This window comes from Mirounga leonina, unplaced genomic scaffold (genome assembly GCF_011800145.1).
Source record: "Mirounga leonina isolate KUSES-001 unplaced genomic scaffold, KU_Mleo_1.0 Mir_126, whole genome shotgun sequence".
In the NCBI taxonomy this organism is placed as follows: domain Eukaryota; kingdom Metazoa; phylum Chordata; class Mammalia; order Carnivora; family Phocidae; genus Mirounga; species Mirounga leonina.
In genome coordinates, this window is record NW_023270314.1 from 801,209 (window position 1) to 1,050,090 (window position 248,882).

General features: G+C 36.9%; 2 protein-coding genes and 1 pseudogene across 7 annotated transcripts; 2 read left to right on the forward strand and 1 right to left on the reverse strand.

The window, feature by feature from the left end:
* Nucleotides 1–61,316: 61,316 nt before the first annotated feature.
* Nucleotides 61,317–212,078, reverse strand: METTL25 (methyltransferase like 25). Of its 6 annotated transcripts, none has more exons than XR_004678702.1 (15): nucleotides 211,786–212,078; nucleotides 188,889–189,053; nucleotides 188,078–188,184; nucleotides 178,729–179,325; nucleotides 176,984–177,131; nucleotides 150,716–150,810; nucleotides 148,036–148,065; nucleotides 143,517–143,590; nucleotides 121,297–121,390; nucleotides 106,128–106,202; nucleotides 105,487–105,558; nucleotides 103,829–103,937; nucleotides 87,012–87,118; nucleotides 85,630–85,708; nucleotides 61,317–61,694 (listed from the first exon to the last, which is right to left on the reverse strand). XR_004678702.1 is itself a non-coding variant. In XM_035002055.1 (12 exons), the coding sequence occupies exons 1-12, from the start codon at nucleotides 212,042–212,044 to the stop codon at nucleotides 103,845–103,847; spliced, it is 1,809 nt and encodes a 602-aa protein (XP_034857946.1). In that variant the 5' UTR covers nucleotides 212,045–212,078; the 3' UTR covers nucleotides 101,815–103,844. The 6 variants fall into 6 exon arrangements, 2 of the variants coding, with proteins under 2 accessions (XP_034857946.1, XP_034857947.1); XR_004678703.1 differs by lacking the exon at nucleotides 61,317–61,694 and adding an exon at nucleotides 84,083–84,391; XR_004678704.1 differs by lacking the exon at nucleotides 61,317–61,694 and having other exon boundaries at nucleotides 84,083–85,708; nucleotides 87,012–87,115.
* Nucleotides 115,908–116,755, forward strand: LOC118008955 (annotated as a pseudogene).
* Nucleotides 212,054–219,268, forward strand: CCDC59 (coiled-coil domain containing 59). Its single transcript, XM_035002057.1, has 4 exons — nucleotides 212,054–212,382; nucleotides 213,477–213,789; nucleotides 216,395–216,494; nucleotides 218,789–219,268. Exons 1-4 carry the CDS (start codon nucleotides 212,229–212,231, stop codon nucleotides 218,948–218,950), a joined length of 729 nt encoding a protein of 242 aa, XP_034857948.1. The 5' UTR covers nucleotides 212,054–212,228; the 3' UTR covers nucleotides 218,951–219,268.
* Nucleotides 219,269–248,882: the final 29,614 nt, after the last annotated feature.

Below are 248,882 nucleotides of genomic sequence, written 5' to 3' on the forward strand. Positions count from 1 at the left end.
TTTCTTTCTTTCTTTCTTTCTTTCTTTCTTTCTTTCTTTCTTTCTTTCTTTCTTCCTTCCTTCCTTCCTTCCTTCCTTCCTTCCTTCTCTTTTTTCTTTCTTTCTTTCTTTCTTTCTTCCTTCCTTCCTTCCTTTTCTTTTCTTTTCTTTTCTTTTCTTTTCTTTTCTTTTCTTTTCTTTTCTTTTCTTTTCAGCAGGTTCCACACCCAGCATGGAGCCCAACACAGGGCTTGAACTCACAACCCTGAGATCAAGACTTGAGCTGAAATCAAGAGTCAGATGCTTAACCAACTGAGCCACCCAGGTGCCCCATGTCAAATGCTTTCTTAAAGCATAAATTATTATCTTTTTGAGTTTAGGGTAAGTCTGAAGTCCAAAATTTCCTTATAACCCTTAAAAATACTGATGCTTAGTACCCACTTAAACTTAGTTTTTTATTTTGGGGGGGGGGTTGAGAGAGAGAGAGCATTGGGGGGGTGGGGAGGCAGAGGCAGAGAGAATCCTAAGCAGGCTCCATGCTCAGTGTGGAGCCTGACATGGGGCTTGATCCCGTAACCCTGAGATCATGACCTGAGCAAAATCAAGTCATATGCCCAACCAATTGAGTCACCCAGGTGCCCCCCCACTGAAACTTAGTTTTGATGGGCATGATTCCAGCAACTAAAATTATATAATTAAAAATAGATACCCCCACGTCTTCAACAAATCAGCCATCCTACAGGTACCACTGAACAGATATTTTCTTAATGTTTCAGAATTCCTGAGTTCAAATTTTAATTTTCATTGGAAATCAGATTACTGAAATTAATTCTAGAATAGCCTAAATTTAAGAATTTTTTTTAGTATTTTCATTAATTGAAACATAATTTATTGTGGAAAGAATGATATATAGGTGCTCACAATATTTCAGAAGAGAGGTGTGTTTTTTTTGGCTTTTTTTTTTTTTTTTTTGCTTACCCTCATAAATATGCCTTGATCTCAATGGGATCCATCTTCTTTATTAATCTTAATAAAACTAGTGAAGCAATAGCTGTTCACCAGTTAGAGGGAAAATGTCACCGAATCATCATTTTCTAGCAAGTTATATTGTAATTTACTTTAGTCAGCTCTATGTATTAGGTATTTTATTCTGTTATCTCATTGATGATAAATACTGCTTTTAAATGTGGAAGTTGATTCTTCATTTTTTACCATTTTGAATACATGAGTGCTGTCCTATGGATGTGAAGAGCCCCTCGCCGGCTCACATGGTTAATCAGCACACCCAACCGCACACCCAGACTCATCTATTGTTAGTGCTGACTGAGGTTTCTCTGGTCAAATAATAGTCCTGCTGGAGAATACATCAGCATGCATCATATCAAATATTGAAACATGAACAGACTCGAATAATCTCGGTCATAAATACAATTGGTCTGATGAAAATGACTCGATTCAAATCCCTGAACAAAGAGTGTGCATATGCTTTGCAAGTCTCAAATAAAATTTCATTCACTCCACAGTAAAAAAAAAAAATAACACTTGAGGGACTTTTATGTTCATTGGGCAGTCATTTAGATGAAAGCAACCGAAAGTGAAAAGCACAGCCCTAGAAAATGCCATTGAATTTGAAATCTCTCCAGGTTTGATCGGAACCTTTTAAAGCCCTTTTTCAGGGCTATATCAACCTGATACTCAAAAATGTAGCAAAGAAACAAAGTAACATAATCAGAGAGGGTATTAGAAGGTCTGTTAACAAAGTAGCTCAGACACATCCATTGAGGGGAAACAGCTGTGGATGCTGAAACCCTTAATAAATTAACCCTCCTGTTGCTATTTACAAGAACTCTCTGTCATCGTGACTGTTGTGTCTGTCATTTGCACCTGGTATGAGAGTCTTTTGGAGGAACCCCATATCATTTACATGCAGTCAAGAGCCATTGCATTGTAGAAGCATTATTTCTAAATGCTGACTCCTTTGAATTATAAAAAAGACAACGTTTGGGTACATATTGAAATAAATAACACATTACATTGAAATTTATTAACTGGGAGATATGCATAATCTTATTTCTTTTTAGTTCCTATGTTTTCTGACTGGTGATGCTTAATTAGTCCTAGTCATTGTCATATCTGTGATTTAGGATGTCACTCAAATGTTGCTCTGAATGAATGCTGTTAATCATATATATACATATAACATTATATGCATATAACGTTTTCTTTTCTTTTTCTGCTTTTCTCCATGATGGACTTAGTTTACTAAGAAGAAGTAAGCTTCCTCTGTTCTTTTTTCAAAGGCTCTCCTTTAGCAAGGCAGTTACCTGGTCAATCAGTTACAAAGCCCCTGGGGTGCCTGGGTGGCTCAGTCAGTTAAGCATCTGCCTCCTGCTCAGGTCATGACCCCAGGGTTCTGGAATCCAGTCCCGTGGCAGGCTCCCTGCTCAGGGAGGAATCTATTTCTCCCTCTCCCTCTGCCCCTCCCCCCTGCTCATGCTCTCTCCCTCTCCCTCTCTCTCTCTCTCTCAAATGAATAAGGTCTTTTAAAAAAAGCTAAAAGCCCTTTGGACAACAAGGAACCTTTCAACTCAACCTCAGATAATTATTAGGAATAGACTGATTGGACGTACACCTTTTGCACCTAATTATTCAAATTTCTGGAGCAGGAAGAAGATGATAAAGAAGGATGCTGGGAGAAAAAGAAAATGATGACAGCGAGGGAGGCAGGCAAATACCTAACATATGCCAATAGTACCTTCCGTGTTCATGGTTCACTTAGATATGTCGTCCTTTTTGGCTGGCCTCCCAAGGACACTTATTGTTTTCCAGTTATCCTCCAACTCAGGCCCTGCTTGGCAGCCTTGGAGCTGCATCCACAAAGGCCCCTTCACTTCGTATTATACTCCTTTAGTCTACAAATAAAAAAAACATGGCCCATCACAAAGCTTCTGACTTCTGAATGAGATTTCTGCTCTTGGCAACAAGCCTCTAGGGAACCTCTGCCTCTGGAAGCATAATCCCCTAAAGATCTGTTGCTACATCCTTGAAACATAAATTTCTCTTTAATTTGAAATCCTTCTAGAGAATAATTTCTGCTCAGGAGCGCAGCATGCATGTACGTTGTAGATAAGGCCACTTCCGTTGGTGAAAGTGGCCAAGATATTCATGCCAAGGAAAGCCAGATAAATGGTTTTCAGGGACCTGCTTTACATTCTCTTTTCTTGAGTTTTTATTTACCATTGGCAAATGTCTGTGGTTACTGGGGAATGTAGGATTGCTTCCCAGGAGACCCGGAGTACTACCCTGCTCCTAATTTTGGATCTGACATGCCCAAAGCTCAACCAAATCCTGAGGGAGGAAGACCCTCACAGGAGGAAAATTTCACCTCCCAGTGTTTCCCACAACTCATGAGCACATACTAACCGGCCCAACGCAAACAATTTATCTTCGCATGTTCTCAAAGTAAGAAGCTCTAACCTTTTTGTCGGAGGTAAACGAGGACGGTCAGTCACCCTCTTTGTGTTTTCCCTTCTCAGTCGGCTCTCTGTTCCTCCCTTCCCTCCCTAACAGCTTTGATGTACTGGAAATCCACAGCAGCTGAGTTTTTCTATAGCTACAAGACTTTTCACAGAGCAAACACCTGTCACCTTTGTCTCCTAATGAGGCTGGTTCCCCTGGGCAGTGATCTGTTCCTCTCTTCTTTTCCCGGAGGACCAAACAGCCCAGCCCAGCCTTGACTGCCTGGTTCTTCCTTGAGGCACAAATGGCACAAAATACCCACCCCAAAGCAGAAATAAGTGGAGACCGACATAAAGCTTACTTTTGGTAACATGGCAGCTGCTGCTGGCTGCTTTTGAAGTTGATTGTTAGTGTGAACGTTGTTTTGCATAAAGTTACATATTAACTGGGCTAGAAAATTCCAGCCCCCTGTAAGTCTTGCTTTCTTACAGATGATTTTCCTCCTTAGAAACGTTTATGACCCAAAAGAGATCTGGAGATACCACACAAACGGTAGGAAATATCTGCAAATGCCCTTCCAAATGGTTGACGGTGTCCCTGAATCCTCAGCCCAAATTACTTTAGGTTATTTCTTATTCCTTTGACTACTAAGTTATAGAGGACAAAGCTGTACTCAATATTCTTTTCCTCCAATTCAAGATAATAGTTTACTCTCCATATCATTCAGTCAGGTATATGCATCACAGTGACAACTGAAAATCACTGGGGGACATTGTTTGGTGATTACCCACCCGCTCTCAACCCCAACAAAGAAAAAATAACTGGTCTTAATAATTTGTAATCCACCCTTAATTTACTTACACGGTTTTATTGCCAACTACCTGCTAATCCCTTTTACATTTTAACCGGGCACTCTCACTGATCTAGAAAGAAACTCATTTCCTAATCTTTACCCATGCTGTTGCTACTGTTAGACTATTCTGTTCTCTTTCCTGATACCCACACCTCAGCTCAGGTAATTACTGCTACTATGACCCTGTACTGCTAATCCTACTCCTACTAATACTGCTGCTCCTAATAAAACCGGGACTACACCAACAACTACTACTTCTGCTAGCACATCAACATCATTAGTAAGTCCCTTTGATGAGCCTGAACCTATATTGAGCACTTCGCAATAACTGTCTCATTTGAATCTTCACCATAACGCAACAAGCGACTATTAATTCTATGTCATGGATGAGGAAATTGAGTCATGAGATATTGAACAATTGTGTCCAAAATCACCAAGAAAATTGGTGGTAAGAATTGATTCAATCCCAGGTCTTTTTGGCTTTGAAATGCACATGCTTAGATGGCTCTAGAGAGTATAATGCTAAATGAAGTAAGTCAGTCAGAGAAAGACAAATACCATATGATTTCACTCCTGTGTGGAATTAAGGAACAAAACAAATGAACAAAGGAAAAACAAAAAAAAAAAGAACACAGGCTCTTAACGATGAGAACTGATGGTTACCAGAGGGGATGTGGGGGAGGGGGGAGGAGATTGGTGAAATAGGAGAAGGAGATTGAGCGTACACTTCTCATGATGAGCAATGAGTAATGTATAGGATTGTTGAATCACTAGATTGTACACGTGAAACTAATAGAACATGGTATGTTAACTATATTGGAATTTTAAAAAATCGAAGCCACCTTAATTTTTAGATATTTGGTTGAGTACTTTTAATAAAACTTAATTGGAAAAAAACCAAAACCTCATGTGCTTAAAAACTCCCAAGTGTTGCTCTGCCCAGGGAGATCTTCCTTGATAATTTCAGTCTACGTTGATTCTCTTTCCTCTCTGGCTCTTATAAACAGTAATAATATGTCATTTAATATTATTATTTTACCAAGTGGCATGCACATATATTTTCATTCATTGAAATAGTAAGAGGTATGTTTCTTTCCCTACATTTGGGCCAATGATAAGCACATAATTGAAGCTTAATAAATATCTCTTGAATTGATTTAATTATTGGACCTCTATGGCTACCTTCACAAAATAAGCAAATTATTTCTAACATTAGTTTTTTTAATTCAAAAGACGTAGGATGTTTCTGACAAATGAAAGGACAATGACCTACTATAATTAATATATATTTTATGGGCTTAATGAAAGACTTATAATTCATATAATTATGGAGTAAAATCTCAGTATGTTACAAATAATAAAAATTTGAAAGCATGTGACAATAAAATGTTAAGGATAAATGACCCCCTATAATCATCTGCCTGTTGGTCAACATCCTTGGGATTATCTGTTCCTTTTTTTTAAAGTTCTCCAGAAATACTCAATATAACCCTCCCTTTGAATTTGCAAGGCTGATGGAGCGTGATGTCCCCACCATTGCCTCTGCAACTCCACTCCTCTTTATTACTGCATGACTAGCTGATTGGCCTTTTCCCTAGTGCACTTTTCTCTTCCAAATACAACAAGCCCCTTAGGTTGTTTATCTTCAGATACACTGGGCCATTGTTCTTAGCAAATGATTCAGTTTTCAAGTCTCCTTTGTATTGCCACCCTTCAGCATGACTCTGCTGAACACTTATTGAGTGCCTGTTTGTGTAAGGCATTTTACTACTTAACTTCTGATAGCCTAGAAAGGGAGACAGCTAAGTAAGTAAGAATAACAAGATTTGATGAGAGAAGTAGTGTTATTTTACTTACTAGTCATTATGGAAACAGAACAGAGGCATTATATGCTTTTTTAAAATGATACTTGAAAAAAATACACAGGTTCCAAAATATAAAAACACAACTGCAAAACTCAAATAAGTCAATCTTTACTAGATACTTAGAGAACATACTTTTCTGTAAGTAGCGATCAGTTCATATGTCGTGATGAGTTCGTGTGTCTTGAGCAGTAGTGCCCTGGGTTTAAATCCTGATTCTGTTATTCAGGGACACGTTATCGCCTCACTTTTCCCTTGTTGGTGGAATATGGATAATCATAACACTTTTAAGATGGTTGTGACAATTAAATAGGCATAATGTGTTCCAACGATGGTGTCTGTCAATAGGCGAGTGCTCCAAAAGGGTAGCTATTCTTAAATCATGCCAACTTGACAGGATGAGGGTACGTTTTAGTGCTGGGGATAATATAGGGTGGGGCCACCCAGTAGAAGACTGCCCACAGCCCTGGGAGTCTTGGAATATCTTCTGCCATTGTAGACGTGTGCGTGTCTTCCACAGGGGACCCTGGAATGTGGGTTCTGCTTAGGCACATCAGAGGAAGACTGAAAGGGAGGGAGAAGCTTGAGCTGAGGCTGAGCCTTCTCTCATTTGCCTTTTTGATACTTGTGTGATTCCTTGTTCCCAGGTCAGAAAAATAAAAATAAGAGGGTGCTGGAAGAACTATTGCTTTTCTCTGTTTATCAGTGAGATAAATATGCCTTTCTATAAAAAAATATATATATATATGACTTTCTATCATGCTTTTAGAACTGTGCCTGACTTATTTATTTATTTATTTACTTACATACTTATTTATTTTTGGACATTCTCCCCAGGCTTTTTTTTTAAGAGTTGTTTTTTCCTCAGGCCTTTGCCATAGTATTTTGTCCTCTTGGGTTCCTTCTGAGAATGTAGGTTAATAGCAATCATTTTTTCTTCTTCTTTTTTTTTTTTTTTAAATAAGTCATTCTTAAACTTTAAAATTTGCTTACATTAAAAAAAATTCTTGTTCTTCCTTTAATAGTTCAGTAAAATGAATTGGAAAGCTTCGTATAGAATGAAAACTTCTTGCAGAAGGGCAAACAAGCTTATCACGTAGCTAGAGGTAGCTATAGTTATCATTAAAATTCAACTTATTTTCTTTCTCTGGTATGAAAAGCACAAGGTCATACAATAATATTAATTCTTAAGTGATTCTTAACACATAAAAGCATTTTCAGTAAAGTATCTTGCATTCATTGCCTCTACTTAATGGCAATGTGAAAGCTTGACAGCTAGAAACGAGCTGTATTTTGGTTGCCTAAAAATACTAAGAATTTTGGAGATGTCATTTCTGTGCTCAGGCTCTTTGCTCATGCTAAAGACCGAAAACGTCCCTACATGCTTCACTGGCAAGAGTGAATGGCATTATTTTTAGAACCTGAAAATAATTATATAGTGTGTTAAGCCTGGACTCCTGCATACGGAAACGGCCCCATGCAATGGGAGACTCGGTTTTGTCAAAAGCTAAAAAAAAAAAAAAAAAGCTTATTTGGTATTGCAATTAGAGGATAGAGAAGGGAAAAGATGCTTTCCTTTGTAATGAATCCATTTGGGACTTTTTTTTTTTCAGGTTAAAGATCATATTAATACCTGTTTAATGTCCTTATGTAAGATATAATAAAGTTTTGGAAATGTAGGTTTTGGAGTCAAACAATATTAATTTCAGTTCAATGTTTTATCTCTTAATTAAGCTTTTCAGTATCTCCCAGTGTAAGTTCCCACACTTGTAAAATTAAGTTGATAATACACAGTTTAACTATAAGGATTAAAGGAGAAATTTGTGAAACAATATCATTTTTGAAGCATATTAGGCCAGGAAATATTTGTGACTTTCCTCCCTTCTTCCTAAAGCATAATTCTGAGTTTATTTCCTTCCTCCAGAAATTCTGACTACTCATCGATTATCAAATGTCTGTATTTTCTTTTAAAGTTGGTGACAGAGAAAGGGATGGGAAGAACCCGAGACCCTGAATAGACCATTATATCCTTCCTCAAGTCACCCTTGTCCTAGAGGTCATTCAGAAGACAAGGCCGTGCTCACGCCTGCCCCTTACTACTGAGGCTTTGGCCCTAAACCACAGTGCAGTCCCAAGGGTGACCTCAACTCCCCCATGTGGGGGACTCTTCTTCATAGTCCAGGGGCATAGGAAGCACCTCCTTGGTTTCTTTTCTCCTAACACTTATGTGAATCTTGCCTTCCTTTGGCAAGCAGCAAATGGTGGAGAAAGTTCTGAATAAGGATAATATTCAACGAGAAGGGAATGCTTCTTCCCCACTCCTGAAGAAAGTGCTGTTGGCAGAACCCTTCTGCCTCGCTCCACCCTCTAACTCCCTCTTCCCCAAGAGGGTTTGGGACAAAAGACTGAGCTTTCACAGGTCAATCAACTCTGACCTCTCACTCTTCCTTTTGGAAACCAGCTGCCGCCAGGAAGCATACACTCCCCTCTGTTCCTCCACGCTGCATGTTTTGCAGGGGCAGGGCCCAGTGGAAGTTCAGTGGTGGCCGAGCATTGCCTGTGATCAAGTCTGTCTAAATCTGAGGATTGAAGAATTCTTAATCTCAGGAAACAAACTGAGTGTTGCTGGAGTGGTGGGGGGTGGGAGGGATGGGGTGGCTGGGTGATAGACAGTGGGGAGGGTATGTGCTATGGTGAGCTCTGTGAATTGTGTAAGACTGTTGAATCACAGACCTGAACCTCTGAAACAAATAATACATTATATGTTAAAAAAAGAAGACAGTAGGAAGGGAAAAATGAAGGGGGGGAATCGGAGAGGGAGACGAACCATGAGAGACTATGGACTCTGAGAAACAAACTGAGGGTTCTAGAGGGGAGGGGAGGTGGGGGGATGGGTTAGCCTGGTGATGGGTATTAAAGAGGGCACTACTGCATGGAGCACTGGGTGTTATACGCAAACAATGAATCATGGAACACTACATCAAAAACTAATGATGTAATGTACGGTGATTAACATAACATAATAAAAATAAATAAATCTGAGGATCGATACAAGGAAGTACCTGTTGCCATGCACCTAAGCCATATTTTCCAATATCATCTATAATATTAATAAGGTGGCTTCCGCCCCCCTCCCCGCCCACCATTTGCCACTTGAACTCCTTCTTGGTTCAGGGGTTTTAGTCGTGAATCAGGTACTTCTTGTGGTTGCCTCACGTCCTTTTGGTGAACCTTCCATAGTAGCCAGCTTTCTGTACATGTACCCTGAAAGCAGTACACCTCAGCTGGATTTCTCTCTCACTCCCTGCCCCAGGGCTTCTCAAACTCCAGTTTGGTATGCCTGTGAAAACCTCCCTAGCGCTCAAGTGTGCATGGCACGCATATATGCCTGGCACGCTTGCGTGTACAACCCAGAAGTGCAAGGGGGTCAACACTCCTTGACCAGTGTGGGGACAGGAGCTTCTCTCCAGTGCACATTTCCAAGGTGGATGCTACATGAATCTGCAAAAGGTCCCATTGAAGTCAACTCCCATTTGCTCAGTCATGAACGGCTCCAGAATGCACTATTGTATTGGCTTTCTCTCTCTGTTGTGGTTTCAGTCCCCATCCTTCACTACCATTCCCAGGAATCACTTCCCAGAAATGAATTATCTGCCTGCAAGCCCACGTTTCAGGCTCTTCTGTCAGGAAGCCACCTAGGCTGAGAGAAGTTGGAAAGCAGAGAGTTGGTCATGCCTTTCCTCCCCCACAACATCTCGGATAACCAGGGAGCTTGAGAAACAGGATAGAGTGGAATTTGAGGATCATAACAAAAAATGTGAATCTTGGTGAGGATTTTTCTCCCACCTTGGCTGATCACTGAACCTTGGTTGTTCTATTCATGAGCAAAGGCAATTTTAATAGTGGTCAAGTCAGCCTTAGGGGAGCACACTCAAGTCTTGGACTGCTTTGGTTTCACCTGGAAATATGCAGGTACAGATTTTCCTAAGCTGGTGTGGCCTGAGAGTTTTGATAAAGAACTTTTGAAGAACTTTTGGATAATAGAGGCCAAAGAAACATTTTCTATTTAACCATGTTATTTAAAAATTAGGTAAACCAGAGTAACTAAACAGTAACAAAATTTTCTCTGGGCCACAAGAGTTCTATTGTGTAAGCTTCTAAGCTTTAAGTCATTTGAGCCAGAGTTGGGTAGAAAGGAGAGAGGTGCTGTCCTAGATTCTGTGCCACTGTCCTGTGCTTTCAACTGCATTTAGGACCCAGGAAAGAAACCACAAAGGACAGAGGCAGATTTATCCTGAAGCTAATTAAGTATTTGCTTCAGGGCCCTCTACTGCAAGGACCCCTTCCAATATGCTTACATGATTATGTTTTCAGGGAATCTGAGAATTAAGGTATTTTCACTACAGTTGCTTAAAGAAATGTTTCTTTCAACGAAGGGCTGAAAGCTGTTTTGGAATCTGGCTTAGGGTAACTGATATGGAGAAACATTAGAATTGGATTTAGTGAGATATACTTATGTGGTTTACTGTCACTTTCAAAGAAGTTATTGTTTGTCATCCCTGAGTAGAAAAAGCTTCTGGGAATTCTTCAGTGCTCATTGTCCCAACTCACTGAGCAATGCTAGACAAAGGTGCAGACCCAAATTTCATATTATGATATGAACAGAAACATGTGGGCAGTGGAAGAGAAAATTTGACATGTGAACCATTCCTCTACCTATAAACATAGAAAATTATGCATGGTTATTCCTTTCCCATCAATACCTGGTCAGATGGAAGTTGCCATTCATCAGAAATATATTTCATAAAGTAGGTATATATTCATAACATACTAATCAATATTTTTCTTTTATTGACAGCATTCAGGTAGAAAATATTATAACAGAATTCATCTTTGTAGACCACAACTCTGTAGCTATATGATGAATAGTAAATACATCTGTGTGTGTGTGAAGTAAAAAATTTGATGGGTCCTGACTATTAATAATTTAAAAAATTGATCAACCTAAAGAAAAGGCTGAATTATCTTCCTATATCCCTATATTCTCTATAAAAAAATGCTTTATGAAGAGGTGATCAAAGAGTATGCAGATAAAAATGTAAGAGAAAATTACTACCAAGATGTTTTAAGCAATTAATAAAATATATTATTTTTTTGAACTTGGTGATATTTGTCAGATTTTAAAGTTTGTAATTTACTGTGTTTTTTTTCCCTATTCCAAATAACTAAGCATTTTTCTTACCTAGTTTTATATTCAAAATTTCGTGTTCTTTTTCTTAAAAGGGGGTCCAGAAAATGGTATTAAGCTTTAAACCTGACAAACCTGATTTCGGCCCCAGGTTGGTGGGCCAATTCCTAGCATTCAAGCCATTTGTTTACAGACTCAAGGATTTCTCCAGTTATGCAGTGCCAAGCTGGTTTTGGACTTGATGATTATTTTTTCTGACTATGGCTTAAATTCTGGAGATACAAAATGTTAATTCACTCAGGGAGGGATAGTCTATGTCCATACTAAATGAATAAATAAAAGGGAACAGTGGGTTCTCTCAGAAAGAGATATGTCATCTTGTGTTAAAGTACAGAACTAAAAATAACTAAAGCAACAAAGAGTCTTGGGCCTGGAATGCCTTGGTTCTAGGAATTAGTTTTATTCAGGAAATCTAGGAACCAGAGTACTTTGAAGTACATCCTTCAGTCTTAGTATCAGAAGAAGAGCAGTGGGGTAAGAACAAAGAATTAAGCTAGAGGGAGAATTCCTCCTTCCTTAGGAGGAAGTTGAAATTTTAGTGGGAGATTCCGGTGATAGGAATGGAAAAATGAGTTCACAAAGGCTAGGAGGGAGGAAGATAAAAGCACATGGAGATAGGTCTGCTTCTAACAGTTCTTGAAATGTGTTTTAGAAATGGGGCTGATATTTTACTCACTGTTTGACTGAACATTGTGCTGGGCTCTTAAAGAATCTAGCAGAGAAAGAGAGACAAGGTCTCAGAAAGCTTCCTGAAATAAACTTCCCCAGAGGGATAGAGATCCAGGAAAAGACAATATAGAAGGAAACTTTGTCAAAGCCACAATTAACATCCATAGTAAGAGTTATCTGGAAATTACCCCTTAAAGCATCTGCCAGCTATTCAAAGTTGTTAAAATAAATTGGGCTGGACTGCAAAAGGAAGACCAGAAAAGTATCATAAAATATTCAAAGCATTACAGAGGATCAAAGTGAAATGAAGTTCTTACTGTGTATGGGGAAGCAACACACAGTATTGCCTGTGTCCTGGGAGTCCCCGATTAAGACATTTATGTAACTGAGATTCCAAGAGAAGATGCAGCAAAGTTATTCAAGGAGAGCTGAGCTGGCAAATAATAGATCAAGTTCAGGCCTTGGACAGATGTTGGTCTGATGGGAGAATTCTTCCTGAGTGAGAATATCCAATTCATAGACATGGAGGTAGCCAAGATTTATTTGAAAAATAGTTGCTCTGGCAAGTCCAGAGCTCACTCATTTCCTATTTCTTATTATGAAAAATTGTTAGACAAATAAATGTCTGTCCAAAAAGCAAAGTAAAAGTGAAAGAAAACAAGACCTTGAGATTCTGTAAATGGTACTAATTTTATACTGGTTAGAGAAGGAAAGGATCCATTTAAGAAGCAGATTTAACTTTATGAAAAGAATTGAGAGATGGTTAAGGCAAAAAGAGATAAAAGAGAAATGCTATTCGTGTCCAGCACATGAAAAATGTGAGAAATTTCCATGTCTTAGGAGCACAGAGCCTGGATATTAGCCTAACCTAGACCTCCGGAGGTACATACTAAAGAAGCCTCAAAAGAAGCTTCAGGGTTTGAATCTATTGAGGATGATTTTTCTGCTGAGACAAATGTGGAAATAATGGAGAAATCTTCCAGAAGGCAGGTTTCTTTGACTTAAACTATTCCACAGCAAAAGGCATTGTCAAAGACTTCTGTAGCACAATGGAAAATACTGGAACACATAATATAGTGGAGTCTATGTGAGTAGGTATAGCTTATACTCATTTCAGTATTGGAGGGCCAGACATACCAGGATCAATAAGCAAATGGAGATTAAGAAATACTAAATATGCAGAAAAGATACCTCAATTTAATACCTGATAACTAGGACTACTGCCACAAAAATTTCTAAACTTTGTGAAAGGCAGTGATATCAAAAATGTCACTCTCCGAGAGAGAAAACTATATGCCTGGGTGGATCTTCCCGCCAGTTGTGGATATAGTCATAGTGCCAAAATTAATTTCTTTTTTTTTTTGGTTTTTATTTATTTTATTCATAAGAGACAGAGAGAGGCAGAGGGAGAAGCAGGCTCCCCACCGAGCAGGGAGCCCGATGTGGGACTCAATCCCAGGATCCTGGGATCATGACCAGAGCCAAAGGCAGATGCCCAACCATCTGAGCCACCCAGGTGCCCAAAATTAATTTCTTGATGAGAAATTTCTTCCAACTATGTGTAAGGACCCTAGGTGTAGACCCTGGACAGCTGACCACAGACTGATGAACACCCATGTGAGGTTGAAATTCACAAGGGGTTCTCCCTCTCTCTTCCGTTCCTCATGAATGATTGATTGCATTTCTGCTATGGTCTTTGAAAACACTAAAGACTGGGTTTAGGGAACCGCATCAAGCCTGAGTATTGGCTTATTTCATAAATTTTGGGGATCAAGAAGTGCTAGAACATTTGATGTCCTATTAACTTTTTGGATTCTTTCCTCTGAGGTCCTGAAGGAGCTCTGTCATTTCTAGTAGGAGAAAGCATTCGCTTGGGCTGCTAAATAATCACCATGAAAACTTACTGGCTAAGACTGAGTAGAAAAGGAAGTTAGGAAGCATGAATTCTGGACTTTAATTTATTTGAATTTTAATTCATAGGGACAAGTACATTTGATTTTAAATTTTAACTCCTTTAGGGCGCATGGGTGGCTCAGTCGGTTAAGTGTCTGCCTTCGGCTCAGGTCATAATCCCGGAGTCCCAGGATTGAGTACTGCATAGGGCTCCCTGTTTGGTAAGGAGTCTGCTTCTCCCTCTGACCCTCCCCCCACTCGTGCTCTCTCTCTCAAATAAATAAATAAAATCTTTAAACAAAAACAAAACAAAAAATTAACTCCTTTGGACTTTAACTTATGGCTTTTGTATTTTCATTTCTTTGAAAGTTTAGCCCAAAAGGGCAAGGCAATTTGATTTCTGAATTTGTGTTTTTAGACTAAAACTTCCAGTGAGATTAAATTTTGAAACTTAATCTTTCCCCAGGAAATTCATAATAGGCAAGGTTTATATTGAAATTCTTGTCATCTCTATGTTGTTAGTAATTTTATTTTATACTATCTCTTTATCTCCTTGTAGAACCTTGATTAGTTATTAGAAAGCAGAGTTTGACAAAATTTGGGACAGACTATTGAGTAGAGAATGGCCTTAGAGTTACTGAATTAACTTACTGTTATGACAAATTTCAGAACATCAAAGGGCCAAGTATATGCTGGCCATTTGAGAATTTACAATAAAATATTTAAAGTCAACTCCTAAATTTAAGGGACGCCAAAGTTTAGATAAATTTCTTAATGTGGGGGCGCCTGGGTGGCTCAGTCGTTGGGCATCTGCCTTCAGCTCGGGTCATGGTCCCAGGGTCCTGGGATTGAGTCCCACGTCAGGCTCCCTGTTCGGCGGGAGGCCTGCTTCTCCCCCTCCCACTCCCCCTGCTTGTGTTCCCGCTCTCGCTATCTCTCTCTCTGTCAAATGAATAAATAAAATCTTAAAAAAAAAATTTCTTAATGTGAATTTCAGATTTTATAAATCTGAATCTTCTTTTTTTTTTTAAAGATTTTATTTATTTATTTGACAGAGAGAGAGATAGCGAGAGACGGAACACAAGCAGAGGGAGTGGGAGGGGGAGAAGCAGGCTTCCTGCAGAGCAGGGAGCCTGACGTGGGACTCCATCCCAGCACCCTGGGATCAGGACCTGAGCCGAAGGCAGACGCTTAACGACTGAGCCACCCAGGCGCCCTGAATCTTCTTAATCTATAGGGTAATCCAGAAGAAATGAAATAAACATTAAATCATAGCCTGAACCTATAACAATCAAAACAACTTGGAATGACTAATGCCATGTAAGAAGTAGTACAAACAAATGAATAATGTACCTATCTGACTAAAAAAAAAACACAACTTGATCTTGGTTTTTGTTAGTGACATAAAGGTTGATGCAGATGGTCCCCAAGTTTGCATTATTCCAATTAAAAGTGTTCCACAATATATTTTTTAAGAATCACACTCATGTTTTGTTAAAGCTCATGATTCTAATAAAGAAAATTTGCAGTTATCAATAAGGACAACATGGAAAAGAACTGTTTCATCTAATAACATATTTGGAAAATTGAAAAACAAATTGTGGTAATCGGTGTCAATAAAACAAAACAAAAAAAATCTTACAAAGTGCCATAAGAATTTTTAACACTATTTGATAGATGGTTGAAAGACAATCAAGCATTTTCAGATATATACTATTTAATAGAACGTAAAGAAAGAATAATATCAAAATGAACATAAAATTGTAATCTAGATATGTAAGTCTTTTTGGATGCAAAACATTTATCTACAGTAATGAGATAACACTTCTCAGATAACTGAAATATCAAGGCAACAAAATTTAAAATTTTAAATTAATAAAGCACCAACTCTTTCACATTAAAATATTTTAATAATTTGCTTAAAATCTGAAGTTTATGATTTAAAATACAGTTTAGTACTTTTTTTGATCTTGTAGATCTAAAAGAATAGCCAAAATAACATCTAATTTTATTACTTGAGAAAAAGTTCCAATGAGAAGAATTATGTGAAAATCTCATTGAGCTTTGCATAGATGGTGTTAGAGGAATGATATAGGAGAAAGGGGAGAGGTCTAGACAAAATTTTAGAAAATTTTCCAGATATTTTAATATAGCACTGTATTTATTAGTCACTGTACTGAATTATCACTGGGTGATATAAATCACTTTAAATATTTTCTCAGTAAACTTTTATTTACTCTCATATATCAAATAAATTCTGAAGAGAGTTAACATGTCAGAACATCTTGGAGAAAAATAATAAAAACTGGAAGAATATTTGGACTTTAATAGGCAGTGTATGACCTGAGCTGAAATCAAGAGTCCCACACTTAACCGACTGAGCCACCCAGGTGCCCCTAGAGATTTAGTTTTAATAAGTGAGAGTCCAGCAGAGAGTTAATATAGTCTTTAGCTGTATAAGAAAAAACATATCTCAGTTACAAAAGCTGACAGCAATAAACAAATGATGAGAATGGTTAAATATAAAATTAAAGGAAACTGTGAAAGTGAAGCAAATGACATTATAGCAATGTAAAAAATTGTATCATTTGAAATAGAAGTGTCATCTCAATAGAAATTAGTAACCTGTTAGCTATATGAAAATGCGATTATTGGGGCTCCTGGGTGGCTCAGGCGTTAAACATCTGCCCTAGGCTCCGGTCATGATCCCGGCATCTTGGGATCGAGCCCATATCCAGCTCCCTGCTCAGCAGGAGACCTGTTTCTCCCTCTCCCACTCCCCTTGCTTGTGTTCCCTCTCTTGTTTTGTCTCTCTCTGTCAAAAATGAATAAAATTGGGTGCCTGGGTGGCTCAGTTGGTTAAGCGACTGCATTCGGCTCAGGTCATGATCCTGGAGTCCCGGGATCAAGTCCTACATCGGGCTCCCTGCTCAGCAGGGAGTCTGCTTCTCCCTCTGACCCCCCCACCCCTCATGCTCTCTCTCGCTCTCATTCTCTCTCTCAAATAAATAAATAAAATCTTTAAAAAAAAAGGAATAAAATCTTAAAAAAAAAAGAAAATGTGATTGTTGTTTTGATAACTGAAGAAAAAGATTTCCAATTTATTGAATCCTGAAGATTGTCTAAAATATTTTGTAAAGCTTTGTTCACTGAAGTGGGAAAAAAATGAAATTAAGCCTATCAAATAAATATTTCAAGAAATTATCTTGTGGGTCAGTCAATATTGAATATGTAAAAATTTCAGAAGAATTTAGATAATAAAGGGAATATATTTTAATATTAGTTTATATATAAATAAATTTATATATTACTATACAGATTGCTTAACATTTTTTCACAGTATTAAAAATGTTTCATTTTTTAAAGTTTAATTGGTATTATTTAAGCAAAGGCATAATTTGAGAGAGTAGCACCATGAACCAAATAATAGATATTAAGAGATATTCTCTACTTATTAAATAATATATCACCAGTGACTATAACTTTAAGTGGGATATCAAAGAGGTTGGTGAGGCTCAAGATCATGACTTTGACAGGTGTGTTACTTAGCTGTTTACAACTTTGTCAAACAAAAGATTATATCAATAATTCATAAAATCAACAATTTATAAAAATCAACAAATGATTTAGAAATTATTAGAATTATTTGATCAGGGGTGCCTGGGTGGCTCAGTCAGTTAAGCATCTGTCTTCAGCTTAGGTCATGATCTCAGAGTCCTGGAATGGAGTCCCGCATCAGGCTCTCTGATCAGCGGGAAGCCTGCTTCTCCCACTCCCTCTGCCTGCCACTCTGCCTACTTGTGATCTCTCTCTGTCATATAAATAAATAAAATCTTTTAAAAAAGAATTATTTGATCAATGATTTGCATTATAGGTTATTATTATTTAGTATTTAGATAATAAGGAACTTGATTTTAAATATTGATCTGTATTTTAATTTATATTAGTATAGAGAGTCTTAAATATTTTTAATATGACCCTTGAATAAAGGGGATATTTTCTCTATCCCTTCTAAACAGATTCATAATTTGCATGGAGAAAAAGAAGACTCACATCTTTGGCCATTCCAGCTCTCAGGAAGCAAAAAGAGCAAGAGGATATGCTCCATGCTTTGTGTCTTCAAGGTCTGGGTAGCCCCTCTCAGGACTTTTTAGGAGGGAGTAAGCTATGGTCCCATTCATCTGCTGTCAGGCATATGGGGGAGACGCAGTAAGAAGGAACTGAAGCAAGATTTCCAAAGTGTTAGCAGAGAGAGGGCACCCGGCCTTAATCGCAGCAGGTAGAATCCCACACACAATCTGTCTGGAGAGAGAGACTCCCACAAAAGAGAGTGCTGAGAGACGAGTTCTGAGCTCAGTTCCAAGATCTAAAAAACATCCTTGAAGTTGGCTGTATTCATTTTCTACTGTTGCTATAACAAATCGCTTACCAAAGTAGAGAGGCTTAAAATGTCAGCCATTTATTAGTTCACAGTTCTGTAGGTCAGAAGTCAGAGTAGACCTATCTGGGTTCTCTGTTCAAGGTCTCACAGGTCAAAATCAATGTGTGGGCCAGGCTGGGCTCTCATATGGAGGCTCTGGATAAGAATATGCTCCCAGTCTCATTCAGATCATTGGCAGAGTTCAGGTCCTTGCAGTAGTAGGACTGAGGTCCCCATCTCTTCCCTGGCTGTTAGCTACAGGTAGGTCACTCTCAGCTCCTAGAGACCACTCTCCTGTCCTTTTATATGGCCCACTTCATCTTTAAAGCCAGGAACAGCACATCAAATCCTTCTTGTCCTTCAAATGTCTCTGACTTCCCCTTCTACTACCAACTAGAAAAAATTCTTAAAAAAAAAAAAAAAAAGCTCATTGATTAAATTAGGCCCACCTAGATAATCTCAATGGTAAACGTATTAGTAACCTTAAATACATCTATATAATCCCTTGTGCCATGTAATCTAACATAATCATGGTCATGGTATCTCATCATATTCACAATCCTGGAAATCAGGATGGGATAACAGAGGGCACCATCACTGAATTCTGTGTACTGTGTGGGCCAATCCATCTAACATTACTTTTCCTTTGAGGGCACAAGAGAGGAATGGGGTGGGAGTCTGGAGTGCAGTGTCTGGTATAATGTAGCAGTGGTATAACATATGGCAACCTGTGCCCAACTGCAGGGAGGGGGGTTAGGGAGGCATGATTTCTTCATAAGATCAGGTCTGTGTGTGATGTTAGTCCCGGCTTCTGAGTCTGGTTCTCAGTTTTCCTGGAGACTGTGTGAAGTACTCAATATCCTCTAGAAAATTTATTTTCTGATCAAATTATTCAATGTTTGTGTTGCTTTCAGTTTAAAGTCTACCCTAACCTAATGGTTGGTCATATTTTCTTCTTTTCAGCTTCCAAAGTTTTGTTCTTGTATTTTTTTTTTTCTTGCCTAGAATGCATACCTACTGGAGATGCCCCTTGCACATAAAGTCTTCTCTCATTTCCTCAAAAACTGTGCTTACCCCTTCACCTTGGCCCCAGCAATTTCTTTTTTCTTTTTCCTTAAAATGTTATTTGTTACTTATCACAATTTACCTGTTTAGTTATGTGTTGTATCATCCCTAGAATCTATTGTATAGCTTGAAAAGTCTTTAAGGATATGGTAGTGGGTTGAATGGTGCCCACCATGCCCCAGCAAAAGATAAGTCCGTGTTGTAATCTCTGGAACCTGTGAATGTGACCTTATTTAGAAAAAGAAACTTTTTAATGTAATTAAGTATTTTGAGATGAGATCATTTCCAGAATTGGGTTTTTCCTACCTAGATCCAATAACAAGTGTCCCTATAAGGGAAAAGCAGTGGGAGATCTGAAATAGAGATGTACCAAGACACAGAGGAGAAGGCCATGTGAAGATGGAGCCAGAGATTAGAGTTATGCAACCCCAAGCCAAGGAATGCCTGGAGCCACTAGAAGCTGGTCTCAGAGGCAAGGAAGGATTCTATCCTAGAGCCTATAGAGGAAGTACAGCTCTACTTTGATTTCAGACTTTTAGCCTCCAGAACTGTCAGAGAGTAGTTTTCCATTATTTTAAGCAACTCAATTTGGGGTCACTTGTTATGGAAGCCCTGGGAAGTCATTACAGATATCATCATAGAATCTTCAATGGCATTCTTTCTATAACTGGCTATGATCAATTACTTGTAAACACCACTGCATGTGGACCAGCCAATGGCAATTTTTCTAGACATGTGGTTTTCATTACCGCATCTGAGTTACCTGGGTACTGTGATGGACAACTGTGGTTTTGCCTTCCTATCATCAAGTCTTCATTCTTCTAATAATAGCCCCTACTTTTATTTTGGGTATCTACCTTTCCCCTTTAGTGGAACTGCCCAAGTTTCTTCACTTCCTCTGGCCAACTGGAGGACATAAGACCCAAAATTCGCCTATCAAATGCTCTTTACTTAGAGTTTGAATCTTCAGAAAATTGAGGCAGAGACTCAGTAAGAGTGTAATTCATTTTTTTTTTTTTGAAAGAAGTACCCCAGAGAAACTTTACTAATTACTGTTACCGAGATCAACTGAGCTTCCTAATGTCTCTCCTTTGCAAAGCCTGCTCCTTCAACTTACTGTGGAATGCTATGAACTATCTCAAATGTGTCTAAGACCATTTTTGTGCTTAGATTTATAGAGTTGGTTCTTTTCTTTGCATACTACCCGAGACAGCTACTTGTTGATAGGAACATTCCTAAGACTCATCCTAGACCAGAATCAGAATCTGGATCAGAATCTTTTGAGGATGAATTTCATAACCCACAGGCAATTCTTTTTTCTGTTATTCCTTTCTCTTAAAAATGTGTAATATTTGTTGTATCTATTATGACACTACACTTATCTTGGACTTGGACAAAAATATGATTTTCCCTTATTACCCATTAGTCTCACTTTTCTATTCCAATCTTTAAATGCTAATGGAAATATCAAAATTGGATGGCAAAAACTGTTGCCTCAAAAGTATTTATAGTTCCTATATATTTTTATGAAAAGAAGATAGCCCCACAATCATTGATAAATCCCAAAGACAAACTAAGGTTGTACTTTGGTAATTCTCAGATTCTACTTTTTTTCTTAAGTAGACCTTAGGCTAGAAAATGGAAAAAGGAATACTTAGGATCCTATGATCCCCATTCCTAATCGTAAACTGAACCAGAAATTTCTAGTGGGAAGTACTTATAGAAGTTATTTTGAAAAAATCTCAGGTATGAAAAAGGTAACTTTTAATGTTTCTCTATATACAACACAATGCAATTTTGTTCACAAGGCCTGTGACTGCTAAAGGTAGATAGTAAAATCTCATCAATTCAGGAGAACCCAATCACTTCCACTGTGAAATGTAGTCACCTTGAGGGTACTGACTTAATTCAGACTGTTTCTCATCCTCTTCTCTTTCTCCTGTCCTCTATAGAGGCACCGTGAATTCCTGACCAATGCCAATATTGGCAAGTGGGAACCCCTGATCCAACTACACTCTTCTGTTGTCCCTGGCCTCTCCTGGGGGTATTCATTGAATCCGGAAATAGGCAATTGGTCTTTGTTGCATTCACTGCCAAAGGTCCTAGTGCTGCAATAATCTCTGGTTATTATGAATATATATCATGCAACCTTTCCCCCACTATTAGGCTTTTTGTAGTCCGCTGGCCTCAGCATTTCCTCTCTTCTACTTGGAGCTGGGGGAATCTGTGACACTGCTCTCAGACCCAGGCACTGGGACACCGCCCTCAGTCATTCTGCTTTATTGCTCAGGGACCATGTTGGAAACTTGCAGGAGTACCTTGTGAAAACTTGTAGTCTTTTATATTCTGGGAGACTCTCAAATATGGTTGGGCTTCTATCACAGTTTTCATTATGCTACTATACACCACCCCCAATTCCAGCAATGTGGAATCCTTGAGCACCTTTCAGGGATCCACAATCTAAATTCTAGCCATTTCCTCAATGATTTTCCCTTATTACCCATAGTCTCACTTTTCTATCTTCCGTAGATAGGAAATTGTTCTTACACTGTCATACGTCCCTCCTCATCCTCTGATTTATCCATAAACACTATGCTTGAGAACTCCAAGGATCTTAGTCTTTGGAGATCATCAAAGTCTTTTATTACTCAAAAAAGCTTAGCTTCTATAAGAGAAACACTTGTTTTCAAGACTATAGCTTATACCATGGACTTCTTAAAAAGCCTAATTTGAACCTTGAAGATGAGCAATGCCTTCTTCTTGGTTACAGTCTCACTGGCCCTTGGTTATATTCTCACTGGCCCAGCAGCAAAAGCTCTTCCTAGGCACAGCTCTTGTGGCTGCCTGGATGGTGAAAGGATAATTGGTATGAGCAATCATGAGGGGGGAAAAAAAAAAAACTCAAGTTAGTTTATATCAGAGTTAACCACAATACTTTACACAAGGAATCAGTAAAATGGAAATACTATTAAAGGTTTCTTTTATATTTCTTTTTCTACTATCTTGAAAATTGTAGGGAGAGCTAAGCCCTAGTAAAACACCTACCTATGTTACAAATGGCCAAAATCAGACATGAGTCAGCTTATGTATAACAGAGAGACAGAGTGAGACTTACTTTAAAGGCACTGAGCTATCTCAAGTCATTCAAGGACAAGAATGAGATTGTTGGTTTAGAGGCAACTGAAACAAGGCATGTTTATACCATGAGGACCGCTCAGAACCAGCCCTCCCAGCTCACCAGGGTCAATTATTAAATTCAGGAATTTTGAAAGCTCCTTGTAAAACACAGCCATTATTAAAAATTAAACAAAATTATAATTAAGTAAATTATTTAGGTACTAATTAATCAGGTCTCATCATTTCCTGATTTTTTGGCCATTAATGGTTTTAATATTACCTATTTGATATTTTATTATTATCTATGCTCTTGAAACTATATACATTAATTGTATCTGTGTGTTGGAAATACTATATAATGGTGTACTGCTAGGAATTTCTTTCAAATTCACATTCAGTGACATCCCATTAGTAGTTTGAAATCAGTTATGGTAGGAGAATTTACACCATAGTAATTGGCAAATGTTATAATCAGGCCTTAAAAAAAAATTTTTTTTAATGGGGAATGGGTTGTTAAACATCTTTCAGCATACCAATGTTCAGGAGTCTCTATTTCCCATGTCGTTCCTCTTATCATTTTATGCCTCTGCTTCATTATTCTTTTCTCCCTGTTGGTCAACTATCTCTGTGCTTTTATACATGTGGGAAGAAACAAATACAGAGGTCTTAAGATCCACCATTTACAAGCAAGTCACTCAAAGATAGTACTGTTACAATGGCTCCTGTGAGGACCCAGGAGATGGACTGAGATCAGAAGAAACTCCCAGAACGGGGATGCTGGGTAGATAATCTCAAAATCATCCACTGTATTACCATGGTCACATCCCCGGTTCAGAGCTTTCCCTTAAAAGAGTCTCCCATACAGCTGCTCAGGGTATCTCCAGGAAGTCCATTTCCTTGTGTTCTAATTTTCTTCTCCTCAATCTAGCCTCTTGTCACTGTCCTCAATGCAAGCTAAAGAGCCCTTTTTGCCAGACTCTAATGGCTAAATTGGTCTCTTCCTCTGAAAGTGGGACTTTGACATAAATTTAAGTGCAGGAGTAGACTTCAGGTTTCCCACAGAGGGCCAATAAGACAGAAAGATTCTTTTTGAAAGCAAGTTAAACTCTCATTGACCCCAGGAAGTTCAGAGGGCCTATTTTCCCAAACTCTCATAACTCTAGTTAATTTGTTGAAAAATGCATTCATAAAATATGAAGGGTTCTTGTTCAAAATTATTTCAAAGACTATCAACTCTCTTGACCTTTCTTCCCAGCCAAGATTATTAAAAAGTGCTTAGTGGACAGAATGATGCAACTAAAGTCCCTCTACAAAAGTGATGTATTGTTCTGATTACATGACAAACTTACACACAATCTTTGCTTGACATGGAAAAAACAACCACTGTGGGGGTTCCTTGTTGGATTCTGTCACATGAAGATGAAATTCCAGAGGTTCCATTCTTCTTCTTTCAAAATTTTAAAAATCAGCTGACTCTCTTAGAAATCCATTTGTGACTAATGACACACAGTATCTATTGCTCTTCTGGTTGACTTTTGTACCAAAATTATTTATCCACAATAGACTTTCTTTCTTTTTTTTTTTAACAGATAAGTAAGTGAAATACCTACTAACCCAATTTTTAAAAGTTCATACTCAAATGTTAAAGGTTTCTTATCTTTTGATTCCAACAATTCTATATAAACTGGACTTTCGAATCAAAGAAACCACAAACAAATTGAGAATAAAGCATGTTTTATGATGCCATGCCAAAAAGTTATTTTAATTTCCAAAATTAAAACTCTTACCATTCTCATTAACATAGTCCTGGATCGTGTCTAATATCTACTTTACCAGCTATCAGATATTTAGACAACTAGGTCAGAGCTCTTTCCACTACTCCCTTCCCAATACCTCTGCACAGTTGATTTATTCATAAGAATGGAGTCCTGGCTTTTGAGGGAACTACGATCAAATCCAGGAGAGAGACTCTAATGTGCATTTCTGAATCAATAGCACTTACTGCAGTGCTAGACCTACGGTAGATGGCTAATAAATCTCGATTGAAAATGTACATGATCGAAGGTCAGATACCCTTCTTTTTTTTTTTTTAACTTTATTATGTTATGTTAGTCACCATACAATACATCATTAGTTTTTGATGTAGTGATCCACGATCCATTGTTTTCGTACAACACCCCGTGCTCCATGCAGTACGTGCCGTCCTTAATACCCATCACCAGGCTAACCAATCCCCCTCCCCCCTCCCCTCTAAAATCCTGCTTGTTTCTCAGGTCCATAGTCTCTCATGGTTCATCTCTCCCTCCAATTCCCTCCGCCCATTTTTCCCTTCCTTCTCTTAATGTCCTCCATGTTATTCCTTATGTTCCACAAATAAGTGAAACTAGATGATAATTGACTTTCTCTGCTTGACTTATTTCACTTAGCATAATCTCCTCCAGTCCCATCCATGTTGATGTAAAAGTTGGGTATTCATCTTTTCTGATGGCTGAGTAATATTCCATTGTATATATGGACCACACCTTCTTTATCCATTCATCTGTTGAAGGGCATCTCGGCTCTTTCCACAGTTTGGCTATTGCGGACATTGCTGCTATGAACATTGGGGTGCATATGGCCCTTCTTTTCACTACATCTGTGTCTTTGGGGTAAATACCCAGGAGTGCAATTGCTGGGTCATAGGGTAGCTCTATTTTTAAATTTTTGAGGCACCTCCACACTGTTTTCCAAAGTGGCTGTACCAACTTGCATTGGGGTTCCCCTTTCTCCACAACCTCTCCAACATTTGTTGTTTCTTTCCCTGTCCATTTTTGCCATTCTAACTGGTGTAAGGTGGTATCTCAGTGTGGTTTTGATTTGGATTTCCGTGATGGCTAATGATGAGGAACACTTTTTCATGTGTCTGTTAGCCATTTGTATGTCTTCTTCAGAGAAGTGTCTGTTCATCTCTTCTGCCCACTTCTTGACTTCATTATTTGTTCTTTGGGTGTTGAGTTTGAGAAGTTCTTTATAGATTTTGGATACCAGCCCTTTATCTGTAGTGTCATTTGCAAATATCTTCTCCCATTCTGTGGGTTGCCTCTTTGTTTTGTTGACTATTTCCTTTGCTGTGCAGAAGCTTTTTATCTTGATGAAGTCCCAAAAGTTCATTTTTGCTTTTGTTTCACTAGCTTTTGGAGATGTATCTTGAAAGAAGTTGCTGTGGCCGATGTCAAAGAGGTTACTGCCTATGTTCTCCTCTAGGATTTTGATGGATTCCTGTCTCACATTGAGGTCTTTCATCCACTTTGAGTTTATCTTTGTGAGTGGTGTTAGAGAATGGTCGAGGTCATTCTTCTGAATGTGGCTGTCCAATTTTCCCAGCACCATTTATTGAAGAGACTATCTTTTTTCCATTGCATGTTTTTTCCTGCTTTGTCAAAGATTATTTGACCATAGAGTTGAGGGTCCATATCTGGGTTCTGTATTCTGTTCCATTGGTCTGTATGTCTGTTTTTGTGACAGTGCCATGCTGTCTTGGTGATCACTGCTTTGTAATATAGCTTGAAATCGGGCAACGTGATGCCCCCAGCTTTGTTTTTCTTTTTCAACATCTCCTTGGCGATTTGGGGTCTTTTCTGATTCCATACAAATTTTAGGATTGTTTGTTCCAGCACTTTGAAAAATATCACTGGAATTTTGATCGGGATGGCATTGAAGGTATAGATTGCTCTGGGTAGCATAGACATTTTAACAATGTTTATTCTTCTGATCCATGAGCATGGAATATTTTTCCATCTTTTTGTGTCTTCTTCTATTTCTTTCATGAGTGTTTTGTAGTTCCTAGAGTATAGATCCTTTACCTCTTTGGTTAGGTTTATTCCGAGGTATCTTATGGTTTTTGGTGCTATTGTAAATGGAATCGTTTCTTTAATTTCTCTTTCCACAGTTGCGTTGTTAGTGTATAAGAAAGCAACTGATTTCTGTACATTGATTTTGTATCCTGCCACATTACTGAATTGCTGGATGAGTTCTAGTAATTTGGGGGTGGAGTCTTTTGGGTTTTCCACATAAAGTATCATGTCATCTGCGAAAAGAGAGAGTTTGACTTCTTCTTTGCCAATTTGAATACCTTTTATTTCTTTTTGTTGTCTGATTGCTGTTGCTAGGACTTCTAGTACTATGTTGAACAACAGTGGTGAGAGTGGGCAGCCTTGATGTGTTCCTGATCTTAAGGGAAAGGCTCTCAGCTTTTCCCCATTGAGGATGATATTCGCTGTGGGTTTTTCATAGATGGATTTTATGAGCTTGAGGAATGTTCCCTCTATCCCTATACTCTGGAGAGTTTTAATCAGGAAAGGATGCTGTATTTTGTCAAATGCTTTTTCTGCATCAATTGAGAGGACCATATGGTTCTTCTCCCTCCTCTTATTAATGTGTTCTATCACATTGATTGATTTGCGAGTGTTGAACTACCCTTGCATCCTGGGGATAAATCCCACTTGGTCGTGGTGGATGATCCTTTTAATGTATCGCTGGATCCTATTAGCTAGGATTTTGTTGAGGATTTTGGAATCCATATTCATCAGGGATATCGGTCTGAAATTCTCCTTTTTGATGGGGTCTTTGCCTGGTTTGGGGATTAAGGTAATGCTGGCCTCATAGAATGAGTTTGGAAGTTTTCCTTCTGTTTCTATTTTTTGAAACAGCTTCAGTAGAATAGGTATTATTTCTTCTTTGAATGTTTGGTAGAATTCCCCAGGGAATCCATCAGGCCCTGGACTTTTGTTTTTTGGGGGAGGTTTTTGATCACTGCTTCAATCTCGTTACTGGTTATTGGCCTATTCAGGTTGTCAATTTCTTCCTGTTTCAGTCTTGGCAGCTTATAGGTTTCCAGGAAGGCCTCCATTTCATCCAGATTGCTCAGTTTATTGGCATATAGTTGTTGATAATAATTTCTAATAATTGTTTCTATTTCCTTGGTGTTGGTCGTGATCTGTCCCCTTTCATTCATAATTTTATTAATTTGGGTCCTTTCTTCTTTTGGATAAGTCTGGCCAGTGGTTTATCAATCTTATTAATTCTTTCAAAGAACCAACTTCTAGTTTCATTGATCTGATCTACTGTGTTTCTGGTTTCTAATTCATTGATTTCTGCTCTAATTTTAATTATTTCTCTTCTAATGCATGCCTTAGGTGTCGTTTGTTGCTTTTTCTCTAGTTCTTTAAGGTGTAGAGTTAGTTAGTGAATTCAGGATTTTTCTATTTTTTTGAGTGAGGCTTGGATGGCTATGTATTTCCCCCTTAGGACCGCCTTTGCAGTATCCCATAGGTTTTGGACCAATGTGTTTTCATTCTCATTGATTTCCATGAATTGTTTAAGTTCTTCTTTGATTTCTTGGTTGACCCAAACATTCTTGAGCAGAGTGGTCTTTAGCTTCCAAGTATTTGAATTTCTGCCAAATTTTTTCTTGTGATTGAGTTCCAGTTTTAGAGCATTGTGGTCTGAGAATATGCAGGGAATAATCTCAATCTTTTGGTATCAGTTGAGACCTGATTTGTGACCCAGCATATGGTCTACTCTGGAGAAAGTTCCATGTGCACTCAAGAAGAATGAGTATTCTGTTGCTTTAGGATGGAATGTTCTATAAATATCTATGAGGTCCATCTGGTCCAATGTATCATTCAGAGCTCTTGTTTCTTGTTGATTTTCTGCTTAGATGATCTGTCCATTGCTGAGAGTGGAGTATTGAGGTCTCCTACAATTAACGTATTGTTATCAATATGACTCTTTATTTTGGTTAACAGTTGGCTTATGTAGATGGCTGCACCCATGTTGGGGGCATAGATATTTACAATTGTTAGATCTTCTTGTTGGATAGACCCTTTAAGAATGATATAGTGTCCTTCTGTGTCTCTTATTACAGACTTTAGTTTAAAATCTAATTTGTCTGATATAAGAATTGCTACCCCAGCTTTCTTTTGAGGTCCGCTGGCATGGAAGATAGATCTCCATCCCTTCACTTTCAGTCTGGATGTATCTTTAGGTTCAAAATGAGTCTCTTGTAGACAGCATATGGATGGGTCCTGTCTTTTTATCCAATCTGCAACCCTGTGCCGTTTTATGGGAGCATTTAGGCCATTCATGTTGAGAGTGATTATTGAAAGATATGAATTGTCATCATGTTGCCTGTGAAGACGTTGTTTTTATAGATTGTCCCTGTAAATTTCTGTTGTAGATCACTCTTGAGGTCTTTCTCCTTTTATAGAAACCCCCTTAATATTTCTTGCAGGGCCGGCTTAGTGGTCACATATTCTTTTAACTTCTGCAGGTCGTGGAAGCTCTGCATCTCTCCATCCATTTAAGCCTTGCCAGATAAAGTATTCTTGGCTGCATGTTCTTCTCATTTAGTACCCTGAATATGTCTTGCCAGGCCTTTCTGGCTTGCCAGGTCTCTGTGGATAGGTCTGACGTTATTCTGATGTTCTTCCCTCTGTACGTAAGGAATCTCTTCCCCCTAACCTCCCTTAAAATGGTTTCCTTGGTTCTAAGATTTGCAAATTTTACTATTACATGCCGGAGTGTTGGCCTGTTTTCCTTGATCTTAGGAGGGGTCCTCTCTGCCTCTAGGACCCGAATGTTTGTTTCATTCCCCAGATTAGGGGGAATGAAATCTCAGCTACGATTTGCTCAAATACATCTTCTAGCCTTCTCTCTCTCTCCACTCCCTCCGGGATTCCAACTATTCTGACATTGGAATGCCTCATGGTGTCACTTATTTCTCTGATTCTATTTTCATGGATTCTGAGTTGTTTTTCCCTGGCCTCCTCTTTTCCCTTTTTATCTATTATACTGTCTCCCCGATCGCTTATTCTGTCTTCTGTCTCAGTTACCCTAGCTGTTAGATTATCTAGATTGGATTGGATCTCATTGATAGCATTTTTAAGTTCTGCCAATTCACCTTTTATTTCTGCCCTTAGAGACTCTATGTGGCCATTAATTGATTTCCCCATTCCAGCCATTGTCTTCACAATTGCTAGCCTGAATTCCATCTCCGACATCTGGGTTATGTCTGCATCCATTTGTAAATCTGCAGCATAAGTCATAATCTCTGAGTCTTTTCTGTTTTGGGGGCTCCTCCTCCTAGTCATTCTGTTGATGGGTGTTTGAGGGAATGTATAGAGTCCAAATTATTGACCAGAACCCAAGCAAGATACACCTGTTTTCTTGGGACCTTAGGGTTGCTGGCCTCTTGTTTTCCCAGCTTGTCTTCTGTGGGAGGGGCCTGCCGCGCCATTACTCAGGCAACCCTGTTTGGGCGGAGTTGCCCTGAGCCCCTGGGGTGGGGATTGGGCTCAGTGGGAATCAGTCTTTGGGGCTTTTGTTCTCTGGCACCTTTCCCTGGCGGCTTTCCGCATCCGCAAGTCAGAGCAGAAGAGACCCTTTCCAACCCTCTGCCTCAGAGCAGAGAGACCTCAGTCTGTTCTTCAGTGAGCTCTCCAGGCCACACTGTCTCCGTTTCTGTCCCTGCTGCTATAAACTGCAGCGTCCTGGGTTGTGCGCCCCTCCGCAGCGCTCCCAGTCCTGCCTCCAGGTCGGAGCACGTCTCTGCCCTTTGTGCCTCTAAAACCACCAGCCACTCCCAGCTCGCGGGCGCTGGGGTCCTGTCCCGGGGACTGCAGTTCACGTGTGCGCGACTCCACCGCTAGGGGTTTCCACCCCGGAGTTTGCAGTTCACCTGCATGACCCGGGCGCGCCGGGTTTCAGTCTTGGAGGCTGCAGTTCTCGTGCGCACGACCATCGCTCTGGTTTCTGTCCGGGGGGCCTGCGGTTTGCATGCGCGCGACCCCGCGGGTCTGGTTTTCCACCCCGGGGGCTGCCCTAAAGTTCTTTCCCGACGCTATGGGTCTGTGAGTCTGTGCCCCGTCAGCAGTGCCCGAGGCTGTCACTCACCGGTGGTGTAGGATCCCCACAGCCAGGCACCCTCCCGCTGCCGTTTATCCTCTGATATCTGCCCGCAGGATCACGGCTCTCCGCTTCGTACCTCAAAACCAACTGCCTGAGATATTCTGTTTGTAGAGATCCAGTTCTTACATCTCAGGCTGGTTTTGTGGGTGCTCAGAGTGGTCTGGTAGTTATCCAGCTCAATTCCGGGGCCCAGTTGAAATAGGGTCCCCTACTCCTCTGCCAACTTTCCCCCCTCCATCAGATACCCTTCTTGAGATCACTCTGGACTTTAATGACAATGTATTTATAATCTTTAAGAATAATAATTATACAGCCTCTGTGGTAGTTCAAACTAATGGTTTTTCCTCACAGGAACAAAGAAAAAACAGAAATATGGAATAGCTGCATGGGGTGTGTCACGTCATCATGTTGTTAATGGGTGGTTCTTTAAATGCTTTCCATAAAACTGGTAGTTTGAATTAGAGTCTTAATTAAATTAATGTTGCAATAATTTCTCTTGTAATAATTTCCTTTTCCTTTTCCTTTTGCGATAATATTGTCTGGATGGAACTGTGTACTTCCTATAGCATCACATGAGAATAAGAGGTATGAGGACTGGTTGCTCCACTTTGAGTGATAGGAGGATACATCAGTGGGTGCCAGGAACACCAGTTTCATCCATTTATCATAAAGTTCCCCATCAACATCTACCTAACGGTTTTAGCAACCGCTGATGATCTTTGACCAGCTTACTATTTCACTAAGTATTGCAAAATGTTGACTTTCTTAGTTTTCTTATATCTTGGAATTATCTGTTCTACTACAAAGAATTTTTCCATGTTAGCTATTTGTTACCTTGAAATACAGTTTGCATAGGAAAGCCAAGATACATGCTTAATGTATTTCCTTTACTTGCCAGTTTTCGAAACAATAGAGTGGTGCCCTAGCAAACAAATGAAGTTGTCTTTTTTTTTTTTTAGTATCATGAAAAATTCAGGGATTTTTACATATTTGATCTGTTTTATAACTGTGTAGTCAGTATTGTTTTTGCTGCTAATTTTTTCCATTTTACTCCAGTGAGAACTTCTCAAGTTGGCTCCTGAGATCTTTTGACTAGACCTTAGTAGTCTCAGGTAGCTTCTGTGCTTTTAGTCCAATGAGATATCCCAGGTGCCAGCTGGCAAGAAGAACCTGACCATGTGTTGACCAAGGGGTTTTAGTGGATCTGAAGAAGGTCTAGAGCCTGCCCAGAGAGGGGGTAACACAATCTAGAGGGGCTGAGGTGGGGTGAACTTGAACAAGAGGGCTGGGATAGGGCTGGAACAAGAAGAGGCCAGCAAAAGAATTCTCCCTTTGCCCCCTGGCTATGGTCTGTTCTGGGACGTGGTAGTTCATATGCCCCTCTGAAGATCTCTCTGAAGCCAAGAAACCAGTTGCTTCAGTTACAGAATTCTGGCCAGCATGGTAATGCACCACTTTGTCTACTCCTCCTTCCTTACTTTGCTTCTCTCTTTCCCTCATTCTTGCTTTCACAGAATTGAACTTCCTAGTAAAGTATTGGTGTCTTAACTTTATTGCTATAGGTTTATTCCCATTTTCATTTTTCTTCAGTGATGTAAAGTGACAGAACGCTAGAGGGATGGTAGACAAACTCTGTAATGAGTTTGTCATTCTGAAGAGCATGACCAATGTCACAATTTTAGAAACTATGAGTACCACACTGGGCAAGTATATGCATTTGGAGCCAAGACAAGAGTAATTTTCTTTTCTTCTTCTTCTTCTTCTTTTTTATTTTTATTTATTTTTTATTTATTTATTTGGGGGGGGTGAGCATGGAGTGCAGCCAGAGACCGGGGAGATGGGAGTGACTGACTGCTTTTCTCTGGGGGCTCACTGAGGAGTGGGGCCCTAAGTTCTCGGCTCCTCTGGGAGGGAGACTGGAGGCTGCCATTTTCACTCTTGTCCTCCAAAGCTGTACTGAAAGCTTTCAGGGAACAAAAGCTAAAAGCCTAAAAGTAACATAGACCAGAAAGGAACACAGACAATATACAGTAACAGTCACCCTACAGGCAATACAATGGCACTAAATTCATATCTTTCAATAGTTACCCTGAATGTAAATGGGCTAAATGCCCCAATCAAAAGACATAGGCTATATGATTGGATAAAAAAACAAGACCCATTGATATGCTGTCTGCAAGAGACTCATCTTAGACCCAAAGACACCCCCAGATTGAAAGTGGGGGTAGAAAACCATTTACCATGCTATGGACACCAAAAGAAAGCTGGGGTGGCAATCCTTATATCAGACAAATTGTATTTTAAACCAAAGACTATAATAAGAGATGAGGAAGAGCACTCTATCATACTTAAAGACTCTATCCAAAAGAAGATCTAACAATTGTAAATATCTATGCCCCTAACATGGGAGCAGCCAATTATATAAGCCAAATATTAACAAAAGCAAAGAAACACATCAACAACAATACAGCAATAGTGGGGGACTTTAACACCCCCCTCACTGAAATGGACAGATCATTTAAGCAAAAGATCAACAAGGAAATAAAGACTTTAAATGACACACTGGACCAAATGGACTTCACAGATATATTCAGAACATTCCATCCCAAAGCAACAGACTACACATTCTTCTGTAGTGCCTATGGAACATTCTCCAGAATAGATCACATCCTAGGTCACAAATCAGGTCTCAACTGGTACCAAAAGATTGGTATCATTCCCGCATATTTTCAGACCACAATGCTTTGAAACTAGAGCTCAATCACAAGAGGAAAGTCAGAAAGAATTCAAGTACATGGAGGCTAAAGAGCATCCTACTAAAGAATGAATGGGTCAACCAGGAAATTAAAAAAGAATTTTAAAAATTCATGAAAACCAATGAAAATGAAAACACAATTGTTCAAAATCTTTGGGATGCAGCAAAGGCAGTCCTAAGAGGAAAGTATATAGCAATACAAGCCTTTCTCAAGAAACAAGAAAGGTCTCAAATACACAACCTAACCCTACACCTAAAGGAGCTGGAGAAAGAACAGCAAATAAAGCCTAAACCCAGCAGGAGAAGAGAAATAATAAAGAGCAGAGCAGAAATCAATGAAATAGAAACCAAAAAAACAGTAGAACAGATCAACAAAACTAGGAGCTGGTTCTTTGAAAGAATTAACAAAATTGATAAACCCCTGGCCAGACTTATCAAAAAGAAAAGAGAAATGACCCAAATAAATAAAATCATGAATGAAAGGGAGAGATCACAACCAACACCAAAGAAATACAAACAATTATAAGAACATATTATGAGCAACTATATGCCAGCAAATTAGATACTCTGGAAGAAATGGATGCATTCATAGAGATGTATCAACTACCAAAACTGAACCAGGAAGAAACAGAAAACCTGAACAGACCTATAACCACTAAGGAAATGGAAGCAGTCATCAAAAATCTCCCAAAAAACAAAAGCCCAGGGCCCGATGGCTTCCCAGGGGAATTCTACCAAACATTTAAAGAAGAATTAATACCTATTCTTCTGAAACTGCTCCAAAAAATAGAAATGGAAGGAAAACTTCCAACTCGTTTTATAAGGCCACCATTACCTGGATCCCAAAACCAGACAAAGACCCCATCAAAAAGGAGAATTACAGACCAATATCCTTGATGAACATGGATGCAAAAATTCTCACCAAATACTAGCCAGTAGGTTCCAACAGTACATTAAGAGGATTATTCACCACAACCAAGTGGGATTTATTCCTGGGCTGCAAGTTTGGTTCAACATTCTCAAATCAATGTGATACAATACATTAATAAAAGAAAGAAGAACAAGAACCATATGATCCTCTCAATAGATGCAGAAAAAGCATTTGACAAAGTACAGCATCCTCTCTTGATCAAAACTCTTCAGAGTATAGGGATAGAGGGTACATACCACAATATCATAAAAGCCATCTATGAAAAACCTACAGCGAATATCATTCTCAAAGGGGAAAAACTGAGAGCTTACCCCCTGAGGTCAGGAACACGGTAGGGATGTCCACTCTCACCACTGCTATTCTACATAGTATTAGAAGTCCTGGCCACAGCAATCAGACAACAAAAAGAAATAAAAGAAATCTGAGTCAGCAAAGAAGAAGTCAAACTCCCACTCTTTACAGATGATATGATACTTTATGTGGAAAACCCAAAAGACTCCACCCCAAAACTGCTAGAACTCATACAGGAATTCAGTAAAGTGGCAGGATATAAAATAACTGCACAGAAATCAGTGGCATTCCTATACACCAACAACAAGACAGAAGAAAGAGAAATTAAGGAGTCGATCCCATTTACAATTGCACCCAAAACCATAAGATACCTAGCAATAAATCTAACCAAAGATGCAAAGAATCTGTACTCAGAAAACTATAAAATACTCATGAAAGAAATTGAGGAAGGCACAAAGAAATGGAAAAATGTTCCATGCTCATGGATTGGAAGAACAAATATTGTGAAGATGTCAATGCTACCTAGAGCAATCTACACATTCAATGCAATCCCCATCAAAATACCTTCAACTTTTTTCAGTGAAATGGAACAAATAATCCTAAAATTTGTATGGAACCAGAAAAGATCCCGAATAGCCACAGGAATGTTGAAAAAGAAAAGAAAAGCTGGCAGCATCACAATTCCGGACTTTCAGCTCTATTACAAAGCTCTCATCATCAAGACAGTATGGTACTGGCACAAAAACTGACACATAGATCAATGGAACAGAATAGAGAGCCCAGAAATGGGCCCTCAACTCTATGGTCAACTAATCTTCGACAAAGCAGGAAAGAATGTCCAATGGAAAAAAGACAGTCTCTTCAACAAATGGTGTTGGGAAAAGTGGACAGCCACATGCAGAAGAATGAAACTGGACCATTTCCTTACACCACACACAAAAATAGACTCCAAATGGTTGAAAGACCTCAATGTGAGACAGGAGTCCATCAAAATCCTAAGGGAGAACACAGGCAGCAACCTCTTCGACCTCAGCCGCAGCAACTTCTTCCAAGAAACATCGCCAAAGGCAAGGGAAGCGAGGGCAAAAATGAACTATTGGGACTTCATCAAGATAAAAGGCTTTTGCACAGCAAAAGAAACAGTCAACAAAACCAAAAGACAACCAACAGAATGGGAGAAGATATTTGCAAATGACATATCAGATAAAAGGCTAGTATCCAAAATCTATAAATAACTTATCAAACTCAACACCCAAAGAACAAATAATCCAATCAAGAAATGGGCAGAAGACATGAACAGACATTTCTGCAAAGAAGACATCCAAATGGCCAACAGACACATGAAAAAGTGTTCAACATCACTTGGCATCAGGGAAATACAAATCAAAACCTCAATGAGATACCACATCACACCAGTTAGAATGGCTAAAATTAACAAGTCAGGAAATGACAGATGTTGGTGAGGATGCGGACAAAGAGGAACCCTCCTACACTGTTGGTGGGAATGCAAGCTGATTGCAGCCACTCCGGAAACCAGTATGGGGGTTCCTCAAAAAGCTGATAATAGAGTTACCCTATGACCCAGCAATTGCACTACTGGATATTTACCCCAAAGATACAAATGTAGTGATCCGAAGTAGTACATGCACCCCAATGTTTACAGCAGCAATGTCCACAATAGCCAAACTATGGAAAGAGCCAAGATGTCCATCAACAGATGAATGGATAAAGAAGATGTGGTATATATATACAAGGGAATATTATGCAGCCATCAAAAAACTGAAATCCGGGCGCCTGGGTGGCTCAGTTGGTTAAGCGACTGCCTTCGGCTCAGGTCATGGTCCCGGAGTGCTGGGATCAAGTCCCACATCGGGCTCCCAGCTCAGCGGGGAGCCTGCTTCTCCCTCTGACCCTCTCCCCCTCTCCCCTCAGAGAGAGAAAAAAAACAAACTGAAATCCTTGCCATTTGCAATGATGTGGATGGAACTAAAGGGTATTATGCTAAGCGAAATAAGTCAACCAGAGAAAGATGATGATCATATGATCTCACTGATATGAGGAATTTGAGAAACAAGACAGGATCATAGGGGAAGGGAGGGAAAAATGAAACAAGATGAAACCAGAGAGGGTGACAAATCATAAGAGACTCCTAATCTCAGGAAACAAACTGAAGGTTGCTGGAGTGGTGGGGGGTGGGAGGGATGGGGTGGCTGGGTGATGGACATTGGCGAGGGTATGTGCTATGGTGAGCGCTGTGAATTGTGTAAGAATGATGACTCAATCACAGACCTGTACCTCTGTCAAACTTCCTGAAAACTTCTTGCTTATTTGTTTACTTTTTAAATTTCTGCTTTCCCCTGACTAGAATTTTTTTTTATTCTTATGTTAATCCCCATACATTACATCATTAGTTTTAGATGAAGTGTTCCATGATTCATTGTTTGTGCACAACACCCAGTGCTCCATGCAGAATGTGCCCTCCTCAATACCCACCACCAGGCTAACCCATCCTCCCACCCCCCTCCCCTCTAGAACCCTCAGTTTGTTTTTCAGAGTCTATCGTCTCTCATGGTTCGTCTACCCCTCCGATTTCCCCTGCTTCATTCTTCCCCTCCCGCTACCTTCTTCTTCTTCTTCTTCTTTTTTTTCTTAACATATATTGCATTATTTGTTTCAGAGGCACAGATCTGAGATTCAACAGTCTTGCACAATTCACAGCGCTTACCAGAGCACATACCCTCCCCAGTGTCTATCACCCAGTCACCCCATCCCTCCCACCCCACCCCCCACTCCAACAACACTCAGTTTGTTTCCTGCGATTAAGAATTCCTCATATCAGTGAGATCATATGATACATGTCTTTCTCTGTTTGACTTATTTCACTCAACATAATACCCTCCAGTTCCATCCACGTCGTTGCAAATGGCAAGATCTCATTCCTTTTGATGGCTGCATAATAGAATTTTATTAAGAATTTTTATTGTATGATGGGCTTTAGTGTGGGAAAGTAGTAGTCACTAATATTTTACTTTATGAATAAACAATTCACTAATCTCAGGTCTTTATTAAATACCACTTTTATTAAAGTTATTAAATACCACTTTTTCAAATTCCTCTAAGAGATTAATAAAAAATCACAGAGATTAATAAAACAAAATTTATGAATTTATCAAAGTAAATTCCCCCCAATTTTTAAATATTGTTTACCAAAAATACTTCTAAATACTTTACATTCTAGGTTACTTTCAACGTTTTAAACACCTTTAACAATGGGCAACACGCTAGTACAATGATTACAAAGTTAATGAATACATTTAATCTAAACCAGAAATAAAAGTATCCTATATTATTTTTATCCTTATCATTATTATTATTATTATTATTTCTTGTCTTCTCTTTCTAGGTTTCCATTACACCCCCTTCATGAGGTTCCAATAATCTTACCAGATCTTTAGAATCATTTCAGACTAACCGGTTTGGGATATAGGTTATAAAGAGTTTAATTCTTGGTTGAAACATGGCTCTGGTTGAGCAGTCTAAGGTAATTTCTACCCTGCTTAACCAATGGTAAATTCCTTTTTATAGTAAAATTCTAATTATTAGAACTTGAGACTTTTAATTTTTTTCTTTATAAAAGTTTTAATGTTTTGAGACTTGGTCGCTTTCCAAGAAGTAAGAAACTCTTTTAACTTTGATCCTATCCATTGCCCTGTCATGTTGATGTATTAGTTTGTTAGTACTATTAAAATCTTATATATTTCTTATTAGTATTTTATTATAATTAGTTGGACCATCAAGAATTGTCAGCTCCTAGGAGATGAGGAATTGTGTCTGGATAGTCCGCTTTACTCTTTTGTACATTTGGTTAATTTATCATTTTAGAACACTGCTGAGCCCTCCTTTGACTTGATTATTGTGTGTGACCACTGAAGCTGATTAGCTGTGGACACCCTTTGAATCTGATTAATTATATGTGCTGATCAGGTCTTCCTTTTCTTGCTACTGAATCTACTTTTGCTGGGATAACTTGGCTTTCTTATGTACTCTGTGTTGATCAAAGAAAGCATATACCTAAACTTTATAGACAGATATTTAACTCTTTCGTATATTCATAATTCCTTATATTTATATATTAACAATTCCTTATACATTCCAATCAATAAAACATTAAGCATATTCTAATATTCTAATATACTCACTTGTCTTGTGTATTTTAATACCCTTTGATAATCTTATATAAACTTTTCTTGTTTATTAGGAATTTAACTTAAAGACTTTTTAGATTCAATCTGTTTAGTTTATTATAATTATCATAACAGTTATCTCTAATCTTGTTTTAATGATCAAAATGCAAAAATTTGATGCATAAGGGCCCCTGTAATTTGTCTCCCTTTATTTCAGCACTTTTGCTGACATTTTCGAAAGCATGCTTGGGTCTAGCAATACCCTTTGGAGTTCAATTTCCTCATCTATAGAATTAGTAGCAACAAATAAACGTTCCAGGTCCATACTGATTTTTTTCTGCTCTAAAATTTGGAATCACCTTTTCAAGGAGTCTTCATGCATGTACCTAAGTGCGTGTAGATTAGAGACCAAAATATGGATGTAGGGTGTTGTAATGAAATTTGGGTCACTTACGATAGTGACAAAGTTCGAATGGACATCACGAATTTACACTGTTTTTTCTGCTCAAGGTGTCACAGGGCTGTGCTGATACACACACACACGTAATATGAATGTACAGAACTGTATATGATGAAGTATATATATAAGAAAGAAAAAATATATAAAAGCATTAAAACCAAGATTTTCAAATATCCAGAGGTGGAGGACTCTGGGAAGATGGTGGCAGAGATTTTTAATTTTTAATTTCCACAAATCTTCTCATATAATCAGGTACAGGAACTAGGATGGCAAAACCTAAACACATGGACATCTTCCACTAACCTAAAACTGGATTCACTTTAAACCCTAAAATAGAGCAGGTGAAGACCAACCACTACTAGGCGGGGAGCCTGCTTCTCCCTCTGCCTCTGCCTCTCTCTCTCTCTCTCTCTGACTCTCATGAATAAATAAATTAAAAAACATTAAAAAAAAAAGAAATACCCAAATTACCAGCAGGTCCTCACTGGTAAACTCCTCAGGAATATTTGCAGCTAGCAGCTGAAACTGGAGGGAAATGGACAGACCTTCATTCCCAGCGTGAGATGTGGGACCACAGTGCACATGATGATGGTGCTGGAAGATATGGGCTTTAACAACACTGGATAGTGATCAGGTGCAATTCCCTTCCGGTACCAAATCCTGCAACATGTAAAAACTACCAGGAGTAGAACTCCTTTAGGAAAAAGGAAAGAAAAGGTTCAAAGAATCATTGGGGAGAAGGAACCAGAGTTAGCAGATTTCAAGAAAATATCAACTTTTCTTTTTGAATACATTTTTGAAAATTATAGAAGGAGATCTCGAGCCCTGAAGCTAGGGAAGCTGTCCTGATTCCTCCCTTTCTGATACAGAAACATGCGTAACATATGAAAATCATAACAGAAAGGGATTTTTATAATAAGAAAGAAAAAAATGGAACGAAATAATCTTACAGGTAAGGATGGCCAGGATGATCTAAACACAAAAACAGATGAAAACTGTGACAACATTTTTTAAAAAGTGAGATAAAATTATTTAAGCAAACATGAATAGCTATGGACCAACAGAAATCTTAATTCTAAGAATTCAGAAAGAAGCTAATTAGAGAGGAGAGAAAGGAATACGAAGATTTGGAATTTGAGCTCATAGAATGTAGAATATGATTAATAAAACAAAAAGTCATTTTAGAATTGAAGAATAAAGCAGAAAGAACACAAGAGGGAATCAGTGAAGATAATGAATGCCTGAAGATAAATGGAAAGAGAAAAGTAAAAAATCAAAAAGAAATAAAGCATTAAAAAGTATTTGAGAGACAGTGAGAGTAATAGGCAAAGAAGAAGCAAAGAAGAGATAAAAGGAGATGCAGAGAACATAAACTAAAGCAATGGATGAGAACGCACGCTGGAAAATATAAATCAAGAGACCTTTTCAGAAACAAAAGATGGCTTGAAACTAACGTTTGGAAGGGCAACTGTATTCCTGCTTAAGAAACAGCTAATTCTAGTCTCTTGCTTGGAATACGTTGCCAAATGCAGTCAATAGAAACTAACACTTGCTACTAACATTTTGTCTTTGGACTTCTTGCCCTAAAGGCTTCAATTCTAGTAGGTACATTCACTGCCTTCTCATTATTATTATTATTTTTTTTTTTTGGTGACAATTTAGTCTATGTTTGCTCCTGCACGCTAGTGATCTCCATTCATATAGCTTTCTGGCTGACACAGTTTTCTCACATAAAAGTTTTTCCACTGACCACAACCCAACCCCTAACCCAATGCCACATATTCTTTATTGTAGCTCTCCAATTCTGGTACTAACCTCGCATTAGCCAGGGCTGACTAGGTTATACTGTGGTTACTAACAATCCCATCATCTCAGTGGCTTAACCAAGAAGCCTCCACCTCCGCCCCCCAGGTCACCTGGAGGCTCTGCTTCATGCTTTTCTTATCCTAGGACCCAGACTACCATCTAGATCATTGCCAATAGTCATGACAAAGGGAAAGAGAGTTACTGAGGACCTTGGGTCAACAATTAACTGTTATAGTTAAAGTGACTCATGCCCTATTGTTAACTCATTTATAGGAACTTAGTAATGTGGCCTTGTCTAAACACAAAGGGGCCAGGAAATATCCTGCAACCGGAAGGAGGATGAAACAGAAATATTTATCAAACAGCACTTAGGACTGTCAGCACAAATGGGAACAGATGCGATTTTATACTTTGCTCTTACCACCTAACAATATATTTTTAAAGTATTTGTTTGTTTGTTTGTGTAATCTCTACTCCCAATATGGGGCTCAAACTCACGACCCCGAGATCAAGAGTTGCCTGCTCTTCTGACTGAGCCAGCCTGGCGCCCCCACCTAACAATATTTTAGAATTCTTCCTGTCAGCACATGTTTCATTTTTCAACAGCTGCATAGTAATCCATTGTACAACTGTAATCATAATTTACTTTGCCTTTCTGCCACTGGTGTTTAGAATATTTTGCTATAAATATTGCTATATTGAATATCTTTGTACATAAATCTCTTCGCATAACCGGAAGTATATCTTTAGGATGTGAGAAAGCAAAGGGCAAGTCCCTGACATCACTTAGAGAGAGGCTCCAGGGATGTTTGAAGCTAGCTGGGCACTCACAGCTAGACCACACTGTTCTCCTATTGGACATACACAATGTCATAGAACGCCAACATCATACAGTCACTCTGAGACCCTGATAATATTTGTCAAAACAAGACTTCATAATTTTGTCCCAGCACAGACAAAACAAGGTCACTCTACAAACACACAAAACACCAAATATCTTCTCTTCCACTTAGTAAGACTGACTGCTTTTTTTTTTTATTACAAATTACAGCTTTTTCTTCATTCTACTCTGACCTCCCTCTAAAAAAGACTAATTGAGATACTCAGTCATAGATGGTCCTGACTTTGTGACAGCACCCAATCCAGACCTAAGCCCTACTTCCTTGGACTCTCCCCAAATCATCCAATCAAAGCCCAAAGCCCATAACAAGGTGTTAGAAATGAGCCTCTCCTACCGAGGCACCTCACAGTTCTCTGTGGTATGAGTCCTATCTTGCGGGGATGAGTAATAAATCCACCAAATTCAACTATAGTTGCCTTTCTGGTACTCTTTAATTGAAGGGTATTGACAGATACAATCCTTGCAGTCAAACTGCATAGGTAGTATGTTTTCATTTTGAGCGATACTGCCCATCGTCCTGGAAAAAGATGTCAATTTATCTTCCCATCAGAAATGCAAGAAAAGGTCTGTTTCCTCACAGCTTTACCACCCTGTATAACACCAACTTTTCTGATCCATGGTAATCTCATATGTGAAAAATAATGTCTGCTTCTTTTGATTTACATTTCTTTAATTATAACTGAAGTTGAGCATCTTTTTATGTTTTTAAGCCATGTTTTCCTATTAATAACTTATGCGCAGTTTCTTATTGGGTTTATATTTCCTTTTGACTTGTAAGAGCCCTTTAAACATTAAGGATATTATTTCTTTGTGCATCACATGAGTTGCAAGTAGGTTACCAGCTTGTTACTTGTCTTATTTTTAATGGAACTGTTATTGTAGACATGTAGAATTTTAAGGTTTCGTGTAGTCAAATTTATCTAGTTTCTCCGGTTTTGTACGTGCACTAGAAAGACCTTGCTCACTTTGAAATTAGAAAAATAAAAATCCTCCCATATTTTCTTCTAGTACTTTCATAGCGAATATTTTTCGTTCTTGTACTTTAGGTCCCTGCAACAACTGCCTTTGATCCCCACACCTCCTGCATTGAAAATTTCACATTGATTAGCATGTTCTTTTCTTACTTTTTTTCCCCTACTAATTTGGTGTTTTATTTTCAGTTTCTTTGATAGTTTCCCCCTAATCTGATGGACAATTATTGCTTGTGACTCTGAGTCCCTTTCCCTTTCTATACAGCAGTAACCCCTAAAGAAAATATTGTGAAACTACCCTTTGCCATTCTTGGCTGTGTTATTGGATAGGGTTGTTCCAGGGGAGCCCCTGAAACTCTAAATGGCTTGAGTTAAGTGGTGATTCCATCTCCTGGCCATAGTAGTCCAACGTAGGGCCCACAACATCATAGGAAGTAGTTAAATACAAAGTGACACTTTTTTTCCCTATTTGGAAAGACACATTTACTCTCTCTTCTGTAGGAGCTAAAGAACTTCTTTTTCTCTTAGTCAACATTTCATGTTCCAGACTTCACATCTTCAATTTCAACAAGTCTGAATCTATTGAGGGTCACCGTGCGGAGTCTGAGGATAAAGCAGAAAACTTGGAAGGTCACGGCAAGAAATGGGGAGAAATGATGTTGACCTCATTGAATTGCTAGAGACAGCCCTGCCTGAAGCTAGTCTTACGTCTGGATTTTTCACTTAAAATATCTTCCTTTGTAAAAAGCCAACTGGAGTCAACTATACTCAAATAAAAAGTTTTAAAAATAAAAATAAAGAGCCAATCGGAGTTGAATTTTCTGTCACTTGCAACCAAAATTCTCCTGACAAATTTTTTTTTTTCTGTTTCTTGCTTGATGTTTTTAACAATTCTGTCTTCTAACTTCATTTCACTCTAAGCCAGATATTGCACCTGGTGGGCTATGACCTGATTCTGGCTCATACCTACTTTCCTTTAGGCCCACACAGCAAAGACCTATGGAATATATTCTTTCCTTTAATTTGAATTAGTTGCCAACATTTAAAAATTGAAAAGAATTTCCATAAATATGCAGATCTGTTAACACCAGGCCTACAGTTCCAATTGGCTAGAACTAAATAGCAGCCATGATACTGAGATGAGTCCCAGCTCCACTTTTCATAGTCTCCATACCTCTGGTGCCTTCCACTGAGCACATGGCCCTTGTTTCTTTCCCTGTCCAGTCTTGGTTTTTGAGTTCACAAGGCTAATCTACAGTATGGTATATAATAGGGATGAAGAATAACAGGGGGTCCAGGCTTGTTTCCATGTAGAATAAGAACACAACAACCCTGATAGGACATCTTCACTACTTTGACTAGTCTCTACTCGTCTTTCTTCAAAGTATCCAGTGAGTTGTCATTCCTACAGGGAGTACTTAATAAGCAATTAATTGAAAAATTAAGAATTACTTTTCCAAAACTGATGAAATGGAAAGGCAGTTAAAATAAGAAGGCTTAACATTATTTTCTTCTGCTTAATTTGACACATTATATATGCATAAAAACCCATCTCATAATTAAATGTTACTTTAATGAATGTGCTAATGGTGGCATAAAGCTTTTTAAATTTAAAAAGATCTAAAAATATCAATCCATTCTTCTCTCCAACACATTCTACTTTATATAAATCCAGCTTGACTGAGTCTAAATGACACTCAATGGCACACTTTAGTTCTTTGTAAAAGGCTGTACTAACAAGCAAACATAATTGCAAGATGTTATCAGTCCTTCCAAGCAAGAGAATGAAATCAGTCCTAGGCAGGTGACATGTCTGGGAGAATCGTTTGCCCTCTCTAAGTCAAAGGGGACAGATATTTTCTAAGAGAGTCTGGATTCAGCCCTGGTAAACGAGCAGGCACCTTGACTCCTGGTGGATTACAACCAGCAGCTGTAAGAAGCAATGTTACACAGATAAGAGCTTTCTTCTCTTTTTTTTTTTCTTTTAATAAAAATCTATCACACTTAAAACTTTGTTTAGGCATGATATAGGCATTCAAATAACATGTATAGCTAGTATTTTTAACATATACACTCTAACATTAAATGTGAAAATGCACTTTAATAAATACCCTATCAATATTTGATAAATGTCATTCATGTATTTTCTTAGAAGAAAGTTATGTGATTATTTCTTTGTGTTGAGATTCAAGTTAAAGCCCTATAAAACCTGTTTAGTGTTCAAAATCCCATCCTGAATGTCACTGATGAGTTTGAATATGGAGTTGGGAATGATGAAGAGGAAAAGTGAAATCAAAGGGTACTGAATCATACTATCAGCTGCCAACACGGATTACTTAGTATGTGCCAGGCATGGTATGAAAAACTCTACATGCATTTCTCATGGAGTCTTTATAACACATCTTTATTATTCTTGTTTTACTTGCCCCAAGACTCTAGAAAATTTCGAAATGTTCTTTTGTCATAGGGGCCGGTGGTCACCATCATAGGGATCCTAGCCCAGAGATCAACAAGGAGGTTATTTGTGATGAGAGGACAAGGAGGACGTATATTTATGCACTAGATTATTAGCAGCGTGTTCCATTCTCTAGCATTTCCCTTTGGTTACCCATTTAGTCCAGTCTCTCACAGACCTAGATGACTACCAGAATAAGCTGCTCAAGCAGAGTGGGGTCGTGACTGACTGTTATTATTATATTAAATCCTTACTGTTAAAGAGAGTAATCTTGTTAGAGTCCTAAAGAGTCTCTGAAGGATGTCAGAGGTATAAATTTATAGGGTTTTGAAGTCTGGGCCCCAGTGGTTTAATCCTAGTCTTTTAAGGCAAGGATCTGTTTGGGATTGGAAAACATTCATGATATAAAGGAGTTTAAGATTAGTGATCCCAGAGAGGTGAGGATCTTGAAGTGATTTTTCTTAAAGATTTTATTTATTTATTTATTTATTTACTTGAGAGAGAGAGAGAGTGAGAGAGCACAAGTGGGAAGTGGAGGAGCAGAGGGAGAGGGAGAAGCAGACTCCCTGCTAAGCAGGGAACCCGATGTGGGGCTCAATCCCAGGACCCTGGGATCATTACCTGAGCTGAAGGCATACGCTTAACCCCTGAGCCACCCATGCGCCCATATTCTTTCTTTTTTTTTTGGAAGTGATTTTAGATGAGTAAACAATTATGTCATCTTGCCCAAATAAGCAATCTATTGTCCTGAGAAAGTGACTGGTTGAATAGTTTATTTTTCCAAATGACTTTTCTGGAAATAAGTTGAAGAGTAGCAGAATGTGCCACTCCAAAATATGCCTCTTTGGCATAAGAATTATTGGGGGCTGATTATTTTTTTTTCAAAGATTTTATTTATTTATTCATGAGAGACAGAGAGAGAGGCAGAGGGAGAAGCAGGTTCCCAAGGAGCAGGGAGCCCGATGTGGGACTCGATCCCAGGACCCTGGGATCATGACCTGAGCCGAAGGCAGACGCTTAACCATCTGAGCCACCCAGGCGCCCGGGGGCTGATTATTTTTTAAAAAGCTGAAGATACAGCAGAAGCTCTGAGAGTAGAAGTTACCTTTTTGTAAGAAAAATCTACATTTACAAGGAAATTTATTTGGGGGAGCGAAGCTGTACCAAGGGGAGAGTTCTTACCAGAAATAACCTTTCTCCTGAGAAACTTCTCTGCATGGCAGGACAACTTTTGTTTACCAAATATATGCTCTTCTTACCCTCCTGTGCGTGAGTTGCCTTCCCTCTTCTGAAGCCCCAGGATCCTATCCCTTTCCTTAGCTAACGGTGGCATAAAAACCTGTTATCTGGCCGCCTTTTGAATCTCATATTTTTGTGATGCTCTCATAATGTATGTAGGTAATTGTTCTGCTGTGTTTTGCTCCTGTTAATCTGTCTCCTGTTGCAGAGTTCTCAGCCAAGAACTCAGAAGGTGGAGGAAAAATTAATTTTCCTCCACTTTAAAGCAATGAAGTAATTTACTGGTCTATAGCCTTATCTTCCTGGAAAAAAAAAAAAAAAACAGTAAAGTCATATTGATATAGGCAACCTTAGGTCTGTTGAAATAACTTTCTAGGCCCAAGATGGAGCTACTCTTGCCTGGGATGCCATGTCAACAAAACAAAATTCAGATAACTTCTGTGTCCCTGCAAATGCTTCATTTAACCAGAAACACAATATATCCAGCCAGCCAGTACCCAAATGCCAAGCCAGTTCTGCACTACACTTATTTCCTTGCTTTTTATTTATTCTCTACTTTTCTCTTCCTTGTTTCTTATTCTTTCCTCTATAAAAGCTCACCACTTTATCCCGATTCGCTGTTCTCCAAATAGAGACTGTCCACTTTATGAAGTGTTAAATGAAGTTTGTATCACCTAAATTATCTTCTTTAATCATTTTATCATAGTTCTTAGTCTTGGTAGTAAAGTTCTGTGATGACACGTAGTCTTATTTTTCAGGGATATATAAAAATATCTGGAGAGAAAGACTGGAGCTATTGAATAAGCCAGGACTTTGAGGTCACCCGAGTCCTAGGTATAGACCTTGGAAAATTACTAGATTTCCTCATTTTTGAGAATTGAGACCAACCATGTCAACATGACTTAACCATTTACTTCAGGTATTTTTTGTTCAGGAAGATAAGAATGTAAACTAATATATAATTTTACTTACTGCTTTCAGAAATTCTTGCAAACTGTTTTTTTCTGGGCAAAGAGATTGTTCACTCTGGTGGACAGTTCTAGCAGAACAACAGGTTACTTACCTGGACAAACAACTCACTTGTCAGAAAACCTTACTATCAAGACTCCTTTAAAACTTACACCTTGCTGTGTCTTTAAATTTTTAACTATGATATCATGAACTGTTCAATCCTCAGTAAGTTTCCAGCCAGGAAAGACTGTGATAAACCACTTACTCGGGGTGCCTGGGTGGCTCAGTCAGTTAAGCGTCTGCCTTCAGCTCAGGTCATGATCCCAGGGTCCTGGGATTGAGCTCTGTGTCAGGCTCCCTGCTCAGCAGGGAGTCTGCTTCTCTCTCTCTCTCTGCCTGCCGCTCTGCCTGCCTGTGCGTGCTGTCTCTCTCTCTCTCTGTCAAATAAATAAATAAAATAAAAAATCATTAAAAAACCACTTACTCTCAGACTCCAAATCTTTTAAATTTCTTTCCCTAACCCCTCCCCCACCCTTTATCCGTTGATAGATGGATAAAGAAGATGTAGTACATATCTACAATGGAATACTACTCAACCATAAGAAAGAGTGAAATCTTGCCATTTGGACCTAGATGGTATTATGCTAAGTGAAATAAATCAGACAGAGACAAATACCATATGGTTTTATATGTGGACTCTCAAAAACAAAACAAATGAAAAAACAAAACAGAAGAGACTCAGAGATACAGGAAATCAGTTGCTGGTTACCAGACAGGGGAGTGGTTGGAGGGCAGGCTTAAAATAGGTGAAGAGAATTAAGAAGTTCAAACTTCTAGTTATAAAATTAATAAGTCATGGGGATGTAATATCTAGCATAGGGAATGTTGTCAATAATATTACAATAACTTTGTATGGTGACAGATGGTAACTAGAGGTATTGTGGGGATCATTTTGTAACGTATAAAAATAATGAATTACTATGATGCACACTTAAAACTAACAGAATATTGTATGTCAGTTATACTTCAATAAAAAATAATAACTGTCATCTTAAAAAAAGAGAATGATAATAAATATCTTCCAGTTTGGTTATAAAAATTAGAATATGTACATATAAAAGTACTGAGCATAGTGTCTGGCATAGTAAAGGGACTCTTTAAATGGTAGTCATTATTATTATTATAGGTAAGTTTTGGAAAGATTATATTCTGCTCAGCGGCCTAATACCAGTGAAGAAATCTTTTTCCAAATATAAAGGTTGTATTTCTGAAAATCCCTTTGGCATAATTAAAGGATTTAAGAATCCAAGATGTTAATAAAAAAAAGGTAGGGTCTTGGGAGATTACATATGAAGGTCTTTAAAATGCTTTTTTACATTTGCCAAAATATAATAAAAATGATAGCGTATATAGTACATGCACTAAATTAAGAGAATACTTGTATTTGCACATTCTAAATAGAATTAATTTCCAGTTACCATTCCCAGCTGCCTCGAAGAAAAACCAGATTGTTTTTCTCAGTTTCTAGAGGCATTATTCCATTTACTTGATTGAATATAATATGCTACTCAGAGTCAGCCAGACTCAAAGGTAAGGACACAGTCCTTCCATACTGCCAAGCCAGATCAAGACTTCAGACACCAACTGCAAGTTTGGGGGTTTTCCAAAACTACCATCAGTTTTGGTAAGTCACTGGAATGACACGGAATTCAGGAAAGGGCTATATAGAACATTATAGTTTTACTATAGCCAAAGGATACAAATCAAAACCAGCCAAGGGAAGAGATGCAGAGAGCAGAATCTGGCATTGGGAGGTCTCCACGTGTGAAGCTTCTGCGTCCTCAGGGATGCATATCCTCTGGCATCGATATGTGGCAATATGTACATAAAGTATTGCCAACCAATGAAGCTCACTTGAGCTTCAGTTTCCAGAGGTTTTACTGAGATTTCATTATGTAGGCATCATTGATTGAACCACTGTCCATGTGGTTGAACTTAATGTCCACCTCCCACCCGCAGAGGTCAGGCTGATAGAACATGGTGCAAAACCTCAATTTTCTAATCACTTGGTTGGTCTTTTCTACATGACCAGTCCCCATCCTGAGTCATCTTGTTACCGTGAACTATCTAGGGGCCCCCCATAAGTCACCTCATTACCGTAAAATATCAGCTGTGGTCTAAGGGAGCCACCATGAATAGCAAAGAGGCTCCTGTCAGTTGGGAAATTCCAAGGGTTTAGAGGTTACATACCAGGAGCAGGGACAAAGGACAGATCTTTCTTCAGGTGAAGTAAATTCTTCACTATTTAAATGCATAATACTAGGGCACGTTCTGCATGGAGCGCTGTGTGTTATATGCAAACAATGAATTATGGAACACTACATCAAAAACTAATGATGTAATATATGGTGATTAACATAACATAATAAAAAATAAATAAATAAATGCATAATACTAATATTTATAAACCAGTGAGCCTCTATAATGTGGCAAGCAATTTATATATTATCTCCAATTCTCACTAGGATTGGTATAATAATGTGTTACAAATCACATTTTAATGGCTAAGAATCTAAGTGCATTACCCAAGACTATAATCTAGTACCTATCTGGCCTATAATTAGAACCCTGATCTAACTTCAAAGATCATACACCCTTTCTGTCTCTAGTTTCTCTTTACTGTCAACAAATATGAATAAATACTATAATATTCATAGTATTTCATTAATACCATGGTCCCTACTCCAACACCTCTCATGGCTGTTCATCCATCCAAATACTCAATATATTTGTTTTTATTTTTAAACATGCCTTTTTTAAAAGACTTTATTTATTTATTTGACAGAGAGCGAGAGTGTGAGCACAAGCAGGGGGAGTGGCAGGCAGAGGGAGAAGGAGAAGCAGGCTCCCCGCTGAGCAGGGAGCCCGATGTGGGGCTCGATCCCAGGACCCTGGGATCATGACCTGAGCAGAAGGCAGACGCTTGACCGACTGAGCCACCCAGGCACCCCTCTGTTTGTTTGTTTAAGTAAAAATCCCTAAGTTATACTCCTTAGATAAGAACTTAAAATGAAAGCAATATACTCTACATTCTTTGAGGTAAGAAAAAGTATACACAAAGTAAAATTTAAGGGATGCATATTTTAGTATCCTCTGATTGTAAGGAACAGGAAACACTTCTGGATAACTTGCAAATAAATTTCTTGGAAGCATATGAAGTAATTCATAGAATTAAAGGAGAAGCCAAGAAACCAAATATTAAAATTCCCCTGGCAGAGGAGCCAATAGACAAGTTTGAGTTATGTCCCTAACTCTTGATAGCCATAACCAGTCTTCATGGAAAGGAAGAAGGATAATTCCCTACAGAAAAATCAAGGTACTGCTATTGTAAGAAGGAGGAATGTAGGCTTAAGAGAAGAGAGGGGGGCGCCTGGGTGGCTAAGTCGACTGAACATCTGCCTTCAGCTCAGGTCATGATGCCAGGGTCCTGGGATCGAGCCCCCCATCGGGTTCCTTGCTCAGCAGGGAGCCTGCTTCTCTCTCTCCCTCTGCCCCTCCCCCAGCTCATGCTCTCTCTCACTCTCTCTTGCTCTCTCAAATAAATAAAATCTTTAAAAAAGAGAGAGAAGAGAGAGAGATTTCCACACCAGGGGGGGAATTAGTGATAGGGGAAGAGCATACATATGAATAAGTATAAGAAGGACATTAGTCAAAATCTCCATGGAAAGTTTGAAAAAAAAAAAAGCCCTCACATTTCTGTACATAGAAAAAATTGAAGGGAAGATTTGACAATATTAGGTCAGTGGCAGTGGAAAAATTTACTTAGATAAATGAAGTTGTGAATCATTAAAATATACCAAAAACTTGAACTGGTTTATCTGATTTTTCCACTGTGCTTTAGATATAAAATAGTGTGAGCAGAAATAGTACCAAAAAAGAGATTGAATCACATTTCTCATAATAAATATACAATCTACACAAAAGCAGGTTGTTGCTGTGGAAAATGCAGTTTTAAGACATAGCGCCCCCCCCCCCAATTCCCATGTTCACCAACATTGTTATCCTATGTGGTGGATTTATTACAAAAATGTGCCAATTTCCATTCCTCTCTATGTCCACCCTGCTGGAGATGTGATTCTCTAGTTCCTTCCATAAAGTCCTGAAGTTTTCCAGCCTTTCACGCTGGGCTAGCCTTATGACTTGCTTTAGCCATAATTATGTGGCCTGAGCCAGAGAATTCTGATTCTGAGCCCAGGCTTCAGGTGGCCTTGTACACTTCTGCCTGCTCTCTTGGATTCCTGCCGTAAGAGTGAGAACAAGTTCCGTTAGCCTGCTAACAGGAAGTGAGGAAAACTTAAGAGGTGAACAGAATTGTCCCTCCTGAGGCCATCCTAGGACAGCCAGCCACTAGCTGCACTTCTGTTGGCTGCAGAAGCATTAACAAGCCCAATTCAGGTTAACAGAGCCCTGCTGAGGTCTGCAAGACACCAGCGAACCCATGTACTCATAAGTCAAAATTAATGTTTATTGGTGTATGTTCCTCTGAAGCGTTGTGTTTGTTTTTCATACAGCATTATCAAGGCAAAGTGGAACTGAGTTGCTTTCTGCTAGATAACATCCCCTGAGAGTCAGGAATCAGAGATCTGCTCTGGTTCTTCCCTTTTCCTCTTGCCAATATCCACAAATAAGTAAGGAATGAGAATTGAATTATACTATTTGATCATCCTGTTTTCAAGAAGCATTAAGAGGAATATAAGAGAACCAAAGCAAGTAAATTTTAGGAAACCAACTTTCCTGTATGAACACATAACCGCAGCCTGAACTTACTTGATAACCATTAACTTTCCTCTTTACTTTCTGGCTTCTAAACCCAGACAAATGTCCACCTAAAATAAAAGAACTCATTAGTAGGTATCTTAAAAACAGAGCTATGAGCAACTTTTTAAAAAGAGGCTTTCATTAAAAATGATTTGCTTTTATGCTAACTATAAAAACTGTTCCTTTCCAACCCAGACAACAAGCCAAAAGTATCTCTTAAGCTTGGAAAATTACTTTTCCTGAAATTAAAGAAAACCTCAAGAAAACATGAAAGTATATCACTTGAAATCAGAGCTGAGAATGAGCACTTCACATTTTCCAGGTGAGATGGTGAGATTTATTAATGTATACTGCATGCTGATGGGGCGTTCAGAACTATGCAATGGACCCATGTGCTTCTGCATCACTTTTAAATATTTTGGACTTGACTCTTTTTTTAGGTTCCTTCCAGAGCAGAAGTTACTCAGCACCTCTATCTATGACAGAATCACATGGCACCCTAGCATGCAAATTTTTTTCTGTTTTTATTTGCCCTGACTAAAGTCTCAGAGATTTTGAGTTCTTTCTTTTCTAAGTCTCTCCCTACCTCCATATTTTCCTTAAATGAGTCAGATAATTTTAAAAGGGAATGAATAACCACCCCTAAGAAAGTGATAAGAATAGATAGCTTCCAAGTGCCTGTTACCCGAACGCTCTATGGGATGCTAATTTTCTCTTTACTCCACATTATGGCAACTTTTTATAACAGGTTAATACATGATCATTTGAAACCAGATTATATTCTTGATAGGTTACAATGAAAGGAGTCAATTTCCTGAGTACAAATAGATGACATCTCTTTGACTGCTATGATTGCAAGCTTTTTAATTATGGACTTTCCATTATAGTTTCGTACCCTTATCAAATAATTATTTTTCCACCCATTTCATTGAACAGCCTTCCCAAAGGGCTGAATTTGTTAATCCACATTTCATAGAAAGCTATTTTGTTTTGTTCACTTACATGTTTCAAAGAAGGGAGGGGGTTGCAAAATATACCCTGTGCCCCAAAGCAGGGATGAAAATGACAGGCTACTCCATGTGGGGGATAAGGGCAAAATACTGGTGTGCTGAACCAGAATACAGAGATGTTTCAAAGAGATAACAGTGGGATCATTTAAGAACAAACTGATAATTTGTCATTAAGGTATAAATATGCCTCAAGAATATCTGAATGGGGATTTGGGAGGCTGATGATAATTAAAAGATGCAGATTTTTGTGTAGAAAAGGAGCTCTTGGTTGAGGTGATCTTGCCTTGAAACGTTTGCTATCCAAAGGTTTGGAATTTGGAATGATAAAGGATGTTTTCAAAGAAGGCCTAAAAGAGAAAAAAGGACAAAAAGATTATATCTTGGCTCAGTCAAAAAATCAGAGTCTTGGGAACAGCTGGAGAGCTGGACCTAAATGTATAGATTGGGAAGAGATTAAAAAAGAAAAAAAAAAAAAAAGACTGTCACCATGGCCTGGCCTGGAGGAGAATGGCAAACATGGTCAAGTGTGTGGGGGGAGTTACAGAGGTAGAGAAGAGAAGTCACTTAAGGCCTTACCTGGGTAGGATCAGGCACCTATAGAAATCCAAAGAATGGACTAATATATCACTACCTGAACCCAGAACAGGCATCAGAAGATCATAGACTATCCAAAATTACTTCACTGGCAGGGTAAAGGGGAGCAGATACACGGTATATAAAATGATTTAATTATGTGCCAAGAGAAATGGCATTAACCAGCTTCATGGTCTTGTGTAACCCTTTGAATGCAGTTTCTTCACTTATAAAATGAAAAGGTTGTGCAAACTCATCCCTTAGATTTCAGCTCTCATATTCAAGGAACCTGGTACTCTTGTAAAATCCAGATTGCTTTTAATCTGTAGATCAGCATTTCTCTCCCGGGGGGAGGAGTATTTGACGATATCTGCAGACACTTTTGGTTGTCACGACTTGGGAAATTCTACCGGCGTCTAGTAAGTACACGTCAGGGATGCTGCTAAATATTCTACAATGAACAGGGCGGCTTCTCCCCACCTCCAACAAAGAATTACCTAGCCCAAAGTATCAACAGTGCTGAAGTTGAGAAATCCCACTCTAGGCCAAAATTCCTATGCATCCAATTCTTATTTACTGAATAGTTCGTTCTACAGCTCGTCTAAGAAGAAAATACTGGTGTAAGCATTCCATTAGAGGGAATAGTCATAAACTGGGATCAGAGATTTCTAAAGGAAAAAAGTTTACACTCAAAAATTTGCACTGAGTTAAGAATGTCATGACCATATTTATCACAGATTAGCAGTGGAAAATTAATTCTCTAACGAAGACCTATTCAGCAATGGGAACAGATTTTGGTAGCCAGGAGATATGGATTCCAGTGTGTTTGGTCTGGTCTGTCATTAACTAATTGTAATCGGAGCAGGTCACTCAGTTACTGAGAGTTGGTAGTCAGTAGTATAGAGTTAATATCTGTTTTACCCTCTATCAGGGTTGCTATGAAAATCAAAGGAAGAGAGATCTGAAAGTGATTTGAGAGGTTGAGTGCTTCACTATGTAAAAAGTGATTTATGCTTGTGTTTGACATTATTTAAAGCATTTTCTCAGCTAAGTCTTACCATATATGAAACTGAGCTCAATAAAAATTCAAATTCCAATTTAGGAAGGTATATATTAGCTATTATGCAAAGTATAGAAAATGAAACAAGTTTGTGTTCACTAAGAGTGATAGTCTAGTTTAGGAAATGTATCAGCTACCTATTACCATAATAAACAATTATAAAAACCTAAGTGTCATATAGCATTATGCATGTATTGTTCATGTGTCCAGGATCAGCTAGGGTTTAACCAGGTAGCCCTGTCTTGGCTTAGCTCACTCATATATCTGGAGGTTGGCCAGCTGTCAGCTAGGATGCTTGACTGGGGCAACTGGCTCTTCTCCATGTATCTTTCATTTTTGTGTAAACTAGCCTTGAGCAAGTTCTCACGTTGACAGAGGACTTCTGCTGACATCTTGTGTACTATCTTCCTGTTGCTCAGAGCAACTCCCATAGCAGAGCTCAGTGTCAGAGGGTGGGCACAACATTTCATCCACAGTGAGCGAACGCTACAAAGTTACACGGCAAAGGATGTGGAACCGAGGAGTGGTCAAGATTTGAGCCAATGATGTAATCTACTTCAGGAAACAAAATGGTCATTGGACTATAAGGAGTCACATCCATACCTGATAGAGAGGATTATACATTCCCCAGATTTTCTGGATTTTGAGTTGGATGAAGTTACTGAATGCAATTCTGAGTTGACTTCCTTGAAGGGGTAAGGAGTTTGTTTCATGAATAAGAAGAGGGGTATTCACAAATGTTTTTAGTGGTCAGAGATATGGATGGTGGAAAAGACTAGCTGTGCATCAAAGTTTTGCTTCCCTTTCTCCCTAAATCCATATGGGAACATATGACTCATTTTCTCCAGTGGAATATAAGCAGAAGTGACTGTGTCATTTCTAGATTAGGTGGTTAAGAAGTAGTTGTGTATTCCCTGTTTTTCCTTTTCCCAGGAGGCAAAGTACTTCAAGGCCCTAGGAGATGGTGGAGCCACAAGATGGATGAAAGCCAAGTCCCTGAGTCTCCATATAGAGGAAAGTCACTGCCAACCATCAATAACATCATGGGACCAGTACCTGAGTTTGAAATAATGGTTGTTTAATCCACCAAAATTTTCAGACTTATTTGTCACACTAGTTAGCATTATCCTAATATGACAGGAGTTTTAATATAACACTGTTATCAATTTAAAATTAAAAAGAAAGAAATAAAGTTGGTCTTTCTTAGAAGTTTAGTATAGCTTCTCACCCACACCCGAGGATTTAAATTTCTAACACACTGTCACCAAGTGAGTATCTAATCCACTTGAATATTTCCGGTGATAGTAAGCTTACTGACTTCTGAAGCAACCGTTTATCATTAAGAAAATTCTGTTTTTAGGAAAAGCTTTCCCTACTTCGAGCTGCATATCCTTATATGTCTACCCATTTATCCATTCTAGAATTACCAAGCCTCAGTTTATTTCCTCTTCTAAAAGGTAGATCTTCTATTATTTCAATTAAATCATGCCTTAAAGAAAATAAACTTTAAGCTATCTTTGGGACACCCAGCAGCAGTATTTACATATCAAAGCTTCAATGTTCTTTGTAAACTGTGAGAGCCAGGAGTGACACTAACAGGTTGACAGGTTAACTTTTATTGTGTAGTTGAGAAAACGAAGACATTAAAAAAATCTAATATACAGAATGAAAGTCACAGAATAAGTCAGGGCAAAAACAAACACTTGAGCTTTTTAAGGGCTTCCAACATAGTGGTGGAGAGAGACCACAAAGCCATTTTATAAATATACGGATTTTACTATGTTGGGATTTGATAACTTTCTGAGGTTTTTGTTCCAACATTCTGACATAAAGAAGGATTTGTATTAACTAAGTCAACTAGAAAAATTTTTATGTAATTTCTAAGAAATTCTGTTTTTTGAAGTTCTGTAACACCAACATCTTGTATCCATTATTTTTATTTATACTTTTTTCTCTTGCTTGAATATTGGTTCAATTATGCAAAGCTTCCAAGAGGAAAGCTTCATATTGAAAACTTCTGACCCCTTTGTGCATTTTTACTAACCACTCAAGATTTTTTTCCTTCCCCTAAAATGCTAGAACATGGTAGATGGCGACCTCTACTGGTTCTAAGATAATGTAGGTAAAGTCACTGACAAATTCCTGCAGAGTAGCCACTTCAGGATGCATAAGGAAAAACTGCTAGCATGAATTAAAAAGCCAATGTTTAAGAAAAATAAGAGATCTCTGCTGGTTTTAAGACAGTTTCAAGTTCCATATTCAATAATTTATTTATTTTAAGAAATGCATGTTGGGTTTTTACTACCTCCCATCTGTGTTTTATTTATCTTCTGAAAATAAAAGCATAGTTGCTGGAGAGGGTCAGTAAAACACATATTTTAGATTTCAAAAATGATGCTTGATATATTTTTACTTACATACTTATACTTGATAATATATTTTACTTACTACAAAAGGAACACAATCTTGTAAAAAAAATTCAAACACTCCCAAAACGATACCAATAAAAAAAAAAGTGAATCTCTTCATCAGCACCTCACCTAGCCCTACTTTCCAGGATTTGGATTAATCTACCATGAAAAAATTTATTTTTAGTGTGTGGATTACTTGGTTTGAGATTTTAGGCTTAGTGTGGATGGATGGAATTTAAGCATGCATTGGCTTTTAGAGTAACAGGTAAGGAGAAAAAAAAAAGGAATTTTTTACATGCCCTTAAAGAACTTAATACTCAGGAAGATTGCCCGCTGGTCTTGCTAGAGGGAGAACTTAATCAGTTCTTTCTTCTATAAGTGTCAGAGTGCTAATAGTAATTTCCAAACAGGTAGGAAAAAGAAAAAAATGTGCTTGAATATAGATACCCTATATGTAGGTTTTCAAATTTAGTACAAGGTAAGACTTGATTTTTAGGCTTGTCTTCACTTTCAGTGGAAAGCTACTCCACCAGCATTAATAAAATTAAGTTACTTTTCATAGCTGGCCAAATCTCATATAAAAATAACAGAACATCAAAAATCACTGAACAATAAACATTCTTAACTGTCCTTTTGCAGAGTACTTATTACTAGATATTCAAGACAAGACAATGCCAAAAAAAAGAAAGAAAGAAAGAAAGAAAAAGCAATCTTCAAAGTTTCTTGGAGTTCATGGTTTGATTTAACTGTGAAAAAGAATGAATATCAAAAAGCTTACTTATTCAGGATGAAAAAAAGGGAAAGAAGTAAGTGTTCCTTTCTAGAATGAAGAATGTTCTATGCATGCAAATTAGAAGTTTTCTAATGTTTCAAGAAATGGTAATAGTTTTGATAGAAACTATTCAAAAATGAGTAAAATCCTAGCTATATCAGGTCCTTGAAAATGGGTTTAAAAAAATAAATTCTATTCCAAGGAATTTATTGTATAGATACAGAATAAAATATCATTCTCCAACAAATGTAAACATTCACTAGCAGATTTAATCATTTGTCCTAAATTACAAGAGTTTGCTCTCTAGTTGTTCTCTAGTTAGAAGTTTTCAAATAAGATTTTAATGATGACTTAGGGTAGAGAACCAGCTCATGCTAATGAAGTGCATCAGGCTAGTGGTTTTCTTTCTTTTTTTTTTTTTTAAAGATTTTATTTATTTATTTGAGAGAGAGAGAATGAGAGACAGAGAGCACGAGAGGGTCAGAGGGAGAAGCAGACTCCCCGCCGAGCAGGGAGCCCGATGCGGGACTCGATCCTGGGACCTCAGGATCATGACCTGAGCCGAAGGCAGTCGCTTAACCAACCGAGCCACCCAGGCGCCCCAGGCTAGTGGTTTTCAATTGTGGGTCTGCCGACCAGCTCTGGTTTCCCACAATATTTTCACTGGTCTACAATGAAATTAGAACACTAAAATAAACCAAGATGAGTTTTCATGAAACAAAGTGCATTAAATTTAAAGATCTGTGCTTCAAACTGTGTTTGTGCTGCCAATTATTTTTATGGAAAGATAAAGGTGGAATACAATTAAAATTAAGAAAAATAAAATAAAAACTGATCTTATCTGGCAAAAGAGAAAAAAATCGACAATGCTTTGGTTCCCTCCTCCCGATACGTTTGAAATGTTACTTATCCTTAACTACCGAAGACTGTAGTTACTGCTCTGCCAGTCCTCCACTTTACGTTTTTCAAAAAAGGTCACCAAACCCTAGGTCTCAGGGATGAAACTTCTGAACCAAGTTTCCTCAGGTCAGAGTTGGTACAGTACTTACAAGATTCCCTATTTATTAGTAAGAGCCCTGCGAAAATAACGTGACATCATAATTCGCAAATAGGTATGGAACACTTGCATTTCGTGGAAAGGGGGTTTTTTTTTTTTTTTTTTGGTCTTACGGTTTTTGAGAAACACTTGTGAAATCCACATGTATATCAGTGGGATTTATCTTTCAGAAATGGGAAGATATGTTTTGCCAGTCATAAATGAACGGTAATCCCTGTAGATTCAAGTTTAATTCAAAAACACGCTCTCCAGAGCTGCTAAATTTGGCAATCCACATTCTCTCCCCCATATGCTCTCCTTAGGGGATTCTACATACATTGTCCATAATGGTTTCTACTTAGGATGTCTGGAAAAGTAGATATTGTGGTCACAGAAGGGCCATTAAAGGGAATTTGAAAACAGATCCATTAAGTTGAAGTATTCAATTGTAAGAGTCTTCAGGTTGGATGGACGATGCTAATTGATATTCAAGGACTAACCCATGCGCCTGATCCTTCCATCGCAGCCTCTAACTACTCACGCTTGCATAGTTTACCAACCAGGTTTGGTATTATCCCTGGAGAGAGGAATATTAGCAGAACGCAGTGTGCATAAAAAGTATAGCAGATAAATAATGAATTGTCCCTAAATGTGAACCTCATTTCCATTCCATTCTGTTGTTCAGTGCCTTCACTGTTTCAAATAGCCATCTTTTTTTCATTAATTACATCAGCTCTGCTTTTGTTATGTCTTGTTGGAAAAGAGAAAAGAAAGTTTCCATTATTTCTCTTGTAGACTGTGGAATGCAGCAGCTGTTGTGTTTTGCAAACATTCAGTCATATCTTAGAATCTCTGGTCAGTTTTTGAATGGATTTAAAAATACTTTGCTGTATTGCTATGCTTGCTTTCCCCGAATTTGTGATTTTGTGCCTCTTTTCTCTCTCTGCTCATCTTTTGTGGCTTTTCTGTCTTTTCCTCCACCTGGCTCTCATTTTCAAGCCTTATAATAGTTCTCAAGAGCAACAAAATCCCCCAAAGCTTTCCCAGCTTGGCCCTGTCTCAGCAATACAACACTATTTTTGAGATTTTTTTTCTAGGTTTCTTTTCCTTCTGTTTAAATGATTTTCAGGACACAGTCCCTATTCTGCCATGCAAACTAGCTGCTGTCTGTCAAACGACATCTCTGTGGTCCTTGTCATGTGACATTTAGCTAAGGATGCACTTGCAGTGTTCCTTACTGCGGCTGCCTTCACTGGGAATAACAGAACGATTCTCTGAATCAGGTCAGTAGTTCATGACTTTGAAAACTTCTTACCCACCCATTGTCTCATTTGATCCCACATGGATCCTGCAAAGCAAACAGGATAGATGTTACTCTTCACATGTGATAGATCAGGAGAAATATGGCGGTAAGGAGTTACAGACCTGGACCAGCAAGCTCTAGTAAATGGTAGAACAGGAACAAAAAGTCTGGTCTTCTGTCTTCAGTGTTTTTTCCCGTGTTTCTCGTGGGTTTCTCTTTCTTTATCTGTAAAGTGGGGAAAATACTAACTTTGTGGTGTTTTGAGGAAAAAAAAAAATCTAGGTAAAACACTTAGGACAGTGCCTGGCTCCTAGTAAGTGCCCAGTAAATGTTTACTGTTATCCTTTACTTGTCACAGAACAGATAAATTAGCTGACTAACATGCACATGCAGCTAATACATCGTGGTGTATTAGTCTACAAAGAAGAGGTTTGTTGTTGTTGTTGTTTTTAAGATTGTAAGTAATCGCTGCACCCAACATGGGGCTCAGACTCACAACCCTGAGATCAAGAGTCACATGTTCCACCAGCTGAGCCAGCCGGGCTCCCCCTAAGCAGAGCTTTTAAGTAGCCATTGACTAAAATATAATGATTGGAAATTTATGTTTGGTTACAGCTATTCAGCAATAACAACTCTCCTCCCCTGCTCCCACAAGGAAAATTACACATGTAGGTTGATTCTTCTATACAATGAAAGCAGCTATTCTAAATGTAGTATGGTGTACATGTGAATAACAGATTCTGGACTCGTATCCTTTCTCACAATTTACAAGCTGTCTGATTATGGTTTGGACAAATTATTTCCTCTCTCTGTGCCTCAATTTTCCTATCTATAGAATGTGGATATTGACACCTATCAAACAGTTTTGTTGAGGGGACTACGTGAGTATAATAGGGATGTTTAATCAGAATTTTTGACCAAGGCACCAAGATATAATAGATATCAGATATAACAGATGCTCACAATGCAGATTTACAAAGAAAACACTCAAGTCCATTGAGATTATGAGTCCTTTACCCAGGGGCCCTTCATTCAGAGTACATTTAGATGGAAAAGGACCAGACAAGTTGAGATTTAGGACAGATTTGTCAGGAGACTTTTTTTTAGGTGAGAGCTGTACTCTTACCTCTCAGGTGGGGAGGGGTATGGTGATGCTGCTTCCCAGTGGTAGGTCAGGTGAGAGGGGTTTCAGTGGAACCACTCAGAGAGCATGACAGGTATTCCTGGGCTCCATGGACTGTGAATTACCTCATGCCTGAGGAAATGAAAACATCTGATGACAACAGAGCAAACAGGCCCCTAGGAAGTAATTGCACCTGCCTTGTTATATAGCAAGTGAAAGGTGTTATTGACCTCCAAACGAAACGTGGAAACTATGATTGTGATGCCAACCTGGGGTTGTTTTTAAAGGGATCTCCCTCAAGTACATAGTCTACCAAGGAAAGAAGGTGGTAGGCACACAGGCTATACCAGCTGGGGCAGCAACCAAGGGAGGACAGTGGAGTCCAGCCAGGGCAGAGGCTCAGCCAGTGACCTGGGAATCTTACCTGGAGGGTTCCAGGAGGGAGTCCCCAGAGATCAAAAGGTTCCTATACAAGAACAAGTTGGCATCAACTCCCACCCCAACAACCTCTTGAGCACATGCAACCATCTTAACAAACATGCCCGTTGGGGGAAATTTTTCTTCTGCCCCCTCTCTTGCCTTGCCTGAGCCTTCTTGCAGTGCAAGCAGCCAACCAAAGGCAGGCTCAGGCCCATGAGGACATGAAAGCAGGAGTGTTTTCACTTTAAATCAAGTTCTAACTTTTGATCATAACACAATAATGGATGTTTTAAATTATAAATTAGATCATGTTTGTGATTTGAAGTGATTGTAGGACTATTATCTAAATATAACTTGTGAAGTCATGGGCTGGCCCAGGACGTCATCCAAACAGGGAAAGGAATAGCCTCACTGAGCAGGATTAAAAGGAGGGAGAAGACAAAAATAAGATTATTTTGTAATTATATCCATGGCCTCTAAGATCAGTAAAGAATCTTGAATATAGTATGTTCTCCAAGCTATTAGTATTCTTTTTTCTTTGTTTTGCAGGCCTATTTTCTTAATCTGAACAAGAGAAACTCTGAATGCAGAAGAGTATTAAGAAAATTTAAAATATTTAAAATCTTTCAGCCAATAGAATAATAAGCCATCGAGTTTCTGCTTGATTACTTCCAGGAGTAAGGAACTCACTAGCTTATTAAACTGCCTGTTGGAAATCTATAGATGTTAGAAAGTTCATTCTTCTTCTAGAAGAAAATACATATTCATATAATTTCTATCCATGTGTTCATGTTTTATCTGCTGGAGGAATACAGATCATATTTAGCTGAAATTCTGTGGGATTTCTTCTCTCTTCTACATAATATTAGAAGATGGTTATGTCTTCCTTTAGTCTATTTTCAGCCTAAATGTTACTGTTTCCTCCAACTATTTTTCATATAACGTAGCATACTGATCATTTTGATCCTCGTCTGCAGGTTTTCTGGTTTGTTGATGTCCCTCCTCTGAACTGAGCATGAGGCCCAGATGTAACCTGAGAGCAGAGATAATTTGGCAGTCATACAACATTCATGGTAGGTCTGTGGTCAACTCCGACCCATCAAGTTATTTTCACAGGAAATTCCTCCACAAGTCAGGTCTTCCTCATCCTGTATGTATACAGTTGGCTATTAAAAAGTAAAGAAAGGGGCACCTGGGTGGCTCAGTCGGTTAAACGTCTGCCTTCAACTCAGGTCATGATCCCAGGGTCCTGGGATTGAGCCCCACATCCGGATCCCTGCTCGGTGGGGAGCCTGCTTCTCTCTCTCCCTCTGCCTGCCACTCCCCCTGCTTGTGCTCTCTCTCGCTATCTCTCTGTGTCAAATAAATAAAATCTTAAAAAAAAAAAGTAAAGGAAAAATGTACCTTCGTTATACTTCATTTTGTCAGTTTACCATAGTGTTTCAGACTTTCACAAATATTTGGGATCCTTCTGATTCAGATGGACTTTTTTAGAAATTATTTTTTCTCTATCCTGGCTTTGACTATTTGACATTTTGTAAGCATTCTTTCAAATCTCCATGTAAGCCACTGATAAAGAACTGAAGAGGACAATTATTTTTCAATGGATATGCTTGGATATGCAGATCTTGTGCATACTGAGTTTCACCAAGGCATATACTCCAAATTACTGGAATTACTGCGTGATATAAGCATCTTCATTTTTATTAGGTATTGATAAATTGCACATTCTTCAGAGAAGTTAAATACAAACAATTTGGTTACAGTTAGATTTCCTTATATGGGGCAGTTGCTGTTTGGGAAATCACTGTTTACACCGAGGATGTGTGAAACCAGCCACGGAATGCATATGGCATGACACCCAGTGTCTAGGGCTAAGTGAGCAAACAGCAAGGTCCAGATTCTTACAGTGACAGCAGAATGTCATCACACTGGCTTGCAGCATGATTTGGGTTCTGGTCTCACCTTGTTTCTGCAATACATTCTAAGCCTAGTTTTCTGGTGCTTTTATGAGCTAAGCTTTATTCTTTCAACAAACTCCATTTCTCTTTAAGTATAGGCCAGAATTATTTTCTGTTTGCATACAGTTAAGAGAATATCATAACTATTTTCCCACTGCTACTTAAATGATCATTTCCATTTCTTCCCCCCAACAGTTTCAGAGCAAGATTTCTCACTTATGTTAATATGCATGTTCATAGAAGTTTAGTCTCTCCTGCAGCCTGAACAACTGCTATCGGAAATGAGATTCACTTTGTTCCTTTTTCTTTGAATGTCCATGCTGCTTCTTCATTTAGGAAATTCATCAGTTCTGAAGAATGAGCTTTCACAGTCTTTCCATGCTCTCTGTATTTTTTTCCTTTTTACTCTGTGCCTTCACTTAGGTTTTGTTTCCATGCTTATTTCTCACACAGGCAAAACAAAAACAAAACCAAAATAAACCCCAGAAATAAATATATCAATGCAGTCCTAAAATTAGCAAATTTAGCAATGATCAATACTTGAAGGAGAGGGTTGCATGTGGATGAAGAAATACACTAGTTATTTTTCCTGTTGGAAGTTTACATTATCAGCACCATATATACATGATAAGTAAAAAAAAAAAAAATTAAATAGTAAGAATTCATGTTATGTCGTCCTGCTGGTGTTAAGCATCTTTCTGGTTCTTCTAGTTTGCTTTGCATATTTATACTCTAATCCATTGATTGCATCTTACAGTGCTTCTCGAAGGACAATTTTATTTCTTTCACTTACTAGTTCTTAAGGAAAGGAATGCCATCTTTGGTACACAGCTGCATTTTAGTAGGAGTGTTTCACACAAACTTTTTTTTTTTTAAAGATTTTATTTATTTATTTGACAGAGAGAGAGACAGCTAGAGAGGGAACACAAGCAGGGGGAGTGAGAGAGGGAGAAGCAGACTCCCCGCCGAGCAGGAAGCCCGATGCGGGGCTCGATCCCAGGACCCTGGGATCATGACCTGAGCCGAAGGCAGACGCTCAACACTGAGCCACCCAAGCGCCCCTCACACAGACTTTTAAAAAATGGCTAAGTTAGGAGTCTCTAAAAGTTCTGGTCACCAATTCCAATATGTGTATGTGGGGTCCACACCACCACCAAGCCATTCTCCAGTATCAGGGAGGCGGGATCTTACCACTCAACTCGATTCTGATCCTATCCGTCTGAGGCAGTGTCAGATCCCATAGGTATGGGCTGTCTCACGTGATGACCCCGCCCCAGTTAGATGCCAGTTGGAAGCCTAGATGGTCACCTGTGCTTCTGACCCACCAGCTATAAATTAGAGGTTCGCCTCCTTAGGCTGGAGTAATTTGCTGAAGCTGGCTCACAGAACTCAGAGAAACATTTTACTTACTAGATTACCAGTTTATTATAAAAGTGTATCATTCAGGAACAGCCAGATGAAAGAGAGGCAAAGGGCAAGGAATGGGCGATGGGCGTGGACTTTCCATGCCCAATCCAGGTGTTACTCTTCCAAATCCCCACATGTTCACCAACCTGAAGCCCCCCAAACCTACTCCTGGGTTTTTATGGAGGCTTCTTTACATAGGCATAATTGATTAAATCACTGGCTATTGATGACTGATTCAACCTCCAGCCCCTTTCGTCTCCCAGGAGGTCAGGGGTAGGACTGAAAGTTCTAATCCTCTTGGTTGGTTACCCTGGCAACTAGCCACCACAGCCCACTCCCCACCCTTAGATGCTTTCCAGAAATTACATCATTAACATAAACTCAGGTGAGGTTGAAAGGTGTTTGTTAGAAATATCGAGACACCATTAGCACTCTTATCACTTAGGAAATTCCAAGGGTTTAGGAGCTCTGTGCCAGAAACAGGGATGAAGACCAAATATATATTTAATCACAATGTCACACTCTCATTGGTTTCTAATAACTTATACCCGAAAAGACTGTATCTCATTAAGCTATCAAATAAAAAAGAAAAGTACCTCTGAGTAGAGCCCCTGGTCTCTGCAACCTGGAAAGGCTTCTGAGAAAAGTATGTATTCAGGATCTCTGAGGGTTAAGCCTCTGGCATCTGTAGTTTTTAATAAGCTCCCAAGTCCTTTCAGTGCACAGCCTCATTGAGCATTAGTGGCCTAGCAGAAGGCTGGTAACCCTGTAGTAGACTTACTCGTGTTTCCTGCCTGGGCTCCCTTCTCCCTTCTGGTGCAGCCATCTCAATTTTCTTCCCGGAAGACACCGCGCTCCACTCCCAGCAGATAGCTCAAAGGTGGCTGGCCCCAGGCTGCCTGCTCCACGGGAAAAGAAGTAACCTGGGCCATAGTAACCAATCTATAGTGATTGGTTCAGGGACCTGATCCAAGCTAGTCCAGTAAGTCTCAATTGTTCCCTTTTGTGGGGGTAGAGAAGCCTTCTTCCCCCTGGGATTTTACTAGAATCATGCACTAGCCTTGACTAAGATCAGCTGATGACTGAGAATCACTACATCAGCCTGTGAGGGTGGGGGCACTTAGAGGATGCTGACCTGAGAATATGGTCAATTAGGAGGAAAACAAAAACAAGAATGGGTAAAAAGGAGAGCAGGAGAGGAAGGGAGGGATTGAGAGCCTAACATTATTTAAGTCCCAGTATCTGTCTATGCCTAATTAGATTAACCCTAGGACTTTTCAGAGCCATAATGTATTTTAGTCTGCTCAGGCTGCCATAACAAATACCATACACTGGGGAGCTTAAGCAACAGGAATATATTTCTCATGCTAATGGAGGCTGGAAGTCCAAGATCAAGGTTCCAGTGAGGCCAGTTTCATTCTGAGGACTCTTCTCTTGACTTGCAGGCAGCTATCACCCTGCTCACAGAGCCTCCTTTTTGCGGGTCCCCAGGAAGAGAAAGGTGGGGGTGGGGGACAGTCAGGTTGTTATTATAAGGCACTAATCCTATTGTGTCAGGGCCCCACCTTTATGAGCTTATTTAACCTTAATTATCTCACTGGCCCTTTCTCCACATATAGTCCAGCTGGGGGTTAGGGTTTAACATACGAACAACACAGTCCATAGCATGACTCAAGAAATTCTCCTCCTTTTTCCCCCAAAGGCAATGGGTTGGGTTTTCAGCCACTTAATATGACAGAGTTCTATAGCCACTGCTGTTGACTTCAGCACCCAGCCCACTCTATTTCTGTCCTGATGTGTTAGTCTGACTTCCAAAGCAGACCACTGCAGTGGGCAACAATGCCTCTAGGACAGAAAAGGCCATCTAGTGGGATGGTTCAAAAAAAAGTCCGGAGTCCGCCTGCATGGGTTTCAGTTCCAGCTGTCATTTGTGTAACTTTCCTCTGTCTGAATGTACTCATCTGTAAATGGTATGGACAAATATTCATACTCCTGGAGTTATGAAGATTCGATATATGAATATTCAGAGAATACTTAGAATAGTGACAGGCGCTGTGCTACAAGAATGTTTGCTAAATATACACATAGACCTGCATTAAATCTCTGCTTGTGCATTTACCAGTGTGTGACTGCATGTTACCCAATTTCTTGGAGCTTCCTTTCTCTAAGGTGGAAAAAGATGAACTGCCTTCTTTGGGTAATAGCATGTGTACACTTACTAGCGCAGGTCCTGACATAGTAAACAACAGATGTGTGAACAAATGGATAAATTGCAATTAGAGAAAGAAGTTTCCCTTTTAGTCTTGAAACTTTCACTTTGAACTTGAGCATATTTAATTTTGAACCATTTCATAGATCTATTAGATTCATATATTTTTCTCTCTTTACTTAAGAAAGCATCAGTTACCTAATGCTCAGATGTAATTACACAGAAATGACAGTTGTGCCCAAATGAAATAGAATAATTTAGATAAGCATTTGGTAATGGTACTCTCCACAATTCTTACAAAATCAGATGCTGAAAAAAAAACTAGTGCAAAGTGGAAGTCTAAGGGAAGCTATGTAATTAGTAACTATTTAGATGGATTACTTGTCTAAGAAACTTTCGGTAATGAAGCAAACCATTAGGCTGCCTATTAAAATTATACTCTGTGTATTGAAAATAAAGACCAGAAAAGCAGAATGGATTGCCTCTTTCTGACTTGTTTAGTAAGGCTTATTCAAAGTCAGGGTTCTACCTGACTTTAAATGAGATTTATATAATGGAATTCCACTTCAAAGATTCCCTTGAACCGCTGACTTGAATTGGGGAAAAGAGATGATAACTGTGTGATTTTGCAGGCAGATTCACATTATAAATTAAATTTTCTCCACTTCGCCAGAGTTGGTGAGTCTCAGAAGCAGACCTCTTTTTCTTATCAGGGAAATCCAGATTCTTGTCCCAAATGGACTACGAAGGTTATTGGAAATTTTGTTTCCAATTTACACCTTAAAATTTTTCTATTTTAAAACTATTCCTATAAAAAGTCAAACGATAAAGATATGTTTCAAGAAGAAGTTAGTCTTTCATCCTCCACTTCCCCCTCCAGTCTTATCTGCCTGAGGTAACCAATGTCATCAGTGTATTTCCTTTTTTAATGAAAATTGAATCATATTGTACATATTATTCTACTTTGTTTGTTATTGGTATGTGATGAACCTCTCTCCTTCAGGGCAGTACAGGCATAATATTTCAAGTAAGTGTGCACCAGGACTTATTCACCAGACCATTTGTTTTCGATTTTACTTTATTTTTTTGGTCACCACAAAGAATGTGTCAAAAAATATGGACATGTTCTTATGTTGACAAAACACGAAATGAGATTTCTCTAATTTGCAGTTATTCTGGGGTAATTTTCAAGGTGCTACCACATCCTTACAACATAGTAAAAAAAAAAAATGAAGACCTTTGTTGACAGAAGACATTAATAATAAAGATAAAAGAATGTAAAGAATAAATTTAAGTAATTTATGGCACAAGTGATCCCATTCACTTTTGCAATGTGATACTTGTAATACTCGAACTTTATAAATTATTTCTAGATCTCCATACTCATATGAAGGCCTTTGGTAGTTTGTCAAAGTGTGGTTCCTCAAGCATGTTCACAGCAAAGATTCCATTGCCCATCACCCAGAGATTTTTACTTAGTGGGTTTGGAGTCCAGCTCAGGTAGCTTTACTTTTCAACAAAAAAATCCCCAAGTGGAATTCCCAGGTGAAAGCACTGGGGTTTGCAAGCTTTGGACTAGACCAGGGGTCAGCCAACTTCAGTCACCCACCTGTTTTTTACAGCCTGTGAGCTAAGAAAGTTTTTTACATTTTTAAAAAATGGTTGAAAAAAAATCAAAAGAAGTATAATATTTCATATGTAAAAATTATACACAATTCAGATTTCAGTGTCTTTAAAAAAAGTGTTATTGGAATATAGCCACACCCATTCATTCCATATCATCTATGGCTGCTTTGGTGCTGCAACAGCGGGGGGGGGGGGTGTCACATAGTTGCCATGGAAACCATATGGCAATAGCCAAAATATTTACAATCTGTTCCCTGAGAAAAAAAGTTGTGCCAGCTCCTGGACTAGATGATCTCTAAGGTCCCTGCCATTTCTGAATGTATTCTATTCACTGTAGTTATTTACCTCCTTTAATATGCAAATACCCTGGAGCTGGTGCAAACCCACGGAGGCACAAAGTGTCTGTGAAGGCCAGACACCATGATGAGTTTCTTTTTCTCAATCACTTAGAAATTAGGAGATTATGTGACCAACATAAAATAAATTATACATTAGCACAATCAGAAAATGAAAAACAACTACAATAGCTAACACTCCTGTGGTGCATTGTATGTATCAGGCCCTGTTTTCAGTGTTTCCCATACATCGACTCATGGAGTTGTCACAACTCTATGGGCAGGACCTATCTTTATCTACCTTTTACAGTTGAGGAAACCGAGGCATAGAAGAGTTAAGTAACTTGACGGAGAACACATAATTATAAGTAACAGAGTAGGGATTGGAACTGATGCAGTCTAGCTGTAGAGTCTGGGCTTAAAAATCACTAAGCTATTACTGCAAGAGATAAGGTAAAAGAAATTTAAAGGGGAGGAGGAGCAAGATGGTGGAGGAGTAAGAGACTTAAATTTCATCTGGTCCCAGGAATTCAGCTGGATAGGGATCAAACCATTCTGAACACCTACGAACTCAACAGGAGATCAAAGAAAAGAATAGCAGCAACTCTCTGAACAGAAAAGCGACCACTTTCTGGAAGGTAGGATGTGCGGAGAAGTGAATCTGAGGCGATATTCCGGAAGATAGACGGCGGGGGAGGGAGTCTCTGTCAGCGGCTACCGGCAAGTGATAGAGCAGCGGAGCACAAAATCAGAACTTTTAGAAGTCGGCTCTGCTGAGAGTCATTGCTCCAGTGGCTAAGCGGAGGGTGGAACCCTCAACGGGACAGTGTGGTCTCAGGACCCTCGGGGTCACAGAAAGACTGGGGGTGCCTGAGTGCAGCAGAGCTCCTAGGTATCGGAGTGGGGAAGCCGGCTGCCGAGAAGGAGCCGAGGAGCGGGCTCTGAGCTCGGGGTTGACATAAACTGTGATCCGCGGCACAGTGGGGCCCCTGCACTTCCAGCAGGGACCCAACAAGCGGCAGATCCAGGGAAACTCCCCTTCCTCCTTCGGGAGGAGCGGCACGGAAGTGCACTGCAGGGATCTGCTGGGTTTGGAGACTCCACACGGGGTCGTGTGCCAGAGATAGAAACGTTCGGTCACAGGCCGGGTGAGCACGGAGTGTGGCCGGAGACCGGGGAGACGGGAGTGATTGACTGCTTTTGTCTGGGGGTGCACTGAGGAGTGGGGCCCCGAGTTCTCGGCTCCTGCGGGACGGAGATTGGAGGCCGCCACTATCACTCTCAGCCTCCAAACCTGCATGGAGAGCTTGCAGGGAACAAAAGCTCCGGAGAGCAAACCCCAGCAGATTACTTAGCCCAGACTGGGCAAGGGCGGGCCAATTCCTCCTCTGGCAAAGACATTTGGGAACCACAGCAACAGGCCCCTCCCCCAGAAGATCCGCAAGAACAGCCAGCGAAGACCAAGTTTCCCGATCAATGAGAACGGCAGAACGCCAGCGCTAGGGGAATACTGCACATAGAATTCATGGCTTTTTTCCCATAATTCTTTACTCTTTCAAAGTTTCAAATTTTTTTAATTTTGTTTCTTTTTCTATTTTTTTTAATTTTTCTTTTTCCCTTTTTCAACTAATACCTTATCAGTCCCTTTTTTTTAAATCTTTTTTTTTTTTTCATTTTTAGAGTCATATTCTATCTCTTCATTGTAGTTAACCTTATTTTTGGTATATAGATAGTTTGTTCTCTCTTTAAAATTTTGGGATACAGTTTCTTCTAATAGACCAAAATATACCCTAAAACTCTAGTGTATGGCTTTGTTCTAGTCTCCTCCCTGATCACATTCTCTCCCCCTTTTTTTTAATTCCTCCTTTTTTCAACCAACTTCTTATTAATTCCTTTTATAAAATCTTCTATAATTTTCATCGTTACAGTCATATTCCATCCCTTCATCATATTTACCCTTATTTTTGTACATATATAAGTTTTTCTTTCTTTAAAATTTTGGGAGGCACTTTCTTCTAACAGACCAAAATACACCCAAAATCTAGTGTGTGGCACTGATCTAGGCACCAGCTTGATCATATTTGATCATATTCTGGTTTTTTTTTTATCTTTTTCTTTTTCTTTTTTCTTTCTTTTGCTTTCTTTTCCCTTGGTTTCAGGTCTCTTCTGAGTTGTTTAGTGTATATTTTTCTGGGGTCGTTGTTACCCTGTTAGCATTTTGTTCTCTCATTCATCTATTGTCCTCTGGACAAAATGACAAGATGGAAAAAATCACCGCAAAAAAAATAACAAGAGGCAGTACTAACTGCCAGGGACCTAATCAATATGGACATTAGTAATATGTCAGAACTAGAGTTCAGAATGACAATTTTAAAGATACTAGCTGGGCTTGAAAAAAGCATGGAAGATATTAGAGAATCCCTCTCTGGAGAAATAAAAGAACTAAAATCTAACCAAGTAGAAATCAAAAAGGCTATTAATGAGGTGCAATAAAAAATGGAGGCTCTAACTGCTAGGATAAATGAGGCAGAAGAAAGAATTAGTGATATAGAAGACCAAATGATGGAAAATAAAGAAGCCAAGAAAAAGAGAGAGAAACAACTACTGGATCATGAGGGCAGAATTCGAGAGATAAGTGATGCCATAAGACGAAACAGTATTAGAATAATTGGGATCCCAGAAGAAGAAGAAAGAGAGAGGGGCAGAATGTATATTGGAGCAAATTATAGCAGAGAACTTCCCTAATTTGAGGAAGGAAACAGGCATCAAAATCCAGGAGGCACAGAGAACCCCCCTCAAAATCAACAAAAATAGGTCAATACCCCATAATCTAATAGTAAAATTTAACAAGTTTCAGAGACAAAGAGAAAATCCTGAAAGCAGCTTCGGACAAGAGGTCTGTAACCTACAATGGTAGAAACATTAGATTGGCAACAGACCTATCCACAGAGACCTGGCAGGCCAGAAAAGACTGGCATGATATATTTAGAGCACTGAATGAGAAAAATATGCAGCCAAGAATACTATATCCAGCTAGGCTGTCATTGAAAATAGGAGAGATAAAAAGCTTCCAGGACAAACAAAAACTAAAGGAATTTGCAAACATGAAACCAGCTCTACTAGAAATATTGAAAGGGGTCCTCTAAGCAAAGAGAGAGCCTAAAAGTAACATAGACCAGGAAGGAACACAGACAATATACAGTAACAGTCACCCTACAGGCAATACAATGGCACTAAATTCATATCTTTCAATAGTTACCCTGAATGTAAATGGGCTAAATGCCCCCAATCAAAAGACACAGGCTATATGATTGGATAAAAACACAAGACCCATTGATATGTGTCTGCAAGAGACTCATCCTAGACCCAAAGACACCTCCAGATTGAAAGTGAGGTGGTGGAAAACCATTTACCATGCTAATGGACACCGAAAGAAAGCTGGGGTGGCAATCCTTATATCAGACAAATTGTATTTTAAACCAAAGACTATAATAAGAGATGAGGAAGAGCACTATATCATACTTAAAGGGTCTATCCAACAAGAAGATCTAACAACTGTAAATATCTATGCCCCTAACATGGGAGCAGCCAATTATATAAGCCAATTAATAACAAAAGCAAAGAAACACATCAACAACAATACAATTATAGTGAGGGATTTTAACATCCCCTCACTGAAATGGACAGATATCTAAGCAAAAGATCAACAAGGAAATAAAGACTTTAAATGACACACTGAACCAAATGGACTTCACAGATACATTCAGAACATTCCATTCCAAAGCAACAGACTACACATTCTTCTCTAGTGCCCATGGAACATTCTCCAGAATAGATCACATCCTAGGTCACAAATCAGGTTTCAACTGGTACCAAAAGATTGGAATCATTCCCCGCATATTTTCAGACCACAATGCTTTGAAACTAGAGCTCAATCACAAGAGGAAAGTCAGAAAGAAGTCAAGAACATGGAGGCTAAAGAGCATCCTACTAAAGAATGAATGGGTCAACCAGGAAATTAAAGAAGAATTTTAAAAATTCATGGAAACCAATGAAAATGAAAACACAACTGTTCAAAATCTTTGGGATGCAGCAAAGGCAGTCCTAAGAGGAAAGTATATAGCAATACAAGGCTTTCTCAAGAAACAAGAAAGGTCTCAAATACACAACCTAACCCTACACCTAAAGGAGCTGGAGAAAGAACAAATAAAGCCTAAACCCAGCAGGAGAAGAGAAATAATAAAGAGCAGAGCAGAGATCAATGAAATACAAACCAAAAGAACAGTAGAACAGATCAACGAAACTAGGAGCTGGTTCTTTGAAAGAATTAACAAGATTGATAAACCCCTGGCCAGACTTATCAAAAAGAAAAGAGAAATGACCCAAATAAATAAAATCATGAATGAAAGAGGAGAGATCACAACCAACACCAAAGAAATACAAACAATTATAAGAACATATTATGAGCAACTATATGCCAGCAAATTAGATACTCTGGAAGAAATGGATGCATTTGTAGAGATGTATCAACTACCAAAACCGAACCAGGAAGAAATAGAAAACCTGAACAGACCTATAACCACTAAGGAAATGGAAGCAGTCATCAAAAATCTCCCAACAAACAAAAGCCCAGGGCCCGATGGCTTCCCAGAGGAATTCTACCAAACATTTAAAGAAGAATTAATACCTATTCTTCTGAAACTGCTCCAAAAAATAGAAATGGAAGGAAAACTTCCAAACTCGTTTTATGAGGCCACCATTACCTGGATCCCAAAACCAGACAAAGACCCCATCAAAAAGGAGAATTACAGACCAATATCCTTGATGAACATGGATGCAAAAATTCTCACCAAAATACTAGCCAATAGGATCCAACAGTACATAAAGAAGATTATTCACCACAACCAAGTGGGATTTTTCCCTGGGCTGCAAGGTTGGTTCAACATCCGCAAATCAATCAATGTGATACAATATTAATAAAAGAAACAACAAGAACCATATGGTCCTCTCAATAGATGCAGAAAAAGCATTTGACAAAGTACAGCATCCTCTCTTGATCAAAACTCTTCAGAGTATAAGGATAGAGGGTACATACCTCAATATCATAAAATCCATCTATGAAAAACCCACAGCGAATATCATTCTCAATGGGGAAAAACTGAGAGCTTCCCCCCTAAGGTCAGGAACACAGCAGGGATGTCCACTAACACCACTGCTATTCAACATAGTATTAGAAGTCCTAGCCACAGCAATCAGACAACAAAAAGAAATAAAAGGCATCTGAATCAGCAAAGAAGAAGTCAAACTCCCACTCTTTACAGATAATATGATACTTTATGTGGAAAACCCAAAAGACTCCACCCCAAAACTGCTAGAACTCATACAGGAATTCAGTAACAAGGCAGGATATAAAATAACTGCACAGAAATCAGTGGCATTCCTATACACCAACAACAAGACAGAAGAAAGAGAAATTAAGGAGTCGATCCCATTTACAATTGCACCCAAAACCATAAGATACCTAGCAATAAATCTAACCAAAGATGCAAAGAATCTGTACTCAGAAAACTATAAAATACTCATGAAAGAAATTGAGGAAGACACAAAGAAATGGAAAAACGTTCCATGCTCATGGATTGGAAGAACAAATATTGTGAAGATGTCAATGCTACCTAGAGCAATCTACACATTCAATGCAATCCCCATCAAAATACCATCCACTTTTTTCAAAGAAATGGAACAAATAATCCTAAAATTTGTATGGAAGCAGAAAAGACCCTGAATAGCCACAGGAATGTTGAAAATGAAAAGCAAAGCTGGCGGCATCACAATTCCGGACTTCCAGCTCTATTACAAAGCTGTCCTCATCAAGACAGTATGGTACTGGCACAAAAACAGACACATAGATTAATGGAACAGAATAGAGAGCCCAGAAATGGACCCTCAACTCTAAGGTCAACTAATCTTCGACAAAGCAGGAAAGAATGTCCAATGGAAAAAAAGACAGTCTCTTCAACAAATGGTGTTGGGAAAAGTGGACAGCCACATGCAGAAGAATGAAACTGGACCATTTCCTTACACCACACACAAAAATAGACTCCAAATGGTTGAAAGACCTCAATGTGAGACAGGAGTCCATCAAAATCCTAAGGGAGAACACAGGCAGCAACCTCTTCGACCTCAGCCGCAGCAACTTCTTCCTAGAAACATTGCCAAAGGCAAGGGAAGCAAGGGCAAAAATGAACTATTGGGACTTCATCAAGATAAAAGGCTTTTGCACAGCAAAAGAAACAGTCAACAAAACCAAAAGACAACCGACAGAATGGGAGAAGATATTTGCAAATGACATATCAGATAAAGGGCTAGTATCCAAAATCTATAAAGAACTTATCAAACTCAACACCCAAAGAACAAATAATCCAATCAAGAAATGGGCAGAAGACATGAACAGACATTTCTGCAAAGAAGACATCCAAATGGCCAAAAGACACATGAAAAAGTGCTCAACATTGCTCAGCATCAGGGAAATACAAATCAAAACCTCAATGAGATACCACCTCACACCAGTCAGAATGGCTAAAATTAACAAGTCAGGAAATGATAGATGTTGACAGGGATGCAGAGAGAGGGGAACCCTCCTACACTGTTGGTGGGAATGCAAGCTGGTGCAGCCACTCTGGAAAACAGTATGGAGGTTCCTCAAAAAGTTGAAAATAGAGCTACCATATGACCCAGCAATTGCACTACTGGGTATTTACCCCAAAGATACAAATGTAGGGAACCAAAGGGGTACATGCACCCCGATGTTTATAGCAGCAATGTCCACAATAGCCAAACTATGGAAAGAGCCAAGATGTCCATCAACAGATGAATGGATAAAGAAGATGTGGTATATATACACAATGGAATATTATGCATCCATCAAAAGGAATGAAATCTTGCCATTTGCAATGACCTGGATGGAACTGGAGGATATTATGCTGAGCGAAATAAGTCAATCAGAGAAAGACAAGTATCATATGATCTCACTGGTATGAGGAATTCTTAATCTCAGGAAACAAACTGAGGGGTGTGGGAGGGATGGGGTGGCTGGGTGATAGACACTGGGGAGGGTATGTGCTATGGTGAGCGCTGTGAATTGTGTAAGACTGTTGAATCACAAACCTGTACCTCTGAAACAAATAATATATGTTAAAAATAAAAGAAGAAGATAGGAAGGGAGAAATGAAGGGGGGGAAACTGGTGGGTTTCTGAGAAACAAACAGGGTTCTAGAGGGGAGGGGGTAGGGGGATGGGTTAGCCTGGTGATGGGTATTAAAGAGGGCACATACTTCATGGAGCACCGGGTGTTACACGCAAACGATGAATCATAGAACGCTACATCAAAAACTAATGATGTAATGTATGGTGATTAACATAATAAAAGAAAATTTAAAAAATTTAAAGGCAAAAATCACCCTGTTTGGAGTCCGATCTTAATTCCAATTTGAAAGTCAGGGGAGTGGATACTATCCTCAGATGAATATTCTGCCACCTCAGGGTCATGAGGTCTAATATCCTTGGGGCCAATTAGAAACCTCACTGAAAGAGGAACACTGCCTTCTCAAACTCAGTTCCCTTTTCTACTTTGAATAACACTGTGGAAACAGATCCTTTTTATCATAGGAAAACTTCATTGTAAGCTGTGATGGTAACTGGTAGTTGCAGTGCAAGGAAACCATCATGTGTGGTGGGGATTGCGTTCAGCCAGAGAGGGCATGCCCCATTGAAAAAGGGCCCACTTCTCATCTCTAGCTTATTATTGACATGTAGAAATGAGGGCAATTCAAATTTTTATAGTGTAATTTCCCACTATTTGAAAGTTCAACAATTAACTCAAATATTAAAAACAAATAAAACCCACTGTCTGGGCCAAACAAAATAAGACTTCAAACCACAAGTGTGTGACCCATACTTAAGCAATTTTCCCTTTAGGCTAAATCATCTTAATTCCAAACTTTTTCAAATGGATCTCTAGGTCCAGACCTTTAATGAGAATCACGGCTGTACCCGTGAACTGTGTCAAGCTTTGCAGTCATCTGTAGTTGATAGGAGTTACAAATTTAACTTTTAGAAGTTGAAGTCCTACCTGGCAGATAGTTACACTATGTGCAAGCCTAATGCCCTCCTCATGCACGTCCTAAGAAATGTCTGCTATAGTAGGCAATCTCTACCCAGACCGGCACCATTGATAAGTGTTTTTCCTTAATGGAAAAGCGTATTTTCATACCTTTTCCAGGAATATCTTGATGCCTTTAATGGAACCATAATCCGTTCCCTTATTTAATCTTCAATCACACAATGCTTATTTCACTGAATATAATGGCTTATGCACATTTTCTAATGGCCCCTAAATAAAAGACCTTTTTTTAAATTTGAAAGTGCTTCAGAGTATATATACAACGAGGAAAAGAACAGAACAGAAAAATGCCAGTTATTTAGTTGAAGTGAAAAAAAATAATGTTCAGAGTACAGAAACTTGAGTGATAAATCACTGTAATAAAATAATTAAAAAAGATTTGTCATTCTGACTATCTGAAATAGTATTTAAATTGTTCAGACATTTTACTAAAAATCTACTTAAAGAACTTTCAGATCCTATAGGAAAGTTTTTTATAAAACAGTATTTTAAAATATTTTCCATGAGAATCTATTCAGAAAATGTCTTAAATGGAATTTGAAAATCAAAATTTATTGCTCAAATTTGTCTTTATGTGTTCTGGTTGGAGTTCATGGACTCTGCACAAAGTAAGCATTATTTTGAATATTTTCAGTTAGTTTAATATATAGTGTCATAAATAAAGGACAAGTTGTCTTCAGAGGCCTGCCTAGGAGTTTGGAGTGTGAAAAACATGGCACTTTGGCACTCAAAAACAATTCTCAAATGAAAATTACATAATTAAATAGAAGGACAAACAGGACACTGAATTCTTAAATGTGGAACTTTATAAAACATCAATTAAAACAAAATCACAAAACCCTAAATACAATGTGGTATCCTGGATTTGCTCATACAACAGAAAAAAGACATTCGTGGAAAACTGTTAAAATATGAATAAAGCCTGGAGTTAATAGTAATGTACCAATGTTGGCTTCTTGGTTTTGACAAATGCACCATGGGACTGTAAGATGTTAACACCAGAGGAAACTGGGTGATAGGTATATGGGAATTCTATTTTTGGAACTTTTTTGTAAATCTAAAATTATTCCAAAATAAAAAATGTCATTTAAAAAATCACAGAACAATAGATGTACTGATCTGTGCCCTTAAAGCGTCCAACAGACTAGAGTAGGCTGACAAAATTCACATGCAGCTAAGTGCCATTTGTGTATATATGTGTGGGTGCTGTGTGTATATGAAGTGGCTAGATGGGAGATATGTGAAAACAGTTAACACACGTCAATCTTTTCCTTTGAGCCCTGCTGCTCAAAGTTTAAAAGGACATAAATGAGGGCGGAAAGTGAGTTCCTAAACATTTTATTCATAAAATAAATGTTAATAAAATAAAATATATTGGTAAATAATAAATATATTTAAACTTTAGGAATTTGTCACGATGTTAAAAAAGATAGGTCATCTTAACTGGACAACTTTCAAACTTTGCTTTTTTCTGTGCGCTTTTGATTTTTTAAAACAATTTTGTGTCTTTTTGTGGTATCTTCAAATATATACCAATGAAAATGATTATGCTTTGTTTCCAAATTCTATAAAGCACAACTTTATACTCACTTCTGTCCCCTCATCAAAAAGACTACATTGTGATAGGTTTCTCTTTTGCTGTATAGAACAGAGACATTAATGAGGTGGATGAAACATGTCAGCATGCTAAATTTAATAGGTCTGCTTTCGGGCAGGATATAGTAGGTCATGGCAAGCCAACACATTCACAGCAAAACCAAAAAAGGTAAGAACTACAAAACACATATTTTTAATGATATCAGAGAGTAAGGAAATAGCATAAACAAAAATTCCAGAGAAAGGAGAACCACGTTCTGAAATAGGCGGGCAGTTGTTGGCCATCATTTTGCTTAGGGTTTAAGAATTAATCTTGACTGAGGCAGAGAGCTTCCACTGGGGAAAAGAGATCCCAGCAGATCTTTTAGCCTTCTTCTGGGCTAGAGGAATCAAAAGGAAATGTGAAGGGTCTCAGTGATAGATGATAATGGTGGGACATCTGAAATGCAAGTAGAGTCTGAATTGTGCCAAACGACATATTGACATGGTTGAGATCTCAAGAATCAGGATTAGGACACACAGATCCAACTGACCAAAGGAATCTCAGATGGAAGCAGCCCAGGGTGAGCTCATCCATAGATTGACCACTGGGTGCTCGGAAGACGTCCCATGCTCCATGAGGAAAATGTATGCCAGCTGTCAGGATGACTCCACCCCAGATGACACTAAGAACTGAGTCCTGTGTGGGGCCTTCAGTCTTCTGGATTAAGTAGGTGTAACATTTTTTTTCTCTCTCAGTAAAGGTGAATTCAGGATATCTGCCTCGAGGGAGCCAGCATCTTTAATTTATACACAGAGTTGCATTGAATAACAGCAGCAGCTCGGTGCTGAAAATTGTGCAAGGGTAATAGAAGAGCCAAGCTCAGCTAGTGACTCAAAAGTGGAATCATTTCTTGATGGATTCAGTCACTGTTTTTTGTTTTTTAATTGGTTTTTAAACTCCACTATTCTTGGCTTTATTCCAACATGCATTGTTCTAAGAAGCCATGGAGGGAATGTCAAATTCTAGCTTCTTGGTGCACTTCACTTGTCACCAGAAAAGAACTTAAACCTGAATCAGCAGAAAGATTTGTTCCTGGGCTTGTTAATTACAGTGAAATTGAAGAATTAAAATGCAATGTCATGACCTCAGAAAGTATTTCATTCCCTTTATTTCATCCTCATCTCAGTGTATAACCAGCCATATTTCAGTCTGGGGTTTATTTATTGCAACAAAGCAGGTATGTGGCACATGATGTAATCTCTAAACCACTTCAGCTTGGCCTATTTGTCAGTCGAGGCATGTGCTCAATTTAGAATGGCTTCTGCTCACTCAGATCTCTCTCACATGCTCGGTGGTTAAAGAGTTAGATTTATATAAAGTTCTTGACACCACAATAAAAGAGGCCACATTTATATGAACTGCAAAGTGCAATAAAAGCTCAGAAAACCAAATAAAATCTTGAGGAACACTGCCAATATATGGGAAGACAGTATAGCATCTATTTTTATTTTATTTTGCTTTGCTGATTTGTATACTGAGTTCTCATAAATGGAAAAAAATTATATGTTCAAAAAAACCTGTTAAAGTAGCATCACATTGTTTTGTTCAATGAAGGGCTCAATTTGAATTTTGATTATAAACAATAGGAAATTGGGGCCACTTTAGAAGTTAATTTGTCACAAGTTTTTCTGGTCACAAGGAAGCATTTAATTTATACACTTTTATTCTTATAAAAGGCTCTAATAGAGGAAAATAAAACACCAAACATCAATAAATGTTATTTTAGCAAATATAATTTTTAGACGTACTATTAATTCCCATATATAAAACAGATGGCATATAGGAATACCATATATTTAAACATAAATCCAGGGTGCCTGGGTGGCTCAGTTGGTTAAGCGACTGCCTTTGGCTCGGGTCATGATCCTGGAGTCCCTGGTTTGAGTCCCACATCAGGCTCCCTGCTCGGCATGGAGTCTGCTTCTCCCTCTGACCCTCCCCCCTCTCATGTGCTCTCTCTCTCTCAAATAAACAAATTAAAAAAAAAACATAAATCCATTTAGAAATACTAGCTAGATCTTTTATAGCATCTTTCTCACATGGGTCAACTACAAAGACTGTAAGAAACAGTAGTTGCCATATATTACAGATTAATATTAGTTGCAGATAATTTATAATTTTTAGAATCAAGTCAATCTTTCACACAAGTTTAGGTTCCTCTGTTACTTCCTTTCATAACATCCTGTTCATCCTTTCATTTTATTTGTTAAATTATAATAATTGATGAATCATGCAATTTTTGTTAAAGTGCTTTTCCTGTTATGTTCTGAACTCCATAAGGTCTGGGACTATGTTTTCTTGTTCACTACACTTTGCTTAATATGTAGCCCAGTGCATAAAACATAGATGTGCTCAATAAAGGTGTGCTTAACGAATCAAGGACTGACAGATCTGCACCGCGGGTGGGCGAACTATGGCTCAAATCCAGTCTGTTGCCTGCTTTCTACAGCCATTAAGTTAAGAATGCTTATTTTTTTCTTCTATCTTTAAGTGGATCTATTTTTCAAATGATTATTTAACTACCTAAATAGCAGCCTCAGTTTTGCTTGTTGGCCCATAAATTCTAAAATATTTACTATTTGGCGCTTCAAGAAAAATGTTTCCTGACCCTGATTTAGACCACCCCTGTCCGAAAGAACTATGACAATGATGGAAATATTACATATCTGTGCCCTCCAACAGGATAGCCACAAACCACATATGGCTATTGACCACATGAAATTTGTCCAGTGTGACCGAGAAATGCAACTTTTCATTTTAAATAATTTAAATAAGCCCATGTGGCTAGCAGCTAGTGTATTAGCAGCAGATCTAGATATACAAAAGAAGAGATATCATGTAAACACAGTGAACACTTACTGGGAGATCAAACATATCTTTGGAAAAAATGAAAAATATTTGAACTTAGTTTCGCCTTTCTGGCAAAAAATTGAATAAAAAATAAATTATCATCAGTTCATTAAAACAACTAACATTATGACAGTACAAGACCCAAAGGTAAAGATTAATTCATTTAATTTGGCAGTTACACAGACACTCATTTAAAATAAGTGGTGGTTGGTTCTTCATTTACTATGAATGAAAAAAAATTATTTTGGGTAAGGCAGATAATGTTACTGTTCTATAAACGAGTAAATGAAGGACACTGCTTTTATGAAGATTTTGAAGTTTCTCTTTGCTTTATTGAAAGACACATCACTCACAAAGAAATTCTTGAAATACATAGAATGCTGTTAAAGCAAAATGTTCTCTAGCACAGTAGGAAAACATTAGAGCACATAAACAAGTAAAAACAGCAATATAATCCAACAGTATCCTCAAACAGCATTAAAACAGGTATTAAAGTGGCCTGAGAAGTAAAGATTCAAATTGCAAAGTGAAGTTTAAACACCCACATTCACATGTGATTTCAAGTCTTTAAGTTGAGAAGCGATTATAAGGAAATCTGAAATATGTGCTATTTAGGATTGAAATTATTTGCTGCTGTTATTTATAACACTTAAAGTTTAAAAATTTAAAAATTAGAGTATATTTCCTTTTCTTGCTTATACTGTTTCTTACATGTCTATATATGAAATAATATCTCCCTGAGTAAAACTACTTTGGCTGCCGCCTTTTATTTCAAATGATTTTATCATTAGGGAAAAATTTGAAATCATGGTGGACAAATAATCCCTTAATGCTTTTCCTGGCTAGCAAGTAATTTGTCAAAGCAATCCAATTTCCAAATAGCGTACAAACTCAATAAGACACTGAGCCAATGCATCTGTTCCTCTCTGTAGAGTATGCACAAATGCCTTTCATTTTGGGGGAAAATCCTAAGACTGAATTCTTTGAAAGGACAATTTAGCTCTAGTAACAAAATACCATTTATAATGTCTCTCTGATAAAACTTTAGAATTTTTTAAAAAGTCAAGTTTTATTTAGATGCAATTATTTATATGCAGCAATATTCACCCTTTTTAAGTGTACTGTTTAATGTATTTGACAAACATACAAATCACGCATTCACCACCCAAATTAACATATGGGACATTTTCATCACCCCAGAAAGTTCCCTTATGCCCCTTTGTAGACGATCCCTTTCTTTACACACAGCCCACTGGCAACCAGTGACCGATCTGTTTTCTGTTTCTACGGTTTCAACTTTTCTAGAATGTCATACAAATGGAATCATACAGAATGTAACCTGTTGTGTCTGTCTTATTTCACTTAGCCACTTAGCGTAATGCTTTTGAAATTCATCCATGTTGTTGCATATACATGTAGTCCATTGCTTGTTGTTGAGAAGTATTCCATCGTATGAATATATCATAATAATTTTATCCATTCTGCTGGTGATAGACTTTCAGCTAAGCAACTATTAACATTTGCTGTGTGGACATATGTTTTCGTTTCTCTTGGGTAAATATCTGTGAGTGGAATTGCTGGGTCATATGGTAAGTGTATGTTTAACTTTATAAAAAATCTGCCAAACTGTTCTCCAAAATAACTGTAGCATTTGCATTTGCCTGAGCAATCTTCAGAGCTCTCTTTGTTTTATGTGGGCTCTAACAATATTATCAATCCTTCTAATTTTAGTCATTTGAAAGGTTGTGTAGTGGTATCTCCCTGCCTCCTTGTGCTTTTAATTCATATTTTCTTGATGATTAATGATGAATATTTTTACACATGTTCATTGCCATTTGTATATATTTCTTGGTGAAATATTTGTTCAAATCTTTTGCCTTTCCTTTTACTGAGGTTTTTTTTTTTTTTTGTATGTGTGTGTGTGTCTTTTTTTGTATTCTGCATACAAGCTCTTTATCAGGTAGGAGCTTTGCTAATTTTTCATTTCTTTTACCAATCTGTGGACTGTCTTTTCATTTTCTTAACATGTCTTTTGAAGGGCAGACATTTTAAATTTGATGAAGTCCAATCTGTGAAATCTTCACTTATGGTTCATGTTTTTGGTGCCAAGAAATCTTTCCTTAACCAAAGGTCACAAATATTTTTTCCTATGTTGTCTTCTAGCAGTTTTTTACATTCGGGTCAAAGATCCATTTCAAGTAACCTGTATGTGATATGCGGTAAAGGTTAAGCTTTTTTGGTTTTTCATTTTGATATGCAGTTGTTTGCAACACTTGTTGAAAAAAGTATTTAAACCCACTGAATTGCTTTGGCAGCTTTGTCAAAAGTCAACTGACTGAACAGGTGTGGGCTGATTTCTGAGCTCACTAGTCTGTGCCATTCATCTATATAATTATCTTTAAACAAATACCACCCTGCTGTTATTACTGAAGTTTTCTAGTAAGTCTTGTAGACTGTTGTATTTTATATAAATAAAGTGGAGTGTAAGTGGAGACCTCACTGATTTGAGAAGATACCATTCCTCCAAAGATGAAAGAATTGCTATTCTTGGTAGTTACTTTAGGTGCTCTGTTTCCCTGTGTTCCACAGACAGGGGACTGACTGAGCCCAGGGGATCCACAGATAGAATTCAGGGCATCCGTGATCTTGGGAGCTTGGAGAAAATGTTCTTCTTTATTCTAATTGCTAATCGTAATTTAGGGTTTCCTTCAGTTCTAACGTAGACAACAAACCTCAGCAGTACTGGCAGTACTTGCGACTCTTGCCAATAGAAAGTACAGATATTTCTGTGTCACATTACATTATGGCCGGGATCTTCAAATATTGTTGACATTTACTGTTACTTAAAAATTAGAGTTTTAGAACTGCTACATGATCTTTTTATTCAATGAGTTAATAAACACACACATACTACTAAATTATAACTTTAAAAAAATTTTTAGTAATGATCTCAATATGATTGGTTTCCTTTGTCATATTATGTATTTCACTTTGTATTTAAAAGAAAATGTTTGAGAAGAGGCCCAAAGACATTTCCAGATGGCCAAAGGGGTCCATGGCACAGAAATGGTTTAGATTTGCCCTCTGTATTCCCATTTCACAGACCTACTACTTAGGCTGTCTTGCAATAAAAGTGTCTTTACTACTTCAGTTTAGAATATTGCACTATTACCAGCTCTGTGTTATTTCATCTTACACTATATATAATCATAATATATTGTATATTATTTCATCTTATTAAGAAAGTTTCAATAAACCTTCATTAAACATGTGAGATTAGACAATGTTGCAGGTCAGAATCTGGAGATTCAAAGGTGTATCACGTGGTTCTTGCCTTTGAGGAACTTAGGTTCCACTAGGCAGATAAGGAAGTAGGCATGCAATTTACATTCTATGTGCCCTAATAAGCATACATGGGAGTGACCAAGATGATGTTCTTACCCTTCACTTGGGTGGTGGTGGAGGTATGGGCAGAATATCAGCAAATGCTTCCCACAGGAATTGACACATATGAGGACACCTGGAGAATAAGAAAGCAGTAACTAGGATGGGAAGAGACTATGTCAGACAGAGGAAACATGAGCAAGCATCCAACTCAACTCTGCCTGGAGCCCTGGGACAGAAGAATGGCCAAGGGAGGAATTATGCATTGCTTATCCCCAACTCCCCTAGGAAATGTCAAGGAAGACAATCATTCTCACAATGTAGAAGCTGAAACAGCTTCCCCCACTTTTTTTTTTTTTTAAGATTTTATTTATTTGACAGAGAGAGACACAGCAAGAGAGGGAACACAAGCAGAGGGAGTGGGAGAGGGAGAAGCAGGCCTCCCGCCGAGCAGGGAGCCTGATGCGGGGCTCGATCCCAGCACCCTGGGATCATGACCTGAGCGGAAGGCAGACGTTTAACGACTGAGTCACCCAGGTGCCCCCAGCTTCCCACTCTTGATTAGAATATTCAGCTTGCATTTACCAGGCAAAAGTTCTTTTTCCCAGGTCCTTTCCCCAGAAGCTGTTAAAGTGCTGGGCCCTTGGCCAATGGAACCCTTCTTGCAAGGGCCCCTCCCTATTTCCTGTGCCTTCTTCAGGGTGCCCTCCCCAGGCTCTCTTAGTGTGTCTCCTAGGCTGTAGCCAGTTTCCTTTACTCCTAGACTGGTGGGTGGCACATGATCATGCACTTAGCGTGGGCAAAGGACAGGAACACTTGAATACGGATTCATAGCCCTGATCTCTCCTTTAGCACTTCAGTCCCAGAGGACCCAGGCTAGAGCAGCAAGATCCTCTCCCATCCTGGATTGAATGAGTCATTTATTACATCCTAAACAGAGATTGTTACTAAGAAACATTCCTATTTAAACTGTCCTCAAGCCGGGCAGCAGCGGGGCTGCTCAGCTAATTAGGGACTAATTGACTCTTTAGCAATGTTATCAGCTGTGACAGAGTCTTTCCTGCCTGTGTCTGCCAGAGTACTGGGACCATTCTCTGTGATGGGCTCCATTTTCACTTTGTTTATCAGGATCTAAATGGAGCAAATTCCAGCCTCATATCCCTGATATCTCGTGAAGATAGGAGTGTAGATGTAAAATCTTTATATTTTTGAGGGTTTCTGTTTAGTCCGGGAAATTGTTTCATCTTGCTCAGTGATCCTTATGGGAAATAGACGGTCTACCTTTTAGAGGTTTCTGCTTACAATTACTGAGGCAACATTACACTTTCTGAGGAAGAGGATGGTGCCCTTTCTTTCTCTTGTGTAGGAGAGGATTTTTTTTTTTCCGTTTTTGTTAGGCATTTTTAATTACGACCATAAAATTTCATGACTTCACTTACCTGGCATTATTCTTTTCTCTCAGAGGAAGGGCTAGTTTTTTCCCATGGAGGATCAGTGTATTCATTTCCTCCCTTTTCTCCACAGCATGTTCTGAACGTGTTCACTGCTAGGCATAGGACAAACAGTAAAAATGATATGTTTTCTGCCCCTCCAGGATGGACGGAGGAACAAACATTTTAAAAGTAAGTGCAATAAAGTCATATTCATCTGTACAAAGTTAGGACATCATAAAAAAGACAGTGACTTATATGTGGAGAAAACATCGTAAATATTAAAGGACAATGTAGGAATGTGTTGACTAGAAGAGAAAGGGATGTTAGCCTTCCTAGGAGGGATCAGTGAGGGCAAAGTCCAGATGGAGGCAACACTTGAGATACTGTGAGAGTCACAGAAAGTCTGGATACTTTGGAACTATGGTTAGATGGAGTGCAGCAAAAGATTATGTTGATGAAGTAACCAGGAAAAGCATCATGGGAGATTTGGATGCCATGCTAAAGAGTTTGGATTTTCCTGTAAGAAAATGGGAAGGCCATAGAAGAGTTATTGGCGGGGGTAGGAGATTGATGCCAAGGAAACCAGGAGGTTCTTATGAGGCTCTGAACTTAGAGAGTAGGAGTGGCACTGGAGAGGGGAGGCAGTGAAGAGAAATGTAAGAGATTGAATGACAATGACTTAATGTTTAAACGGTTTGGAAGGAGAGAGGAGTCTAGTGTGATTTTGGTTTTCAGTGGCAAGTTTCCTTCACTGAAAAGGAGTATCAGAGGAGAAGTGCTTTTGACAGGAAAGTTTAATTTTAGACATGTTGATTTTGAGGTGCTAGGGGAATACCCATGGGAAATGGCAATGTCCTTCAGGCAGTTGGGTAAACATGCCCAAAAGCTCAGGAGAGAGATTCAGGAGGGAAAGCTAGCCTAGAAATTAAATCTGAGTGAGCATCATCAGATACAGGCAGTTTTGGAAGCCATGACCATGTTTCTTGGAAAGCATATAGATTGAAAAAGGCCCAAGAACAGCCCTCAAAGGAAAAAATTAATATTTGAATGACAAACAGAATAGTCTGCAAAGAAGGCTGGGAGTGAACAAAGAGTGGAAGGAGAAAACTCTAAAGTAAAGTGGCTCTTTTGGCTTCTGGGAAGCAAGTTCTTGGGGGTCAGATGTTCCCTCCACCTCCCTAAATCTTATGGCCTGTTTCTCTCTGTATTGGCTTTATCTCTTCTCTCTCAGGATGTCTTCCTCTGCTCATTTGTAGTTTCTGACCCTCATAATTTTGGGTTCACATGGTCAAATGTTGCCTCCAGAATCTCTTTATACAACATGACCTTTTAGCTCCCATGCCAAAGTGTTTTCTATTTCAATTCCTAAGAAAGAGAGAATCTGATAGGTCTGACTCTTCTTTTTGAGCCAGGTCACAATCAGGGATCTAGACTACCTTGACCAGGTGTCTACTCTCACTCCTATCACCTGTGGTCTTAGTATAAAATATGGCTGCCCAGGTTCACCCTTTGGTGAAAGAAGAAAAGAATGTGGTCAAGTTGAATGACAGCTATAGTTTAAGAAAGTTTAAAGATGCAAATCCTCAACAATGGCAGATACCATAGCATGGTCAAGAAAGAGTCCTTTGGGTCTAATGATATGGATGCCAGCAAGGGCACTGGCCAGTTGCTGGGATGGCAGAGAGGCATCTGGTTGCTCTGAACTGGCAATGAATAAAGGCAGGAAGTGGAGACATAGAGTTGTGGCTTCCCCTCAACCATGATCTTAACCTCAAACTTTATAATAAAAAGGCAAGGAAGGGGGGTGGTATTGATACAGAACACAGAGTCTAGCGGTAGTTGTCCTTTTTTTCCTTCTCAAACATCTATTTTATTTTTTAGGTATTTGCCCTTGTTCTGGAGTATAACTGTGGGTCAGGACTTACGAGCACAGATAACAGAATTACCCTTAGAAAAATAAAGTATCTCTTCAAATGAGACTGTGGGAAGGAGGGCAGGAGAAATGATGTTGCTGATCTATAGGAAAGGTAAGAGGTTGGCAAAGGGCACCTAAGTCTACTCTGCAAAGTCTCTCTCTCTTCACTTCAACCTTATCTAACACAGGCCTTTATATACTTTCTTAGCCAAATGAACAAACAAACTCCGGTAGTGGCTAAAAGTTTGTAGCCATGAGGTTCTTGATGTTCCTGGAGAAGAAGGGGAGCAGTGATATAATGAAATAATACTGATCTTGGGAGCCAGAAAACCTGGGTCACCTTGGGAAAATTATGTACATGTCTTTGAATTCCACTGTAGAGCGGGAATGTTTTACTTACTGACACAGGTATATCAATATACTGTGGAAACTTAGAAGAAGGAAAAATTAAGCCTGCTAAGGTCACTTGGGGAAGAGTTCCAGAGAAACTGGCTTTTGAGGTGGGTCATGAAATATGAGTAGAGCTCATAGAGCTCACCAGGCTAGAAGGTAAGGAAAAAGGGGTTTGACTCAGGCTAAGTGTACAACATCATACACAGAATGTGACCATCAGAGGCCTGGAATAATAATTATCATACACAGAAAGCAACCATCAGAGGCCTTTATGGCCTCTGAATCACCAAAAACTTGGAACTACATGCCTTCGCCTTGTCACCTGAACAAAACACATGCACTTCCCATCAGCTAGCCCCATCATGTTCTTATGTCTATACTGCTGAGTTCTTCCTTATTCTCTCTCATTCTCCCACTGCTGCTGTCCTTTTCCACTGAGGCCTTCATCTTTTTCACCATATACCACTTTCCCCTGAAGCTTAACATTTGTTTATTGTCAATTGATGCTATTTTCCTACATAAATTCTCTGAATAACGTTTTTTATTTTTTTCCAAGTACTCTTCTCTCTCTAGATATTCTTCCTCAGTAATCACTTGAATACTCATAACTTAGACAACCATTTATGGATCTTGAGCTCTAACTTTCCTATGGGCTCTAGGTTGCATATTGGATATCTTTATCATTTGGGTGTTGCACAGACACAGCATACCCAAAATATTGAACAATAATCCTAATTCTCAAGCAAACCTAGACTTTCTTCCTCAGTAAATGGCCATACTACTCAGCTAGCCAACCAAACTAGAAACTTGGAGGGAGGTGAAAGGTGTATCCTAGACTTCATTCTCTCCCTCACCTATGATACACAATCAGTAACAAAGTCATGATAATTTTACCCCTTGGATTATTATTTTTTTTCTTTTCCATTTCTACTTCCCCTGCCTTAATCCAGGCATTATCACTTTTCACTTAGGTTTCTGAAATGTGCTCCTGTTTTTCTGGCCTCCCTTCAATCCATCCTCTAGCCTATTGCACAGTGATTTTTCTAAAATAGAAATATAATCATATCACTCTCTTCTTAAACTCCCTCAATGAATCCTTATGCTGTGAGAGGAAATGTACCTCTTTAGCATGGCATTCAAGGTCTTCTAGATCTAGGATCCTGTCAAACCTCTTTGTGGTCTTATCTCCATACTCACCGTTCACATCAAATCTACTTTCAGGCCCCTATAGAGACATGCCGTCTCATGTTTTTGTAATAATTGTTGCTAATCCTTATTAAGAGGTTACTATTTACGAAGGTCTCTGTTAATTGATCTATTCCTTCTCACAACCCCAAGTGGTCTGTTACTATTTCCCCCACCAGTTGACAGACAGAAAAAATGAGGCACAAATCAGTTAAGTAACCTAACCAAGGTCACACAGCTAGTGAGGGACACAACTAGAATTTGAACGCTTATCAGTCTCTCTCTAGAATCCATTCCTTTAACCACTATATATAGCATTACCACACTGTCCCTTCTTCTGGAAGACCTTTCTTTTTTCACTTTCCTTACCTCATACTTACTCTTCATCCACTTAATCTGGCTTCTCCTTCCATCAAAATTCTGAAAAATCTCTCACAAAAAATATCAGTGAGCTCCAAAGGAAAATTTTCCATTCTCTTCTTACTTGATCTCTCAAATGCTTTCAACCACTGGTCACTCCATAGGCCCTGAAATATCTTCTTCTGTGGTTCATATGATGATATATTCTTGGTCTTTCTAGTTTATCTCTGAATGTGCTTTCTCAGCCTCCTTTATTGCTCATCCTCCTCTACAGAATCTTCATACTGGAGTCATTAAAGATTCAGTCCTAGTTTCCCCACTCTTCTCTCCCTGTGCTTTTTGCACTGAGTATCTCATCCATATCCTAGCTTCAATTTCCATCTACATGTTGATAACTTCTAAACTTGCATTCATGCTTCCCTTTGTTCTATATTGACCCTTACACACCAGTGCTTCTTTAACATTGCTTGAATTTCTCAAAAGCACGCTACACTCAACATATTCAAAATGGAATTGTCAGTTTTCTCCCAAAGATTGTTCTTCAGTGTACCTTAGCACCATCTTTCATCTAGTCAAATGATCTAGACAACTGTTATAGCCCATCGACCAAAGAGGACTAGGAAAAAACCCTGTAGTCCAAGTTAGATTTATTTCACTTACTGCAGCTGAGGGAATGCACTCCAGAGGAACTGTAGGTTGTCTCAATAGAGTTTTAGGAGCTTCTTTTAGGATTTAGGTAGGCCTGTATTGCATGGTTATAGAGAGGATTTAAAACCATGGGATCCAGTTTTGAATCGGAGATTGTCAAAAAGCTAGGGAAATTCAATGACTGGTTTTGCTTTTTTTTAAAATTTAATTTATTTTATTTGAGAGAGAGAGATAGCATGTGTGTGCATGTGCAAGAGCAGGGGCGGAGGGAGAGGGAGAGAGAGAATGTCAAGTAGACTTCATGCTGAGTGCAGAGCCTGCCATGGGGCTCGATCTCAGGACCCTGAGATCATGACCTGAGCTGAAATCAAGAGTTGGATGCTTAACTGACTGCACCACCCAGGTGCCCCTTTGCTTTTTTTAAAAAAAAAGCAGGATCATTATGGGGCGCCTGGGTGGCTCAGTCATTAAGCGTCTGCCTTCGGCTCAGGTCATGATCTCAGGGTCCTGGGATCGAGCCCCGCATCGGGCTCCCTGCTTGGCAGGAGGCCTGCTTCTCCCTCTCCACTCCCCCTGCTTGTGTTCCCTCTCTCGCTGTATCTCTCTCTGTCAAATAAATAAAAATCTTTAAAAAAAAAAAAAAAGCAGGATCATTAAAGTGGCCTGAGGGTGATCACTGCTAAAGAAGTAGGAGTTAACATGTTAGAAGAGAGGATGTTGAGAATGACTCTGTCTCTTGTTCCAAGCATGCCACTGAGTGAATATTATCCATAATTGTCATTTATTTTACATTTTAGTATCTCCAAGTTTTAGCTAGGTACTTTTGGTAAAAATGACTTGAAGTCTCAGCTTTAATTTTCCAGTACAAAAAATAAAAGAATTATCCATTATTATTTCAGACTGAAAATTCAAAATTACATATAGTTTTAGTTGCACACATATTTTCCTTCACTTTAGTACTGAAACATTTTTTAGGCTTCTAAGAAAAACCCCCAAATATTATTCTAGTCATTTGCAAAAAGAGTTCCATCTGATTGGCAGACAATGATACCTACCCATTTAGAGGCAGGAAAACCAAGAAATCATCAATTGCTTGAGGTCTACAGGGTTATACATCCACCATTATCTTGCTTTTCTCAAGAGGAAACTGAAAAAATGGAAGAAGGCCAACACAGAAGACCCTCAAATGATCAAGTGGTAAGACAGTCACTGTAGTGGTTAGGTGGTTAGACTCTCAAGCCAGAACACCTGGATTTGAATCGTGACTTTACTGTTCCATAGCTTTCTTCCTGCATCCTCCTACTTGGAGCAAGTTGCTTGACCTCTCTGTATTTGAATTTCCTCTATAGTAAGCGGCAGAAATAATATAGTCCCTTCCTCTTAGGATTATTGTGAGGATTGAGTAAGTTAATAAAGTGCTTAGAACAGCACCTAGCACCGCATAGGCACTCAATAAATATTTACTTGGCATTATTATTATAACCCATCATGTCATTTGGAGTTTAAAAAACCTTTTAAAAATTGAGTAGTTGCCAAGGACACACTGTATGAATGGTATGTATGTGTGTAAGAGAAATATAAAGTTGGAGTCACCTCTAAAATTTTTTAAACATATCTGGCCACTCAAGAAGACTCCTTCAGAGAGCTGCTCAGATGCCAGCACATTTGAGAATAGTGAATCTAGAATTATGTTAACATATTGGAACCTTCCATGGAGACTGGGATGGTGAAAGAGCAATTTGAATAGTAGACTTCCAAAACTGTCAAGGAAATTGACGATGTATTCCTGCTTGCCAGGAAGGGGCTTATGCAACACTTTTGGACTGAATATGAGGCCAATAAAAATGAACTTCTGGGGAGATTCAATGAAATCTGTAACTGAAGTGGCCCCATTCTTCTCTTCCTGTCAAGCTGGCCATTTTGACATCTATTAACTAATACATGTAAGTGGGGTAAATATTTTTTTGATTATGACATCTGTTTAAATGGGCCTTCGGTGTCTGTTCATACTTTCATTTAAACTATATGCTGTTAGCATTTACTAGATTGGAGGTGGTTTCTTCAGTCCAGAGAAGCGGTTTACAACAAAGATTAAATTATAGATTATTTTTTATAATCATATAGAGCACATAAGAAGGTTCTTTGTATTTATTTTTTTATTTCGTGACAGGCCATTTGTGCATTTTTGGAGGGTATGTTTGAATTAAGTTTATTGGCACATTTATGTAGAAGACTTGTTATCTTAATTGATTTCTGTCAAGTCATTCATATTGTCATTGCCTATGCTTCCTTGTATTTTATGTACAAATATCTAGGTTGGAGACTATTCAAGAGGTTAGAAACAACCTAAAGGTCTAACAATAAAATAATGGGCAAATAGAATATATCTCATTAGGATGGACTTCTATGAAGTCATTAAAAATGATCATTATGAAGACAGTGTAGAATCATGGGAAAATGTTTCTTATATAATATTAGGTAAAAGAGGCAAAATACAAAGGGTATGTTGACTTAAGGCAAATACAAACAATATATGCATTTGGACCAACTGAAAATAACTACTTGAAAGTGGGAATATGAGTAATTTAAATATATTTTCTTCACTTTTTAACAAAAAAAGAAAAAGTAAAGAGCTTTAAATGGCATGACCAAATTATTTAAGAGCCAAATTCCTCACTCATTTTTCATGGATTTGTAAAAATGACAGGTTGTGTGTTAAGGCAACTTGAACTTCAGCCCAAAAACCTGACTTGTTTGCCTCAATAGATTCACTGTATTTTGACTTTCTTAATAAATTCTGTGCAAATTTTAATAACAGGGGTTTGCTGTCTTTATTAATATGAAAAGATCTCCTGGGTGAAAAGATACCATAATCAGAGATAAACAGGAGAAGCACAGCATATGGTGTGTAATGTCCACCAAAAGTATTATAAAGGCCTTTTGAGGAGTTGTTCATAGTTGCTATATATATTTTTTAGAAGTTAGAGTTTTGAGGGATGTATAGATAAAATACAGAATATTTTCACATTCTTAAAATTTACTTCCACAATAAATCTCTTACATTACAATTAAAAGACACTGCCATAGTCAGTTGTGAGAAATGGTTGCAAAAAACCCACAACTCAAACCAAAAATTTATTAACAAGTCCTTTTGGAGTAATGCTGTTAAAGAATGTCAACTGAAGGCAGAGGGGGTTTGTGAAAATCTGGTTTCCTTTGTATTTATTCTTTGGCAGTGACTGAAGAAAGGGGGATCTAACCTTCTTAGATACAGACCTCTTGAGCATGAGCCAAGATGTAGGTCCATTTATGGCAAGGTTGTGAGTACCCTTAAGATTTGCATGCTCCCCAATACTGAAACGGAATGCAGTAGACACTACAGAGCCTGGCAGGGTATTCTGTGTTCTTGGGCATAAAACTATCTCAGGGGAACCATTTTAAGACTGACTTATTAAATGATAAACACTTGGGGATCCCCTTAAAACACCCATTCTAATCGAGTAGATTTGGGGTGGGGACTGAGGTCCTGCATTTGAACAAGCTCCCAGGTGATGCTGATGCTGTTGGTTCATGGATTGCATTTTTGAGTAATAAGTTCTAACCTCGGTTTACTTGAGAAAAATAAGTGATGCAGGAAATACCCTGCTTAATCTTTGCTTCCCATATATTATCTATAACTGGAAACTAATCTTTGGACAGGGAAGTATATCATGGAGTGGACTCCAATTTTTATTTGTCACTCTAGTGTCCAGAAAGATCAGTATTGGTAACTAAGAAATACATCTTGTAACTCTTATGTTGAAGTCTTTATGCATTGCTCTGTGCTCACCAGCTTTTGGGAATGTTATTGCCTTAACATTATGATGTGTGGACATCTGCTTGGATGGCTACTTTTGAAATTTTGCTTTGGAATTTTGAAATTTCATTTATAAACAGATCTCTTTATAAAATCCCTTCTCTGATTCTTTTCATACGACATGTAAATGTCAAAGAATTTGGTATTTAATAATCAGCAATTGTCTTTAGATTTGTTTTTAGTAATTCATTAAGATTTAATTAAAATTAAAATTAATGTCTTGGGCAGGAAACTTCTTGGTTTTCATTGATCTTCCTAACTTATTTTTTTAAAAGATTTTATTCATTTATTTGTCAGAGACAGAGAGACAGAGAGAGACAGAGTCAGGCAGAAGGAGAAGCAGACTCCCTGCTGAGCAAGGAGCCTGATGTGGGATTCAATCCCAGGACCTTAGGATCATGACCTGAGCTGAAGGCAGACGCTTAACCAATTGAGCCACCCAGGCATCGCAGATCTTCTTAACTTATAATTAACCACTATACTAGTGTTCTCTTCTTTCAAAAGTGTCCTCACGATGCAATTTTTAATTTTAAATTACGAAGTTCTGATTATACCTTATCATATACTTATGAGACAATAAAAACTAAGTATGAGATATAGTACCCAAAGTAGTAAAAATGAATACATTATTTCGAATGTCAATGGGATTCTTATTATTGAATCATTTTTTTTAAACCTGCGAACAGTGAGCTGAAATAGCTCTTAAATGTATTTCCTGTGAGAACACATCTTTATGGAAAACATATCTACATTTTTTTTAATTTGCTTTATTTGTATAGTTTTCAATATAGTACTAGACCTTAATTCTCTAGCTCACAAAAATTTGGAGACCACAAAGGTAGACAAAAGGAAAAAAACAAAAGGGTGGGCTTTAAGCAGATACTGGGCATTCAAATCACTATGCTTTCAGGATAATAATTAAATTCCTAGAGTGAATAAGGAATGGGTGAATGATTCTAAAGTGTTACTGCTTGCTCCTTGGGTGTATAATACTGTTATGATTATTAAGGATCTATATTCCTAATGCATGTTATTAAATTGCTTTGTTGTTCTAAAGATTGCAGTAAGTGTGAAAGCAATGAGCAGTCAGTTCACAGATGTTCAATGAAGTTTTGTTGGACTTTCTAATGTCTTACTTGGTGAGAAACACATATACTCTGTTCTTTGAAAAGTTACAGAAATCTGGTCTTCTGTTTCCTATCTTTCCAAGATGGCACTTCTCATCTGGCCAAAAAACAGCTATCCTATCCTCCTTACGCATTTGTATCTCTCTACAACAGAGAGGGTGGAATCTAAAAATCAGGACATAAATGTGTATATGATGTCACTCCATGAGGCTACTATGACCTATGACCTTCAGAGGCTCTGTAACATTGCTTTATTTACTTAACAAAACTCCATGAGATTTAGTTTTAATTTTCATAAAAGAATGCTAAGGAGATCTTGGTTGAATTTACTATGGTTTAATTAATCTTAAAGTTAGGAATTATGCTATTAACAACAGTAATTTTAAAGAAATCCTTTCTTCTCCAAGCATCTGCAACCAATTTTTTAGAATGAAAACACACTACCAATAATCTCATTAACAAAAATTGATATTAAAACTGTGCTAGAAATGACATATCAGATAAAGGGCTAGTATCCAAAATTTATAAAGAACTTAACAAACTCGGGGCACCTGGGTGGCTCAGTTGGTTAAGCGGCTGCCTTCGGCTCAGGTCATGATCCTGGGGTCCTGGGATCGAGCCCCACGTCTGGCTCCCTGCTCAGCGGAGAGCCTGCTTCTCCCTCTCCCTCTGCCTGCCACTCTGCCTACTTGTTTTGTCTATCTCTCTGTCAAATAAATAAATAAAATCTTAAAAAAAAAAAAGAACTTATCAAACTCAACACCCAAAGAACAAATAATCCAATCAAGAAATGGGCAGAAGACACGAACAGACATTTGTCCAAAGAAGACATCCAGACACATGAAAAAGTGCTCAACATCACTCAGCATCAGGGAAATACAAATCAAAACCTCAGTGAGATACCACCTCACACCAGTCAGAATGGCTAAAATTAACAAGTCCGGAAACGACAGATGTTGGCGAGAATGCAGAGAGAGGGGAACCCTCCTACACTGTTGGTGGGAATGCAAGCTGGTGCAGCCACTCTGGAAAACAGTATGGAGGTTCCTCAAAAAGTTGAAAATAGAGCTACCCTATGACCCAGCAATTGCACTACTGGGTATTTACCCCAAAGATACAAATGTAGTGATCCGAAGGGGTACATGCACCCTGATGTTTATAGCAGCAATGTCCACAATAGCCAAACTATGGAAAGAGCCAAGATGTTCATCAACAGATGAATGGATAAAGAAGATGTGGTATATATACACAATGGAATGTTATGCAGCCATCAAAAAAATGAAATCTTGCCATTTGCAACAACGTGAATGGAACTAGAGGGTATTATGCTAAGCAAAATAAGTCAGAGAAAGACAAGTATCATATGATCTCATTGATATGAGGAATCCTTAACCTCAGGAAACAAACTAAGGGTTGTTGGAGTGGTGGGGGGTGGGAGGGATGGGGTGGCTGGGTGATGGACATTGGGGAGGGTATGTGCTATGGTGAGTGCTGTGAATTGTGTAAGACTGATGAATCACAGACCTGTACCTCTGAAACAAGATAGCAGGAAGGGAAAAATGAAGGGGGGGAAATCGGAGAGGGAGACAAACCATGAGAGACTATGGACTCTGAGAAACAAACTGAGGTTTTAGAGGGGAGGGGGGTGGGGGGATGGGTTAGCACGGTGATGGGTATTAAGGAGGGCAGGTATTGAACGGAGCACTGGGTGTTATACGCAATAAATCATGGAATAAATGGAACCATACAATAAAAAATAAATAAGTAAATAAAACTGTGCTAGAGATCTGAAGTATGAAGCATATTTTTAAAGAATTTCAAATTTGTTTATTTTCAAGATAAACAACAGTATTTGCTATCAATGAGAGAAAAGTTAACCAAGAAAATAATATACCTTGCAGTGGCTTTCAGTATCTACACTCTAAATGTTGACCCTCAAAACGTCTAAATATTCTTCAGTACAGTATAACCTGTACTTCAGGGATGGTTTCTCGAACCTAGCATAAACTGGTAATGTGAATACAGTTTTGGACCCTTTAAAGGGACTGTATACATAGAAAGATATTCCGCATTCCGCTATATGTTAAAAGTAAACCTCTTTGCCTTCAACTTTTAGTTCTGTCCTTTTAAGTTAGCTTAAGTAGAAATAGAGCACTTAATTTTTTCATGATTTAAAGTCTCTTCTTATGCCTTTATTCATAGAGGTTTACCTGCAGCCATACGGTCTATTAAAATTAGAAATATTCTGAAGTCACCAGAACAGCAGAGATGTCTGTTGTTATAATCAAATGGTATCTGGAATTGTTTTATCTTTCCCCTGAAACACATTATTTGAGTATACTTTGCTTGATGGAAAACCATCATTGTGCCTTTTGCTTGAAGAGCTGTAGCAGTATTAGAACACTGAATTCTTTCCTGAGAGGGGAGCTAACTCAGAATATATGTGCACTTAGTTCAACATGATTAGCTGATGCACACCGAATCCCATGTTGACCAAATGGTGACTTTTAGGTTGGAATTTGTATACTTTTACCTTTTTTTCTCAAATTCAACATGTTCAATCTTAACTGTCTGAGTACAAGTTAAAGGCTTTTCCTCCCATGAGATTTAAATACATGTTACTTTGTTCTGTGCTGAAATGTGTTAACTCTCTTATTCTGGATTATGCATTGGAAAACTCTAATAAAAACAGTATAATTTTTTTTAAAGGTCTTCCATTGACAGAACATCTGCAAACTTAATGAGGCAATCCATTGAGATAAATACATCAACTAATAAATCCCCATACATGCAGCCAGTAGCATCACTGGCCAAGTACAAACCATCTGGGGAGGTTTGGAGACTTTCAGTTCCTTTGGTCACAGGTTAGCAGAGCACATATTTCATATAGTAGATTATTTCTTAAACAGTCCTCCTTCCCGAAAATAAGCCATTCTACTAACCATATTTAAAAACACCTTAAAGGAACCTATAATTAAAGAGGAGAATGGAACAGAAGTGAACAGTCTAGGACAAAGGTAGTTCACAGTAAAGGACTGTGTGTTTATGTACACACTTTTTTTTTTCTTCCCAAATGTCATTATCTAAATCTTATCTCTTCCATATGCCTCTTATATGTTTCAATGGACAGATTATAAACTACTAAAGAGATTCTATGAATCTTTCTCCCCAACCTATAGTGTCTAGAATACTTAGTCATACTATTGCAAACAGACAGTGGTTGGTTGAATTTTGTGCCACATCTACAAAGTACTTTTACTGAGATGTAGGAAATTAATAAAAGATTAATTGCAGATTCAATTTAATAGTTGTATGAATATTCATATTTTATTTTCCTTCTTGAGGCTCTTTCGGCATATTGTTTCTTTGAAAAATTTTTCCATTTCATACATTTATTGTCATAAATGCATTGGCAAATTTATTGGCATGTTCCCTTTTATACTCCTGATACTATTTGTATGTTTATCTTTTTAATGATTAGTCTTGCCAGAGTTGTGTGAATTTTATTAGTTATCTAAGAACCAACTTTTGAAGGTTTAATCATCTCTGTGTATTTCTTTCACTAACTACTAGTCTCTTGATTTTTAGTCTCTTCCTTTTCTAATATGTGTTCAAAGCTAATGTTTTCTTTTTTTTTTTTAAAGATTTTATTTATTTGTTTTGATAGAGAGACAGCGAGAGAGGGAATACAGCAGGGGGAGTGGGAGAGGGAGAAGCAGGCTTCCCGCCGAGCAGGGAGCCCGATGTGGGGCTCGATCCCACGACCCCGGGATCATGACCTGAGCTGAAGGCAGACGCTTAACGTACTGAGCCACCCAGGCGCCCCAAAGCTAATGTTTTCTTATATCATGGTTTAGTTCATCCCACAAGTTTTGATGTGCAGTGTTATCATTATAATTCAGTTATTTTCATTATTACTCAAAATATTTTCTGATTTCCACTCTGATTTCTTCTTTGACTCAAAAGTTGTTTACATGTATAATTTTTAAGTTTAAAGTATATGGTAATTTTCTACTTAGATTTAAAACAATTTTTTTAACTTAAATGCATTATGGGTCAGAAACTATGATTTCAATTTTTTGTGTAATTTATTAAAATTTATCTCAAAGCCCAGCACATGGTCATTTTTTAAAAAAATTCCACATGTACTTGAAAAAATTATGTAGTGGTTGGGGACAGTTTATTGTACTTGTCCATTAGGTCAATTTTACTTTTTTCATTGGTCAAATCTTGTATCTTTATGATTTTGTTTGCTTTTCCCGTAAGACTGATGGGAGCATGAAAATATTCCCAGCATGATTGTAGATTTATTTCTTTTATAGCTAATTTTTGTTTTATATATTGAGATTATGTTATTAACTAAATACCAACTTATAATTATTATATTTTCCTGGCAAATTGAAACTTTTTCATTATGAAGGGTTTCTCTTTAACTTCAAGAATATTTTTCCCTGATATTAACTAATATCTACTTTGATATTCATACATTTTCCTTTTGATGAATATTTACAAATATGCCTTTTCTTTCCTATTAATTTTGAACTTTTTGTACCCTTGTTTTAGTTGTGTTTCTTCTAACTAACATGTTATTGGGCTCTATTTTCCCAGTAAGTCAATCTTTGTTTTATAATTGAAGCATTCAATTTATATTTAATGGAATTACTGACATATCTGGATGTAAGTCTACTATCCTATACTATTTGTTTTATATATGTATTGTGTGCCAAGAATTAATTGCTTTACACTGAGAACTGTAACCATCTGCATTAATATGACAGAGCTATGGGGTCTAAGAACTGAGACCACCTGTGTCAACATGATTTATTTGTTTGTTAAAAAAAAACTGCCCAGGAAAGATAAGACTGTAAATCAATCAATAAATAAATAAATAACTTTGTTTCAGGAAACTCATATGTTAATTTATCTCAGACAATCTGCTCACCTTGGCAAAGAGCTCACTTATCAAGTAACAGTTTACTTATCAAGACTTGCTTCAAGACCCTTCCCCTGCTATAGACACTAATCATAAAACTATTGTCATGAACTTTTCCAAATTGCAATCTGGTCCCCACCTGAAAAGAGCCACCTTTTTAAACCACTTGAGCCCAGACTTCACAATCCTATAAATATCCTCTCCTGACCTCACCTTCAGAGACTGTCGAGGCAGAATTCTCTATTACTACAGAGTTCTAATAAACTTAGTTTTGCTTTATTAACAGATTGCCTGGAGATATTTTGGGGGAGTTCAATAACATATTTATTCCTTTAATCCTCATGACAACCTTGTAAGTAAATTCTGTTCTTATGTTCTTTTTACAGATGAGAAATTGAGGCATACTGAATACTAAAGTGACTTACACAAGGACACACAACAATTTAACTCACATGAATCTAAGCTATGCTACTAATATTACTGAGTCTATCTACCCCTGAAGTCTACCTATTTGAAGATACTACAAAGGATCCTATGTTCTGACCCTCTCAGCCCCATACAATAATTACAGTACTGATTACAGTACTTTTGTTGTCTTCCCCACTAGATTGTGAGCTCTTTAAGAACAGGGACATACCCTGTTTGTCTCCATGCTGTCAGTGCCTAGCATAACCTCTGACACATGACAATCATTCAATAAATGTTTCTAAAATGAAAATTAAATGAAACCCCACTTTACAAATGAGGCTCTCAGATATTAAGAGTCTTGCTTTTGCCCAGTTAGAATGTAATTGTCATAACTTATGCTTCTGCCTATACCCTACATTCCTTAGCTCAACTGTAAACTGAATTGAGTTCTCCAAGAGCAGTTTTTATGAGACGAAGAGTCTACAAACATTGAAATGGGGATTGATACTTATAAAGCTATAGCCCTACCAAAATAGGATATTTCTTTGCTTTATTTGCTGAAATATTATCATCTCAGTGTGATCATACAGGTTCTCTCTTATGGATTAGCTTGAGTCACACAAATGTCTCTAATAAAAATGGAAAGCATTAATTGGTAAATGTACTTTCTGACAATGTTTTAAGACACAGGGAAGTTACTATAAAGTTTCCTTGGTATTGAAACAGTTGGAATTCACTTCTCTATACTAAACAGAGCTTTACACATATGAAGTTTTTTTTCTTTATTATAAGGAGAAAATAATGTTATATATTTAGTCATCAGGGAAAAAGTTCAAAATTTTACATATCTGGGAGTCGGGTGGTAAATAGTGTGTGCATGCTTGTAAGTGTACAGATGAAACAAGATTGGTAAAAAGTTGATAATTACTGAAGTAGTTTGTGATGAGTACCTGGGGATTCATTAGACTCTTCAATTCTGAACACATTTGAAATTTTCCATAATAAGCTTAAAAAATGGCTAATTTCCCCAGTATTGTACTAGCTATACAAAGTACCTGATCATTCACATATATAATGGCTGCAAACTTAATATCACAACCCAAAGCAAAAGTTATTCTTTCCATCTGTGGATAGACTCTAAAATTTACGAGAGTAGTTACTTCTGCTGGAAGAATTTTACATAGTCTTTTGCTGAGCATCAAGGAAGCTTTTCCCCAACTGTCCATCTCTTCTGTGTATATTAGAACCTCAAGATTTCTGCAGATGAAAAGAAGCTGCACCACACCGGGCACAGTGCTGGCCTTCTTTCCTTTACTCCTGCTTTCCTCTGATTGGCTTTCTACAGAGCACAACGTAATTCCATTAAGTGCAACCCATCCCTTTATTTTAGTAAGATAAACAGCTTCAAGAATCCTGAAAGTCATTATCTCACAAGATGTAAATTCCTTTAAGGGCACAGAATATTTCCTCATGTAACTTAGATTAAAACACTTATTAAGCACTTTTTATGTCTGCCTGGTTCCTGGGTGTTCCTTCCCTTTGAATGTGGATTTTCCCCTCTGGATAACATGGAAAATCCTTCCAAAATCTGGAGGAAAATGCAAATGATCTTCTGTACCAACTAATTTTACTATATATACACCTCTACCATTCCTCTGTTAATAAAAGTTTTTAAGTCAGTAAAAGTCAAAATGTGGTATGTAGCAAATATCAAGGGTCTCAAATATAGAACAGAAAACAAATGTCAGATTACAATGTCCTATTGATACACTAACTCAGGAATGTAGGTCAATCCTTTTTTAATATTTTCATGAGTTCTTATTTTATTAATGTATGCTTTGACAACGGAAAAATGGATTATGGTATTCTGTTGTTAGCTAGTATTTTATTGTTTATTTAAAATATAGAGCAATGTTTTTCAAATATTTACATAATACAACACACATGTTTAGAAGAGCAAAATTAGCAATCCGTTCCATAAACAGATACATCTAATACCTTGCTTCAACTGAAATCATTGCTGCTTCTTCAGGGCAATAATAGCGTAACATCTGGGAGATTTCACAGGATCAAACAACTTCACAAGTGTAGCCCAAGCAATATCTTCCTGCAAATTGATAAGTGATTTAAACACATAGCAATTTGTTGAAGATAAGAATGAAAGATGAATCAAACTATATATTGTAATATAAAAACAACACAAAAACAAACTATGTAGAAGAAAATTATGCTGTGGGAAATACAGATGTACATAGATAGTGAACTACAAGGTTACTCTTTGTTGCAATTGTGAAAAACGAAGTGGTCAAAAACAATTGGGTATTACTGAAACAAATTATTATACAATGAAACATTATTCAGCTTCTGTAGTATATTTAATGAGATGGGAAAATTCTAAATAGAATGAAACAAATTATATGCAAAATTGTACTTATAATTTGATTCCAATTTTAATTAAAGTAGGCATAATATGCTCATACATATATGTGTGGCATATATATATTAGAGAAAGGCACTAAAAAACATACCAAAAATTTAAATTAATGCTGATAGATGGAATTATTGTTTTTATTTTTTTATATTCTTCATTTAAAATTCTCTAATGTAAATATTACTCTTATAATATTATTTATACTATTTAAAATATTATTTAAACAATATTTAAAGTATTAACAAATTAATATGATTTCTATCACTTCATAACCAATCTATTAATCTTCATGCATACTATTTACTTATTTTATTTATTTTTTTAGCATTTACTTATTTTATTTAGGTCAATGGAAATTGTTTTGAAAAGGGAAATAGTGAGTACCTAGTAAAACAGGCTTAATTCTGTCACCTATAAATTTGGAAACCTAAGATTTCCAGTGATTCTGAGTTAGTTGGTAGCTTAAGAAAGTACACAAATCCAAATATTTAAAAATTGCCTTTTTCCATAAAAGTACAAATTAGAACAAAAGCAAACATTTATTAAAATCCATTTGTTCCAAATAGCCTGTTGAAAAGAAAAACTAAAACTACCCACTATGATAAAACAAAATTCTTAAAGCACTTATGATGGAAACTTAAGGCTGAATCCATGTATGGGTTTAATTTAAATAGTTCACATAACTATTTTGATCACAGCTCAGAGTAAAATCTGCAAAAAAACATTTTCCCTAAAGATAACCAAGAAAACAATTTTTGGGGGCATTCAACATAGGTAAAACAAACATGACTATGAAAAGAACAAAAGTAATTTGCACTGATCAGAAAGAAGTTTTTATACTGCAGACTACATATGTCCAAAATCCCAAAGTGATTTAAAAGGTAAATTCTTATAAAATGAAAATATACATACTATCTTTTATATTTGGTCTTTATTAATTTTGGCTATATAATATGTCACATATGATGCTTGTGTTTACTGCCTACTGTATAGTAATTACCATACAATTAAAGAATATAAACTTTTATTATAGCACCTTGCTGAAAACATCTGTTGTACATATGTTTATGTTTAAAAAGAGATAGAATGAATATTTAAACTTGGAAAATATAATGAGAAAAATTATCTGACTAGTTTTATGTAAAAGAAAGTTATCCTAGATATAAGTGGATCCATTTACTGCATTTAATGAAGATATTATGTATTTTAAAATACCATGATTTACCTGTTCTTTCAGGTAGCAAAGTCGATCTAGAAGAATCAATGTCTCTATACAAGGAGCCAGAACAACTTTCAACTAAAAGAAAGAATGATAGGATGGTAGAACTTTAAAAAAAAAAAAAAAAAAAAAAGACGAGCTTAACACTTATGTTTAAGAAAATGTATCTACAGAAATTTATCTAAGGCCAAATCTCCAGTACCAATTGTACATCTTCAGAAAATGAATACTGCAGAGATCAAAAGTTTTTCTTTAATGATAATAGGAAAAGAATGTCCTTTGAATGACTTTGAGGTAGAATCCAAAGGCAGTCACACATTTGTGATAGAGAGCTTTCAAAGGTACTAAGAGTAAAATTCATTAAAAGGAATGCTTGTGAAATAACTGCATTGAGACCAATATGTGTTCAAAGAACTCTGAAATTTCTTTCTGTGCATTTATGATACACTTTAAGAGAAATCTACCATGTGTTTTCTTTATTACATTACTGACACCTAATATAGTTCTGAAATAGGAAATGATCCAAAGGGTTTTTCTGCAGTAAGAGAAAAACAACATAGATTGGTTGGTCCCATAATAAAAGTTAATAGAACCCTATTTAAGTCTAGCAACATATCCAATTTAATAGGTTTAATTCTGAGATTTACCATATTAAAAGCTTCCAGCTCATTCATTCTAGGCTTATACTTCTCGTAGTAGTCCATTACAACTTTTTCTGGCAGCTTCAAGATAAAACAACAACAAGAAATGCAACAACAGTTAAAAAAAAGTTTTTCTTTACTAAATATACCTTAAAGTAAAATCAACGTAACGATTTAAAACAAACTTCAGTGTCTAAAGAACTCTAAGGACATGCATGAAACAAGTCAATATAAGTTCTTTCATTAATATCTTCTGTACCTAGTTTATTTAGCGTATCATAAATAAAACCAGCAGTAACATCCTATTGATACTGTTTAATTTCAGCCAGTAGATGAAATATTTACTTTCACTTGTTTCTATGCGTGTACTACACAGGAGCTCAATAAACATTTTTTTTTGAGTAAAATTAAGATTTAAAATGATGTATCTATAATTATATGTCCTAGAGAATAATTTTCAAAGGCAACAAGAACACAATAAGGACATATGTTCATATTTAAGGTAATTTCCTCTAACATCCACTTAACAAATCCATCAACAAGCATTACTTTCTTTTTTTTTTCAAAAACATAGGATGCCTATAGTACACTGAACACTTGTGGTTTGCAGGCTGCTTTTTACAACACATATGCTTCTGTTCACACCAGCAGAACTTTATGTTTACTGAGTCGATTGTATTCGTTTCTAAACTTGATATAAGTAAATATTACATAACTAATAAAATATTAATGCAAAAGAAGAAGTTTTTTCTATAAATTGGATGCTTTTGTGAAAGGCTTGACAAAGGAAACCATCAGAAGAAACTGCTGTCAAATTACATATGGTGAAAGCAAATGAAAGACTGGATAAAAAGGAGTAAAAAATCTGAAAGGATTTGTATTCAGATTTTTTTGCAAATGCCTAAATTACTATTTATTATTTTTATTATTTTTTATATATTTTATTATTTTTTTCAAAGTCCTTATTCTTTTTCTTACTGCACTAAATTTCTTTTGAACTTAGAAAGTACAAAAAGGTATCAGTGAAAAGTGAGGTTTTTGTCTCATTCATTTCTAGTGCAGGCTTCCAGAAAAGATTCCTCCCTTGGTATAGAATCCAAGCAGATTACACCTCCTTCCCCAACCCTCTTTAAAATTTTGCCCATCTTTCAATCAAATGAGTACCTCCTGAACCAAATTTTTGCAGTAACGTATATTAGACTGGATCCAGGCCTGAACTTCAAGCCAGCAAAAATTCGCATCTTACAAAATTGTGTGTGTGTTTGAATTATAGCCTTTATTTAGTCTTTACTTCTCTCCTGCCACCTGAGATCAGCAGTTACAGGACAACTCAGAACTCATAATCTTTTTTTAATCCTGCTCCACCAGCACATTGCTTCCCGTAAACATTGTTTTTCAATGTGAATCCATGGGTTCTCCAATAGTCTTTGTTTCTTTTTTATGTCAAATTGGGAAGCACTACCCTGGTCACCAATGCATTTGTTCCAAACTAGGAATGGTTGATTTGGCTCCTCAGCATATTCCACTTTAGAGAACTGTATTCTGTTGGTTTTGCCAGGGATATGTAACCCTGGAAATTTTCTCTTGGTATCTTTCTGCATTCCTCTTTACCTTCATTGTGCTTCATAATACATGATTTGAGATTCAACATGCTTTCTGATTTTGTCAAAGAAGGAGTTTGTGTTTTGGTTTCTATTTGTTAGTTTAGTGTGATTCTAAAGAATAATGGAAGTCTGTTGTTTAAGCGACCAAAGCTGGACACTGTAGACTGATAGACTGTTGTTAGCTAAAGTCCATACTATCTCAGCCAGGTAATCACTGTCAACATCAATGATGATAAGTTATATTAATAGATACCCTTGAGGGATGCCTGGGTGGCTCAGTTGGTTAAGTGTCTGCCTTCGGCTCAGGTCATGATCCCAGGGTCCTGGGATCGAGTCCCCCATCAGGCTCCTTGCTTAGCGGGGAGCCCGCTTCTCCCCCTGACTGCCAGAGCCCCCTACTTGTCATCTCTCTCTCTGACAAATAAATAAATAAAATCTTTGGGAAAAAAATAGATACCCTTGATATGTCAGGAACATGGCACTCTATTTCTGTGGTCTTCCTCTCAAAAACCCTTAGCCCCAGTCCAATTATGAGGAAAACATCTGCAAATCCAAGTGAAGGAATATTCTACAAAATGTCTGACCAGTACTCCTCAAAACTCTCAAGGTCATCAAAAATAAGGTAAGTCTGAGAAACCGTCACAACCAATAGGACTAAATGCAGTGTGATATCCTGGATAGAATTGTGGAACTAAAAAGACATTATGTAAAAACTAAGGAATTCTGAATAAAATATGGACTTCAGCTAACAACAGTGTATCAGTCTACAGTGTCCAGCTTTGGTTCACTGGTTCTTGTGTACTTTTCATTAAAATGTTATTACGTGTGGTTTTTACATATAATATCGACAATGTTATTAGGTGTGGTTTTTACATATAATATTGCTTTTGATCTCAATTTAAAAGTATACTTGTTAACTCTTGTTTTCTTCTTTTCCCAAATGTAATTGCTACAAATCTATGCATCATAAGTTACAGGACACTTTATTATTAACAGTATGCTCATTTTCAAGGATAATTTGAGGTGGTTTATAATATGATGAATAAAAACATATCAATAGTAGGGCCATTAAAGAAAGGATAAACTCTCAAGGGTGTACAATTCAAAGGAGAAAAACATGATACCTAGTCCCCTAGCTAAGAACAGCTGCTGGAATCAAGCATAAATGTACATTCGAGGCTCCTGATAGCTAAGGCAAAAAAACAAGTAAGTTGAGTGTTCTTTGGAGGAGACTGTCCTATCATGAAAAATTGAATTATTACGTAGTTATATAACAGAACCTAGATATGAAAAAGCTTTGAAATATTGTCTTTACTGAATGCCCAAAAATATCCTCATACCAAATACATTAAGACTCTGAATGCCTCTAAAACTTAAGCCCTATTTTATTGTGTTTCTGCCCAATCACTGCTTGGGGAAAGAACCCTAGGCTGCAACTTATGTAAAAATCTTCCTGCAGGTAGTTTCCCCTTTTCTACCTCTCTCACCTTATTTGATTTAGGGTATCTGTTTACAAAAATTCTATCCAAATAGCTGTGAAAGCGATCAAATGAATCAATTAGATCCTCTTTTTCTGGGTCGGCGGGGCGGTGCTGTGCAGAGAAGGGAAGTGATAAAAGCGATATACAAAGTTTGCTGCAGATGGGAAGCAGAGTCATGAATAAACAACTCATCGATAAGCAAGAATCTGGAGAGAAAAATTATCTAGAACAAAGAGTGAAATAGCTGCTGGTTCAGAGCTCTCATTAACAAAATACATTCTGAGGAGACTAGACTGTACATCACTTTCTTGGTTTTTGTGAAGCCAAGAGATCTCAGTCTTTCTTATAAGTATATGTATTCCTGGACTAGCCTCCCACAAATTAATTAGAAAACCTGAGTAAATCTTTATTTCTTGCAATCAAATGACCACATATCTTCCTTCTTTTTTTTTTTAAAGATTTTATTTATTTATTTGAGAGAGAGAATGAGATAGAGAGCATGAGAGGGGGGAGGGTCAGAGAGAGAGGCAGACTCCCTGCTGAGCAGGGAGCCCGACGTGGGACTCGATCCCGGGACTCCAGGATCATGACCTGAGCCGAAGGCAGTCGCTTAACCAACTGAGCCACCCAGGCGCCCCACATATCTTCCTTCTTAAAACCATAATGAAAGCAAACAATTTAATCATAACTCTGATAATGCATCCCTACAGGGATGAATTACTATAGGCATAGGGTTGTAAATAGTGGAATATAGTTCTTTAATGATGTGATTTGACACAGAGATTTATGACAACATAGATAGATCCAGAGGGTATCATACTAAGTGAAATAAGTCAGACTAAGAAAAATACCATGTGATTTTACTCATATGTGGAATCTAAAAAAACACAACAAACAAAAAGCAGAATCAGACCTACAAAATACAGAGAACAAACTGATGGTTTCTAGACTGGAGGGGGGATGGGCAAAATGGGTAAAGGGGAGTGGGAGATAGAGGTTTCCAGTTATGGCATGAAGAAGTCACTGAAATAAAAGGAACAGCATACAGGATGTAATCAATGGTATTGTAATAGTGTTGTACAGTGACAGATGGTAGCTACACTTGCGAGCACAGCATAACTGTATAAAGAAATGGAATCGCTACACTGTATACCTGAGAGTAATAGAACATTGTGTGTCAACTTTACTCAAATAAAAAAATTAAAGAAAAAAGATAGATAGGGCTTGGGTATCTAGAATGTGGATGGCTAGTATGTGCATTAAAAGTAGGGAGTGGGGTTTAGTACAGAGTTCTTTACTGTTACTGAGGTAAGACCAAGAAATCATGGGACATTCCTGAAACACTGTAGGTAATTCAACTGCAGCTGTTGGGGGATTCAAGGCCACATTCTGAAGTAATGAGGCTTAACTGAGATAAATTAGAAGGCATAATAGGTAAGGATTAGGGTTTTATCATTAAGAATCAGAACTCTGCTGAGAATCTAAAAACATACTGGATCTCTAGCTCATGAGAGGGGGAAAAAAAGCACACAATACTGAACAAAGAGGAAAACTAGAAATTTAAAGCCTGAAGATGAAGCTGTGTTGGAAGACAGTGATGAAATCAGGGTACCAGAAGCAAAGGCAAGGATTTGAGCAGTGTTCTGGACAAATCCGACTGCTGCCCTGGTTAGACTTCTGAGGTCCCATAACATGTCTGGATTTGCACTTGGAAAAAGCTCATGCACTTTCTGATTTCCAAACAGGACTCTCTTTAAAGCTCCCGTAACTCTTTAGTACTTACTTGACTGCATAAAAGGAACTGCACATGTGCCTATACGTAGGACCAAAAGTTTCCTAAAGAAGAAGTATTTGAGCTGCTCAAGCACTTGAACAAAGTACTCAGTTAAAATCATAGAGTCTTGTCACATACATCAACCTGTTCTGCTAGATACAAAATATACAAATGACATTATTGCAATAAAATAAACTCTTCAGAGCTCTCAGATCCTGGTAGGGGAGATCAGAACTACTGAGTTTCTGGAAAGGGGAATAATTTACTACATAGTTCCCAGAAAAGTGATCTCCAAATCACTGTCCTGTGATTTTTTTTTTCCTCCCAAGGTTCACTGAAAGTTCAGGATACCCTTCCAATTAATTTTATTCTAAACTTTTTTCTTCCTTGCTTCCTTCCTTCCTTCCTGAACTGGAAGAACTTGGCACACAAAATCATTATACAAGAAGTTTTACATCCATGGTGTTTTTGACTATTACAATCTATAAACCAATAGTAAAGAGATGGTCTGCTATGACACTTAAAAAAAGCATTATTAAAATGGGATCCTACACTGCCATTTTCCAATAGGAAAAAAATCAAGTTCATTAAGGTATGAATTCTAATGTGGAGCACCTTTTTATAAAGAAGCATTAGAAAAGATGGTCTGAGGAGCACCTAGGTGGCTCAGTGGGTTAGGCTTCTGTCTTCAGCTTAGGTCACGATCCCAGGGTCCTGGGATTGAGCCCTGCATCAGGCTCCCTGCTCAGCAGGGAGTCTGCTTCTCACCTCTCCCTCTGCCCCACTCCCCCTGCTTGTGCTCACCCTCACTCTTTCTCAAATAAATAAAATCTTTATTTTTTTAAAGATTTTATTTATTTGTTTGACAGAGAGAGAGAGACAGCGACAGAGGGAACACAAGCAGGGGGAGTGGGAGAGGGAGAAGCAGGCTCCCCACTGAGCAGAGAGCCCGACTTGGGGCTCAATCCCAGGATCCTGGGATCATGACCTAAGCCGAAGGCAGACGCTCAACAACTGAGACACCCAGGCACCCCATAAATAAAATGTTTAAAAGAAAAAGAAAAAATGGTTTGAATATAAACTCTACTGATGTTCTACATGCTTGCTGTACTATTTTCCTAAAATGTAGAATTATAATTACAAAATGTGGACAATGATTAATATTTTATATAAGGCAAAAGGATGTTTGATTAGTAGATAGGGAATCTCTCTAAATGTGGCTTTTCACAGTTGGTAGCCAGCAGCTTTGGCAGGTGAATCACAGTCAGCAGGGGTGTCAAGGTTAATGGCAGCACAAAGGTACACTTAGTGTATCAGACTGATAGGCAGGCTTAGGCTGGGCCACAGTATCTCTGAGGAGAACGTCTAGTAAAGGCCTCTAAAAAGACCTGAAACAATTTCTGTCCTTTACCAGAAGAGGTTTACCTTCTCTATTTGGCTCCCACCCTTCTCAATATTAATGCAGGCTGTATTTTTAATTCTCCAAAAACTTTTGTTGCTTTTACTTTGTGTAAGGTTCACTTCCTTTGGGTTTGGTGGTTTCAGGTTTCCAAATTTTTTTAAAAAAAATTAAAGCTTCAGAAAGTGCAATGAACATTTATATATGCACTACTTAGATTCACCTATCACTACTATATTGCTACATTCATTTTAACCATCCATCCATCTTTATTATTGTTATTATTGCTGATCCATTTGGAAGTAATTACAAATGTCATGACTCTTCATCCCTAAATGCTTCAGCAAGTAGATCCTAGGAACAAGATATGCTCTTACATAACTCATCCCTAAATCCTTCAGCAAGTAGATCCTAGGAATAAGATATGCTCTTACATAACTGCAATAATCAAGTTTAGTAATTTAACACTGATCAAATATTGTTATCTATTATATAGTCTATATCGAAATTTTACCATTTGTCCTAACAATGCCTTTTATAGCTCCCCACCCTTTTTAAAAAGACATTTAATTTTTAAGAATATTTTTATTTTTGAGAGAGAGCGAGAACAAGTGTGGTGGGGGAGGGGCAGAGAGAGAAGCAGGCTCCCCAAAGAGCAGGGAGCCTGATGCAGGACTCGGTCCCAGGACCCTCGGATCATGACCTGAGCCAAAGGGAGATGCTTAACCAAATAAGCAACCCAGGTGCCCCCCCCCCAACCTTCTTTAAGCATCCAATCTGGAATGGGGCATTAGTATCTCTAATCACATTTAATCTGGAACAGTTCAACTCTTCTTTGTCTTTCATGAAATTGATATATTTTTTTAAATTGAAGAACTGACATACAATATGCTATTAGTTTCAGGTATACAACACAGTAATTTAACATTTATACACATTACAAAATGGTCACCACAGTAAGTCTAGTTACCATCTGTCACCATAAGAAGTTGTTATATTTTTGACCATATTCCCTATGCTATACATTACATCCCTGTGTTTATATATTTTATAACTGAAAAATTGTACCACCTAATTCCCTTCAACTATTCTCTGCATCCTCCCGCTCCCTTTCCCTCTGGCAACCACCAATTTGTTCTCTGTATCTATGAGTCTTGTTTCTGTTTTGTTTGCTCATTTTTTTTTTAGATTCCACATATAAGTGAAATCATATGGTGTTTATCTTTCTCCGACTTATTTCACTTAAAAGTTATTTCACTTATTTCACTTAAATTCATAATACCCTCTAGGTCCATGCATGTTGCAAATGGCAAGATTTCATGCTCTTTAATGGTTGAGTAATATCCCATTGTGTATATATACCGTATCTTCTTTATCCATTCATCTATTTATGAACATTTAGGTGCTTCTACATCTTGGCTACTATAAATAATGCTATGATGAACACAGGGGTGCATAGGTCTTTTTGAATTAGTGTTTTCATTTTCCTTTTTTTCCCAGATAAATACCTAGAAGTGGAATTGCTGGATTGTATGGTAGTTCTATTTTTAATTTTTTTAAAGACTTATTTATTTTAGAGAGAGTGCTTGTGTGTGAGTGGGGGGAGGGGCAGAAGGAGAGAATCTTCAACCAGACTCCCCACTGAGCACAGAGCCCAACTTGGGGCTTGATCTCACAACCCATGAGATCATGACCTGAGTCAAAACCAAGAGTCACCAACCTAGCCACCCAGGCACCCATATTTTTAACTTTTTGAGGGACCTCATATTGTTTTCCATAGTAACTGCAGCAGTTTGCATTCCTACCAACAGTGCACAAGGCTTCCCTTTCTCCACGTCCTAGCCAACACTCTTTATTTCTTGTCTTTTTGATAACAGCCACTCTAACAGGTATGAGGTGATATCTCGTTGTGGTTTTAATTTGCATTTCCCTGATGGTTAGTGATGTTGAGCATCATTTCATGTCTGCTGACCATCTGTATGTTTTCTCTAAAAAAAAATCTATTCAGGTCCCCTGCCCATTTTTTAATCAGCTTGGGTTTTTTTGATATTGAGTTTATGAGTTCTTTATATATTTTGGATGTTAACCCCTTATCAGATACATCATTTGTGAGTATCTTCTCCCACTTGCAGGTTGCCTTTTCCTTGATGTTTGATGGTTCCCTTCATTATCTGACACTGACACATTTTGAAAAGGCCAGTTACCTGGATGTTTTCTCATGAGTAGATTCAAGTTACGCATTTTGGGCAGGAATATTACATACGTGATGCTATATCTTCTTCAAAGCATTGCATTATGAGGCAGATGATGTCAGTTTGTTCATTATTGGTGATGCTAACTTTGAAGGCTGATCTACTTTTTGAAATGAATTAACAATCTGTGGGAGGTACTGTGAGTCTGTGTAAATACCCTGTTCCCCCACAAATGTTTTACCCAATGGTTTTAATCCCTTGATGATTCTCCTGTGAATCAATTATTACCATGGTGGTTGCAAAAAGCAGCCAGAATTTACTTATGGGTATAATGCAAATGTTAAAGGAATTCAATCTATATCACTTATGGATATATTACCACATGGAAGAGGTCATGAGCTCTCTACCCTTGTTGGCTTTCCCGTGGAATAATTCCTGCCCTCTCACCTGTATTTAAACCACCTGGTGATTATTCTTAGCTCTGATAAATCTCTGATTTAACATCCAAAGATCAGTTTACTTGGCCTCTCCACATGTGCTCACTCCTTTAGCCTCATCTCTCACTGCTGCTTTTCCTGCTGGCTTTGTACTCCAGCAGTGTTTAGTTCAGAATCATGTTTCTCATATCTGTGTGTTTTTGCACAAGCAACCCCACCCCAGCACCTGCAATTAATTCTTTGCTCCCTACTTGCCCACCTTGTCTGCTTGATGAACTCCTACACATTCCTTCAAGACCAAACTAAGGCATATCCTTTGTGAAATCTTCACAGGCAAAGTGAGTTGCTCCTTTCTCTATGCTTCCATCCTATTTTATATATGTGTCTATTGTTGTAGGTTCATGCTATATTATAATTACTTGTTTTCTTTCTAAACGGGTTATATCTTAATTATCTTTGTAGCCCCAGAGTTTATACTGTTCTTAACACATGGGAGATTTTTCAGTGTAAGTGTTTGTTGATGAATAACTAAATCATTTTGGTCTCAAAAGTTTTCCTTTTGCTGTTCCATTTTGGAAACGTATCTAAGAATATTTTTCTAAATTATCCTTTACTGCTCTTTTTTTAAATTTAATTTTATTATGTTATGTTAGTCACCACACAATACATCATTAGTGTCTGATGTAGTGATCCATGACTCACTATTTTCGTATAACACCCAGTGCTCCATACAGTACATGCCCTCCTTAAAACCCATCACCAGGCTAACCTATCCCCCCCCACCCCTCCCCTCTAAAACCCTCAGTTTGTTTCTTGGAGTCCACAGTCTCTCATGGTTCGTGCCCCCTCCGATTTCCTCCCCTTCATTTCTCCTTTACTACTCTTACCTATCTTGCAAGATGGTGGGTAAAAAGGCTGAGAAGAAACCTGAAACCAAAGCTGATCCTGGTGGCAAGGTTAAGAAGGGTAACCTCAAGGCTATAACACCAAAGAAGGAGAAATCCTGTCCTAGTCAGAGGAATTGGCAGATATTCCTGATCGGTTATGTATTCCAGAAAGACCATATACAAAAGGAAGTATTCAGCAGCTAAACTCTGGGCTGAGAAGAAAAAGAGAAGGTTCTTGCTACTGTCACTAAACCAGTTGGTGGTGACAAGAACGGTGGTACCCAAGTGGTTAAACTTCATAAAATGCCTAGATATTATCCAACTGAAGATGCACCTTGAAAGATGCACTGTGTGCTGAGGCACAGTAAAAAACCTTTCAGGCAGCATGTGAGAAAACTGTGAGCAAGTATCACTCCTGGGACCATTTTGATCATCCTCACTGGGTACCACAGAGGCAAGAGGGTGGTTTCCCTGAAGCAACTGAGCAGTGGCTTGCTACTTGTGACTGGGCCTCTGGCCCTCAGTTGAGTTTCTCTGTGTTGAGTTTCTCTGTGTAGAACACACCAGAAATTTGTCATTGCCACCTCCACCAAAATTGATCTCAACAGTGTGAAAATCCCAAAACACCTCATTGATACTTACTTCAAGAAGAAGCTGTGTAAACCCATATCAGAAAGGTGAGATCTTCAACATAGAGAAGGAGAAATATGAGATCACACAGCAGTGCAAGGCTGATCAGAAAGCTGTGGACTTGCAAATTCTGCCAAAAATCAAAGCTGTTCCTCAGCTTCAGGGCTATCTATCTACACACTGTGTTTTCTCTCACAAATGGAGTTTATCCTCACAAATTGGTGTTCTAAATTTCTCACAAAGAACCTAATTAAATAACTTATCCATTAAAAAAATAAATTATCTTTTACTTACTTCCATTAAGGTTTTAGGTTAGTAGTTTTCAACTCTACCCATTCAACACTACAGCATCCTCATCAAATCATCAGTTTTATTGTCTTTATTTTACTTTATGTGAAATTAATTTCAATTATTTCAGTATTCATTATATAACACACAAGTTCTAGAAAATAAGCTTTTCTTTCTCTCTTCTTATAAACAAATAATCCAGCTCATTCTTTGTCTAGCAAATAATATCAATTCTGATGCTTTTAAAATCCAAAGGAGATATGTGCGTGTTTGCAATTGTGTGTTTGTATACATGCAGTATAAGCCAGGGGAAAGAGACAGAAAAGCAGAAAAGTAATTACCAATTGACAAAAGAAGGCAAAATGCTATGGACCATGAAGAAATTATGAAAACTGAGGTTTTCTGAAATTGGTGAGATACCCAAGTTTGGGACAGAAGATAAAGTTTGAAAATACCTAATCTCTCTTTTTACATTTAGGTAAAGCTAATCATTAGGATGTTAATATTTTAGACACTTTTCAAGTCTTATGAAAATGTTTTACAAAGAAGTAACTGAATATTACAAGAATTTTACTCAACTGTTTCATTCTAAGAAATTGATTCATTATAAACAGTATACCTGCTGATACAAGATAGTTGCTGTTCTGCCACAATTTATTATTTTCAGTGGTTAGAGAGTTAGGCTTAACTTTACTACAGAATCTAAACACTCTCCTTAAATAGACCTATATTTTATACTGGGCTGAAACAATATTGCCTATAAGTGGTTAGAGCTATACAAAAATGAAAGATCCAGCAGGGGACTGTTTTGAATAAAAAGTCTTCAAAATATAAGAACAGAATCATTGCTTCTTCCCCACTTCCTCTCTCCATGTTTCTTGGTGTTAACATGTAAAGTGGCATTTAAAAAAACATATGGGGTTTATAATGGAAATATTAGATGACTGCAAACTGCATCACTGAGATGACAAATGCTTGAAGACAGTGGACCTCAACTGGGGGTGGGGAGTAGGGATTTTGCCCCCCAGGGAATTTTTGGCAATGTCTGGAGACTCTCTCTTTTAATTAATAATTTTTTTTCTACCAGTGGGGTGCTCCTGCTGACATTTAGTGGGTAGAGATCAGGGATGCTGCTAGACATCCTTCAATGCACAGGACAGCCTCCCACAACAAAGACTTATCCAAATGTCAACTGCTGCCAAATCCTGCTCTAAGAGAAAATGTCCAATGCTGTCTTTCACAACTGACGATAGGAATTACGGACTAAGCCTGTAAGCTGCGCATAAGCCACTTATATATCTAGTACACGGAGCTCTGGTCTCCTTTGGAATTATAATTTGTTTGGGAATGTTTTCTGTTTACTTCCATACGTTTAACATGATTTCTTGTAACTAAAAATATATCCAGAGCACATTAAGAGATTTTCTAGACACTTTATTACTACATAGTTTTGAATACTAAGAGATCTGCTTTAAAAGATTAGAAACACATCAAAGCATTCACCATACTTTCCACTATATATCAATAAATGATTATAAATTTAGTCCAGGATCTTTCAAGTATTGTGGTATATTTAACATTTTAAACTTAAATGGTTTGGTATTTTTCAGTGCCTACTTTTTAGTGCTTGCATGTGAAAATTAATTTCATTTAGAACCATACACAAATCTCTTTTTACTGAGCTTGTCAAACTTTAATTTGAGCATGGATACTTCACAATGTGGGAGAAAAATATTAGGAATCTGTATTGGATTGAAAACATAACTTTGGTTTAGGTTTCCAACAACTCTGACCTGACAGATAAAACTTTCTCAATTCCTCTTGCTTAAAATTCAAATAAATCTCCCACCCACAAAACATGTATTCATCTGTTTCCTTCCTTTCACCAGTATATCCTTTTAAATATTGGTTACGTTGCTATTATGTTGTTCTGTATCTTCTTCCCCCAAAGTCTTCCAGCTTGGGTTTCTTGTTCCTTTTTGTCTTCTAACCCATTTTGTCTGACATATTTATTCTTAATGAGCTTAAAGAGTGTTATGAGAAAATCAGTAGGGCACTATTACTGCCTTTATTAACTAATACAAAGAATAATTTAAGACTGATTTTACATGGTGATACTTATCTACATTAGTCTTTTTTTTTTTTCTGTTTTTCATTTCACTTCTCAGTATAGTGGTGGTTAACAGTTGAGGTTTTGGGGCGCCTGGGTGGCTTAGTCGTTAAGCGTCTGCCTTCGGCTCAGGTCATGATCCCAGGGTCCTGGGATGGAGCCCTGCATCAGGCTCCCTGCTCAGCGGGAAGCCTGCTTCTCCTTCTCCCACTCCCCCTGCTTGTGTTTCTGCTCTCACTGTGTCTCTCTCTGTCAAATAAATACATAAAATCTTAAAAAAAAAAAAATTAAAAAAAAAACAGTTGAGGTTTTGATGTTAGCTGAATCTGTGCTCAAGTTCCACCTCTACTACTTGCTAGCCCTTTGACCCTGGGAAAATGACTTGCCTTTTTCTACACCTCTCTTTCTAGATCATTACATTGGGAATAATGATAGAATCTACCATAAGTGTTTCCGTGAAGAGTAAATGAGATAATGTTGTGATGTTCTTGCACAATAACTACCACACAGCAAGTGCTTAGTAACTATTAGCTATTATTAATATTTCTGTCAGAGGTGCCTGGGTGGCTCAGTTGGTTAAGCATCTGACTCTTGGTTTCATCTCAGGGTCGCCCTGCATGGGGTGATTGAGCCCCACATCAGATTCCATACTCAGTGGGGAGTCTACTCCAGATTCTCTCTCTCTGACCCTCCCTGCCCACACCCTGCTCTCTCTTTCTCTTATCAGTCATATAATAAGCATATTAAGGAACATTTACTACGGTTACTATTAAAGACAAACTTGGGAAGAGAAAGCTATCAGGAAGGATAAGTAACATTTTTTCTGGATTTTTTGCTGTTTAGTTTTTGCCAAAGGATAATATATTTTTAGTTTAAGTAAAAACTTAGTTCTTCATCTGTGAAAGTAATGCTGAGGTTTGTGTTCTTGACATTACTGCAAGATATAAAATTGAGATACGGAATTAAGATGTACACTAAATAAGACTGATTGGAAGGAAAACCAGTCTGATTTATTAAAAACATTTTTTAAAAAACCCAGAAATAAAATAACTAGGATAAAAGTTGTCTATTCTCATTCATTTATGTAAGACTAGAAGGATCTTCATTTGGTGACTAAATAAAAATATTGACAAGAGTCATATCAATTGTTATTACATAGAACATATACAAAGATCAGAATAATAAAAACTATACATAAAGTATAATAATATTAATTACAATAACATTAATATAATAGTATCCTAATACATATCTATAATATATAATAAAAACTATATACAAAATTTAACTCATACTATTTTGATTGCATTTACTATGTAAAAACATTGTGCTTGGTATTTTACAAATCATATGAGTCAGAAATGCTTTTGAATAGCCATTTCATAGAGGAGGAATCTGATTAAAAACAGTCTAATTGTTTTAAATAATAAAACAACTGGGGAGTAAGTGACAAATGGTACAATAAATAATACCCTTTAGCTTTGATATAATGTAATCACACCTGTACTACTTTTTCAAGAAATCCATCTCATTCCTTTAACCATCTATTTTATTCTTTATTTCAATTTATAACCAATTCAAAATACCAGAGTGGGGCATTTGGGTGGCTCATCAAGTGTCCAACTCTTGATTTTGGTTCAGGTCATGATCTCAGGATTGTGAGAAGGAGCCCTGCGTCTGGCTCCACTCTGGGCATGACCTGCTTAAGATTCTCTCTCCCTCTCTCTGCCCCTCCCCCCTAAACAAACAAAAAACCCAAACCAACAAACACAAAAACCCAAAATACCAGAGTGGTCCAAGTTCAACTTAATACTTTAGTCAATAACTCTGAATTGAAAGTTTATTTTTTTCCTCAGGGTTAGAATATTTATTACTACTAGCCAACTAGCTTACCATTTTATCTTCAACATTAGGTTCTCAATTATTAGCTTGAGCCTCCTCTATGATGTCACCACTTCTCAGCATTCTCCCTTTCATAAAGGCTTTTGAATTTTAAGATTTTTGATTTTAATTAGTTATACAGTCTTTAAATAAATGCAGTTTATTGTCTTATTGCTCTTGCTTTACTTACAATTCCCATTTGTTCTGTTATCTTGTTTTTTAACTGTTTTGATTTGAGAACTGGTACCTGGTACCTGAATAAACCTAAGGGGGAGTCTCTCTAGAGATGTAGGACAGCAAACCATCCACACTGACAGGAAAGATGAACTTGGAATAAAGGTAATGGAGGTATGGTCTCAATATAATTAGATGTTTTTCACAAATGGAAGAAAAGTAGAAGGTAAATTATTTTGTATCCTCTCAACTCATTACCCCATAGAAGTTCTCCTGTTTTGTTTTGTTTTTTTATGAAAACAACAATCATATACTGACCTTGGACTCATCTAATCCAAGCTTCTTTAGAGACTTTCTGACATAGTCCAGAAAGGAAGAGGATTTTGAATACATTTTACCCACGTGCCGATCACTGCAAAATAAAAGTGAATCACTTTTTAGTTTTTCCAATTTATAGATGATTTTAAATTCAATCATGAAATATTTTTAAATACTTTGTGTATATGGCACAAGCTTCAGATTTGACAAAGATGTAGTAATATTTTTGTAAACATTTTTAAATTACATATTATAAAGTGTTTAAGATCTGCTTCTGAGAATTCCTTCAACATACAGCAGTGGAAAACAATATTTGAATACTATAAGAAAGAACTTGTAAACTTACAATATTAAAAAGCTTCATTTTTAAAGAGAACTATAGGTCTTTCAAAAGTTTCCACTATGCTACAAAACACATTTAATTTTACTGGCAACATTATAGTGCATATTTCACTGCAACACCTGCTAATGGTGGCGATAATTCAACAGCTATGCAAAGAGAACTCCTTCAGTGCCAGCCATTAAAGCACCATATGCTGAGTTGGGTCTGACTTGATCTCATTTGTGCCCTGCAGATTTTCACCACAGTTTAAACAAAATATGAGATGGTTTTAAATTTAAATAATGAAATATGAGAATATCACATCGCACAACTTTGGTTGCAACTGAGGTAGAATATAAAAATCAAGGGAATAAAAAATTCACCACTTCCAAGTTATCAAAAACAATGAATAAAGCCTCACTTACTACTCTTGGCAGTATAAATATTAATCCCTCTGATTAATTAGACATGAAGATCTATCAATTCTTCCTTTGAAATGTATCTCAAATATATTCTTTCTGCTCCATTTCTAGATGGCCACCTCAATTCTACTTATGATTATCTCGAGTCCTAATTATTGTAGCTACTTACTATTTAAGCCTGAAGTCTGTCCTCTTCATTTCTGCCTGCACTGTCATATTTTCTTAGAGGAACATTTTTATTTACTACTTCCCTGCTCAAAAAACTTTCAATACCTTTGCCATTTCTTGGGATAAATTTGAAACTCCTTAGTTAAGTGATCAGGGACCACTATTTTCTGGCTATTCCCACATTTTCCCATTATAATCCAGAATTCAGTTTTCCTGCTCATTGTTTCAGACTATTCTCACTGTTATGTCTTGGTGCATTTGCTCAATCACTTCCTAATGGATTATAAGGTTCTCCACTCTCTTCTTCAGCTCAGTTAAACTAGAGTCCCCCTATATGAACAAGCTCAAATTACGTATTCTTTTTGGTAACATGACTAGCAATAATCCTTTCTAATTTTGAATTTCTATAGCCTGTATCCTTCTTCCATTCATTTGTTATAACATCACTGCTTTTAAATAATAGCTGTTTGAATAGATATAGGTTCCAGGAAACAGAAATTATATCTAAGTTTCTGTGTAATTCTCAGATCCTACACATACTTATCTTACATGTAACAGATATCATATAATAGATAATGTACATCTTACCTACTACAGGTGGTGAAAATAGAAGCAGTAAGACCAATTAGAAAGTTATTACAATAATCTAGAGGAGAGTTTGGACCTGGGTGGTGACCTTGAGTATGGTGAGAAGCAAGAGAATTTTACATATATTTTAATGGTACAGAGTACAAAATTGTTGAAGGACTGTATCTAGGCAGTGTGAGAAAGAGAGACGTGCCTCCAAGATTTCTAGCCCGAGCAATGCGAAGAATATAATTGTTATTAACTGGACTATAGTTTGGGATTCATCAGCATATAGATGGTATTTAAAGCCATGAGACATAAGATCACCTAGGTAGTAAGTATAGATTAAAAAAAAAAAATAAAGGCACTCCAACAATTAGAGCTCTGAAAGAAGAAGAGGAATCAGCAAAATAAACCAAAAAAAAAAAAAAAAAGAGAGAAAGGGGAAAATGTGTCTTATGAAGGACTTTGCTTACAATACGAGAGAAAAAAGATCTTCACTTGAGTGGTAAATTGTGTAAAATACTGATGACAGACCAAGTAAGATGGTTGAGAACTGACAATGGGATTTAGAAACATGGGTCATTAGTGCCCCTGAAAGAGTGGTTTGATGGAGTGATAGAAGTAAAATCTGATTGGAACTCACGAGAAAAAGTAAAAGAAATTGGCAGCATTTTCAAGGAGTTTTCCAGTAAAGAAAAGAACAGATAAAAGAGAGTTGAAAGGGAATATGGGGTCCCAAAAGGATTTTCAGAATCTATGCTCTTAAGCACTCTGTACATCGTTTTATTTAAAAAAACTAAAAAATGGCCATCGAGGAACTCACTAGGTGGTACAGGAGTAGACACAAACAACTAATTGTACTATCAGGTTCGATCAGAACAGTAAATCACTGATTAAATCCTATGGGAGAAGAGAAGAGGGTGAGAAGGAGAAAAGAAAAATATCACAGAGATGTCTTCCAAACTGGGTTTTAAAGAGTGCTTAGATTTTACCGGCCAGAAGCTGTGGAAGGAAAGGGTGGCAGAAATGGGGAGGATATTCCATGTAGCTACAGGAACTTCAAGGAAGCATACCAGATATAAAATTAATTGCATGAGAAACAATGAATAATCCAGTGTGGCAGGACAGTGTGCATGGGCAGCTGTTTGGGGTGCAGAGGGGGAAAAAATGGGGTGATGGATTAGGCTGCAAAGGATCTTAGTGACAGCTCAGAAATGGCCTTGAATGCCATAATAAGGATATTTTATTGTTTGAATATAAAGAAGAGGAATTATCAAACATTTTGAAGTTAGAAAAGTGACATGACTGTTTCTGAAAGACAAATGATGGATCTTGAAGAACAAATTAAAAGGGGGCCCTCTGTCAGAATAAAGCATGGTCAGCATGCTAAAAAGGAATTAGTATTCATTCCTTTAATAAAAGTGAATGCAGTAGATCTAATTAAAATTCTACTCAAGTGACTCCAACACCACCCACATGTTTTTCCAAAAATACAATTGCAAGAACATGGTTTACATGTAGCACTTTCCAAAGAGGCAACATTAGTGTAGGAAATTTTAGGAAAATGTGAAGTAGATGTATACCAAATAAATGAAAACAAGCACATGCAGGACAGAAAGTGACAAAATCCAGTTTCTCCATCACTACAAAATTCTTATAAAATTAACTATTTTGTGCCTTTTTTATGCTAACACATATTGGAAGACTTGAGATCCACAACATAAAATGTTACTAAAAATGGCAAATGGTTAAGGGAACTCCAAAAATCTTCAAACTCCTCTGAAATTTAAAAGACCAGACTTCCTAAATTCAATTTAGCCACACATTATGGATTAAGTAATCAGTTTTAATTTTGTGAGTCAGTTTTTGTGATCTGGTTTATAACTTTTCTATTTGACTATAGCAAAATCAAACCAAAATTAAACTAGGTAATATATAAAGGTATCAAAAATTATAATATTTATTGTACAGCTGTATACCATACTCATTATGAAAGAGAATAACTGTGAGTAAAGTGTATATATTTCCCGTGCTCTCTTTCTAGGTGTTTGAAGAGATTTTTACACAATGAAATTCCTTCTTTGACATTTTATTCCCCTTGGAAAGTTTCCAGATAAGGACTAATTATAAAATCAAGAGTTTTCTATAAATTATTGAGTTTGAACATAAATGTTAATGCTCAATCATAATTAAAATTAATAGAGTAAAAATGCTATTATTTAAGTCCATGAAAAAGTTTACTTCTAATCTTAGGCTATGAACAATTACACTTAAACTTTTAGAATAATGTTTCAGATAGTCTAAAAGTACATATCACTTGCACACTATTTTAGTTAACAAGAAAACAAATTAACCAAAATGAGAAAGAAGTAATAAGGTAATCTTATTTTCTGTCTTTAGCATTCATACTTTTTTTAAATTGAGGTATAATTGACATATAACGTATTAGTTTCAGGTATACAAGGTAATGATTTGTTTTTTGTAAACACTGCGAAATGATCACAAGTCTAGTTAACATGCATCATAGTTACAAAAACATTTTTTTTTTTCTGGTGATGAAAACTTAAGATTTACTCTTAGCAACTTTTAGTAAGCAATATAGTATTATTAATAAACAATAGTCACCATGATGTATATTATAATCCCATGACTTACTTATTTTATAATTGCAAGTTTGTACCTTTTGACCCTCTTTACCCATTTTGACCACTCCCCACCTGCCTCTTCTCTGGCAACCACCAATGTGTTCTGTGTATCTACAAGCTCGGTTTTTTGTTTTGTTTTGTGTTGTTTTGCTTTTTTTAGATTCTACATGTAAGTAAAATCATACGGTATTTATTTTCTCTACCTAATTTCACTTAGTATAATGGTACCCTCAAGGTCCATCCATGTTATTAGAAATGGAAGATTCCATTCTTTTTTATGGCTGAGTAGTATTCCATTGTGTGTGTGTTTATCCATCCATCCATCAGTGGACACTTAGGTTGTTTCCATATCTTGGCTATTGTAAATCATGCTGCAATGAACATAAGGGTGCAGGTGTCTTTTCAAATTAATGTTTTCATTTTCTTCAGATAAATACCCAGAAGTAAAAATTGTTGGATCATATGGTAGTTCTATTTTTAATTTTTTGAGGAATCTCCACACTTTTCCATAGTGGCTGTACCAATTTATACTTCCACCAACAGTGCACAGGGTTCCCCTTTTTCCACATCCTCACCAACACTTATTTCCTGTCTTTTTGGTAGCACTCGTTCTAACAGCTGCGAGGTGGTATCTCATGGTGGTTTTGATTTGCATTTCCCTACTGACTAGTGAGGTCGAACATTCTTTCACATGCCTGTTGGTGATCTGTATGTCTTCTTTGAAAAGATGTGTATTCAGGTCCTCTACCCATGTTTTAATTGGATTGTTTGTATTTTTGCTATTGAGCTGTATGAGTTTTTATGTATTTTGGATATTAACCCCTTACCTGGATATAGGACGTGCAAACATTCAGTAGGTTGCCTTTATATTTTGCTGATCATTTCCTTTGCTGTGCAGAAATTTCTTAGTTTTATATAGTCCCACTTGTTTTTGCTTTTGTTGCCTTTGCTTCTGGAGTCAGATCCAAAAATTTACTGCCAAAACTGATGTCAAGGAGTTTATTGCCTGTCTTCTCCTAAGAGTTGTATGGTGTCAGGTTTACATTTAGGTCTTTAATCCATTTTTGAGTTAATTTTTGTGTCTGGTGTAAGACAGTAGTCTAGTTTTATTCTTTGGCATGTTAACTGTCCAGGGTTACTGAAGAGACTGTCTTTTCCTCATTGCTATTCATACTGCCTTTGTCATAAATTAATTGACCATATATGCATAGGTGTTTATCCATGAACTCTCTAGTCTGTTCCATTGTGCTATGTGCCTATTTTTATGCCAACACCATGCTGTTTTGATTATTATAGCTTTATAATATAGTCTGAAATCAGGGAGCATAATGCCTCCAGCTTTGTTTTTCTTTCTCAAGATGGCTTTGACTACCATTCTATATAAATTTTAGTATTATTTTCTATTTCTGTGAAAACTTCCATTGGAATTTTGATAGGGATTGCACTGAATCTGTAGATTGCTTTTGGTAGTATGGCCATTTTTACAATATTAATTCTTCCAATTTATGAGCATGGAATATCTCTCCATTTATTTGTGTATTCTTCAGTTTCTTTCATCAATATCTTATAGTTTAAAGTGCACAGGTCTTTGGCCTCCTTGGTTAAATTTATTCTTATTTTATACATCTTGATGCAATGCCAAATGGTATCATTTTCTTCTCATTCTGATAGTTCATTGTTAGTGTGTAAAAACTTAACAACCTTTTGTATATTGATTTTATATCCTGCAACTTTACTGAATTCATTTATTAGTACTAATAGTTTTTGGTAGAATCTTCAGGGTTTTCTCTCTATAAAATTCATGTCAACTGCAAATAGTGACAGTTTTACTTCTTCCTTTCCAATTTGGGTGTCTTTTATTTCTTTTTCTTGCCTTACTTCTCTGGCTAGGAATTCTAATACTATGTTGAATAAAAGTGCTGAGAGTGGGCACCCTTCTCTTATTCCTGATCTTAGAGGAAAAGTTCTAAGCTTTTCACTATTGAATATGATTATTAGCTGTAAGCTTGTCATATATGGCCTTTATTACATTGAGGTACATTTCCTCTATACCCACTTTGTCGAGAGTTTTTATCAAAAATGATGTTCAATTTTGTCAAATGTTTTTTCTACATCTATTGAGATTATTGTATGATTTTTACACTTCATTTTGTTAATGTGGTTGACTTTAGTATCCTTGCTGGACAGAGATTCCAATCAAGTTAACCTTGATTTACAGTCCTAATAAAAAGATCTGTGCAACTCAAATCATATTAAAAATATTCCAAAAAATGTAAATAAGCAGCATGGGATAGTGAAAATATTTATGGACTATGAATTTAGTCCTAATCTTAGTTTTTCAGGCTCTATGACTTTAGGCAAGCTTTAACTACTTGTATCTTAATTTTTCTATCACTATAGTGAAGTGACTATAATAGATGCTGTGAGTATAACATGCTGCTCAACTAAGCCTGGGGTGTAGCCTAATAAGAAATTAAAATTTTATTGCTATTGAACACAAACATGTAAGTATTTATACAATATGTATAAACTACACAGAATGTCAGTAAAATGAACCCTTGTACCCAATATCAAACTTAAAAAATAGAACATAACAGGATATTGAAATCCCCATGTACCCCTTGTGTTTCTTCCCCACCTCATCTCCCTGACTACTCAAATGTCCCCCCTCCCATAAGAAACTACAATACTGAGTCTTGTTTGTGTTTATCATTCTTATATTTTTTATTGTTTATCATATATTTATGTTCCTAAATAATTATACAGTTGTGCTTGTTTGAATTATACAAATGGAACCATCCTGTAGAAGTTTTTCTATGACTTTTATATTCACAAGATTCGTCTACACTGATGCATGTAGTTGTAATTAATACATTTTCACTGTGGCACAGTATTCTACTACAATTTATCCATTCTCTTATTAATGAACTTTTGGTTCCTAGATTTTTGCTCTTATAAATATTGCTGCTATTGGTCATTCTTGTAGATGTCTCTGGGAGCACATGTACAAGAGTTTCTAGGATATATACTTAGACATGCTGAGACAGTATTTTCAACGTTAGTAGGTAAAACTAACTAGGCAACTAGGCATTTTCAACTTTATTGGGTGGTGCTAACTTGTTTTCCAAAGGACTGAAAACGAACTTTCTTCCCTCTCACCAGCAATGTGGACGGTTCTAGGTGATCTACGTTCTTGCTATCATTTGATAGTGTCAATCTTCTAAATTTTTGCTTAATGGTCTGAATTGGAAATACCTAAATTCTCCTTTTGTGTTTCTCCTTTACTCCCACAACAGTTCTGACTAAGGGCACACTCACAATGCTTCTGACACTGGATGTGGGTTAAAGGCTCAGTCCTACTAGATTGCTTCCCCACTTCAGATGCCAACTGCAAGTACTAGTTCCCTAGGTTACTTACAATGTCTGTCCAACCTGGCTATAAACTTTAGGTTCCCATGACTTTCTCCTCCCCCTCGGATTCAGTTATTTCCTAGAACAGTTCACAGAACCCAACACTTACATCTCCCAGTATATTAAAGGATATGATAAAGGATACAGATGGATAGCCAGAGGAAGAGATACATAGGGCAAGATCAAAAGACTAATCAAGTCTTTTCACTATTTTTCTTTAAAATAGGTTAGTTTTTCCACAAATTTGCAGGAATTATGTATTTTGGCTATTAGTCTATTTCTAGTTACAGGACTTGCAATTAGTTTCTACCGGTGGTTACTTTTCTTTCCACTCTTTCTATGACATCTGAAAACAGAAGTTCTTCATATTAATGTGACTGAGGGGCTCCTGGGAGGCTCAGTTGGTTAGGTGCCTGCCTTCGGCTCGGGTCATGGAGCCAGAAGGGAGTCTGCTTATCCCTCTCCGTCTGCCCCTCGCCCCACCTTCACTTGTGCTCTTTCTTGTGCGCATGCTCTCTCTCACTCTCTCTCAAGTAAATAAAATCTTTTAAAAAATATTAATGTGATTGAATTTTCAAACTTTAATTTTAAGATTTGCAGGTTTATATTGTTTGAGAAATCCTTCCCCTATCTCAAGATCATAAAGCTATTCTTCAATACTATCTTCTAAAAGTACTATAGTATCACCTTTCACAGTCAAATTTTTAACCCACTATGAATTGATTTTTGTGTTTGTTGTAAAGTAGGGGTTCAGATTAATCTTTTTTTGTGTAGTGAGCAGAATAATGGTCCACCAAAGATGTCCACATTCTAATCCCCAGAACCTTGCATATATCACATGGAAAGAGAAATTAAGGTTGCAGATGTAATTAAATTTTCTAATCTGCTGAGTTTAAAATAGAGAATTCTGGATTATCCAGGTGGCCCAAGGTAATTTTAAGGATCCTTTAAAGTGGAAGAGGGAGACAGAAAGGATGTCAGAATTATAGAAAGATTTAAAGATGCTATGCTGTGGGCTTTGAAGATTGAGGAAGGAGCCATAAGCCAAAGTATGCAGGGTCCTCTAAAAGTTGTCAAAGGTAAAGAAATGGATTATCCCTTAGAGCTCCCAGAAGAAATGCAGCCCTGAAGTTACCTGATTGTTGCACAGTGAAACCCACTTTGGACTTCTGACCTTCAGGGGGCTAGATAATAAATTTATGTGGTTTTAAGCCACTAAATTTGTCGGAATGTGTTATAGCATCAAAGGAAACTAATACACTGTATAACTGTATAAATTACTGTCCTAGCAGTCCTAATGACTACTGCCTCTTCTAATGATAACAAATGATATAACAAAAGGTTTGATCTACACTATTAATTCCACTAGCCAGCCAATAAGCCAATCATCTAAATCACTATAGTTAAAAAAAAAAATTCTGTCATTTGGTAAGACAAGTTTCTCAACCTTGTTTTTCTTCTTCAGTAACGTCTTGGCTATACTTGCCATTTAGCTCTCTCATGTATATCCTGAAACAACTTACAAATTCCGTAACACACACAAACACACATGCATACACACACTAATACACTTTGGGGATATTCATTAGATGTACTGAATTGCAACAATCTAGCAATCACTTTGTGAAGAGCTGACATTTTTACAATATTGTCTGTTTATTCATTAACATATTATATTTGTCCATTTACTTAAGAGTACCCTCTCAACTAGTAACATCCAAAAAAAGGCTCTTGTGTTCCCAAAGAATATTAATTTTTAAGGATGGCCTCACTGTTGCAAGAATTTAGCTGTCCCAGTACTAAATGATCATGTTGGTTAACCCTTAATTAACTCTGGTACCTGGTCAGGTACCCCCATACCTCTTTCTTGACAAATGTGACACGTATCCATCATTATGGAATCACACAAAGTATCTTCACTGCCCTAGAAATCTTCTGTGCTTCACTTGTTCATCCTTCATCCCATCCCAAGCCCTGCTCTTCTTACTCTCTCCATAGTTTTGCCTTTTCCAGAATGTCATATGATTGGAATTCTAAAGTATATAGCCTTTTCAGATTGGCTTAACAATATACATTTAAGTATCTTCCATGTGTTTTCATGGCCTCATACCTCTCTTTTTTTTTCTTTCTGTGAATAATGTTACACTGTCTAGATGTGCCACAGTTAATTTACCCATCTTCTTACTAAAGGATATCTTGGTTGCATCCAAGTTTGGGAAATTATGAATAAAGTTACTACAAACATCAGTGTGGAGGTTTTTGTGTGGACATGTTTTCAACTCCTTTAGGTAAATACCAACAACTGTGATTGCTGGATCATATGGTAAGAGTAGGTTTAGTTTTGCAAGAAACTACCAAACTCTTCCAAATTGGCTGTCTCATTTTGCATTCCCACCAGCAATGAATGCAAGTTCTTATTGTTCCACAACCTTGCTAGCATTTAGTGTTGTCAGTGTTCTGGATTTTGATATTCTAATAGGTGTGTAGTGGTATCTTGTTGTTTAACTGTATTTCTCTGCAATTTCTCTATTCACTTCTCCATGGGGTTAGTGTACTTTTTTTTAAAGATTTTATTTATCTATTTGAGAGAGAGAGAACACAAAGGGAGCGTGAGAGGGAGAAGCAGACTACCCGCTGAGCAGGGAGCCCAAAGTGGGGCTCGATCAGAGGACCCCGGGATCATGACCTGAGCCGAAGGCAGACACTTAACGAACTGAGCCACCCAGGCACCCCAAGAATTAGTGTACTTCTTAAATTTCTTGGACTCATGTCTTTTCTTACTATTGCTACTGCCCTATTTGCTCTCTCCTTTTTTCTCAAACTGCAACTAACATGTATGTGAGGCCTATTCACTATATTCTCCATAGCTTAGTCTTTCTTTTGTATTCTCCATCTTTCTGTTTCTTCATGTTTCACTGTGGATGTTTTCTTCTGACCTGTCTTCCAGTTTACTAATTATTTCTTCAGCTGTGTCTACAATGCTATTAATACCACTCACAGATTTTTTTTTTTTTAAGATTTTATTTATTTGCGAGAGAGAGAATGAGAGACAGAGAGCATGAGAGGGAGGAGGGTCAGAGGGAGAAGCAGACTCCCTGCTAAGCAGGGAGCCCAATGCAGGACTCGATCCCAGGACTCCAGGATCATGACCTGAGCCGAAGGCAGTCGCTTAACCAACTGAGCCACCCAGGCGCCCAACTCACAGATTTCTTAATTTCAATTATTTTATTTTTCAGTTGCAGAATTTTCACTTGGGTTATTTTTTTGTATGTTTTGGTTTTCTGACAAAATATTTTTATTTCAACATACATTTTAAGTAGTTTAATAAAAATTTCTATTTTAGGATAATTGTAGATTCACATGCAATTATAGGAAAGAATTCAGAGAGACTGTTATTTCCTTTATCTGGTTTCCTGAAATGTCTCATAATTTGAGACTGGCTTTTTTTCACTCAGTATAATTTTTTTGTAGTTTCATCCCGGTTGTTATATCAATAGCTCATTCCTTTTTATCACTGGGTAGTATTCCATGGTATGGATTAGCACTGTTTGTTTAGCTATCTGTTAAAGGGCATACAGGTTGTTTTCAGTTTGGGATGCTATGAATAAAGCTGCCGTAAACATTTATATACAAGTTTTGTGTGAAGATAACCCAGCCTCTGTTGACACCTTGTTAGTGCTAGGAGTTCCAGCTTCCCACATCTTCTCCACTGATGTTGTGGTAGGGGTGGCCTTGTAACTCCTGGGCAATGGTGAAAATCCTGACTCTCTACTACTAGGCCTTCTCTGATGCCACACTGGTGGGGAGAGAGTGTAACACCTTTTTACTGTTGGGTGGGCAGAAGTTCAGGTCCCCACATGGTCTCTGACACTGTGGCAGCAGTGGTGGGGTGCTTGTTACCACCTGGTGGGGAGGAAATCCTAGTTTCCTACTTGTCCTTCTCTGACACCATTCCACAACTGGTGTTCGGGAACCTCATTGCAATGTGGCAAAGATGGAAGTCTAGGCTCTCCACTTGGCCTTTGTTGGCATGGGGTGGGGGGGCACAATATTTTATTTGGTTTCTGGCTGCAATATGGTAGGTCTATTGAAAGGTTTTCCTGTGCCTCCCTCTTTCCTGGTCCTTTGGCTAGAAAGAGAAGGTGTTTTTTTTTTTTTTTTGGCATGTGCCCAGTGGCATTTCTGGATTGCAGTTTACTTCAGCTCCAATACAAGGCTTTTAAGGCAAAAAGAAAACCCAGGGAACTCCCACTACATTGTTCATTGGGTCCTGAGACCTTAAGCTAGTTTGCTTTATTCTCTCCAAGACTCTTTCAGAATCTTCTTATATTTTATAGATAGTTCTAGATTTTTAATTGTAGTTTCCAGGAAAAATAGAAAAATGTGTATCTATTCCATTTTCCCAAAGTGGAAGTTTCTCTGGTTGTTATTTTAAGCTATCTCTGAACTCCCAACTAGTCCATTTCTGTTGCATGTAGTTTACCTTGGTTTTTGGTCATGTCCTATTTCATCACATGGCTGGTTATTTTGGGTTGCTTGCTAAATGCTATATATAGCAAACTATCGTGATAATTTGGGCCTAGATATGTATTATTTTTGTCCAGAGAGGATTTGCCAATAGTAGGCAGCTAGAAAAAGTAGTAATCTGAAATACTTTAATCACAGCTTCAGATAATTCCAAGTGGGGCTTTAAAGCATCTTAGGACTATTTCATTTATAGTTCACCTTTACTCATACTGTGGACCTAACTCAAGGTATGAGTGGTGTGCCTGGCCAATGGAGTCCTCCTCCTAGGGCAGGCTATGAACTTTAACTTTTGTCTCACAGAACTGTTACTCTATTGAAAGCTGTGCTCACCTTCTCTGTCTACTTTGTTAACTGTTAGACAGCTGCCTTTTTAAGAACTGGCAGATGCTTCTGGGGAAATGCAGCCCCAGAAGAAGCTGGGCTTATCTCTTTTGATTCCCATCTTCTCCTAGGTATTTGCCCTATAGTTTTTGTTGTTGTTTTTACCATTAACAAGAAGTATTTTAACATTTAATTTTGACTTAACAACATACAGTGGCTTGATTTTTTATAAGTGTCTTAGAAAAGGATTCACTTCAAGTATGAATAAACTAATTTCATAAGATACATGGTGACATTCAAGTACCCACATAAACACAGAACTTACCTTTTTCCCTAGTTTTATTGGGAAATAATTAGCATACAAGTTTAAGGTGTATAGCAGGATGGTTTGATTTACATATATTATGAAATGATTATCACAATAGGTTCAGCTATAACATCCATTTTCTCATATACATTTAAAAAAGAAAAAAAAGGAAAAATTCCTCTTAGGATGAGAACTCTTAGGATTTACTCTCTTAACAACTTTTCTATATATCATATAGCAGTGTTAGATATAGTTATTGTGTTGTACATTATATCCATAGTACATATTTATCTTATAACCTAGAGTTTGTACCGTATAGTCACCTCCCTCCAATTCTCCATCTCCCTGCCCTCTGCCCTTGGTAACCGCAGGTCTGACTTCTTTCTATAAATTTGGTGGTTTTGTTTATATTTGCTTTTGTTTTGAGATTCCACATATAAGTGAGATCATACAATATTTGTCCTTTTCTGTCTTATTTCACTTAGCATAGTGCCTTCAGGTCCACTCATATTATTGCATATGATAAGATTTCCTCATTTTATGATGGCTGAATAACATTCCATTATCCCTTCATCCATTGAAGGACACTTAGGTTGTTTCTATATCTTAGCTATGGTAAATAATGATGCTATGAACATAGGGGTGCAGATATCTTTTTGAGTTGGTATATTCATTTCCTTCAGATATATTACCAAAGGTGAGAATGCTGGATCATCTGGTACTTCTATTTTTTATTTTTTTGAGAATTCTCTATGCTGTTTTCAACAGTGGTTGTACCAATTTATAATTCCACCAACAGTGCACAAGGGTTCCCTTTTGTCCATATCCACGCCAACATGGTATCTCTTATCTTTTTGATCATGGCCATTCCAACAGGTGTGAGGTGATCTCATTGTGGTTTTCTTTTATTAAATATTTACTTACTTATTTGAGAGAGAGTGCGTGTGAGAGGAGGGGAGGGGCAGAGAGAGAGAGGGAGAGAGAGAAACTCAAGCAGACTCCACACTGAGCATAGAGCTGATGCAGGGCTTGATCTCACAACCCTGAGATCGTGAACTGAGCCAAAATCAAGCTAGACACTTAACTGACTGAGCCACTTAGGCACCCCAATCTCATTGTGGTTTTAATTTGCATTTCCTAATGACTAGTAATGTTAAGCATCTTTCCATGTACTTGTTGGCCTTTTGTCTATCTTTGGAAAAATGTCTATTCAGGACCTTTGTCCATTAAAAGTTTTGTTGTTTTGTTATCAAATTGTATGAGTTCTTTATATAACAGATATATGGTTTGCAAATATATTTTCCCATTCTGTAGGGTTTTTTTCACTTTGTAGATGGTTTATTGTGCTGTGCAGAAGCTTTTTAGTTTGATATAGTCTCATTTGTTTATTTTTTATTTTGTTGCTTGTACTTTAGGTGTCATAACAAAAAAAATCATTACCAACACCCATGTCAAGAAGCTTTATTCCTACGTTTTGTCAGGAGTTTCATGGTTTTAGGTTTTACACTTAAGTCTTTAACCCATTTTGAGTTAATTTTTGTGGGTGGTGTAAGATATGGGTCCAGTTTCATTCTTTTCCGTGTGAATATCCAGTTATCCCAGCACCATTTATTGAAGAGACTGTCTTTTCTCCATTGGGTATTCCTGGCTCCCTTGTGAAATATTAATCAATTATATATGCTTCAGTTTATTTCTAGGCTCTCAGTTCTGTTCCACTGGTCTATTGGTCTGTTTTTATGCCAGTACCATCTTGTTTTGATGAGTACAGCTTGAAAGCAGGAAGTGTGATCTCTCCTGCTTTGTTATTCTTTCTCAGGAATTCTCTGGCTACTCAGGGTCTTTTGTGATTCCATATAGATTTTAGGATAAGTTATTGGAATCTTGATAGGGATTGCACTGAATCTAGATGGCTTTTTGTAGTATTTACATTTTAACACTATTAATTCTTCCAATCTATGGACACAGGATATCCATTTATTTGTGTCTTCCTTGATTTCTTTCATCAGTGTTTTGTAGTTTTCAGAGTAGAGATCTTTCACACTCTTGGTTAAACTTATTCCTATTTTATTGTTTTTGATACTGTTGTATTTGCATTTCCCTAAGTTTCTTTAATTCTTTGTCAGAGAAGTCATTGTTAGGGTATAGAAACACTACTGATTTTTATATGTTAATTTTGTATCCTGCAACTTTATTGAATTCAGTTTCTTTCACTGAATCTTTAGGATTTTTTATATATAAAATCATGTCATCTGCAAATAGAGACAATTTTACTTTTTCTTTTCCAATTCTGATTCCTTTTATTTCTTTTTCTTGCTTGATTGCTCTAACTAGTACTTCTAGTACCATGTTGAAACGGAGTGGTGAGAGTGGGCATCCTTCTTTTATTCCTCATGTTAGCAGAAAAGCTTTCTACTTTTACCACTGAGTATGATATTAGCTGTGGGTCTGCCATCTATGGCTTTTATTATGCTGAGATAAATGCCTTCTATGCTGAACTTGTTAAGAGTTTATTATAAATGGATGCTGAATTTTGTCAAATGTGTTTTCTGTGTCTATTTACATGATCATGACTCTTCCATTCTATTAATATATCACATTGATTGGTTAGCATATGTTGAGCCATCCTTGTATCCGTAGGATAAATCCCACTTGATAATGGCAAATGGTCCTTTTAATTAATATGCTACTGAATTTCATTTGGTAGTATTTTACTGAGAATTTTTATATCTATACTCATCAGGGATATTGGCAAATAGTTTTCTTTTCAACAGTGTCTTTTTTCTGGTTTTAGTATCAGGATAATGCTGGCCTCATAAAATAAGTTTGGGAATGTTCCCTCCTTTTGGATTTTTTAGAAAGTTTGAGAAGAATTGATGCTAATTCCTCTTTAAATGTTTCATAAAAGGGGAACCTGGGTGACTCAGTCAGTTAAACATCTGACTCTTGGTTTCAGCTCAGGTCATGATTTCAGGGTGGTGGGATTGAATCCCATGTCTGGTTCTGTGCTCAGCACAGAGTTACTTGGGATTCCCTCTCGCCCTCTCCCTCTGCCCCTCCCCCCACTCATGTGTTTGCTCACTTGTGCACACTCTCTCTCTAAAATACATACATAAGTAAAATCTTTAAAAATAAATCAATAAATGTTTCTTAAAACATCACCAGTGAAGACAGTTGGTCCTGGGGCTTTCTTCATTGAGAGGTTTTGATTATTGATTCAATCTCCTTACTGGTAATTAGTCTATTCAGACTTTCTATTTCTTCCTGATTCAGTGTTCATTAAGTTGTATGTTTATAATTTTTCCATTTTCTAAGTTGTCCAGTTTGTTGGCATATAGTTGTTCATAGTAGCCTCTTTTGATCCTTGAATTTCTGTGGTATCAGTTGTAATGCTTCCTTTTTCATTTGTAACTTTTATTGATTTGGGTCCTTTCTCTTTTTTTCCTTAGTTATTCTAGCTAAATGTTTGTCAATTTTGGGGGTGTCTGGGTGGCTCAGTCAGTTAAGTGTCTGATTCTTGATTTCGGCTCAGGTCATGATTTCAGGGTTGTGAGATTAAGCCCCGCTCTGCACTGTGTGTAGAGCCTGCTTAAGAGTCTCTTTCCTTCTCCCTTCCTGACTCCCAGCTCTCTCTCTCAATCTCCCCCTCCAAAAAATGGTTTGTCAATGTTGTTTACCTTTTCAAAGAACCAACTCTCAGCTTGTTCTATTCTTTTTCTGTTCTCTATTTTACTTCTTTCTGTTTTAATATTTATTAGTTCTTTTCTTCTAACTTTGGGCTCAATTTGTTCTTCTTTTTATAGTTCCTTAAATCAGAGGTAGGGTATTTGAGATCTTTCTTGTTTCTTAATATAGGCATTTATTGCTAAGAACTTTCCTCTTAGAACTGTTTTCACTGCATCCTGTAAGATCTGGTATATGTTGTATTTCCATTTTTATCTATTTCAAGAAACCTTTTAATATCTTCTTTGATATTAATTTTCATGTATTTGTGAATTTTCCAGTTTTCAATTTTCAGATTTCTAATTTTATGCCATTGGGGTCAGAGGAGACACTTTGTATGATTTCAGTCTTCTTGAATTTGCTAAGTCTTGTTTTGTGGCCTAACATATGATCTACTCTAGAAAATGTTTCATATGCACTTGAAAAGTATGTCTATTTTGCTGTTGTTGAATAGAATGTTCTGTACATGTCTGTTAAGTCCATTTTATCTAGAAGGTTCAAATTTGCTGTTTTCTTATTGCTTCTCTGTCTGAATAATGTGCCCAATATTGGAGCACTTAAATATATAATGTTCCTGTATGTCCATTCAAAGAACTCTTATTTAGCATTCCTTATGAGGCAGATCGAGTGGCAAAGAGCTCCTTCAGCTTTTGTTTGTTTAGAAAAGACTTTATCCCTTCTTCGTTTCTGATGGACAGCTTTGCCAGATATAGAATTCTTGTCTGACAGTTATTTTCTTTCAATATGTCATTCCATTCTCTTCTGGCCTGAAAAGTTTGTTGAGAAATCTGCCAACATTCTTATGGGAGGCTATAACTTGTATATAACCCCTCTCTTGTTGCTCCTAAAATTCTTTGTCTTTGACTTCTGACAACTTAATTATGTCTTATAGTGCTACCTGGGTTCAACCTATATGAATTCCTTTGGATCTCATGGATCAGGATGTCCTTTTCTCTCACCAGGTTTGAGAAGTTTTCAGCCATTGTTGCCTTAAATATATTTTCTTTTTCTTTTTTCTTTTTTCTTTTTTTTGCCATTGTTGCCTTGAATATATTTTCTGTCCCTTTGTTCCTGATCTGGAATTCTTATAATACTAACATTGTTTCTTTTCAATATGTTCCATTTTGCCATAGGCTTTCCTCATTCTTTTCACTTTTTGCTTCTCTGACTGGGTAATTTCTAATGTCCTATCCTCTAGGTCACTGATTCTTCCTTCTGTATGGATAAGTCTACTTTTGAAACTCTCTACTGAATTCTTCTGTTCAATTATCATATAGTAGACCCTTGAACACCATGGAGTAAAGGGTATTGACCTCCCATGCAGTTGAAAATCCATGTATAACTTTTGACTCCCCCACTCAAAATGTAACTACTAATAGTCTACTATTGACTGAAGCCTTACTTATAACATAAACAGTTGATCAAAACATATTTTATATTTTATATGTATTGTATACTGTATTCTTACAATAAAGTAGGCTTGAGAAAAAATGTTATTAAGGAAGTCATAAGGAAAATACATTTACAGTACTGTACTGTATTTATCAAAAAAAAAAAATCTGTGTATAAGTGAATCTGTGCAGTTCAAACCCATGTTGTTCAAGGGTCAACTGTACTTTTCAACCCCAGGATTTTTTTTTTTTTGGATGGCTGCTTTTTCCTTGTCAAAATTCTCATTTTGTTCATGCATTGCTTTCTGAATTTTGTTTGTGTTTTCCTGCAGTTCACTAAATTTCCTTAAGAGGATTACTTTGAATTCTTTGACAATTCTTAGATCTCCATTTCTTTAAGATCAGTTATTAGAACTTTATTAGTTTCCTTTGGTGGCATACTTATCTGATTTTTCATGATCCTTGATTCCTTATGTTGTTATTTGAGCACTGGAGTAACTGGGCTCCTCTTTCAGACTTTACAAGTTTTCTTTGATAGAGACTGTTTTTTTACCAGTCAGCTCAATTTGGGTTTCTGGGTTTGTCTACTGCTAACATCCACAGGTAGCAGGGACTGCTATTATGGTCTATTTTGGGGTGAGGCAACCGTTCAAGCTCTGAGGATGGGGACGGGGAGTGTGCCTCTGGTTGAGAATAGTTGGATAGGAATGTTGGCTTGGTTCTCGACTTGAGTGAGGCTGTGGAATGGATTCCATGATTGCCTGGATCCTCTAGTCATGCTTACTAGATGGTTAGTACTCGGTACTATATTCAGTAGTATATGGGGCTATGAATTAACTTCCTTGCCGTGGCAGGGAAGCAGGATAAGACCCAGGGCCTATATATAGCTCATTGTTTGGGGACCCAAATCAGGCCAGAGTGTGCACAGAATTCCCTGGTCAGGTGACGTCACTGGTTTTGCTCTGCAGATAAGGGATGACATGGGCAGTGCTCTCTGTTCAAGTACTACTATAAGTAGGGCTGTTGAATGGGCTATGAAGCTTCCTGTGTGTTCTGGTTAAGTTCCCTGGTTGGACAGGCTGAAGGCTGTATTCAGTAATGAGCGGGTCTATGAATTAGATTCCTTGCCTAGGTGCAGTGAGAGAAGCAACTCTAAAGCTGGAGAGCTCTGGAGCTCCCTGGGGTCTAGTGGTTAGGATACGGTGCTCTCTAAAATTGGGAAAGCTCTTTGTCGTCTTAACTCAAGCCAACCTGCACCCCAAGTTTCCTAGCTGAAGAGGGCCACTGGCTTTGCTTTGTAAACTATTGACTTTGCCTTTCTCTAGACTCAAGCATTGCTGGACCACACACCTTCCAGGAGTTGTTGCCAGCCCTTTTGGTCAGATGGGCTAAAAGACACATTCCACAGTGGTGTTATGTGTCAGCTCCCTTAACTGGGCAGGAGGGAAGAGGCTACTCCAGGCTACTCTCCAAATTTTCCAATATTCTCCTATTTCCCAAATAGGCTCTCCAGTTGGGAAGGGCTGAGAGCTACCACCACCCTTGGCTATGAATTAATCTTCCTGCCTGTGCATAATAAAAGAATCCTTCATACTTGGTACTGGATTTGCTCTGGGGCTGATCAGCTCTGCCAGCCTGCCTCCTGGCTGGAGTACCACTGAGCTTCCAGAAGTTGTAGCCAATGCTTATGCTCACTGGGACCAGAAGATACTCTCAACAGTGGGTGGGGCTGTAACTCAGCTCCCTGCGTGGGAGTGGAGCAAACCAGACTCTAGAGATGGCAAAACTCCTCATCTGAGGATCTGAATCAGTCAGATGTGCACCCCACTGAGTTTCCTGGTCAGAGTGAGCCCCTGACTTGGTTTTGCAGATGAGCAAATCCACCAGTTGGGATTATTACTTGGGCACTACAGGTATGAACTTGGTCTGCCAATATCCATGTGCTGATTATTGCAAGCCCCTTCCCCCTTCTCCATCCCAGTCAGATTCTCAGTGGTTGAGCCCCACAGACATCCCTGCAATAACTGTGGGGCAAGATCAGAGGATGGGCTTTCATAAAGTAACCCCCAATGTTGGTGGGGTGGCTGTGCTCCCTGGGTTCTTTTCCCACTGGAGGAACCAGAAGCTCAGGGGAGACCTCTCCATGTGCTGCTGCACTGGCCTGAAGGGAGACACAATGTGGTCAACATGCAGCTGCTTCTCTTGCCCTTCTGATGAAGTCTATCTTGGTCTCTGAGGTAGAGGAAGGTGCAAAAGCCTCACCCCCATGTTCTAGGATTCTTTCAGTGGTGTCTTGTTTTTTAATAGCCGTTAGTTGTTCTTGTGGGGGGAGGCACAAAGTCAGGAACAACCTATGTTGTCATCTTAGTGAAATCACTCCCTGCCCTGTAATTCTTAACTTTCTTGATAGGTCTCTGATGTTCTCAAACCAATTAAAAACAAATACGCACACATGCGTACACACACACACACACACACCTTCAATATTTTTCACTTTTCTCAGAAGGAGAGTTGGTTCTAATGATCTAGTCTGCCGTTATTGGAAATGGGTTTCTATCACTGTCTTTGTTTTTTGCACATGCTATCCTGACTAGAATATAAAATATTTCTGTGTGGACAATATATCCTATGCATCCAGAACCTAACAGGCTGCCTGTCATACAATAAATTAATTGCTGGATTGGAAAAATAACAATGTGTAAGTCTTGGCAACTAATGAGAATACGTGGCCTGATGATGGAAGAAGAATAAAATTAAATATAACTAAGATTTCTAAAGCTTGACTTTAGAAATGGTCATGGCATTCCTAGGTTTAATAAAAGAAGTCAAGAGAAGAAAGAAAGAGGAGTAGAATTGGTGGGAAGTTGACTTTGGTTTTTGGATATGCTGAATTTGATGTATCGGTAAGGTACTTAAGTGAAAGCGGTGGGAATAGATACCTGATTCCAGGTATCAGTTGTCAGGATAATTCCTAAGAGAAAGGAAATATTAAGAGAAAGGAGCTGAATATAAAAATATTAGAGAACGTCTAACTATATGTAGGAGGTTAAGTAAGAGGAAGAACCTTTCAGTAAATAGAAGGATGTGCACAGCAGGAAAAAGAAACTCAGAATGCCACTTAATGGGAGAGAAGGAGGACAAGAGTTGGGAGAAAAAAACAATTATTAAATGGTCAAATGTGGCTAAAAGGTCAATCAGGCTCTGGAATGAAAGAAGTCTTATAATACATACATACCATCTATCTTCTAAGTAGTAAAAGAAGGCAGGAACGTGGAAGGCTGGAGGGTGTTTAATTTTTAAGTGAGAAGAAAAATTCAGAAAAGAATGGAGACAATTTTAAGTTGTCATTAGAGGAATAAAAAAATTTATAAAGAGATTTGAGGTCTCAAAAGAGGGAGGCAGTCAATATTTGCAAAATTATGTGACTTTTTTCCACAGGTTAGTATCTTGTGGTGAACTCAAGAGAGGAAACTACTTTTAGGAAAGCATGAGAAATTCACTTGTAGACAATTTTGAAGATTGGTAAACATGGAAAAGAGAATGGAGTCTGCAAGCAGATTTGGGAGTTATCTACACAGAAATGATAGTTTAAAACAATGGTATATGTAGTATTTATATGTCATAATTTCTATCAGTAAAAAAATGGTTATTTTCTCTCTTACAGAGAAATAATAACTAATCCAAAAATAGTTTCTATCTCGGTTAGTAAGTGTGGATTTGTTTTTGAGAACCTTAAAATTGTCCTATTTTAACTTGAAGAATAATCCTATTACAACCAAATGGTTATCAGAATCCTAAAATTGTAATTAGCAAGAGGATATTCATGAAACTTGCCAGAAATGTGAATGTAAGCTTGAGTACTGAACCAATATTATGGAAAAATTCTCCCATCTCTGCCTGTCTGTGCAATGCATTATTGGAATGCATTGGAAATAATGCAAATAATGCAAATAATCCAAATAATGCATTATTTGGAAAAAAAGACAAAACATATGCAGGGCTACTATTTTACCAGTAATACAATGGCCACAATTGTTTATCATCAATTTCTGTTCTCATTAGCTACGAGTTTAAGCTGTACTGGTTGTAAAACATTTTAAATATAACTCTTGTTCATATGCTAAGTCACTGAATCACTTATATATAACATTTCAATGCTTCTAAAATTCTAAATTACAATTGACACAGACTACTTTACCATTACACCAACTCTTTGGGACAAAAAGGAATCATTAGCGTCCCCACTTTAATAATGATTAAGCTAAGATACAGCTGCTGCATACTTCTTTGTTACTACTCACACTATGCTCAAATTCAAAGCTTCTTCCAACAGTAACAGTGACCCTGAATAAATTCACCTGGGCTAAAAGTCATTTCATTTACAAGACAACATAGTTATTATTAAAATTCTCATACCATTTGGTGATGCCATAACATTCTTTAATAATATCCTGAAGGACGGCTCGATAGAAGAGTGATTCGGTAGGCAGCTGAAAAAAATGTAGATATATATATGAGCACAAGAAACAAAAAACATAAATTGAATCAATACTAGAGAGTCAGGACCATAAGTGAATGTTAGAAACCTGACTTTGTTACAAAACATAGAGGACACTTTAAAATTTTTTTCATTCTAAGTTACATTAACACCCTGTAGCTAAAATTCACTGAGAAAGTATTCTGCATGAAAATAGAAGAAACTATAAGAGAAATGGTAGTGAGTGAGGAAGAAAAAGCAAAATCAAAGAAAAATGAGCTAATGTCCCAAATGGAGTGCCGTTCAATTTAAAAAGTGGAAATAAATTTTCACGACCAGCCAAATCAGCTCTGGAGCCTGTAAGAGAGCAGTCAGGTAGAATACGTGCAAAAGAGAAGAAAACGTGGATTTGTCCTAATGGCGGTGGAACAGAGATAGTATCATTTAGGATTCACACCTGCAAAGAGAAGGTACTATCCTAAGGACATTCTAAAAATATGTCTGAGCTCTGAAAGATCATAGCATTGGCTACTGTTGAGTTGAAAAGGATATGCTTTTTGTCTTTTAGAAAGGACATAGGATCAGGTATCCATGAACGTTTTCCAAAGGAAAGAAGGTATGGCTGAAAAGAAAGGCCCCAGTGAAACATAATTTTGAAGAAGTAGAAGGTAAAAAAAAAAGTACTACACATAAAATAAAACACTTCACTGAAAAAATGGAAGTGGTACTCAAACTAAGAAACTACAAAAGTCACCCAAACTCCATCCATATCCCCCCAGACCTCTTAATATTGACAGTGTAAATAAATCTAACATGAAATATCAAATATTATCAGCAACAACCCTGGTTCCATGCCAAGTTACTAATGGAAAAAAAAAAAAAAAGGAAAGAAAAATGAGCCAGAGTAGCGGGAGGTCAACAATATCGTATGGTTCTGAAAAGTCTAATAAGGTGAAAACTCCAAACTATGCAGTGATTGGTAAAGTTTTAAAGACAGAGGTCAGTAGACTGTATATATTCCCTGAGTTATCCTTTTGTAACTTTTATTCTCCTTCCTAGCACAGAATTGTTATTTTCATCTGTTTTCAACTAAAATATGTTCGGATTCAGATGGAGTTTAGCACAAAATAAAATCTTGCCTGTGTGCTCAGGCAGAAAACTTAACTCTACTGCTCCTATCCTCATCTGACCGCAAGTTCCTACACTGTGGGCCCCTGGTGCTGAAACTACAAAAAAACACAAATTGGGGAGTTGAGGGTCAACCAACCATTATTTCTTGGGTCTTGTCACTGGACAATGTCTGACTTGCAAGATCTTGATAGAACACTTGGAAAGAACACACGTTATATCCTTTCTGGATGGTGGGAATAGTGGGGAGGGTGATTCTAGTCAGAAATGGTGTTAGGAATACCACAGTCCCCAGTTCAGCTCCTAAAATAACACACTGACAGCAGACATCCATACATACTTGAGTGCCCACAGTAAAATTTATAACCTTCAAAAGACACACTTCTTATATAATATCTCTTTCTAAATACAACTCCTGACTTAAGACAAACTGATTTCTAAACTTTTTTTCTGGAAGACTGCTCCAAAACATTTCATTCTAAATTTCCCATCTCCGGATATACTTTCTTTCTTTTTTTTTTTTTTTAATTTATTTATTTGACAGAGAGAGAGCACAAGTAGGCAGAGTGGCAGGCAGAGGGAAAGGGAAAAGCAGGCTGTCTGCTGAGCAGGGAGCCTGATGCGGGGCTCGATCCCAGGACGCTGGGATCACGACCTGAGCCGAAGGCAGACGCTTAACCGACTGAGCCACCCAGGCACCCCTTGATATACTTTCATTTGGCATTTTTTCATCTTCAGTAATTCTTTTTTGCAGTACTAAAAATCTCTATCATCTGTCCCTCACATCTCCCCAAATCCCTTCAGTTTTCTCACAAAAATGCTGAAATCCCCTTTCATACATTAACACCTATTGTTCTATTGAAATTCAAGGCATTCTGGGAAATATATTATTACATAAAGTAAAATATTAGCATTAGTATTATAAATGCTTACGAAGTTCTTAATTTTTTATTTGGTTAAGCTATATAATAAATAGGAAGTTTAATTTTATGTAAATTTTATATGAAACTCTAAAAATAGAGCTGGTATCTGAACTGAAGAAGCCTAGCTCAGATGTCCCTGTACCAAGCCATAATGCTATTTTGCCTCTTGGACACTTGGGCAGGGATGAGGTATCATTAGTTTTATTATGTACTTCATTTAGGGAAAAAAAATCTTAAAAATATGGTGTGCCTGGGTGGCTCAGTCAGTTAAGGGGCTGACCCTTGACTTCGGCTCAGGTCATGATCTCAGGGTCCTGGAATTAAGCCCCATGTCCAGCTCCATGCTCAGTGGGGAGTCTGTTTAAGGATTCTTTTTCTCCCTCTCCCCTTCCCTCTGCTCTCTCTTTCTCTCTCTCTCAAAACAAAAACCAAAAAACTCTTAAAAATAAAGCTTTCCATTCCCTGCCTTTGAGAAAAATTATATAAATGGTAGCAAGATAATTTAGAAATAAATGTATATTTATATTGTTATTAAAAACTGGTTGAAGACGACAAAAAGAAAAAAAAAACAAGAAATGCATTTAAACAAGAGATTATACAAAAATGCATACAGAAATACAAACAGGATAGAATAAATCATCATTCCCAAGTTATCCTGAGTAAATAAGAGCTTTACAGCTGTTTCCTAAGAGAAAGGGAAGAGAGTTATGAAGTACCTTCAAATGTGCATTCCTGGAGTAACTAGGACTACCCATCCTGGTAAATACGTACTGGGGGTAAGTGGGAAGGGAATCAACAGCTCCCCACCCCTGTCTGTCTGACTATTCCAAGAATAAACTGGATGTGGCTCAGAGTTTACTTTCCTTCACAAGTGATAAATCAACTTAACACTTTAATGCATTTTAAATGGGAGGGAGCAAAAACAGCACACCCTTAAAGTATATTATCTTAGGCATGCATTTTACAGGTCTAGTGGAAAGGGCTCTAAGCTGGAAGTCAGTACTCTGCAATTAATTAAGGGAGCTAGAATGCACTATTAAACTTCTGCTGTTCTGCTGTGTATCATGTTCTCATGTAAGTTTGGGATAATACCCAACTTATAAGATTACTGTAAACATGAGTAAGCACTTGGGAAATTGAAAAATACCACAAAAATGCACAGGAACATTATTATGATAAAGTCTCTTTCCTCTTCCATATCCCTAGGGAACCACTAGGTTGATATGCAATATAGCTGTTAACTGCAAACCAGGAGTTTGAGACTAATGCCCACACACCTAAACAATATGCTCTAATGCCTTTAAAAAATCAGTTTTTATCAACTTTTAGATAGGTACAATGAATACATTTTTTAATGAGATTATGGTTGTTATGCAGAGTTAAGTCTTTATCTTTTCCATTGATAAGAGTTTCTAGAGATTTATTTTTTAATTTTTTTTAAAGATTGTATTTATTTATTTGACAGAGAGAGAGAGAGAGAGAGAGAGAGACAGCAAGAGAGGGAACACAAGGAGAGGGGAGAGAGAAGGAGAAGCAGACTCCCCACCGAGGAGGGAGCCCAATGCGGGGCTCGATCCCAGGACTCTGGGACCATGACCAGAGCCAAAGGCAGACACCCAACGACTGAGCCACCCAGGCACCCCCAGTGAATACATTTTTTAAAGAAAGTTCTTAGCATCATGACTGGCCCAGTAAATACTCAGTAAATGATATTTGTTGCTATTGTCATTTTCAAATTATTATTTTTAAAAATTTAAATTGACATACTAACATTCCTTTAAAAAAAAGCAAAAAAGAGATTTCTAAAATTTAGGTCTAACAAGAAAAATCTTGTGAAAAGCTTAAAAAGAATTCTTAAAAATTTTTTAGAAATTCCCAATATGTTTCATGAATTATAAGGTAGAAGATAAGGCAATTACACAGATATTCTGGGGATACATTTAACTTCTGTTTATATGTGCAAGCCCATTTGGCTATTTCAACTAATGACTAATCAAGTAAAATAAGGAAAAGAGTTAAAAAAAAAAAACAAAATGTGTGTTTTGGACTATAGGTAAAAATAAACTGAATGCTATATCATGTTTACCTTTGCTTGAACTAAGTCCATAAAAGCCTAATAGTCAGCAACAGCAGTCTTTAGAAATATTTATAGACTGTTTATTATGAAGAAATGAGACATTAGTACAAGAAAAGAATGTAGAAGTTTTCTTAAAAGTTCAATTTACTTTTTCTGAAAGTTCACTTCTCTTTTAAAGTAAACTTACAGAAAATGTATAAATTTGAATATGAAGAGGTGATATTTATTAAAAGCCATCAGGTTTTAAGTTCATCAGCAGGTCAAGTACGAAGAGTACTTTAAGGAACCATCATGTCCATCTGCTATATTAGAGTAAACATTCTTACTTACCCCTTGGCCAACTGCAACTCGTTCCAATGCCTTTGGAGAAAAAATAAAGAGAAAAAGTTAAGACAGAGACTGCTCATATATTTAGTCTTACCTTATAAGACTTATAAACACACTGTATAAGGGCTTATAAAAGTGACATTAAAAAAGATTAATTGATAACATGTAAGTTTATACATTTAAAAGTGTTAATATCATTAAGGAATGTTAACCGGTATACTTGTATAATTTAGGGTTGATTTATAATAGATGTGTGTCATGTACACAAGCACAAACATACCTCAACTGTATACACTCCTTCAATTTTAGAAAAAATAAGAAAACGAAATGAAATAACATGCTCTTGGCTCACTTTTAGTTTAGCTAAAACAATCAAATAAATCCAAAACTATTATTTTTTTAATCTAAAGCTATTATTATGTGTGTGTATATACAACTTTTAACTTATTTTCATCTAATTTTTTATAAACGTAGTTTCATATTTTATTATAGAAGGTAATATTGAACAGACTGTATTTTAAAACTTAGTTTAGAAAAGTATGTATAGTTTTGATCTGCCTGGTCTGCAATTCAAATCAAATTCACATATGATCAAGTGCCCAGTAGAAAAGAAAGTAATACATATTTTTATAATTTTATACATAGCTAGTTTTTATATTTATATTTATTTAAGATCCAGAACATTTTTAGAAAATATTTCCTAATATTTCTAATAAATACTCATAATCCAACATATATGAAAGGTTATTTGAAAGATTTGCCATAATTTAAATATGGAATAGAGGCTTCTAAAACTTTCATTTTTTAAGAGACATAAATTTCCACACTTACGCAGTTTATATTTATATATATTATATATAACTGATTTATATATATTATTTATAACTGAATTACATTAAAATATTTTAATATTTATATTTTTTTAAATTTTAAATAGTTCAAACACAAAGAAGTAAAATATAACAGATCTGCATATATTTCCTATTCCATTTTAAAAGACTCATATTCGCTTTAGATAGGTGTTCTTCATAATCATATACTTGTTAGATATAGCTGAATCATATACTTCTAAGACTAATGGTAATTTACAGATTATCCTATATAAGTACAATTTTTTCAGCTACACAAGCTCACTGACAAGGTAAAGTACTTGCCACAAGTTGTATACCTAGGTAGCAAGTGAGCAAGAAGTAAAACTTTGTTCTATGAACCCTGATTAACTTCTCCTGCCCTCATACCATGAAGATTTAGTGGGAAAATGAGTTCACTGTATAACAAGTTGCTTCACAGAAAGTGTTTGAAGAAAAAAATTGCAATTTTTCCATTGACTTGAAGGATACCTTCACTGAACATTTAAAGCCACAGATTTATGAATACAGGAGATATTATGTAATTTTCATATTAAATTAAACAACAGGCCCAGAATAAGTTTATTATTGAAGAAAACACTGATTTTCATTTACAGTACTATTTGTGCTCATTTCAGATTAGATTTTTGTGTTATGGCTTTTGCTAAAAGACTGAACTGAATAAAGAAACAAGAATTTTTAATAAGTTGCTTGGTGTTGATAAAAGTATCTGCTTTTAGGTAAGTATAACTAGTTAAAAGTAGTCAATAACAAGACTACTTTTAGTATGTGTTGCTGATGAGGGATTTTAGAAATACAAATGATAAATTAGGATGACATAATAAAAGATAACCAGGTAGGTGATAAGAAGTTTCTTGCAAACATTAGTATTTTTCTTGGCCAATAAATAAAGATAATGAAGAAAATAAACCAAGTGTTCATGTCATACTAATCTAAAATATTTTGCAGTTTTATCAGGGTTAAAGTATGCTGACAAGATTGTATTAATCTAATTAAAATTTTATCTCTGGTTAGTACCCTTAACATTTATCTGAAAGCATCACCAGAAAGGTCTTGTTCTCCTTTTTTAACCCCTAAGGCTTTGATTATTTGTGGAAAAGGTCAGGTATGGAACAAAAGGCAATAAAAAATGCACAAAAAAAATGTTCCTTAGCCTCCAAAAAAGAAGCCAAGGTAGCAGGGACTGGGATGGAGCCAAGGAGAGGGGCATTCCATAGGAAGCTGACATCGGTCAGGAAAAGTTATTAAGTGCAGTGTGGTCTATAAATTCTATATTCTGAAATTTATTTTTCAAAAATGCTTTTTGTTTCTTTGAATGTTTATTTTCATAGCAACCACTTCTGTTTTATGAATGCAGTATATTCTTTTATCTAAGGGATATTAATAGCTATTTTACATTATTTTATTTTATTTTGTATAGTCTCCACTTCCACCAAGTTTCTTTTCTTCTGCTTATCTGATTTCTGTTCTTTCACGTTAGAAATTCTTTAGGTATCTAGAGATTCTTGGCTGTCTGCTGATAATTAAAATAGGGGTATCATAAACCTGATTAGAAGTATTATGCTCATGAGTGAGGACTGCTAATTGTGGGCTTCATCATAAAGATGACATGTGTCCTGCTTATTACCACAATGCATGTAAAGTAGTAGATAATGTTGTAAGGGCAAGTCATTTTTTTCTTAAAATTTGCAATGCACAAAAGCATTAATAATGATGCTCTGCAAAACTTGGCATTTAATTCATGATATTAGCCAACAATAATAAATTCTGCAACATCTGGATAAAGCTTAGTTCAGAAAAAAATATAATCATACCAAACATGCTGACATTCTTGCATTTCGACCACAGCACCATCTCTCTTCCTTTAAATACTGGCACATTGGAAATCCCCACTTTTCTTGGGTACTTTCTGCAGATGGAAGAAAAATATGGATTATTTAAATAAGATTCTTCCTCTTTCAGTTAAAGTAAACAATCTATTAAGAAAGAAAAGCAGTCATTGAGAGTCAAACAGTAGTTAAACATGGAGGTAGTAATGTTTAACAGTTCGTGCCAATCTGTTAATTGAAAGCATATTAATGTTATGAAAGTGGTATTTTCAACAACAGCTGTTTTGTGTTTAAGCTTTAGGTCTGATACTAACCAAATTGCCAAAATTATTTTTCTAAGATTTAGCAAAAGCAATTTAAAATGGAAGTACTCTTCATGTTCAGTGTAACTATAGGAAATAAGTAATGAGATACTGGACATTTACTGCTGACCTGATTAGATTTCTAAAAAAAAATGATTTGTTAAATGACATTTGGTAATTTATTATAGAACAATATTAATTCATCCCTAATAACGATGAAGCCTCAATTTTTTTTTCAGCCACTATATTCACTTTCCAGGAAAAGAACAGCTGTATAAGCTCTTCTTTTTCATTTTATTAACAGGCTGCAATATTTTCAGTTGTGATCCAATTTGGCTCAGTTGCATATATGGTTTAAGTAACAACAACAAAAATCAACATTCACTGCTTAATCACACATATCTTTTGCCTAACTCACTTACAGAGTTGCATATGCAATTTGCGGATGTTCAAACCCTTAATGCAGAACTATTAATTACACAGGGATTTTGAAAAGGAAAACAAATTTCTTTTTTAAATTGAAGCCTAAAAAATAAGAGCTTAAATTTTATCAAGACTGTGACAATTTAAAGAAAAATACAAATTTTCTATTAGGTTAAAAAGTAAAAATAGAATTAAAACCTCGAAAACATAAAACACTTTAAAAGAAAACAGTATTAAAAAAATAAATAAAAAGAAAATACTGTTGAAGTAGAATCCACTAGGTAAATTTCTCTGCTATGAAGGATCAGATGACTTTTGATTCAAATAGTGAAAATTTAAATTTCATGCATATCATATGCCTGTGAGAGTGGTTTCTTTCAGTTCGTAAATTAAAGTTTATAATAGACTTTACTGATAATCAGTTGGAAGACATGGACCTTTCCCTGGGAATATAAATAATAATAATGCTAGTGTTTATATAGCACTTAATATTGTGAGGCACTATTGTAAGTGCTTTAAATGTATTAACTAACTAGCTTTAGTCCCTACAGCAACTCTTTGAAATAGGTACACTATTATTCTCATGGCTTAGCTAGGGAAACTAAGCACAGGCAGGTTAAGTAAATTGCCTAAGTTGCAAAATCTAGCACATGGTGGGGTAGGATTTAAACAGAGGCAATCTGACTCCAGAGGCCATACTCTTAACCACCAAGCTATATAAACAATTTCAATTACACATGCACAGGACTTGTGGAGCCCTTGAAGCCCATCCAGGTCCTGGGGACCCTTGGACTACTTCCTCTAGTTCCAAGATGACTTGGAACAGCAGTTTGAGTTTTATTTAAGGCTTTATAATTTTACTGAGACATGATTACCACTAAATAAAAGAATTACTGTAAGGTTTTTTTTTCTTCTTATAACCAAAAAGAGAAATATCTAGATCTTACTGTAAAGGGTAAGGGGCTAGAGAGATAGGTTTGTGCTATTTTACTCAGAATAGTTAGGAAAGGTGCTAACCAATAAAATAGCTATATCTTCCCTTTCTCCTAGCCATTCTCTTACTCCTTGTGACAGTGATCCCAATGATGGGATTAGTCCTGGCAGTGCCTAGAAAGACAGTGGTGAAGCTGTGAGTGTGTGGTAGGGGGAAGAGGGGTGGGAATTATCCAGCGGAATACTGAGTTCTGGGATTCCCAGATTTCTAGTAATAAAGAGAAGATGAAGGCAGGGATACATAAGACCCCTGGTATCCCTCTTGATTTCAGATGACATAAATATGGAAGCCACCAGCGGAGGCTTCTGAGCACATGGGGCTGTCATTAGAAAAATGAAGACTAGTAAAAGAAGGTCTTACTGAATGATCACTAACTTGTACTGATGAAGGTGATGAGGGTAGAGAAGGGATATGGTGTTCCTAAGGGCACATAAAGCTATTCTTTTCCACTACAATAAAGGCCTACAGAAGGGTAGTTTTTGTGTATAAGGGAGCTTCCTCTCCAACCCTACATAACTGTGATGGCAGAAGAGCAATCTTACTCGATGTATACGGCTCCCTGAATCTCTGGCCAAAACACCTAAGATCCTAGGGCTCTTATAGTTTATAGGAATTGCCAGCCTTGGTTCAGGGTTATGTAAAATCTCATCAAAGCCTCCTTCCTTTGGACACCTGGTGGTTGTGGAATCTCCTTGAAGTTTTCTGAATCTACATCACAGTTTCCTCTGTGGTTGAGGTCATGGTGGCCTCACAGCTCTGCTCATTTTTTAAAAGTAAGTGCAAACAACTGATACAGAGGCAGGACATCCTCAAAGTCAAACAAAGCCTTTCATGTACAGGTTCAATATTATCTTTGGAATCTATTTCAGCAGCTTCATTTTGACTGCAGTGAAGAAGGAGGCTCACTTCTATGTCCTGAATCCAAGTCACAGAGTTCGGGTTTCTACTGATATCAATCTCCTATTTAACTGTGTTCATACATTTAAATCTAGTCAAACTGAGCTTTAACCACCCTTATCAGTTGCTTTTCCCTAGGATCATTTTCAGGTTATCTTTAAATGATAATTTTGGAATAGATGAAGTCTCTTGTTTTTTTCTTCTATCCCATTTCTTTTTTGTTGGCTTTAGAAATCCATTAATCTCATAAAAGGAGAGCTTCTACTAGTTCTTCCTTCTTGTGTTAATAATATTATTATCCACTTAATTAAGCAAGTTTTAAAAACCATCTTCTATTATTCTTTCCTTTAATCCCCAAGTTCTTATATACACAACCTCTTAATTATACCTCCTTTTCATCTTCAATCTTCATTAGCTCTTGACTGGGTAAATGCAATACCTACTTACTAATTCTCTTTTTCTCTTTCCTTTAGTCTTGCCCATCCTTTATATTAAGAGGAACATTATCTTTCTAAAATAGACACATCTAGAGCACCTGGGTGGCTCAGATGGTTAAGCATCTGCCTTCGGCTCAGGTCATGATCCCCGCATCCTGGGATCAAGTCCCGCATCGGGCTCCCTGCTCCTTGGGAGCCTGCTTCTCCCTCTGCCTCTCTCTCTGTCTCTCATGAATAAATAAATAAAATCTTAAAAAAAAAAAATTAAAAATTTTAAAAATTAAAAAAAAAAATAAAATAAAATAGACACATCTAACCATGTCACTCCAATAGCTCTTGTTTCCCTCACCACTAGCATCTATGAGACAAAACCTAATGCGTATTTTTCTTACTGTGGATTTTCAGGAGGTTCTGATACTCCTTCTTTGTAATATTCTCTCCCTCTGGTTCCATGATACCATGCTCTCTTATTTGTGGCCTAATGCTCTTCATATCCCCTGATAGTTTGTTATTTTGTGTCTACTGAATGTTCATAAGGATTAATCCTATCCCCCCCTTCAAACTTTTTTGAAGGATTCAAAGTGAAATGATTTCAGTTGGTAAATAAATGTATGAAGCAGCTAGACAGAATAAAATAGGTACTAATCAATTTGTATGGTAACTAAGTATCTCATTTGTCCAGTCTTATTGCTACTTAAAGCATAATTTGGGCATAGCATAATACAACTGTCAAAATTGCCCAAAATGAGTCTGGGGGCACTCACTATCAGTGAGAGCCAGTGTGTAACCTCTGCTCCATCTCTATGCTTTCCCTAGGCAATCTTACCTATACCTCAATATACACTAATGATTCCTGTAGTAATTTCCCAGGGCTGCTGTAACAAATTACTACACACTTGGTAGCTTGAAACAACAGAAAGGTATTCTCTTACAGTTCTGGAGGCTAGAAGTCTGAAATCAAGGTATGGGCTGGACCATGCTCTCTCTGAAGGCTCTAGGGAAGAATCCTTTCCTTGCTCCTTCCTAGCTTCTGTTGGTTGCTGGCAATCCTTGGCATTTCTTGGCTTATAGTTGTACCACTCCAGTTTCCGCCTCTGTCTTCACATGGCTGTCTTCCCTCTGTGTCTCTCTGCTTCCTCTCCTCTTCTTATAAGGACACTCACCATTGGATTTAAGGTCCACCTTATTCCATTATGACCTCATCTTAACTAATTACATCTATAAATACCCCATTTCTAAATGAGGTCACATTCTGAGGTTCTGAGTTGATGTGACTTTTTGGGAGACACTATTCAAGCTACTCCAATTCCTAAATTACATCTTCAACGACTCTTCTCTAAGATCTAATTCTACATCATAAATAGCCTAACTACCATCTCCAAATAGTTATTTCATCGGCACTTGATAATCAACATGTCCAAAATCTAAATAACTGAATGACACAAAACCAGATATCCTAAAGTTTCCTATTTCCGTGACTGGCATCAACATTTATTCGTTTACATGAGTCAAAAAAATTCAGTAATCTTCTCAGATACCTCTTCATACGTAGCTTGTTTTAGAAATTCCAGTTTATTTTTGCCCTAAATATTCCTCAAATCCATTCATATTCTCTATTTCCACCATCCCAAACTACTATGCTACGAAACTGCTATGAAAGCCTCTTGACTGGTTACCAACACATACTCTTGCTCCTTTTTATTTCAGTTCCAGTATTGCAAAGTGATCTTTTAGAATATAAACCTCATCAGTTCATTTCCTGATTTAACAGGTCCTTCTTCTCCTTTCAGATTGAAAACCAAGAAACAGACTCTTAACTACAAAGAACAAACTGATGGTTACCAGAATGGAGGTGGATGGGGGGATGGGTTAAATAGGTGATGAGGATTAAGGAGGGCACTTGTTACGATGAGCACTGGGTGTTGTACGGAACTGTTCTATCACTATATTGTACACCTGAAACTAATACTACATTGTAATGTTAACTAACTGGAATTTAAATAAAAACTTCAAAAAGAAAGATTAAGACCCTGTTCCTTAACGTGATCTGCTCATGACTACCTCTCTGGCTTCATTTCACACCTTGTTCTGTTTCACCCTCTTGTAACATTTTCAGTTCCCTAAGCTTTGGAATTGTCTGTAGTAGCTTTCCTATCTCAAAGCTTTGGAATTGTCTGTAGTAAGCCCTAGATTTCTATGCTATACTCCATGATTCTTCTATACCCATATCTTTGTAAATAGCCCCTTTGTAAATAGACTCCTTTCAAATTATTTTTTTTAAAGATTTTATATATTTATTTGACAGAGAGAGACAGCCAGAGAGAGAACACAAGCAGGGGGAGTGGGAGAGGGAGAAGCAGGCCTCCCGCCAAGCAGGGAGCCCGACACGGGGCTCGATCCCAGGACCCCGGGATCATGACCTGAACCGAAGGCAGACACTTAACGACTGAGCCACCCAGGTGCCCCCTCATTTCCAATTATTCTAATTGATGTGTACCATCCATCTGCTTACTGCTAACTTCCTGACTGGTTTCCATTTCACTTAAAATAAGACTTGTAATATCCTATGCAGCTCTACCTGATCGGTACTCTCAACCCAGAGCCACTGCCTCTCTGAGCTCCTCTCCTACTATTCTTTCTCACCACCACTCTGGCTTCTTGCTATTCCTCAAATATGCCAGCTTGTTCCTCTTGTGTGGAATGATTTCCCCCTAGCTATTCACTCAGTAACTCAATTACCTTTTTCAACTCTTTGCTGAAATCTCACCTTTTAATAGGGTTTCTCCTGACTTCCTATTTAATTTACCTAGTTAGATTATTTATTGTTCATTCTGCCCCTAGTGTTCTTTTCCAATGTATTCTTGATCTGAACCTCTTTTTAGGATTTTATTTACTTATTTGACAGAGAGGGCGAGAGAGCACAAGCAGGGAGAGCAGCAGAGGGAGAGGGAGAAGCAGGCTCTCCGCCAAGCAGGGAGCCCGAAGTGGGGCTCGATCCCAAGACCCTGGGATCATGACCTGAGCCAAAGGCAGACGCTTAACCATCTGAGCCACCCAGGCACCCATGCTCTGAACTTTTATAACTATTTCCTAACTAGTTTCTGTCCCTGATCTAGCTCTATGTCAATCTATCCTCTATAATGCCAAAAATTACTACCTTTCAGAAATGTAGATGAGTGTATGCAATTCCTTTGCATCAAATCAACACACAAGAGATATTTTTACGGAACAAAATGCATTTTGTCTCCCACTGAATAATATTCTGACACCCCAGCATAGCATTCATGGCTTTCACAATCTGGCTCTAATTTGCTTTTTCAGCCATATTTTCTGTTTCCAACATTCTCACCCTCAGCTCACTCTCAGTTATATATCCACAAGGACTTGTTTTATTCAGAACAAGCCACATAGTTTCTGCCTCTATGCCTCTTATCCACAAAATTCTCAAAATGTCCTTCCCTACTCATTCATCTTTCTCAATGAAGACCAAATGTTACCTCTTTTAGAAAGATTTCCTTTATCCCTTAGTTGTGAAAACTTGTTCTCTTCTAGTCTTAGCAGTATTTTGTTTATACATCCATCATTTATTACTTCTTTCATTCATTTTTTTCAAAAATTCACAGTCATAGTTGATTATAATAGTCTGTGGGCCAGGAATCTCTCACTCTCAGATATGCATGAAAGTTCTCTGTAATTGCTTCTGAATTCCTCACTAGATCACAGGCCTCCCTATGGGGTAGACAGTATCTCACTTTTCTTACATCCTCTAGTGCCTTCTACAGAACTTTGTGGAACTGAATAGAAAGAATGAGACAGATGAATCAAGATTATCTACATATCCTCATTATATTTTGGAAAAAAAATATTCTTTTAAAATTTCTTTAGGGGTGCCTGGGTGGCTCAGTCATTAAGTGTCTGCCTTCAGCTCAGGTCATGATCCCGGGGTCCTGGGATCGAGCCCCACATCGGGCTCCCCGCTCGGCGGGAAGCCTGCTTCTCCCTCTCCCACTCTCCCTGCTTGTGTTCTCTCTCTCGCTGTCTCTCTCTGCCAAATAAATAAATAAAAGTCTTTAAAAAAAATTTTTTTTTAAATAATACTAAAATTTCTTTAAACCTAAATGAAATCTGACTGAAATTATTTCATCTGGGAAGAACAAACAGGTATTACGCCTTTAGAGATACAAATTTCTGTCACCTAAGTGAATAATGTCAATTTGCATTATGCCTTCCTAAATAGAGGATTTTAGAATATCTTATTTAAAACCACAATAACCATTATTGAAATATGGGGGGGGAGATTGGAAAAAACATAGGTAAGTGATTTTTGAAAAATTCTGCTTTGATCACCACATACCTTACCCTCCACTCTCCTGTTTATTAGTTTCTTTTACTGTTTATAACCTGACATTACATATCTACTTATTTATTTTTCTATTGCCTGATGCCTTCTTATTAGAATATAAGCTTGATAAGCGCAGGGGCTTTGTTTTGTTTGATCTTGTATCCCTAGTACCTAGAATGGTCACATGACCAGCATGTGACAGGTACCCAATACATATTTCTTATTAGGAATGAAAAAAATTACAAAATCGTGACAAGTAAACCAAACTAAAACTGGGCAAGATTAACATGAATATCTGAAACAACAACAAATAAATGAAGATACAACTTATATTTCAGAGAGGAGAAACTGACGTCCTAAAGACATCACTTCTCTCCATAATGATCTTTAAATTCAATGCATGCCAATTAAAATCCCAACAGATTGTTTTATGGATCTTAACAATCTAATTTAAAATCCATTCGATACATACATCATCTAAATCAGTTTTTACTTTGAATTTGGTCAGCAATATTTATTATGATCCATATATTATAAAGAGAATGAGATAATTTTAAAATCATTTTTTCTAAGCATAAAAAATTTTGCAACTTTTCATATAAATTTGCATTATAAACTATACATACTTTAATCTTAAATGAAATACTCAAGTAAATTTATCTATTTAAGCCTTATTAAATGTTTGATGTGATCAGCATTTCAATTCTCCTCTAAGCAAGCTGTTTGGATAAATAAAGGATTTCTTCTCCAAACATTATAATTGTTCCAAATTGCTAATATCTAATAAGCATTTTTAGTATCAATTATCTTCTTCCTTGAAAGATGGTCTGTGCTTTTTGTATCCATACTACAAATATGATGAAGAGCTCTAGCAAAATATGAAACAAAGATGCCTTATTGTTTGACTTTCCTATCTGATGTTGTTCACCAAGTGTGCACTGAGTCATGCCATCTAGAATTGCCAACCCCAGACAATGGTTTTGCTGCTGTCATTAAGCCCTCCTTAATTCAAATCTCTTCTTTTGTGAAACTCATTCAGTAATCCTGAACCTGGTCTCTAAAAAGAGTAAAATTGTATCTGTATGTCTAATAGTTGGTAGAGCAATGAAAGTAAAATTATCACTTTTTAAAAAATACACGAATAAGTAAAACCCCTTTGAAAGAGAAAATACATGAGGTTAGCTATGAAAATTCTGAAAAAATAAGAACTTTGGGGGACTTCCTCTACCAGATTTCAAAGGTTCCAATAAACTATACTAATTAAGGCAGAATAGTATTATCAGAAGAATCAACAAATTAAGGGAATATAATAGAACTCATAAATACATTATATGATAAAGGTGTCATTTTATATCAGTGTGGCAAAGCATGAATTATTCAATAAATAGCATTTAGAAAAATATAAGTTTAGAGCCATTTCTTGAATCATACACACAAATCCAGATAGATTATGGAACTGGTAAGAAGAAAACTATAAAAGTTAGAGGGGAAAATTATAAAACAAACGTTAATCAATACAGGAGAAGCTAAATAGGATATGATACATCCATTCCAAGGAACATGTTGTAGTGTGTAAAACAAATTTATGAAAAGAGCTCCAAAATATATTGCTAAGTAAAAGGGCAAAACTATATTGTTCTTTTTTTTTTTTTAATCACACCCTCTTGCTGGTCTTTCTTATCTTCCCAACCTCCTTTGGAATGTTCTTGGGTTCAGTCTCTGTACTTCTTCATCATTTCTATTCCTTATGTGATCTCATTCAGACTTACTATCTATATGTTAATAACTCACAAATTTCTTATCTTTAACCCAGATTTGTCCTCAGGAATCCACAATTATCTATCCAATTCATAATTTAATAACTTTAATTTCTAAGAGGCATATCAAGCTCAACCTATCCAAAACTGAACAACTTCCCTTTTAATTTTACTCTTTCTGTAGTCATATCCAATTCACTAAATGAATCTTTCCACTATTTCAGATCAAAAACTTTTATGCTTTTTTTTTTTTGACACCTCCACTGTCAATAATTTCTGACAGTACTTTAAAAATATATCCAAAATTTAATCATTTCTTTTAATGCTCCCCTCTGACCTAAACCACCATCATCTCTCACCTGGATAATAGCTCGCCTGGTTACAGCACCCTAAAGGATCTCTGTGCTTTTGTCCTTGACAGTGTTTGGCCAAATATGTATCATTTGCCAGCCCTCTTATCTGTTTTTAAATTTAGTTTATGTTCCATGTCATTCTCTTCTACGATGGAGTAAGACTGCTTAGGTTCCTTAAAAGTATTCTTTAAGGGTATCTGAAGACTTACCACGTAGAGACTGATACACTCTCAAGTAAAGACAATATTTGGATTTTAGTTGTAAAAGTATAGAAACTTATTTCTCACCTTAGAGTTTTATAGTTTAAAATTGGCACTGACACTACAGGACAATTCTATGAAAATTTCTTGATTTTCATTTCAGCTTTTAAACAGGGTTAAGTGTATATGGCATTCAAAATATTACCTAAAGATAAAAGACATATTAAAATTATATTAAACTGTCCCAATTTCTGAAGCATTTATATCTTGCTGGGCTTTTGAGTATATTAAAACTAAAAGGATAAATATGATTAAATGACTATGTAAATCAGACATATACTCCTCAGCATTAATAGCAAATATAATAAAGAATAAAGTCAAAATAGTACAACTAGAAAAAGAATAACTAGATAATTTAAAAGTTCTTCCAAAAAGTAAAAGTTATAATAATTTAATTTATAATTTAAAAGTTCTAAAAATTGCTCTATTCTCTAGACATGATTAGAATAAATATGGGTATAAAAATTTAGTAACTTCAAAAGATAAAATTTATACATAGCTATCAACGATTTAAGCTGTAAAAGAAGTACTAGGGAAAGATCCTAGAATTCAAGACATTTAAAGAAAATCACAGCATAATGATCATATTTTCATGTTAAGTAATTGATATATTATGTAAATATGGATTGAGCCCCTACTGGTCCTCTCCTCCTGCCTTCACCAGAACATATCTTCAATTTAAGTCACTAAAATATATATTCCATGTATGGACTTTTTCTACACAGATTATTCAAAGCAGTAAAGCTAGTTAGTTAATGGTAAAAGAGTAATTTATTATTTCTCATTTGTTTCTCTCTAGATCATGACAGGTATAATCCTATTTATAACATCTTTCTGCATCTCATCTCTACTTCTGGTTCCATTATATAATCAATGTATTAGTATTTCACTTATCCTTTGGTTAAAAGTACAGCTAGGCATGTAATCTCAAGGGAGGGAATATGTAAATTATAGGGTACATACAACAAAAAATAAACAACTAGTTAAAAATGTATATATTACTTTGATAGAATCCTATCTGTGGTAAAATATTTTCTTTTAAAAAACATTTATTTATTTATTTATTTTAAAGAGAGAGCCAGAGAGAGAGAGCATGAGTAGAGGGAGGGCCAAGGGAGAGGGAGAAGAATCCTGGAGCAGACTCCCCAGTGAGCCCAGAGCCCAACTCGGGGCTCGATCCCATTACCCTGAGATCACGACTGGAGCCGAAATCAAGAGTCAGCTGCCCAACTGACTGAGCCACCGAGGCGGCCCCTACAACGCTGTTTCTCAGTGAATCCATCTGGACACTACTGTCTTGGTATTTTTGTGCATGGCCATAAGAATGGCAAAGTCTGGGTGCTGAGAGAAAACACTGTGTTGGTCTGGCCACCACTGTGGTAGTAGCTCCCAATGGCGCTTCTCACTGTGCCCAAAAAGTTTCTCCAGCTGTTCCTGATGGGCTCTTTCACAGTCTTTTATCAGTCTTGATAAAAGAGCTTACATTGAGACACATATGGAATATCTGAAATATTAAGTCAGTAAGACAGTTTTTAAACTAATATTATGCATCATGGTGTGACTTTATTCCAATGAGACTTTTACTCACTGTGCCAGACTGATGATGAAACAAATTTAGACAACTTGCTTATAATTTATTTACCATGGGAAAAAGAAATGTGAGAATACTATATTTGTAGCAAAATATTTTTCAAGATCATGTGCTCTACTGTATACAAAACCAAGTTTGTATATAAACCTAGTAAAATGGGGGGGCCTGGGTGGCTCAGTAGGTTAAGCACCTGCCTTCAGCTCAGGTCATGATCCCAGGGTCCTGGGATCGAGCCCTACGTTGGGCTCCCTACTCAGCAAGGAGTCTGCTTCTCCTTTGCCCTCTGCTCCCCCACCCCCTGCTCATGCTCTCTCTCTCTCTCAAATAAATAAATAATAAATAAAATCTTAAAAAAAATAAACCTAGTAAAATGTAAATTACTTTTTTAAAAGCCTGTTTTATATTAGTTTGATAGTCAACCTTCTGATAAGAATTTCTATTAGCTTTGACTTCACATTATTCTATATTTGAAACAAATTATTTGTCTTTACTATTCTTTTAAGTAGATATAATAAGATTTAGATTTTAGATTTCTATTTTAGATTTAATCACATTTTTTATTTCTTTTATTTACCGTGAACACAGGGAGAACTTGTTTTATACTGAATAAATACAATCTGCATGAGCTTCAGAAACCACTTTATTTTAGTCATGAGAAATTAACAAAGTGCAAACTAAAGAAAAAAAGGGCCAAAATGTATTAAAACTCTGTATTTAACTACTTCTAGACAGCAAGAAGATGCCCTATGGCAAAAGTAAAATCCGTGCCAATACTCTAGAAAACGTACAACTGACTGAAGATTAGATACAGCTGTCTATGTGAGGTAATTGTATAAAGACTGCCAAGTATATCTAGAAATCTCTATATTATTACCATATTAATTGGCAAGAATTATTCTGAGACATAAACCCAGCTGAATAGTGAGAAGTAATGTGATATTGTAACAAAAGCTTATAAACAGCTGAATCTACAAGGCTGACAGTAAAGTCTACTTATCTGCTATAAGATTATAAGAGCAATACCTTATTCAAGTTGAGACTGCTCCTGATAGTTTCTGAATTACTAAATAAGCTAATAAACTGTTAATATTGATAGTTAAGTAAATGAAAATGTAAATATGCACTTTCTATAAATTATTGTTAGGTAATTTAACTCTTAGAAATCAAACTTCAGGGGCGCCTGGGTGGCTCAGTTGGTTAAGCGACTGCCTTCAGCTCAGGTCATGATCCCAGGGTCCTGGGATCGAGTCCCACATCGGGCTCCCTGCTCTGCGGGAAGCCTGCTTCTCCCTCTCCCACTCCCCCTGCTTGTGTTCCCTCTCCTGCTGTGTCTCTCTCTGTCAAATAAATAAATAAAATCTTTAAAAAAAAAAGAAATCAAACTTCGGGAAAAATAACATGGCCATTATTACACTGATTTTCAAAAACTTCACAGTATCATCCAAATGCAGAATCAAAGTAGGAAAGCAGATACCTGTTCATGCAAATCCAATATAATTAAGAAAAAAAAAGATAATGAAACTAAACCTAAATGTCATGATAAATATAGGTGAGGTTCAGCTGAAACAAAAGGCATTATTTTGGAAAGCTACATTCGAGTCACAGAATCATTACTGGAGCCATGAGAAACTGCCAAGGTCATTGAATTGAGCCCCTTTCTTTTCACTAAATTTATAGATGACCCACAAAGGCTAACTGATTTATCCAAGGCTGTAGCACTGCAGAGACAGATGTAAAACTCTAGGCAGTCAAACCATGTCCTCTTCTATGTGGTGTTCTGGGACTCCCCTGGGCATTTAAACATCTCCATCTCCACGCTTCCAATATAACGTACAACTCTAACATAGCCCCAATTGCATCGTATTACAGCAGTCTTTGGTTAGCTGTCTTCCCATTGGGCTGTAAATTTCTTTAAAGTGCTTTATCTAGAAATCCTCGGTATCTAGCAAAGTGGGCAGTTAGTGGGTACAAAGCTTCTGGTGTGTCTTCCAAATCTCAGCACACTCTGTGTTGAATAAATGTTTTACTGATATTCTCAACACCCAAAGTTGTTACTAAATCAGCTCTTATGTTTTCATAACTATTTCAGAGTCTTCATTTTAATTTCAGGTTAGTTTTAAATTAAGAGGAATTGCTAAATAAAATTCTATGCCCAATATCCAGATTCTGGATCAAATATTAATGATTTATAGAAAGCTAAAAGACAGTTCATTGAAAAAGATTATGAAATATAATCCATCCATCTGTAACTCATTTGTTTTTGAAGCTTTCTTTTCTTCAAAGAATTGTTTTGAAATATAATCACAGTTTTTCAATAATAATTTGTTTTTATTTTCTCAAATTTTAGGCTAAAACTCTTAGAAAACAATTTAAGTGATGAACACATGATACAGTAGGCACCATGACACATGAATAAAGTAAAGTATTTCCTCTTCAACTTTAAGTTTATGAATATAAAAAAATCCCTGTGACATTCAGGTAAGAAACTGCAGTCCTTATGTGAATAATTGGACTGAAAAAGAAACAAACTTGGGGAGATACAAATACTCATATCTGTCAAAATAAAGCAACTCATTCTTCTAACAAATACATATTTGGTATCTGCTATATAATAGATATTGTTTGGGATGTTTAACAGATAAGGCGATTTGCAGTTTAAATGAGCAAATTCACTTACTTATAACAAACATAAATTCATATTTAAACTATTTGTTGTAGCCAGTGATGTGGTGAAGCTGGCTCATAATGGTTCCCGAGAAAGCTGACTGTGTCATTTCGTCCCAGTTGATTCAGTGTCATCAGGATAATAATTTGAAACTGGTCAAGTAGGGTTTATTTAAACCATGGAAATCAGAAAACATTGATATTAGGGGCTTTTATTCAGGTGCAAAGCCAACCATTAAAAATTTACCATCACACTACTGGCTGCAACCCATTAATGGGTCATAAAATCAACTCAGTGGATTGTGATCAACATTTTCTAAAATTTAATAGAAAGGAATAAAATAAACACAACAGCATGCATTGTGGGTTGTAAGATCCAGTACCTTTCAAAGAACAAATATTAATTAAGCAAAAAGAAAAAAAGAATAAGCACTTTTTTGGTGAAATTTCAGTACCAGTTTTATTTACCTATTAATTTGTAATGACATAAAATGTATTCCTTAATCTGGATCAGAGTTAAAAAAAAATGTGAACCCACTATTATAATCAAGAGAACAAATACATTCTTCTTCCACAAACATGTTTTACAACCTTTGTGGTCATCATATGCTTTGTGGTTAAAGATTAGATGCTTTAGAGAGAAATAAAAACTTCATAGTTAATAGGTAAATATCTGGAAGTTTTTTTTTCTTCTCAAAGAAAACCAAAGAGGGAATTATAATTTATGACACAAAGGAATCTGAGTTTGTGTAGATTTAAAATTAAGTAAGACCCCTGTCTCACCAGGATAGTGTGCTTTCATCATTTTGCTCCAGTGTCCTCTGGAATGTAAACCTTCTCTAACCTTCTGTTCCTTATCTTTGCTAAGAAGGGCAAAGCCAGCTCAGTACCTTGAGAATTTCCAAACTACTTATGTCAACATAATGATTTCTTCTCAAGATGCCTCATCAAACACACTTGTTTTTTTCTTTAGTTTTAACCAGTACTGAATCAGTTTTTTTCTTAATTCATAATTTTATTTCATGTTATTCCTTTATTGAGTACTTGCTATATGTCACATATTTTGGTGAATGTGAGGCATTAAAAGAAAAAATTTAAAGATAAACTTTTTGTTTTAAAGTTTGTCAGAGTCTACTATGAGAAATAAATACTAAACCATCCTGAAGAGATTAAACCTAAACCATTATTTAACCATGATCAAATAATGTGGTAGGTGCCAAAGCAAAAGAGCACTCGAAGAATCACTGCCCCTCTCCTTTCACAGAGTTAGTGCTCTCATTTTACTCAATCCTCAAAATCAGTACACAACAGAGGACACAGGAAAGAAAGCAGGGGGAAAGAAGGAGGGGTGGGAGAGGAGAAGAAAAAAAATATTTTGCAGACATAGTGAGCTGTTCAACAGTCACTCTTAACACCTGTCTCCTTTGCCTGCCTCACCAGGGAAGCTGAAAAAGTAAAATATTTACTTTTCCAGACTCCCTTGCAGCCAGGAATTACTTTGTGAACTATGTCTAGACAAGGAGACATGAAATAATTATGAGAAATTTCTGCTCAGATGTTTTTCACCCTCCTTGACAGAAGGGGAGAACGCCTGAGGAGAAAGTCTCTAACTCATGCCACTTCTCATGAAACTGCAGCCCTGAGAGGGAAGTAGAGATGTGAGTGAACCCAGGGCCCTGATGTTCCAGAAGCAGTGAACCAACCCTAGAACTGCTACTCCTGACTTCTGTTTATGTGAGGAAATGAAGGACTTTATTGTTTACACCACTGTTGGGTGAACTTGCTATTATTTACAGCCAAAAGTATTTTAAAACTCAGGTTCTGGCTTAGATTCTAGGTATGGTTAACCACTATTTTCTTTCTTTCCAAGATGGGGCTCTTCAGAAGTTGCATGCCTCCTACATTATAGGCAAAGCTTATCCTGAAACTATCTTGGTCTCCTTTCTCTCAAGGCCCATTTGGCCCAAACAAATAGAAAATGAATAGAAAAAGCTAATTATGTGGTATAGGCTATAAAACCAAAAAAGAAAGGCAAAATCAAAGCAGGATACAACTAATAAAATCATGCCAATTTAATAGAATATTGATCCTAGCAAATAAAACATCTGATATCTACATAAAAAGAGAGTTTACAGAATGTGGGAGATGCCACATTTATCTCATATTGAGTACTTATATTTATTGAACCTTAACACAAAATAGAGACATTTAAGGATAGTGCTGCTCCTAAAAACAAAAGGTGAGTATTACCATATAAGCTGGGCCAGAGACCCCTCACCCTTATCATATTCCAGAGAAGGAAAATAGCACCATGTCACTTTTTTTGACTGTGAACAGTTATAGTGTACAAAACTGAAGAGAGAGAAGGAGAAATTAGGAAACTGTCCTAACCTTGTATGAATCTCCACCAAAGTCAATGTCCCTTCCCAGTTCTCAAACCCAAACTAACCAAGCTCATCCATATTTAAGGATTGCTATTCTTAAAAAGAGGTGAGGACCAGAATTAGTCTTCAGTTCTATGCTTGGACTTTATATCTTTTTTTTTTTTTTTAGATTTTATTTATTTGAGAGAGAGAGAATGAGACAGAGAGAGAAAGAGCATGAGAGGGGGAAGAGTCAGAGGGAGAAGCAGACTCCCTGCTGATCAGGGAGCCCGATGCGGGACTCGATCCCAGGACTCCGGGATCATGACCTGAGCTGAAGGCAGTCGCTTAACCAACTGAGCCACCTAGGCGCCCCCTCCTCTGTGTCTACGAAGAACTAGCATTTGTGTATCCCCTGAGCTTCCCTTATATGCCCCATTTAATTCACACAGGATCTACCTAAGCTTTTGCCTCAGGTTCTGGTTAAGATTCTCGTCCTCCAATAAGAACCAGAAATTACTCCAAAATGTTAACACACTGGGTTTTAGCCCTGATGTTTTAAAGTTTAACAGAATCTCCCCAGAAGGCCAAATCCTATCTCTCTGTCCCAATTTCTGACTGATGCTTTAAGAGTGTGACTCTAGAGCCAGACTGGCTGGGCTAAAATTCTAACTCCTTTACTTATTAACTATATGATCTTAGGCAGGTTACTTAACCTCTCTGTCACTCAGTATTCTCACCTGAAAATGGCCATGATAATAATAGTATTACCTTATAGGGGTGTTATAAAGAATAATGAAAATGGGAATGGTAACATTATTACCTCACAGGAATGTCATGAAGACTAAAGGAGTCAATAAAAGTAAAGTACCTAGAATAGTGCTTCACATAGAGTAATTAAAAGATTAGCATTTATGCACCAATATGGGTAGTTTTCCACCTGGTCAGAAACTACTGCTGCATGTCCTCAACTTTCCAATAAGACCCTTTGATAATAGATGCCAACTCATATGTGACTGGAGTTTGCCTTTTTTTTTTTTTTTAAGATTTTATTTATTTGAGAGAGAGAGAGAAAGTGTGCATGAGAGAGAGCAAGAGCGGGGGTGGGGGGGCAAAAGGTGAGGGAGAATCAGGCTCCCCGCTGAGCATGGAGCCCCATGTGGGGCTCGATCCCAGGACCCCAAGATCATGACCTGAGCCGAAGTCAGTCACTTAACTGATTGAGCCACCCATGAGTCCCTGGAGTTTGCCTTTTGAATACCAATAAGGAACTGGCTTCCTGATTTGGGGTGAATACTTCTGCTGGGTTAGTTCCCCTAACATTGGTCCCATGGTTTCTGGTTTATTTTCCTTTCCCCACTGTTAGGGTCCCAGCAAATCTCATGGTTGAGAATCACAGGTCTTACAACATTTGCTCTTGGTCACATTACTGTTCTGCTCAAAAGTTTTCATTACCAAAATGGACTTTATAGATGAGCCCCTTTCAATACTCTTCAACATTTCTTTTTTTTTTTTTTTTAAGATTTTATTTATTTATTTGAGAGAGAGAGAGAGTGAAAGAGAGCATGAGAGGGGAGAGGGTCAGAGGGAGAAGCAGACTCCCCACTGAGCGGGGAGCCCGATGTGGGACTCGATCCTGGGACTCCAGGATCATGACCTGAGCTGAAGGCAGACGCTTAACCAACAGAGCCACCCAGGCGCCCTACTCTTCAACATTTCAATACTTCCTAGGAATCAGGTTACCACCTAGCTAGAGAATTCATCCATTTCCAATGAGTGACCTACTGCACTTTAACTTAACCTACCTCATTCCGATGCTTGGAATGCTCCTCTCATTTTTGCCTATCTAAATCTTACACTGTAAAGCTCAACTCAAAAGTTACTACCTTCATAAAGCTTTTTCTGATCTCTTAAACAGGAAGTAATCTTTACATTTTAGCTGGAATGGTTCTTTTAACACTTACATTCCTTTTTCTTATCTCTAAGAAATCACTTATAAATCATATATCTTCACAATCAATTCATAAATCACATATGTTATTGTTTGTTGTTGCTACTATTGTCAGCTTGTGTACATTCATGGTACATAAATACAGTTACAGTCTCAAGGTACAAGTTTCACACAAAGGAGAAGCATTCAGAACAAGACCTCAGACTAACCTATACTAGATGGCGTATCACAAAGGATCTCAGAAGAGGAGTTGTAATTATTAAAAGAAGAGGACGATGGATATGATTGCATTCTGCTTCACATACATACTGTCACATTCCCCACTCTCCTTTATACTCTCCTCTTTCTTGTGCCTTATTCACGCGTTAATACTACACATGGGCGTCTGTGTGTGCACACGTACACATACCCACACAGTGGCAGAGAATGCTAATTGCCCACCTAATGCCCAGCTTCTCCTTCTTTCTCACTCACAAAATCTTGATTTCATTTGGAGGTGCAATGTACCCATCTAGAAGGTTACATTTCCTAGCCTTCTGAAAGGAAGTTCTATAAAGGAAACTGTCTCAGATGGGAGAAACTCTTTCCCCTTCATATTTCTTCTCATTTGAACTGTAATGGCTGGAGCAGTAGCAACCATTATGTAATAAGCCATAACTGAAAGGCCAATAAAACTGTAGAGACCTTGGCCTCCACATTCTTAAACCAGATGAAACACTTCAGCTACCACTTTACAGATTTTCTGGAAAATAAGAAAAAAAACAAATCCTATGATTACTACAATAGCTCCATTTCCATGTATTTAGATGTATTTATAAAACTTTCCCAAAATATGATCACTCATACAGAAAGCAATCTCAAATATTAAACATGTTCAAAACTTGGCCCTGAAACTTGGTCTGTCCTTACTGTTTGCTACCGTGTAAGTTCACAATACATCACCTACACAGTGGCTGAAAACAGACACCTTGTAATAATCCTTGACAATTCTTGCTTCTTTATATCCCATTCTATAAGCAATCTTAAATGTTTCTTGAATTCTCCTAATTTGCTCTATTCCTACTACTGCTGCCCTGACTTTAGTCCTCACCTTTGTGGTCTCAACCTGTGAGAGTGTGTCTATGAGACTCCTTCTGTGTGTGCCTAAGTATAGGTTTATCATTTGCAGCCTACCCCTTATAGGACCATGACACCAAAGCCCTACTTCCCATGGTATACAAACAACCTTAATGGCTTCAATGCTTCTATCATCTCTGTGGACTCCTACACTCTCCTACATGTTGACCTGATAAATACTATGTATCTTTCCAGTATTTCAATGCTTTTCAGAAACAAAATTTAACTATCTATATTCAGTACTTTTAGTTGAATAGGGGCAAGTAGCATTCAGGTTATGTCCAGCCAGACATATTTTGTGATTTAGTTAAGTTCTGAGCTTGTATTTGGTAGGTTTTAATGTACAGAAACTCCAAGGGCCTGAATTTGGGAAGTATTCCCTCATAGGATTTTCTGTATAGATCTGACTGAAAACTGTTTTGTCTCTTCAAGGTCATGGCTTAGTATGGACTTTCCAGGTTTAGCTCCCTGACTATGCAGGAGGCCCAATATTAGTCTCTAGATCCCACTGTGAGAAGCATTTGCCTCAGGACAACACTGTCAGCTACCTTATGGCTCCAGTTCCCTGCTCTGGTTTCAACTCCTCTTCTTTGTCTCTCCTTTTAACTTTTAGGTTTTGATTTTTCTTGAATCATAGAGATTTCCCTTATTTTTTGTGGACTCAGCAATGCTTAAAAAAATACATGTTCTAATTTAACCAGGATCTAGCTGAACTGTAGGAGGGTTCCTCAGAAAAATCACATCCCCCACACTGCTAGAAATGGAAATCAAATACATGCTGTTTTGAAAAGAGAAACCATGCTTTGTTCCTCTACATCCCTCAAACTTCCAGTATTAAAAGACCATAGTAGGCAAAAAGATTTATTTAATAAAATACATATGTGTCAGAAAATATTGCCTTTACTGAAAAGACAGCAATTCTATGTATTGTTGCAATGATGGGAATAATTCACTCCTATTAACTTGGCTAAGAAATTAGTCATACCTTTCTGTATGATACAATGCATGGTTTAATGCTGACACCAACCAGCTAATATTGTCTTAGGAGTTTTTAATACCATATACTGGATATCTGAAAGATCTCTAAATACAAGATAAGCTTATTTTTAAACAGTATGTTGCATTTTCAAATGATATGCTCAATATCTTTTCAACTTCCAGATGCCTTTCCCAGTGAAGTACCTCTAAATTTAAAGCAATTATATCAATAGTTAATCCTCAAAGACAGTGAAGAGATGACTATATAAGTATCTAGCTCCCTTAAAATTCCTACTGGTGACAAAAATAGAGAATCTACAATATGAGAGCTATCATGTGCCCTTGAAATATTTCCATTTGATAGAGAAATGGCAGAACCAGCTTGAAAGATGCTACTAAAAGACTACCTACAGCCCTCCTCTGGTTAAAAACAAAACAAAGCAAAAACAAAGCAAAAATGGGAGAATCACCTTAATACCCTGTAACACATTAAGACTGGGGGTAAACATGAAGGTATACCGCAGGCTTTCAAAGGTTACACCATTCATGTGATCTGCAGATATGCAGTATTTGGAGTGCACTAACAATACTGGAAGACTGCCTGGCACTGGACTGGGGATGGGGTCGGGAAAGACCAAGCACCAATCTGTGTCCCCGACAAGAGGTGCTCCTAGTAGTGACTTTCTATTGAGGCCAGGGAAGAACTTCTATAAAACTGCCTGATGTGACTCTCCAGGGTCCTAGATCTTTCTCTACTCCTCCTGTACTCCTAAGCCTCTGCAATGATCATATAAACTTAGAAGAAAAGTAAAATTACCTTTTGTCCCTCAGACTGGGCCTGAAGGATTCAGAGCACTAACACCAATTTCTGACAGTATACATAACAGGCAGATATAGAGATATTTCTGTTAGGCTGAACAAACGCATACAAATGACCAAGTCCAGAGGCAAAAAAAAAAAAAAAAAAAAAAAAAAAGTGATTTCCTGCCTTTTGCTCAGTTTTAAGAAAAAAACAAAACAACAACAAAAAACCACAATTTCCTAGGAAACCCCCTTAGAGATATGCTTCTCGTGCTTCATTGTTAAGAATTGTGTCTCATACCTATTCCTAAATAAATAAAATTATCATAATTAGTTGAGATTGAAAGTCACCTATTTCTGGGGCACCTGGCTGGCTCAGTTGAAAGAGCATGTGACTCTTGATCACAGGGTTGTGAGTTCGAGCCCCATGTTGGGTGTAGAGATTACTTTAAAAAATAAAAAAGAAAGTCATCTATTTCTGAGGCTATAGAAGGGCACAATCTTCCTAAAGACTGATGCCTTAACAAAATTATAGTTCAGTTAGCAAGGAAGAAGAGATATGTGGATCTAGATAGGTAACTTTTCTAACTTTACAGGAAAAATATCCAAAAGAATTTCTCTCTCCAACTTCAAGGAGAAGTAATGTAAGTATTTCAAATTAATTATAACAATAATAATCAATATTAAAACAACACACTGCAACAATTCAAGCTTGGGAAAATATGTATGTTCTATAAAGCACTGCAATAAAACTGTTTCTGGTATTTCTTGTTCTCCTAGGAACTACTGGCTCATAATATATAAATATTTAAAAGCAGTTTTTAAAACATATAGTATAACTTCAGTATTCATAATGACTCAGAGAGCTTTGAGGTATTTTTGAAAATTGACATTCATGGCAGACCACCTCTACGGTCTACCACAGCATACTGGGTAAACATATCATGTAAAACACATATTGTTTACATAATACATATCATCATAAAAAGTTGCAGTGTACATACCAGACTTTTCTACTATACTATGTTGGACTATTAATAACTCAAATTTACATCCCAAGGGGCTACCATGCCCCAATTCAAACTTAAAAACAGCTGTGCAAACAAAGCAAGGGTGAGGGGCAGGTGTATAAGATATGAAGGGAGAGACACATGACACACTTGACCTTCAGAGATATAATTCCATGGAACCCAAGTGCTAGATATATGACAGGAAATATGCTAACTTTGTGCATGCAAACCCCTTGCCCTGTAAGTTAGTTTAATATAATGATCAAACTGTATAGTGATGGATTTCTATTTTAGTAAGGAATAGAACTACACAGTATACACTGTATATATAAAACGAGACTATATCCATATTCTATCTATCCAAATAGTTACTGCAATATAGTCCATAACAAACTGCTATTGTCTGCCTTAACATACACACACACCCCCCAAACACACACACTCCTTCTCTTCAACAAAGAAGCTATCAAAATTCTAGTAGTATTCATAATTATCTTGGATATTCTTTTGCTTGTCCTAGCTTTTTCCCCTTGATTTTGTCTAGTTTCTAGCCCTTAAGTTTATTATGCATTTATTACATGGTATCCTGCCCTCTATGTTTGGTTTCCCCAGGTTTTATTCGGAGCTCCATATTTTAAGGACTTTTTTTGGGCTAATTACTCTAGCACTCTGCACCCTGGACTTTGATACACCCTCCTGGGCCTCTTTTGGGTTCAGCCTTTGGTTTGGATCCACAAACTGGCATGTGAATAGAGTCTCTAAGTCTGTGCATGGGAGAGGTTGAAATGACTATAAATAATATTGAATATATTTCTACAAATCATCTTTTCAAATTCTGTATGTCTTCTTATGGAACCATAATAAATATCTTGTTTTCAAACATGCTGTTCATCAGAATTACCTACAGAGCTTTTTAAAAATATTTATATTCAAGTGCTATTCCTGGAGATTATAATTCAGAAGGTCAGAAGCAGGTCTCTGGCATCTATATACTGAAAGTGTCATATTTGATCCAGCTGGGCAGCCAGAATTGAGAAACACTGTTATAAAAATTGCAGGAGATGGTTCATATCTTCTTCCTTTTCCTATAGCCAAGATAAGGCAAGAAAATGGAGATAAAGGTGTGGGAAAGAGAAAAGGGAGTAAGTTACCTTTGCCATCTGGCTTTTGAGATGAGAAAATGTGGCAGTCCAAAGCTAGGCAAAACTGCAACACAAATAAAGGTTGCTTTTGTTACTCCTATCACTTATTCTTCTCCTATCTTTTGGCTTTCCACCTCTTTGCTTGACCTCCAAAGTATTTGAAGGTACTCGTGTTGTATGTATCTCCACCTACTTCATCATAATACTCAGTTCTGTTGCTTTCTGCTTATTCTTTGCTTTCCTGACAAGCAAAACTCCCAACCTTCTGTTTGTTTCAGGTATGCATAAGGAAAACAAGCAGCACTAAGATACTAATACTTGCTTTTGTCAGTTAAGCCTAGTATTATCAGTTTACCTGATAATCTCAGTGATTCTCAGTTAAGATATTTTTGATAAGAAAACCTTTCCCTGAATTAATTCTGTCTGTAAGGAGGGAAAATGAGTCTGTAGCTGCCAGTCACTGTTGTTACAAACCTTCCCAACACTTTTTCTTATCTAAATCCTCTGACTAAAAATGTCCTATCCACTTAGTGAACAATGGCAACTTCCACTCTAGAGAAGGAAAGGATCCAAGACCAAAGCTTGAGATCTGTTAACTGAGAGACTTCCATTTCCGAAGTATGAAAATCTGTAGTTATTTGGTTTAACTAATTTTCCCAGAAGACCCAAAGATTATTCTATGAATAACTAGATACTAAGTAAATAAACTAAGAGAACCAAAGAGATTCTGAGGAAATGACTTATGGGTAAACTGAAATCAGAAAATGGAGGAGTCATTCACTCTAAAAGCTGCCCCTTTCTACCCACTGAAATGACCATTAGGATTATCATTATCACTGCTGAGAAAGACATAAGGAAAAATAAGATGGGAAAAAAGACAAAGAGAAACAGTAACTATGGAAAGCAAAGAGAAGCAAATGTGATTTTGAACACTTATCACCCCAAGCCTTTGTTTACTGTCTGCGATACCCTTCCCACTTCTTCGTCTGATTAACTCCTACTGATCTTTTAAGTCACAGTGGGTTTGCCACACTGGGAACATAACCTCAACTCCCACCCCCCCATCACAGACTAAGCTACATGTTATTCTGCTATAACACAAGTATAATATTCTGTCTTACAGCACTTACTACACTCTTTTGAACTAATGTTGGAGGATTAGGAAATAGAGGGAAACACTCTTTCCATATTTTGTGTTCTCCAAACTCTACAGTGAAATGACCATCTGTTCACTAAATTCTGATTTACTGAAATTAAAGTACCATTGTTTTCAGAAAATATAACTATTTAGGATTGAATAAATAAAAAATAGCATATGAGGAGCGCCTGACATTAAAGATCTTATACTGTAGGACAATACTTCAGGATTGAAGAAAACACTAGGCATCTATACCTACCCCAAATGAGCCAATTATTAAAACAAAACAAAAACCCATTTAACTGTACCTATAGAACAGGAAGCTGTTGAACTAAGAACCAAACCTCCCCTACATAAAATCTTACCTTATTGCTGATGCAGGAAAACTACTCATTTAATATTTTAAAAGCTATACAACTGTGATTGTATTGAAGGTCATTCTTCATTTCTTTTAGGAAAGATGTACAATAAGACTGTAAAATAATGTAAATATTTGTGTATATACTTTGGTATAAATACTTTTTTTCTATTTTAGGTTCACTTTTTTCCCCAAATTTTTACATTGAAAATTTTTGTACTCAAAGTTGGAAGTAATGGCATAACAAATATATATATTCTCCATGTAAATCAAATTGTTAACTTTTTGTCAATTTGTTTTCTCTCACTCGTGTATCTCCATATATTCTCAACTTTACTTTTGTGCACCTTGTCCTAAAAATTACTTTTTAAGACACATAAAGAATTCAAATTCAATGAACTTTTATCTCACAAAAATCTTTGTCGGTTTTAAGGATGACCTGTCTCATCCAGTCAAATTTCAGTAGAATTATACAATCATAATTTTTACTTCTTGAATATGGCTAAATGAAAAATAATTAAAATTTCATATTCACCTGGGTTTTAAAACTGAGAAGAGCATACAATACCATCCACATGCACACATCTTCCTGATGTAAAAATTCTTAGCAAGGGATGGTTGATGTTGATAAAGACTTCCTTATACCAATAGAAAAGAGAACTGCTAATGTTAATAGACTAAATAACCATCTAATCTGAACCAGTGGTTTTGAAAGCATATCTCATGGAGAGATAGAACATATAAAATGGATCAGACAGAGGAGTTTCAGGAGCCGCTCTGGATGAAGGGCTATGAGATGCTTCAAGTCCTACCAGAGTACTCTGTATTTTGTTCCTCAGGTACCTTCTCAGTCCAGGGAGTAGTTTGAATACTATTTTGATGCAACTGCACAGTTATGCAGATTTTTAAAATCAGAGTATGTTGACTCTTCAAAATACAGTAAGGAAGTTTGGTGGGGTTTTTTTTGAGAAATAGTAATATAGCTTACAAAACAGAGGCTTTAGAAATGAAAGCAAACTTTGCAACTACATATTCATCTCAAAATAATTTAGCTTTACTATTTAAGCAAATATATATCATACAAGTATTTTTAAACAGAAGTTCTCTAAAATGTGCCACATAAAATTTTTAAGTATTTGCAGTTTTTAGCATTCATTAAGACCATTTTATGAACAAAGAAACTATAATAAAATACATAAGGTGATAGCACATCAACTTGCATTTGATGTAACATTAAAATTACAAGAATATTTAGATCAGGTATTCTCTCAAATGTTAATTCAAAATGTTATTGTCAACAATAAGAAAAAAGGAGAGACAGAAAACAGTCGTTATGCTCAAATAAATATAATTAAGAGATATGGGAAACTTTGTACCTTTATGTGGTTTTTCAAACTCTTCAGATAAGAGGTGGTAGCAACAACCCACACTGCAAACTCCCTTGATTTCAGACTTGGAAGTAAATATTCGCAGAGTATTTGGAGCAAGATCACCGCAAGTATGTAGACCTACCATCAAACAATCCTTTGAAAATGAGAAGAAAAAATAAATTTTGGCAATTAGGAGGAAGCCTAAAAAAAATTTCAGGTGAAGATATTAAATGTTCATTGGAATATACAGAGCTTTTAAAAATGATCAAATTCTACCTAGAAAGTAGTATATGTTTTTTATTTTAAATTTCCTTTATAGGCAAAATGACTGTGATCTTTTATCACAACTAACATACTTTTGAATTGATTTTCTAATGTTTTTGGTTACTTATCCATTTGAATTTTCTCTGATCTCTTTTACAACTAATATTTGCTTAATAACTAGCCAAATTAAAGACTGGATAGTCAAATGAAGCACGTATTACTAGAACAAACTTGTGATTTGAGATACATTTACAGCTTCTAGTCAATATTTTTATTTACCTCTTCACAAATTGCCTACCGAAACGTATAAAATACTGCCGTACAGAATAAGTGGTGCTAAGTTGGCATTTCTACTCCAACACCAAAAAAGTATAGTTTATTCATTACATCAAATATAGCAATATTAAATTCAATAAAAAAAATTTTTTAATGTACACACATACAGAATGGGCACACACATACATTCACAGATCTTAATCAATATACCAAGTTTGTTTTAACTCTTCAGTGTCTTAATTCCTCGTCTGTAAAATAAGGATAACAGTACCTATCTCAATGGGCTGTTGTAAAATTTAAGTAAGCTAATACTGGTAAATGACTTAGTACAACCTCTGGCACACAATAAAATTCAGTACATGTTTTCTATTCTTATTATCATCATCATGTTATTATAAATTCAAAATAATAGACATGTTAAGTTTTGAGTAAAGTATATTTTTATAACTATCTTCAGAACAAATGCAATTATTTTATTTAAGTTATTCTACTAAAAATGTTTTTTTACGCCATGTATTCTAGACCTTAAGCAAAGCTTAAGTCTAAACTTTCTAAACAAAAAAAATGTACCTGTAAGTAGCTTTGACCTGATAGAACATTCAGTTGCTTCAACCGCCACTGTCTTCAAAGTTTTTGGAGGGTTGTGCAACTATTTTGTTTTCTCAATAACTAGACAGTTTGGGTAGGTTTTATTTAGATGTTACAACATTGTAAGTAGAAAGGAATTTAGAGAGGGAGGGTCTATTACTAATTAGAGGTAGAACAACAGAGGCATAAATCTCTCTCTTTAAACTTAGCTTAGCTCTCCCTAAAGGTATTACAAGAAAATTTAATTTCATTCTTTACTATATTCATCATATACTATTAGTTAATAACATTATCAGGTATCAGACAAAAATATGCAATCACTATTTTATCCTAATAGTAAAATATTTAAATATTGTATATGTATGTTATGGGGAGGGGAGGAAAGGTATTGGTTAATTTGAGTTATTAAACTGCTAATTCACTACAGAACTCAAGAAACATTCTTTTAGCTAATCTTATATTAGATTCTTATAATAGTTTGTATATAGCCTCTGATCATATTTCTTGGCCCTTTAGATTAATGTAATCAAAAAGATAAAGTTAAGTAAGCTACTATTAATATTTAATTCCATGTCTTAGAGCATTTTTATAAATTAAATTAAGGAATTCAAAAGTGAAATCACCTCCAGATCTTTAATAATATCATGTAGTTCTGAATCAGCAGTGATAAAAGATGTTAAAGGTGAATATATATTTGATTCATTTGACTTTGATGTCAGTTTTCTTCTCTCTTTATTTGCTTCAGACATTTTTCTCTTAGGTGTTTGGAATGAAGCAGGTTCTATGGCATTAATAGGCAAAAGGTCTATAAGAGCAAAGGCATTTTCAAAACACAAGTTTTCTTCTCGATGTGAATACACATGTAGGTTTTCCATTTGTGTTCTAATGTTAGAAATTAGAGAATCTGAAAAATCTGGCAAAAAACCTGAGGCAAACATCTTTTCTTGATTTTCAGGACTGTTGTTACATATTCCCTCAATATCTACTTTATACTTAATTTCATTCTGCACTTTCCTTTCTTTTGCCATTTTTAATGCCAGTCCATTGACATCTAATTTTGACCGCGTATGGTACACTTTCCAATGTTTCTTCAATTTCCTGTTTCTCTCCTCAGCTCCATGAGTATTGGTATTTGATGAATCAATTCCATAAACTTTTAAGCCATACTTCAAGGACAAAAAAGAGCTTAGGTAGCCTTTTCCAGAACCCAGGTCAATTACCTAAAGTAAGAAAAACAGAATGAAATAAAGGATTTTAGTCAGATGAGAACAGAAAGCATTCTCAATATCTTTTTAAAAAGCAAGTAAAGAAATGGTTGTGTAATTTATACAACCTGTTGTTTGTTTTTTAATTTTTGATTCCTACTAAAAACCAACCATTTTCATCATTTTTATTTGACATTTTAAAGGAGGTTGTAGACACTATAATAAGTCAAGGAATAGATGTAAAAGATATAAATATGGGAAATAAAACTGTATTTCTTCATAGATGACATGATTGCATCTGTAGAAAATCTAAAGGAATATACAAAACTAACAACTAGCAATTGAATTTAGCAATGTGTCAGGATACGGGATCATTAGAAATTCATAATGAACCAACAGAACATATACAATACAGTAGCAAAGAACAATTAGAAAATAAAATTTAAAACCAACTGAATTAAAATAGCAAAAAAATATAGTATCTAGGAATAAATTTAGTGAAGGTTCTGCAAGGCCTATTCACTGAAAACTTTAAGCGGAGAAAAAATTTAAAAGATCTAAATAAAGATACACCATGTTCACGAAATGGCACAGACTTAAAATGAAGATGTCAATCCCCCAAAATGACTTGCAGATTCAACACAATCCTAATCAAAACCCCAGCAGGGTTTCTTAAAAAACTGACAACTAGATATTATAGTTTATATGAAAAGGCAGAGTACCTAGAATAACCAAAACAATTTTGAAAAAGAATAACGTTGGAACATTTATCCTGATTCAGGAATTAATATAAAACTACAGTAATCAAAAACAGCATAGTGCTTTAATCAAAACAGATAAATAAATCAATAGAAAAGAACAGCATACAGAAATAGACCCAAACTTATATAATCAACTGATTTTTGACAAAATAGCTAAGGTAATCCAATAGAGAAGATAATCTTTTCAACAAATGGTGCTAGTATAATGGATGTCTGTCCGGGGAAAAAAGTGAACTTTACCTATCACACAGCAAACACAAAACTTAATTAAAAGTGTATGGACACCGGGGAGGGTATGTGCTATGGTGAGTGCTGTGAATTGTTTAAGACTGATGAATCACAGACCTGTACCTCTGAAACAAATAATACATTATATGTTTAAAAGAAAAAAAAAAGAAGAAGATAGTAGGAAGGGAAAAACGGAGGGGGGGAAATCGGAGGGGGAGATGAACCATGAGAGACTATGGACTCTGACAAACAAACTGAGGGTTTTAGAGGGAAGGGGGGATGGGGGATGGGTTAGCCTGGTGATGGGTATTAAGGAGGGCACGTATTGAATGGAGCACTGAGTGTTATACGCAAACAATGAATCATGGAACACTACATCAAAAACTAATGATGTAATGTATGGTGATTAACATAACAATAAAATTATTAAAAAAGTTATATCACAAATCTAAATGTGATAGTAAAAACTATTAAATTTTGGAAGAAAGTATGAGAACCATTTTTGTGACACTGAGGGGGCAAAGATTCCTTACGCAGGACATAAAAAGTATTTGCTTTTACAAAAGAACTAACTGAAAAAACAGACTTCATCAAAATTAAAAATTTTGCTATTAAAAGTACATAGTTAAAAAAAGAAATATTTGCAAAACATATATCTGACCAATGGTTTGTATCCAGAATATACAAAGAACTCTTACAACTCAAAAATAAGACAAGCAAACAACTTAACAATTGGCAAAATATTTAAATGCACACTTCACAAAAGAAGATATACAAATGGGCAATATGAAAAGATGCCCAACATCACTAGTCATCAGGGAAATGCAAATTAAAATCATAATGAGATACACACAAATGTAAAGTGGTTCAGGCACTTTGAAAAACACTGGTAGCTTATCCTAAAGGTAAAACGTACACCTATTACATGACCTACAAATCCCAATTCAGGCTCTCTGCCAAAGATAAATGAAAACATGTTCACACAAAGTCTTATATGTGAATATTCATAGCAGCTAAAAAAAAAATGGTAACATCGCAAATGTCCATCAACTTGTAAGTGGCAAAACAAATTGTAGTATATACCATGTCCTAAAGAGAAACAAAGAGTAAATACAACATTGATGACTCTCAAAAGTTATGTGCTGAAGGAAACAATTCAAACACAAAAGTCCTCATCCTATTTGATTCCACCTATATGACGTTCTAGAAAATTCAAAACTACGGGTATTGTGTAAGACTGATGAATCACAGACCTGTACCCCGAAACAAATAATACATTATATGTTAATTAAAAATATATATATATAAAGGGCAAAAAAAAAAAAAAGAAAATTCAAAACTACAAGTAGGTCAGGGGTGCCCAGCTAGTTCAGTTGGGAGAGCATATGCCTCTTGATCTCAGGGTCATGAGTTTGAGCCCCATGCTGGGGGAGGAGTTTACTTCAAAACAAAACAACAACTACAAGCAGGTCAGTAGTTACCTGAGAGTGGAGAAAGAAATAGCTTGTGGAAGGGCATGAGGAAACTTTTTATGATGGCAAATATTTTTGATTATGGTGGTGGTTACACAACTGTACACACCAAGTTCATCAACATGTACACCTAGAATTGCTGAATATGTACATTATACCTCAATAAAACTAAAAATAAGAAAATTAAATATTACCGAGATTGTTACTGTACTGCCATGTCATTTCATAAGAAATAAATAATTACAGGAATACTATCATAAGAAATCAGTATCTAATTTTATGTCTATCCTAAAATCAGTTAAACACTGATAAGTATGAGCCACTCCAGGAAACATTCTTTTTTTTTTTTTTTTAAAGATTTTATTTATTTATTTGAAAGAGAGATAGAGAGCACAAGTAGGCAGAGAGGCAGGCAAAGGGGGAGGGAGAAGCAGGCTCTCCGCCGAGCAGGGAGCCCGATGTGGGACTCGATCCCAGGACCCTGGGATCATGACCTGAGCCAAAGGCAGACGCTTAACCGACTGAGCCACCCAGGTGCCCCCAGGAAACATTCTTATATCTGAAGTAATTCCATTAATTAAATCCTCAAAAATTTTAGGGTCTTGCAATTCAGGCAGTTCATAGGTAAGACTCCAATAAATAGTTCCCATAAATAAGCTTACAAAGAACTCCCTCTGCCCTTTTTTATGTTCATCTCTGGGCTAGGTATTATGAGAAATACAGAAGCATTATATATCTTGATTTTAAGGAATTACAATCTAACTGAAGATACCATACCTATACTCATGAATACAAGGGCTATACAGTAGAAACTATTAGTCAGTTCTCTCCTATCTGAAACTCCAGAGAAAGCAAAGCTCTCTATTCCTTTCCTTCTATGAAACACACTTACTGATGCTGATGACAACCTTAAAGTTAGCAACCAGTGGGTTGCTTACAAACATCAGTACATTTGTTCCTATCAGTATAAATGTTTTCTTACCAAGAGGCAATTGAGCCTGTTCCTATATCTGTTTATGGCAATTCCACTTGTGAGTCAAGAATATCCTGGCTGCAAGTAACAGAACATCAAGTTTTGAACAATGAAGAAAATCCACCCCACTTAAGAAATCTGGCAGTACAGTGGCTGAACCATTCAAAGGCTCAACCACAAACAGCCTTGGGGGCATCTTATTTGTAATTTCTCTGGTTGTAAGATGGCTGTAGAAATTCTAAGAATCATGTCTTCACAGTATTATATCTAAAACCTTTTCAGTAATGGGCGAATTCTCCTAGGAAATCTATCAGTTGACTTACACTCCTATTTTATTGATCCAAGTTGACTTTTATCCCCCCTCCAGATTTGTCTAATTTAGTAGCATATGTGGTATCAGCAACACAATGAAAACTTCTGTGCAATTAAGTAACATAAGCCATACAACATTTTGCCTTCAAACTATCTGATCTGAAGAGCAAAATCTCCACCATCCTGATCTCCTATTACCCTTTACTCACAGCAGTCTTTTCCTTCCTGATCATTTTATGGGTTTGAGAATAAAGGATTTTCCAGTCCAATGCCTGGTGGGAGGTATCTTCCTAGTCTCCTAATTCTGTTTAGGAGACTTTCCCACAGAAACATTGTTACACAGAGTGGGGACATTTCTTAACACTATTAGTACAGTAATACACTTCATATAGAAGAGTTACATATTGGGGCGCCTGGGTGGCTCAGTTGGTTAAATGACTGCCTTCGGCTCAGGTCATGATCCTGGGGTCCTGGTATCGAGCCCTGCATCAGGCTCCCTGCTCAGCCGGAAGCCTGCTTCTCCCTCTCCCACTCCCTCTACTTGTGTTCCCCCTCACGCTCTCTCTATTAAATAAATAAATAAAATCTTTAAAAAAAAAAAAAAAGAGTTACATATTTTTTTGAGTCTGCCGTTTTTAATAAAAATTGTATTTAAGGTATACAACATGATGTTTTGATATACATAGTGAAATGACTACTACAGGCAAGCTAATTAACATAGCCATCCCCTCACACAGTTACATCTTTTTTGTTTTGTTTTGTTTTTAAATAAGGAGGTTCATAGTATCTTTTTTTATTAGTTGCAGAGATAGAATTTAGTGATTCATCAGTTGCATATAACACCCAGTGCTCATGACATTAAGTGCCCTCCTTACTGCCCATCTCCCAATTATACCTCCCTCTCCCTCCAGCAACCCTCAGTTTGTTTCCTTGAGTTCAGCATCTAGAAGAGTTATATTTTGTTATCTGACCTAGAGATCTAATTACCATTCTAGGCTAATGACTTTCAAATTTGTAATTCTAGTATGAAATTCTCCCATGAACTTCATACTCATATAACCAACAGTCTGCTAAACATTTCTACTTCAATATCTAATAAGAATCTCAAATTTAATATGTTCAAAACTAAGTTCTTGATATTCTCTGTAAAACCTGCCTTTCCCATAATATTCTCCATCATAGTTAATGGTATCTCCATACTTATCTCCAGGTGGAAATTACGACTCCTTTCTTTCTCTCATACCCTATGTGTGAAATGTGAGCAAATCCATAATCTTAGCAACTGCACCCTAAGCCTGCCTTACTGCCAACAACCTCCTCAATAGTCTCTCTGCTCCTTTCCCTCAAGTCTATACTCAGGAGAACAAAACAAAGTCTGATCATACCACTCCTCTTAGCAAAATCTCTCTTCAATTCTTTAATCTTATCTCTTCCTTACTAACCTCTTTTGTTATTGGGATTTATGCCTTAACTCTGAAAACTCTTCACATGCTCAGGTTAGGAGCCAATTTCTGAAAAGAACCAGCTTGAATGTCTACAAAGACTATGGTTAAAAAAGGCAAAGACAGTGAAAATATCTGCTTTGTAACAGTTCTCAACACAGCAACCAGAGTGATCCAGTGTGTCCAACGGTTTCTCATCTCTTTCAGGATAAAAGCCCGAAATATCACAATGGCCTCTAACACTCTACAACTTTATGACCTGCCTTCTACCACTCCGACCGCAGCTCCTACTGCTTTGCCCTTGCTCTCTCCAACGGAGCTGATCCGGCTTTCAGGCTGTTTCAAGAACACACCAGACATACTCCGACTCTAGGTCCACTGAGCATGTTATCCGTTCTATCTGAGAAGTTTTTTGTCCAGATATTCTAATGGGTAACTCTCTTACCTCCTGAAGGAGGCCTTAATTCAAATGAGTTTAAAACGAGTTCTTAGTTGTTCCTCCCTTTCTTAGCAACAGCTTTAATCTCCCATCTCTGAATTAGCTACTTCCTTTGCTTTGTATTTTTTCTCTTTAAAGTATACTAACACACACCAAAAAATATACGTATAATCACTTTATGATCTATCTTTCCCCATTAGAATATAAATGCCATGGGGCAAAGATATCATTAGTTTTGTTCATTACTGCATCCTCAGTATCTGTAATAGTGTGTGACACATGGTAGGAGCTAATGAAGTATCTGTTAAATGGATGCATGCATGCAGGTATGAATGAATGAATATATTTTGGAAATAAAAATTAAAAAGCCTTGGTAATGTGCGTGAGAGAGGCAAAGGTTTTTGGCATGTAGGGAGCAATGTAGCTGGGGCAAAAATGAATTCTGTTTTGTTTTCTTCTCTGGTGTCTATGGTCACTAGTAAAGTTAGGTATTTCAGAATCTGGGTTTCCATCTATCCCCATGAAATCTGTGCTTACTAAATCTGCATTTTAAAAGTAAAAGTTGTACACATATAATAGACTTTAAACTCTACTATTGTGAGATTCAAATACTGCTATAAAGTGATTTCAAGAGAATGACTTTAAGTCTTTAATTTAGGTTATTTCATTCCCAAAGACAAGCCTCAGTGCTATAATCAAGTCCCCCAAAAGCAGGTCTAACATGATACCTTAAAGTATTTCAAAATTTCTCTGCACTTTAGAAATAAAATAATCTGCTGTGTGACTTTAAAGTTATTTATTACTTAATGTTTCATATAAATAAAGAATAAATGTAGTCTAAATGTAAAGTTATGAAGCACAATAATAAATAGCACTTATCTTAGTTTGGGTTATCACAGAGCACATTCTACAGCAAAGATTTAAGTATAAGCAAATTATTTGGGAGGGAAGTAGAAAACTGAAAAGGAGAAAGGAAGGCAGCCCAATAAAATCTGTGCTATTAAGAAAGATACCACTTGGGAGCTAGTGTACAACACATACCTCAGAATCATCCTACCTGAAATGGCTACATCAACTTTCATCAATCATTAATTCAAGGCTGTTCAAAGGGAAGAATTAATTCCCAGAACGTATATACAAGTAGTACTTTACTTTGGCAGCCAGAGAAAACCCACAGGGGAAAATGCAGATATTGCCAGGTAGAAGGCACGCTGGCACACCATGAAATGTCCGAGAATATTTGGGTTAGGCATCCAATAGTATCTGCTATAACAGTGAACCTACCAGCCATCCTACGAATGAAAATGTATTTCCACTGCACATAACTATGTTTTCCTTCCATATCTCATCTCACTGCTTCCTAGGCCAGAAGTAACAACTATTCTCAAATTATTATTCCCTTGCTTCTTTAATAGCTGTTTTGCATGCATTTTTTGCATTAAGAATATACCATTATTTTGCTTAAAAGCTTTAAAAAAATGGTACCATAAAATATGTAGTCTTCTGTACACTTTAATTTTCCACTCAATTTTCTTTTTTTTTTATTCTTATGTTAATCCCCATACATTACATCATTAGTTTTAGATGAAGTGTTCCATGATTCATTGTTTGTGCATAACACCCAGTGCTCCATGCAAAATGTGCCCTCCTCAATACCCACCACCAGGCTAACCCATCCTCCCACCCCCCTCCCCTCTAGAACCCTGTTTGTTTTTCAGAGTCCATCGTCTCTCATGGTTCGTCTACCCCTCCGATTTCCCCCGCTTCATTCTTCCCCTCCCGCTACCTTCTTCTTCTTTTTTTTTTCTTAACATATATTGCATTATTTGTTTCAGAGGTACAGATCTGAGATTCAACAGTCTTGCACAATTCACAGCGCTTACCCGAGCACATACCCTCCCCAGTGTCTATCACCCAGTCACGCCATCCCTCCCACCCCACCCCCCACTCCAACAACACTCAGTTTGTTTCCTGCGATTAAGAATTCCTCATATCAGTGAGATCATATGATACATGTCTTTCTCTGTTTGACTTATTTCACTCAACATAATACCCTCCAGTTCCATCCACGTCGTTGCAAATGGCAAGATCTCATTCCTTTTGATGGCTGCATAATATTCCATTGTATATATATACCACATCTTCTTTATCCATTCATCTGTCGATGGACATCTTGGCTCTTTCCACATCCACTCAATTTTCTAATATCCATCCATGTAATATGTATGGCAGTAGTTTATTACTGTGTAATTGCCCCTTTTACTCCAGCTGAGTATCACTGCCATGGTAAGCCTGTTACTGATCCATGTAGGTACCACTAGGTATGATACATTAAATAAAAGGTTGAAAATTGCTGCCTTAGCTCTTCCCTCTAGCCCCTAACCTAGAGATCTACGCTGCCATAAGTGGCTCTGCATGCCTAGTCCAAGCTGTGACAGTTTTCTAATCATCCTCAAACTCTCCACAAGTCTGGAAGAGTCCATGAAAAAGATTCTAATGCCTAATAGAAACTGAAGGAGGGAAGATCCTCCACTACCCCCATAGATGTTCTTGTAGAGATAAGAAATATAATTTACTATTTTTACAAGCCAGGGATAAGAAAAATAACTCACTATTTTTATAGGTCAATACAGGCAATCTCTGATTTTATTTTAACATCTGTTTTCAGACAATACTGCTTCACAAAAGCTACTTTTCACAACAGGAATGCACTGTGATTCTGACACTGTGAAAGAATCCAAGTCCTAAAACATAGTTTCTTTGTGTTACTATAATGAGGCAGGTACCCCAGACCATAGCTTGGTAACCCAGGTTCTGAGAACACCCAGTGGCAAACAATTATGCAGAATGTCATTATCATAATGCTGCCTCAAGTTGGAAATTTATCAAAGATAATTTAAAAGAGTGAAATCTGTGGCAAAACATGAATAGTCATATCTTATTTTTAGTATAAATTTGTTATGATCATAGTGTATTGGGAAATGAGAGGACATATTTAAAGTGTCTGACAAAACTAACATCAGCTATTATTTAATGACATTCAAAGGCTAGATAGTGATCATAGATAAGAACGTAAATGTATAACAAAAAAAAAAAAGGCACTAATTTTAACACTTGAAAATACAAGGAAATTCTCTTACCTGCTTTATTCCATAGTAATCAGCAATACTGCTGATCAGCTCTGACATAGCCTGAACTTCATGAGATTTTTTCAAATTCATAAATTCATCTGGTTTCACATTTTCACCTGAACAAAAATAAAACAAAATTAAAATACTGCTATTAAAGAAACAAAATGCAACAAAAAATCATCAGTTAATGTTCATGTTTTCTATAATTACATATGAAAATAATAAAGAGATTCCATTGTGCCTGCATGATAGATCTCTATTAGTTTAGCTGCTATGAATCAAAATTTGAATTAACAACATAAATAAGAAGACCCACAGAACATTATTTAAAAAAAAAAAAAATGTTCCTTGACAGGCGCCTGGGTGGCTCACTTGGTTAAGCGTCTGCCTTCGGCTCAAGTCATGATTCTGGAATCTTGGGATTGAGCCCCACATCGGGCTCCCTGCTCAGCAGGAAGCCTGCTTCTCCTTCTCCCTGCCCCTGGCTCATGCTCTCTCTTGCTTTCTCTCTCTCTCAAATAAATAAAATCTTAAAATTAAAAAAATTAAAATGTTACTTGACACAAAAAAACAATTATAAAGGAAAAGACTGACAACTGGACTAAAATGTAGGAAAAAAATGTGGAGATCTGTAACTAAGTTGTTCTGTATAACATGATGCATAAGAAAACCTACTCATCTAAGTATAAGCCAATCTATCAGTGTTCATGATAGAAGAGCACTGATAGAACAATAAATTAAGAACATGTTAGAAAGAATATATGAACATATATGAGCATTATGTTGCTTCTAATACTAAAAAACATACATACACACTTACCAGTTCTCTGTTTTTTATTTCCTCGAAGGGCTGTAAGCAACTGTTCAAAAGGAGTACATATTCCCAAATTTGGTACAGAATAAGATCTCACAGCCAGAGCAAAGGCCTCCACATTCACCAGCTTCTGGGAAGTCTCACAAAATATTTTGGGAAAATTGGTAATACCTAAAAAGACCAGGATAAAAAGAAATGTTAGCAATATCTAATTAATGCTAATTTGTGTGAGATTTAAAAAATAAATGAAAAACACTGGATCTTTACAAAAAATTATAATTTTCCATTTCAGTGTGAATTTTGACAATATCTCTAATGGTTCCATTGTTTTGTTATTTCAGCTATTAGCTATCTGTAGCAACCAGTTTTCTCTTAATAGTGTACACAATTATATATTTAAATTCTAAATTAAAATTTGGCCTTTTTTTCCTTCCAAAAGCCAAAAAAAAAAGCAGCAGCAGCAGCAGCAGCAAAATAAAAGTTTAAAATCCTGCTACACTGTAATGTGGTCATTAAATTTATGAATGGTCCTGGCTGACCTACAACTGGGAATTTAAAGGCAATCAGCGTGCACTACACTGTTATTCCCTGTGCAGACTGCATGTGGAACAACGGCAATGTCCCCAGTGGTATAAATGTTACTGTAAAAGAGTCCCTGCACCATTTGGACCATAAAGAATTGTGTGTGTGTGTGTGTGTGTATGTGTGTTCAAAGCACTGTCAATATGAGTTTTAAAAGTTGTCATGTTAAAATCAAGTGAAAACAGTTCATTCCCTTTCCCTGGTCAGTTTTAAGCCATATATTCTGTAAGTTTACTATAAGAACTATTGATGATTTCCAAATGCTCACTCATTAAGAAGAGTATGGTCAACTGTCATACCACAAACATCCGCTACCTCTCTTTGTGTGAGGATCATGTATCCTGCTGAACTCTGGTGTGGACACATCTCACCAAAGGGAACTTTGCCATTTTCAGACAGAAGTTTTAAGAGAACTGGAGGATTCACTATGCTTTTTTTCCCCAGAACTGTAATCACTAAAGCATGTGTCAAGATGGAGCCAGAGTCCTTGAGTGGCTATGACACGGCCATCACTGCTGCCAAACCACTGTAGGCTGCAACATACAGGAAAAGTAAACTTCGTTCTTTTTAGTCACTGAGTTTTTAGGTTTATTACTGCAGCATAATCTTGCCTATTCTAATGAAACAGATAGAAACACATATGCACACTGAAAGAGTTGCCTTTTTTTGCTCAATTTCAGTTTTTTATGGCCATTTTTATATATTTAATTTATTTAAGACGCTTACAAAAAGGGCATTCCAATGTGTCTGTAGTGATTTAAATAAACTCTTTGAATAGATCAGTCTAATTAAGTTCATTCATTGAAAATTACTTTTAATAATTTAAAAAAACCCATACATCCGGTGTTTAAATGAAATATTTAAAATGTTCACCTTATGGAAGAATGGTACAATCCAGGAAACAACTTTGGTTCTACCACAGAAACCAAACTATACACTATGAAGTCTATAGTACCATAGCTGACCCTCCACAGTTACTTACAAAATTATAAAAATTCATTTTTTTTAAGATTTTATTTATTTGACAGACAGAGCACAGCAGAGGCAGAGAGAGGGAGAAGCAGGCTCCCTGCTGAGCAAGGAGCCCGATGTGGGACTTGATCCCAGGACCCTGGGCTCATGACCCGGGCCGAAGGCAGCCACTTAACCGACTGAGCCACCCAGGCGTCCCTATAAAAATTAATTCTTCAAGCAAATTTTCTAGCAAAAATTAAAAGAAGAAAACTGATGAAGGCTTGCAGAAGCCTAAATAAGAACTACATGTTTAAGACAGTATCTTTTTAAAGCTAATATCTATTGTTGGTGGTAATGTTTACCATGTTAATTAATAAAAATAAAATTGGCAGAGACCTGTAACTTCCATTTCTGAATCAACTAATTAGAGATTTAAGCTCCAAAATCACTACAATAAATTTATTTAAGATATATTTTGTGTATTATAAAGTTCTTTGGATATTTTACAAACTGAATTTACTAACGCAGACAAAAGTAATAAAACCCACATCAAAATATTTAGGCATAATACAGAGGGGAAAACTCAGTCAATTATTAAGTGAGACTCTCAAGTTTAAGGGCAGTCTCAACATCCCCAAGTTCCAGGGCAGCAATTTCTTTGAGTGTGATAGAATAAGAATATTAAATCTCAAAGTGCAGAGAGACTATTACAGTAGTCAGTTATTGGACAATGTTGCCAACAGAAAGAAATGTGATGTTTCTGTTGGAAAAGTAAAGGTTCAAATCAACTTAACTATCCTACTGAAAATACTTGAAAAAATCCAAATCCAACCTGATCTAAATGTTGTTAATTTGCTTTTAAATACAGGCTTCACAGAAATTTCAGAAATCTAGAGATCTAAATTACAAAGTGTTATCTTTTCAACAATGCTTGCTTTTTTAAAAAAGGAGAGTGTTCTGATTCAGTCCATTAGTTTATGTCATTTAGGGCTATACGAGTTTATTTAGATAGTCTAGGACCTCTGAAAAAATCTTTCTGAATTACAGAAATATAGCTTCTGTACTTTCTTTGTTTTCAAGTGATCCAGCCTGTAACTTCCACTAGCAATTTTTAAACATTCAGAAAGAGGGGAGAGAGAGAGAGAGGCGTGTCATGTTATCTTTACTTCCACCTCTGAAATTGTATGTAAGAAAAGTTATGTAGCAATGGTAACAGTGTATGTAGTCCTCATAGTGCTTCTCTAGGAACTTGTAGAAGGAGTTTGGGTTCGGCAACTGGCAAAACAGAAACCACAGTGTTAACCAATATTTACTTAATTATTAATTAGCTGGATTTTTTTATACAGGGAAAGCTTTGTTTTTAAAATTTGTTGCCACTACACCGCCATATTAAGTGGCTTGATTATTTTGTAAATATCTCCCCCTACTGGAAGTACCTGTTCTGCTTGATTGCATGCTTTGTTTTTACGTACTCTTAGTTTTTGTACACCCTTGATCACTATCCCATAGAGGTTTCTTGTAATATGGGTTGATTGGGCATGAGAGCAAGAGGAGCAAAGAGGCAACGGAGAAGCTATTTTCTGTAAATATGAGATCAGGATATCTCTAGGTACCTTTTTTTTTTTTTTTGAAAACAGCAGAGATCAATATACAAGGAAAGATAGAAAAGTTAGATATACATATTAATTATGAAAATCTCAAGGTAGAGAAATGAATAATAACACTTCAAAACTAAAAATAAAATAGAAAAATTCAACCAATATATTTACATTTTTAAAAGTTTCAAAAATAAATGTCTGTTATTTTATTTGAATGTTATCTAGCACTTTAAGGAAGACAGAGTACTGCTAGGATTCATAACTCATTGAAATTATAACTCATTGAAATTATAACTAACATTTATTGTGCATATGCTATGTGCCAGGCACCGCACTCAACAGTTTACATTTAATGGAACAGTCTTATGAGGTGATTACATAGTGCTCTTATCCCCATTTCCAGAGGAAGAAATCGAAACTTAGAGGCTACACGTTAGCCATGTTTGCACAGACTCCAGATGGGTGAACCAAGGCAGTGTTCAGCCTTTGCCTGTAATTCCCAAATTTGATTATTAGCATGACACAGCAGTAAGCTCAGTGGGCAAGAAATGAAAACAGGAAAGACAGGAGTTAAAACCGCTAGGCAAGTGTATGACTGTCAGAATCAGGTCTAGCAAGAATTCCCTCTGGCACAGATCCATACCATGGTAATATTTTAAGATGGTTCATACTACTTTGTTCATGTTCTTAATTCTTTCACTTTATTTCCCTCAACACCTCCCGCTCTACCAGAAGTGATTTTAAGGTTTCAAGAAATTTAAAAAGTAATTTTTACACACAGAACAACTGATGTCTCTGAAAAAGAAATAAAAAGGCTTTATAATGAGATTTTGTTGTAGTATCTACTTCTACAAGTAAAGCAACCCAACTGCTTCATGCCCAGTTTTAAAGCAACAATACCTTCATACGGCAGGCACTCGGTTACTAAGAGAGGAATGGATGAATGAAAGCAGTTCTTTAATATACTCACTACTGCAGCATCACCAGCTATACTAGGAGAAACAAATTCTAAGATTCTGTGGTGGTAGTGATCCCTGAGGCCAGTTGGAGGACTTCCATAGCACTGCTGAGCCTGTTAGAATGAAATCTCATCTCAGCCAATCATAAGGTGAGGCAAGAGCGATTTAGAACATTTAGACTATGATACAAGATCAAATATGATTATGTGCTAAATTTGAGGTTTAACCGTGTTACAGGAGTTAGGACAAAGGTCACTACTGCTATCACACAGCCTAGAACTGTCCCATGGCCCAGAATTTCAAGAAAAATCAATAGCGCCCTCTTAATAATAATCTTCAAAGGACATGGAAATGTATTATATTCACTTCTACATGAATATCCTACAGATGCCTCTAATTCAAAAGGTTCAAAATTGAAATGCACATTCTCATGCTCTCCAAACCTTTCCTTTCTCCTACTTCCTATCTTGTTTAATAATGTCCTTGCTCACTCAGTGCTGAAGTTAAGTCTTTACGTTATCTTAAATGCTCCCTGTGCCCTCAGTCCACATGTCCAGCCACCCATCTATCTTAATGTAAAAATGTCTTTCATTGTGGCACTAACCACCCTCCTTCCCTGTGCCCCACTATCACTACCAGAGTTCAAACTCCATTAACTCTCACCAGTGCTACTGCAATAGCTTCACAGGTGATTTTTTTTCTTACCAATAAAACTCCCATAAGCACAATAAGTGCTCATAAGTGTTGGCTGAGTTGAATTGAACATGTTTTCTAAAACAGAAATTTCCTTGTTTTCAATGCAAATTTAATTGAACATTTTAAGGCTGTGACTTCCACAATGAATGACTTAGGCTTTAATCTTTTATACTTTTTTAGTAGACTTCAACCAAAAGGTAAAGTCTATCTTGTTGAACTTGAAAATTATAGATGGGATGCATTAAATTTTATGAATGTCTGAATATCTTTATAATCCTATCACTTATGTAAGGAAGAAAATAATATATATACTGCTACTTTTTTAAAATTAATTTCTATCATCCAATTACATACTAGGAAACTTTTTTTTTTTTAAAGATTTTATTTATTTATTTGACAGAGAGAGACACAGCGAGAGAGGGAACACAAGCAGGAGGAGGGGCAGAGGGAGAAGCAGACTCCCCGCGGAGCAGGGAGCCCGATGCGGGGCTCGATCCCAGGACCCTGGGATCATGACCCGAGCCGAAGGCAGACGCTTAACGACTGAGCCACCCAGGCGCCCCCATACTAGGAAACTTTTTGCCTATGCTACTTCAGAGTAATTTCAGGTTGCACATGAAATGAAACAATATGTCATTTCAACATGTAAACCATGCTCTTAGAAAGAATAAAGTAAAATTAACAAAGAATCAACATGCATGTTCTTACTGTGCTAATATTCACATCATATTGTATGTATAAAGTATACGTAACCATTTCAGAAGCATTTTCACATTTAATTACTTATAAAAATAAAAATAAAATTAAATATAGAAATAGGAAAATCTAACTAAATATTTTAACTGTAGCAGACCATTTTCATAGTTTAATTTGAAGGAAAAGAAAAGTATCATACAAAGAAACAGCACTTTAGAAATTGATTTGGTAAATAAAAAGTAAACCTGATTAAAAGATAAATAATTCCAAGATGCTTACTATGTGCAAGGTAATAAATGAACCTGAATAAAGCTAATTTGAGATTCATTTATGGGATATGTGTCTTAACCATTTACAAAGCACATGGACACTAAGTGTTCAATGAGGATTCCAGGGGGCCCAGAAATTCCCAGGTAGAAGTCTGCTGAGGCCACACAAGGGATGCGGTTCCTCAGGCCTCCATGCTTGTTTTTAACTCAGTCCGAGACCATCTATTCTCATGTATTTTCATGGCTCACTCTCACTTCCTTTAGGTCTCTGCTCAAATGTCACTATTTCAAGGGAAAATTTCTCCAATTCTGTTTAAAACTGCAACCCCATTCATCCCTTACCCTCTCTGATCTCTTAATTTTTTTTCACAGTACTTATCACCATCTGACATAGCAAGTAAGATCCAAGAGGACAAGGATTTTTATTCATTACTGATTCCTCAGAACCTAGACTAACGCCTGCTACTTAGTAAGTACCCGATGAGTAAATGAGTACTTGAATGGGCAAGAACTAGCTTTGAATTGTGGTTCTCAGACTGTCTATCCCTGTGTAGCCATGAATAATTTATTTATCTGCTCTAAGACTTGATTTATCTATAAAATAGGAGGAAAGTACATATTTTATAATGTTAAAGAATACAGACACACACATATACATGAATATGTACACCAGTATTTAATATAAGTACACACAGATGTGCACACGTGCATGCATACACACACACATACATATCATCTTAATACAGAGCCTAGAACATAGTAGGCAACCTCAAACCTTGAGTCCAAACTAAGTAACTGTGTATACTTAAGGCTTTGTCGGAATAGAAGGTTGAAAACACTCAATTATTTAGGCCCAGAATACCATATAGGCTACTACGGAAGAACCCAAAAGAAAGATCAATACATATACCCAGTTCCTAAATGAACCTGCTGGGAGAAAGTAGGTTTAGGGTCTGGTACTTGGGTGTAAGACCTCCATCATTAAAATGAAGGCACAACTAGGGACAGGTGAGCTGTAACTTGAGACACGACATAGAAGTCCAAGAGCCAAACCTGGGTTCTACATTCTAGGTAGGATGACAGCAAGAATTACTCAATGTTGGGAGCCCAATGGTTAACACTAGGCACACTATCATAGGATCAGCTTTAAAGTATAGGAGAGAATTTTAATACTAATGATATTTCTCACAGGATTTAATATGAAATTTAATAGATAGGTTACAAGCTTGACTATGCCTTAAAGACCTGATGTCGAGTCTCAAGTTTTACTGTTTTAATTTTCTACTATCAAAAGTCTCTATTTTCAGAAAATAACCAAAACCAAGAGATAGAGTACTAGAAATCCAACAACTTCAAACCCCATTTAAAATAGAAGCATTTAAGAGTAATTAAAGTATTTGTAAATTTTAAATTTAAAAAAATCAATAAATTTTAAATTTAATAAATCAAGTATGATTTTTATTACCAAAATACAAAATTAATTCCAGATTGCAAAACTTTAAAAACTGATGTTATAATTGTAAAGGATACCTTAAAAATCAACCATAAGTGCTGTGAAATCCATCTGTTCTTCTCTTGTTCCTACCACAGACATCTCATTTCCTATTTTGACTGTCACTTCTAAACACCTCTATTGGTTCTACCACCCACAGTGCCTCAACTACGCCAGTATCGTACTAACATTACCACTGACCTCTTACAGAGAAGACAGTATTTTTTTTTCTATACATTGACTTGGACCTAAATTTCCAAGCCTTCAAAAATAGACTTTTCAGTTTATTTATTGTTTGAGGCAGGACACAAAGAACTTTTCTCCCAGGTAAAATGTAATTGTAAGCATAATTAATTACTAATAGGGCATTCTGAGAGAGTAAAATTAAGTCACAACTCTGTCTTAAAATTGTACTTTTTCTCATTATGCATTTCATTAACTTCAGCTTTCATATGCTATTGTTAGCTAAACTCTATTACTTACATTTCCAACATTAATACAAAATAGATGTGTCTATTCTACTCTTAACTGAATTTAGTTATAATCATTTGCCAAGTAGAAGGAACATGCAAAAGGAATTTGCATTAAATATACACTTTTGTCTATCTAGTTCCTACCACACTTTCGGCAGATCTTATTCTTTACTTAATTTTTGTAATGGTGCATATAATTAATAAAATCTAATTTTATTCTTTAGGGGTCATTATTCAAGGTGGCTACAAACAGTATAAAGAAATAAAATGCCAACCTAAACTTTAAAATTGCCATTTTGGTTTCAATAATTAAGAGGGAAGAACTGAGATTCAGTAACTGTCATGGGTGTTGCCTAGAGATAAGGGTCTGATAATCTATAGCTGCATCTGAAATGCAGCTTCCCCTAACAAAAGGAGGGACTGTTTTCAGCACTTGATACTATCCACAATAGCTAAATTATGGAAACAGCCCAAGTGTCCACTGACCAACAAACAGACAAAGAAGATGTGGTGTATAAATGCAATAGAATATTATTCAGCCATCAAAAAGAACGAAATCTTGTCATTTGCCACAACATGGATAGAGCTAGGGAGCATCATGCTAAGCAAAACAAGTCAGTCAGAGAAAGACAAACACCATATGATTTCATTCGCATGTGGAATTTAAGAAATAAAACAAATGAGCAAAGGGGAAAAAAAGAGAGAGAGAGAGGAAAACCAAGAAACAGACTATAGAGAATAAACTGATGGTTACTGGGGGGGTGGGGGATAGGTGATGGGGATTAAGGAAGGCACTTGTGATGAGCACCAGGTGATATATGAAAATGTTGAATCACTATATTGTACACCTGATATAATATTACACTGAATGTTAACTAACTGTAATTTAAATAAAAACTGAAAAAAGGGAAAAAATAAACTTACAAAAGGAATAAAGACAGACTATACAAACTGAAAAAAAAGATTAAATGAATGTTTGCAAATATATAAATAGCTCATAATAAGGAACAAAAAGTTACAAGAAAAAACGAAGAATGAGCACAAGTGTTCGTCTAAATCAAGAAGAATTCAAAGAGCTTTGTAGTACTAGTAACATTTCCAACCAGTGATTCTTACCTTGAGGTCTAAGAGTTAAAGAAGCCTATGAATCACCTAAAGCTGTACGTAGTTTTGTGTCTATTTATGAACATGGATACCATTTTGTGTTTTTTTTGAGGAAGAGGTTCTATAGCATTTATTTAATACAGCCTTTTAATAGGATAGGATTTGTGACTTGAAAGATTAAGAATCACTGTATTTTACTAATTTTTCACCTTGTATATTGCCAAACATTAATATTATAACATGCAATTCAACCAAATATTTTTCCTCTGGCTTCCAGAGATCATTTTAAATGTTCAAAACATGAAAACCAAGTAGTGACTACCAAAACAACCTAGGATTATTCTTTCTTTCCTATTAGCAGAGAGCTATTAATTCTTTTTTTAAGATTTTATTTATTTATTTGACAGAGAAAGAGTGAGAGAGCACAAGCAAGGGAGTGGCAGAGGGAGAGGGAGAAGCAGCCTCCCCTCTGAGCAGGGAGCCCCGATGTGGGGCTCAATCCCAGGACCCTGGGATCATGACCCGAGTCAAAGGAAGACACCTGACTGAGCCACACCAGGTGCCCCAAGAGCTATTAATTCTTAACATAAATTTTATATTTTTGAAGTTAATCTAACTTTGAAAAGATACGCTTTTCCTCTCCAGTATTTTTTTAAAGATTTATTTTTTTATTTCTTTTATTTATTTGACAGAGAGAGACACAGCAAGAGAGGGAACACAAGCAGGGGGAGTGGGAAAGGGAGAAGCAGGCTTCCCGCCAAGCGGGGAGCCCGATGCAGGGCTCGATCCCAGGACCCTGGGATCATGACTTGTGCTGAAGGCAGACACTTAACGACTGAGCCACCCAGGCGCCCCTTCATTATTTTTATTATTAAGCAAAACCTCAGTGTTGATGGTCAAAGTTTCTAGGCTAGCTTTTTTAGATAATGCCCATCTAAGCAAAACAAATAAATAATTTAAGGTACCAAAACATATCGGTCAGTCTGTTCCATTTGACAAAATATATGTTATTAATAATAAATGGTTTTAGGGCACCTAGGTGGCTTAGCCATTAAGCGTCTGCCTTCGGCTCAGGTCATGATCCCAGGGTCCTGGGATCGAGCCCCGCATCAGGCTCCCCACTTGGCGGGAAGCCTGCTTCTCCCTCTCCCACTCCCTCTGCTTATGTTCCCTCTCTCGCTGTGTCTCTCTCTGTCAAATAAATAAATAAAATCTTTAAAAAATTAAAAAATAATAAATGGTTTTATTTTTTTTAAATCTTCTTTTTTATATTTATTTTTTTATTCTTATGTTAATCCCCATACATTACATCATTAGTTTTAGATGAAGTGTTCCATGATTCATTGGTTGTGCATAACACCCAGTGCTCCATGCAGAATGTGCCCTCCTCAATACCCACCACCAGGCTAACCCATCCTCTCACCCCCCTCCCCTCTAGAACCCTGTTTGTTTTTCAGAGTCCATCGTCTCTCATGGTTCGTCTACCCCTCCGATTTCCCCGGCTTCATTCTTCCCCTCCCGCTACCTTCTTCTTCTTCTTTTTTTTTTTCTTAACATATATTGCATTATTTAATAAATGGTTTTAAATAAATTTGCACGATCTAAATTTAAATCTCTAATAAAAAAGGCAAAATTGTTGCTTGTTTGCACAGTCCCAGAGACATTTCAAGTGATACATACCACCACCTGATCCAGGAGAAGAATGAACCACATATTTTATTTTTTGACAAAAAAATAAGTGAACTTAAGCCAAATGCACATACTAAGTGAACAGGGTGGGGTGGTAATGGCAAGGAAGACTGAAAAGAACTAACAGAAGTAGAAGTAATTTGGGGCACCAGGGTGGCTTAGTCGGTTAAGTGCCCAGTTCTTGATTTCCACTCAGGTCATGATATCAGGGTTTTAAGATCAAGCCCTACATGGGCTCCATGCTGGGCATGAAGCCTGTTTAAAATTCTCTCTCTCTCCCTCTCCTTCTGCCCCTCCCACTTCTCTTGCCCTCTCTTAAAAAAAAAAAAAGTAGAAATAATTTATACATTTTAAGTTTGTCTGATTAAAAGTGGCCCTTCTCCTGGGGCACCTGGGTAGCTCAGCTGGTTAAGCATCTGCCTTTGACTCAGGTCATGAACCCAGGGTCCTGGGATCAAGCTCCACACCAGGCTCTCTGCTCAGCGGGGAGCCTGCTTCTCCCTCTCCCTCTGCCTGCCTCGTTCTCTCTCTCTGTCAAATAAATAAATAAAATTTAAAAAATAAATAATAACATATGCATTATATTATATATAATAATTATATAACATCTAGATAGATAAAGCATTTTCTTGGGCAATGCTTAGAACATAGGATTTTCATAGATCACTTAGTCTAGGAAGTATAATACTCTAATTCTCAGACTATATCAAATGGGAAGAAACTAGAATAGAATTCCGCTTAGAAAGAAAAACATTCATCTTTCCATTTTGTTTTGTACTACAATTACTGATGTCTTTTCTCTCTTATTCGAATGTGATTTTTTTAAAGACAGAGGTTATGCCCAGTTCACTTTTGTATTCAACCACAACACCTAGCCTCGTGTTATACTAAGAAAATGTTAAGTAATCTCTGCAAAAATAAATTAGGATATAAAAATAATCCTGCTCCCAAAAGTTGTAAGGCTTAGGGACTATTGACCTATTCTTAACTCTAATGACCACAGCAAATTTTGAAGAATACTGAATTTGTAGAGATGATAGAAGCAATGCTCAAGGATTGCTTATCTCTTCCTGTTACCTCTCAACTATCAGTAGGGTTAAATTTGTTTCAATCAACATCTGTTCCTTATACCCTAGAGAAGTGATAATTTATACTATTCAAATAAAACATGCAAACTAATTCTAAAAATGTAAGGTGGTAGGTAAATGACTGAAGAGCAATGAATGTGAAATCTTAAATCTTAATTATCTCTATTTGGGAGACCTTAAATACAATATATTTGAAACTAAATGCATTACTTCCCCAAAGAGCTCCATCTCCCAATTTTCCTAATTTTGTCAATGGTACATTCATCGTTATTCTTCAAAACATTTCCAAAATCAAAATCTTGGACTTATATTTGATTTTTCCATTTCCTTAAACCCTATATAAATATCAGTCACCAAGAACTACCAATTTTCTCTGTACAAATTCTTTTAAAACTATCACTTCCTTTGCATTTCCATTGCCATCATCTTGCCCCAGGTCCATACTTCAACTCTACAGACTATCACAAAAGTGAGAGTGTCCCATGGAAGAATGATTCCAAATAATTTAACAGACTAGTGTCCAAAAACTGGCTGCAATATGTTTTTCTGACTTTATTTTTAGCTATTTAAAAATTTATGAATGTTCTGCTCTCTGTTCCTGTCTCCAAATATGTTTTATAGTTTTCATCTTTGCCCTTTTGTTTATACTGCTCTACCTATTGGAATGCCCATGTACTCTATACTCAGCTATATTAAATTTAACAAACATACAATGAGAACCTACTATGTGGTGCTCACCATATGCTAGAGACCAGAACTCACATACCAGGAATGTCAAAAGAAGCAAATCATTCTAACTCAATGTGCTAAGTGCTCTAATAAAGGTAGAAATAAAATAATATACAAATAACTAGTTTTGTTATTAATTTAGTATAACTTGATCTGAGCTTTGAGAGAAGATGAAAAATAAGTGGACAGTTACAAAATATTTGGGGCAAAGAGGATTGCATGAACAAAATGAGGGAAGGGGAAAATACAAGGCATGTTAAGGGAATAAGGCAGCAAAAGTATAAGGTATTTGGGCAGAGAACAGCAGAAGTGCTGTTAATACTATACGACTGCCTTCTACTCCATCCCTTCAACTTTGGTTGAAGATATACCTTAAAAGTGAGAACTGACATCAAATTATTTCAGCCATTTTCATAATTAAGGTTGATCTGGAGTCAGATCATGTGGGCAGTTCAAAAATCTATTAACTTGGCTGACCCAGTTATGACTGGTCATATGCTTTTTCATCTCAAGATTCAGGTTGACCCAGGCCCTCAACACGATCATGGGTTTAACACCAGGGACTAACAAGGTCTGGAGATAAAAATTTTAAATCATTACATTCCATAGGACTTGACAACAGGAAAAGCAACCCGAGATAACTTTTAGCCAAGTGATCCATACTATTTTTGGTTGCTGGTCTTCTTCAAGAATGTGAAACAAACTCCTGAATTCATTTTCAGGGGATACAAGGAAACTGACTGGAGGCCACAAACCAAGAGCCATAATCTCTAGTACTTTGGAGGGTCAGGGAAATTCAGATGGTGATGATAGCTAGGGGATGAGGATACCCTTGAGGTTATAAAAGGAGCTATGTGCCACACAGAGATATGCAACAAAACAGCCAGATCTTCTGATTTTTATTCCAAGAGAAGCTACAATTCCAGATATATGTGTGTGTGTGTGTATGTGTATGCATATGCATATGTTAAATCTGTCAATTTTGAAATCTTGGCTGGAAAAAAAAAAACATTTAACATTTATCAGTCATGTAAGACATGTCGACAAGCCACATGAGACTGGGGGCAGCTATTTTCCACCTCAGTCACTGAGGAACACCCTAGGCGGTTACTTCTTAGATGAGGAAACTAAGGCCGACAGTTAAATGTCTGTGCAAGATACACAGCTAATCAGATTCAGTGATGGATTATCCAGGTCTTCTGACTCTGGGCCCAGTCTGCCCCTATCTGAGGGGAGTAGAATATAGAGAGTATTACTAATATTTATTAAATGCCTACTCACATGGTAGGTTTTAACATCCATCTCATTTACTTTTACATAGCCCTTACAGGGCTATGATTCCCATTTCTCAAATAAGAAAACTAAGGCTCCAAAGCTGAACAACTTGCACAAGATAATACAGCAGTAAAGTATCGGAGCCAGGATTCAAAATTAAATGTAATGACCACAAAACCCATATTTTTTCTATGCTGCCTCCTATTTGCTTACATTAACAGCCGAGGCTCCAGCTGGAGAGGAGATAGTGGATAAGGCCAAAAGGTGAAGGACTTTATTTTACAGGAAATGCAGACCTATGGATGGCTTTTGAGCAGAGGAATGATGGGACCAGAAGTATGATTCTGGAAGATAACCGGAGAGCAGTCTGAATGGAGAAGCAACTGAAACAAAGAGTCTGAAGGCAAGAATAACAGCTCAAAGTTATTGCTAAAATTCTGCTGCAAGATTTAAAAAGGAGGGAACTGAACTATTTGCTATGGGAATGGGAAGCAGCAGATGCAAGAGAAACTGAGGGAGAAGAGTTGACAGATTATGAGCTCAAATAACAGGAAGACTATTAATGCCATTTATAGAGAGGCTCTTTAACCACTGAGGTGATGAGGTCAAAAAACAAAAACGAATGCAGACCCTAGCAGTTATGAAGCCATGCAGGCAAGCAGGGTGTTTTTGTAAACCAGGAAAAGAGTCTAAATCATGATAAGCCATAAAGATAGGTTACCATAATTGCAAGCTTCCGGTGAAAGGGTAATGACAAAATTTAAATAAACAACAACATAAAATGAATATCTAAACACATAGAAGGAACTCAAATTTATTCTGACTGGCTAAAGATAAGCATAATTTAAGTAGAATGAGGGGAAAAAATGCCACAGATGAGAGGAATCTTCATGAACTTTGTTTTACTGAGCATCATAATAATGGAAAGATATAGGAGTGGGGAATCAAAACTTGGGGAGGATACACTGAAAACTGGAATATAAATTCAAGTTCTAAATGATATCATCTAAAAGGAACAATCTGAAAGTACTTTCTATATATCAAATAAACAAAATATGATAACAAATTATTCTGGGTTCCCAGACTTGCTTGCTTTGTTACTCTCCCTTACTTACAATTACAGTAGCAACCCAGGAACAGAGCTGACACTTGCCACTATCTTATGGTGTCTTATCATTTCCACACTTGAAGTCTCCTAAAAAGATCCAGAAAAACTGAAAAAGGGAAAATAGAGTTCAGGAAAATACATTAGGAGAGTGAATGAATAAAGTTGAATACAACAGAGTAAAACAGATGACACTAATTATTTCTCTGTTGTTTTCATTCTATATTTCAAACACATTTTCTGGCTTCATGTGTTTTGAATTAAACGTTAGCACAATGTCAATACACCACAATCACCACCATCACCACCAACAACAAAAACTACTTAGGATGGCCAAGAAGCAATGTAATCTATTAAGATGCAATAAAAATAATTTAAGAGAAAGCTCAACAAAATAATAACCTATCATAGGCATACACTTTCTGTGTTGTTCAATTAAAATGATAGTAAATTAATTATACAGATGCTCACCAAAAGGAACCAATTCTAAACATTTACTCAGCATCCAATCCTGGTAAGGGTCATTTGAGTGACAATAATAAGAAACAGGAGAAGTAGCATATGGCCTCAAGAAGCTGGAAGAAGGGAGTCAAGAGAGGCCCTGGAGGCTCAGGCTGGGTCTTAGAGCAGCCCTGGGCTTTGGCAGTCACCAAGGATGGCTTGCAGGTATAGAAACTGGATTTCCTGAGAGCCGAAGAGGTTTTCCACAACAGATTCTAAACAAAGTTACAAAAAATTGAAATACAAATTTATTAATATACATTGAGAAATATATTTATAATAATAACCCATATCATTCACTTGCTAGGACAGTCTCCTAATTTTAAAATTACAATTAGAATAAAGACAGATATTCTTAAAATTTTAATCAAGCTGGATAACTGGTTGTCTCTGTATTCTAGATCTACTTCTACTTCATAAAACATTTTGGCTACCCAAACTCAGACTATCATTTTTCTCTGTTTTTTAGAAGAATTTTGTAGACTTTATGAAGACCAATAAATTTCTGAAGATCAAGGGATGATTCATTTGAGAATGTTACAGATTTATATACCTAGTTATTACTTCCTAAAGACACAGCCTTGTTCCCTTGAAGGGGGTATAACAAAATCTTACCTCTGAGATGAGATACAGGAAACCCCTTTGTCCTACCAGCAAAGCATTTAGAAGCCATCTCTGGTGGTTTTTTCCTGCAGATGGTTAATCTCACCTACTTACATAACGACTTTCAGAAATTTTAACCTGAAATGATGCCTGTCTTGATTTTACCTTCAAATTCTCAGGGTATCTTGTTATAATTTGCAACGTACTAAAAGAAGTATGACCTTTTCACATAGGGAAAAAAATAATTACTGATTTCTATCTCCTCAAATTAAAATACTTGGAACAAATCATATATAAACAACAATAATAAACATAGTATAGACAGAGATCACACCAGAAGTAATAGCTGTCTAGTTCAGTATCACATTTGAAGGGGTACCTTCAGTAACACTCATTATAGTTCTATGCTTCACTTCATTCACTGGGTTTTTTTGAACATTTTTTTATTTAAATTCAGTTAATTAACATATAATACATTATTGGTTTCAGAGGTACAGGCCTGAGATTCATCAGTCATTTAATATCTGGTACTCATTACAACACATGCCCTCCTTAATGTCCATCACCCAGTTACCCCATCTCCCACCTCCTCCCCTCCAGCAAACCTCAGTTTGTTTCCTATGATTAAGAGTCTCTCATGGTTTGTCTCCCTCTCTGGTTTCATCTTGTTTTATTTTTTCCCCTCTTCCCCTATGATCTTCTGTTTATTTCTTAAATTCCACATATCAGTGATATCACTTCATTCATTCTTTAAGAATCATTTATTTTCCTCATCTCTATGCCAGAATCTGTTCAAGGTGCTAAGAATACAACAATGAAAAAAGCAAACACTGCACTTTGGTGTATACGGCTAATGATGTAGTTGCAACTACAGACAAGCCAGTTGACAATGACAACAGTGTGACATCTGTTAATATGGCAGAGAACAGACGTTGTTACAGGGGGCATATACATTTCCAGAAGTTCCTGACAATTTATGTCTTTCAAGGAAAGACACCATCACCACTGTAAGTATCATCACTATGATCATCATCGTCATTTACAGCCACAATTTACTGTGCCCATGCCATATTCCCAGATCTACATTGGGTGCGATAGTACATCATCTTTAATCTTGACTACAGCTCTGCAAAACAGGTAAAATTTTATTTCTGAAAAGGCAAAAAAAAAATCAGCTGTGACAGATAGATGTCAGCTCATAACTGCCTTGGCACTGACATACAGGTCACAGTCTTCCCTACTGAATATGAAAAATGTCACAGCACACCAATATCAGCCAAGGTCTGTGGCCATGACTGCTCCATTATCATGTCTGAGCATGGACAAAAACAAGTCAAGATGTTGGCTGGGCTGCTGCAGTTGCTGAAGGCTTGACTGAGGCTGGTGGCTTTGCCTCCATGATATCTCACACTGGTGGCTAGTTGGTGCTGGGGTTAATGAGCTCCTAGAAACTCATTTTTTTCCCCCTGGGTCACATTATTCTTCAATTCTGTGAACATAGCTACTTAAATCCAACATCAGGGTTCACTTGGAATCAGTTTATCCTAAGTATGAATCACACTTTGTTTCTCTGCACATCTAGTAGTTTTGGGTTAAAAAGCAGAATTGCAGGTAATTTGTTGTAGTGAATCCATTTTGTTTTCTAAGGATTTTGTTGTAGTTGAAATTAATCCGTCTGGACTCAAACTGTGAAATCTATCTCCCATCAGTGTGAAGTGCTGATGTCTCTGCTCAATTACCAATTTACTAGCCTGCCCCCAGAGGGGATCCCTGAACCTGTGCAGTTCAGCAGTCAGACAAGGATTTGGATAGATTTTATAGTCAGATTGCAGGTCACAGAGGGTGACCTCTCTGTGGTTACCTTTGTTTCCAGGATTCCCCAGCCCAAATTTCCACTTGCTCTACAAGCCTTGAATTCCTTCCTTAAATACATGAATTCACTCAGGCTCCTGATTTTTGCCACCCACGCTGTGTACACTCTGGGAAACATGCTCTGTCAAAGGTGCAGTAAAATTGTGAATCTCGCCAGAAGCTCTCTCTCAAAGGTTCACTATCCCCCTAGTTTTGCCAACAATAATGCTGGACTCTGCATTTGGCCATGCATGTGACCTCTAAACTTAGAAGTCATCCAGGGCAGAGCTTACATTTTAGATCTCAGCCCTTTCTGTGGCTGTCCTGCTTCCAGAATATACACCTTAAATTTCCATCTGCTCTATCTCTGAACTTTGTATTACTACCATGATCTGGTAAGGATGCAGCTTTCCACTGCAGATCTAGCAGGGCTTGGAGCACAAAAGAAAGCAAGAAAGCCATTAACTCCCAGTTCTTACGCAATCAGTAGACACCTTCTATGGTAAATTCTTATCACCTACCTTTGGTCATCTTCCAGAACCTTCCAGTAGTTGTTTCCTTTTTTAATAATCTGGCCACTGTTTATCACTATTACCTGCTAGAGAAACTATCTGACTTCTTCAAGTTGCCATTACGTGAAGTTATGTTATTAGCCTCATATCCTGTCTTCCTGCTTCCACCCTCCCCTTCTGAAAGCCTCTTCTCCACACAGAAGCCAGAGTCATACCTTTAAAACATAAATCACGTATCACACCCCCCACAAAATCCTTGAAGAGCATTACAATCTGCTCAGAGTAAAGGTCAAGCCCTCATATGGCCTGCAAAGCCCTATATAAAGTTGCCCCCCCTCCCCTTGGGGCACCTGGGTGGCTCAGTCGTTAAGCATCTGCCTTCAGCTCAGGTCATGATCCCAGGGTCCTGGGATCGAGCCCCACGTCGGGCTCCCTGCTCAGTGGGGAGCCTGCTTCTCCCTCTCCCACTCCCCCTGCTTGTGTTCCCTCTCTCGCTGTCTCTCTCTCTGTCAAATAAATAAATAGAATCTTTTAAAAAATAAATAAATAAAGTTGCCCCAGACCACCTCTCAAACCTTATCTCTTAGCAGTCTCCCCTGGACCATTCTCCTGTGCTTCCAACACACCCAGCACACTTCAGCTTGCCCTTCACTTGGCCTAAAACACCTCCCTCACTTAGTTGCATGACTGGCTCCCCTCACTTTCTCCAAGTTTCTATTCAAATTTTGTCTTGCTAGAGAAGACTTCCCTGATCACCCAATCTAAAATACCATTCCTCTCTACCATATACCCATCATCTTCACTTCCCCTTCCCTGCTTTGCTCTTCCTCATTGTATTTACTGCCACTTGATCTCACTTATTTATGTTTATATATACATATACCATATATACATATGGTTTACTATATATCTATTCTCACTTAAACATACACTCTATGTGGCAGGAATTTTGTTGCATCCAGTATCATAATTGTAGGGCCTAGAACAGAGCCTGGTAGGTAGAAGGTGCTCAATTAACAGGAGTCGAATAAATGAATGGGTTAAGTGCTGTTATCTGTTAGGCATTATTGTATTAACTAATGTTACTTTCATAGTACCCCATCAATGGGCACTATAATTATCCCTATTACAGATAAGGAATCAAAGCACAAAGAGTTGAAGTCCAAGTTAACAAAACTAACAAGAAGTGGAGCCAGGATTTGAGCCCTGGCAGTCTCATCTGCAAAGCCCATTGCATTAGTCTGCTCTGGCTGTCGTAACAAAATATCAGACTGGGTGGCTTGAACAACTGAAATTTATTTTCTCACAGTTCTGGAGGATAGAGGTGATGGCAGAGATAGTTCCTGGTGAAACTTCTTTCCTTGGCTTGCAGATGGCTGCCTTCTCACTGTATCCTCATACAGTTTTTTTCTGTGTGGCCCTCCTGATGTCTCTTCCTCTTCCTGTTGGATTAGGGCTCCACCCTTACTGACCTCATTTAATCCTAATTGCCTCCTTAAAGGCTCTATCTCCAAATATAGTCGCAATGGGGGGGGTTAGGATTCTAACACATGAATTTTGGGAGGGCCCAATTCAATCCGTAACATTTGTAATTTACACCCATAAAATACAGTTATTTTCAACATCTTTCCTTTTTATTTTAGAGAACTAAGTTTTTTTCTCTAGTTCTTTTTAGACAGTGAAGAAACTTTCAGGGTGCTGACCAGGCCATAACATCACCTGGCAAGTGAAATCTACTAACATAGCTACACCAAGGATCTTCAGAAACAACTTGGTCTCATAAAACACCAAATGATTGGGCCAAACATCTGCCTGTGTACTTTTACACACTGTGAATTAACTCAGTGCAGCTCTGGGAATTATGTTTATTTGTAACTCCTCATACAGAACCAGCAGAAAACCATACTTCTGGTGAGTCCCTGATGGAAATCCATTCATCTCCTTGGTCCTCCTTAAACACACCATGCATGCTCCCATCTCAGGGCCTTTGCACTTGCTGTCTCTCTGTAACACTTCCCCTCCAGACAGCTTCATGACTCATTTTTCTCCTTATCTAGGTTTCTTTTCTAGTTATCTACATGAATTCTTGCTGGAACAACCTATTTAAAATTCCAAGCATACTTTCTTCCTGCACTTCCCCTATCTATTCTTCCCTTCTCTACTTGATTTTTCTCTGTGGCATTAAAAGAAAAAAAAAAAGCCTCTTCCCTCTACAATGCAAGCAAGATGAAGGTAGGGGTTGTTGTTTGTTTTATTTGCTGCTATTTCCCTAGCTCCTAGGAAAGTGCTCCTAGCACACAGGAGACACTTAGTAAATGTTTGCTGAATGAATGAACAAACTTCCCCAAGGTTATAGAGCTCCAGTGGTAGAACTGGAATTTGAACCACATCTGAACAAAAGCCTAAAAATTTAACTGCTGAATTATACTGTACATAGCAACCATGTGATGTAAGTTTTAATAAGATACAAATATAGTCAAAGAGCAAAAACTGCTCTTCTCTGACATAAACAACAGACTTCATATAGTGATAGAGAAACTTAGTGTGAATAAAAATTAGTATTCCTTACAAGCTATAAGAATTCATTCTTTATAATACTACAGGCAGCTGACCATTTGTGCAATTGAATATTTTGTATAAAAGTTTGCAGGGCCAGAAACTTTTCAAAAGTAAACAATGTAGTCTAGTTTCCATTGTTGGATAAATAAAAAATTGGTTGTAAGGTTTTCCCAAAAGATGGTAATATTCTATTCCTAGCCCAAGAGAATGAGTAAGTAGGATAATTCATTCATTCGCCAAATATTATTAACCATTTAACCAAGCGTTGTACTATGGATACAGCAGTGAACAAAACAATTCTTACATTTTTAAAGGGGAAACAATAAAAACAAAACAAAGAATAAGGCATGTATTCATGTCATAAAAACGTTGGTTTTGTAATAAATGGCCTTTGTAATTTACTCCTAAATAATTCAGAGTAAAATTTTATCACAGTGGTGAAAACCTCAGATGACCCAGGTTGGAATCTCCATTGCTGTGACCCTGGCAAATTGCAAACTTCAAGTTGCAATTCCACAAATAGGGGAAAACAGAACCCGTCTTGCAAGGCTGCTATATGTAAAAATGTTAAATGTTGGGCGCCTGGGTGGCTCAGTTGGTTAAGCGACTGCCTTCGGCTCAGGTCATGATCCTGGAGTCCTGGGATCGAGTCCCACATCGGGCTCCCTGCTCGGCGGGGGGTCTGCCTCTCCCTCTGACCCTCCCCCCTCTCATGCTCTCTCTATCTCATTCTCTCTCAAATGAATAAATAAAATCTTTAAAAAAAATGTTAAATGTTGAAAAAGAAAATATACAAGAAAATATTTAGCACACTGCAGGGTAAATAATATCAAATAATATTATTATTAGGCTATATAAACAATTTAATTCTTCCATTGTGTGAAACCCCATATGAAAGTCTTGGGCTTCATATTTAATTGTAGTTTCCTTTCTTTTTTGGGAAGCTACCACGAGTCATTCATTCATTCATTCATTCAACAAATGTACACGGAGCCAGGTATTTTATTAGGCGCTAGAAATACATCAGTTTACAGGACAGACACAGTCTCCAAATTGCCATGTTATCCTAAGTACTGGGTATTACGAGAGCAAACTGATAGTCTAACTTTTCAACAAGAAACGGTAACTTTAAAGAAACCAGTATTTACCAAGTCCTGTTACAGGAGACCACTCTAGTGGTACTTTGCATTTTGGAGAATGCTCAGTGAGTAAAGTTCACTACCAAGGGCAAGGCTGGGAATGCCTAGAAGCAAAGCAGGAGCCATATGGAGTCCTCTCATCATTCCACTTCTAAAATGGACTCACCTTAGCAGAATTTAAGTTTCTCGAGGGCAAGAAACCCCAGAGCCTACAAAAATTCATGGCACACAGCAGATACTTTATAACAGTTTCAAGTGAACTAGTACATATTCCAGTTCTTCACTACTACCATCCTAATCCCTCATACAATCATCTCTTTCTTCTACTACTGAAAAACCTTCTAACCGGCCTCCGTTGCTGCCCCATCAGTCTGTTCTTCAAATAACCAAATAACTATTAAAATTATTTTTTCAAATGTGAGATTAAGCCCTTCCAAATGCTTCCCATCACACTGATCACGCCTGCCATCTCCCAGGGCCTGGCTCTAACCACGCATACTTTCCTCCTGAACCTCAACGAGCCCCGCTCTTCGTGCCTCTGCGGTTCCCGGAGCCTGAATTCCTTTCCTGTGGCTCACGGCAGGCTGGCGCCTTCTCATGCTTCTGCCCACCTAAATTAAAGCAGCCTCCTCACACAGTCGCTACCACGTTTAACTGTTTTTATTTTTCCTTGGCCATTATCAATATTTGAAATTATTTTGGTGTGTTTCATTAAGTGTTGATTTATCTTCCGCCTTGTTCTGCTTGTTTCCCTCCAGTCAAGAAACTGTGCAATTACTCAAAGAAACGCCCCTGCGCGATTTCCTGTTCTCTTTACATTGGGAAATACACAGGGACCCAAGGACTGAGAATCCGGAAGAACGTCCCAGGCCCATCCCGCCACGAACCTGACTCCACTTCCGCTGCCCCCGAGCCAGCCTCTGCCCGCCAGGCAGCACACCTGTTTCCGCTCTTCCTACGCTAGGGAGACGCTTTGCTAGACTGGACGGTCTTTCCGCTCCCTGCCCGCCCCGCCCACCGGCCATTTACCTGATCGCCTCTCAGCTTCCACCAGGAGGCGCGCCTCCGGGGGCCGCGCCTCCGCCTCTGCCACTGACTTCCTCAGTACCCTCAGCACGGTCTCCGGGGGCAAGTCGACCAGTTCCGCCCACACGGACTCCGTGTAGAAGTCCACCGTATGTGCGTTGGAAATGCACAGGGCTTTCCTCAGGAACTGCAGTAGCTCCTGCAACGTGGCACGCAACGTGAACAGGTCCTGGGTCACTGGGAGCGGGAAAGAAGCCGCCATGACGCTCACCCTCCCGGGCTGTAGGTGGCGCAAACGTAGCCGCAAGGCGAGGACTCGGTCGCAAGTAACAGACCGGATGAATAGAACTCCGATCTGGACTCTAGTTGGGTGATTGATTGCTTTTGTCTCATGACGTATTTTAACAGCGTCCGTTGCGTTTTTCTGGCGACTTGGTTGGTGTGCCATGGCGCCGGTAAGGCAGGTAGCGGAGTGGTCGGCAGGGGATTTTGAGACGCGTAGCCAAGGAGTTTCTTCGGTCGGATTCAAGAATAAGAACGTGAAGCAGAGGACTTGGCGATCTAATCATCCGCAGGCCTTCGCGGGGAGCGTTCGCGAGGGTATGTAAGAAGACAGCCTTTTACAGATCTTAAGGCCTGCGAAATCTTAGGATCCGCTACCCGCCGGAGCAGGGAAGAGGGATTTGGGAACCAGACCCGGCCCGCCTTAGGGCAGAGAAAGCCATTCTTAAACCCGCTGAAGCCGTGGGGCTCCCAGAACTGTGAATGGGAAGATGAGTCAGTGTTGCTAACTGTAATTCTTTAAGTGTCTCCTCCGACTTAACCCATTCTTAATCAGAATTGTTTTTCTCTACAGTTTTCCGGTGAAACCGTAAGTAGAGCATTTGTGGGTCCAGAGTTTTCCAGTCTTTTCTTACTGATCTTTCTTTGCTTCGCTTTAGTTTGTGTTTTTATTTGTCTTGCTGTCAGCAAGTTTCCTCAAATTCCATTTGGAATGTTTAAGTCTTTTTTTTTTTTTTTAAGATTTTATTTATTTATTTGACAGAGACCGAGATAGCGAGAGCAGGAACACAAGCAGCGGGAGTGGGAGAGGGAGAAGCAGGCTTCCCCCCAGGACGGAGCCCGATGCGGGGCTCGATCCCAGGACGCTGGGATCATGACCTGAGCCGAAGGCAGACGCTTAACGACTGAGCCACCCAGGCGCCTGTGGAATGTTTAAGTCTTAAATAAGTTCAACTTTCTCATAACTGCTAGCTGTACAGAAAATCATACACCATCACTCTTGTAGGAATTAGTTTAGTCGTAGAGTGTTTCCCTAAGGTAAAATAATTGATGTGAGGGTTTTTTTTAAGTATTGAAGACCTAGATTAATTGTTTTAGATGTATTAAAGAATTTGTTTTGATTTGGGGTACAAAATCAAATTGGAGTTGTGTAACTAGTCATTGTCTCTTCTTTGGGATTATCACTGAGCGTGCATGACTGATTTTAGCCAGGTCTTTTTGCAAAGGACCAACATATAATTCATTCCATTCCCTTAAACTTGTTTTCTTGAAATGACATTTTAAAGCAAATTAGTGTAATTCTAGCTTGTGAATGTGATGATGTAAAAAGTTTTCCATTTTAAATTAACAGCTACATTTTTCATGCAATTTATTTTCTGAGGAAGTAATTTATGACTGATATTGTTCAATAGGGCAAGGCTTTGCATTCCGAAGAAAACTGAAGATTCAGCAAAATTACAGGAAATTGCTATGGAAGGAAAAGAAGGCCCGAACCTCACAGGAATCCCAGTTCACAGATCGATACCCTGAGCATCTGAAACATCTTTATTTAGCTGAAGAGAAAAGACTCAGGAAGCAACTTAGAAAAGTTGAACAGCCTTTGTCAGAAGAACAAGCTGATCAACCTTTGCCAAAGGAACAGTGTGACATCGACCAAGCTTTGTCAGAAGAGCATTGTAGTTTTCAGCAGCCTCAGTCATCAGAACAATGTAGCATAAGAATAAAGTATGTATTATCTTCCTTTCAAATCCTTTATTTTTTAAAAAAATTTTCTTAAGATTTATTTATTTATTTTAGAGAGAGTGAGAGCGAAAGGGGGGAGGGGCAGAGGGAGAGAGAATCTCAAGCTGACTCCCTGCTGAGTGCAGAGCCCAACATGGGGCTCTGTCTCAAGACCATGAGACCATGACCTGAGTTGAAACCAAGAGTCAGATGCTTAACTGACTAAGCCACCCAGGCACCCCTCAGATCCTTTGTTGTAGATATAAGTAGTGTTTTATGAAAGAGATTATAGCACAGTTTATGGAATTAGAATTTTTTTTATTTAAGGCATTATAGAAATCACAGTGGATTATGTGAAAATATTTTCAAGGAAGCTTTCTTTTAGCTTAAATGACTGCGTTAGGCTAGTTTAGGTTAATGGAAGAAGTAATGAAATTGGAATGAAAAGATGTGGGTTTTGGATTTCAGCCTCTTGAGTATATTTAATTTTTTTGGACCATGGTTAACTCCTGTTATTAACACATGTTTAAAAAAAAAAACTAACTTTTGAGAGGTATTATAGTGTAGTGGTTAATATCAGACTGGAGCTGGACACATATTGGTGCCTGGTGTCCTCTTCTCTTCTTTGAAATGGAGACAGTAATAAGTATGTAATTCAGAGCTGCCATGTTGTATAATTCTAGAATGGATTATTCACATAGACCCCTGGTATCGCTGACCTATCTCATGATGTTGGGAAGTGAGTTCATTTATATAAGGTACTTAAAAAGGCGAATGGCACATAGGAAGTGCTTCATGAATGTTAACTGCTGCCGTTAATACTATTCTGGATTTTTTTTTCCGGAGGACATAGACTTGGTCCCAATTAAAAAACAAATGGCACAACTGTATAACACTTCGGTTCTATAATAGCTAACTTACAAAGCTTTCTGCACACATATCTCAAGTTAAAAAACTGTTGAAACCTAAACCAGCAGAAAATCCACTTGTTACTTGGTACTGTAACTTTTTAGTTCACTAAAATACTGTGCTTTAAAGTTGTTAACTATTTGTGGTAAAAGTAACAGGAAATAAGACCCTAGGAAAAAGTGTAATGGAGATAGAGACAGAGATATTAAAAATTCAATTTTTTTAGTAGGCTTGTGCATCATATTATTTAATAATGGATGTAAAGCTCTGGCAAATCTAGAAATGTAGATTTCAGTCATTCCTGGTAATAATTGAGGTGAAGAGGGTTAAACCATGAGACATGATATGAAAGTAACAATCATATTCTTAAAGATTACTTATTTTGAGGTCAAAGCAGAAAAAAATTATCGAAAAAGTTAAGTAGAACTGTCGTAATTGGAGAAAGGGGAATACAGAGACCGTTAAGTCAGCCGAAGAAAGTTGTGCAAAGTAGGGATTGGTCATCTATCAAATACTGTAGAGTCCAAGAAAAACAGCACTAAGACCAAGTCTTTGGATTTATGGTCTAGGTAATCATTGGTGATTTTGGAGAGATTTTAATAGATAACCCTTACTAAGATTTTGACCTTGCGTCCACGTGGAGTCTGAAGCCATGGTCATGGATATTACTGTCTAAAGAATGGAGACCAAGAAGAGAAACACTTGGGGAAATGCCTGGAGCAAGGAAGGAAAAAGCGATCAGGAGAGAAGAATGTTACTAGAACTAAGGGAGTGAAATTTTCAAAAGTAGTGAATGGTCAGCTAAATGAGACTGAATAGGGCCCATTGACTCAATCTTCATATTTGGTGAGGTCATCACTGTCTTGGCATGGACTGTTTCATTGGAGAGAGCAAACACCAGATTGCAAAGAGTTAAGGAGTGAATGTGAAGGAAAAAAAAGGAGTGAGTGTGAAGGGACTATTGTAGTCTATTCACTATTCTTTCTAGGTACTTACGAAAGAACAAAGAAAAGACTGATAGAAGAGTACATAGAATCTGGTGATGAGTAATTTATGCATTCGTTAAGAATGCAGCTGCTGAAACCTGTTTTATTGTGGTTGTGAGCTGACGTAGTGAAAAATTGAGACTGGGAGAAAGAAGATTAATTACTGAATCAGATAGCTTGAGGAAATGGATGGAATCTGAGCCTAAGTGTCTGGGGACACCAGAGAGCGAGAAGTACTTCCAAGATAGAACAGCTTTAAATGGGGACTACCTTCAAGGTGTGGTCATTCATGACTGAGTAGATGAATTCAGAGACGATCGAAGCACTTTGGGATTAAAGTTCATGTCATCCATAACTTCTGTCACATCCTTCAATTTAATGCCTTTTTCAGTCATTTCTGCCATTGTGCTAGTTTCCTGTTTGTTAACATTTAGGATTTTTCACAGCTTTCTGTATTGTCTCTGGTTGAAATATTTCTCCAAGAGTCTCCATTTACCACTTTTTAATTATGTCTTGAAAGCTGTAACTCTAGCATGTTATTTGGATATTTTACTAATACGGTTTTGTTCTCTTTCTGCCAGCCTCTCTTCCCTGCTCTATTAATTTGCATCAGTGAGATTTTCCTATGCAAGTACTGTATTTGACATAATTGAGTCATAATTTTGGTTCTGTCACTTTTAATCCTTTGACTTACATATCTTTATCTTAAAAAGCTCCATTACTATTTCAAAGAAAAATAAAAAGAAAACATCAAATCAAAAAGCACAGGAAGAATACGAACAAATACAGGCTGAGCGTGCTGCTAAGAAACAAGTAAGATCTTTTAAAATACTTAGATCCTTTTTTAAAAATGTATTCTAAATGTAGATGTATATAAAGCTGTTGTTTCTTAGTATGTGCATATAGTATGTTCTTTGTAAATATTTGCTGAATAAATGAGTAGTTTGAGCAGAACTGTAGAATTTCAACAAATTCCTTGATCGTTTATATTATCTTTGAGAAGAGATACTAGTTGGTCAAGAATAGGATTTTAAAGTCACTGCTCATAGGTTATGAGCGCGTGGGACAACATTTTTCAAGGGTATGGTCTGAGAAGTTGCACTTTGAACAAGTGCCTCAAGAAATTCTTAGTATAATAAAATTTGAGACCTACTAATGTAAGTAAAGTATAGATGATTATCATAATTTTACGTTGAAGTAAGTAAAAATCAGAGCGAGGCATTAGAATAAAATATTTTTCTCTAAAGAGTTGATCTTGCCTATTAAAAAGCTGCCTAGGTTAACTTAGCAAAAAATTACCACTTTTTATTATTCAGAAACCCAAAATTAAAAGTCTTTTTCAAATGAGTACAATAAAATTATCCACAGCTTCAACAAAATTCTCTTTACTCTGTGGTTTTTATTTTTTGTATTGAAGATATAGTAATCTATCACTTTAAAAAGGATAGCACATCAATCAAAAACTACTTTAAAGATGGCACTGATGGGGCGCCTGGGTGGCTCAGATGGTTAAGCGTCTGCCTTCGGCTCAGGTCATGATCCTGGAGTCCCAGGATCGAGTCCCGCATCGGGCTCCCTGCTCGGCGGGGAGTCTGCTTCTCCCTCTGACCCTCCTCCCTCTCATGCTCTCTGTCTCTCATTCTCTCGGTCTCAAATAAATAAATAAAAAATCTTTAAAAAAAAAAAATAAAGATGGCACTGACATTATTTTATGTCTTAGCTTTAGAATTTGTATAAGAAATCTGGAAGTTTAACATCTAAAATTCTCATGATTATTCTTAAACTGGTAGACAAGGGTGAAGCAGAAACATTTCTCTGTGTAAGTAATGGACATTTGTTTCATAGCTTGTTACATTATACTCTTTTCTAACCAACCATCTGATATCTGCCACCTTTGTAAATAGTATACCAGATAAGGTAAGGACTGTTATACTATAAAACATTTAGTATCCTTTTAAAATTTTCTTTATAAATACTAGGGATTTGTAGTCATGAAAATTGACAGTTTCTTAGAATTTATAGATATCGAATGTCAGTATAAAAGCTAATACCCAATTCACGAGAAATCAAAGAAGCACCCATAATAGATGGTAAGACTGTCTTTTTTTTTTTTACTTTGTTTAGAGAAACTCCATAGAGGTAAATTAGACTGTATATGCCTAAATTCACAAATAAGTTCCAGATCTTTTGTGCTTACTAAAATATATGAAGTACTATGCCATAGGAAATCATAAGTTTGAGTGCTAGTCAGACTTTGAATTCACAAGATCTAGATATGAGACTTGGCTCTACTGGGTATTTGGGGCAAATCACTTTCATTATCACTGAGAATCGGCTCCTCATCTGTAAGATGAATATAATAGCCTGTCATGAAAGTTTTACAAGATTGGAATATGCTCTGATGGGAAAGCACTTTGATAATTGTGGTACCATGCAAATACAAACTGTGTCATTTGGGGGCTCTGTTATCAGGGAAATTACGAAACTGTACATAGTGCATTATTTAAGAACTTTCATCTAACTTTTGTATTTAATTTAGTAAAATGTTCTGCATTTCAAATAGTGCTTTTCAGGTTTACATATAAATTTGAATTATTTTTCTTATGCTCAAATGTATTTATCTTAGCAAATCAAATGAGCATGATAAGTCTTAATCAAAATCATAATGCCTAGCAGTGTTTTGCCTAGTGTATAGTCAGTAAATGTTTCCTGAATTAAATCTTTCAAAAAGAATACCAGATATTCTGGAAGTGAAAAGATTTTTGTATTATATAGAATAGGTAATCTCTAAAGTCTCTTCTAACTCTAGCAGATCTAATTAAATGATGAAATCTTACATAAATATGCCTTCTTTCCTCTCTGCTCTAATTTTAGTTGTATCCAAAGAATTAAAAATTTGTAATAAGTTTACATTATTCTATGTTATAGCATGCATTATAGTGTAAAGGCAAAGAGGGTACACTACTTTGGTGACAGGTAACCCTCCCATTTTGCAAAATACAAGACAAGCCTAAAGCATTCCCATGGTGATAGCTTATTTCAACACAATTACTGAAATATGTCTGTTGTTTGTTACTAATGGAATTTATATATGTTAATAATTTTAGGAGTTTGAGAAGAGAAAACAAGAGAGAGAAGAAGCTCAAAGGCTCTATAAAAAGAAGAAAATGGAAGCATTCAAAATATTGAGCAAAAAGACTAAAAAGGGCCAACCAAACTTGAATTTACAAATGGAGTATCTTCTTAAAAAAATACAAGAAAAAAATTAAATCAGACATCTTCTTAATTCTATCTGCCCTCTACTGAGTTCTTTTGTGTATGTACTGTACCTCCTAACAATTAACTAAATTTGTTAACATAAAGTAGATTGCAAAGCTGTACTAAGTATAAAATGTCCAAATATTTTTATTCTTGTGAAAGAAAATTTTATGTGTATGCTCTACATAATATGATTTGTTTCTTATTTATTTGCCTTTCAAGGAAGGTGGCCCAAAGAACTGAAAGAACTTTTCTATTTGAACATGTTTAAGCATGTAATATTTTTGTACCATATGAAAATCAGATGAAATAAAATGTTTTGAAAATAACGGAGCACAACTTTCAATGAATCATTTCAATGAAATGTTTACATTTAGTAATCAGCTGTTACGGTTTTAAACTCAGAAACCTGAGAGCAGGCTACAGAGGTGCTGAATCTACCTTCTACCCCCACCGAATTACCACATGGTCTTTTATAAAGTAGAGTTTGGTGTAAGAATTCCATCTGGTATTTACAAACGTTCTCCTAAGTGGAAACACAAAGCTTGTTGTTGTCAAATCTTGAATGATGTTGGAAACTGAGCAGTGTCACAGCAAGAATTAAGCTTTCCAGATTCTGTGGGACCCTATTATGGAAGAATATTGTCACTGAACATTAGCAGTGTTGTCTCCCTTGGTACCTTTGTGAGCCGAGGGAGAAGACAGGGATACTGCTTCTCCTGCCTCCTTGCAATCACTACAAAATGAGAAGGGCTTGCTTATCATCATTAGAAACAAAAGGACCATGTGAAAATATTTGTAAAACATTGTATAATAAAGTTATATAAATAGTAGCAGATGCAGCCTGCTACTGCATTAAGGTTTTAGGGAGCCTTGGCACTCTACTGATCACTTTGCATTTAAAAGTGCAATAGGAGATGCTGAGGAAACAACTTGGTAAAGAAGAGGAATTCTTTGTTACGTAGAAAAACATGGCTTAGGAATTTGCAATACATTATATTACCTTTAAGACGAGCCACGAGCCAACTCTAAAAGCCTAAATGTGGCTACATCAGTAATGAGAATACATTGTGAAACAGTAAAAATTTTCAATTAATTGCTGTATAGCATGTGTTTTACTTCTAGACACTTTATCAGGATAAGACAAGGGAGACACTCAGGATAGGATGGAACAAGGGAAGAGAGAGATCTAGTCCTTTTGAGAGATGAGTAAAAATTAGTTGAGTTCATTTTAAAAATGTTGAGCAGCTGGGTGCAAGGTCCATGTTAAGGAATTAGTCTTAGAAAAGAATTCCTTCCTCCAAGCAACTTAACAGAACAATAAATGCCAAATAATAACATCACAGTACAAAAGTAATCTGTTAGGATCAGGTACAAAAAAAAAAAAAAAAAGACTTCACTGCGCTAGGGAATCATACACAGAACTTCTTACAAGGTACATTCAAGGGTCCTACTTCCAAGTTTTGGATAGCATCAATGGGTTCAGTAACACATTTAAACAAACAACTTGTGATTCTGTTGTGGGTGGTCCTCAGGACACATTTCGGGAAGCACTGGAGCAAGGTCCTCAGTTTTCTGAGAAATTTCATGTGGTTAAAGACATTAAGGATAGTTTCATGGATGAGATGGCCTGTAGGAAAATCCTTTAAGGTTGTGAAGTGAAGACAGCATGAGGAAAAGATGAAGAAAGCCTGGGATATATTTAAAAGTTTATTTAAAATTCTTAAAAATAGTTCCATGTATGTTATGGATGGGGGCTAACACTTCCTATCCATTGCTGATGTTTTCTTTCCTGTGGAGGTGGCACCCACCTTAACACTCATGGTCTCCTTGCTATTCTTAATTTTTTTGCCCAGCAAGGCAGTGACTTATCTAAATGATAATTTGGGGAGATCACCTGGCCTGCCTGCACAGTGCATATACTCTTGATTACTATTCTTATACCGAAATTATAAAGAACAGGCAGTATTGATGGAGGGTAGGAGGGAGATGAGCATGGAGGCAGAGCAGGGGAAAGACCTGTGTTTGGGGGAATGTAACATCTAAAACCAATTTGTGCTGCCTGGGTCAATACATCAAGAAATAAAACAAGAATGAAACTTAAGGGAATATGGTATACAAGTACAGAAGCCTTGGGTGGCTAGAGCTTGTAGTTTTAGAGCTTAGACTTCAATACGTGGTCTTGGCATGTTTGTAGGGGCTTATACTGGGCCATTAATTTGATTTTTATAAATATGCGGTAGGCTTTTAATTGCTGCCATTTTGCCAAGATACTTTAAGCCTTAAGGCACATGAGATTTTGATCTGAAGTTCAGGGTAGTTTCGTCTACAGAAATTTGGTTATTTCTACAGAGGCAGGGTGCAGTATTGAGTCTTCAGAAGTGTACAGGCCTCAACAAAGAAGCAGGGTGGGGAGTGGAAGTGGTGGAGACACACAGGCTTCAGCAAAGGCACAGAATGAGGGAGTGGGCTCACCCAAACCCTGACCTCCTGGATGACCTCAGCGAACACCAGCCAAGAGGAGGCTCCATGAGCTACCCTGGTGGTGCTGGTATTTTTTTTTTTTTAAAGATTTTATTTATTTATTTGAGAGAGAGAATGAGATAGAGTGAGCATGAGAGGGGGGAGGGTCAGAGGGAGAAGCAGACTCCCTGCTGAGCAGGGAGCCTGATGCAGGACTCGATCCCAGGACTCCAGGATCATGACCTGAGCCGAAGGCAGTCGCTTAACCAACTGAGCCACCCAGGCGCCCCATGGCGGTGCTGGTATTAAAGGCATCGGCAAGCGCAGGCAATAGGGGCAGGCTCCTGCAGCTTGTCCTTGAACTCTATTTAATCTAATGTATGAAGAGCAGGGACCTCAGCGGAGGCTGCAGCGACACTAGAAAGCAACCTCATTTAGGATTTCATGATAGAAAAAATAGAGCTATGCTACACCTTGACTGTATCAATATTTGCTGCTCTTAAACTTCAAGGCAGAAACTTGTATGCAATACAGATTTCTATATCCTCATGACTTATTTTATAACTGGAAGCTTGTACCTTTGGGCTCCATTCATCTTCCCCCACCTGCCACTTGATTTAATATAGTTTATAGATGGATTTCATTTTTAAAATTACAAAGATATCCACTGTTATTGTGTCTACTGAAAATACAGCCATTAAAGCAGCTCCATTACATAATATTTGATCTTCCCAGGTAGCAGAAGCCATCGCTGACTGAAGCCTGTACTCTGGCAAAAGAGAGAAGATAAAACGATAGTAGATATGATTTTAGAATTGTTTTGTGATTTAGAAATGCTATGAAACCTGGAGGATTTATGAATTCAGATATGTTGACCAATGGTGAGAAGGTTATTGATGACTTAGTGGAAGCTGTCCAGAACTCACAAGGAAGCAGTGGTTATGAAGATAGAAGTGCATAGGCAGACCAAAAGCCAATGGTGATGGCCTTGCGGTGCTACATGCTAAATGAGCACATTTTACCATCCCAGCTCTATGAGATGCCTCTAAGTCGAGGTCTCTCCCCACCAAACCTCCAGACAGATCATTTTCTCAATTTAAGCAGGCTATAGTTGACTCACAGCAGCTAGATCAACTTTCTGAAAAACAAAATTGGCCATCAGGGAGATGGAGGCCAGAAGTCTGAAATCAGGGTGTTGAAGGGTCATGCGTCCTGTGAAGGCACCAGGCTTTCTTCATCTTTTCCTCATGCTGTCTTCACTTCACAACCTTAAAGGATTTTCCTACATGCCATCTCATCCATGAAACTATCCTTAATGTCTTTAACCACATGAAATTTCTCAGAAAACTGAGGACCTTGTTCCAGTGCTTCCCGAAATGTGTCCTGAGGACCACCCACAACAGAATCACAAGTTATGAGATGTTGCCTGTTAACTGATTATACTTAGTAATTTAGCCTATCTTACGGTCAATTTTGCAGGGTGTACAAGGTCCTTTAGAGATGGTGAAGGAGTATTCCATTGGTCAAAAAAAGTTCATCATTGGTTGGTTCCACTTCTACCTGTGGTTGTGTTTATATTAATGCAGTGCCATCATACAGGCTTCAGAATATTGTTATCTCAATAGGGCCAGTTCTGTCACTGAACCTCTGATACACAGACATAGACACACTCAAATGATGAGTCTATGCAAAGTAAGCCAAATTCTTTGTTGTCAAACCTTTTCCCCTGGGATGGAAGATTAGCCACAAGAAGAGACTGATGAACTTTGGCCACTTGGGCACACCACATACAAAGCAGAGACAGCCAAATGCCATAATCCTAAATTGGCAAAATCACGTGCAAAGCAGAGGTGCTTAGCTGGTATAATCCTAAAATGGGCATCATACAAACACTCCAATTATCCCAGTGCTTACTTAACCCAGATATAGCCATCTAATGGACATCACTGAGAGATCTTGTTTTTCTAATATGGAACAGAGACGGTTCACCGTCTTGTCATTATAGAAGACCTAGTCCATTTCTTCTTCCCCAAATTTTTTTATGAGAGCCTCCTATATTTGGTCTGCTATTATTTATATATAATTTTATTACTATATTTTATTATCTATTATATATATTGCATATATAATATTAATACAACAGAAATAGAGAATCTTGTAGAAGGAACTGGCTTGGGATGAAAAGTGTTGAGTTTGTTCAATTTACATCTGAGTAGACCTCAATTTATCTGTTCACCACAGTGAAGAAAGTCAAGTGGATCTTTAATACCATCCACTTCCTCTCAACATCCTTAGGAAAAAGTCTTTTGGAAATTCTGCTTAAGTTCATTACCATGGCAGGAGGTTTGGAAGGTTACTTTTTGTGTTTTAAATGTAGATTAAAATCTGAATTCATTTAAAAACATTAGCATATTTGCATGACTTGCATTTTGTGCTTGCATATTGAGAAGAGTAATTTGGATTTCTTTGTTCCAATCTATGTATAATTTGGCATAGTATCAAATGTATCATCTTAAATTGTAAATATTCACAGTAACTGTCTCCCTTAGTAAAAACTGAAAAACTGCTAAATTCATCCATTACATCCTTACCCCCATTTCTAAACAAATTTACTTTTTGTATGCTTTCTTGACAAATTGATTTTAAAAACCTTAGTTTTTTTAAGTAAGCTCTATGGCCAGTTTGGGGCTTGAACTCACAACCCTGAGATCAAGAGTTGCATGCTCTACCGACTGAGCCAGCCAGGTGCCCCTTAAAAATCTAATTTTTAATCAGAGAAGGGAGTTTACAATTTATAACTCATGGTTAGCCCTTTAGAAATTTTTTTGAGATGTATTCTGCATCATGAATTACCACAATTGATAATTCTCAACATTTAAATATTCTTCACAGGGTATATACTCTGTCATCAACTTTAAAGTCTTATTCCCATTCTTTAATTTTATAGGAATGTTTTTACATTAGTGGCCTAATAAGTGAGCCATCTACATGAGTCATGATGACAACTCTTCAGTATACATAGAGGTTTTAGCAATAATGGAATATGTACTATTCTAGAAATCAGAAACCACTTATCTGTTGTGAAAGGAAAGAATTGTTCTTTGCTATTAATTGAAATAGTTCATGAGCTTGCAGTATTTTTCTGTTCCAGGAATAACTAAAACTAGGAAACAATGATTAATGTAGAATGTGAAAGGGACAAATATGCTTGAATTTTTAACTTATATAATTTGACTAGGAATGCAGTCTATATTTAGAGTCGTGATTACAAATTAGTATCTTTTTGCCACTTTCAAAAAAGCTATTAAAGAATATGAGAGCTAGTTTAAATGTTCTACCTTGGGACACACAGCAGATGACAGATTCAGAGCTTGGCTCCTAATTCTGCTTCAGAATTAGACCCCGAAATAGTAATAAATATTACTTCTAGGTCTTTCTAAAAATGGCTCAATTAATTGCACTCAGGTACATTTATTTCATCTAGATTTCATCAAAACAGAATTCTAAATATAATTTAGAAATGAGAACATATGAAGTAGAATACTGAATTATTTATTCAAGGTCACACAACAATTTGGTTTCTGAGCTTAAACAAAAACTCGATTTCCTAACATTCACCCCAAGCTGCTATGTGGTTAAGTCTAGAAATTCCATCTGTGAAATTTCAATCAAGACAGATGTATTTAAGCCCTTTGAAAACTTTGCTTGCTATGTAATTCCACATTTCAGACTGATTATTATATAGGCATTCACAGTGGGTTTTTTTTTTTTTTTTTTGACAGTACATGCTGGTACAGCATTTGGCACCCTTTGCAGTAACCATGACACATACACATTCAAGTAAATTAACATCCCAGTCTTAATGGACTCATCTGGGTTCACCAGTATGATCTCCATAGAATACAAAGTGAGGCTTTAGCTAGCAACACTGAAAGCAGTAAGCTTTCCTAGTTCCCTCCCCCTCTTAAATTCGTCTTCCTTTTAAAATGACATTCCTGTCCAGTGCCTGGCTGGTTCAGTCGGTTAAGCATCTGCCTTCGGCTCAGGTCATGATCCTCGGGTCTTGGGATGGAGTCCCGCATTGACATCCCTGTTCAGCGGGGAGTCTGCTTCTCCCTCTCTCTCTACCGCTCCCCCTGCTTGTGCTTTCTCTCTCATGCTCTCTCACTCTCTCAAATAGAAAAAAAAAAAAAATGACATTATTGTCTACAGGTATCCATCTAACATTCCATGTTTGAGATTTTGGAATCAGTGGAAAAGAAAGGAGGGATGGGAAAAGCATTTAAAACCAATTAATGTTCATATGAAGATTAATCACATTTCTCCTATTTACAAGTTGTGTGACTGCAAAATGGTTTACCATCTCTGTGCCCCAATTTACCTATCTGTAAAATGAGCATGGTAGGGTGCCTGGGTGGCTCAGATGGTTAAGTGTCTGCCTTCGGCTCAGGTCATGATTCCAGGGTCCTGGGATCGAGTCCCGCATCGGGCTCCCTGCTCCTTGGGAGCCTGCTTCTCCCTCTGCCTCTCTCTCTCTCTGTCTCTCATGAATAAATAAATAAAATCTTAAAAAAAAAAATGAGCATGGTAATATAGGTTCATAACTTATTTTCCAAAACCCCTGGGTCCAAGAGTGTTTCAGATTCAGAATGTTTTGAATTTTAAATATGTAATTCAGCACAAACACCACATATTTACATAACAGTCACAGCAGGGTCTCAAGCTGCATATTAAAATTGCTCCAGTAAAACGAATATTCAAACTAAGAGATGATTCGAGAATATAAATAGCCTCATATCAATTCAGGTCAAATCTTTGCCTGTATGAAAAAACAAACAAACAAAAAAACCCAAAGTTTTCCAGACTTGTCTTTTAAAACTGTAGGTAAAAAAAACAAGTAACATGAAATAATATATACATAATAGGGTAACTTAAGTGGATAAATAAATCATTTCACACTTTTTAGAGATCAAAAGGCATTAGAAAAAGCCTAGAAAGGCATTAGAAAAGTAATATTAGAAAAAAAGTGTATATGTAGTCAATATAAAGCACTTGCAATTACCCATAACTGCAATTATCTAACTTAATATTTTAGATATGAATCACATTATATTCTGTATCAGTAATATTTAATAATAATTTTTACATTGTCAAATTGAAAGTCATGCCTGATTGTTTTTGTGTCACAGGATATAAACCCATTCAATTAATAATGGCAATAATAGCCATTAAGAAACCATAAAAAAATATCCTCAAGTGACCCATGAGTGCTGGATCTCTCATAGATAAAACCTCCAATATTTGAATTATTTCTACCATTATTTTTTATCCGTGAAAGCTTCTGACACTTTTGTTACTTAAAAAATGAGATTTTAAGCATAGGATATGAATTAAACTTTATGTCCTTCCAAACCTGATTGCAGAGACTCAAGTAGGCTAATGCTAACACCACTTACAAGGTAAAAATGTAATTTCACCTGAAGTCCATATTTGAATGTAGATTTCTAAAACAAATTTTATTGCCGTATGAGCTAAGAGCTCAGACATTCCAGACTTTTAGAACTACTTTGCTAAATGTTAAACATATTATTTTCCCACTCATAACATTATTACCAGATATTTTCTTGTGAAATATAGGTTGGTATTTTGAGGCTAATTAATAGCAAACTAGTAATTTGAGGTCATGAAAGATAGGAATGTTAGAGAAACAGATATTAAGATACTATTCATGTGATACATATGTAAGAAGTAAATTAGTATCATTATTGTAATTCTAATTACTGGCACTGTGCTAAGAAATTTACAAATATTATTTCACTTAATCCCAATGAACTCTATGATTCTATCCAACCCTATGATAGGCTAAATATCATAGTATGATGATGATAAAAATAGTAATATTAATATTGCCCAACATTATACTTTTTCACATATTATCTCCTTTAATCCCCTTAGTAATCCCCTGATAAATACTATTATTGTTGCCTTTTTCAGTTGAAGAAATTATCATTCTTTGTGATATAACCTCTTAATCATAACTGGCAAATTAATTGATGTGCAAGCTGGCTTCATACATTTCATACATAGAATAGTACTTACCCAAATTAAATTCCTCAAAATTTGTTCTTTGTGTAGAAAATTTTCAAAATTAGTACCCCAGTTTGTTCAAGCATCTTGTTTCCAAATAGGAATGATATTCATTACTTACTTACTTAAAGTTTCTTTTAAGCCAATGATTCATTTTATAATTACAAAAATGAAAAACAAAAGATACTAAAAAATGATCAACTAGTGTGTGTTTCCAAAGAAATTCTAGTTAAAGAATAGTTATATTTACTTGTCTTTTCTTATCTTCCAGTATCAAATGTACACACAAACCTGTTCTCTCAGTTATTTGGTGGCCAACAAATTTATGTACAGTATTTAGTATTTTGCTAAAGAAAAAGGTGAATAGCAGTACATTTTAAAATGTTTATGTATATGAATATTATATTTTATAAATATTAGAGTCAGATGAAAATGCAGATTTTTAACAAAGAAAAATTATGTAGAATTATGAACTATTAATGCATTGGAATACATCTTCTTAGTATAGTGTTTTATATTTCCCTTACTATATTACAAACATATTTTTACAACATTAAATGGTCTGATAAGTCAGTATTCTAGTGGCTTATAGTTGAATATATTTTATTGTAATGCTGAACCATCATAATCTGTTAATTGAGCTATTGACTTTTAGATTATGACTATGCTAAAATAAAAAATAATTAATGAAGTTTGTGTATTTAAATCTTTTTATTTTAAGATTTATTTATTTATTAGAGAGAGAGAGAGGACCAGGGGGAGGGGCAGAGGGAGAGAGTAACTTAAGCAGACTCCACACTGAGCCTAGAGCCTGAAGCGGGGCTCGATCTCACCCTAAGATCAGGACCTGAGCCGAAACCAAGAGTCAGATGCTTAACTGACTGAGCCACCCAGGTGTCCCTGTGTATTTAAATCTTTAAACACTTTTTGGATAAATTTTCTTTACAGATTTCTGTTTTATACAAAATATCCATATAGATATTCATACCACATTTCATGTTTAAACTAAGTTCCTTGACAAATTTTGACATGTTAACTATAATCATAAATATATATCAGATGCATAATGCAAAGTATTCCTTTTTGAACTTTTAAAAAAATTCCTTGGATCACACTAAATAATCAATTTTAGTGGAAATAAAATGTAGAAAAATAATATTGTATATCTTTCAGTTCTGAAAAAGAAAGAAAATATGATTATTTTCCCCAGCCCCTTCTTATACAGGCTTATTAAAAGATGGAAGTTCTTAATCATATTACCATAAAGCTATAATATTTCCCACCATTTTTAAAAGAAAGGATATTTTGCTTTCCCAATTAATTTGAAATGACAGTTCATACAAATGGGAGATAGGGGGAAAAAAATCACTTCATGGAATTGGCTTTAGGCTCCAAGAAAACATGAAGCAAAGTTATAACCACATTCTTTTCCAATAATATCCTGACACATTGCAGTATGCGTCTATTAACTTCCAGTTCTCTACAAAATTCTATTTTATCCAGACTTCGGAAAGAAAATATGCTTTTAGAAAATTATTATATTTTTTGTTTAAAATAATTAACATTAGATTTTAAAACGATCTTTTGGAACTTTAAGTGCCTTAAGCCTTAACAACAACAACAAAAAAGAGATAAAGACAGAGAAAGAGAGGCAGAGAGAGAGAGAGAAAATGGATACCCAAATTGGGGGATTTAAGAATGTGGTTTTGATGGGCAGAGGTTATAGGGAAAATGGGGACATGGACTACATGTTTCTTAAGTCTGGTTTTTTCCCCTTGTGCACATGAAGAACCATTAACAATGCAATGATTAATTTCAGAATAACAGAAAAGTCCAGCTAGCCCCCTGACATTTAATAAATCCTTTTCTTGGAACACATGACATTTATTCTTTCTATTTAATAGGTACTTCCTCTTTGAACCAAAGCTGTTAAAAGCTGTCTGGCCTGAAGAATCCCTTACGGACTTTAGAAAAGAAAGGGAAAGAGTTTATTTTTTTCACCTAGGTTGGTCTTGTTTCACAAATGTCCTGTTCTATGATACTTCATAGAGGCTCAGGATCCCAAGATGGGTTTTTTCCTCCTAACAACTGAAGTGCTAACATGGTAAGGTATGTTCAGTATCATGAGAGTTGTGTCTGTTCTACCTGTAGGGCAGATTCTTCTTCAAAGAATATGTCTTACATTTTGGAGTTAAAGTAAATGAGTCAGAGGGATACTACTGAGCAAAGAAAAATAGGATAAATAAACTCAGGGATGGGGCATCATGTGCATATTTCATTAGGATATCACTTTGTCTCATAGAAGCCTATTTCTTTATCATATTTTATGCTTAAAAACAAATTATTACAAAATGATATTTTCAGATGACAAAGACTAAGATTGATTAGTTTAGCTTATGTTTAATTGGCAAGTAATATAGCAAGCTACATATTATATTAACAAATGTCACTACAACACAGATAGGAGACCAATGGTTATGCTTTACCCTCACATTTTATAGTTGATGTAAAGTTTATATATTATGGTCAATACAAAGTATATAGGCAATATAGCATGGGTGGAGGAACTATGGATATGTTTCACCCTGACACTCTATAGTTAATAAATGGTACTGTAGCTGAGATAGGGAGACCTTTAGGTATGTTGGTCTGTCTACCTTGTGTAATGCAGTTTAATATTTACTCAGTAATACTGATCAAAATAAAGAATCAAGTCTATGCATTTCCTGTTAAAGTTTTTAATTTCCAGGTCATTAATATAGATCAGCCTTTAATATAATGCATTTTAGTTTCTAAGATGAGAACACGTAATTTGCATTTTCTAAAGTCACAGCATGAGACTGCTTAAACTCTGCAGCTGGATGTTTATAGCTGCTTTTTTCCTAATTCTCCTTGTGGTGCTGTAATTGGATGTGCTAACATATTAAAATTCACATCTTTTGTGTTGATGTTATATTAATGCATTTTCTCAAGTTGAGCATTCAATTGCAACAGTGCAAATAATAATGGAAATACAAAGGGCTCTGCTATCCCTATTTTTTTCTTTTGCTGTAAATTAAAGGTGAATGAACTCATTATGATATAGAAGACCTTCCCTGCCCTAGTTCTTCCTTATTTCTCCAGCTCTCTCTCCTGCTACTCCTGTATATACATAATCTATGTTATACTAAAGTTCTTATGATTCAGTAAGAATTGAACCATGATGCCCCACTGGGTAGGGAGAATGTAGGAAAGAAAAGATAGTTTAGATGTATATTTAGTAGGACTTGGTATTTAATTAATTAAAAGTGGGATGTAATAGACAAGGGATAATCTTGGATGACTCCCAAATTTGTATTTTGTGTCCTGTAGTGAATTAAGTCCTAAGGGGAGAGGGGCTAAGAACTTGGAAATGTTACCATACATAGGATTCTGCATGATCCCCCATGGTTTCCCTATACCTTGCCTGTACCTGTGTAAGTTAGTTTCTTTATGAACCTCTTCTCTAGCTTGTATCATTTCTTTCCTGCCAGAACTTTGGTACAATAACTGGTACCAAAGTGGCCCCACGAAGCAGAATTTCAAATCTGGGAAATGGATTGCTCACATATTTGAAGACTGTTGGGGAGAAATGGGACATGGCTAATCCATGACATGCTGTGACATTAAGATTACTCAAATGGTCACTGATACTGCCATGGGATGAACTGTATGGGCAGGCTATAGCGTTGGCATATCAAGCGATTGTAAAACTCAGTTGCTATAGCAAAATCTGGCTTTTTCTGATGGCCCTAGAGAATGTAGATGTGGAAAACAAGCAACTGAGAACTAAAAATACGTGGCATAGATGACCAGAAAGTTTAGAAAGAAGCCTTGAAGGAATCCCTCATTTCCTGTTGCCAGAATAAAGATGTAGGTGAAAACCAAGTTCAAGGTCCAATCGTGAGGATTTCAGAGTATTACCTCTAACTCAAAAGAGACTTCTGGGTCTCTCATCAGAGCACAAAATGTATTGTTGAGGAAGCTGCCAGCCTAATAAATGTGGAATTTTGTGAACGGGTTGCTAAACACAGCCATGATTAAAAGTGAAATAAATTATCTGAAAAGGCTATTAAAATAATCTCTCTTTCCCCATCTATGTATCTGTATGAAGCAGAAATTTCTTCATATGCTTCAACCAAACAACATATTGTGAAATACTCAATGCAGAAACATAGATGGGATTCCAACTGTCTTCTATTAAACCTGATGTTAGAGTTTTAGCAAAAAATATGAAACAATGCCTTCTTTCTCACTGTAAGTTTTTATTTTAGAAAATGTAGTTATTTTTCACAAATCACATTACTTATGTTAGCATGTAAGCCTACTACCCAATTTATTTATTAATTTTAAAGTAAATACATATTTTGAAATTGTGTGGTTTTAACTTATAATACAGTAAATAGTGAGGTATATGTTATATAAGTATATATAACAGCTCTTTCCTAAACAAGTCTTAAGAACTCAAAGGAAGGGGGTTCTGAGATTTAAAAGTTTGAGAACCAGTGCTTTAGATCATTCCTTTACTGGTCATACAGCTCACTCTCAATTTTTCTTAAATCTTTATTAAAGATCATCTACCCTGATTATCAGAAAATTGCAATCCTCTCCAAATATGTATCTCCTATCCTCATCTTTTGCCTTATTTTTAAAAACTTATTAATTTACATGCCTATGATTTATTTTGTTTATTGTATGTCTCTTTGAGTAAATGTAAATTCCTTATATGGCAGGGAAGTAACCTGCCATAATTACCCTTGTATCTATCATGCCTAGAAGAGAGCCTTGCGCATGTAGATGTTTAATATTTTTCACTGACTTGCTGAATGTATAAATGAATGAATTTCGGTTATCAATTTCAGGTAGACTTCTCTGACTTCCCTAATTGGCTAGAGCAAGGGCTCTTAATAATTTAGTGCCATGGACATGTCAGAGTATATTTTTCTAAAGTTTAAGAATATGATTATCATAAAATATTGAATGAACACCTGTCAAAACACATTCAAATCATTAATGAGGTAAGTAGCAGGAAGTTTAAGTTGGTTCAAAGGGACAGGAGTGGTATTGTTATTGGAAACACAATACTGAGTATGTTTGCTGTTTAGATATAAAACTAGTTAATATTCTACAAAGCAATAAAACCATAATTTGGTGGGTTATATTTTACTGAAAGAAAATGTCAGATAGAAACACATAAGTTAATAAGCAAAATCACATAGTCCGAGTCTTTGATCAATAGTAGATAATGATTTTTTTTAAAGATTTTATTTATTTATTTTGAGAGAGAGAGAGAACGCACACACGTGTGTATGCATGAGAGGATGGGGGAGGGGCAGAGGAAGAGAAAGAATCTTAAGCAGACTCCACACTGATCGTGGAGCCTGACTCAGCGCTCCATCCCAGGACCCTGAAATCGTGACCTGAACCAAAATCAAGAGTCCGACACTTAACCGACTGAGCCACCCAGACGCCTCTGTATTAGACAATGATTTAAACAGCAGCATTACTGATTCCCCTAGATAATGAAATATTCCTTAGGTTGATTTGTTATATCTGTTAGTCATAACTTGGGATAATTTTTCTTAAGAGTCCTTCTTTTATGATCATAAGTAATCTTCAAAGATCATTCCTAATCCTAAAATGGCTAGTTTCATTGTGCTTTGATCTGATTATTTACATAGATGCACTGAGAAGTGTTAATTAATACAAGCCTCATAGAGCATACAGAGTTAGGCAAATTAGTGCTAGAAAATTAACTTTGTTTGGAAATTTCATAAGGAATATAGGATTGGACTTTTTTTAAAGATTTTAATTATTTATTCATGAGAGAGAGAGAGAGGCAGAGGCAGAGGGAGAAGCAGGCTCCCCGCAGAGCAGGGAGCCTGATGTGGGACTCGATCCCAGGACCCTGGGACCATGACCTGAGCTAAAGGCAGACACTCAACTGCCTGAGCCACCCAGGTGCCCCAGGTTGGACTTTTAAACTGCTCTTTGTTTGCTCTTTTATTTCAACTCTAAAAAGCCCCATACATATATGTGTGTGTGTGTGTGTGTGTATAAATATATAAAGTGTAATTTTACTCATCCATAAAAAAGAATGAAATCTTGCCATTTGCAATGACATGGATGTCAGGGAAAGATAAATACCATATGATTTCACTCATATGTGGAATTTAAGAAACAAAACAAATGAGAAAGAGGGGGAAAAAAGAGTAGTAAACCAAGAAACAGACTCTTAATTAAAGAGAACAAACTGGGGACCTGGGTGGCTCAGTTGGTTAAGCAACTGCCTTCGGCTCAGGTCATGATCCTGGAGTCCCTGGATCGAGTCCCGCATTGGGCTCCCTGCTCAGCGGGGAGTCTGCTTCTCCCTCTGACCCTCCCCCCTCTCATGTGCTCTCTCTCTCTCATTCTCTCTCTATCAAATAAATAAATAAAATATTAAAAAAAAATAAAGAGAACAAACTGATGGTTACCAAAGAGGAGGTGGCTGGGGGGATGGGTGAAATAGGTGATGGGGATTAAGGGGTGCACTTGCTGTGACGATTTATGGAAGTGTTGAATCACTATATTGTACAGCTGAAACTAATATTACACTGTATGTTAACTAACTGGGATTTAAATAAACATTTTAAGTCTCTTTATATAAGATTTCTTGCAATGTCTATAAATTTTGGTGCATTCTTTCCTCTTTGAAATTGCCCAAATAATCTGAGATCTCTGACCGATCAGGAAATGATCTTTCTTGTTAGTTGTGGGGCTGGCACCTTGTAATTCGTATGATAATTGCCAGTCCAACTTGGTATGAGAGTGTTATGAATATCAGTTCCATACTTATGCCTTAACGGTTAGTTTCTGAGGCTTATTATTAAGTGTAGTACTTTATTATGACCTTGATTCCACCATCAATTTGTCAAATGTGTCCTGGTAAAAAAGAATGATGGATTCTTATTGAACCTATGAAATAAATGCATTACCATGAATAGTAAGAAGACTATAAAAGCATCTATTTCTGAATTCTGAGAGGTCAGTGAGATCAGATATCATATTTTAAATGTCTCACTTCAGTTTACAAAAGCATAATCTACTAACTTGAAGGTTATAGATTAATAAGGAAGGAAAAGTCTTTCTCACAAATCCATCAGAAAATAGACCTCTAGAAATAGTACTAACAGTATGCCAAGAGAGATAACCACAATTAAATAGGCCTCATTAATGTATCTGATTCTATAAAATTAATTCCTGTTCTTCTGGATGTGTTTTCTTGAAATCTTCTGCTTTTGGACTAAAATGATTCCTGATAATCATAATTCAGTCCTCTGGGCAGCCTGCAAATTGTCTGAGTAATGTTCACTTAAACTCCAAAGTCTGTAACCATGAGTCTATTTCTAGAACGATTACTTGGTACAATCCTTTCAATGAGTCTCTGAGACTGACTCATTCTTTGCATGCAGTGTGTAGCAAAGCCTTTAAGAAAACACGAAAGGAAAGAAGAAAGTTGATGATGACTGATGAATGGAAGTAATTAACTTATTAGAAAATGAGGCGAGATCACAAAATGGTCAGACTATAAAACTAGATTCCATTCAGTGATGCAGCAAATGGAAAATAACCTACCTTGTGCAAACTAGATTCGTGTACGCATGTTCTGAGTCTTAATGCCCAACACATTCTATAACATCTCTTTTTATTTAACCCCTTTGAACATCACTCCTACTTCAACTCCATCCTGCCATCCTAAACTGGCTTACTGCCACTACTGTTAAAATAGAATAGTGTGTAAAGGGCCTAGAATAGGCAAAATATTGAAAAAGAAGAAAAAAATTGAAGAAGTTAACCATCTTATTTCAAAGCTTGCTACAAAGTTACAGTAATCTAGACACTGCTATTGGCATAAGAATAGACATAAAGATGAATGGAACAGCATAAAGTCCAGAAATAGACCCATGCATAAATGATCCCCCCCGCATTGGTGTCAAGATGATTCAATGGAGAAAGCATTGTTTTTTCAGTAAATGGTGCTGGACCAATAAGATAGCTATGCACAAAGGAAGAAGAACCTTGATCCATATAAAACTTGAAATGACTCATAGACCTAAATGAAAAAGCTAAAACTATAAAATTTCCAGAGTAAAACATAGGGGAATCTTTGTGACCTTGGGTGAGGCAAAGTTTATGATCCATAAAAGAAAACATTGATAAATTCAACTTCACCAAGATAAAAAATTTTGTTCTTGGGAAGGCATCATTAAGAAAATGAAAACAAGCTGGGAGACTTGACTAGGAGAAAGTATTTGAAGATTATATATCTGATAAAGAACTTGTGTGCAGAATATACAAAGAACTCTTACAAGTCAGTCTACTAACTCGAAGGTTAGATACAGATTAATCAGAAAGGAAAAGGCTTTCTCACAAATCCATCAGAAAATAATAAGAAAACAAACCCAATTAGAAATCTGTTCAAGGATTTGAATAGATACATCACCAAAGAAAATATATGGATGGCCATAGACACATGAAAAAATGCCCAGTATAACTGGTCATTAGGGAAACTCAAATCATACCTACTACAATGGCTAAATATCTAAAACAGACAATACCAGGATGGGTGAGGATGTGGAGAAACTGGAATCTCCTGTCAAAAACTGAAAGGCCTGAGATTTTACCCTACTTGCAAGCTAACAAGTTAGCCCTCCACCTTTTGTGGATGCTGGCAGAAGATACAAGACTCCTGACTCTGACACAAAGGACAGTTTATTACAACAGCAGTAGCCAGAATATTATTTTCTTGCGCCAGCTCTCTGAGTCCTAATTCCCATAGAGTGATGTGATGAGAGCCAGGTGAATAGTCTGTGTGCCGTGATTTTTGTTGTTGTTATTTATTTATTTATTTCAGAGAGAGCTTGTGTTCTGGCGGGGCGGGAGGCGGGGAAGGGGCAGAGGGAGAAAATCTTCAAACGGACTCCCTGCTGAGCGTGGAGCCCAGTGAGATCATGACCTGAGCTAAAACCGAGTCAGATGCTGAACCGACTGAACCACACAGGTGCCCCTTGTTTTTGTTAAATCACACCTGAAGACCCCTAAGCTTAGCAAATATAAATCTTTTATAAAGGGCTGCAAGCAAATCTGCTGACCTTTGCCCCAGAGGGAGATATTATTTTTATTATACTAGAGTGTAAACATTCTCTTGGCTTTTTCAAGGCTGTTCACTATACAAACACACTTTAAAAAGATAGTCTGAAACAAAAGAGCAGTTAATTCTGCTGGCAAATGTGCAGAAATATGAAAGACACATAACACTGGTCTCCTAGCACCCTCAAACATTACTGGTGAAAATGTAAAATGGTACAGACACTTTAGAGAAATTTGGCAGTTTTTTTTTTAATTTGGCAGTAAACATATACTTACCATACAATTTGGTGAGTCTATTCCAAGGTATTTACTTAAAAAAAAAAAAAATTCAGGTACGCCTGGGTGGCTCAGTCGCTGGGCGTCTGCCTTTGGCTCAGGTCATGATCCCAGGGTCCTGGGATCGAGCCCCGCATCGGGATCCCTGCTCAGTGGGAAGCCTGCTTCTCCCTCTCCCACTCCCCCTGCTTGTGTTCCCTCTCTCGCTGTCTCTCTGTCAAATAAATAAAATCTTTAAAAAAAAAAAACATATTCATACAAAGACTTCTATGAATATGTGAACATTATTCATAATAGCCCCAGATTATAACTCAACAAAGCTGTTTTTGTTTTGTTTTGTTTTGTTTTAAGGCACAGAAAAAATACAGCAGTGTGTCGAAGAGTTCCCAGTTCCCTCCGTAGCATCAGCTTTAAGGTATTTACTCTATTTAAATGGTTCTCAGCCCTCACTTTGCTTCAGAATCATCTGGAGAGCTTTTTAAAAAATACTAGCACAATACAAGCAATCCCCAATTCCAAGATTTTGATCCAATCAGCTTGAATAGAGTATTCTTTTGTTTGTTCCTAGTTGATTCTAATGGGCAGCCAAAGTTGAGAAAAAAATACTGCACTAGTTTCCTAGAATAATTTTGAGGCCATTTTGGGAGTCAGTGTTGCTGGCACCTGTGATCACGCCAACCTGCAGGGAAACCCGTAGAAAGCAATTGAAGAGAACATTTTCTCTACCTATTAAGTAAAGCTGCAGTTCTCAGCACAGGTTAGGGTTTAGAGGGTGGTTTCCAACATTCTTTGGGGGTTTTCCCAAATATGTGTGCTTGGGGTGTCGTTGTATCCCCACTCCATACTGGAAATTCCTTGCTACTTCTCACCTCTCTCCACCCAGATTTCACGGCCGCATACTGCTGGGTGGTTAAAGTTTCTTTTACCTTTTAGGGGAAAAGAAAAAGAGGAATTAAGGTAGACCCTATGACTTCAATATGTACAGAATGTATGTACCTTACGTCCTGAAAGATAGATATGGCTACTTTATATTAACTCTTTCTTTTCAAATTTTATTTTCTTAATTAAAATAGCAAATTACAGATATATTGATACTTGTTTTAACTAGGAAAATATTCAAAGTTATATAAATAAAAAGTTAAAATTCACCCCCACCCTCCTTATTCTTTTTTCCCTTTCCCCCCCTTTTTATTGTTATGTTAATCACCATACATTACATCATTAGTTTTTGATGTAGTGTTCCATGATTCATTGCACCCTCCTCATTCTTATCCCGTGGTAACTACTATAAAAGGACTAGTTCTTTTCCTTCCACAATGCCTATTCTGCTCACACAAACATGAAAAATCATAAATAAATGGCGTACTGTTACTGCTTTTTGTAATGATTCACCTTAAATATGATCAATATGTATTTCTGATCTCTCTCTAATGATCTCTCTATATATAATCTTTCCTTTAAATAATTCCATAATAGAATGTACCAAAATTTATCCATATATTTTATCTTTGATACTTGAATGTTCCCTTGTTTTTGTCATTACAAATTTGCTACATTAAATGTCACTAGATACATGGCCTTAAATTTTGGCACTTTTATTTTTATTGGATAGATCCCCCAGGTGGGATTATTGTATCAAAAGTGTGTTTGTGTGTGTGTGTGTGTGTATTAAAGATATTGTCAAATCTTTTTTAAAAGATTGCAGCAGCTTACACTGTATTTCTGTTTTTTTGTTTTTGTTTTTTAGAGAGGGAGAGGAGGGGGAGGGGCAGAGAGAGAGAGAAGGAGGGAGAGAATCCCAAGCAGTGTCCACGCCTAGCAGGGAACTCCACGCGGGGCTTATCCCCCAACCCCGATATCATGATCTGAGCCGAAATCAAGAGCTGGCGCTCAACCAACTATGCCACCCAGGCACCTCAACTTGGACTGTATTTTTAATATTTGCCAATTTGAACAGGGCTTAAGATAATTATCCTGTTAATGGCTTGTAACTCTCATTGTGCATTTCCTTTTCCTTGACTACCAGGGAGGATGAGCAGCTATTCCTATGCTTGTTGAGTATGTGGGTTTCTTCTCTAAATTTCCTTAGCATAAGACTTTATTTTTCTCTTAGGTTCCTTTTTTCTTACCACCTTATACAAGACTTTTAATAATAGGGAATTTATACCTTTACCTATCGTATCTGTTGCAGTATTTTTTGCCCCCAGTCACTTGCCTTTAACTTTGTGGTGTTTTCCTTTTTTTTTTTTTTTTTTTTTTTTTGAGAGAGAAAGAATCTTAAGCAGGCTCCATGCCCAGTGCTGAGCCCAACACAGGGTTGGATCTCATGACCCTGAGATCATAACCTGAGCCAAAATCAAGAGTTGGACACTTAACCCATTGAGCCACTCAGGCACCCCTTCCTTATGAATTTTAAATCTCTTGTCTTATAGAGGAAGACTTTTCCCCTCTGGAGATATGAAATTTTCCAACATATTATTCTAGTGTTTCTATGGGTTTGAAATTTATTTTGAAAATTTTAAAAACTTCATGTGGTCTTTCCATTTGTATAGAGCATGAGGTAGAGGTCTAGCCTTTTCTTCCAGAAGTGTGACTAATTATGTTAGCATACATTGTTATTGAACTCATTCTACACTTCATGAAATTATCTTGTTTGTCATGTATTAAATTCCTAATATGCTTTTTTGGATGGTCTACTTTGGTTTTTCTTCTGTCTGCCTCAAACTATTTTGATTACTGCGATTTTATGTTATTATTAACTCAATATTCTTAGGACACTGAACTATCATTTTTAAGTCTGACAGAGGATAAATATACTTATTTTTACTTGCATTTTTATCATAGTTGGAGTCATTATGTAACATTTAAAGTGTTTCTAAGGGCTTCTGTTTTATGCTAAATTATTATGCAAATACAGGAATGTCCTTTTAAGTTAAACTGCCCTCTAAAGCCAGCAGGGGGAGTACAAGGCACTGTTTTACTGGTGAGGAATTAAAAATCATTTAGAAATATATCCTTTTACTGACTTATGGAATAAATTAAAGAATTCAAAATATGTATTCCATCAAATATTTTCTTTGATCAAAATTTACACCTACATAATCAAAACTTGCCTAAATATTTATAGGTCCTCTGTAAGTCACATAATTTAGAGAAGAACCTAAATTTCCTTTTGAGGGAGAGGAAGATTTGGCACAAGTTTGTGAATACAATGAGGATAACATAAAATTGAAATAATATATGGAGTATAGTTAATGGGATTCCGACTTATTTTTGAAAATCAAACAAAAAAATTCCGAGAAAATGACAATAGATTAGTTAATAAATGCTTATTATTTTGTCGCTTATTTTTGATCACACGAACACCGTTTTCTAATGCTTGAATGTACATATAAACAGCTGGAAGTTTTGCATGAATAACACTTCTAAACATTTTTGAAGTGCTTATTTTTTTAAAATGCAAGAAATTATAAAACATTGCAAACATGATAGCCTAAAAAGGGGTTGACACTTTAGTAGGAACTTATAAATAGGCTAATTTATATTGGATATTTTGCAAACGCTGGTTTATTCCAATGGAAGTGTTTGTCTGTAGCCTGCTGCTCTATGATAGTTATAAATATCAGAATGATGGAGACTGCCATGAAGCAGAAAATGCTTCAGTGAACCTCTCAGTAGCAGTAATTCAATCAAGCAAAGGTTGCAAAAGCCCTGTGGGCCACTTGTTATGCGATAGCAGAAGTAGACCTGATTTTGTTGTATCAAATATTTTTAAGCCAGGAAGCTTAGTGTTAAATTTAATGCTCTATCAGGGTAACTCTATTACCCTGAGTTTGATGTATCCATTTCATTTTGTTCCACATTTTGTTCTGTTTGTTGTCAATATATATTACCTGCTCTGTGAGTGTGTGTGTGTTTATGCAAGATGGTAAGTTATAAATAAAATTAAATATTTAAAAGTACAATAAGGTGTTGTTAGAATAATTTTATTTTAAAGCTAATACATCTCAAATATATATACTTTTTAGCACAGCTAGAATTAAATTTTGAAATAAATATCTAGAGTGATATATTTTAACTATTATCATTGCTGAATTTTCTACACTTCTATTTTCAAAATATTTTACCCATGATGAGCATTTAAATTTTTAATTTTTCAAGAAACACAAATTTAACTACTTTTGAGTTTCTAGTTATCTTTTATGAAAAGTTATATAAGTATCTTGGCAAAATATACTCAGTTGAAAATAGGTTTATAAAACAACTAGGAAAAATATGCTTGATTATCCATCTTTTCTTGGAGATAGTAAATAATTGAGTATTACCTCAAAGTGAATCAAAGAAAGAAGTGGGTATATTTTATTACATAAACTTAAAAATATTTATGCATATCAAAATAAACATAATCAAACTTAAAAGGCAAGCTCCAAATGGGGAAAAAATGTACCATATGTTAACGATTATAGAACACAGCTCAATATTAAAAAGAGCATATATTTCAAAATGTAGGCATTTCTTAAAAATACAAATGATTACTAGATATACAAAAAAAAAACAAACAATCCATTCTCATCAGCAAATTTCAACAATGAAGTTTTTTTTTCCTTTCAACATGGCAGTTAAAAATAATAATATATAGTGTTTTAATTTGGGGAAGTCATTACACACATTTCCAGTGAGTATCTAATCTGATGCAATTTTCAGGCAGATGATATTTATCAAGAGGTTTAAAAATATCTGTGCACTTTGACTTGGTAATTCCATTCCTAGAAATTTATCCTAAAGATATATTCAGAAATTGGCACTTTACATTCATTCTTTCCTTTGCTGGGAAGCTCTTTCTGGGATAACCATGTGGATGCTCCCTCACTGGCTTCTCATCCATCTTCAGCAGTCAACTATTCAGTAAGACCTCCCCTAACCACCCTATTTAAATAGCAAATCCCACTTTTCCATCCGAAACTCTCTTATTTTATTCTTTTTTCTTTATTCCATCGCACGTAACATCTTCCAACATATCCTCTAATTTACATATTTATCATGTGTTCATTGGAACTTCAATAGGACTGAAATCTTTGTCTTGTCCCCTGATGTCTTGTACCTCCCATTATCTGCAAGAGTATCTGGCATATAGTAGGTGTTTAAGAAATATTTATTGAATGAATGAATGAGTGAATGTCAAGGATTCTAGCATTATTTATGATAGCAAAAGAAAAATAATGGCAAAAATTCCTCTAAGAATGGTTACATAAATCATGGTCAAGTGTGCTTGCTAGTTTCCTGGAGTGGTCCTAACAAATTACCACCAACTGGGTGGTTTAAAACAACAGAAATTTATTCGCTCACAGTTCTGGAGACCAAGAGCCTGAAATCAAGGTTTGGGTAGCATTTTGGAGACTCTGAGGGAGAATCTAGTCCATACTTCCTAACCTGCAGTGTTTGCTGGCAGTTACTGGTGCATCACTATGATGCATTCTTCACATTACCTCTCTGTTTTCTTTCCTTCTATTCTCTTAAAAAGACATTTGTCATTGGACTTAGGGCCCATCCTAATCCAGGATGATCTCATTTCAAAATTCTTTTTTAAAAAAGATTTTATTTATTTATTTGTGTGTGAGAGAGAGAAAGCACAAACAGGGGGAGGGGTAGGCAGAGGGAGAAGCAGGCTCCCTGCTGAGCAAGGAGCCCAACACAGGGCTCAATCCCAAGACCCTGGGATCGTGACCTGAGCGGAAGGCAGATGCTTAAGACCTGAGCCGAAGGCAGATGCTTAACCAACTGAACCACCCAGGCGTCCTCTTTTCAAAATTCTTATTTGCATCTTCAAAGAAACTTATTAAATAAGATCGCATTCACAGGTTCCAAGAGAAGATATCTTTTGTGGGGGGGTCACCATTCACCTGACTATAGTACATTACATTGTTACAGTGCTATTAAAAATCGCAGGTTATACATGTCTTTCTCTGATTGACTTATTTCACTCAGCATAACACTCTCCAGGAATTCTTAATCTTAGGAAACAACCTGAGGGTTGCTGGAGTGGTGGGGGGTGGGAGGGATGGGGTGGCTGGGTGATAGACATTGGGGAGGGTATGTGCTATGGTGAGCGCTGTGAATTGTGCAAGAATGTTGAATCACAGACCTGCACCTCTGAAACAAATAATACATTATATGTTAAAAAAAAAAAAAAGAAGAAGATAGCAGGAGAGGAAGAATGGAGGGGGAGTATCGGAGGGGGAGATGAACCATGAGAGACGATGGACTCTGAAAAACAAACTGAGGGTTCTAGAGGGGAGGGAGGTGGGAGGATGGGTTAGACTGGTGATGGGTATTAAAGAGGGCATGTTCGGCATGGAGCACTGGGTATTATACGCAAACAATGAATCATGGAACACTACATCAAAAACTAATGATGTAATGTATGGTGATTAACATAACATAATAAAAAAATAATAAAAAAATAAAAATTGTAGGTTAGTTACGGGTTAAAATCTTGAAAAATGTTCATGACATAATGTTAAGAAAGGATGATGACAACTATGTTTATTTATGTATGTGTATAAATATATAGCTAAACACACTCACGCACTGAGTAAACATAATTTTACTTAAATTTGTGAATTAAAAAAGCTCAGGAGAAAATTCGTCAAAACATGAGAGAAAATTTAATGCTGGGATGCTGGTTGACAGGAATACAAGTGGTTTTTTTTCCTCTTCAAGATTTCCACAGTTTTCCAAAATTCCTACAAAGAAAATATATTTTAATTTTTATATTTATAATTCTCTTACTGTGAGAAAAATAAAAATTAAATAGAAACAGCCCTTATAAATGATTTATTGTGAAAGTAAGAAAAATTAAGTTTCAAAATGACATAGTGATGAATCCTCTCTTTTATATCTAACACCATTAGGTTTATCCTCATAAAATTTTTATGTCAATCTGCTCAGGAAGATGTGTACTCATTTGTCCCTAGAGATTTTCTAGAAAAGATAAGAGAACAGTTTTGTTGGAAAGCTTAGAAATGTACCTTTCTGAGAACAAGGGAGTGGAATTAATGAACTCTTAAGACTCCCTTGTCGTCTTAAGATTTTGTCAGTTTTAACATATTGCATACTATATGATTTATCAAAGGCATGTAGACTAGGAAGTTCTCATTTTTTTTTCTTGATGTTTTTTGTTTTGCTTGCCTTTAAGATTTGACACTCTCATGCTCACTTTTTTAGATTCTGCCACTTATCCTTGTCATCAACTAATTAATTAAACAATTAGAGGAGTATTCCTTGAGCGCTCTTTATGTCCCGAGCATTGTAACCAGTCAGTTAGAATTTGGTGGAATATCAACCCTGAGTTGGGAAGCAGGTGCTTAAACAGGGGGCTTGTGTTTGGGCTATCCAAATAACTGACATCCCCTACATACCAGCTTCATGGCACATACATGGCCACTTCCTCTGAGGACAATGGGCTTCACGAGAAGTTCTGGTTAGGAGCCTCGGAGGGAAATGCTGCAAATATGACTGTCACAGAGATTCCTGGGGTCTTATCCTCATTTACTTGCATTTTGCTTGACTGGTGTTGGTTCAAAACATCAAGAATTTCCCAGGTGAAATCTGAAACCTGTCCCCGTACAGGAAAGGCAAGGAGAGACGGAAGAAAGAAGCAGGCTCTCCAGATTGGCAGGTGGCAGCCTTTTTTTTTTTTAAGATTTTATTTATTTATTTATTTATTTGACACAGAGAGAGAGACAGCAAGAGAGGGAACACAAGCAGGGGGAGTGGGAGAGGGAGAAGCAGGCTTCCCACCGAGCAGGGAGCCCGATGCGGGGCTCGATCCCAGGACCCTGGGATCATGACCCGAGCCGAAGGCAGACGCTCAACGACTGAGCCACCCAGGCCCCGCAGGTGGCAGTCTTAATAAGCAAGGGAACTTACATCCGAAGCTTGTCTTGGGTGGCCTCAAGACAAGGAGATCTCTGCACAAGCCTGCCAGTTTATGTAGAGGCTTAACTAGGTTTAACCAGGTCTAGATGGTCTCAACAACGCATTGCTCTCTCAAGGTTGCATCCTTGAATGGCTCTAGCTATGGGAATGGTTGGGCAGCATGTACATTCCAAGGACAGGAGAAGAGGTGAGGAGCACCTGATTGTCTAGGTCCAGCTTGGAGTCAACTGGTGGTCACATCCTCTAGATGACCTCCTCCAACAACTGGGGTCCTATGTGGAAAAACCCGTGTAGAAGCATATTCTCCAAGGTAATTGGCCATGTCCTTTATATAATTCTGGGAGGAGATTAAAGATAAAGAATTAAAAAATTAGTAAATGATTCTCTTTGTAATATTTTAATTCTAATGGTTAAATGCTATTTTATGCAATTGGTAATGTTTGATTAGTGATATATATGTAAGAGATTTCTCTGAGGCATAGAGTGCAAACAATCAAATATACTTAAACATAATTTTGTATTTATTAATAAACATGAATTCATTGAAGTAAGGAAAAACGTGGTTTGAAAACTTACCTATATTATTGGAGGCACAGGTGAAAGCAATTCCTAAACTTACTAATTATTCTGTCCTGCTGTGGGCACTTGCCACTAATAGGCCTTTTAGCATCAACATGAACACTTCCATTTTGAATCTCCTTTAAAAGATGATCCCTCCTGGTATTTAGCAACCCTTTCCATCACTTCGAAAATCTATCTAGTGTACCTCTAGGGAAATCTACTGGGTTGCTTCTCAATTAGCTTTCTAAGTCCGTTTCTCCAAAAGCCATTTAGCACATCATTGATCCCCAGAAACTACTTGTATCAAATGACATTTAAACTGGTAAAAAGAGCCACTTCCTTTGTCCTGCATGGGATGCCGAGTACAACTCTATTTATGACCACCTAGGGTTTTGGGGATTGCATGCCTCAGCCTTCCCATGTATGTCAGTCACGCATGGGGAAAACAAGAAGTCTCTGCTAATGTTCTGGCTTGAGCTCACTCTCTGGTTCTTCCGTTCACCTTTGGTAATATTTGTAAATTATAGAAGGGAAGGTTAAAGTTTAAGATAGATAACGTAAATGTTTTTTCCTGCAATCTCTGATGGCTTCTGGAGGTAGACAATCATCTAGGAGAAGGAAGAATGACGAGACCAAGCCTCTGACTTATTTCCAGGGTCAGGTTTTCCAAGGGTTAGATTTTTTTGTAGGTTAATTTTAGATGAAGTGTGATTGTTTCTACCCAGCGATTGAGAATGGTGAACTATATCCTGGATGAAACACTTTTACGTCAGGGCTATTCCATATTCATTTATAATATTCGTCATGTGCTTGACATATCAAAGAATTTTAATAAAATTTTCTTCAATGCACCTAAGTTCAAGTCCCAGCTATATCACATAAACCTAGGCCAGCCATTTATGGTCCCTGAAGCTCTTTTTTTCTAATTTGTAAAACGGATTTAAAAACTTGCTATTCCTTCAGATGGGACGGGGAAAAAACCAGGTGAATATTAGTAAGTGGATTTTGAAGCTACGATTTTGTGTGGAAAACCAGTTATTGCTATGTACATATGCTAAAAGTGTTTACAGATCCTGCAAAGCTGAAGTTATGAGGTGAAGTTAAGAGGTGGTTGGAATACTCAATTTGAGTCCTGAAAACGGATGTAGATGTATTATATTTGTCATTTTACCCAATTTAACTGTTCTTCATAGCACTTATATCACATATTTTTCTTTTGTCTTAGAATTTTATTTTTCTAACTAGTTAATAACATTTACTGAAGTAGAGACCTTGCCTGTCATGTTCCCAGCTGAATTCCAAGCACTTAAAGTCTGGTACTCAGTAGACATTCAATTATTTTTAAAATAAATCAATACCACCACATTGCAGAGAACCAGACATCACTGGATGACTGTCTGCTAATGTTTATGGCTAGCTAGTGTGTTTGAATCTAGTTGAGACTAGAGACTACAAGTGATAAAGAATCACAATTTTAATGTCTTATGTAAATAGAAAAGAAAAATATTTTAAAACGACTGTATGTAGACAAGTATGTTTTGCCACTGAAAATTAGGGGATTGCGCAAGAACATATAATTATTAAATCACTATCTTATGGGAAGCAGTATGTGTTTTACTTCAGATCATTAAACTTAACCTTTGTGTAATTAATATCATACTCTTATTTATGTTACATTTTCTAAGAAACAGATTTCAGTATTTGTTTGATATTTAAAAGCATTATTGGCTCTCCTACTAAGAGAAAACATTTTTGAATGGAATCTAATAAATATATAACAAAATCTTATCTTTAATCAGCATACCCAAATATTGTTTCATGTTTATTCAAGCATGCACTAAAGTAGTTGGCATATTTTTGGCAGTTCTGGTCAAATTACTTCATCTTTTCAGAAATGTTTAAACCAAACTGACAGTTTGGACTACCTGACAGCTTCTATTCATGATTGTCTAATTTTTTTCACAATGTGAACCAAATGATTTTCTTGCTTATAAAACTAATCAAAAAACTGTTGTCTCCCAGAATTGTTACTTTGCAACTGGACAATGTATGGAAACATTACAGTTACACTTAAGGACACGTATAGTTGATATGAAGTGTTCCTGGATGTACCATGTTATGGACTTTAGAAACTTTTTCTTTTTTAAGTTTTTATTTAAATTCCAGTTAACATACAGTGTAATATTAGTTTCAGGTGTACAATACAATTCAACACTTCCATACATCACTCAGTGCTCATCACAAGTGCCCACCTTAATCCCCATCACCTATTTCACCCATTCCCCCACCCACCTCCCCTCTGGTAACCATCAGTTTGTCCTCTATAATTAAGAGTTTATTTCTTGGTTTGCCTCTCTCTCTCTTTTTTTAAGCTTTATCTTCTATTTTTCTGTCTCAATATCATTATATATTCTAATAATTTGTTCTCTGGCTGATATGAATTTTAATAATTTAAATTTTAGATGAAAGTTGTTGATTATTTGGCACTTTCTCAGCTCTTAAAAAAGGATCTTACAGTTTTTTGTTTCTGTTTTGGCAAAAAACTTAAAAACTGACAATTTGTTTTCATTAGTGCCCATTTAGATAAATGGGATACCATTTTTTAATTTAGAGAAAAAGATTCAAATTCTCTAATACCATTATCTTCCTTTTTCTAATATTGTGATAGTAATTCCAAGCCTAAAATAAATTTCTGTATCAGTATGTTATATGCAAGGGGAAAAAAATGTAAGACCCACTAATGTGAGAAACTACTTCTGTGTATCATGTTAGACTCTATATTGTATTTTATTTGACAGAGAAATATTAAGGAACTAATAAGTATCTTTGCCTTAATTAAAATTCTGTTGATTGCAAACAACAGAAATCAACTTGAGTGAATTTAGGAAAAACCAGAAATTTGATGATAGACATTGACTTATCCAATGGAAAAAGGCAACTAGGGCTCTCCAATGACTAGAGGCAAGATCAGAAAAGCCAACAGGACTCTGAGCTACAATCTGTCATTTTTCTTTTTTTTACTGTGAATATCTCCAGGCTAGGACCCTGGAGAAGCAGAAGTCAGTCTACAAAGAAAGAAAGAGCAAGGCAGATATTCACAGTAAAAAAAAAGAAAAATGGCAGATTGTACCTCTGAAACAAATAATACATTATATGTTAAAAAAAAAAAAAAGAAGATAGCAGGAAGGGAAAAATGAAGGGGGGAGGGAATCGGAGGGAAGACGAACCATGAGAGACTATGGACTCTGAGAAACAAACTGAGTATTCTAGAGGGGAGGGGGGTGGGAGGATGTGTTAGCCTGGTGATGGGTATTAAAGAGGCCTTGTACTGAATGGAGCACTGGGTGTTATACACAAACAGTGAATCATGGAACACTACATCAAAAACTAATGATGTAATGTATGGTGATTAACATAACATAATAAAATAAAATAAAATAAAATAAAATAAAATAAAATAAAATAAAA

Coding starts and splice junctions, on each gene's coding strand:
- METTL25 (XM_035002055.1), bottom strand. CDS start 212,044: ATGGCGGCTTCTTTCCCGCTCCCAGTGACCCAGGACCTGTTCACGTTG. Junction 143,591..148,035: donor GAGTTGCAGTTGGCCAAGGG/GTAAGTAAGAAT, acceptor CATTTTTTTCAG/CTGCCTACCGAATCACTCTT. Junction 121,391..143,516: donor TGTTATGGCATCACCAAATG/GTATGAGAATTT, acceptor TTTATTTTGCAG/TGATCGGCACGTGGGTAAAA.
- CCDC59 (XM_035002057.1), top strand. CDS start 212,229: ATGGCGCCGGTAAGGCAGGTAGCGGAGTGGTCGGCAGGGGATTTTGAG. Junction 212,383..213,476: donor CGCGGGGAGCGTTCGCGAGG/GTATGTAAGAAG, acceptor ATTGTTCAATAG/GGCAAGGCTTTGCATTCCGA. Junction 216,495..218,788: donor AGCGTGCTGCTAAGAAACAA/GTAAGATCTTTT, acceptor TAATAATTTTAG/GAGTTTGAGAAGAGAAAACA.